This window comes from Channa argus, chromosome 1 (genome assembly GCF_033026475.1).
Source record: "Channa argus isolate prfri chromosome 1, Channa argus male v1.0, whole genome shotgun sequence".
NCBI classification, from domain to species: domain Eukaryota; kingdom Metazoa; phylum Chordata; class Actinopteri; order Anabantiformes; family Channidae; genus Channa; species Channa argus.
The window spans coordinates 36581726-36802388 of record NC_090197.1 but is presented as its reverse complement, the minus strand read 5'-3'; the positions used below and the strand labels follow the sequence as shown (position 1 = coordinate 36802388).

The 220663-nt window shown below is 39.4% G+C and overlaps 6 protein-coding genes across 60 annotated transcripts in view; all 6 read left to right on the top strand.

Moving 5' to 3' along the window:
- Window positions 1–5481: 5481 nt before the first annotated feature.
- dachc (dachshund c) lies at window positions 5482–32088 on the top strand. 2 transcript variants are annotated; one of them, XM_067517457.1, is made up of 11 exons: window positions 5482–6292; window positions 13390–13499; window positions 16569–16679; window positions 19813–19991; window positions 21135–21255; window positions 21365–21499; window positions 24974–25170; window positions 26105–26252; window positions 26954–27082; window positions 27284–27388; window positions 28636–32088. In XM_067517457.1, exons 1-11 carry the CDS (start codon window positions 5709–5711, stop codon window positions 28671–28673), a joined length of 1857 nt encoding a protein of 618 aa, XP_067373558.1. In that variant the 5' UTR covers window positions 5482–5708; the 3' UTR covers window positions 28674–32088. The 2 variants fall into 2 exon arrangements, with proteins under 2 accessions (XP_067373558.1, XP_067373550.1); XM_067517449.1 differs by having other exon boundaries at window positions 26102–26252.
- Window positions 32089–33010: 922 nt separating this feature from the next.
- Window positions 33011–40529, top strand: ubac2 (UBA domain containing 2). 2 transcript variants are annotated; one of them, XM_067517428.1, is made up of 11 exons: window positions 33011–33250; window positions 34516–34640; window positions 35261–35380; window positions 35699–35805; window positions 36613–36657; window positions 36738–36861; window positions 36962–37009; window positions 37389–37497; window positions 38129–38271; window positions 38397–38543; window positions 38831–40529. In XM_067517428.1, the coding sequence occupies exons 1-11, from the start codon at window positions 33220–33222 to the stop codon at window positions 38936–38938; spliced, it is 1107 nt and encodes a 368-aa protein (XP_067373529.1). In that variant the 5' UTR covers window positions 33011–33219; the 3' UTR covers window positions 38939–40529. The 2 variants fall into 2 exon arrangements, with proteins under 2 accessions (XP_067373529.1, XP_067373537.1); XM_067517436.1 differs by lacking the exon at window positions 36613–36657 and having other exon boundaries at window positions 33014–33250.
- An 18475-nt stretch (window positions 40530–59004) lies between these two features.
- Window positions 59005–173081, top strand: LOC137133411 (ankyrin-3-like). Of its 49 annotated transcripts, none has more exons than XM_067517317.1 (51): window positions 86429–86858; window positions 112355–112456; window positions 112570–112668; window positions 114569–114667; window positions 115147–115245; window positions 116318–116503; window positions 117010–117033; window positions 118528–118626; window positions 119785–119883; window positions 120373–120471; window positions 121017–121214; window positions 122135–122233; window positions 122494–122592; window positions 122732–122830; window positions 122933–123130; window positions 125183–125281; window positions 127730–127828; window positions 129216–129413; window positions 129642–129740; window positions 130531–130629; window positions 130755–130853; window positions 130977–131072; window positions 132524–132596; window positions 132800–132856; window positions 137167–137290; window positions 139168–139179; window positions 142959–143061; window positions 144382–144432; window positions 145323–145432; window positions 146315–146347; window positions 147222–147446; window positions 147711–147865; window positions 148172–148383; window positions 148637–148844; window positions 149156–149252; window positions 150353–150581; window positions 150745–150870; window positions 151265–151387; window positions 151911–151937; window positions 153187–153268; window positions 154607–160408; window positions 162703–162777; window positions 163088–163219; window positions 163646–163738; window positions 167423–167510; window positions 167694–167856; window positions 168180–168257; window positions 168564–168647; window positions 168770–168874; window positions 169822–169909; window positions 171042–173081. In XM_067517317.1, exons 1-50 carry the CDS (start codon window positions 86733–86735, stop codon window positions 169891–169893), a joined length of 11253 nt encoding a protein of 3750 aa, XP_067373418.1. In that variant the 5' UTR covers window positions 86429–86732; the 3' UTR covers window positions 169894–169909; window positions 171042–173081. The 49 variants fall into 49 exon arrangements, with proteins under 49 accessions (XP_067373146.1, XP_067373418.1, XP_067373428.1 ...); XM_067517327.1 differs by having other exon boundaries at window positions 86430–86858; window positions 163646–163726; XM_067517202.1 differs by having other exon boundaries at window positions 86438–86858; window positions 166049–167510.
- An 888-nt stretch (window positions 173082–173969) lies between these two features.
- On the top strand, window positions 173970–185484 carry LOC137133619 (coiled-coil domain-containing protein 6-like). Its single transcript, XM_067517416.1, has 9 exons — window positions 173970–174317; window positions 175409–175558; window positions 177261–177389; window positions 177910–178013; window positions 178549–178709; window positions 179839–179995; window positions 180841–180941; window positions 181741–181862; window positions 184286–185484. Exons 1-9 carry the CDS (start codon window positions 174063–174065, stop codon window positions 184487–184489), a joined length of 1383 nt encoding a protein of 460 aa, XP_067373517.1. The 5' UTR covers window positions 173970–174062; the 3' UTR covers window positions 184490–185484.
- A 13640-nt stretch (window positions 185485–199124) lies between these two features.
- On the top strand, window positions 199125–205252 carry LOC137133402 (monocarboxylate transporter 9-like). 3 transcript variants are annotated; one of them, XM_067516996.1, is made up of 6 exons: window positions 199125–199440; window positions 200181–200420; window positions 201976–202119; window positions 203043–203138; window positions 203684–204562; window positions 204848–205252. In XM_067516996.1, exons 2-6 carry the CDS (start codon window positions 200222–200224, stop codon window positions 205030–205032), a joined length of 1503 nt encoding a protein of 500 aa, XP_067373097.1. In that variant the 5' UTR covers window positions 199125–199440; window positions 200181–200221; the 3' UTR covers window positions 205033–205252. The 3 variants fall into 3 exon arrangements, with proteins under 3 accessions (XP_067373097.1, XP_067373087.1, XP_067373108.1); XM_067516986.1 differs by lacking the exon at window positions 199125–199440 and adding an exon at window positions 199882–200039; XM_067517007.1 differs by lacking the exon at window positions 199125–199440 and adding an exon at window positions 199889–200039 and having other exon boundaries at window positions 200185–200420.
- Window positions 205253–208291: 3039 nt separating this feature from the next.
- The window catches only part of LOC137133353 (protein FAM13C-like), an 18197-nt gene continuing 5825 nt past the window's right edge, over window positions 208292–220663 (top strand). Inside the window, exons 1-12 of one of the 3 annotated variants that reach the window (XM_067516884.1) lie at window positions 208292–208571; window positions 208786–208987; window positions 209151–209360; window positions 211070–211250; window positions 212589–212763; window positions 213228–213322; window positions 216822–216860; window positions 218094–218318; window positions 218459–218573; window positions 218715–218809; window positions 219560–219617; window positions 220108–220182. In XM_067516884.1, coding sequence (XP_067372985.1) covers window positions 208542–208571; window positions 208786–208987; window positions 209151–209360; window positions 211070–211250; window positions 212589–212763; window positions 213228–213322; window positions 216822–216860; window positions 218094–218318; window positions 218459–218573; window positions 218715–218809; window positions 219560–219617; window positions 220108–220182 — 1500 coding nt within the window. In that variant the 5' untranslated portion in view covers window positions 208292–208541. Of the gene's footprint in view, window positions 208572–208785; window positions 208988–209150; window positions 209361–211069; window positions 211251–212423; window positions 212500–212588; window positions 212764–213227; window positions 213323–216821; window positions 216861–218093; window positions 218319–218458; window positions 218574–218714; window positions 218810–219559; window positions 219618–220107; window positions 220183–220663 lie in introns of those variants that run through there. The other 2 variants (XM_067516892.1, XM_067516900.1) reach the window with 2 other exon arrangements.

The following is a 220663-nucleotide window of genomic DNA, read 5'->3' as shown; positions in this document are numbered from 1 at the left end:
AAACATAATGTCTCCTGACAACAACTACAGCGTAGAGTTTTGCAGAGTTTACCAAAAATGATCATTATGTGCACAAATGTTTGAGTCTATAATTATTAGGCGAAATATGAATTAATTAATGAAACATATTCTTTGTTCGCAATGCAGTAATATATCTAAGAAGTTATAATCCTGTATGATAAATGTTTTATCGCATCAGTAGTACTTTTTGTGTCTTACCAATCTACCTTATGTGGGTCATGATAAACAGTGGTGGAATGTAATATTAACTAATAACAACAAAACTTCATTGTCTTCTTTATACTACATCCAATTTTAGTGAAAAACAGTGTACATTTTACAAATGTGCATATAAATAGAATATTATACAGTAAATTTAACCAATCAACACTAAATCAACATAAAATAGGCAGAATTAGCTTTGCGACAGAGGTCTTTGACATGACTGCATTAACAAAATCAGTTTTATTTTATTTATTTAAATTGTATAAAGATTTTTTTTTTAAGTTCTACTGACATCCTTTAAATTGAGCTGAGACTTTTTCAAACATGGAATTAAGTAGTGTTACATTGTGGCATTAGTAGTTTTTCTTAAAACAAATTTGCCCTGAGAGACACTACTGTGTGTGCATGAGAATGTGTGTGTGTTCACAGTGTAAGTTCTGAAGAGTTCATATTTGTAGGTCTGTACACTGGCACTGAAGCGATGAATTTATTAATATTTCTGTAACTGATTGAGCCTTCCTGGCCCTCATCCTCCAGCGACGTGAAGCTTCACTGACTGTCTTTGCCCTAAGACAAGTTCTGTGACCTTGTTAGCGCTCACTCCAATACACCACCCTTGATTAAATACAGGCCACACTTTTACACCGTAAGATTATACTATTTAGGTCCCAATTAAATTCATAGCAAGGAAATTGGATCATAAACTCTTTAAAGGATCATTAACAATCATTAGACAGGATAATGGCGTGGCAATCAAAATATGTAAGAAAAAAACTTCCAAAGTCTTTTAGTGACTTTGTTGTTTTTGGACATTTTCCAAGCTGATTAATGTAGAATTGATTGATTTACAGTTGTAATTAGCTGTCTTCTGCATAGATGCATAATAATCGTATATCTCTGCGTGTTTTAAAGTAGTAATTGGTTTCATTAACAAAAGCAGTTAATTGAATAACAATTAACAAAGTTGGTGATGGCATCTACGCAGTGTGTACAACTCCCCTGTGTTTTCCTTACAATGATAATGAAACCACCTTTTTATCAGATCGAAATTCTGCGTGTTGGACTATGTAATGACTAATATGATATTGGGCTTATTAGTTTATGTGAGTGGCTCGGTGAGGCGTTAAGCTGGTATTAAACATGTTGTGTTTAACAGGTATGCACCATATGCTGCCTTAATCAGACTGGAATCACATTTGGTTGTTCAATTGTCTTCTTATAAAAGCAGGTAGTAAAACAACTTTAGCTATTTCAATTTCAGGCGAGTTTGGATGAAGTGAACAGCTGTTCATGTTTGTTGAATTGTTTTAACATTCCCCCTCTTATTTGTTTGTCTTTTTTTTAAGCTTAACTCTAAAAGCCTCAACTTTTCTGGTAGAAAATAGAGATGGAGGGTGGACTAGCTGTCCACTCTCCTTAAAAGAAGACAATACTAGGCATATTGTAGTGACAGCTTGCATTGTGTGTGTGCGTAAGAGAAAGAGAGGGAAAGAAAAGAGAAGGAGAGAGCATGTGCGTGTCTATGTTAGAAAACAGAAAATATAGAGAATGTGCGTGTGCGAGCATGTGTGCTACAGTGACAGCTTGTATTCTCCGTGATTAATGATGTGCTGTGTGACTTGATAAGTGCTTCGGAGGACCAACGCTTGTTTCAATTAGACCTTGTGAAGGTCGCGACGCCGCGCCGGCCTCTCATTATCATATCCATAATCAATCCACATTATCATAAGGGAATATGGAATGGATGTGTGATATCTTGGTCTTACACACAGACATGGGTGCACACACACAGACACCTAATCACATACCAAAACACAATGACATACTCTCTCACTCACAAAAGCACGCAAACACACACACACACACACACACACACACACACACGCACCCTTCACTCCAAGTTGATTTGAATCATAACAGTGGCTGTCGGAACGGATTGTCTGTTCAGATTAAGAGTGTGTTTCTGAGAATTAAGCAGCGTTGATGGTGGTGGCATTTCAGATGCCCTCTGCAGACACAAATGCCAAAACATCATTCTGTCACCCCTCCTTCCCTCTCTCACAACCACACGTACGAGCACGTACGCACACAGACACACACTTAACCAGGACCCTGGGGCATTTTTAATAGAGGCGAAGTGATTCGTATGTTTTTACTCCTCTAATGAGAACAGATTGAGTGGTATTTACACTTCATCGGCTGATCTAACCACCTACACATTTCCCTCATGCTTCTGCTGCTCACTGGCCAAAACAGACATGTGGAAAGGACCAGAGCTTGGCTTTCAAACAGCAACACAACATGAACATTATCTTTGCCTCCTTGTTGACACTATGGCAAGATAAATACACATAAAACTGTTCAAATAAGAAAACTGCAGGCAGACTTAGTTTCTTTAACAAAGTTGTTTATATTTGTCTCATAAAGTAAAATGGGTGTAAAACTAGATTCACATTTAAAGGGGCATTACTCACTCGAACTCTGACTGTTGTTTCACAGTGAATATTACATTTGGCCCGCTTTTATCTAAAATGACTTAGGGGTGAGGGGGAAGCACACACGGGAGCATCTTTGGGTTCAGACACCTGAGACCTTCTTTCATAATTTACCTGAGACAAAAAATTGCCACCGATTTACTCCATAAACACACAAGACAGGCTACAGCATATGGTGTCGATAACATTTATTGAGGTATTGCTGGGTATTAAAGGACACCTTTGTTCACATAATTAATTGTATTTTCAAAAAACCTGCAGCCTGGATAAGCACGTTCATGTGTGCTGTAGACCTCCATTGTTGCCAAAAACTATTAAAGGGACATCAGCCCGACACACCGCTCCGCTTCATTCTAAAAACATGTAATTGTCATATTTTTAACAAATGTTGTGCCACAGAATACTAATAGTTCTTGTTCTGTAGCCAGTCAGCGGCACATGAACAAAATCTCTGGTGAAGTTATGGCAATTCGATTTCGACAATATTTATGTCGACCACTCATTTTTAGAATAGGGAAATATGTCACCCAGTGGGCAGTGTGTCTGACTCATGTGTTTTTAATAGTTTTCAGACAACAGTGGAAGGCTGTGACACAGATGAACAAGCTAATCAGGCTGCAGACTGAGAAGCGACTGAACATAAACAGAAGATTATGTGTTGGTTTTAGTGTCTGTATAGTGATTGTGGAAAATAGAATTAATTTAGAAAATGGCTGAAGTTGTCCTCTAAGAATTACACTTTATTTAAGCAACAAGAGGAATTAAAGACAATATTAAAACATGAATTAACTATTATGTGGGACTTTAAAGAACACTCCACTGATGTACTATTGCAGTCCAGTGACACTGTCAGATTCAAAATGGACAGTTGGAAAGAACTATGTGGTTATCAAGAACTGACATCCACAGTAGAACTACTGTCATTTTGGCTGGAGAGCTTCTCAACTCGAGGAGAGATGAGGGGCGAGACCAGTCTGGAACTTCACTTGCTGAGTTTTTTTTTTATCGCTACACCCTCAAGTAACATCACTCAGTGTAATTTATTAAACTTGAAGCAGCCTGATACCTGTAAACAGACTTAGACTGAGACACAGCTCAAGGGTTTTAGTTTCACCTCTGTATCATACACTGCATTTCTACACTTCAGTAACTAGGGAGATTTTTCATAAAGTATCAACTCGTTTCATTTCAGGGGAGTTTAAGCGCAATAGCTGCTGTATGAATTAAACCTATGACCTTCCTGCTGCAAGACAAAGTCATTTCCCACCAGGGCATCCAACCTACATTAATAGCATTCTCTAAAGCACTGTGGTTGCCTAGATGCATGGATGAACTAAAATGAAAAATGAAACAAAAACTAGCATCTAAGGTTATAATCACAACTCATTTCTTTAGGCTGGGATATTACTCACCAGGCCCTTGTTTATGCCAGCTATTATAGATTAGCTGGGTTATCAGCTAATCTATTATCAGATGCCACAAGCCTAAAAAAGTTGCAAAGCACTGACCTGGGTGGTTAAACCACAAATTTCGCTCCTTGTTAAACTCTTAAAAGGTGGGAATTTACAACATGAATCAGCTCTGCTTAACAGCAATGGCTTTATCTGTGTGTTTTCTACAGATGGAGAAAAAGAGTCGTGACATTTCTTTTTGGCAAGGAAAAGGCCATACTCAGCAGGAGTTATCAAAGGCGAAAAGTAAAAAGTTCGAGTTAGCTATCTCTCTCTCTCTCTCTCTCTCTCTCTCTCTCTTCCCCTGGAGATACTCATGTTAAGCATAATTAAGCAGATTTGATTAGCATCAAGCCTGGCTTCCTCTCTTGACTTTTAATGAATGTAAATCTACCATCTACATCCTAAAGATTAATTTCTGCCAATTAAAAAACACAAGAGGGCTTATTGGGGAGAGGGGGGTTGTGAGGAAAAGAGTGTTAAAGTCCTTTGAGTTGGAGTACAGTCAGAGTTTTATCCTCTTCCTCCTTGTCTTATGGTGAGATGGTCTCTGGAGATCTGTGTCTCTCTCTCTCCCTCACGACCGAGATCATTATCAGCACAATGTTCCGTGAAAGCCACTTTGAAAAGACTGCGAGCTCCATATGTAAATGATGGGAGCGAGTGTGTGAGTGAGTGAGTGTGAGTAAGTCAGTGTGGAGTGGACGAGGAAACGGTGCAGGGAACAGGTAAAGGGGTCAATTTGTCAAGTGAAGGTTGTTTGCCCAGTTATGAGCTTTTATACAGTCTCTCATCTCAAATTGAGGTTTTAGCTGATTGTTTAATTATTATTTTATGGTTTATCTGTTTTCTTGGCTAAATGTAGGTAAACTGTAGAAAGTGCACTGACATTTATTTGAGTTTGATACATACGCATATTTCTGAGCGTGGAAAAAGAAACATTTGGACTTTCCAGCATCCATTTTGGGTTTTCCTCTCTTTTCTACCACGTTCAAGTCTCGTTGGTGGCATCTATGTATGTTGAACTGAACATGCGCTCATCTACTTGTTCAAAATTAACACAACTATTACTCCCAAATAATGTTATGGGAACATGTTAAGCCTGCACGTAGGTTTAAAGATTGTCGTGAAGAAGACAAATTAAGTGTCATCAGAAACATTAAAGTGCGCTTAGGCGTTCACAAATAGGCTTATCAAAAGTTTGTGTGGGCTAGGCTAATCTTTGCTCTCTCTCCCCCTCCGTGAATGAGTCTCTCCCTCTCTAAGAATATGCCCAGGCTCCTCCTCTGTATGATAATGTGACAGTATAGCATCTCCAGCTCAGAGACAAACCTCCCCTCATTCTGATTCAACTATGTGATCTGTTTTTCCACACACGGACCCCGTCTCCTCTCCTCTCTTCTTCTTTTATCCCCCTCTCCTCCTCGGCACGCTCCATGCGCACTTCCCTCTTTCTAAGCTGCTGCATTTGTTCGGTGAAGTTACTTTTTTACACACTTGACTTTTGAGTTCACTTTTTGTTGAATCGTTCTTGGACATGAGCACCATGGCAACTCCGGCCGCTCCGACTCTGCTCCCCGCGGCTCCACTCGGGCACCACCCGGCGCCGAGTTCCGTCTCTCCGGCCACCAACTCGCCGCCACCTGCGGCCACCTCCGCCGCTTCCTCCCCAGCTCCTCCGGTGGCGCACCCGGCGCTGCTCCACCAGTTCAGGGCGGACCACTTACTACCGAACGGGACCCCGTTAAAGACCGGTGGAGCTCCGGTGACCGGCAGCGCTAAGCCCGTGTACGCCACCCCGTCGCCCGTGGAGAGCACGCCGCAGAACAACGAGTGCAAACTGGTGGAGGTGAAAGGTGCCAAACTGGCCTCGTTCACAGTGAAAGACACGGAGCTCATTTGCCTGCCCCAGGCTTTCGACGTGTTCCTTAAGCACCTGGTCGGCGGGCTCCACACCGTCTACACCAAGCTGAAACGGCTGGACATTACCCCGGTGGTGTGCAACGTGGAGCAGGTCCGGGTGCTGCGGGGACTCGGAGCCATCCAGCCCGGGGTGAACAGGTGCAAACTCATATCCAGGCAGGACTTCGAGACGCTGTATAATGACTGTACCAACGCAAGGTGAGCCCGGGTGTGCGGGATAGCAAAGGGGAGGCGGGGGTGACTATGTGACCCGGACTTGATGCTGATGCAGGGTTAGTCAGTTTGGGGGGGAGGCGTGCAGCAGGTGGGGTTATAAACCAGGGATGCAGAGCCAAACACAGTGGATATACACAGTACCTCAGGGACTTACTGTATACTCACCTACCCTTTTTACTTTATCTGAAATTAGTCTGATGCATCACAAAAAATCCCAGGATGCATCACAGAAAGACACATAGTTAGTAAAGACCTTATTATGTTAGGATAGTGTGTCATAATTTTTGTGTAATACTTTAGGACTTGACTTGATGCCTTTATATGTTGCTGAATTATATCTATCTAAATAAAAGAGTCCTTTAGAAACCACTGTTAACAACATGTACACTTTATTAACAACATGTTAACTATAAGGGATATTCCATAGATTAATTTCCCATAAAAATAAGGTTTCCTTTTTGTTTGTGTTGGACTGCAGCTTCAGCCAACCCATTTTTATTTGTCACATTACTGCCGCTATTACTAATTACCATTTTAATTGACGATAAACGCTGTGTTGGTGATGATGGTGATGGTGTTGACGATAATGACTTTTAGTAATCCTAACTCTTAAAACTTTGTCATGTTATCATAGGCTGCAATCTCTCTCGCTCTCTTTGACACGCACACACACTCCCTCCCTGTCTCACAGAGGCACACACACATGCACACATTGAATCTGACACTGTCATTCTGAGAAATTGATTCTTCACAGAAATTAATTAATTTTCATTTGGCCCCAAGCGGCAGCTTAAATCAGGACAAGCTCACTCACTCACTCACTGATCCCTTTGCTCTCTCTCCTTGTCTCTGCCTCCCTCTCTCCTTCTCGCTCTCCTTCTTAATAACTCGCTGTCTTATCATATCAACACTCTTTAGCCCTGAGCATCAGAACAGAGGAGATGATTAAATGAATTCTCGGTATTTATGATGCGATTATGTAAATTGGCTGTTTTGCAGAACTTCGTTGCTGACCAACTACATGGGTCATCAATCCAATGCGCCACAGAGATGTTGGGATAAACGGGCTAAATTGGCTGGGATTTGTGGTTTCCTGGTGCCTCAGTCTGCTGTTTTGCAGACCACATGTTCATAACAGCATGGGTTTGAATCCAGAGGAGTGTGGATTAGCCTTAGTTTGGGGAATTTGTATTGTCTGATAGTTAATCTGTGCTCCTTGGAGCATGAATGATCCAATTTAGAGCAGCCATTAAATGCAGATTGGGGTTGCATCAAGATGTGTAGAGATATACACCACAAAACTGATTTTGAGATGTAGCATAAACTATTTTTGTTCCAGTTTTTTATTACATTTTTGGCACTAAAATATAGTTCTGTTTTTATCTTTGAGCTGCATTTTGATTCTAATACCAGGTGTTAACTTTTTAGACGAGCTTTGACTTGTTGAGCAAAACCAGAAATGCTCTAGAAGGAAACAAACTATTGTGAGAATCTGCTTCCAGCTCAGTTTAACACCTGCACTTAAGCATTTGAGGCCCTCCAACTGAGACAAAATCCAGATGCATCATCTGGCTGCTATGGGATTTCTTCTATGTCAGGTGTTAATGGGAACGCTGTTATACAAGCCCTGAAAATACACAGCCTCCAACGACTCTAATTATCCACACAACACTCAAACAGCCTTTAGTTAATGAGATCTGAAAACATCACTCGTCTCGAAATCTTCAAAAGACTTCAGTGATTCTTTGTGTAAAGGCTTCAAACGGGTTGTGGTAGCCATTAGAATCAGCCCTTGCATTAGACATTTTTAAGTAATCCCTTGTGTGGTTGGACTAACATACAGTAGCAGGTAAGGAGTGGGACTCGAGACCGTTATCAGTAAAACAGAGAGACCGGCTGCCCAAACCTAAAAGTTCCAAGAACATCCCCAAGAAAGAAGTTATTGCTCTCTGGCAGTGTGAGGGCTCAGTGAGGTTTTGGTTACTGATTAAGATGGCCATCACTTATTATTTTCCAGTCCAGTACAGTCAGCCAGGTTGGAGGAGGAATAACAGGCTTGTCTGAAAGTTTATAATACAGTACACAGTTTCCTGCTGTTCATTCTTTTAGCTGTTTGTTTATTTTTTATTGGTTCTTTTTAAGATTAAAATTAAATGTTTTGAAGCAGAGGTTAAGGAAACGTCCTCTGTTTATCATCGCCTTTCCTTCTCCTCTTTGTCTCCTTCTTTTACTCCTGCTGTGCACACACACAGACACACACACACACACTGGCCACACTGACTTAAACCACAGTCAAAACCTAGGTCTAATTCATTCATAGGTGGCACACAAACACACACACACATGCTACTTTTCAAATTTTAACACATACACACAAACTCACACAGTCACGCCTGTGTGTTTGCTGGCTTTGCTGCTAAATGACATTAGTTCCACAGAGAGAACATGGCATGTAGGAGGCAACCTGATCCTCCGTCCTTTTCTTTCTCCCACACAAAGAAACAGTTTCATTCTCTGTTAGGAACACACATCAAACGGCTCACTCAGGTCAGACAGTGAGTGTGTGTGTATATATATATATATATATATATATTCCCCTACATGTTAAATAAAGGAAGTGTAATGTGGCGACATAAAAGATCTTGTGTTACTTTCTAACAAAGCATGTGCTAATAACAACACAGGCTTTCTTCATTTCCTTTACACAAAAAGACCTGAAATGTTGCAGAAAATATATGTTTAAGCAATACAGCTTTATAGGATTACTTAACCTAAACTGCAAAAAAAGTATCTATGTTCTTATTTGCCACTTGATTTGCTAAGCAGAGTTTTTGTGTTTATTGTGTTCATTTTGAGGTGTGCATGTATACGATTTCTACCTCCAGCACAATAAAGTGGAAGTAAGTGTAGTGTTGTTTGTGGCGCATTGAAAATCACAGAAAAATGTAACAACATGCATTTCTGGAAACCGTGTCTGTATTGTTCTGAAAAGCAGATAACAGGCAGATAACATTTTTAGTGAACCTATTTGACTTTAGCCCTACTTCTGAAGAAACGGTCTCTAAGAAAACTGTTGACGTAGTTTCATGCTGAGTAGCCAGTGTTACAAGGACACTGTTTTTGTTAATACAACAATAGCATGAGCATTAAAAAATCACATTTCATGTACTGAAGTCAAAACATGTGAACCCCAAACTGGCACGGTTAGGGTAAATGGTGAAATTAGTTAAACTGGACCCTTAAAGGATACGTTGGAAAATATGTAATAAAAAACATGTTTTTTGCATCTTTTACAACCAGGCACCTCGTATTAAGCAGGTGTAGAATAAACATTTTCACTTTAAAAAAAGTTAGAGAAATGAAATGGTGAATGATAAATGAGACGAAGCGGCCTGCGGTGTGCAACAAAAGCCCACTCTTTGTGTTTCTCAGTGGCATGTTTCAGCCGTGCAAGTTGGCAGGGGAGAGCTGACGTTGTGTGTATGTGCATGGGAAGGTGGACTCCAAAAAGCCGAGCCCCACTGCCATGCCATAACTCACTGTCAAAGTCAGTAGCATTAGGATGGAGGGGAGGAGGGCTGCATGTGTGTGTTCATGTATCTGTGTCTCAATGTTAGAATGGAGTGGTTAGTCAACTTTAACCTCCTCGCTCTTTTGATGTTTTATAGAGAGGAGCTCGATGAGATAGAGAGGGCCTCCATGTCTTCCACTAATACAGGTCTTAATGGAGTGTATACACACACACACACACACACACAAACAACACACAGTCTTGACATCGTCTTGACCCTGGAATGTGGGAGAGGAATGCAAGACGGTATCAGTTTGGGAGATCAGATTTTTGCCATGATCAAACGTCCTGTGTGTGTGTGTGTGTGTGTGTGTGTGTGTGTATGTGTATTTGTGTGTCTGTGTGTGTGTGTGTGTGTGTGTGTGTGTGTGTGTGTGTGTGTGTGTTGTCCTGGCTGCTTCTTTCATGACATCATCACACAGGCTCTCCTAATAACAATGGTGCATAAAGCTTTTTCAGCCCTCGATTCCAGAGGAAGATCACAACATCAATCTTTTGCCTGCTTTCTCTAACCAGTGGCATAACTCTTCCTGCGCACAACGACAATGATATGATTTATGAAACCGGACCGTGACGGGGAATACAAACCTGTGTGATAAACACAGATTGAATGGATGAGAACATGGGAGCTGTAAACCGCTGCTAATATATTCTAAACAAAATCTTGTTTGAGCTAGTTTGAGCTCTTATTTTCTTCACTCCCTCTCCTACACACACTCTCACATAAACACACGCATACACACAGCTGCTACCTATCAGCACCTCAGTCCTTCCAACCCAGTAGCTGTTCCACTGTTTTGACTGTAACACTTCCTCCTCTTTCATTACTTTTCTGTGTGTGTGTGTGTGTGTGTGTTAATGTGAGTAAGTGAGTGAGAGAGTATGTATGTATGTGTGTGTGTACATGCGTTTGAGAGAAAGAGAGAGATCTGTCATCTATGTTATGTTTTGTTTCTGTTCCACCTGTGCTAAGCTCCAGCTGCCATGTTTGGCGTTTCATGTTTCAGGTAACACACACACACACACACACACACATTAAGCTTGGAGCGCTGAACCCACTGTACAGTACTTTTAAAAAAATAAATGTGTGTGCTTGTGTGTGTGGCCTGAGTGTTGGCATGAGGGAGGACGTCTGGGTGAGATTTTAATTAAAGTTTGAGACAAAGAGGTCATATGCCATACACCCCCTCCTCTACACACACACACCTTCCACACACACACACTCACGCATACACATGATGCACTGTTTTCTCTCTTCCCCCTCCTCTCTCTCATTCCATCCCCTCAGCTTGATGACTTTTCCATGAAAGGCTTTTTCATTAATCCTACCTCAGGGAACCGGTGCTCTCCAACCTCACACACAGACACACAAAACACACTTGCAGGCACAACACACTGCATGCACAACACGCACATAGACCTCCCTCTACGGGTCACTTTGATGTATCAACGTTCTTGCAGACTAAACACAAAATTAGGTTCCAGTTCTTTATGCCATCTAAAATGCAACATATACAAAGAAGCACACAACACAAACACACACACCAGTGCACACACAGGCCATTAATTAGCGTGTGCAAATAAACAGTAGTAAGGGAAAGGGAAGCGGCAGCAGTAAAACCCAACCACAGCCTTTGGTCTCTGTGTATTTTATTTTCCTCAGAAAAAAAAACTGTTTTTTTTTTCGGAATTTGTGTGTGTGTTTGTGTGTGTGTGTTTGTGTGTGTGTGTGTGTGTGTGTGTGATCGTGCATGTTCATTTGAGGTGGTCCAACATCAGTTGCAATGGAACTGTGTCGCTGTACCTTGGATCTTGAGACCTAAAAACACATTTCCTGCTTTTGTTAAACACAGTATGCTGCTGAGCTGTAAATGCACTTGCAATGTGTCTGATGTGAATGCACTCCCAGCTCCAAAAGGACAAGAAACACACACACACAATCCCACACAATCAAACCTTCCCAACCCTCTTGGACATTCCTACTCTCTGTCTGTCATGTTGTAACGGTGTGAGTGTATGTGTGAGAGAGAGTATGTGAAGTATGCATACTGTATGTATTATGTGTGAATAGGTGTGCACACCTGAGTGATTCTTTCTCTCACTCACTCTGTGTGTGTGTGTGTGTGTGTGTGTGTGTGTGTGTGGTTGTGATATCTGATGTCAGCTGTCACATCCCAGTCGGTCTGGGCCCATAATAAGAGACAATAATAACAACTCATTAAAACCGAGGGCAGGAACTGTGGAGCTCATCGGCTCATCAAATTAACCTTTGAACACTTTATACACACACACACACACACACACACACACACACACACACACACACAACGATATGCACTCACACACACACACACACACACGAAAGCTCACAAGCTACCTGTTTTTCTCCAACAGTTAGTGACTACACAATCTTTCTCTCTGTCTTTTTGTGTCTCTCCATCTTCCCCACTCTCAGCTAGTGGGTGTGTCAACAGGGGATTGGTCCTTTCTGCTGGGTAATTGATGAATTATATGCAATATGCAAATGAGGCGCCATTAATCTCCTGACTGACAGCTTCGTTTATGGGGCCTTAATGACGGCTGGATTAGATTCTAATTAAAATCTGCTCAAAGACACCCCATGCTAGGAAGCTGCTGCTGCTGCTTTTTTTCACTTTCCCATCTTTTCTCACTATCGGACTTCCTATATATGTTCCGTCTCATGTTTTGCTCTCAGGTTACACTTTCCTATCTTTCCCTCCATCGCTCTGTTCATCTTTATTGTTCTTTGTGTTTCTTTTGCTCTCTCTTGCACTTTATTTGTCTCCTCTTCCCTTTCTCCTTGTCCCTCTGTCGCTCACTCTGTCTTTAACATCACACACACACATGTACACACACACACTTGCGCAGATTCATGTTATCCAATGTCAGCCTGATATAAAAGGAGAAGAGCTGAGCTGGTTGTCATTAAGCCTGATGTGGCCCGTGTCATCTACCCTGTCAGGACATTCACACCGTTTAGTCAGAGCCAAAGTGATGCCTGACAGCTTATCACATACTTCCTCCAGGATTGATTGAGCATGCCTGGCTCAATCAAACCATGTGAATCTGCTTGTAGTCACAGCCTGTATTGAGAAAATTTGTGAGATGGTGGGAATAAGGGGAATGGATGACCAAATGAGGACAGGATGGAGAGGGAAGAAGGCGAGAAAACAAAATTTATAAGCAAAACAATGAATGAGTAAGCGGAGCAGTAATGAGGTGCTTTATTGATGCCATAGGGAAACCTCTTTTTTGCTTGCTCGTATCCAAAGGGAGGTCAGATTTGCTGTACAGCAGCCTTCCTGGAACCGGTCAGGTTTCACTGTTTTGCTTGTTGACACTTCAGCAGGATCAGAGCTTTACAGACTGAAGGACAGTTTCTCTAACTAGGCCACCCATCTTAGTCCCAGCATGAAAAACTGACTGAGGGAGTAAAGTATTAAACTGCCTAATGACTAATGTTAGCCTGTCTGTTTTTTGCCTGCAGTTCGAGGCCTGGACGACCGCCCAAGAGGCTGCAGAGTGTGACAGAGGGCGGGACTCACCACATGCTGTCCCACAGTGGGTTAATACATGCTGGGATAATGCCTCCTGCAGGTGACCACCCAGAGTTCACCATGCACACACAATACCCAAGTGCACACATGGACTGTAGAAACAGAAACACTAATCTCACACAGGCATATAGAAATACTAAACAAGCTTTTTAAAGAAGCACATTATTTGAATATATAAATGTGTCAAACTTGTATCTTGAATTGACTTTATATTTTTATATTGGTTTTAAATTGCCATAATATTAAAATTCCAAAATAAAATTTATTTCATGCCAGTCACATTGTAATTTTTTTCATAGTGTCTAATATCACTATTTCTTACAGTTTTTGTTAGATTTTCTCATTTGCCTTCATTTATGGGCTTTAGTTTTATCAGATTTGGTTCCCAAATTCTGTATTAACTTTAGATTTTATTATCTCTTAGATTTTAGATTTTCTCCAAGATTTTCTGTTCCACGGTAAACATACAGCAACAAAAGTGTACTGTTTATCACTCTCTGACTACCCTCTAACACCAGTAATATAGATGTCAGTAATCTGTATTCAGTATATTCTCATCACACAGAAATGTATTAGCTGATGCTAAAGTACCAATGCAAAACATCTAATTAATGAATAAAAGTACAAGGTAAAGGTACAAGGTAAATACTAAAATAAGACAAATAGCAAGGCCAACAAAAATGTATTTATACAACTTTTAATACATTTTCTTACTTGAATATAATTTTTTTTTTATTATTATTTGTAGCATTTATGTTGGTGTTATTAAGGCTATATAACAGTAAATAAAGTGACTTTTCTTACTTTAATAAAGTAATTAAACATTTATCGTATCAATGCAGCTGCACTCAAACTAAAAGCACCACGATACTTTTGTAATGCTACAATTGCTTTCATATATGAGGCAGCCCAATAAATACATAATATATTTTCAGTCCTATAAATATATTTGTTAAAGGGTGGAGGCCCCACTGATTCTCTATATCGCCATTGCTCACAAGTGTTTATAGTAACGTCTTCATAACTAGAAATCTGTCTTCTGGCTCCGTCAGCTGTTTTTAATAGTAAATTAGTGACACATTGTCGCTTCAGCCCTCGGAGTATCTGCTAGCAGATTTTGTTCTCTTTTCAGCCGTTGGGCAGTGAAAGAAATAACTCAACACACTGACAAACAGCTGAGCTGTCCCATCAGTTTAAGGAAAGAACAGGTTGCTTATGCAGAATAGATACACAACGTTGGGATTTCTTCTTTAGTTTTGCTGAAGACCCACACAATGACACATTTCACCCATCTTCGAAAGTATGAGGAGGAGGTGGGTTCTGGGAGGCGATCTGTGTGTTGATTAATAAAATTAGCATACACAGTGCTGACACATGAGAAACAACTCATATCTCGTAAGCCCAATCTCTTTTTTCTTGATTTATTAAGTTCAAAAGTCCTCTGTCCTCTTGAGTAAGACCTGCAAAAACACCGATTTTATCCTCCTTATGTAAAACACACACACACACACACACACACACACACACACACACACACACACACACACACACACACACACACGCGCACACACACACGCATGCACGCACACACACTCATTAGCTTAAATAAAGTTTTCAGATTATTACTAATGAGCGAAAATGTTCACCTGTTTGAAGCTAAATCTGTTGTTTGCAATGTCAGAATGTGTGGATTGATGTGTTTTATACTTAAGACTTTGTCAGAAGTGACTTTATCAGCTGCCTGCTAAAGGCCATAGTTGTGCTTGTTCTTGTCACAAACACTTGTGTCTTTGAGTCCCTATTGTGGTGTGTTTGTGCTTATGTGCTTGTGTAGCCGAGAGAAAGAGAGAAAAGTCATTGCTGGCACCTCACCGCTCTCAAAGTTGCCCTTGGCTTTGTGCTCTTCACTGCAACCTGATCTTTTCATTCCCCGCCTCAAAAGAAGCCATTTTCTATTAGCCTCCGCTTCCTCTCACTGTTCAAAGGTGCTTAAGAGAGTGTGTGCATTTGTGTCTGCTTGTTGTGTATGTCTGAGCGTTCAAGAGCATCTTTCACAGTGGGAAAAGAGTCTTTTTCCACCAAAGGAGAGGGCACGGCGGCAATGTCAGCGCTACTGATTAGAACTGGCCACATGAGAGGGGAGAAAGAGACAGAGAGAGGGAGGACATTTGAGCGTAAAAGGCAGGGAAAATCTTTGATGTGATCCTCCTTAGTCTCTTTTTCTCGCCCTCGTGCACTCACACATACACACACACAACACGGTGGCTTATGTCCCGCTGTGATGCTGACATTTGAAAAGGTAAAGTAAGGAGAGAGCCGGGGGGTGGGGAGCAGGAAGAGGGCAGGAAAGAGAAGGAGAGAAGATGAGGGAAAAAGGAACAATTTGTTGTGGTTGTCTTGGACAGACAGACCTCAGACACCCATTGTGTAAGGAAAAAAACACTCAGCTAGTGTCTGTTTGTTACAAACTTTTAGATGTATCCAAGTTCAGGAAATGAGGACTTATGGTTTGTTTGCATTTACTCACTGGTGTTTGCACAGTAGCATGGTTTGTCCAACTTTAATAATTCACAGTGTTTGTCTGTATTAGTGCAAGAGATATTTAATTTTAAAGGTTGCTCTGTGGGTCAGACTACCTTCTGAGGATCAAGATACAAATTTAAATGTTGTTCAGCCCTCCTGACACATTTTGTCACTCTCCATTACATATTATCCAAAAGTTCACAACCCCTATTAACCAGTATCTTCTTTTTTTTTTCTTACTCATGCTTCTAATTTATACTGATAAAGAAGTAGATTCTGGCTTAAAGGTGGAGCTGCTGCCGCCTTCGAGTGTCGCCCTGTGTGTTGGGCTGTGGGATGTGATGTCCCTGTGTGGGAGAGATGAATGTCTAGGCTTGTTCCTATCACTGCTGATTCCCTGGCAGACTAAATGGCCAGTGCAGCAGTGCAGTAAGAATGAATGGCTGGCCTCTGTCTTCCCATGACAACTTCCTGCCTACCCGCTGCTCTAATCCTCCACCGGGGCCATTGATCTGGCTCTTATTGATTCTTTCTGTCTTTTCTTTCTTTTTCTTTTTCTTTCTCTCGATACCTGTCTCTCTCACAGATCTGTCCACCCTGGCCAAGAAGATCAAGCTGGAGGCAATGGCTGGTTACCACGGCAACCAACAACATGGCAGGCCAAATGGAGAGAATGGTGACCACAACCCTGGCCTAGGTAAGTCTCATCCGTTTGTCCATACACACACGCATGCCTGTGAAATGTGTGACAAGTGTGCATGGTTGTTGTCTGTGATGCCAAGTCAATACGACTTGAGCTGCTGTGTTTGTGTGGGGCTACTGAACAACGCTGATTAAAAGCTGGATGTGACATCACCTTTCATTTACTATGAAAGACGGTGAATGAAAAACAAAGTACAGCAGCCTTGAATTTCATGAAATTAATAATAGACACTGGGTGGAGTTATCCAAACCAGATGTATGTTGTATATAATTTTATCAACAGTTTTGCAGTTTTTTAAATTTGTTCCAGATTGATTCCTGTAAGGGTGAATATTTCCTTCAGTTTTGATTTGTTTGCATATTTGTGGTGTTTACTGGGAATTCAGGAAACACATTCTGAAAAAAATCTGTTTTGTGGCCTTAAAATGTGGCCAGCAAATCATTAGTACATATTAGTCATCACATAAAGAGAGTGTAAACCCAAACCAGCTCCCTTACTCATGCTCATGACATTGTTCGGTCATATTGAACAACATTAGATCAGAATTTACAGGGAAAAAAGGAGTTGACTAAGCAGTGTGCACTCATTTACTGTCAACTGTTGACTTTGTCCCTGGAAAATACACAGTCACTTCATTCTGGAGTTTAATCTTTTTGTCTCCTCATTACATGTGCACGTATTATTTGTAGTTTTCTGTTATTTAAAACAGTTCCCTTTACTCCACCAGTGCCTGGCTTTGCAGGGAAAGAGAGCAGCCTGCAAAAGTGGAGTATTGGTGGACGAGCGCAAGTGCACCAGGATGATAGAAAGATGAATAAGATGAGAGGCTGAAGCCAAATCAATAGTCTTCTCTCTAATTCACTATCCTGAATGCAAACGACAAGCGCTTGGACAATCGATGGCAGAACGGACACACGCACGCTTACACGTGTGCACGCACAAACAAACACACACACACACAAACAAATTACATACACCGCCCCCACTGTTATCGACAGGTTAAAGCGACATCAGTGTGTTTAGACAGATGACAGGGCTTATGGAGCTCTGTGCGGAATACACTATCAACCTGGGACACATACACTTAACATGTGGAGGATACTGTGAGGCTGCAGCACAGAAATATAAGACAAGAAATTGTCCTTGTGAATGTTAGAAATTACGAGGAGCCACATAAGTCTACATCATAGCTGTTTCGAGCTCGCTTTGGGCCTTTTTTTTTTTTTAAGTGTGTTTAGAGTACATATTTTTCTGTGTACATATGTCTGTAAACACTCCCAGTCTTAAACTGTGTTTACCATTGTATACACTCAGTTACCACTGCCATCATCTGTGCGCATTTAGGTGGCATGGTTACCACCAGCCATTATAAACCTGTAAAGCTTAATCACTGTTAATGATAGAGTCAAGTGGAAACACACACACACACACACACACACACACACACACACACACACACACACATTGCAGGCATACATACACACATAAGCACAATGTGTTTTTTCCATACTGCCACCCACGGCCTTATGGGAAGGATAGGCCCCTACCGGAGCTTTAACCACTACAAAGGCAATCTCAGATTACACACATGCACACACTCACAAATGCTGAGTGTGACACCTTATGGGCTGGAGAAGAGCGGGGAGCGGCCATTTCTGCATTTAACAAGATCTTCTGGGAAATTTACAGTAACTGTTTGTTTACAGTAATGGTTTGTTTGGATAAACATAAGAGAGGCACTTTGATTTTTGATGTTTTTTAATAAAACATAAGAGAGAGAGTGATGGGAGGGCAGAGTAAGTGAAGAGAGGGGAGAAACTGAGTTAAAGAGAAACAGAGAATGAGAGTGAAAATGAAATTATAGAGGCAAGTGGGGTTGAAAGGGGGTGGTGGTGGGGGAGTTAAAAAAAGTTGAGCGCCAGTTCCTAACCGAGGCTTAATATTTGGAGTTGGCTGCTAGTTGATTGTCGGAGCATCTGGTTATTTAGCTCCATTCAGACAGATCTTTTGTTTGGATTGGTTTCTGCTCTGGGTGAAGTGAGAGACTAATCTGCCAAATGCACAAAGCACTGCACATATGTCCAGCGAGCCTGGCTCATAAAGTCAACGCCTCATTCTTTATTTCTTAGTTTGCCTTTTCTTTTCCTTTCTTTCTTTCTCTTTTTCATCGTCCGTTCCCTTCCCTACTTTATTTGTTCTATTTCATCTCTCCTCTTTGGATAGTCTTTTTTTTGTTTCCATGCACTCGTTCTATTATTTGTGACAATTCTGTGGAATAGAGTCCAAGATTTTTTCCTTTGTGTTTATAATTACCCAGCGTGCATTGCTGGCCAAGCACCAGGACTGCCATCAGCTTCTTTTGTTCCACTTCCTCCCTGTGTTTCTTTTGTTTTTGTTTTTCCTTTTATTAAATGATAAATATTTATGTCATTTTCTCCCCCCCTCCCCAACAGGATTGTTTGTTTTGTGAATAGAGGGACTGCAACAACCCACTAGGGTGCTGTTGGGAGGAAGGATTTTCTTTAGAGATAGTGGATGCTTGTCTTAAAGAGAGGAGTGTGAACAACAGATTGTCCATGATAATAAGATATTGGTTTGAACCAAACCTGAAAATGTGTTGGATTATTGTCAAGAATGCTTGGGGATTGAAAGCAAACTTAGCCAGATTCGCTGAGTTTGTGCTTTTTGCAGGTGACACTCGTAAAAAAGCATTTAAAAGCGTCTTCAGATTGTCACTTTACGTCTTTGTGTTATGCAAAGAAGGAGAAGTGTTTTTTTCTCCAATCTCCTTTTCTCTCTCTTTCTTCTCTCTTTCTCTCACTCTCACACTAGTTTTGGTTCAGAAGGAGAGCAGCAAGTTTCAGCTTTGTTCGATGTCCAGTTTAAATCTTGTCATAAGTAATACGGAGATTCTGCAGGATTTTCAGTTCACTACACACCACAGGACTGAGTTGTGATAAATACAACTGAAGCAGACTGATGGCTGATGATGATGGCTGCATGTATAGTGCAGCTTTGACAACAAGGTTGCTGGTTTGACCTTTGCTATATGTTAAACAACACACACCCTACTGTGTTTTCTCACCTTCAATACGTCTCTAATTCATTCTCCTTTATTCTCCAATAGTTCTGGATCAATTGCCCTTCATGATGATGTCACATCCTTTGATACCTGCTACCCTGGCTCCGGCCTCCGTTTCCATGGCAATGGGCCAGATGAACCGACTGAGCACGCTGGCCAGCATTGCCAACGTGGCGCAGCTTCACGCCAATCCCCCTGCCAGGGCTCCCACCTCTGTCATAAAGGTGAACTCACAAGCCTGTGGGCCGGGTGAACCTGACCTCCAGCCACATTTTCTGAGTCTGACTAAAATCTGAGTTTTACCTACACAGGAATGCTGTTTCAAAGTGAGAAACATTAGAAACATAAATTACTGATATAACAACCTGCTTTTAATGTCCAAAAACACATATTTAACCATGGTTATGACTAAAAAAGGGTAATCGGCTACTGGTGAGTATCCAAGTTCTGGATCACTACCAGAATGTAATCAGTTGTTCGTTGGCTTAAGGCCAATCCCGTTTCTATTTATAAATTTTGAAGATATCTGACAAACAGACAGAAGCTATGGCCTTCTTAGACAAGTTGGTCACTTTGCTTGAAAACTGTTTCAGTGCTTTTACTCCTAGGACTAATTAAAGGAGGACTGGAAGGATTTTGTATCGCCAAAATTTTCATATTGTAGGCGTCAGTCCTCACAGAGTATTATATCACATCATGTCCTCATCAGTAGCAGGAAGTAATGTGTCCGGCCATGATTTTAACGATGCACACCATTGTTTTTCAAAAATTGGGCTGGTTCCAAACATGGTTAACAAGGATTAATGTTGTGAGTTTAACACCAAACGCCAAAGAAAAACATTTTGTTTCCAAGCCTTTCCATGTCCATAACAAAATCACTTTGTTTTGACAGTGTGGGATTTGTAGATAGCTCCATTCTACACTACAAAGCCAAAAGGCAACAACTAAATGTTTGGTCAAAATTAAGTACAGAAACCTTTTTGCCATTTGTGTTACCCTAAAAATAAAAATTACTGTCATATAGATTTTTAATAAGAAGAGTTGAACAACGAGGCAGGTGACATTGTGGCCTGCATCATTATTCCTGGTGGCATCAGTATCCACAAAACTCGTTAATGTCGTCAGTGAAAGTTATTTTGTTAACTTAGTCTAGGTCTAGGTCACTAAAAACACAAACATGACATAAGAATGTTATTTTTCAAACACATATAATCCTTTTTTCGAGACGCACACTATGATGTAGGCATGTAACGAGGCCTGGAAATTGGTTATTAGTGGGGATATGCAAATGTCAGTGTGGGAGTTATTTTTTACTTTTGGAAGTTCTGTTTTCACTTCCACTCTTAACAATTTAATTTTATTTGTAGGAACGAGTGCGGGGCAGCCCCTCACCTTCTCCGTCACTGGAGGAAGCTCAGATGTCATCCAACCATAGCAGCAGTGTGTCGAGTTCACCGTCTCATATAGAACGCACTGCAGAAACCACACGTAAGTACTTCACGTACTCTCACAAATTTTGAGGATGCTTTAACTACAGTAGTACCTTTGAGGAATTGATCTTGTTTTTTTATTATTCAATTCTGTATTTTCTGTTCAGAATCTCTCCATGACAGCTTGCCATCAAGTCACAGTGTCCTGGGTCATTCCCCTGGTGTGGGGCAGGGGGCTAGAGAAACAGATGTGACTTCAGTGGAATTCAGCAAGGAGAACAAGAGGAGCCACAGTGAAAGAAGTAAGATACAGTAATATAATTGCATAGCTTAAGTCAGCATTGATTTTGCACAAGTCAGGTGTCGCAAGTATCACACATATGAATTAAACACTGATTTTGTATTTAGTTGTCTTCAAGTTTGTTTTAAAAGAAGTGTGAATTGTGTTGCTTTACATAAATCTTTTTAAACCAATTTGAACTTGACACCAAAGGTCAGGTCATTGTTGTGTTGTGAGTCATTAATCATTTAATGATTTAATGATTATCGATGAGTAATTTTTTGTCAGACAAATCAATGGCCTTTGAACAAAGCATGTCAATACAGAACCTCATACTATTCGGTTTCCATCCGGTTCTTCCACCTGCGCTATCATTTCTGAATTTAAATACGTGTCAACTGTGCGATAGCCTATTTAGCACTATTTATTTACAAGATCAAGGATTTCAGTTTTACAAGTGGGAAATATCTTAGTAACAGGTCGATAAGGATTCACTGTCTCTCCTCCTTTTCTCCTCCTTCTCTCCTCCTCACTGTCGGTGGCCCTCCTGGCTTCCCATGGAGAGCAAAGACAAATAATTCAGCAAAACAGGGCTCCATTAGACCAGGAAGCGGTGTTACATTAGCGAGCCATTTGCCGGGCCGCGGCCTAACGAGCCAGGCGGCCTCCCGCGCTCTCAGCTGGACCTCATCTGCATAACGACCACCTCCCTGTCGTTAGGGGCTGCGTTGCCACGGCACTGCAACGTCAGTTGTTTGGTTCTCTCTGTCAGAGAGCTTTGCATTAGCTTAATGAGGACTGCTCAAGGACAAACAGTCAGCAGAAATCTACAGCGAGATAGAGAGAGAGCAGGAGAGAAACGGAGAGTTTGTATGTGTGTGCACGCGCCTGTGTAAATGTATTCTAATACTGAATCACATTATTTAGTAATCAAATCTAAAAATCACAAAGGCGTCCCAGGTAAGGTTTTAGATGCTGTCAGGTATCTGTGAACATATTGACAAAGCAGTGATGGCACCAGCAACGTGAATGCCATGCATCACACATCACATTTGTGCAATTGATTTTCAATTGATTTTCCTGCATGCAAATGAAACACATGTACATTTGCTGGATTGCAGGCTTTTGTATTTGACCTAGAACATCACAGGACAGGTTTATTATGGATTGAACAGAGTTTCAAAGAGCACTTCAGTGCTGTCATTCTGTCAATCTATTGTACTATAATCTCTGAGTGTGTGTGTATGTGAGTCAGTTTTGGCTGTGTGTGCTGTTTCAGTGGTCTTTGAACAACGTATCCATGCAGCAAAGATCAGAGGCCATCCCTGACACCTCACTCCCATTAACCAAACATCAGCAGAATTTTATTCTCTCTCTGTCTCTCTCGTTCTCTCCCTCCCTCTCTCCCGCTCTCTTCCGCTGACTGGCAGTCTTCACGTGGTGAAGTTCATTAGCCCTGGGGACGGGTGGGAGAGGAATAAGAGAGGGGAAAAAGAGAGACGAAGTTGGGAGAAAAGAGAAAAACAGACAGTGACCTTGGTTAGGGAGATGGGTAAATGATCAAACGAGCTGGCAGCCATGTGTATGGGTGTGTGTGTGTGTGTATTTATGCCAAACTTGTGCGTGTGTGAGTGTGAGGTAAAGTAGGCGTAAAACAGTAACTCAATAAAGGATCAGTCACATCCAAGGAGCCTGGGGAGCCCACGCTGCTGACTGCGCACTTCAGCGGCTACGAATGTGTGTGTGTGTGTGTGTCTGTATGTGAGCCACGGGAGTGTAGTTGGATGCCCTCCGCTGAGCTCGCCAGCACCTGCTAATTACCTTTCTCTACAGAGCAATGCTTTTAGCAAGAAAGAGGGAGAAAGAGGAGGAGGGGAAGGGGGTATTGCTTCTCATCTGTGAAACACCTTGAATGTGACAGTTGCCAAGACGTGAGGCCGAGGCAAAGTAGGGGAGGTGGGTGGATTTGGAGCAGAAGATGCTGTGGTCAGCTAAGTGGAGAAAACACTGTCATTTGTCACAGACAGAGAAAATTGCCAGATATCACATCGCACGTTCACACTCGTCTCTGCTCCAATAACCGCCTGACTCCCAGGACGTTTTCGTCCTCAGTGGCTCGAATGACAGTAAAAGCATAAAGTGAGCAACCTCCTGATGTAGAAAAAAAAAATGCAGAAAATGGCTAATCTTCATTTCCCTGATTGTCACGAATCAGGAACACCGAGTTCTCAGGTTTACAAACAGATGGTCATCCATAATGCAGCTTCTTAGTTGTTTTATGGGAGATGTCAAGCTGTGATGCATTATCAATAGGCAGAGTGCCATCTAATAAAGGGTAACCACATTTTCAAAAGCCCAAACAAGGACTTATGTGTATACGAACACACACTTGCACACACAATAATTAGTGTAAACACCTATTTGCTGTTGGGATTGATATGTTTACAAGAAATTAATGTAATGTAATACTAAGCAATAAATTATATATTATTATAATAAATTAATACAAATTTGCGTTCAACCTTGAATATGTGGTGTTGCTGAAGAGACTGTCCAATTTTAAACAAACACAAAACCTAAATCAGCGTATTTTAATATTCAGGAAAACATGTGCTGTTCATTTAGAGCAGAGCTTTACACAGGAGAACCCAGAAAGCTGGGGACCTCGCTCACCTTAAATGGCACTTTTCAAAAATGTCTCTTACCGAGGGGACATCACAAATGAAGTACAAGAAAGGTGTAAGATCCAGAACCACAACAAAGAAAACAGATAGGATGATCTATACGTGTACTAATTGTATGCAGGAAACTGAGACTGGGATAACCGTTGGTCTTCATCAGGACATGAAGAATGAATATAAATAATCACCTAATGCTATGTGATGGTCATTCTTGCCCTTAGGCTTGTTTGAAAGCACTGGATAAAGCTGTAAAATGTTTGGAATATTGTTAAACAATTGCACCCAAGGCTAAGAAGGAACTTTAATGCTCAATCCATCCCTTATTTGTAACTGTAATTATTTGAACCTGCAAACTCCCCACAGAAGGGCCTGTAACTGGGGACCTTCTAGTTGTGAGGCAGCAGCACTAACCACTCCACCACCGTGCTGCCCTTGTGCTAAATTCTACTTAGTCAAATAAAGAAATTATATGGATGTGTAAATAGGTGTATGCAAATCTGACATCTCAACTTTATTAACTGAGCCTGAGCCTGAAATAAAAACATACACCAGTCTTATTGTCACATAATGCCATTAGGTAAAAATAATCCAAATAAAATTGTCACAGAAAGCCAATAAATGTATTTCCAAGGCAGAAAATGAAGCTCCATGCTTTTGCAATTTAAAAAAATTTGATTCTGAAAATGTAGTTGATGTTTTGCAGTCTGATTTAATATGTTAGACAGGTAAAACTTAATCTCTTTGTATTAAACGGATTTAGTGAGGAGTGTTTTGGTCTTGCTGACTTGACATCAAAATATCTCTTTGCCCTCCAGATAACAGCTCCTTGGCCTCTCAGACAACCAGGGAGAGCTGTGATAGACAAGTCTACCAGAAACCCCCATCAGGCAGGGAGGGCTGTGAAAGAGTATCTTACCCTGCGGGACAGAAGCTCCCAGCAGGTCTCCACCACACTCCCTTCATCTTTCCGGAAGGCTTGTCCTCCATAGAGACCCTGCTCACGAACATCCAGGTGAGGCTCTGGCAGGGCTTTATTATTATTATCCTCTGAGATGAATAGGAAGGGAGATGAGCCACTCTTTGGGATTTCCTGAAATGGTATATAGCAGACAAGGCAGACATTTAGGATATGCAATAATTGGGATGGGCTTGTGCTGACCTGCTTCTCAGATTTTACACGTCTTTCTTTTGGCAGAGTCACAGTAAAAACGCTCACTGGTTAGGTTTTCAAAGGAAAAATAAACAGGTTATTAACCTGATCTGCCCCCGGGGGCGGCTGTGGCTCAGTTGGTAAGGCAGTCGTCCACGGACCACAGGGTCAGTGGTGTGATCCCCGGTCCCGGCTATGTCTCAAAGTGTCTCTGGGCAAGACACTGAACCCCCAACAGTCCATTCCCATCCCCAGCTGTGCAATGCCGGTCCAAGCCCGGTAGAAATTGGGGATGGTTACATCAGGAAGGGCATCCGGTGTAAAAACTGTGCCAAATCAACATGTGGACAATAATCCGCTGTGGCGACCCTGAACTCACGGGAAAAATCGAAAGGACAAAAAAACAAAACAAAAAATTAACCTGATCTGCCCCCAGTGTGATGGCAGGTCTACTTTTGTCATATACCTATGTAAAAGATCAATAAAAGATCATTGATCTAAAAATCTTTTTTTTTGTTTGTTTTCTTTTCTCGCACGAGAAAATCATTGCCACACAGTCAAATTGTTTGTGATCTTTTTAGTTTATGATAAGACATTGTTTGTGAACTTTTATAAATTAAATTAGGCTCTTGTTTTTAAATCATTAAAGATTTGATGTAAACTGCCTCTGTCAAAGTGTCATAATAAGAGGGTTACGTGTGTAAGGGTTCTCTCTGGTGCATTTTTAAATGCTTATGGAAGACTCTTTTTTTCAGTGTGTAACCTGTTGATTGTGTGGCTGTGTGTCTCCAAGCAGGGTCTGCTGAGGGTTGCCATAGAGAACACCCGGGCCCAGGAGAAGCAGGACCAGCTAGAGAGGACGGAGCTGAAGATGGAGCTTGTCCGAGAGAGGGAGCTCCGGGAGACCTTGGAGAGGCAGCTTAGCATGGAACAGAAAAACAGAGGTAGATGCTGTCACACACAGATTTTTCCACTGAAAATTATTCTAGCTGTCAATTCTTGTTTTACTTTCTTTGCTCCTTTATTGAGTAGAGTGCTAAATCTCTGCTGTATGAACTGCAAGGTGTTGTTTTTTTCTTTTAAACACTGCAAGATCTGCTGTGCATCTTATCAAGTTAGTCTCATCAAGCTTACAGGATATGTAGTAACTTGAAAATCTGATAAGGAAGTGAGGACTGTAATTTATCCCTTAAAGAAGTCACAAAAGGGTGAACTACACTGAGATTGTCACTGAACTACAAACTTAATCAAGTTTGGCATAAGACACTTTCCTTAGTAAGGTCACACAAGATGTAGAAGTTGTGGTGAAGGTGACATTTAGGATCAATGGGCAGTCTGATTTTACTGAACTCACTTACTGACTCTGAAATTAATATCTTATTCAAACTACAATACAACAAACACTCAAAGCTCACAATACCTTCAAAGCCCCTCAAATCTCTTGATGTAATGATCCAAGGGAGTCAGGAAGCAGCGAGACCATACAGAAATACAATAAACAAACATTCCTAAAACAATAGAAACCAATAGAGTCAAGTGTTAAATCTGAATCTAAAAGAAATGATTGCAAGGCAAAATTACCAGTGTACTAAATGTGAATGTGTACTTTTCTGACAGCCATCTGTCCTTCCTCTTCTCAACTCAGTTCTGATTCAGAAGCGCCTGAAAAAGGAAAAGAGGAGTAAGAGAAGATTACAGGAAGCCTTGGAGGAGGAGGTCAAACTTCGTGATCAGGCAGAGCACAGCCTGCTACACACTGCCAACACACACACAGGTACACCAGCAACAAATGAATAATCTTACATTCAAAGAAGCTGTTTTAAAATGATCTGTTTTGACTCACCGAAGTTTTTGTACCGTAGCTGGTATAATTCTCATTTTCATATTAAATGTCACTAGCCTTTGGTGCAACGTAGCCTTAACTGTTCATTAGCCTCTAATTAAGTGTCTTTATTAATTAATGACCAAACTACAGGCCATCAATCATCAGCAGCCCCTCTGCACGCAGAATCTGTGACCCAGGACGTGGATGGGAGCAACCATGACGACAGCAGGCTGGACACCAAGGCAACAGTACAAGGTACAAATTTCCAGATAACAAACAGTAGCTTCCTCAGTATGTAGCAGTAAAATCAGCTTCATATTCTGACTGATAAAAAATGTTGTAGTCTTGCATTTATTAGAGGAAAACTGCTGTCAGTGCTAAAGCACTCTGTCACCTAATGGCAACTTAAAAGAAATGAAGACAAACAACCCTATTATAGGGTTTTGAAATTTGATACTGTGTTTAATAGCTCTGTTACCTACAAACTGAACATGCAAAAGTTCACATTAAGTAAAAATGATAACTTAAAGTTTTTTTTAAGCTATGATGAGCCTTAGATCAGGTACCGACCTGTAAAAAAGTATAAATTTACTTGTTTAAAAGCAAAGCTATGTAAATATTGTTTGTACAGGCACAAACTCTGTAGGAATAAGTGGTAATTTGAATGTTTAATAAAAAAAATGCCACTTCAGTGTCAGAATTGTGAAATACACAGTGGCATACCTGCTGCTCATGTCAACTGAGCTATAGAACAACAGATTTCATTATTTCACCTACTTGCTGCTGGTGATGCTTAACTGACCAGTCTGCTGGAAGGGTTTTCAAAGATTTCACAGGGAGACTGCTCCTGAGAAATTGAACAAAATTAAATGAAGCATGAGGCAGTTCACTTGGGCTACCGTTTTAATGGAGACAGGCACTTTATATATTTATTTTGCCAACATTATTGTCTTCACATGGATAGATTAATAAAACAAAAGTCCCACATGCAACATCTTTAAAAGACAAAAAAAGAAATGGCCGTGATCTCTAGCCCACCTCCATCAAAAGGGTCCAAGGTTCCAGCCCACCTTTGCTCCTTGCCGTGCCAGGACCACCGTACCAGACAGCGTGCTTGTTCAAAGGCAATTTTTAATTGAATGTCAGTGAAGCAAGAAGAGAACTGGCCACTAATTAACGGCTGTCTTAATTGTCCTCATGACGAGTTTGTTTGGACATCATTTGCATAATTAACACCCAGTAATAAATCATTTAAAGGGAAATTGTCTGTCAGACAGCAGGGAAGGATGTGGTTCCTTTGTGCCAGGAAGTTTTATCGCCAAAAACAGGGATCAGGGGCCAAAAAACACTGAGCCTTACTTAATAATGATCCTTTATTAATGATCTTTAGTCGAGGCTGTGCAAGACTTTATTCAGTATTTTGTACATGAATATAAGTGCGTACAGGGTTTTTCCTCCTGTTATCACTGTCAACTTTAATCTCCTTTTTTTTTGGGTTTCAGAGGGAAGAGTATTCCTGCAGACCGCAGGGATGTACTGAAGACAAGGTGGACAGAATGGATGAATGAACGGATGGATGAATGAATGGTGGAAGAATAGTGATAAACGCTCCTCATTTTTGAGATATACAATCAACAGGCATGCTATGTCGCACATGTGGTATCTGAGATACACACCTCCACCTCCTCAAAAGGACCCCACCAACTTTCAAGAATGACATTTGAACTTTTCCATTATTCTCTTCTTTTAATTTATTGCATTTATCATCAAATCTCAGCCCTAGTGGGAGCAGTACTTTATTCTGATGATGTGTTTGACTGTGTTTCTTTAAATCATGGTTTTAGATCCTAGATGATGATGTTTTTTGTCAGTGCTTTTTATCTGGACACAAGTGATGAATATGACTTGTAACAGAGTTGTGTATAAATACAGTATATACAGTCATCATTTTGTTATTATTATTATTATAAAAACACATAAAGGCATGTTGTACAGTCAGTAAATGACTTGTATTGTGTTATGCAGTAGTGCAGTTTGACAATACAAACAATACAAACACTTTTTATAAAAACCTGTTATTGCTTTGTTCTCTATGTCTCTGAATGCATCATTCATTTTATTGTTATGTAAATAGATGGTTTTATTAATTTCACTTAAATATATTGCACCTATTAGAAATGTGGATATATATTGTAGTTTATTTGCTTTTAGTGTGATTGTGGTTTGTGTTTGTTTTGTGTGTGTGTGTGTGTTTGTGTGTGTGTGTGTGTGCGTGCGTGCGTGCATGGAGGAGGAGAAGGCCCATTTTTCCTATTGTTGTTTGTCCATACATACAGTATGTGAGGGTGTGGAAAGTAATGTGACATTGATTCATGCACCATCTCCAAAAACACACATTTGTTTAAGTGTTGACAGATACACAGGAAGGTGGTGAGCAGGGTCACAAGTGAGCTGTCATTTAATGAAACGTGTTGGTGATGCTGATGTCTCTTTGTGGCTGCTCTCATTTTTATCTTGTTTCCCACTCGCGACAGAAGACTGACAGACTTTTAAAGCTACATTTTTGTCAATAAGTAGCTGAGAGCATAATTTGGGTTACTCAGTACAAAGATAAGACAAAAAACAGAGAAAGAGTTGTGTGAAGAAAGCCAACACATGCTCAGAATTAACGATGTGACTGCATATATACTGTAAAGAAACAGTATTTGAAAGGTTCATAAAGTGAAGTCAGGATTGTTCTAGGCCAGTGAAAGCAAATAGTAAATGCAAGACTGTCTGCAGGAGTTCTTCAACTAGTGCAGAGGGTCAAAGGGGGGATATTTAATAAACTGTATGAGGGGCCAGTGATCACTGAAATGTTTTTGAACATATTTGAAGCAGATAATTCCCTCTACTAGAGACAGGAGATGCTCAGGGTGCTCAAAGACAAACAATATTAAGTCACAGAAAGTCCTAAATAACATTTCATATTGTTCGGAACTTGACTGTGCCAAAACAATCTTCGGCCTGATTTTGCTCACACAGCCTTGTTTTAAATGTGCAGTGTGCCATTTCCTGGACACGGGAAGATAAGCTGTGATGCAGGACTAAAACAATACCTCTGTTACAAGCAATTCTTCCTGAATACAGAGTGGCTGACAAGTGAATAGCAATGACTCACATAAATTAATGCGTGAATGAGTCATCAGCTTTTCAGATGACCACCTCAGAGACTGCTTTGACTGAAAAGGTTTGTGACTTCATTCAGCACCACTCTACTCTTTCACACTTCCCTGTATCCCTGTATCGCTCTCTCTCTCTCTCTCTCTCTCTCTCTCTCTCACTCACACACACACACATCACAGAGTAGCATTGTCCTGCCGAGAGATGTGTAATGGAAAAGATAAATGGAGGATAAAGCTAAGGTGACAGAAGCGAGCATGTGTGTATGTGTATTTGCATGTGTGTGTGTGTGTGTGTTTCTATGTGTATGTGTGCCTGCATGCATGTGTGTACTGCACAACAGACCAGCAAACCATCTGCTCATCTCCTCTTAATGAACAAAGCAAACAGCAGGAGTCAAGGCTGTCTCCAAACCTGCAGTCTTTTTATTGGTAAGCACACACATACACACACACATATACACACAACTCTGCGCTGTTTAATCTGATTATCTTTGATTGAGAACAGGGGCAAAGCAACCTTTTTAGACCTCACTCCTACATCAGTGACAGAGAAGGACTGAAACACAATTAGCAAGCTGTTCTCGAGCTCTGTTTTGCAGTCACATCTGACCACAGGCAGCCAAATAAACCTAATGGGCGGGAACTAACCAATGGGAACTAACACGTTACTGCATCTGTGGATGATGGGAAAATGCAACACTATTAGACAGCTGTTCGCCATATCTTTTCAAATGTACTTGGACGTAACATAACCATTGGATCAATTGGCTCTGAAACAATCACAGTCAGGCATGAAGGTATACACCCTGTTTGATGTGAATAAAACTGGCAGCCTGTAGTGTAAGTCAAAGCAGGGCTTCTGCGAAGGAAGCCTGGTCCTTGACAAGATATGACACTGTGTGCATGAGGCCAGAGGACCATCAGAAAAAGTCATTAATCTGTACTATGCGCAGCCACATCCTGCTCAAGTCTCTTAGGATAATTAACATTGTCACCACTCTGTCAGAGAGCTGACCACACAGTTTCAAGACATGAAACACTACATAAATGAAAAAACATGCACTTATCCAACTCATAAACACATATTACATACTAAGCAAATGGTTAAATAAAGATTGTAAGAATAGTTCTTCAGTCCCTGGAAAAGCTATATCTAATGGGAAAGATGACAGCTGAGTGTCACCATGGACCAGAAGACCTTCCTCTGTCCAGTGGATCATCCCGGTATCTCCCCTGCTGAAACGCCTGCAAACACAACGCTAAAATCCAGCAGCAGAAGTGCTGCTGTCGTTACATAAGTGGCAAAACATTTTCACAGGTGTGCTTAAAATAGCTTGCTCAATTCAGCTTCCTTGTTTTTATTTGTTATTTTCACTGTAAAATGTTTTTCTCAAGAGCTTATTTTAATTTATTTCTCTGGTGTATGCATTATTAGAGCAGCGTTGAAAAGTAGCATAAAAAGTACTCCTACTTAACTAGAGTTGTTTGTATATTACATGAGTATGTTCATTGTTTCTACTTTTTATTAAACTCCACTGTAATTAAGTAAATTGTAGTGTTGTAGTTGATAATTACTGGTTAGTGTCCAGGTTCAGATTATTAATAAAAATCACATTAAACTAATAAGTTGTGATATTATTATTCCAATAAGGCTTTATCAACCTGCTCACAATCTATTCAGTATATACACAGTAAATAAAACCACCTTAAGCAGCTGCAGCCTTTAAGTCATGCATACATGCAAACATACATACATACATACATAATGTATCATCTAACAATATAAAATACACTTTGATAATAGAAGTTCTGCAAAATGGATGCTTTGACTTTTGATATATGAATACAGTATGTGTATCAGTATACGTTGAGTAAGCCTTAAAATTGTAATTATCTTTTTTAATAATAAAGTGTCTTTAAAGCATGTAAGTACTTTTATTTGTGAAAATATGTATCAGTAAAATCAAACTCTTTAAAAATAAAAAATTTTCAACGGAAAAAGAACAGAATTTTATTGTTTAGATGCATGTTTTAAGCAACCTATTGCTGAATCTGAACACTAATTAGTAATTATTAAATCAAAGCCAGAGTCTGCATCTCGCCCTTAACATAGAGCAACGCCGCCCTCAAGCGGTCAGTGGTTTTCTACAGTGGTGAACGTACATTTGGTGCCCGTAATAATAGGGACACTGGGGGCTGTGTGGGAGAGTGGCTCCAGCAGATTCCAGGAAAAACATCTGAGATCTGTGTTCAGAAATGTGCAGTCATAGGAACAGCTAAGATACTGCGCGGGACCATCAAGCTCGCAGGAGGAGGACCGGAGCTTGAACGAAGGAATAAGAATATAAATAAATTATTATTATTATTTGTAATTTATTTTTTTATAGTATCAACGACCACACATCAACAAATAATTTTAAATAAATGCAAGAGATAAACAGAAAATGTAATGTAAAAGTAGTATTTCCAAATTTTACCTTACTTAATTAGACCTACAGGCCGGTAGCGTAAATATGACTACCACTGTTACTACTATTACATATATACTGTACATAAATGACAACAACCCTCCCCCTCACACACACACAAATTTTCAGTTTCACACTCCAATCCAGGGGCTGGCGATAATAAACGTTTAAGTTGGGTTGTAAACCGCCAATAACTTAGAGGAAGAAGAAGAAGAAGAAGAAGAAGAAGAAGAAGAAGAAGAAGAAGAAGAAGAAGAAGACTTTCAATTTCCCATATTGCAAACAAACACCTTATGGACTTGTCGAGCTTCCGTAGGAGATCCCGTTTGTTCTCGTCTTTTTAGGCTCCCAGTATGGATCCTCAATCCAACTTTGTTTCGTTTTTTTAGTTTTAGTTTTGTGGTTCCCTGACTCTAAAGAACTTCTGACAAATCCCTTAACGCATTTGGACATCATGTTTACCACCACCGGCTCCCGGGGCCTATGTGAGTCTACTTAACCACTGCCGGGGTATCGCAGTCCCCTCTCTACTATGGTTTTACAGTAGCAGCTAATTAGCTTAGCTGCCTAGTGTTAGCATCGGACTGTCATTCATTTACTCTTGGCTGTGTCTGTCAACAACAGCTGGGTTTAGTTAATTAATAACCACAATTTTGCGTTTTCGTTTAGTCGGTTGACCCTTATGTGTAATAGCCATCTTCTGAATCAAGCTAAATCCGTGTTGTTTATGTGTTCTTTGGTGGTGGAAGGCGTACTTTGATTCTATAACGTTACTCAAGTAACGCTAGGTGTAACGTTACTGTACACTTATCACTCTGTCAAAGACGTCATTACATGAAAAATGATGTTTAACTGCTAGTTAAGTAAAAATGTGTAAGTGTAACCAGACAAATTGGTTTAAAAGTTGTACTGAAAGCAGACATTCTGTGTATTTTATTTTATGGTCCTTGTGTCATTAAATTGTTATTATTGATTCGTGCTCGCCAAAGTATTTCACGCTTTTGTTGGTGTTGGTGGTGGTAGAGCTGAAGCCATTTCTCATATGTGATCATTTGATACTTCTTGTCATTACAATAGTGAACTTAATATCCTATGTCAGATGAAAGAAGTCATCTGAAAACATCACTCTAAAAAAGATGGCAAAAAGCATTTTAAACTAATTTCAGACACAAATTATTAATTAGTGCAGAAGTAATTATTATATTATTATTATAATTAGAAGTAATTATTTAATAGTTTTTTATAGTCCTAGTATATTCAAAAAATAGTGAGGAAAAAAGTGAGAAATTGACTCTTCAATATATCTTATTGTAGGACTTCCAAATATAAATATTTCTAAGAATTAAAAGTAAAGCAGAAATCCTTATAGTAGAGAAGGTCTGGTCATGAAAGATTATCAGACAATTATCAGACAAATTTCTTAAATAATTTCTGCGAGGTAGCTGTTTGAGCATTTACATCTCTGTATTTTATTTGTATTGTATATTTCGTTCAGGCATTCAGGTTGTAAGTGTCATATTTTTCTAATACCTTCATATAGTCTGTAGATACTGTTTTAATTTAACAATCACTATTAACTAAAGCTGTCAGATAAGTACTCTGGAGTAAAATGTACAGTATTTCCCTCTGAAATATAATAGAACAGAAGAAAAAACTCAAATAAAGCTTCAAATACCTCAACTTTGTTGTACAACTAAAGTACAACTAATCACTAAATGTACTTACTTTCCACCACTGTTGTTCTGCACAGACAAGGCTCCTCTGTGTAAAGGCCTTCTGTTGGTTCTCAATGGGCTGACATTAATGCTTACCCTGCTGCCACAGTACCAAGAACTGTTTGCATATAACCTTCAGGCCATCACACAGCAGCACCAGGTATGTCTCCACCGCTTGTCTCCCTAATTGTAAGCTTGTGTCTAATATCCGCAGATTTAGATGTGCACGTGCCCTTGGGTGTCCTAATTCAGGATTAGGGTTTGCTTAAAATCACACAATTTACTTTGACTTAGACTAAGTACATCAAGACACACTTATTTCAGAAAAATGTGAAAGGTCATTCTAGACCAGGGGCATGATAGCTTGACCATAGGATTTTAACACAATATCTTTAGACTAGCTTTAAGATGCATCTCATACTGCATCTAATTTGCAAATTAATTTTGGATTCCAAAGACCTTCTTTGACCAGAGACAAACTCCACTACCACTCTCTATACCTCTAATCACATGCTTATGCTGGTGCATGATGCATGGCTGCTGAAAACCATGAGATGCAGTTGAAAGCTCTGAAAAGCTACAAATTGGTCCTGTTTCATAGATGTATGAAGATGCTTTTGTTTTGAAATTAAGTGGTTCTTGGTGGGCCTGGCATGAGATTGGATATTGCATTTGGGTTACGTCCACTGTGTTATCCAGGCAACGGGTGATTACGCAAAGTCATAAAGATGTGTAGCTACAACTTGTTTATATTATTTTGTTTTTTTCTTTGCGCTGTAGCTGTGGAGGTTGTTGTGTGGCAGACTGGTCTGCCTCGATGTGAAGGACTCCTTCTGTAGCAGTCTACTCATTTACAACTTCCGAATTTTTGAAAGGAGGTTTGGCACCAGGAAGTTTTCTGTAAGTACCACAGCTGTTGATAAATGTGTACATGCAGAGTACAAATATAATAAATTTGCTAATATACTTAGCTGACCTACATTACATCAGAATCTGAAATGAGTACATTTATTGTGTAGAGCTTTTCTAATCAAGATGTTGCAACTTCATCTTTAAGGGAACAGGATGCACTACTTCAACCGACAACATGTTTGACCCACTCATTTGGCAGACAATATTTGGCACTAAATTTGTGTTTGTAAAAATAAAGTAAAAATATTTTAGGACATAGACAGGACTTGTACTAACCATCACATATGGTGCTCTTCTTAATTTCAGTCCTTCTTGTTGGGCACTTGGTGTGTCTCTGCACTGATAGACTTCCTGCTAGCCCAGGCTTTCCAGTTTCTTTTTGATAATGAGGTGGAGGAACTGCCTGCAGGACTGTGAGTAGCCACAGTACCTGCTTTGCATCACTGATACAATTATTGCATGTCTGAAAAGGGAAACTTCTTTTGTTTTGTTTTATTTTTTCAATCTTCTCGCCATGTGGGATCCTGCATTTAAAACATCCACAGCCTGGAATTTGGTTATGTTATCTTGATTTTATTTGGGTAGGCAGTATTTAGGTGATGAGGGATTGAAAACGCATTACACAATCTACCTCCATACAAGGAGAGGATGTAAAATTTCTTTGTGAAATTTAGAAATAAAATATGGAAATGAAATGAAATCCATTAATATTAAAAATATATATCATTTAGAAGATGTAAGATTGTAAATAAGCTATTTGTAAAAGCCTTATAACGTGAAGCCAAACATTGTCTTTTCAAGCCTGTAATATTACTTAACAGTAAATGTTAGTTTCAAAATCATGTTAAAGGGCAACTTTGCCATTTTTTAACTTGCTTGCTTTGGCTTTAGGTTATGTTATTAATGTACATTAGTACTTTTAAACCGCCCATCTGACTTCCCTATATTAAAATATTTCTCTGCATCTTGCTTAAAAACTACAGATGGCATCACCCGGAAGAGTTTATTGTTAGTAGGAGTTCATATAATATCATCTGGGGGGAGCTCTGGAAAAGCAGGTTGATCATGATGACAAACTCCATAGTGTGAGCAACGAGATATCATAATCTGAACTAAAGATTCCTCCAAGTGATGTCATCTGGAGGCAACCTAAGGAAGTCAGAGAGAACTTTAATGGGATTCATTTACATGAATACTACTTTTGATTCTACTCGAACTAGAACCAAAAGAAGCAAGTTCATTATCGGTGCAGGCCTCCTTTATAGGTTTGTATTTTTTCTTCCTGTTAACGTCTTTTTTCATCTCATGCCCATTCTTATTTCTTTTTTTTTTCCTTCTCTCGTAGGCTTGCTCCAGTCTTCTCTCTGTTTGTGCCTTTCTACTTGTCAATTCCCAGGATGCCTGTCACCCAGGTCCTAGGCCACATACACATAACCAACAAGTCTCTGGTCTACATAGTAGGCTTGCAGGTAAGCCCATGTTCTGATTGTGTGAATGTGGATGTAGTTTTGCATTGTCTCCTGCTGCTCTTCCATCTGATATTTACTGTTTCTCTTTAACTTTCCCCAGCTGTTGACTTCTAGCCCCTTCATGTGGCTCCTTGCACTCAGTGGACTGGTGAGAACATAAAATCTTCTTTTAACTTCTGAACACTGAATCAGTGTTAATTGGAACTAATTGTCACCAGTAGTAGTTATATTAGATGCTTGTTGAAGGTCGTCCCATTTAGCGCACAGCTCATGTATTGTTCCAGAGAATCAAAAAATGTGCTGTAATGGATCATGTCTGTGCAGTGGCTCTAGGAACTGACATTTCTCATTTGTAATAGTGTTAACATAAAAAAAAGTTACATCCCTTCGTAACATAGCTGGGTACATCAGGATGCTGTGGCTTTGCTCCCAGCAGAAAAGTGGTTAACGTGGTAAAATGTGATCTTAATAAAGTAAAGCCTGTGATTTCCACACTGTCTACACGTTTTTGTGAATGTTCCTTTCAGATCTCGGGCGAACTGTACCAGTCCAATGCTCTCCGGTTACAGAAGCTCCTCTTTGTACCTGCCTGGGTTTCTTGTGTTGGACAGTATATTCTGGAGCCACTCTTCTCAAGTGAGTCCAGTTTGTAATCACAGACATAACATGAAGTCGTTGTCTCTCATTGCCTAACTGTGGAATAATAACCTGTATATGTTTAACAGTGCAGTGATGCAGAATTTTGTAACATAAGTTCTCTTGATTTATTTTTTTTATCTTCATTTGAAAAGTATAACATCGGAAAAAAAAAAGAGTCCCCATGCTGGTAAAAGTTTTTAGGTAAAAGGCTAATTTTCCAGATGCCCTTTATAGATCCACGTCCCCTCCGGGGTCGCCACAGCAGAACATGTTCTGCTCATTGATTTGGCAGGGGATTTTACGCAGGATGCCCTTCCTGCCACAGCCCTCCCTTTTTTTCATCCGGCTCTAGACTAGCATCAAAGTTGCCCTTGGTGGCTGGGTGGGGCCACACCTGGTAGGGTGGAATTTGAACCCACGGCCTTTCAAATGAATGCACACATAACTCGAAGTGAAATGTAACAGAAATCTAGCTTGGTTGCTGCTTTGGATCTAAAATGTTTAAATCACTATATGTTACACATTGACTATTGCTCTATAGATCTTTTTGTGCGGTATCACCTGTTATTTGGGGTTATTTGTTTTTTGTTGTTCTGTTAATTTCTTCTTTTAATCTGTGCACCACAAGGCTCCCAACCAGCCAGTGAGACGCTCCTGGGGATGGGTGCCACCCTTGACATCCAGAGGCAGCAGAGGATGGATCTGCTCGACCAACAGCTGCTGCTGGCCCAGTATAATGAGGCCAGAAGAAACACAAGACAACAGCCGCAGGTGGATGGATACACACAGAGACTCACTGACCCCCCCAACCCCACCAACTGCAGTTATACAAGAAATCCCTAGAAGTATTAGAGTATGTACTAACTTCTTGATTCTGTTACAATGTCTGTGTGCAGGCTTGGTTTTCACAGTGGACGAGGTTATTCCCCTCTCTCAGACACAGAGGACAAAACCGCCCACAAATGCAGCCTCGCCCTCAGGCCCAGACACACCCACCCACACAACCACCACTATTGGATAACTCTCCTGTCGCAGAAGAACAGGTGAGTGTATCCCTGTGTGTGTCTGTGTATGTTTACACGTGTACCTTGATCCGCGTAGGTAGTTTTAGTTGGCTTTCTGTAATTTCTAGATATTCTTTGACATATTTTATGACCTGGATGACTCAGAATCCTCATGTTCAGACAGACTTCTAGCTCTCTTTTTCTGTAACTTGTTTTTATGTTACCCCAGTGCCACATTTTGCCCAGGGCACCCTTGTAAAATATTCCCAGGTGAAGATTTCTCTGGTGCTGATGTCTCTTCACTGATGTTTGTTTTTGTCCCCCAGGTTGCACGGCTGGTAGAAATGGGCTTTTCTAGGATTGATGCCCTTGAGGCCCTCAGAGCTTCAAACAACGACATCAACATGGCAACTAACTTCCTCTTGCAACACTGAAAGGGAGAGAGCTCAGTGAGAAAAACAGAGGTGAATGAGGACAGGATGAAAGCAGGAAGAGTAGCAACCAAAGCAGATGATACTAAAAAAGCAAAGCTGACAGAAAAAGTGGAAGAGAATAAATGACAGGGAATGATGAAGTACAGGAGAGAAGACAGCAAATTTGTACAGACAATCTGAAGGCTGTCACTGCTTCCTAAAACTGCGTTAGGCTGACTTGAACTGAACTGAGGGCAATAGCAGTCTAATGAAGATGTGTGAATCACAAAGTGAGAGACATTTGCGTCAGAGCTTTCTGACGGTCGGAATAGTGTGAAACAGGCGTCATTGCTCAAGGCAGATGAGTTAGATCTCTAACTCCAAGGGAATCCCTATGAAAGTATCCAGAAAAAAAACTGGTCAGAGCTTTCTTCACAGTACATTTTAAAAGCACTTGTCTTTTGTACAGTGAGGAAGTATAAAGTTGGAAGTATTTAAAACAGGCCTGATGGTGAAGCACATGGATTCCAACTTATAGCTGTGTCAAATAGTTCTTCATAACCCTCTGTACTGCCATTCTCCTCCAAAAATGGCTGTTGTGTAACCAGCACTGTAGATATTGATAGAGTAAGGATACACACAGCTTGAAATAAACGAAGTGTTTTTTACACAATCCAGAGTTTTTTCTTTTAGATAAAAAAAAATACTTTTTGTGTCACATTTCAGGCTTTTCACCTCGGACAGTTGCAGTTGTTCCATTGAAACAATAGCAGAGATGCAGGGATTGCTGCATAGGTTATATTTTACTCAAAAAAAAGGTGCAGAGGTCATAATTACAACTTCAGAAAATATAATCAAAGCATACTCAAACATCATAACTTACTTTAACATTATTTTGTTACACTTTTGTTTCTCTTGGAAATGTTATGGAACAAATAGGACTCCACCCATTCCTCTGACGAACAACTACTCTAGAAGCCTCAACTTTTAAGAGCTTATTGGTTTGACTGTAACTCTACATGCAGCTCTACGTGTACTTTGTTGATGAAAAGTCTCTTTGGCAGGTTGCATGTTAGGTGGGCTATCTTAGGGTGTGTGAGGCACACACAAATAGATGCACAGTAGCCCTTTACAGAGCCTATGTTTCATTTGAAACAGTTTCATTCGTTTCATAGTCTCACATGCAAAGATCTTAAGGTTTAAATTATTCTATTCTGTCTTAGCTGAGTTTGAGTATTTTTTTTCTCCTCCAGCACATGTGTCTACATCATAACAACTTTTAAAAGTCTTATGATATTTATTATGCAATATCATGACAAGAGAAATTTATGGAGACTATGCACTGCATAGTAATTACTTAGTGTATATAAAAGAGAAGTAATATTGCAGCCACTATGTATTGATGTCAAAGACAGATGCTAGTTTTATATTTTGTCCATAATAATAATATTAATATATGACCACTAAGGTGAGTCTGTCATTTGTGTGTATGTATTTTTAAGAATGATGTAATAGTATGTAGGTGTGATGGGGAGTTGTTGCATGAACAACTTAATGATGAAGTGTAATGAATCATATTTGAGCTGTGGAATAAATCAAAGTATTGACTAATTATTTGCATCCAATGGGAGGTATTCATTACAACAAGCATGCACTTAAATGATAATCCAAATCTTCTGCCATACTAGTCCTTAGTTTGAGAACATCTTAAAATTGTGAAACTTTTAATTTGACATGCTGTATCTGGCTAAATAGGGTCCTAAACAGGAAAGTTGAAATAATAATAATAATAATAATAAAAATATGTTGTGGCCCTAACCCTGGGGGTTCATGGGTGGTTGCTCTACTAACCAGGGTAGTACATTATCACTAAAATCAATGTCAGAAGTGGGATTTAAACCCATCCCTCCAGGAGAGATGTCAACCTGAAGGCAACACCTTAGTCCACTCATCTATCCTAATAAGATGCTATTGTTCACATTACTACTGCATTCTGTCCCTATACATGCAAATATTGAGTCCTTTGTATTTCTTTAATCTGCCAAAATTTCAAGGCTCATAAAAGTGCCACCGCTTTCCTGGAAATTTAGTCTACGAGGGTTTATAGGTTTTATTTGCTATACAAAAAATACCAATCTGAAATTTTATCAACACAAGTTCTGTGGTATGCAATCTGAAGCATGTTTTCTAATTTTATTACAAGTTTATTACTAGTAATTGGTGCTTTGCTCTAAGATTAACCTTGCTGTTATTGGGAAAAATGGCAGTTTATAACCAATTTCCTTTTTTTTCCACTAGATGGAGACATTGAGTCAGAAAATGTGTCTTTGTTGTTGCCATTCAGCCCTCTGCCACACCCACCCTGTTCAGATTATTCAGGGAAAGACAGCTCCAGAAGACAATTTCGCTTCAGGGTGGCTGAATATCAATGTAGAGAAATTATTCACATCTTCAAGTCAAAGAATTTCAGAAGCTAACCAATGACATTTTGAGCAGGATTTATATCTCACTTCACACTTAACACTTCACATCTCATCTGAACTCATACATACTCTCAAAAACATGTTTTTAAAAAAATGTTATTATTAAAAGGTCTCCTGAGTTCACGGTGACACAGTTCCATCCTCTCTCAGCTAATGTCAGACCCAGTCAAGCAGTGCAACTTTAATGGCTGCTGAATTGAAAAGCAGCTTAAATCAAAGGGATTAATATCAGTGTCTTTTTGTTTCAGTGTTTAATTAAAGACAATGATTAAAGAATAATGTTTCATTAAATAAAAGCTTCAAGGAGACATGGTTTTGAAAAGCCTAAATGTGCAACATAATTTGCCCATCATTTAGGTCAATAATGCATTTTGAAGACTGTGTTTATAGCTGGCAATTTCACAGGAGAGTAAACATGTCTAAGATTTGGATGCATATCTCTTGGTTGAATCAGCAGTGCTGAGTGTAGGAAACAGAACAATTATGTATTTTCTGATGTTTTCACCATCTCTGGGAGGGAAACCAGTATCTTTATCCTTAATGCATCAGCAGTTGTCTCAGGCCATTTGTGATAGCAAACAGCATTTGTCACCATGTAGGGGCAGACTGGCGATTGTATGTCAGACTGGCTCAACCCTGTATCCAAAATGGCTGCCCTCGTGTAGTGACTCGCAACCATTAAGATACATCCATACTCGCATGTATATGGAAGGTAAATCTTTTTATTTAAATAAAAGTTACAATAAGAATAATATTTAAATAATATTTCAAATATGATATAGCAAGTAAATCCCTCAGAGGCCATTGGTTTGGAGTACATGATGCTGTCTGATAATAATAATAATAATAATAATAATAATAATAATAATAATAATAATAATAATAATAATTATTATTATTATTATTATTATTATTATTATTATCATTATTATTATTATTATTATTATTATTATTATTATTATTATTATTTAATTAAACACATTTTGTATATGTGCTTGTGAAACTTCACTTTCATCAAAAAACTGCCCTTTGTAGCAATAACTGCATGACAAATCAGTTTTTTTTTTTTCAGATATTCTGGTGTGATTTCCACTACCTTCTGTAGAACTTTCCAAAGGTCTACTGTGCTAGTTGGGCAGTGCTCCTGAACTGTTCGGTCCAGCTTCTCCCAAACCAGCTTGATGGGGTTCACAGTGACACAATCCGGAGGAATGCTTGGGGTCAAGTTATCCCTAATCAGTCATTTCTAAAGCATCCCCAGATCTTTGACTTAACAGTCCATAAGACATTGTTCCAGTCATGTAAAGTCTTGGCCCACAGCCACATTTGCTTCCAATTTTCCATCCTTAGTAGGGTTTTTTTTATTGGCAGCTGACCTACTGATCTTCTTTTACACAGTGTCTGTCACTCTCGTTTTATTTAACAATGCAGCCAATTCAGGAGCACAGAGACATCTGTTTTTAAAGAAGGACACTTGAAAGTACTTGTCTTTTTGGACAGATGTACACTTGGGCCTTTCACTTCTACTTCTATTCTAATTGGTTCCAGTTGCAGCATGTCTCTGACTAGGGTACACCTTTTAATTAAAGATTTAATTTTTTGTCTGTATCACCTGTCTGAAGACAATTATACACATCTGAGTTTCTAAGAAAAGCTGTTTTTGTTTGGCCCATTTTTGTTCTAATTTACACTGAAAATCTCTCTGCTGTAAATGTAACAAGATGCATTTACCAACACTTCTAAATTCATAAAAATGTCTTTTGTCTCAAACCAACATTTAAAATAAACAAATTGCCATAGAATCTCTTGGCTGGCAGCAGAATGCTTGAAGTTGCCATTGTTCCTTGTCCCAGCCAAGAAGTTATATGGCAACACTTGTGATATGACAAACTGATGTTTTATCACTGCACATTGTAGACATTGAACACAATTTGAGCTTTAGATTAGCACATATGTTCAGATCATTTAAGGAAATGTTTTCCTTACAATGTAGCTTCATATGTAACATACATCTTATCATCTCTCTCTGCCAGAAACCAATTAAATCTGTTTAAAAATATGACAAACTGTTCCTGTAAAGCAGCAATAATTAACTATGGGCAGTCCAATATTCAGTGTCTCGTTAGTACTGTTACAGCAGCTCCTGAGAAAAAATATCTGTTTGTATAACAATAATAATAATAATATGCTAAAGGCTCCACTATGTTCAACAGGAAGCCACCATCTAACATTTGGTGATGGGCAGCTAAAGTGCTGAAAACAGAATGGATTGAATATAAGGTTGATGAGAGCTTTAAGAAAAAGTACAAAAACATTTTTAAAAAAAGAGCTGAAAGATGATAAATTGCTAAGTAGAGCTAGACATGCAGTCTAGCTAGACTAGTAGAGCTAGACATGCAGTAGAGCAATTGATTTCATTTACATTACTAAAATCTATATTACAATATAAAATACTGGAAAACAAAGGATTAAATGTAGGGTCCTGTGTACATTCATTTTCCATTTGTTTTTTAAATGCACACCTTTCATATCATTGACAGTATTTATGGGAACATGTAACATGCTTCTGTTTCTGTTTGACCAAATTATTTGCTGATGCTATGCTAACATGCATGTATCACTTGCAGACACTCAGAAGCAGCTCCAGCTCCAACACCATCTCTTCTATATTCCCTCACTAGCACTGTTGCCATGGTGAGTGCATCCCGTTTTGTGTGGTTGCCATGGGAACCCAGTATTACAGCCTTCCTCCTGCTCTCATCATGTTTCAGCATGTTCATTTGTATGCCGGTTGTATGCTAAACATTGGCATCACACAGGGGAGTGCCTTGAGGGATTACCTTCTGTAGAAACACATCCAGGTATTCCTGATGCTGTTTCAGTGGATAGCAAAAATACCAAAGTCGCTGCATGACTTTCCCACTGTGACTTTGCATGTTTGACCGTGAAAATGTCAGATATATGAGGATAATTCAGAACAATGAGCTCTTTTTCTTTTCACACTAGTGAGTCCTTAGCCAGAATGCCAAATGCCTCCCACTGATATTGGAATAATATTCATATTCAAGTTAGCATGCTTTAAGATAATGACATAATTTGTTTGCTTTTTTTTGTCTATACATGTTTTTCACACTCACAAAATGTTGTAATTTTGAATGTGAACTGCATGCACATGCTCGTATTTGTGCATGCCTGTCTACTGTGGACCACATGTGGAAACGGTTGTCTGCTTCTCAGGGCAGAGAGCAAGCAGAAAATGCCACTGATGTTTTCCCCAAGTCATTTTCAGAGTAACTTCATAGTTAATGGGGCATAACAATGTACCTGCCTTCGGGCCATTCAGGGGTCTGGCATTTCACTTTGTGTGCTGGCTCCTGTATGCAACTTGTGGTCTGTTTAGTCTGTGCTTGCTTCTGTTAAGACAAAAGGAACGCAATCTTCTTTAATCATTAGGGCTTGGCTTGGTTCACTTCAGAGTTTGTGGGTTTGTTCAACCTGTTTTTCATCTTTCAGCAATTATAACAGCTTGTGGAAGGCCAACTTACTTTTCCTTTTTTTTTCTTTCCTTTTTTTGTTTTACTGTATTTGCATCTGGACCTGCCTGGGCCCAAGTATAAGAAATTATGTAAGAAGCTCATCAGCCATTTAAAACACATCTCCAAAATAGTCCTCTCTTATCAGTGTTACTGTAAGGTAAGCAACCATCATTCTTGCATAGCGGTCCTGTCCATCTGGATCACATAAACAGCATTTAGTTGTTATGACCTCAACATGGTAACCACCTTTGTTTGTGCTGAAGTGACTAAGAGGAACTTTATTTGAGGCCATTTTAGGTCATTTGAGGTAACTCTAGATATAAACAATTCAACAGACAGATAAAACTCACATTAAAGTCTTTTGTGTCACTATTATGTGAGATTTAGAGACTCTATTAAAACAAACTCATATTGGTTTTAGAGGGAAAAATCTGAAAAACAGTCCAACATTGTAGTCTGAGAAATTATGAGGTGGGTTCTCATTGTCCCTGTTTCCTGCTCTCTCTCAAACACACAGACAAATGAAAATGACACATTACACACACAGAAAAATGTGCAGGATGCCAAGAGTAGTGCTAACAACCTTCTTTGGTTTTTCCTTCATTTATAAACTATATCTTGTTCTTTTCTTGCACCTTCTACTCTGCCAGGAATATTTCTGTGTCCTCTGACCTTTAATAAGATTCACTTCCTCTGTAATTGTACACACACACTCACGGTATGGCATGAACGCATACTTTGTGTGAGGGTGGGTTTATTTTTACGCTTCATGAGTGAATGAAGTGACCCCTAGTTAAGGTGAAGGTGCTAAGCTGATGAAAGCCTTCTCTTCCGTTGCTCCTCTAAGTGAATTTTACACGCATACATAGACCTTCCAACTGATCCATTATATCCTGTCTAAAACCAACTTCACCAAACGCTTCCGACATTGTCCTAACTGAGGAAGTGTGCAGCTGTTAGTACATTTATCATGGAGGCTTAGAGCTGATTCTGGTTGTCTTTCTGCACCACTGACATGTAGCAGGAAGACTCAACAGCTGAGAGCGAAGCCTTTTTAGCAGACCTGAGTTCTTTCTACATTGTCTGATTTGTTGTCTGCATGCTCAGGGTCTTACCCTACCTGTTTTGTGCTCTATCAGTCTTTCTAAACAGTAGTAATTGGACATCCTGTTTCTAAAATTCATGGACTCATCATCCTGTTCTAATCATTGCAGCCTGTAAACACATCAGCTGCTTCAGCATTCCCCATGTCGACATGTTTGTTTAAAAATTCTTTTGTTTAGAAATTCTTAATGGTTTTTTATTTATTTATTGTATTATTTTTTATTTATTGCTATGGAGCATACAGATGTATTGATGATGTAGCTAAATTCTACAGGTATAAGACAGGCATGTGGGCTCTGATTTTGTTCTATACGATCATGTACGGATTATATACTGTAGATTCTGTTGAGCTGACCAAACTAATAGGAGAAATAAGTGTTTTATGCATTATAAGAATAATTACAGATATCATCTTAATTGGGGCATGCAGAAGGCCGCTGGCTCGAATCATACCCCACCCAACCAAGGACCATCTTGGTACCGGTCCTGAGCCCAGATAAAAAATGGGGGGTGGTGGCAGGAAGGGCATCTGGCGTAAAAACTCGTGCCAAATCACTTTCTGCTGTGGGGACCCCAGAAGGGACAAACCGATTCGATCTGTGGATCTACAGAGATCCTCTTAATAAAGCTTTGCAATATGCAGTATATCAAAAGAAAATTGTACCAATAAAAGCAGAAAAGCAATGCACCATGTGACTACTCTTGGCTCCAGTGATGACAACAGAAATCTCAGATATAGAGTTATTCATCAGACTATTTTTAGTTCCTTTTCACATTTGCATGCATGAATGGGCTGGCACTTTGATCACCTCACTGTTGGTACCATGATACCTCAGAGCTCACAGTGTTCCTTTAGTCATGTTTAAACACAAAGAGATCCCCCCCTCCCCCTCCCATTATCGTCTGTGCTGATTCACAACGGTCTGCAACCAGCCAGCTCTGGAAGGCTGTCTCCATGGAGACAAGGGTGGGAAGGAGAGTGATGATGTTGCTGGCAGAACAGCAGTCTCGAATCAACCATGTGTTTCACTGTGTGTTTGTGTGGATGTTTGGGTTTACAGGAAACAACAGAGAAGGCGAGAGATTTTATTTTGCAAAAGAAAGATTATTTAGTTGTCTAGCTCTGTTCACAAGGTAGTTTGTGCAGGTATGACCTGTCAAATCTTAGGAGGAAAAGCAAACAGCTTGCACTGATAAGTAACACCATGATCTCCACTGATTGATGTTACAAGTCGTGACTAGCAGAGTGTGCAGCCAATATTTTTGTGATGTGCATATTCTCACTTATTCAGATTGTAGTTGGTGGCACAGAATAACAAAGATGAAATGCCAATATGAAGGTCTGACTTTTCTTTGAATGTTCAGCCTGAAGTGGATGTTGGTAGAGGTGATGATTGCGAGGAGTATCACAGGACCTGATTTCAGAGAAACAAGACAATTTACCTACACTGAAACTGGGGAAAATGTGACAGTTTGACAGGTTTTCAGATGTGTAAATACTGTATCAAATTATATGCCTACACAACTAGAATGTCTGGAGGCATTTACTAAGTAGAAATTAAATTCAGAGTTTAATATTTTTGTCAGAGAAAGAAAGGCTTATTGTGACAGTAATTTTTCAACTGAATGCCAAACCATTAATTATAAATTTCGAAATGCCAAAGTTCACAACTGCACAGTGATGATGATGCAGTGGATACAACGCAGGTGTTGAGTCAACATTAAAAGAGGGACAGGCTGCCACTGAAAGGATCATGTTTTGTTGACTTGCTGTGACCTTACTACTTTTATATTAAGCTCAGAGCTTTGAATGCCATAGTGATGGGGCTATTAATAGCAAGTTTGGATGGCTCTGGGGGTAAGTGTGTGTGTGTGGGGGGGTATAATGTGCCTGTATATGACACATTATTAAATGACACAAATTTAGACATAAATATATGAGTGATTGTTATGTGTAAAATGTTGGAGTAAGCAGAGATTAAATTTTCCACAAGGTATAAAGAAATCTTCAATCTACAGAGCCCATTGTTTTTCTGCAAATTGTAGAGTCTGATTTGCAGTTTCCACTTAAGAAGAAACATAAATTTTATGATGGGGTATGTAAAGGCTTATTTCTGTTTTAACACGGCTTTGAGAATAAGAACTATTTCTTTGGGCCTTAAGACCATGCATGCTGCCCTTTCAAAGTTTAGATTCCTTTTTTTTATTCTATTCCTAAAAACTGAAAATGGTTACGTTTATGTAATATTAATGGTTACGTTGCTATTAATTTCTTCAGATTAACTAGTGGTAGTTACAAAAACATGTATAGTTCATGATTGTAATTCTTTAAACATTTTGTCATATTCAGCAACATTTCCCTTCATGTTCCTATAGTTATGTGGGTAGTGGGCTAAGTATTTTAAGTCCACAGATAATGCATGATACCAGCACAGTGTCCCACACCTAAGTTGTTTTCAGTTCAAAAATTGAGAAAAGTGCTCCACGTTTTCTGAACAGGTTGGTAGTAGTTAATTTGCTCTCCACCTATATTCAACTAACTTGCTACCTTGCAAATGTATGTTGTTGTGACTTTTCATTACAGCTACAGATTTTACTATGTGAGCAAAGCTAAAGTTAGATTGTTGGTTAGTTAATGAGATTTCATTCTGATTTGATCACAGCTTACTTTATTTAGTTCATATTCTGTTTGTGTATTAATTGTATGTTTATGTTCACTTTGATAATGTGTTTTATATAACTGTGTAGCTAGCTAATTGGATCGGCCATGACCGCATGGCAATGGCAATGCTCTGTTCATGGCACTGGTGGTGGTTGTGTTTGCTAAAACACATGTAAACACATTTACAACAAGACCAGATATACCAAAACTGAGACTTGACTTAGAAACAATTTCTAACATGGTCAAGGTCAAAGTCAAAACGTAACAAAGACATTCACAGCCAAACTATTTTCACACTGCAAAGGTAATCACATTTTGAAAAAGTTAATATCTAATGCATTTTGTGTGCAGCTAACTGTTTCATGCCAACATAGACAATTAATGGATTTGTTTAACTTGCCAAGGAATGAATACCCAAGGTGTAATTAATTGTTACTGCAGTTATTTACACCTGTGTTTTTCATGCTTTAACGTTAAAATGAAATGGTTTAGTATCTAAAATTGTGATCAATGATCAATAAGCAAAAGGTGCTACTGAGGGCTGTAGTACATTCAAACAATTTAGTGGTGGTGAGACTGCTCTAGGATTGAATGAAAAAAAAAGGGTTACAGTGCTGGGGAAACCCTTTTTTTTTCGGTGGAATTGCCAATAGCTTTCCAAAGTCAATTGTAGTTTGAGTCATGTCCTTTTAGTAAAAATGTGCATAATCTTAAATCTTTTCTATACCAACTGCAGAATCAGTATCTTATGACGTTTGGTATTTGGTACAGAGAATGGGACATAGCACTGTGCAATAGATAATTTGTATTACATATTTGTTAGTATTACATTTTGTGCAGATTTCAAACATAAAGTACCCACAAATCCATTGTTCACTGCCACAGATGATCTCACTTTTTTTACCCAAGTAAACATCCTCTCAGGTCTGAGTTTGTTCATGCAGTGCTTGATTGACATATCTTATTATTTGTCTCAAGGTGGACCAACATTACCTTTATCACTCCTACTGGTACATTCTGTTTTTTTGACCTTGATATACTCCCAGCATAGCCCTGCCCAGTTTCTACCTGAGCAGAGGACTAATGAACCAGAAAACCCCTGTTATGGTCCACAGGGCCATCAATAGCAGAATAGTTAGTATCTCTTTTATAGTCTATTGTTTGATCTTGTCGTTGGTCTTTGGAAAGTCAGAAGGGACAAAAAATGTCCCCCATAGAGAGCAATATATTTTGAGCACCAATAGATTTTGCATCATGCATTGTTTAAAACATCTTATTCTAAAAGCAACATCTTTGATACCATTGTGCCTTTATCTCTCTGTTTGCTAGAGTGAGCACATGTAGAGGGCTTAGCACAGCCAAAGCGACGATTTGCCAAATAGTTGCTAGAAGAAATAACATAGCAGAATACATTAGGATGATGACACTAGGGCTGGAAGGGTAACAGACTTCTAACATAAGATTTCTCAACACATCACTTCAACGTGGTACCATTGTGATGTAGTAGCAGGGCCTCAAGGGAAAAATAATGACATATCAAGTACTGTAATAAGGAACACATTTTATATTTACTGAGCAGATCTCGAAAGTGAACAAATGTTCAAACTGGAGGCATTTTAAATGATATGGGTTAAAACATGCATTTCAATTAAAACAATAGTGTTTTGGACTCAGAAATGATACGTACATGTTCATCAGTTATATAAATGACTTAGTACTGTGCCAAATTTGAGTTCTGCATTTGTTTTCACTCTCTCTGCCCTGTTTAGAAAAAGAAGCTCCCACCTGCCAGGCCTTCATCTTCTGGGAATGTCAGCTTGACATTAATGGCCCATTTAAGTAGGTGAATTACATTTCATGCATTTTCAAACAAAGTTACGTCAAGCTGTAATGGTAGGTAATGGTGGTATGTGCTGAATAACAGGAATAGGTTATTGTCTATTCTCAGGACAGAATAGTATCCATATAGTGTTTCATTCAATCAATCCATGACTCAACAATAATAATTGTGAAGAACAAACAAACCACAAAATGACATTGATTGTCAATATAGTTGAACAATTACATTAGGGCTGTAATATACCAGACCATAGATATCTACTAAATCAAGTAAATAACTATTATTAATAATAACAATAACTATTTTAAACTAAAATTTAGATTAGTTTGTTGGCTTTCAGTCCCAAAAACTCAGTTGTAGTAATCCATATGCCTTCTCTTTTTAAACTGTAGGGTTTCATAGCACAGAAATGTGGGAAATGGTATATGAATTATATATATGATTTATAATTTCAAAAGCTCATATTTTCATTAGACATACCTCTGGGCTAAAGGATCGCACATATCATTCTAAGGAGACTGGGGAAGAGTGAGGACAAATAACCAAATTCAGGTCGCAACCATCATGTCGTTGCCATGGCACCTTAACCCGCAAGTTTTTTTGCTGCCCATATAATTTTTATTTTTATTTTTTATGTATTTTGGCTACCCAGCTGGAGATGCAAACCAATGCAAAAGCACTGGAGAGAGATACATTCTTTTTAAATCTTTTGCCAAGACAACCTTGTAAATTACCTAAAGTGAACATTAACATTTACAAAGGAACACTCAAGTAGACACTTTAGGTCTGAAGTGAACCTGCTCTCCATTGTTGTCCTTATCTGAAACAGTTGACTGAGCTGGATAATCAATCATATGGGAGCACTGGCTGATCACAAGGCACTTGTTTCTTGTCAAAGCCCACCTGCCTTTTTTACCATTTCAGTTATTTTTATTTTATCACATTTTGTCAGCCATCTGAAGACGCTGAAATTAAAGACATTTTTCTAAAAGCACTAAAGAACAAAGCTTTATACCATCTCAAAAATATTCCAGTATTCATTTTTTCAAACAGCTCTCATCTTCTTTTGCTTATACTTCTGTTTACTGCAAATGTCTGGATGAATGTGGGTTTCTATGTTCAATATCACCATCTTTGTGCTGTTATTTCTTAGCATTAGGAGTCGATATTATATAGGCAGTTATTTCATGAAATTAGAGTAATTAAAGAGGCAGTTTTTGATGCACCCTCGTGTCGGCTTGTTCTTCCTTCCTCTGCATTCCCCAGCAGCTGCAACCTAGTGAGACTGATTGACTGGAGAGATCAGGCGGCCTTCGGACAGTGCAGTGTCAGCAGCAGTGAGGCAAGTGCAAGACTCTACAGGACTAGTGCCATTTACACTGTACTCACCAGATACATGCAAAATATCAAGATTACAAATGAAGTACATGTTGATCTCATTCCCTCTTTCACACAAAGAGAAAGATGAATATAGATATTTCTAGGTGCATGCACTACATTTATGCACCTTTACAATTATACTGCAATACCTCTGAAGAGGACAAATGCAAAAATCAATAGCCAGTTCATCGTCAGGTTTGCATTGTATGCTGCATTACATTTTACAATAAGAATCTACACTAAATATAATGAAGGTGCTTGGTTCCAGGAACATTACACTGAATAATACAGTGGTATTGATTTTTAAGAGTAGTGCTTGCTTCAGATTGTGCCTTTGCCAATTTAAAGACACAATATTTATTTGCTTTTGGTTGATGTGTTTTACAGTATTTACAAAGTGTCTTAACTTACTATGAAGTGAGCTATCCTGTCATAGTTCTACAAATGGAGAAAAGTTAAGATTGTAGTGGTAAAGTAAAAAAAAAGAGTACATTTATGATTATTTTTGTTGAGAATTGAGATGCTTTTTACTGCTTCTCAGTCTGTTTCTGCAAATTAAACTTTATGACTGTCTTTTTAAGAAAATTACAGTTGTCGAAAAAAACGTTGTTTGCAAAAAAGCTCTCAAAAAACATTTGTTTATGTTCAGGTGACAAATATCTTAGGAATTCTTATTCTTGTCTGGGGATGGGGGATGGTTATAATGCTACACTATTCACCTTGGAGTTGTGTTGGGGAATATTGATGGGCCAAAGACATATGGGTCTTTAACTCAGGACGTCAGTATATTCCAATGTTGGTTTTATTTTAACCTAGACCACTAATAATCCCTGAGATTATTAATTTGTTATGGCTCTAACCATGACACCAAAGGTCTGCTAACTTTAAAGCTAAAATATGGAACATGTTTTAAATATTTATTTAGTAGAATTATAATCAACAGCTTATCTTATTGAGATGCGTCAGGAAGGGCATCCGGCGTGAAAACTGTGCCAAATCTGCATGCGGACAATGATCCGCTTTGGTGACCCTGAACTCACGGGATAAGCCGAAAGGCCAAAAAATTAAAAATAAAAAAATAAACAAAAACTCCACAGCTTATCTTACTGTGGACAGGATGGTTTTAACTGAATAAATTAATTATATTTATACACTTGTACATCTTGGTTTTTACTTTATATATATATTTTATTTTATTTTAAACTTTTAAAATACTAAGAATAAATTAATGTTAAATACATTTTATTTATAGATTGTCAAGATATAGATAGAAACTGGTGTTTGACTTTGGAAAAACTGACTAAATTACCTTCTCATCAAGTCTAAATAAAATAAACAATATTATATCCAATGTTTTGCAGCCCTTCTGAAGATAATCAAATTAGTTGCAATGCTCATTTGTGTTTTAACATTAGTAACATAAATTACTCCCTAAGTCATCAGTAATCAGCCTTCCATTGTTAGCCCTCCATCACCACAGCTCTTTTTCAGTCAGAGAACACCTGTCTGGACCTGACCTGATGACTGAGGAAAGCAGGTCTGAATTAACCCTCATTGTTTTTAGGATCTGTGATAGGACACAACTGAAACTGAGCCTCTCTCCCTTCTCTGAACAGGCTGGGTGCAGCAAAAAAGGGGAGTTTGTGGGGTGCTATGTTGTCTTTTATATTTTCCAGCCAATCACTGTTAAATCACCTATCCATCCAATAACGTAGGTAGGCTTTTCATTTTTGGCTTTTTGATATGGGACATGCTCACATGGTCAAAACACACATTGTTCTTCGTGTGTGGTTTGCCAAGGTAGTAGGATAATATTGATGACACACATGCAATACTGGATCTGTTGGTTCTTCCAAAGTCATGTTGAGTCTTGTTGTTTCTGCAACACGTTTACAATTTCAAACATACCTGGGAGTAGGTATATTATTCAGTTCAGTCAGTGTAAACAACAAATTGGATTTAGGAAATACATCCAACTATGGACGCCCTGTTCTTCAAGTGATTTATGGAACTGAGGCAATAATAACAATAACACCTGTAGGCATAAATAACTTTGCTACATTCCTTTGCTAGCTGCAGTAGTCCAAATACTTTCGCAGCTGTTCACCACAAAAAGCTATAAATATCAATCCATTATCAATTTATTATCAATTATATTAATCACATATCATCATTAAAAACAACAACACTGGCTTGGATGTTGCCTGGCTCAACATGGTCTGTGTCAGGTGTTGGAGAACCACGACATCATGAGAAGTAGGTGACTAGAACAATAACAAGACATTCATGGAGAAGAGCTAAGAATGGTGAAGTATTGGAATGCTACTATACAAGTAAGCCCAGTCATAGGGGTAACACGCAGAGGACTATGGATACTTTGAAACCCAAAATCTAGACTAACATCAAAACAACTAGTAGCTCAGTGCTCTAATGTCAGCAAGAAACACCTGCCATCACAGCTAGAGACTGACGAGGTACAACACAAATACTACGACAAGGAGGAGCCAAGACCACAGGTTGGGGGAGATATCATCATCAAACCCCAATATTAGAGATTGGATTCCAAGACCCATAACAACCCCAAACAAGCTTAATGCAAAAGCAGCTGACCTGAGATTGGTGTCTTGACAACTATTGAATAGATTGAACACACCCTGGGGCACCCTTGATTGTGTTATGTACCGTTAATGGAAAGAGAAAGAGAAAATTATTCAGCTTGGCAAATAATTTTCCTTCCTGAATAAATATCTGTTAAACCAGTGGCACTCCCAGTTGCCTCAGGTGCATCGTGTTTAGCGAACATGGCAGACATTTTATTGCAATTGTAAATATGCTACCATGCCAATTCTTACTGTAGCATTTAGCTCAAAGTACTGCTGTATACACAGAGCAGCTAATGTAGCATAACAATCTTTCCCTTCGGTTTTTCGTTAACTGTGCTTGACTGTCTTCTGACAATCAAAGTCAAACCAATGGCAAATGTAACTGCAGTCAATAGATTGAAGATTATACCATTGTCTGGCACTTCTTGAAAGACAGAACTTAATTACTGAGCATCTCCTTAATTTTTCTCTGTGTAATTTTATCAGTAGTTTTTCACTAATGTTAAAGCCATCTTGTACATCATATATACATTTTTTCAAATGCCTCTAAGGGCAGTTTGGGCAATGCAAAACAGGATCATTGTATTCATATTATTCAATTATTACTATGTTCCACATACACACATCCTGTAACAAAAAATAGGGCAAACCAAAGATATCCAACCATAGATTAATGTGTGAAAGCAGTGTGTAATCCGTCTCTTCTCTCTCTAAGGACTGGCTGAAGGAGATAGTGGGAAGGTGGAGTAAGGACAAGGTGACAGAGAGTAGGCTGATGATCTTGACTGAAGGACATCATATGTTGGTGATGCTAAAACTGGTAATCTGTCGTAAGATTTAAATGAATTAGAGGATAGTGTTATGGTTAGGAATCCTTACTTAAGGTAAGTTGTGGTTCCACATTCTCTTGTTAAAAATAGTGAAGTAATTTTATAGCTGTATTGATATAAACATATCATTTGTACGTGCATATTGTGATTTACATTTAGTCATTAACTACACTGAATACATTTTATGTACAGATTATTAAACAAGGAGTCTATTAGTTCCTATTTGTAGCGCACACATTTAGTTCACTTCTGTATAGTCACGCCTAATTATTTTTGCTTGAGTCAATTATAATTAAGTCACCAGTTCAGGTGGAGTTGCTGTGGGCTTCGGCTGCTGGAGGGACTTGTTGTTCAGCTGAGCAAAAGGATGCACCCCAGAAAGCAGAACATCTAAACCGAGGAAGTTGTCAATTGGACCATAAGAAGAGGATGGTAATTTTGGTTTTAGTATTTTGGGTTATTTATTGTTAGTTATTTAATATAGCTGATTTGAATAATGACTAATTATTTGCATTCAGTAGATTTATTGTTATGTATTTTGAATTCTATCATGAATTATATCATGAATGGTCTGATCAGCTATTATATATGTTCCCCTGTGTGTTGCCCCTGTGGCTTAGTTATATTTTGGTTGGTCTTTGTCAGATTATTTTGTGTCTGTTAGTAAGTTTTTTAGACATAATTTGTTATATTTACACTGATATCCAGTTTGGTTTTGTTGACCCCTTTTGTGGGCCCAATATTTTGTGATTGTTGTTGTTGTTTTCATATTTTTGAAGTAAAGAAAAACCCATTTGTTAAAAATCACCTGTTTCCTTTTGCCTGCTTGCTCGGTCCTGCACACATATATTAAACAAAAAGGAGTAACACACACACACGTCTTTTTTTGGCAACAGGTAAATATTTCAACTTCTCTTTTCTATATGTTGACCTGTAATTAATTAATTCATTAATTAAATAAGCACTTATAATTCGATTATAATTGCAATTATCATCTAATTGTGCAGTCTTATTTGATTCAGTGTTTTGAACTAATGCAAGTTCCAGAAAGACAGAGTAACAGAAGAACCGTGATTCATTACACAGTGGTGATGGGAAACTAAATGGAATTAAATTGATCAACACTGCCTGCATTTTCCTTCTCTAATGAGATTTCCTGTTTGCTACCGAACCAGCCCAGAATCATTGTCACGGATACCACATGGAAAGAGGGACATTATCAAAATTGTTTCTTCTTTTTGTGTCTCTTGGCCAGCATCTGTTGAAGAAGAAATTAATATCACAGTGGATCTCATCTATTTAAATTGTGGAGAGGTTTTGCAACAAGCAAATCATTTTTCATTCGCATTACAAAAGATGCTGGGTTAGAGGGTGTCTCTTGTTAGATTTAATTTTTAAACTGACCTGCAAGCAAAACTAATGGACTTTTTGCTTCTGTCACTAAAACATTTAGTTAATCTAATTTGATGTAAAAATGTATTCAGATTAGCATCACTATTGATAAAAAGTGCATTCTGTGTTTAGCAAACTATTCTTAACTTTTTCTACTGCATTAATGATATCTGCCAAACACTTCAGAGGGCCGTAGTCTCAGATGAACAATCTGAGTTTGTTTTATTTATTATGCTTTCAGTAATCAGTCAGGACAGTTTTAAAAATCTCAAAGCAATATACCAGCTGCTCTCTGCATAAACACATATTTTTTGTAAGAATCACTTAAATGGGTTACTAAAGGCTCAAGGACTTCAGATGACAATGAGACAACTCTGGCATAATTTCAGAAATCTATAAATGTTTTTATGCATTGTTTTTGTCAAATAAAGGAATAAACAAGCAACCAAAGGGACATTTTGCAATTGGAAAATAAACTCATCAGTGCTCTCTGCTTCTAACTTCTCTCAAATATAATTCAAGCTTTTCATTATTGCTATTTATCAGCTGTCATATACACATACCAGCACCATATCTGCGGCAAACTAATATCAGCCAATACATTGTTTTACTAAATGAGGCTGACATTTATTAGTTTAGCTATAACTGTGTGAATGTGTGTGATTTTTAGCATTATGTTTGGACTCATGTCCCACCACTCTTCAGATGTGTACACTGGCTTCCGGTAGCTAGCCGCATCACGTTCAGAGCTCTGTCTCTTGCCTACAGGGTGGTCAACTCAACAGTTCCTGATGCCAATGCGCGACATCTGGTGGTCCCAGCAACGCACAGAAGACACCAAGCAAAACTCTTCAGCTCAGTGAACCCACGATGGTGGAACAAGCTACTAAACTCTGCATGCTCAGCAGACTCACTCCCAAAATTCAATAAACTGCTGAAAAGTCTGAAGCTCTGTGAAAGCAGGCTGACCATGACCACAACCTCCATAGTGTGAGCATTGAGACATAATGTGAACTGAAATTTCTGGAGCGATTCTTTAGCCAGATATTTTAATATAGGGAAGTCAGAGAAAAGTTTAAAAGCATTTTTGTATATTTACACCATAAGCCATGGAAAGCAAGTTGAAAATTGTTGATGTTGACCTTTAAAGCAAACGTTTAGGCTTTTTAGTTTTTTGCAGTCAGCTTTTATAGGCATTTAAACTGTACCTTACTTTTTATTAGCCAAACAACCTTTCAAATGTGTCTTTGCATCTTCTTGTCTCTTTTTTATGGCTTTCATTAAAAACATAAGAAAAATCAAGAAAAGTCTGCAGGTACTAAGGCTTTTTAGACCCTTATTTGTTCCATACTGCTTTTTACTTGTCCCAACATGAGACGGCACCTTAAAATAAGTGGCCTTCTGGTCACAATCTCATTTTCTTTAACCTTTAGGCTACCACTGCTTCCTAATGCCTTGGGAGACTAAAGCCTGACTGACATGAGGCAGCATAGTGGTGATGGCACACAGCTTGTCAGGAGTAGGAAAAAGGGGGGTGGCTAAGAAATATACCCACCCCGAATAAAGAACCTGTTGTATAGAGGCCAATCACAACAGACCCTGCTTGTCTGTGCCTCTGTCTGCTCCTCTCTTTTTCACTTGTTCTTTCATTCCCTCCATGCTGTTCTGTTTCAATGATATCACATTGTTGTCTTACGCTTTCACAGCTCCTACTGTCATTTTTTCACTCCTCTCACTTTCCCCACCCCTCCCTCTAATCGCTCCCTCTGTGTCACCTAGGGCTTTTTGTTCGCAATTTCTCTCCTTCTCCCTGAATCAGTTGCACTCCCCCTGTCTCATTAGCTTGATGTCTGGTTGGTGGAGAGCTGTAGCTTGTTGAGGCTGGGAAGGTGTGGTCCTTCTGTCTTTTCAAAATCGCTCATTGCCTGTTGTTGAGATGTCACTGTCATTTTAATGATTATTGGTTGGACATGATCAATCTTGGTCTGGATCCTTTTTCACCTTATACCCGTCTGTCTCTCTGTCACAAACACTTTCGCACACAAACCTTAGTCAACCCAGTCAGGCATTGGTGGGTGCAATTCTGTTCTCTTCCACTTTCCAGTAAGCTGATCCTACTGGCAGAGACTAGTCGGGAGACTTCCTTTTCTGGAAGGACCTGATGCATCACGCTAATTATTCTCTCTCTCTCTCTCTCTCTCTCTCTCACTCGCTCTGTCTTTTTTCTTCACTGTCTCTACAAGCCTGTGAGAGGAGTAGAGAGTCTCATTTCATATTACAACGTCTGTGGAGGGAGCAACAGCAGAAATCATCCAGCCGGCGGAGTGAAGAGACTGTGTGGATCACGCCCCCCCTCTTCTGTGTCTCAGCCTCATGCTTTCTCTGTCAGGAACATCAGTAATACCATTTCACACTTTGTTCTCTCTCTCTGTTTAATTCTGTTTGTCTCTTTTTGGTAAAGTATCTCCAGTCTCAGGTAGGCAGCACTGTATCCAACCAGGGATACATGTCTTCAGTCTATCTCTGTCTTTCTTTTTTCTTTTACTTTATCATCCTCCTCCTCCACCTACCACATCTTCATCTTCTGCCTCTGTCTCTCTACTCTCCTCCTGCCTCCACACCCTGCTTTTGATTGCATTGGAGAGAGTCACCAATTGCACACGGCAAAGGCAGCAAGTGGGAGTGGACCTCTGTGAGCGTGCTTGCAAGTGGGTGTGAGTGTGTGTGTGTTTGTGAACGTGAAGAGGAGAGGAGGAGGAGGAGGAGGAGAAAGGAGAGAGCATCAGCACCGTCCTCCCAGTCTCTACTCTTTCCACACACAAACACCCACTCTGCATGGAACAGTCCTTCCTTCATTGCTTCTAAATGGACATTTCTGTGGCAACGTTTCACCAGTGAAGACAGCAGCTGCTGCCGCTCCACTCCACAAGCGCCTATATGCTGGATTTAAAAAAAAGTGAGGACAGGAGAGGAACAGGGGGAGATCTTTAAACATGAGTGAGGAGGCTAAGGAGAAAGCAGGCAGTGGGAAAACAGCCCATCGCAAGAAGAAAGGCAAAAAGGTATGAGAGACAAAGGAAGCGCTTCCTTTGTCTTTGTGTGTTAAAGAGATGTTTGTATGGAGAGTGAGTGGTCATTCGATGAGGTGAGGTTAAAAGCCTGGGTTGATTAAACCCACTATCCAACATGACTGAACAAGTGTTTGAAGACATCTGTGGTTTGATCATCTGGGCTGATCACATTTGATTTTTATCAACTTGTTTCAGAGCTTTAACAGTGGCTTGGTTTGTATTACGTAAGAACCAGTTTATTTTTAAGTACAGCCAGTGCTTGGGTTGTTATTTGTCTTATGTTTTTTGCTTTTAGTGTCACGTGTTTCTAAATATTTACTGCTTCTCTTAGATAACAATGTTGCTTGTTGTTCTGACATGAAAACTATTTGGTTAGCCTCACCTGGAATGCTTCTAAAGCCCACTGAAAAACTGTCAGTCAGTCATCAGTTATTAAAGTTCTGACATTGTGACTTGTCTTTCGGGTTGTTTTGCTTTGGGTGATGGTATGTAAAGATGAAAGGAGTATGTAAAAGTGGAGGCAAAGGGGTTGCCTCAGGGTTAAGGGTGGAAGCACCAGAATGCGCCCAATGCACAGGGATTTGTTGTACTCTCAAACTCTTTCACAGCTCTGTGTGTGTGTGTCTGTGTGTGTGTGTGTGTGTGTGTGTGTGTGTGTGTGTGTGTGCGTGTGCGTGTGTTTGTATCTGAGAAACATAGACTATATTTATTGTTTTCCTCGGGAGCTGTTATTATGGCTTTTAATTTGGAGTCTTTGGAGCCAAATCATTTTTTCAGTTTAAAAGTGGAATGTTGGTTTATGTGTTTCAACTTGTACAAATATGTATATACTTATACCGAGATGGTAAGTAACCGAGTACATTTACTAAAGTACACTACATACTACAAAACTACACTTGAGGTACTGAGGATTCATGTTACTTTTAATAGTTACTATCTACTTTTCTTATGCAAATTGCTATATGATCAACTAATACATTATCATTATTATTATTTTTATTTATTAGATTAATTTAAAAAACACTTTGACAGATTTTAATTATTAATTAAACTCAATGAGAGTAATACATTTTTGCCATGTTGTCTTTTCTTTAACTAAGAGTCCTTTTGGCTTACCCGTGAGTTCAGGGTCACCACAGCGGATCATTGTCCGCATGTTGATTTGGCACAGTTTTTACACCGGATGCCCTTCCTGACGCAACTCTCCCCAATTTCTAGCGGGCTTCGACCAGCAATGCACAGCTGGGGATGGGAATGGACGTTTAGGGGTTCAGTGCCTTGAGATACTTCGACATAGAACCGGGAGTGGGGATCGAACCACTGACCCTGTGGTCCGTGGACGACTGACTACGTGCACTTTTATATGAATATTGAGTTTGTATTCCTCTGCCCCCTTTGCTTTGTTGAAGTTTTATCTTTGGTGTACACATAAACATGTTGAGCATATCAGTTTGTGACAAGTATTACTGAAGTGTATTTCTGACCTGCACCAGCTTTGTTGTGTCAGTTTAGCTACCCTATGAAAGATGTGTTTTCGTAATAAAAAACTACTAATCATAGTATCACAAAATATACACATTCACACACACGTACAAAAAATTATTTTCTAGACCTTTTGAGTTGGTTTGGGGCTAAAAATAAATTTGGTGAGGCCCTCGAGATCAGGCATTTTAGGACAAGAAATATCAAAGCAGACTACGTACAGTAGACAGTCACTATGCATTTTACAAGGCTAAATTGGTCTGTTATTGAGAAGGAAATGTATTCTGTGTTTTACATTAAATAATTTATAGCTGCTGTGACACGGGCCACCCTCAGTGGTAAAGCTGTAAATCTTATTCCTCAATTGCAGTGAGAAAAGATGTGGAAACTCCTTACTCCAGCAATGATATATTGACACAGTGGGATGTGACAAGTTTAGTAGTGAAGGAGCTGTTCAGAATGAATGAATATAGGCAATATAGGGATTTCTTTGATAGAAAAGTATATGTAGTTTAAGCATTAATAAAATGTTGGTGAAGATTCTCAGTCATCCAGGTTTGGTTATCCAAAGATTGAATTATGTCAACTGGACTTCTCACTTCTTGGTTAGAAAAATTTTACTACTGATCCAAGCAGCTTCTTCAGCAGAGTGACATTAATGAAATGGTTTTTCAATCGGAATCGAATAGGCCTGATTTTTAAAATCTTTGGAATTGAAATAGATATTCAGTTTAGATAAACAGCATGGTTCAGGCTCTTTATTATACATGACGTTTGCTATATTTTATATATCAGCTTGGAACTTCACAGTGTTAAAAAGCTTAAATTCTCCATGCCAAAATAAAATACCCAGGGGATTAGGATGAAGGACAATGGGTTAAATTCACTAGTAGGATTATCAATGGTTCTCTGTCGATGTATTACCAAACAAGCCTCAGCCTGTTGTCTCACACAAAGTCCAGACTGCAGCCATAGAACTTAAAACAACAGAGCAAAATAATATTAATGCTTTTTACTTATGTATGTTGTCAGTTAGGTATGTTCATGTGCAAATATGTGTCCATATGTGTCTTTATTTCACTGTGCGCACATGTGTGTGCCAGATAACCATGGCAGATGTGTTAATGATTGTAGCCATGGCAACTGGTTTTTGTTCCGAGCGAAAGATGTCGAGGATGAGAGAACGCAGGAGAGACAGAATGAAGAGGGGGGGGGGTTGGACTGGTGAACTTGGTGGCCAGAACAGAAATATATTTTTCATGAGGCAGCTGCAGGGGGAAGCTCAAGGATACAATCAAACTTCTTTTGACTCAAGGTCCCAGACTTATCGAAATTATGATGGGGGTCATAAATCAACACCAAACCCAATGTTATGTTTGCTTTTATATCTGTGTGTACTGTGTGTTTGTGTATGTGCATGTTTGTGTGTATTGAAATCTAGTATGCTCGCTATGACAGTGAGTTGGTGGAGCACTTTGATGTTTCTCCAAATCTCTGAGAGGCTTAATGATAAGAATTTGATGTAGTGATTGAGATAATGAGGTTTACATAACACACAGACTCACAAACACAGTTTTAGCAGGAATTAAGTTGCATATGTTCCCACCACATAGAAGCTGCTGGTGGTTCAACTGTAACCCTTTTACTGAACATTTTCATATATGTGTGGGTTTGTGCATGAAGTACACACTTGTGACTGGGCATCTGCTGCGCTCTGTCAGGTTTCAGTAGTTAGTTTAGCTGCTTAGAATGCAGCTTGCTTGCACAAAAGAAGACAAAAATAAAGGGAAAAATGTGCCTGCTAGATAAAAAGACCCCGGGAGGGTTATACAAAGTGTCTCACTTAGAGAATTCTAATAGTTATAATTAAGCTTAACAAAATTTAAGTACTTAATTTATGAGAGAAAGAAGATGCTTATATTCTGAAGGTAGTAAAATTACATTTTTATTTACATTTGCATAAGACTACCATGGACTTGAATTTTATTTTTATACAGTAAGCAATATAAACTACATGTAAATGAAAAGAAAGAGGTTGTAGATTAATGTAGTGTAAAGTTCAGGCTTGTGAATTAACAAAAAATGTCCACTTATTTGACAGCCAGGTTATGAAATGAACGAATAATGATACTATAGTTTTGTCATGTTTATAATCTGCCCTTAAAAATACAGACTATATGATTACACTTGGCGCTGAGATAGACTGGTGACCTGTCCAGGATGTACCCCGTCTCTTGCCCTATGAGTGCTGGAATAGGCTCCAGCCCCCAGCGACCCTAGACAAGATAAGTACCTACAGATAATAAATAGATGGATAGGTAATTAAAGATTATTAATAAATGTTACTTTCAGAAAACATGTTGATTAATGACATCTGCTGAGAAAGGTGATATCACTGAGACACTGAAGTTCTGTAGATCAGGCTTCTCCACATTATGCTGCCACAGTTTATTGTGTATTGCACACTCACAACGCTTCTTCAAGTCACACAATTCATGTACTTGTTGCTATATTTTTTGCTGTAAGTGACATGCAAGTTTTTACAGGAATGCAAAAAACAGCTGCTCACCAACTGAACTTATACTGTAAAAATGTGTATTTTACTATTTGATAAATCAGCAGCAAAAATAAAAAGGACAGATGACTATACACTGTAGCTTATTTTGCCTATCCTTCCACTCATTACTGGGCTGTATACATCTCTCTTTTGTGTTCCCTCTGTTTTATTGCTAATGAGACAGCCAGGCAGTCAGGCAGCAAGGCTTGGGCAGCTCTGTTCTTTGTCTATGATGGAAAAACCCTGCCAGAGACACAGAGCCCAGCGTCTGGAGGACTGGTGAAATAAGTGACAGTGTCTTCAAAGAGAAATGGCACATCACATCCCCCAGATATCAGCAGGGCACTGGTGGTCATGGAAGATGTGAAGTGCGTGTGTCTATGGAGAGACACACATTAAGAGGCAGGAAATGAAGTGCTGTTTTTGTTTTTCAGATTAAGCTAATGGATTTGGATCAAATTCTTAAGAGGGATACATTTTGCTTTTTGCTTTATGGGCTGTTTGAGAGATAGAGTAATATGTAAATATGGTGTACTGCTAAAAGGAGCTGAAACAGTTAATTGACTTTTTGATCAACAAAAAACAATCCTCAAATATTTTGATTTGTCACTCACTTTCTTTACTATAAGTCAACTTCGTGTATAAATTCATAGATTACCTAGTGTAGTTCCAACTTCACCACATTAAGTATTGCCTGCTTATCTTTGTTTTATATTATGATATGTAGACCTTGGAGTTGGACCAAACAGTATGCTGAAAATAGCAGCTTGGAATGGACATTTAGTTACTATTTAATCCATTCATAGACTAACTTATCAGGAAAATAAGCAGATTAGTGAGTGGTTTGTGAGGGTATATAGCAAGACTAAAACATGTTGATTTATGTTTCAAAGGATTGTAAATGACTTTCAAATCTCAAGACAGATTCATTTCAGATGTAGAATGTTTAATGCTAAATATTTAACTCATATTTAACTTTCTATAATGTGTTTCAGGTATGAGATTAAACTTCTTTTTCAGCCTTCTGCAATAGCACACACACATAAAAATACAGAAAAATCAATTGGCCTTGATTATTGATTTTTATATGAGGCCAAACAAAATTCTGTAACTTATCCTTATTCTCCATCACATCACCTCATTGACATTTGATTTTTTTTCCTGCAGCACATCTTAGGTGCAGCATAAATATGTGATGACTTATATAAAGCTGTTCACACACACACACACACATACACAGACACACACACACACAAGCTCTGTCAGTTGGAGTGTGGAGGTGTGAGTTAGTGCACAGTTGTGCTCCCTCAGTAGCTCTATAAATGTATGCATGCATGCATGTGTGTAGGTGGGCGTATTCCTACAGTTTCTGCGTGGATGTGATCTTGGGGAGGTACTGTAGGCATCAGAGAGCCCAGGCACAGCTGCATGCCCTCAGGAGAGGGCAGAGGGATCAGCCTGTCAGAGCTCCATCACTCTCAGATGACCTGTCTCTGTTCTTCTCCTTCCATTGAGATAGGGAAGGAAGAAAGGATGAGGTGCAAAAAGAGTAGAGGAGCCAGGGCAGAGAGGGAAATGGAAAGAAGCAAAGGAGGTGAAATGAAGAGGAGTTGAGACACAGAGTAAAGACCAAAGTGTGAGCTGGTGAGTGACAAATAAGTAGATGGAAAGGAAGTGGAGAAGAAAGTGTGACTACGGTGTGTCTGACACTTTGTAGCTCGGGAGCACTCTCTTGATCTCCAACCAGCTGTAGGGAAGGTTTAAGGGGCCAGCATGCTTCATCATCGCTTGTTGGATTGTCAAAAAACTCTAGACCTCCACATACACCCAATCTACCCCCCTATCCCCCCACACATATTCGCTGTCAGACTCTTAAAACTGGCAAACACTTTATGCAGCAGTTGTTCCAGTGTGTGGTACCACACCGAGAAAACCACACCCACACTTTGGTGACATGGGGAGACCAGGGAGAACAATTTAGACCTACTCGAGAAAAAAAGTTATATATAAATTCTGATGGTCTCACCGTACATTATGGCTTATTTGTGCAAGTTTGAGTTTATGGCTTATACAGGTTTGTGGCTTATGTCAAGAGTATGTTCAATTTGTAAGTATGAAAATATTTAGAGTTATAAGTCTGTTGCACAGGTAAGAAACCAACTACAGTAGTAATCGACAACATGTTATCCTAAGGTACTGAAATATTTTCTTCCCAGTAAAACATAGTTTACCTCCATTCCAGTGTTGTAATTTTTTTCAACCTGTAGTTCTCAACTGTCTGTAACAGGACATAAGGTGGAACATTGCTTTACCTGTCATATCCAGTTTCTACAATACAATGCAGTGATATCTGAAGCAATGTTTGAACACAGTTTTTGCTGAGCTGATGGAGAAGCTTAAGTTGTTAGTGTAAGCATCAGCAGTTAGTTGAGTCTCTTGATCTGCTGTAAGTTTACAGTTATTAGTGTTACAAATTCTGTTGCAAAGTTTTGTGCTATAGCATTTTGCTCTTTGCTCAAAGTGTGTGAGTTGTCAGTAAGTCATTTTGTTAAAATGAATAACCATGAGTGAGAAGCTTAGGCAGAGTGAATAAGAGTTCCTATGACCAACACTCTGCATTGCTTTTTAGTGAACAACTGTGATTAGCAACTGAATTATTACAGCTGTTGATGAAGTTATGTGACAGTATGGTGGTACTGTATGCGGTGTTCTTTCAAAGCCAGTATAGTTGTTTGGAAAAGTGTTTCTTGACTGATGACTGGTTCTGTTTGAAAGGCTGACACGTTATTTGACTGGTTTGCTGATCACTTGCTGGTTTAATGACAAATCCGCTTTCCCGATCAAACCTGAGGCAACTGTTGTCGGATCAAAAACACATTCATACACTCAAGTGGGCTTTGGTCTGAATGCAACTTTACAGAACACACTATTAGAAATACACACACTCACACTGTAGGGCAGAGTGTGTCCTTGGCCAACTAACAAGGCTGTTGAACCAGATCTAATTAACAAAAAGGCCTAACAAGGCCACTCTTTGCAATTCATCCATCCCCCAAAAAGCTCTCTCCTTAATTCCTCCTTCATCAACCTTCATCAACAGAATCAAACAATTTTAAGAAATGCGAGAACGAATTGACACCATAGAGAGCTCAGTGCAATTTCAAATGAGTTTCTATGCGTGTGTTGGGAATAAAAGTTCACAGTTGAATATCTATATATCTATATGGACATCTTTTCAAATCACTTAGGTCGAAGTGTAAATATTAATTTGATTAGTGATTTGAATCAAATCAGTCAAAAGTAGCCAATTTATTAGAATAAAATGGATCACCACCAAATGTGAATGCAAAAAGCCCAACATTCTGGTCTGATAAGTGACCTGGACTGGAGTTACTCTGAGGCATCTACTATACAATGCAATAATGTCTGCCTTCATTTCCACTCTACTGGCATTTTCCTCTGTTGGCAGTCTCTGCTGCTTGACCCGCAGCCTCTTCCGTTTCCCACAGCTCAGTCCGGAAGGCTCGTTAAATCTCGCTCTGTTGTGCTATTTCCATTCCTCTTCTCCTCTTCCCCCCATTTTGTCCAAACATACCACAGTACAAGTCAGTATTGGAAAGAAACTGAGTCAAATAGAGAGTACCACTGTCAGATTTAGAAACCCCTTTTATCAAGTTTGGGATCCTCCTTTAGGCTCTCCCGGCTCTGTGTCACCATGGCAACTGTTAAATGCAACAGAACGGTACTGTGTAACAAAAGCTTTTGTACCTTGACCACAGCATTGTTTCACATATTTCTCCATTATTTACCATCAGTGGATTTACTGCAGCCTATGTAAATATATGAAAACCGACAAAAACACCATATGCAAACAGATTAATATCACTTGTTTATTTATAGTCCACCTTTAAATGAACCGAGTCACAGATGCACTGGCTGTTAATTGCTTGTCACAAGCAATTAGCACCACAGAAATGAATGTATGAGTTGTTGAGGCTTGTGTCGTGATGAAAGGATTATAACATCCAAACTATTTTGCGAGATTTCACAAAGATGACACTATTCCCACTCTAATTCCCACAGTAAAGCAGCAGGGAAAGATGTTGTCACGTGACTTAAATTCCTGTTTTATCATATTTGGTGTGTGGGCCAATTGTGTTTATTCAGAATAAATGCATACAGAAAGCTGTGGTGGGTGAAAACAGTCTAGATTTCAGTTTCAGATTTCAGAACAGTGGGCCTAACAGGATCTCAGTGGTGGCAGTTGCAGAAAAAATATTTCTGTAGCCTAATTAAAGTCACTTGTTATACTTTAATGAGCTGGTGTTTGGGAAACGGGGTCTGATTTCCTCACTATTTCATTGGTTATCAGGTGTTGTTTATTTGAAGTGATGTATATTCAGATCAGGAATCCACAGTGGAGCCAAGCCAGATTTTTCACCCCTGCTTCATCAATGGGATGAAGAATGAAAGTTTGACTAGTGAATAAAATAGGTAAATAAAAGGTGAACTATGTAATCCCAGGCACAGGAGATTGCTGCAGTCTCTCTCTGAAGAAACATTAAGATGCTTTTGCTGGATCTCAGCTTAAAGGTGCACTTAACAGGAGGAACTGGCTTCCTCTGAAATTCAAGCTTACTGACTGATAGCTGTAAACCTGGGGCTATGTTTTGAAATGTGGAAGAGTGTTTTGATAATGCAGAACAGACTGCCACTTTAGCACTAGCATTATTGGAGATTTTCATGTTGCCGGAAAACCAGGTGAGGGAGACATCCTGGAGCAATCAATTTTCAGTGTCATTCATTTATGGTTTTTATGGTCTAGTGTTAGTTTTGAGATTTTGGTCATGTTGGATCTTAAAAAAAAAATCTTTATAAGCTTGATCTTTCCCATTTAAATTTTGACTGTATGAAAGTGCACCGGCTTTACTGTATGCAAATGGAGGTTGTATGGACCATCGGATGGTACAGTAGGTATAGAAAGTGCAGTGCTTTCTCTTGGGACACTGTGTTTCACTTCATGAGTCAAAAGCAGTTTAATTAAGCAAAGTTTGTGGTTTTAGTTGCCTTTCATGTTTGTAAAATAAATGCTTCCTGTCTCTGAGCACACTATTTGACTTTTTCTGATATCAGACCAAGATTATGTTCTTTCCTAACCCAAACAAAAGCCATATTGTAGAAGACATGTTTGTTTAAACATGATCAGATATTTAAAATTAATATTGAGATCCCAGTCAGGTAAAAGTAGTCACTTGAAAGCATCTGATGTCCCAGATATGGGCCTTTGTTCTGGACCTCTTTTTTAAATACCTGTGCTGCTGCTGTGACAAGTTATCCATTTTGGGTATCAGTCAAATATTGGGTAACAAATGCTACTAGCACTGTTGTGTGCATATCATTTAGTACAGACAATTGGATTTCCATCCAGCCATAAGCATGTTTTTTTTACAAACAGCACTAAGAAGAGTTGCAAGGATGTAGTGAGGTTAAAGGGTTTTTAGATATCAGTTTAGCTCTAAAGCAACATGACCTGTGTCAAATTGTACAGTAACATTTGGGAAGAGGATTTGAATAATTGTATAAGTACACGGAGGCATGATTATGGATGATACATTTGAGAAGACTGGGAAAATCAAATCTTCAATAGAATCATGACAGGTGGAACCACAGGATGTCAAATAAAGGAAAATGTGGGAGGAGAGCAGCTGATGGAGAAGTGGATGAGAATGCACGCAACCGATTGCTCACATGTGCATTTAAAATAAACCCCAACAGGCATAAATGAGATCCATATCCCAAGGGTCCCTCAGTGATGATACAGTTTTCTCCATAACAGCGTAATGTACCTAAAGACATCATCTCCTTGCTACAGTGCAGTAAAGCTGTCAGAGTTCAGTGTAGGAAAATAACATTCATCTCATCTCTTGTGTTACGCTTTTTGTTTTCTCACTCCTTTCCTCTTAAGGCCATAGAGCGAAGGAGCCAGATAAATAGAATTGGCTTGATATTGATATTGATATTGATATCTCAATTTCTGTTGCAGACAGGCCAGTGTGGTTTTGATTTGATAATATCTTATGCTCCATGTAGATGGACCTAAAGGTGCCTGTCTGCTTGCTTTTTATATGGCCCTTGTTTTGCTCAAGGAATTTGTATGTGCTACTTTTTCTAATGCTGATTATAAATTTGATTATTAATAGTCAGATAGTTTGTCTTTTTACATGTTAATATAACTTCTTGTGTACATCATTCCCCAGCCACTCCTCCCTTCAAACCACCATCCATACCCCACATCACTGACTTTAACGAGGAGTCCGCAGTGGTGTTATGTGCTCTGTCATTTTTCCAAAACACTTGCTTCGCTCAGGAACATATCCCATGATGTTATTGCTGTACAGCTACGGACCTCCTTCTACAATGTCCATTGTACAAAGAAAACTGATGCAAAGTCCCATAAAATGAAAATGCTGTGTAACTTTGTGTCACTGTCAAGGATAGTTTGATATGAAGCTTATTTTCAGCTGTTTTTGGAAGTGCTCAAATATGTCTTTGAAGAATGACAATCATGTCAGCATTTTTGAAAACCTCTGTTTTCTATGTCTGCACTACAATGTCTGACACAGGCATTCTCGGATCTAACTCTGAAGAATTATGTTTTTTAAAAGCGCCGTATCTGTGTTAAAATATAGACTGTTGTCTGAAGCAGCCATCCATTTAAAAGTCTTTTAATCTGATCGTTTTGCTCTTTGCCTTCTAACCACAGTTGCTATTGTACACTGTGCCTTAGATGTGTTTACTGGACTTGCTTTAAGCTGGTGTATGAAAGTAGCATTGCCTTCAATGAGGCATGTGGGAACTGTTCAGGGAAAGCATGGTGATTTTCACAGTATATACAGTATATTTTGTGTGGCTTTAGTTTTGCATGCACATTGTGCATGGAATATTCTGCGGAAGGCTGGTGTGTGGGTTGGTTTCTTTTAACAGTCACAGGGTTTTTCCTGCCCTGTGGTCAGTGACAGTAGACACACAATGTGACAACCTACAGCTGTGAGGGTGTGAGTCTGCTAATGAGATACCCCCTGGGCCTGTGTGTATGTATGTGTGTCATACCAAATATTATGCAGCAGGTTTATTATAGAATTAATTTGAAAGTAGTATTGAGGGAATTTAAAGCTACACTGTGCATCAGTTTTTCTATTATTTCTAATAAAAATATTCTCCATGGGTTATTTACCTAACTTGGAGCTGTTCACATCACTGGTTCATTAGAAGAAGGTAAAGCTGCACAATTAGTTTTTTTTAATTCTTAGTCAAGAAAGTAAATTAACTTCCAAAAATGTTGAAGTTTTCCTTAAAATATTTGCAATAAATGTAATACTGTCACTTCAAAATACTTTTTGAATAAGTTGATTTAAATATTCCAAGATTTCTTGTGATTGTGCGGGTAATAGTAAAATAATATTGACTCCCACCAGTGTCTCTGCATAAACATTCTGTATATGGAAAGGGTGTGAAACTCTTTTTTATTAATGTAATTAATATGAGTAGTTAGGAGATCTGGGTAGATAAGGGAACATGTGGGCAGTATAAGATACAGCAGAACAGAAGATGTGAGGATGATGGTACGCAGCTGGGCAGCTGGGGAAACAAGGAGCTGAGGATGCAGGGATGCCAGATGAAGGCAGAGTCTTCACCCACTTGTGTTATGAATAAATCACTGCTGAGATTTCCTTGCTGTCTAGTCCAGCATGGACTAGCATGCTTTCACAGGGGTAGCTCATCCTAAATGGCCTACTTTCCCCATTATAAGCCCACTTGTAATTTACCAGCTGAGGGGTCTTTATGATTGCTTCATCCATCATCAATTACACAGCACAACTGAAGTCAAACTAAAGTGTGCTGGGGAAAATAGTTTACATTGCCCAATAGTTCCCTGCGTGAACAACAGAACTAACAAATATAATATATCTTTCAAATATCAACAAATAACAATGAAATAGAGTTGGGTTAGGGTTAGAGCTGGGTAATAATCAATGTGTAAATACAGAGCTTTTGGTGACTATATTACAGCACATGTACCTGAACATCAAACATAAAACGCCAATCTAAAAATCACTGCTCTCCTAAATAGTCACAGAGGAGAGTGTTATGTAAAAGCGAGTGGGAAGGCAAGATCAGCACAAAAAAAGGGAAATTTACTGAGTGATGTAGTCGTGTCAGCACAGTACATTTTTGTACATCTCTACAGACAGAAATGGAGTTGTATAGGAACAAAGAGAAGCCATTTTCTTCCTCACTGTCATTAAACAATGGTGACATCTTCATCCCTGACCAAGACAGGGAAAGATTGATTGCTCCTGAAAAAGCCTATGTCTCGTGTGGCTGTGACTGGAAATTTTGTCAGGGTTTCTGTAACTTTGTTTTTATGTTTTTGTCAAACCGACATGTAAAAAGGCACATAGATGAAGACGGAGAAAGGAATTCCAATATTCTAAGGGGCAATCCAGAGTAAGATAGTAAAAGATAATAAATCTGCTTTCACTGCAGACAATAGTGTCAAAATGCAATTGTAACATGTAATCCAGAATTGTGCACTTAAGCCGCAGACCTCTTGAGCTGTGGCTTAAGTGCACACACGTAAGTGCTTCACAAGATTGCTTTTTAAATTATACAGCAAAACCAACACAGTTTGTCTCTGTTTGTCAAAAAAGCTTCATCAATAAAGATATTAATCTCTCTATCACTAATATTCATTCTGTTCTAGTGACTATTTACAAGTAGAGTACACACAAAGTGGTGAAAGTTAATCATGATGTCAAGCACTGCTTCCTTCAAGCACACACGATGACATAATTTGTTTTGAACAAGTTATAGTAGAACAAAGAACAAAAGTGAATCAGTTAACATAAGTAACCATGATTTATTGTTATTACATTTGAAACAAATGTTTCTTGATTTAATTAAATGCAGAATGGATGCACCTGCATATTTTGATGAATATATTCTTCTTCTGATATATATTCTTCTTACAACTTTAATTTTAATATTATAATATTATATATAATTTTCACAAATAAATACAATAAAATTTTAGTTCAATTTGGTCTTGCAATACTTTAATACTTTAATCGGGAGGAGAAATAAGTGGATGATGTAGGTTGAAATTGCATGCAGTTTTGTGCACACAGTAACTAAAGATATTATTTAAGCAGAAAAATTTGGTGTGATTTAGTTGAATTCCTTGTGGTGTTGCCAGCCAGATAGTAGCAACTTGCAATAAAACAATATTTGGTGGCCATAGATTGTACTTCAGCACTTCAGTGACAAAAGACAGTCTGTGTCACAAATTGTAAACCAAAGTCCTATAATCTGTCCCACTTTTACAGACCACTCTGTCAGAATATGACATGACGTGATGTAATATTCACTAGTGTAATTCTGCTGCTAAAACATTCAACATTCTACAACATGTTGCCCTCTTTTCCCTGGCCACGTTCGGCTGCACACTGCTCTTTCTTCTTGGGTTTGTAGAACGTAATACGTAAATAGAATAAGCACTGCAGCTAAAGAATTCACCAAATGAAGAGCCTACAGATTTTCCCCTGCTCAGCTCTGTTTATCCAGATGGCAAAAAATGTATTAGATACTGTACCAAAAGACGCATGGTCAGAAAGGTGCAGAAAGATGCTTCAAACTACTACTGTATCTGCCGCAAAGCGGCATTGCTGGAGGTTTCTGCTTAATCAAACATGAAAAATACACATATAGTTTTCTAATTAGCATCATTGTAATATTAGCTCTGCACAAAGCTTCATGTGCTCTAAAGTTTGCGATAGATTTCAGAGGATTTTTTTTTTTCTAACAGAAACTGGAAGATAATTGTCTGCTTTCCTAGCAGAGTCACACCCAGAATAAGATAAAGAAAGCATTAGTATTGACCCTACATAAGACTGTGACTGGGTAATGTGCCGAAGAGATGTGGCTGAAGAGATGTGTGGGAGAGAGGGGCAAATAAAGTTAACGTGACCTCTGCTACATTTTTGCAATCAGTGACTAACTTGGTTTTACTCAGTGTAACTGATTGGATCTGATAAGTCAAAAGGATAAGGCAAACAAGGAAAACAAAAACTGCCAGGGGCATTTAAGGCCAAGACAAAGAGTCGCTTATTTTGTTGGCTCTCTTAGTAGAAATTTGCATATAATTTTTTACTTAGATTATTTTTCTGAACTTTCATGTGAAACTCTGAAGGGATTTTCTCCAGTGTTGTGGGGGAAGAGATTGTAGGGGAGGCATGATCCACATTCCACAGTGGGGCTTTACCTTATTATTCCTTCTACAATACGTGCTAATTGGAGCTGTCAAGATGCTGATAATCTGTATTACAGTGTACCATTCAAAAAGGCACTAAAGAACTTTCACATTTCTAAGAGAAATGATTAGTGTGTGTGTGTGTGTGTGTGTGTGTGTGTGTGTTTGTGTGTGTGTGTCTGTGTGTCTGTGTGTCTGTGTGTGCGTGTGTGAAATGCAGAAAGAAGAATCATACAGCTGGTAAGTGAAGAAGCCAAACCCAACAGCAGTTTGACAGGAAATGTAATGCAATAGATTGGCAAAGAATGCTTGCCTCCTTTTTCTACTTGTCATTTGAACCACTGTGTAGGCTTTAATTAATCTGCACGAGAAAAAAACAAGAATTACAATGACTGGATGTGGCTCCAAGGCCCAAACAACGGGATGTTCTTGCAATGTTTATTTGATTAAGTATAGTAGAAGTTCATGCTATTTTCTTTGAAGAGCAAAACATTCTTTCATGACACCGCACTATCCATCTATGTTCATCTACCTCTCAAAGCAAAACAGAACCTTACACTTTAGGGCGTTAACACTCTCTGGTTCAGCACAATAAAACATTATCCACTGTCTGACCCTCTTTTCTTCTTACACTCACTGCCTCCCTCTGGACCCCTCTCTCTTTTTCTCTCACTATTTTATCTTCACTCTTCAGTTTCTTGCCTCACTGTCAGCCTGCTTGTTTTCTCCCTGCTGCCTCAGAGTGATGAGAAGGAACTGCAAAAACCTGAAGGAGGGTAGAATTTTTCACTAAGAAGCCTAGAAGCTCACACACAGACACATTGTCTCAACATCAAAGCTCCATCATTCCCTGCCAGATCCCTGGGCTGCCAGGGACAGAGAGGTAAAACATGAGGTGAGAGTAAGAGGTTGCAGACAGAATGAGAAACAGATCACTGTTGAAATGTTCTTGTCTCTGTGTCTGGGCATCACTACTCTACATTATGTGCATACTGTATGTGCCTGTTTGTGCCTGACAAAGCTGCAGTGGGAATGTGTATTGTGTCAAGTGCTATCCCTACTTCCTCCTTTTGGAACAGCCAGCAGCCACTTAGCTCAGCTTGTGGCATCTGGAACCTGCCTGCAACCACACTTTAACAAGGCCCCCAGAGTGTGTGTATGTATGTGTTTGTTGCTTTAGATTTAAGATGCAGAAAATGTCTGTCCAGTTGTGCAATTTTGCAGTTTGACTGTTGCATTGGTGCAGCCCATAACATTAGCAGAGATACCGGTTAGATGGAGAAGATGGTGCTCTCTCTCTCTCTCATTTCCTCACCTCCTCTGTCTGGGTCTGCCCCTGATATTTTATCATCTGTTCCCTTACAAATCATTCATGAGTGCTCATCTCTGCAACCAAAACCGCATATGGCCACGTGAAACAATAATTGAAATGGAATAATTAGAATTATTCTTTACACATTATTCTTTAATTATGTTAGAATTAAAGTAATATGTGGCATAAAAATAAATTATCCAAATGTCCAGTTCTTTGTTCTTAAAAGCTGCAGTTTAATTTAATGTTGTAAACCATGGGCAGGTACTGTTCCTGTGCTTGTTGCATTTATGTCACTGCTTGCATTTTCTTTACAGCAAAAGCCATTTTCTTCAACAACTAGTTTGCTTCCAACAGTGTTTAGATCAGTGGAAGCTTGACATTTCATGTATGGCTCCACAGTGTAAACATTACTGTATAAGGACAGAGTCATCACCGCACTGTGTCCTGTTTCAGAACTGAAGAAATGTGTTTTATTTTCTCAGCTAAAATGTACCTAGACTAGCAATAATACAAACCATTCTTGTAAAATGAATTTCGGCTGCCTAAAACATTTAAATGGGAACACAGTGCTACACTAGTTAAGTATGCTAGGTGCTGTTTTGTCTGGAATAATTTATTGTCTAACTGTAGGCTTGTTCTTTTTCATTTTTTAAAGCACAAGCACAAACAATAACCAAGACAGACAGGAGGCATCAGGTGTTCATTGAGATGACCTACTTTGAATTTGTAGAATGTAAACAACACTTGGATACCAGCAGGCGGGAAAATGTCTGGACTGGATTCTGTGAATTGCCAGTAGCAGGATGCATGTTTCTCTCTTCCCTCACGGTCGTGTGTTCGTGGCTCGCGAGTGCTTGAACATTCCCATCCTTGTTTCCATGGAGACCACACGAGGTGTGGAGAATCCTGAAGCCATTCACGAGTTGTCATGTGTGCTGCCAGCCAATGCCACTTACCTTTATTAGTCCTTCACAGCCGGACACTTTGCAATGGCACACTTTTGTGACACAAATGAAAAAGAACAGGTGGTTATACCAGCTGTAGACCACATCCAGTTCTCTGATCTTTTTAAAACATAAAATCTCTGATATTACACTTTAGGTTAATTATGACATCAATATTCCTCATCTAACCTTCCCATTGTATTCTTACACAAAGGCATTGACCTGGTCTATTATCTATGGGTTATGTCCTCCTTTTCAGGACTGAGAGGCTCATTTGTTGATCTCTTAACTAGATTAGCACTGTGTCTGATTAACTGCCTGTAACCCCTGCTGCTACTGGTAAGTCAAGTGGGTTGGGCAGAGCTTTATGCACTTGCTCGCTGTAGCGTCTTCAGTCAGTGCATGCCCTTCCGATATGCTTTCGCTTTTTGCATCTGGTGCACTTGTGGCCAGTGTCAGACACGGTCAGGATTAACTGAAGATGCGAAGAGCTGAAAGGGTGAGTTCAAAAGCCCAGTCACGTGAACTTGAACATTTTTTTTCTATAGGAAAACCTGCTTACATTGCAGGCATTCTTATTCTTAGTGATTAATGCTAGGCTGGGGCTGTAGGTTTGCCAATTACAATACTCTGTTAACCTCTTTAACTGCTGGTTAGATGAGTCACTGTGGATCTAAGTAAGGGTGAGTTCAACTACAAATTTTTTTAGGTTATCAACTTGACACTAATGAGATTAAATGCTATTGCGATACCTGATTTACTTTGCCACGAATAAAACTGTATTGCCACAGCCATTCTCAATGAATGGATTACCATCAAATCTAGTTTTCATTTACGTTCCCTAGAGAATGATTCCCAATAATTCTGATCATCACCGACTTTTCATCTAGTGCTATTGTGAGATTGACTTTGTGGTTTTAGTGAAATATCTCACCAGTTGAAATTTGGTACAAAAATTCATGCCCCCTTCAGGATGAATTGTCCCGTGCCAATAGTCAAGTGCTTTAATAATAAAGACCCAACAGCCTTAGCTATACTTTTTGTGTTAACCAGATAAATCTCAATGAGGGCTGCAACCTCTTCCTCGAGGGGTGGCCTGACTAAGGCATCAGCAATATATGTTCACTCAATACAACACAATACAATTTGATACCTATTTACATAATACATTACTATACAGCACAATACCATGCAATACATTTTGCTGTGTTTAGTACTAAGCATCAAATGTTTGAACGCTAACACTAAAGACCATACAGTACATACAAACAGTATAGCAAGTAAACGTACCCTATAGCAGTACCATTACTTGCTAAACACCAGCATGGTAGTATTGCTATTAGCAGAGACTGCTTTTGTGAATCAAAAACACAAAGCAAATGTAGGTAAATAAAGCTTGACAGATATAATTCACCATCTTTCCTTAGAGGTGATTAGAATATAAAGTGGTTAGTCTGATTTTATTCCCAGTGTAATTTTATATTAACCAATACAGCATAGATTAATAAAGTACCCTGGCCTGGTGGGATTTCTGTTTTCACTTTAACCCTTCCCCTTTTTATTTTTGCCCCTGGCTGAGCTACCATGACAGGTTAAACTCTGAGGATGAGAAGGTGAGGTCACAATGTGAAGCCGTTGAGAAGTAAGTCGTAGTGGGGTTTTGATACAAAAACCTACATGGATGAACGGACAGGTTTTGTGCTGAAGTTGGGATGACAGCCATCTTCTGGGGACTAGTGACAATAGGCTGAGAGAATTGTGTGTATTTCTGTGTATGCCCTTTGCGACACTACTCCCCACAATATCTAGTCACTCACACAGTCTACTGGAGTGACATTCCGGAAAATTTCCACTGATGTGGGACTGGAGCCCCAGCTGTCAAGACAGAGCAGCACAGAAGGGTGGGGTGGGGTGAGTAACTGAGAAAGAAGCGTTGGATGTTGCTTATCAGACTTGGCACGATCTCCCAGCTTTGTGGCTTATGGGGGAGCGTATTGATAAGTTCTCTCGCCTTTTTCTTCCTCTGTCTCTGTACATTATTGCTTTCAGAGATCAGACTAATGATACCCGCTGTGTGATGTTGACAGTATAAGTCTTATCTCACAGAATGACATTGGTTTTGTTTTCTAAGCCACCTTGAGATAAATGATCCTTTTAAGCTCCACATTAAAAAAACTGCATTAGTGCATTTAAAACAGATTGGATTCTGGTATTGATGAACTGTAATTGGTAGTACCTGAATTTCAGAAAATATTCTTTGCTTGACCCTTCCAGAAAGTTTTTATTTATGTATTTAGGTTGTTTTTAAGTTTTTGTAACCTGTTACTCTCTTGTAACATTTTGATGACTTTTGACTTTTAAACATTTATTTATACTTATATAATTATACACGTATACATTTCACATCAGACGTTGTACTATATACTACAGTATGCCGTTTACTACGGTATATAGGATGCAAGTCTGGGGTAGTAGTTTTCAACTTTGTAATATCAATAATGGCAGGACTTGACATTTGCACCACCTCTATCTTGCCCTACCCTGTGCCACAGATTCAAACCATCCAGTGAGTATGCTTGCAAGGTGATCATTGCTAAGGAGTAAGGAAGATGAGGTGATCAGATGCTGGTGTTTGTATGTACAGTATGCTTGGTTAGCTGCTCTGCCCTCACTGTGCAAATACAATTAGCTGACTTGCATCCAATTTAAACTTTAGTATAGTCTACTCGTAATTTCCATGTACTCTTAGTTTCAGATGCCATATCAGACGGCATTTGACCTTTTGGCAACACCAATACGAGAAATGGAATGAGCTACGCGTAGTTTATCACAAACACAGGCTGTCTGGATGGCAAACACACACCCTTTTCTTTCCAGTGGCTGAAAATGAACCCTGCATGTGATCGAACATCTGATCTGTTACTGTTTCTAGGCCAGAGTTAACTACTGGAAAATTTGGACTTAATTACAGTTGGTGGACTTTATTAATCTCTGCATCCTATATGTAAATATCCTATCATAATATGAAATGTGTCCAAGAAACACAGCCCCTGGTGACACATCGCAGTGGGAAATAAAACATCCAATTCTGTCAGTGGGACTACTCCCAAAGTGTGTACTTTACCGGTTTTGCATCATTAGTAGAGCCATGTAATTATAAAAGTGACAGTTGTGTTCAATAGCTTATACAGCAGCAGGGCAATAAGCCTTTGGTACTCTGACACAATCTTTTGACGCACAGACGTTCTTGTATCTATAATAATTTTAATAGGTGTACAAATGATTACTGGGTACACTCTGTCGTCAGAAACGTATAAGTGTTGTATGAATCTGAATGCTCGGGTTGCAAATTAATCTCCCCTCTGTGGAGAAAAGTGTACAGTACATTATATAAATGTATTTATATGTTGTAATTTTGCGTGTACTCATAATAACACAGGCAGATCTTTACAGGTGGTTGCTTTGTGTGTATATGTATATATACATGTATATATGTGTATGTATATGTGTGTGTGATGACACATTGATATGGGGAGGTTGGACCGTGTAGAGTGAGCAAGGCTCCCCAGACACTGTGCTCCTTGGCACATCTCCATGATCCCATCATGACAGGGAAACTTGACACTGGGGAGGATATTTCACTGCCCAGCAGCTTAGGGAGAGTAACGCGGCTGAACAAACATACAGCTCCTGCAATTCCAGGAACAGAGTCTGCCGAAGTTACGTCTGCACAAACCCATAGGTTTTCATCCACTCCTTCGCGTCTTCTTGTTGAAGTATGCAAAACTACATATATGCACAGTATATATCCACTAATGCATTCACCCTCACCCCAGGACTGCACTAATAAAAACCCCCATTGCTGAGCAGACATTGAGATGATTGGCACAGAGAAAGCATTACACCAGCACATTCAGGCATATGGCATGTGGACCCACTGATGGGCACTCACATATGGTGCTGGTGGCTTCTGTTGCTTTGCATGGGAGGAAGGCATAGTACTTGTCTTTGATCAGACTCCAAATGCAAAAAACACAAAGAACAGTCTAAAAATTTGTTTGGCTTGCGTTATTTTGTCTCATTATTAAAAGAAAAACTTTTACAATACTTCTTGTGGTGTTGTTCAGTTTGTGTGGATCGTTAAATCATTGGATTTATAAAGAAGACAACATACTAGAGGTTTTAACAAAAAGTATTTGCAATGTTATTACATTATTGGACATTGTGCAAGTGCACACAACTTTTTGGTGGATTTTGGCTTTCAGTGTTTTTTTTTTTAATAGATTTATTCAAGTATGAAGGGAAAAGTGGATCATTAATAATTTTTCATTAGCTACTGTAGCAACAACAATAGAATTCATATTTTTTTTAACCATAGTAACTTTTGTCTTCTTGACGCTTTCTTGTGTGTAAATTTCCTTAAATGTCACCAGATACTCATTGGTGACTGCAGTATTGTGAGAAAACAGTCGCTATGCTGAGAAGTCACATCCTAGAGGTTTATATGCTACATTTACATGTAGGTATCAGTGATTGGCTGGAATGACAGGGTCAGGGACAGGGTCATCCATATTCAGCCATCAACAGGTTGTCTACTCACCTAACTTTTTCCCCCTTTATTGTTTCCCATCTTCGCCTCCTTATAGCCATTGACCATTAATTACATTCAGTATATTGTGCTAAAAGCACCACAGTTTTCCATTAAACCCACTCAGGCTGACTTGTAATGGTTTCCATCCGGAACTGGTGTTTTATTAATGCCCACATTGAACTTTGCATATTTGGACTGTAAATCAGGCACGATGTTGACTATGAAGAGATGTGTTTTATACAGTAGTACAGTACAGAGAGACTATTGGTCTACCAGAAATACACCAATAGGACTTTTTTCTTATACATATAATGGAATCATTTTTAAATTATTGCCCTGCAGAGTTTAGAAGCTGCCAGCACCAAGATGACAAGTTCTGCTTCTTGCTTTTTTTCCACAGCATTTTACCTGCTATTTAGCTTTATTTTGCTTTGGTGACATTACTTATTGCTATGCAATATATGCTGATATAAAGTCAACTGTGAATAGGAAGACACTTGGTGTGATTGTGCAAGGCCAGGCATTAATGTTGCCAGCAGACCGTGAAATAGTTTATTCTTCCGCTGCCATTTCTGTCATGCACAGAAAAAAGTTCACCTCCCCTGCTGCACAGCCGTCACAGTCAGACCACCACTTGTTTCAGCCAAAAAAATTAACTCCCCGTGGATTTCAGGAAATTCTTAATCAACAGGCAACTGTGTTTATTCTTGTTATTGGGATATTGCACTAAAGTCAATTCAATAGACTCAACATACTGTCAGAACAATTTGTCAGAAAAACCTATTTGATTATTCATTATGTTTTCTTGCTTCTCTTCATATTGACTTTGGTTTGTTCTACAGCAGATGATGCAACAGAAGGGTGAGCCGTTCTGTTTTTTTTTTTTCAGATTGTTTTCAGGTTCCTCAACCCCTTTTTGGGTTTTTCAAAATGAAATACATTTTAGGAAAACCTGATCTCCAGTCATCTTAAAATGCTTGAAAATCTGGTTAATGTTTGATAACTGTTGCTCTATAGAGTCATGTGAAACCTGAAGACCTTGCTCATGGGCTTTGAATGCACACTGCTTCCCGTGATTTAAAAAAAAACAACAGAAAGCTAGCAATTTTTTGCTTTTTTTCTATGTGTGAATTCCATTTCCCTCGATGAGGACGTGGAGAGAAGGTGGAGGTGAATTGCATGGAACATACAGCAGTGGACAGCAGAAATGCTCTACAGTTAACCGAGCATGAATCCTAATCATTTTAAAACTATGATGGAGAGTGAAATTAGGACTTGTTTCTTCAATCATTTGCATTGTAACCACATTCATTCATTTACTGGCTTCTACATGACCCACATAATTATTTGATAAGTGTAAAATTCCCGGTTATCCTTATGTTTGCATGTGGACAAATCTTCTGTAAATTCTACCCAATTTCCTCACCAAATCATAAAGAATACCCTCCTATAGATAGCCAACCCTTAAAGACCCCACTAAAGCCAAACACTCTGTCTGGCTTTGTGTGTATTTGTGTGTTGGTCTCTATCCCCTCCACTATAAATGTCTGTCTGCCCCACAGTGGGGAAACCTTGGAAGGACATTTTGGTCTGATTTGAAGGGACTGCTTGGTCGTGACACACATTTAGGTAGGTTATGGAAGCTAAATGGGTTAAAGCACACATCAGGGTACAGTTTGCTTATCCGGAGGGGAGAAATTAGAATAATTTAGGTGATGGAGTAGACGGAGAAAGGGGATACAAAAAATAGAGGGTGCAAGGGATGGTGTGGTTGTGTGGTCTATGTGTCAATAAGACTCACTTTGTGTGTTTAGTCGAGCAAGAGTGGGAAATAATAAAGTGGGTAAAAAAAAACACTCACTGTAAAAACCTATAATATTCTGCCTTCAGCTGTAAATATAATGTCTAAGCTGCAAACACCCTCGGACAGTTCACACGCTGCCTGATTCTGCAAGTTTGGCAGAGCTACAGGGAAAACAAGTATAATTTGACACTTAATGATTAATTTGTTCTGATTTATGTTTTCTTTCTTAAATGTCCTGAATGGTATTGCAATGCTTCTTTCTTGTACGCTCTTCAGACACATTTTTCTGTTTGTATCCTGTTATTTATTTCATACGTAGTTTCCTACATTTACACCGAACAACCTACTTTACTCATACAGTGATTCCTTGTGTGGCTGGATCTACTATTTCCTGTCAGTTTAACCCCATTGTCATTTCACCTTGCGTCTTTCGTTTCTTCATCATTAAGGTGTTTCCAGTTCATTCAAAATAGACAAAAATGTCTCCACATCTCCCATCTGCAGAAAGAGAAAACAAGTCATTTAGATTGTGTAGTGGCTGTATCACACAGACGCATCTTGCCCTGCTGTAGCATATTTCAAGAGTTCCAGGGAAACATATTCTCATTGTTGACATTTGCAGTTAAAAAAAGTTTTTAGATCAAATTGTCAAATTACAGCTGTTATTGTTTCTGAAGACAATGTCAATGATTTTACTTTAATGTAACTTAGTGTTCATGTGTTGTACTAAGCTTTCATTTTGGACTGTTAATGTTGTTGAACACTAGAGGGCAGCAGAGTACAAAGAATGAACAGAGCTTGGCCAGACCATTGCACATCCATTGTTTATCTGCTTTTTCCTTTTCCATTTTTTCACCACCTCGAAACTGATTTTAAACATGATAGGTCATGTACTGCAGTTTGTTACTGTCACAGAAACTTGTACAAAACATATTCAGAACAATAAAGGGACAGCTATACTTAGATGAAACCTTGTCACAATTCTCAGTACCATTCAGAAACCGTTTCTGCCAAACTACTGTTTCTGTCAAACTACTTGATTATTGATATCCCTGAAATTCCCTAACAGATGATCAGACATAGCTGTCACACTCTTACTCTGTAACCTCCTAGTGAACCTCCAAATGCTGTATTTGCACACACTGTTGTAGCTGCAGAGTTCAGAAAGGCCAGTGAGATTGATGCTGTGATTGATCATGTTTCACCCTGGGAGTTGCAGCAGTGATATATACAGACTCCGGCAACTCAAAACAGAGAAAAGACTGACCAAAACAACAGGTTCTCAGGGGGATTTTAGCACATGTGAGCATTTAGATTGACTTATGAACTTTATTCTTGCATGGTATTTTACTTTAGGTGTCTCATGTCATTGTCTCAACTTCCAAACTTTAAAGCAGTGTTCATAACATTAAGAGTGCTTTCACTTCTATGTATTTCTGTTACTTTCAATATTGTGGTGATTAATGTCACATTTCTGGGATAGTAGATGCAATCATCTAATAATTAAAAATATGTTACCAATTAATCCATCACAATCATTCTACCATAGGTTGTTTTTTGCATAGGGCCAGAACAAAGTTGGAAAACATCCAATAATTTTCCACTTCTAGAGTTCACCGGCCACCAGCCAACTCTTTCCCTGCAAGAATGCTGGTGTTTGAAATATAGGACAGCTTGGCAGTGTCTTCTACTACGAGTGTAGACTACAGTCTTCGCTTGGCTGTAAAGGGAGTTTAATCAATGGAAGTTTTAAAAGGCATTTGCAATGGCGGCTACTAAATTTAAATATTTGCAAATATTTTACTGCTTCTTCTCAACATTTATGACCAGATGACAAAAAATGTTTCTAGATTAAAAATTTCTACTTGTTCGATCATGGTTCCCTTTTGCAAATTGGTTTTTCGTTCCTTTTTTAGATAGGAGTTTGTTAAGCATATGCACACATGCCCCCTCTTCTGTGTGCATCCATATTTGCTCCCATATACCAACCCCCCTGCTCCCTGCCTTCCCAATCCCTCTTCGTACCTCTCCACACTCTCTATCCATCCATCCTGTCCTTCTCAAAGCCACTCTATTGGCCCTCGCCTAGCAACCGCATGATAATTTGGCATAATTTGACACCCCTGATGCATGATGGGGGCCGTAAATCAGCTTCATCCCCCCTTATGCTGGTGGCTTGTGTTTGGGGTTCAAAAGAAAGAAAAATAAAACACAGAGCATGAATAGATTTAAAGGACAGAAAAGGGAATTTCACACTCATATCATTACAGTGCTGGTGTCCACCAACTAAACCTGTCGTCTGTCCCTTGGGGGTGGGGGGGTTCATCTTTCTTTAACAGCAGTACCCTATTATCTGCTTTTTCGAGATCATCTTTTCTCCATATGGCTGCCATTTACTCCATGTGTACAGTTAGAGCCATGAACAAATAAAGTAGATTTGTCAAAGGCAGACGGGCAATGAGGCAGCCTCTTGCTATCGACAGGATTCACAAACGTTATTGCTATAGGCGAGAAACACAAAGATGGCTACTGCATGCTCCGTCTGTCTTCACGCTGCCATGCCTGATGTGGGCACGACCGATCTTAAAGGACGTCCTAAATAAGACGTCTGGTTCTTTTTTCCACCTGTCGGCTGTATTTCTTTATTCTCTTACTCAGTCACAGGAAATCCAATGGGATCTTTTGTTGTCTCCCTGACTCTGTATGTGTGTATATCTTTTTATCCTGTCTCTCCCTCCTCCTTCTCCTCCTCCTCCTCCTCTGTCTCTCTATTTTTAACAAAGACCCAAGTGATTAGATGAAACAATAGCTCCCCTGGTCCTGTTTGACCTCTTCATGCTGATGTCAATGAACCCATATGGCGGGATGACCACACAGAGTTTAGAGAAACACAGGACTGGTAATTCAGAAAATCAGGAAACAGACAGTCATATTGGTCAACAATGGATTCCTTATATAATTTCTTCCTCGTTCATTTATATTTCTGTGATTGGGTTTTAGCTTAGTCTGCTATTTATTGAGGTATTGATTTATTCATATTCAAGTATGAGCATGTGAATATGTTAAGCACATTGTCAAAGTTGATACAAATAAATTGAGAATACTGAATCGTTATGGCTATAGTTCCTCTTCTCTGTGTGTGTGATATGTGTGTCTTTACCTGAGTCCTTTCAAATACTTGCTATCGCTGTTGTTGCTCCCTGCCACCATTTCCTTTTAACACACATTTTTTCTTTACACACAAACATATGCACACACATAGACACACACACAATCCGTATGCATCTGCATTGTGGAGCACCAGGTGAGGTGCAGATCTAGGTGCAAGACATGAGAGAAAAAGTAAGAGAGGACGAGAAGCGTATAAGAGACTAAAACAGAGCGTGGTTGCCAGGGTAACGATTCCCCTTGCACCCTCCCTCCACCTCCATTCTCTTTTTTGCTCTCTCTCTCCTGCTCTGTCCCTCTCTCTTTCTCTCTCCCCCCCTCCACTTCTGTGCTGGTGGTGCTAGTGTCTCTTTTCTCTCCATCCGGTTTGTCCTCACCTTTCCTGGATGCCCTCCTCTTACACTGCCAGCGAATGACACGTGAGGAGGAAGAGGAGATGAGGAGAACCTGCTGCCTCTTCTCTCCCATCACTTAAAAAAAAGAGAAAGAGAGCAGACCAGACAAGAGCAACAACCAAAAGAAAGGACACACAGGATATACATACATACATAAAAGAAATCCTACTCTTCTCCATTCTCCTTTTCAAGGAGGGCATTTTTCTTCCCTTTCCCCCCCTTTCCTTTTCTACCCCGATTTTTCCTTCTGAGATCCTCATCTTGTCAGTTACAGCCCTTGAACTTCTCTGGGATTTCAGGTGAGGCATGCGTGTGTAGTGTGTGGTGCTTCATTTTTTTATTACCTATCATGGCTCACGCGGCCTCTCAATTGAAGAAGAATCGGGGGGAAGTGGATGTGAATGCAATAATAGAGGACGAGAAGGAGAAGCGGAGGAAGAGCAGGAGAACAACATCCCGGGAACAAAAGAGAAAGGTAACAGACACGGGCTGGCTGGTGGCTTCATCTTCTCTGCTAGCATCGTGGACCCGGACTCTTTTTATGCATGCATCTCTACAGCTGAGTTTGACTACCCAGCTCAGCTGCACTTGGAGGTTGCTTTGATCCATGTTCACACATATACATATTTGAATTTGACCATAAATCAAGACACACGGAGCGACTTTGACAAGATGATCTCTAACCTGGTGTGTGTGTGTGTTTGTGTGCGATGATCATTTTTCTCTACATGGTTGTTGTTATTGTTTCTAAGTATAGACAAGTATAGCTTGTATACTTGTGTGCCTTTATTCACATGAAAGTTCAAAGAAAAAATACCTTCACCTTTTTGTTTGTGACGCCTGTCTCTAAATTAGGTAGACACACTATTAAAATGGCAACGCATCTTTTAAATGGAACAAAGCGGCAATAGGGCAAGAAAAAAAAGTACTTTTCACTGGAATGTGGTTTTAGAAATGTGTGTGAGTGCTTTTAAGTGGGTTCCTGCTTGTGTGTGTCTGTTTGTGTGTGCTTGGATACACAGACAGCCATATATAATGCATACACAACTGATTTATTGATGACAAAGCTTTTCAAATGATGGACGAGGACCTAAAACGCACGTGGGTCTTTTCTTTTGACATGCCAGTGGGAAGAACTCATCCATAAAAAGGAACAAGAATAAGATTATGCTCAGCTACTGCTGATAGAGTTTCCATTTAACAGCAGACCTTCCTTACAGTCCGGTATATTCAATTTTTTACAGAGAGCATTCAGTGCATTCTGTATATTGAGTGTGGTAAGATTTGACCATGAGAGATCTATCAATAATGCTGTCATTTACTGTACTTTGTGCCCATGGGCGCCTGGTTTAGAATTATGCTGTTGGCAATGTTATTTGACCTTAGCATAAACAAGAGAGCAAGATAGGGTGGTTTAATATTAGCTACACCAAACAAAATCCTCTAGTGTCTGCTGTGTTATTTATCTTAAAACATACCCTTTTCCTGTGTTTGTATGTGTGAAACGTGTCTGAGATGTATGGGAGGTTCTATAGTCTTTAGGAAGCTTCATGGTTCATAGAAACAAACAGGAGACAGAGATGGTGTGGATAGGAGAGACGAGGGTTGTATTGATCAGATTGTGCACGTTAATAATAAGCTTTCTCCTTCCATCTTAGCCTGTCCTGCATCCTTTTCTCTCTCCTCACAACTACAGTATCTACAGTGTTCTTCTGTCCCTCATTCTTGACTCTCTCTTTCTGTCTTTTTCTGCGTTTTATTTATTTATTTATTTATTTTTTGTGTGTGTGTCTTTTGTCCGCTCACTTTTGTCCGGATTTCTTTAAGCTGCTGTCTGGCTCATGCTGCTACCTTTGAAAGATATGCCGTAACACAAAAGTGAAACAATAAAATTAATTTATAGGCTGTTGTTTATTTGAGGAAGTCTGAGCTTTAGACTGTTGCTGTCACTCTCCCCCTATACAAGTGCACAGTAGTTGTATCTCTCAGCACACTCTCTTGTCTTCGCTCCTGTGGTTTGTTTCTTGGCTACCCTTGCTTGCTTGCTGTTTACTCCTGTTGGTGGCCTTCCAACTCTCACTGTGCCTTTACAATATATGGGAGGACTGACTGAGAAGTGTCAGAGCCATAGACACATAAAAATGATAAAAGGAGGTTCCGGTCACAGGCTAAGAGTAGGAAAGACAAGGACAAATACTACAGTGAGAATGGGAATAATTGTGCCAGCTTGCACATGCAGAAATGTGCTTGCTCTTAATAAGACATTTTTCTCCATACATTTCTGTTTGGACTATAGCCCACACCCAAAATTATAACAAAAAAGTCTCAGTTGCATTGTCATTTTTCCTCTAATTCTCTTGTTACTACTGTAGTAAACATATTGTCATGGTACAAATTGTGTAACAAACTGTTTTGAGCTGCACCTTTCACAGCTCTATGGACACTATATTCACATGGTAGCCGCACTTGTAAGTGCCGAGTAGCCTGTGTAACTTGTGCATTAGTTACCAGGCAGCTGGAGTATATGTCTGAGAGAGATACATAATATAATGTATGATTATTGATCAACTTCCAACTACAGGTCTTGACGAAATAATAACCGCTAACATACAGGATATAGTTCCTGACTTACTCTGCATACTGTACTATGCAGTTTTAAATGAATGGAACTGAAAATATAATGTTTGAATGTTGTTTATTTGTAGTTAATTTATTAAAAGAAATTGTGAAGTTGAAATTGCGAAGTTGTTTTTTGTAAGTCTCAGCAGAGTGAAGATTTTGTATAAGGTCACTATGACATACAGTAGTGTTAATCTTGTGGTTGTTTTAAATGCGTGATATTACAATTTATCATGGTATGCAGTACAATGAGCAGGTTGTCCACAATAGCTACAACTACTCTTAGTTGTAAGTAAATAAAGTAATAAACCTGGTGATTAGTTTCGCTCTTCACTGTCAGCTGTTGAGTGGCACAACTGAAAGTAGTATACATGTCATGGACATCGGTTAGTTTTATAGTGTGACTTTTTGCTGGATGGCACCATACGGAAAATACATTTATATAAAATAAATAAACTTAATATACAACCATTAAGTGCAGTGATGTAGTATGACTACAGTGCATTATATAGTAAACAGGCAGAGATCTGGGATGCTTGTGAGGGATGCCAGTTAAGTATTCGCCTAATGGAGCCTATGCTGCCAGGGGAGGGATTCCTGCTATAGATGCCTGACAACTGAGTGTGTGTCTCTGTGTGTGTTTGTGTATAGTAAGTATCTTCAGTAAAGCAGCAGAGGGACATGAAGTTCTTTCCTTTAACATCCTGGCTATAAAGAGGTGTTAACCTCATCTACAGTATCTGGATTTTGCTTTAATGTATTTGTCAGAATTAATGTTACTGTGTCATGTCATATGTGTCAGTGTGTGTGTTTGTGTGTATGTGTGTGTGTGTGTGTGTGTGTGTGCGTGCGTGTGTGTGTTTGTGTGTGTCTGTGTGTATGTGAAAAGAAAACACTCAGTGGCCTAAGTATAAATCTGAATGGGAAACCCCTCTTACACTGTAAATTCTTAGAGCTGCTTTACTTCTTATGACATTATAGAGCCAAATGGATTCCCATAGACAGAGAGAGAGAGAGAGAAAGCATATCGTAGGTTTACTACTGCTGTGTCCCAGTTTTGCACACACTTTGTGCTGGTACAGTACCTATTGTTTCTTTAATAGGGCTTATATGGGACATGTGGTAACTTATTTCCACAGGGTTCTTTTACAATATAATTTCTGTAAATTTCATTCTCAGAGAAACCCTGTTTCGAGTTTGACAGTTATGTACACTCCATGTTGGGAAAGTCTGACATTTTGCCATCTTACTAACTGAAACCTTTAAATTAACGTTTGTAAGATCTGATCCACTTAATTAAAAATTCCAAAGATCACTGGCACGTCCTGCTCACTGGCAGGTAATGTCATCATCATTCGTCACCATCATGGCTGTTCATTAGGAATATCTGAATCCAGATCACGGTGGCAAATCTACAGCAAGACCTTGGAATGACTGCTGGAAGGCGAATAGCAGTGTTGAAATTGGATTTCAGCCCTGCGCTGCCTTCACAGCAAGCCTGTGGCAATAGTAGCAAGGCACAAGCTTGCATGGACCTAAGAGGAAAAACAAACTGTGGGGAAAGGTGTCATCAGGCTTTAGGCAGGGATAACGGCAAGAGATTCCTTCGACTTTTCTTTATTTCTTTTCCTTCAGTCGGATTTCATTTTCTCATTTTTCTCCACAAAGCTGGCATGTGTATTGCATCCCGACTCCTTTGTCCACGTACTCCTTCACCTACTCCCCTCCCCACCAGCCAATAAAAAATTGAGGTTAATGAATTCGGTGCTCATGCATGCCTCAGCTAATTGCATTGGCAGTTGGAGCCCCTCCCACTATTACAAAATGTTTCCACCAACAAGACGGCCAGTGAACAGCTTGCCAAGCTTCTGTTCGCAGAAATAATGACAATCGACGTAGCACTTTTATGTTCCATTTACATTCATTCAGGGTGAATAGAGTGAATCTGATTTAGTCCACTAGATAAATCAACTGCTTTTGTCAAGTTTGTCCAGTAACACCTTTTGGGTTTGGGTGTATTAGTCTTAAAGGGGCTGTACTGACCCTCATCAGTCAGAATAGTTTTATCAGTTACTGACCACTCATCAAAGTATACTGAAAGCCAAACTGCACAAATCATCTTGTTAGTACACACACACACAGTGAGAGGGACAGACAGAGACCCAAACTGACAGTGCCCAACTCCTCAAGACATTAGGACATTATGTAAACAAAGTTTGGGAACAGGGCAGCATGAGAAAGATCAGAAAATAAAATTTGAAATGAAGGAACGATGATAGATAAGGGGAGATAGAGCTTGGAAACAAAAGCCAAACAGTAATTACAATAATGAGAAACAACATAAATAGATAAACATTTTGGAAGTAGTTCCACAGCTGGCAAGACTAGGGTGGCTGGCAAGGTCCAGAAGGTCCTCTCAAATCTTCCTGTCACTTGTGTATCATGAAGGTGCTATATAAATAAACTGCTTACTTGTTCACAGTTAATGTAACTACCTGGACATTATTTCCTTCCGCTGCTGCTTCGCTTTAAACTAATAATATTTTGCAAATGTTTTAAATAAATAAATACACCAAGCAAAGTCATTTTGTTTTTTCAAACAACCCATAATCCAAAAAATGTGTTTTGTTCATTTAAAAAAGATCATTTTCTTTTGCAAATAATAATTTTTACTCTTCAAACATAATATAGATGATTAGATATTTTAAAATGTAATCCACTAAAAATAATTAGACCAAAACCATAATGCACATTATGCGGCTGGATTCCATTCATAAACATTGTAATAACTTATTCAGATCATTTTAATCCTCATTCTTGTTTCACGTGGCCAGAAAATGTGCAGAGTCCTCACTCTAGTGTATGCTGATATTGTTCTACATTTGCTTCAATCTCTAAGGGGAAATGAGAACATGTAACAAGGATTGTTCTAATTATTGATCCACCACTTCAAGGGTCCTCACTGAGAGCTACTAGGAAATGGTGTGTGTTTGTGTTGGTGAGGTGATGGAATTCTTAGAGACCCTTTGTAACTGGAAAGCAGTGCTTGTGGGGTCTAGTTTATCCCACTGTAGAAAAAAAAACATGATGTCTATTGCTCGTGGTTCCTAAAATGGAACATTATTTTTTGCTTTTTTGTACATCAGGTGATTTGGCTTGTATTTAACACAAGTCACATGGGCGCAGAAAAAAAGTGTTTCCGTGCGTGCACTTTGAAGTAACAGCGAAAGAACAGTGGTGAGAAAGAGGCACAGAGGTTTCACGAGAGTAAGATAGATCGAGAGAGATTGAGATATGTTGTAGAAATTGAGAAAATAAGAGCGGCAGCGAGCGACAGAGACGAGTGAGTATGGTTGTCTCCCTAAAAGGTCATTTGAAGGTGACATGCGTCTTTCTTGCCACCCTTTAAATCAATGTGCACCCTCCCTCCTCTTTATCTTACCGATATGGTGCTTTAGGCAGAATGATTTGATATTTGTTTCGGATTTCACATTATAACATGCAAGGAATTCTGATTTCATGTATTTTCAAAAATTCTTGCCATTCTTTTGAGAAGTAAGAATGGTTGTAGTACATCTTAGCCACTTGTATGTATGTTAGTGAGGCATTTCTTTTGTTTTATTTACATTATTTATTTACTAGTATCTAAAATTCAGAAAAAAAAGCAGATGTTGGAAAGAATTGATTCAGTACCAAGAGTTTAAACACAGTAAGTGCAGGTCACCATGAGATTATTCACAGATACTCTAATGCTGCTTAATGACATGATTGCAGTGCTACATTGAATATACAGTATGGGCATCAGGAAGAGAGAGAAAAGAGACACAAATCTCATTCCATGTAAAAAAAATGTAATAAGATAAAAAGACAGACAATATAGATATACATACACAGTTTTAAACAATGATTAGCTCTGCACTGCTACTACAATTGTGCTTTAAAAGCAAAATGCAACGTACAGTTTATTATTTTTTCTTTCCGTGTGTGTGTCTGTCTGTGTGTGTGTGAGTGATGCCCCCTGTACTCTTTCAACATCACACTCATTAATCCCTTATGTGCATCAATGCCAGACCTCTTCCATCAGGCTCTTAAACGTGCCAAATGGAGTGTCATGTGTGCATGTGTGTGTGTGCACATTTATGCATATGGCAGGTGCTCTGCCTATAATCACACACAAAGCTGATCCTATTGAAACTGTGCTGTCTGGCTTTCTCTCTTTTTCTCTCTCTCTCTCTCTCTCTCTTACACACACACATAATACATACACACATTACTCTGTTCACCATTGGGACTCACGTCTGCATGGCTTGATAATGACTTTCCTTTGCTCACCACCACCACCACCACACAGTCTTTCAGTTCTCCACTTAACCACCTGCCACTCCACCATCACATGCAGCGATAACCAGATTCATGCAGTCATCAATTTTGTCGACAGGCTTGATTTAGAGACTTCACCATCACTGCACAGCTCCAAAACCAAAAGAGACTACAGTGAAAGTGCCCAAATTTGTTCAACAGTCCCATTAATAATTGCTTAATATCGTGTCTTAGATTATACATTTATGATTTATGTGAATAGCCATTCTACCACTCACTATTCTCACAATTCCCCACCCAGCAGAGCCCCTGTCCCTGGGCAATGACAGAATTGTGTGGTCCTGGTCATGCAGGTTGGAGCTTGGAGCTGAGGAAATGGGCTGTGTTAGGACAGATCGATGGTAATCACACCTCTTCCGTTCACTTTCCTGCATGGGGGAGGGAGAGGAAAAGGTGGAGAAAAGGAGAGTGAAAAGGGGGGTGTAGAGGGAGGAGGAGTTGGCAGCAGGGGGTGTGTTTATGCAGGGCTCCCTTGGGAACCGAAAAAAACGGCCAGATTCATGGTTAGAAAAATAATATTCACCCAACCCCCGTTTCATTTATCTCATGTACCTATTCCAGCTCCCATGAATGCACCCCAACGTACTGCGGTAGGAGATTGTTTTAGTGTTTGCATTTCCAGAATTCATCCATCCTTCCACCCCAAACCTCAATTCCTAAAAGATTAAGCTGTTATGGTTCCTGTGTGCTGCAGTTGTTGTTTTCTGAAATGTGTACTATTACCCTCTGAAACACAATAAAGCTCTTGCAATGTCCAGTTAATAGACCCAGCTACAACGCATTCTCTTAGTAACACTTTGTCACCATGTGTACTGTAGTGTAGAGGGTACTTTTGCTTTTGGCCCTGAGGGAGCAGCTCCATTGCACCTTAAAGGAGGTAATTTACTGTGAAAAGGTTGCAGTCTTTATTGCAAAGTAAGCTTAGCATGAAAAGTCTGTGTTTTGTGTGTGTGTGTGTGTGTGTGTGTGTGTGTGTGTGTGCCCTTGGGTGTACTGTGCAGTATAGTGGAAGATAAAATGAAGTGAAATTATCCCTTTTGTCATCTGCTGGCTAGTAGTAAACATTTTATAGCAAGCCTGAGCAGAACGTAGCACAATGCCAACTGATGGAGAAAGGCTGATTGTAGCTTCAAGGTGGGCTTGATATTCTTTTACTCTGGTGTCAGATCACTGGAAAAAACCCTTGAACATGAAAGTATATCAGACACACACACACAAAGACAGCAGACAATTCTTTGCCTGCATTTCTTCTGTTTTTATTGTTGTGTGGATGGGCAGAATAGAAGCAAAGCATTCTGTTTCTGTAACATTTACTACTCAATTATTCACAAGCAGCTTGCCAAACATGTTTGCATTCTGTTGTCAGGGAACACTTACAGCATATTGTGCGATGAAAGGGTGTTTTATCATCCCATGAAGACACTTCATACTAAAAAATGAAACAGCGTGTTTCTGAGGTACTAAATGGTACTATTTCTAACATTCAAGTATGAGACAATGAAGAAAACAGAGTGAAGATTCAGAGCAAGATTATTTTTTCCTATTTTAGGTTTTTTCCTGTACCCTCCCCCACTTGTCCTCTTCCTGGTCCTTCTTTAGAGTAACCAAAGAAGGTAAATCAATGCCTGCCCGGGAGCTGCTAGAAAAGAAGTTTGACCCTTTTCTGGCCTGTGATCCAAGACATCGTGATATTGTCATCTGTCATCACATAAAAATAGTTTATTCAAGTAAAGGACTGATACTGTGTATGGTATCATCTCTACATCTTGTGTAGTGACATTACCCCCAGAGAAGGATGGCTTTCCAGGATTGATGCTCACACTCTGTAGCTGCCCTCTAAGCTCACTGCTTTGGCCAGAAACTCATCATTGGCACTGTACAAAATTGCAAAAAAGTCACTGTAGGACAGGAGAGAAGTTGGTTACATTTATTAAATGAAATGTAAAACATGATATTCAACTATAAAAATAGAGTAATGTGTAGTTATTTGTCAATTTGTCAAGTCCTAGATTAGTTTATTAGCAGATAATTAACTGGGAATTTGATAATAGATTGGTTTAAGTAAAATTTTTATTAAAATGCCAGCCATTACCTACAGTATTTACCAGGAATATTTTCCACTATTTTGTTCATAGAATATAAGTTGGACTTTCAGTGTAACAAAAGACTGTGATACTCAATAAGTAGCCATTAAAATAATGTGTTAAGTAATTGATTAATTGTCATCACCACAAAATTAATTTTGATATTTTAACAGTGTATTCTTTTTTGGAGCTTTGCAATGTAAACACTTAATGGTTTGCTTTTCCCTCTAGGAAAATAGTTAATCAGACATTTTTCACTATTTTCTGATATATATTTAATGACCAAATGATTGACTGTTTGAGTGGTGAAAATAAACACTAAACATACTGATAATGAAGGTAAATTGTAAGTTAACTACTGAAAGCGTGTGAAATTTGTACAAATACAATGTTAAAGAAAAGACTTATCTGTCACCACTAAAACATTGCTAACGTTAAATGAAAAGGTTGAAAACTATTTATTTTACTGATAGAGAAGCTTAATCTTCACTGTATCTGTACATTTCATTACGAGCACATGAGCTTATTTTCCCAGACATACAGTATCTGAGCCATAACAATTGCTCCCGTTCCACATGTGTTATGTTTATATTTTCTCCACAGTCATGGAAGGGCTAGCTAGCATATTATCTCATTCTTTTCTTCTTTCTCTTTTGGTGTATCTTTCCTTTATGTGACTAATATACTTGATAATTGATAATAAACATTATTATTAGTACTAACACTATATGTGGATTGAGTCCCACAGGTGAGTGTGAAAAAGTACTGTTACGATGATATTAAAATATATACACTGGAAAGTTTTCTCAAAGATCTGTCTAATTGCAAACTTTGCTATCTGTCAGCATCAGGTTTGATCTAATGAAGCAAGACACAGCAATGTGAGTCAGGTTGTTGTTAGTGTTGCTGCTGACTAGCTTGCTGTCACCGTGTATGTGTGTGTGTTGCTGACTGGGATGCTGTCAGCTGTGTGTCAGCCTACTTGACACCCACAGTGCACTTTTTAACTTTACCAAGACCTTCCCTTCCCTGACAGCCAAATGGCTGCACCAGCAAAGTTCCTGAAGTGACCAATTAGAGGAAGTGTTTGAACTAAGCAGAAATGACTGAAAGTAGACGGAAACAGAATAACTCTGCTAATGTGTCTTCATCTCACAAGGTCAGGAAGACTGTGGTATGATTTAAGGCTTAACCATCGCAATTGGTCATAATCTATGACAATAAATTTTAGTGGAAAATTGATTCAAAGGCCTTTTACATCTTGTGGATTAGTATGTTTGGTGAAATTTAACTTAAATGTGTGGCCACAAACAGTTTCTCATATCAAATTATGATGTGTTGGCAAAACTTACATCAGCAGTTAAATTCAATCTCACCGTAATGATAGTAATGTTGTGAGTCAGATCTAGTAAGTGTCTATAGCACAAATAGTTGATTTTGAGTGGTGTAGATTTGTGTGTGTGTGTGTGTAGTCAAAGTGAGCTGAGTGAGTGGACAAAGGCCACATGAGTTGATCATTTGAGTTGTTGCTAATGTCTAATAGAGTAGAAAGCGACATGTGCAATAAGAAATGTGGCACACACCACCTACGAAATCTTTTCAATAACTGCGATAAACAGATAATCAAATATAAGGGTGCCAAAAAAGATTTGTATATATGTTGCAGACCACAATGTGTGTGTGTGTGTGTGTGCGTGTGCGTGTGTGTGTGTGTGTGTGTGTGTGTGTGTGTGTGTGTGTGTGTGTGTGTGTGTGTGTGTGTGTGTGTGTGTGTGTGTGTTTGTGTGTGTGTGTGTGTGTACATGTACGTGCCAGTCTGTGTGGGTGAGATAGTGTGAGTGCTGCTCTGTTGTTGGCCAAGCCAGCTGACTGTACCCATCAGTCAAGGTTGTGTCTTATTATAGGCCATTTGTCTCTCTGCTCAGCTGCGACCTTGACATTACCTGCTCGAGCATGTACGGTATATGTATCAGAGTAGGCAAAATTAGTGTTTGTGTCCTTGTGTGTGCATGTAGGTCATATTTCACACTACCTGTATTGCACTACACAAAATATGTGTTTAGGGCTGCTAGCAGTAAGCATAAAGTATGTACCTGTTGTTTTTAAGTGTGTGTGTATGAGAGCACGTGTTGGAGCCTTGATTCGTGGTGAGGACCTGCTGTGTGTGATGGATGGGTGGATACGTGGGGTCATAGAGGGTCAACAATCTAATACAGTGGGGGTTGGGCTCTCAAGGATGTCACTCACAGATTTTAGTGCTACAAAACTGGTCTAAAGTAAAAGTGCTGTCACCCACAATAAAAAACTGTCTGCCATGCAGGACAATAGCCTGACTCCCAACTGCCAGCAGTCATTTACTGTCTTTTGTTTTTTAACTAACATGGCAGCTACACAGGGGTATGCAAACCACAGTATATTTCCAACTAGTTGGGGCGACTGTGGCGCAGGAGGTAGAGCGGCCATCCATCAATCCCCCAAAGTGTTTGGGAGATTTTCCTATCTTTAGACATGGCAAAGCTAGTTGTTTTCCCCCACTTCCAGTCTTAGTAAAGTAGTAGTAGTAGTAAAAAAAAGTTAACCAGTTGCCTGGGGTAGCCTTAGATTTACAGTATATAAAGACATGATACTGATATTATCTTTTTTATTTAAATCTCAGCAAGAGAACCCAGGCACATATTTACAAAAAGTTGGTACCTTGTACAACCTTTTAGTCATTCTAACCACTTACAGCACTACCTGCTGTACAACAGAATCGTGTTCTGTGTCATAATTACAACTTTGAGACACATTTGGTGCACTGAGAGACCAAAGCTAGACTGCTGTAGTAGGCACTCATCACGCTGAACTTGTTTTTGGTATAATTGACCACTAATATACTTTTAGCTGTTAACCTACCTCGATTTGTAATGCTGAGTCACAAAAACCACTCTTTCTAGCTTTTTGATTCTTTGTAAATTCTATTTTTAGTCAAATGTTTGTACTTCGCCTTGTAAACACTACGTCATTAGACTGGACAAAAAGATTAAAAACCTGCAAAAACTGCTTTATTTACTGTACGCATACATACACTCCCTGTGCAGTTTAAGGTGTAGTAACCACCGCATGTTGCCAAATACCCCTCCTTGTGTCATCTGCATGAGCTGGCATTTATTTTGAACCCAGCAGTGTAAAGCAATGTCTAGGTTGCTGTATCACTCTGTTTCAGCAGATAAAGTTATATTGCAGTGCCCAAGAGAGAAAATAACCAACAAAAACCAACCCAGACAGAAGAAGGAGAGAAACAATCTGGATCATCCTGAACCTCTCCCTCTGTCAATTTCTGTCTCATGTTCTGTGCTAAACACAGAGCAGCTGGTGGAGACACACTGCTCGCAAACATAGTCTGCTTCAGAACAACACGTAGTAATAGAGGAAGCTTTGTTTATTTTATTTTTTTCCTATTTTCCTTTCAGATAGTCAAATGATTTTTAGTGACAAGTAGTAGTTTTACTGGCATCTGCTGGTGCCATTAATCTAAATCATTTGCTCTAAACAGACAGACTGAATGGCCATTCCCCTTCTTTGTCACTTTAAATTTATTGAGATCCTTCCTCAGGCCATGCTTGACCCAGCTGACCTCGTAAACTCTCATGACCTCAGGGACTGATGTCAAGTCTCAGTCATTGCATCATTAGTGCTGATATTGTATAATTTTTGCTGCCCCGTCCTAAATAAAACAAGATATTGTGAGTGGAACAGTGGGAGGCAGGCTTTGAAATCTGAAATGTTGAGAATTATTATTATTATATAGTCATTTCTCTTTAGGGACACGTTCAGTATTTCATGGCAACAAAAGGCAGGTGAATTTCCTTAGTGTCAACACTTTAATTGCCTGTCTTGTTGTGGTGTTTGGGCAGTGCTACTATTATAGATTTGGGCCTCTCCATTCAACAACCCATTACTTTTGGATGCCTGAGGGGCAGCTGGCAGTTTCAGCATCCAATAGCCTTCTGTTTGCCAAACTATAATTTCTCCATTTTCTCCAGTACACGAGGCATTAACGTGTAGTAACCTCAGTGTTTGTGGGGGCATATACACTGATACACTTAAGCAGTGTGAATGAAAGATCATGGGTGAGCATGTTGCCCATAAGATAGATAAACTGTAAATCCTCTTTCACTCTGCATTTTTTAAATCTTCCTCCATCTTCTCCTTGTGCCTCAGACATCCTCCATGTCTGAATGGAGCATTTGGCCTTCTTGGCCTTATGTCAAAGGATGATCATAGATGATTAGAATACTGTCTCCTAATTTTGAAATGTTTACTGAGCCATCCATGTGCGTGTGTATGTTTAATTTAGGTTCTTGCTTGCGCATTCGTGACTGTGTCTGCCTGCATGTATATGTGTATGTGTGTGTGTGTGTGTGTGTGTGTGTGCGTGTGCGTGCTGTGTGGAGACTGAGGGGGTTTCGGTGGGGACAGATGGCTTGTGGTCTGCAGTCGTCTGGTGCTCTCTGCCTGCCAAAGATCAGTAGCAAGCAGTTACAGCACTCTGCACTTCATTCAGCCGTGCACGACAGGCCCAAATAACAGAACTCTATCTGTTTCATAGAAAGCTTTATTGGCTATCAAAATATTATGGCAGAAATGACATTTACAGCAGATTTTGTTTAGTTTCACTGACAGACTATATTTGACAATGAATGTCTGGTTTGTTCTTTGGGTTGGGTTTTTTTTTTTTCTTTCTTTCTTTCCTTCTTTGTTTGCTGTGGAGAATTTGTAAGACAGCATAGTTTTGACTGGCACAGGGGACAGTCAAATTCCAGATCCAGATGGACATTTACTCTCTCACTCTGTCCAATGTAAAGTCCCCTCGTAATCAGTGGAACGGTGGAGTGTTGCAAGCTACTAAAAGCTGATGTTGGTTGCTTACATTGATATTACAAAACATAGAAATTAACATGGCACAATCCAGACCATGTCTGTTAATAACACTCGTGGAAAACAAAGTCTGCCATGCAGGCACAGAAAATGATGGGATGGCTGAAAAAATATAAATTGGAGATATTGAATGCTGATGACTGTATTGACAACACAGAGGGGAGGCAAATGAAGAAATACAAAATATACAAATAGACCGATAACAAAGGCATGTGCCATAAATCAATAGAGGTAGTGGAATGATGAATGAGAGGAAGAGATGACAGGGGAAATTATTAAAGATTTTATGCAAAAGAGAGTGGTGGATAAAGATTGGAGAAACGTTTTCATCAGAAATGAATCGGAATGAGTTGCGGGGAGGAATTGAGTGACAATCATCAGGAGTTGATGTCAGCAATTGATGAAATGGTTTTAGCTTTCACCTTTGCATAATGATTTGAAAAAAGACTTGGACTGCTAAAAGAGCACAAAGGACAAAAATGAGGAAGGGAAGAGCATGCTCCCAGCCTCTTTCCTTCCCTGGATCAGTAACAGTCAGCTCCAACCCCCTGCTAATAGATACCCTGCAGTCTGAACTTCCACTTGCATCTTATGAACTGATGCACAGGACAAAGGGACTTTTTTGATTAAAATAATTGTGTTGTGTCAATTCAGGCTGCTCTGTTTCATACGATGCTGTGAGATGCAGAAAATAGAAACAACTATCAGGAGAAAAGTGATCATATTAATTTTGATTCTGATATTGGTACTGATTCCTCTGGATGTACCCTGTCTGTGTCCATATTTGCTATTTTATCTACATCACACCAAGACTCCTACAGTATGTGGTTACACTGTTGAGTCTATTAAGTAATCTCTTTCCTGAGTGAAGAATTCTTTGACTTGATGATGAACACAAAGTGTCATTGTTGCAGACACATTTTTTCGTTTTTTTTTTTTTGTTTTTTTTGTACAGAACTTATTTCGTTTAGGTTGACAGACGTGTTTCTTCATCATCAGGTCAGTTATTCAAAAAATCCATCTGCTGAATCACACATACCTCTCTCTCCATATAGCCACACACACTTTACTACCCAGATTTTTTTCAAGTTCAGCTTCCACCACTCGTGCTACCTGCTGTTTGCCCAATACTGGCATTAGGAATAGCCATTTTAGTCCATCATTAGGTAAGTCATTTGCTAAAAAGGTGGTTGTCCCATTTAAACTACACATATGTGTTTTGTACGATTACATTTTGCAGTTTTCCTCATTAGTTTGTTAGATTCCAGCAGCATTAATACAGTACCTGTTTTTATTCTAGCTAATTGCTGCGTGTTATTTGAAAGGGTTGTTTGTACTAAGAATTGCAAAGAGAGTTATCCCTGGACTTTATATCGACTTTCCTTGTTCATTGTTTTGCCTTTCATGGTTTGCTTTATGATATGAGAATTCCCACTGTAGCAGGCATCTTTAATTTAAAGGAAAAGCTTCAAAAACCTTAAAAAGCTACTGTATATGTGCCCAGGACCAAACAGCATGCCGGCAACTAGCTCCTGAACATTGACGATGGAGACCAACAAAGATTTAAAAGCAGAGTGAGTCTTGAACATACAGTATATTTGTCACATGCCATGTCAGGGATGTATTCGGTGCCCCCAGGTGGACAAAAACAAATGCTTTTCATGAACATATTTATCCATTCCTGTATTTTAATGCAAGGACTTTTAATGAGCGCAATTCTCTCTCTTCTAACTAAATGGTTAAAATGGACAAATGGTACTGTTTAATTTCAATTATTATTTTTATTTCTTTTATATTTACTCTTCGCTGGGTTTTTCTTCATTATTTTATCAGTAGTTTGTACTTGTTTATCGTCTTTGTTTTGGTAGATGTTTCTTCGTTTCTCTTCTACAAGGCAACACAATTTCCCTATGGGATCAATAAAGTCGTTTAAATCTTGAATTTTGAATCTGAACCTTGAATCTTTTTTTCAAAGATTCAAGGTTAAAGCAAAGGTACAAACAATTAGACAAACTGTAACTGCAGATAAAAGATAAGGATAAAAGAAACAAAATAAGAAGGGTACTGAACCAGAGGTCACATTTTTTAAAAAATATGCAATAAAAGCCAAGTTACCCTTTTAATATTTTATGCTTCATTTGGATCTAGTCATTGCATCTACAGGCTCTTAATTTTATGATCAGGCAAAGAATCAAAAGTAATGTAACTAACTGTTGTTGTTTATTCTACTTGAGTGAAGCAAAGGATTTACAGTAAGAGCAGTTCTAACAAGATGTGTTTTTATTGTCTTATAGTCTTATTGTATACGACCTAAGAGCAGGTTTTCTCTGACTGTTGGAAAGAAACACATTTGTATATAATAATTATTTGTAATATTAGAACATTTAGGCAGAAGCAAGGTGCAGCTTTGTGGAGTTTGCATGTTAACTGATCCTTCTGGGAGTGAGTGGAAATGATTGTCTAAATTATACACTTTTTGGCTATGCCTGAAAACACTCTAGATGTTGACACAGTGAAACTTACACAGTGAGGCCTGTGATGTTTACTACAGTTGTTATGAGGAAGACTGTCCACAAGGGCCCAGTGTTTGACTGTTGAACAGAGTCTGCTGCAGGTCAGACTGAGGCTAGAGGGGAGAGGAGCGGTTTACTGACTCTGACTTTGTGTCAGATTTAATTAGACTCTTTTTCTGTTTCTGTCGGATTTCTGTCATATGTACAGTATAGCTTTCATATTGCTTTACTTTCAACTATTTATTTAAGTTACTGAATAATTTGCAGATTTAAAACAAATCCGTTGATTGTCCTATAAAATGTCATAAAATACCCAACATAACCAAGGTGAAATTGTCATGTCTTTTTTTTGGTCAAAAACTAAAGATGTTTAGTTTACAGTTTATATCATTATATACAGTTTTATACCATTATATATATGGAATTTAACTTGAAAAATTATTGAAACAAGTTAATGATCACCAATAACAACAATTGCAGATCGGCTCCACTCTCACTCCTTTCTTCTGACTTTCCGTCATCTCAACCCCAACACCTCCTCCTTCTGCTTCCCTCTCTCCTCTGCACTTATTTCCGTGTCCCCTCCTTTCTGGAGCCTGTTTTAGGGTGACATTTTGGAGGGAAGTCTATTGATTTGGCATGATGCACTAGTGTGTAGATTTCACCTGTACAGCTGATGAGTCAGTTAGATGAAACCCAATGCAACATTCAAGTTCCCCTTACATCAACCTCAGCATTTTTGCCGATAGTCCTAGACAGTGGAAAAGGTGGAAGCCTTCATGTGTGCAGCAGTAGTAGAAGTGCATTACTGCATGATAAATAAGATGGTGGATTTAAAATGTCAAATAATTAACGAATTTGTTCACAAGAACAAAAAAAAGGTTTTGCAAGATGTATTTTTTCAGCAGTATGTCCCCTCAGCATGCCTCAAAAAAACACAAAATGGGATACTATGATAAAATGTACTAATTAGATATAAGATCTATAATTTCTTAGCTTTTCCAATAAAGCAATGACTTGATATAGAATCTGATGAGCATACAATAGACAGTATACTGATGGTGCCCAGGACCTCTTGAGGTTTGCTTATTCGCTCTCTACTCAAGTTAAACGGTTCGTTTCTTTTTTTCTCTTCCCCTCCTCCTCCCCTCTTTTTGTCCTCTCTCACTTTTGTGTCTTTTTGTCGCCCTCCTTGGTGGTTTGTGTCTCAGGTGACAGAGGGAAGCTGTGTCCTTGAGCAAGCTACTGTATGTGCAGCAAGTATTCATCTGCTATGTGTGTATATGTGTGTGTGTGTGCACGCACATGGGTTTGTTCTTCACCAATTTTACCCAGAATGAGGATGCTTGGGATGTTTTCTTGAAGGAGGCTGGGAGTGGCTTTTTTGTTTCTGAAACGAGGAAAAAGACAGCCAGCGGGGAGATTAGCCCTTGGCTATTTCTCTTTCTTTTAAATATATAAAAATATCTGCTTTTTGGGGTTAAATGTCACAAGCAAAATACACTTCTTGAGGAAAGCTCCACAAAGGATTTTTCAGTTGGCAGTGTGCCATAAAATATTGCACACTGCTACTTTAGCAGTCAACTACATAAGAAATAATAAGGACTGAACAGCTCGACTTGAGAGCTTCACAAATGGATAGCAAGTTCACCTCTTTTTTTTACATATTTATCTATATGTGTATATGACATGACCACATTGGCTACCTCCTGTCTTGAAAACAATAGTTTCAACAAATAAATATATAAATACCAGGTAAAATTAAACAAATTCCATCGGGAAGTTAATATTCGTTTAGCGTCAAACTGGGAGGTTACTTTTATTGGTAATGTATGAAGCCTTACTGTGTGTGTGTGTGTGTGTGTGTGTGTGTGTATGTTTGTGTGTGTGTGTGTGTCTGTGTGTGAGTGAGATTGTTGACAAGCCATGAGACATGTCAAAAGAGATAATTTCCTATGAGCAGACTTGACCCCCTCCATTTTCTGTTGTATCCTCCCTCGTAGTCATGGTAACCCTGCTGTTTCCAAGGAGGGCCCCTCGTAGTGGTATTAGCATAAACAGGCCTGTGATTCACTAATCACGTCTTCAGCTCTTCTGGTCCGTGGCATCTGTCAATCCGTCTCTCAGCTTTCACATACACTGCTCTCTGTATCACTCCCCCTTTGAATTTCGGACTCTTGGTGACTATCTCTCCATGTATCTCAGCTGAAAGGTAATAGCACGGGAAAATCTCCATGATGCACGTGGTGCCATTGCACTGGAATTGAGAGCAGTGGCAGCCAAAAGCAGTGGCTGAGGGAAGGATGTCTGCATGTGACTCTGTGAATGTGGACATTAGTGTGAGTTATAGCTCACTGCCAGAACAGCACCAGTCCCTCTAAAAATAACATGTACGGGTGTGATGCTGACTAACTGTGCTTGTTGTTTATTATCACAATACCACAGGCAGAAGGAGAGAGTGACTACCAGTGTGCTCCAAAAGGTTTCCATGTGCTGGAAATTAAAGGCCACAGCATTTGTTTGTTCATCTGTGGCAAACTTAATATTGAATGATTCTTCAAAAGAGTGAAATTATAAAGGTCAGAGGTGGGTGTGTATTTTAATATTTTCATTTCCTATTAGATTTGATAAAATTAAACCCCTATACTCAATACTAGAGTAAGTGTGGTGATGCTCTATTTTTCAGCAAATCCTAGACTAGTACTAACAATAAATAATTATACTTAGAACTATGTCCTTTATAGTCATAACCGGATGTATCATAAACCACAATTGTTAAAAATGAAAAAAATAATAATAATTCAGTGCTTAAAATTGGCCCCAGAGGTTTTGTATCTTCCTGAGCAATGGAGAAATTCTTAACATGAAAATGAAAGCATCACGGTTGTTGGTGGTCCTCCAAGATCAGATTATCAGATCCCACTCCCCCCACAGGTCTAATAGCTCAAGATAAAGCATATAACATGGATACAGTAGTTATGCTGCATACTAACCTCGCCGGAATTTATTTGGCTGCCATCATCTTGTAATGGGGCTCAACTATGAGCGGGATTTGAAAGGACAAATCAGTGGGGGTGAGCTTCTCATCCCCAGCTAGCATGTCAGCTGATTGTAGTGGGGCTTGTCTTCTAACGGGTGAGAGTTGGGGCAACAGAGGGTGTCCCTAATACGACAGGAAACCCCCTAATCCCCTGTCAATGTGACCCCATTGGTTGTTGGGGAGGCCCCCATTTGCCCAAACTCCCCAAAATAGCGTCTGGTGTTATTGTCGTTGTTCCCTGCTGTTAGTAGCCATGTAAAAAAAAACCTTTAGACAAACACAGAATTACTAGCGCCCATGCATTGACATCCCCCTGGTCAATTCCATGCAACCAGGTCACTGTCATAGCAAACGCACTCACACTGTCTTTGTTAGGGCAAAAAAAAAAAGAAAAGGCTGATAAGCAGGTTGACAATAAAAATCCGCGTGCTGGCAGAGACTGAGGGAGGCAGGCTGAGTGAACCACAGAGAATGAGTGGGAGGGAATAAGGGAGAGTGGGTGGGATAACAAGAGATGTGAGGGTGGGGGTGTTGACATATCCCACTCGCTTCATTTTAGCAAAAGTATTTATTTCAGCTGCTATTTTCAGTTTGGCCCCCTGTCCCTGCTTGCTACCTCGACCTTGGTCATCAAGATCACAGTGACACCTGCCCCACCCCTAAGAGTAAATGAAGGTGAGGAAGAAAAGGAAGGAGGCAGAAATGGAGGGAGACGTTTCAGCTGTTATGGTAAGTCCCTCTTCCTGAGCCCACCTTGTTCAAAAGTGCTTTCTAGGGCAGGGACCAGCTTCTGCGAGGCAACAGGGATTTACCCTTCTTGAAACATTTAAAAAAAAGAAAAGAAAGAGAGACAGAGGGGAAAGGGAGGGATTTGGCGTGTGTCCTTTCTGCAGCGTGAAAGACTGCCAGACGCTCCGCGCTTTGTTTACTCACAACTGGAGAGTTAGATAGATCCCCTCTCATATCCTCTTCACCAAGCATCCTTTTCTTTTGTCCCCCCCATACTCACTACTTATCCTCCCAATATCCCTCTATCTGATATGCAGGGCATCCACCAGACAGTGGAAGGAGCTGTTGTAGCCACCACCTGCAGTATTAGCTGGTGTGCTTTTTAACTCTGATATCTGAGCCAATGGCAACTTGTTCTTTCCTCTTATTGGGATGGATGCCCATGAGGTTAAGATAAGGACAGAGCTAAATGACCGACTGACTGAATAGATAACTGCTTGGCTGTTTAACTGCTTGGCTGGCTTGCTACCCTAAGCTCAGGTTTCAGTCCTCTTGCAGAGGAGAGAAAGGGAGAGGAAAAGAAAGTGAGCATGGCTGTGGAAGAGGGTGCTGTCTTTCTAACACAAGTGAGTAGTCATTTTGATTTATTCTTTGGATTTATTCTGAAAACTTGGATTTGTTATATAATTTGGTGTTGAGGTTAATCAAAAAAAAATGCTGTTTTGAATTGAATGGTGCATCAGACCACTAGAAGGACCTAGTGCTGTATCATACAATATAACTTAAAAGGTGTTAAATGAGAAGAGCTTGGGAAGTTAGCGCATCTGCTGCAGTCAAATGAACAATGCTTTAAGCATGTGTGTGTGCATCAGTGAGTTTGATACTGCGCTTTACAATGTTTCTTCTCATTCTCATTCTTCCATTCATACACACACACTCACACACATCTTGCATGGCGGGAGCCACTTGGGATTCAGTGGTTTGCCCAAGGACACTTCGACACGTAGCCGGGACTAGGGATTGAACCACTGACCCTTTGGCTGACTGCCTTACCAACTGAGCTACAGCCGCCCCAGTTTTTAGTAGGTATTAGGGAATTTGGTGCTTAGAATGCACATCCATTTACTTTTTTGAACACAAACATAACAAGATACAAGATGTATATTTTTAAGTATTAAGCTGCTTCTAGGAGGTATTTTAGGTAAACATTTGGTCAGAGCCAGACTACTGAAGCTCATTCCACATGCCTATGCTAAGCTAACTACCACCTGGTGTTAGTTTTATTATACAGATACAGTATAAGTTGTATTGCTCAAAATGCAAATTAGCAAAAAAAACAAAAATCTCAAACTATTCCTTTAAGATGGAAGCAGCGGTGGTTTCTAGTACTTCAGGAATTCATCACCAGTAGATTAGACTTATCAGTCGATAAAGTATGTACACTATACGTCTAACATTTCTGCTTGTTGTGTTAAATATGAAAAGAAAATAATCTCTGAAAATAAAAAGCTTTTGGTTGTGTAACATTGGTACACACTGAGAATTTTTCTCATTTCAGTCACTGTGAGACCCGAGATGGATCCAGAATTTAACATCTTCTCACGTCAACTTATCCATTCATCTATTCCTTTACTTCCTCACTCACACTGCCATTCCACCTAGTGGCCGTTAGGAGGCAGAACATACATGACACATTAAACCCCTCGTTTCCTCTTTGTAGTGCTTCTGGAATGTAGCAACACTACTACAGTAGAGGAAATGTTGGAGAGTGATGATGCTCATAAATATAGCTTATAATATTTACCATCATGAGCTGGAATGCAAACATAGGACATTTGCACATTTTAAATCAGAATTAAAATGACAAATCAAGATATTACAGGGGACTAAGCGAGATTTGTTATATTTTAGATTCAGATGTGGCTGATAGCTGGATGAGGTTCTTTGGCTCTTCTGGGTATTTTTATCTGCCACTGGATGCCAGGCTTTGTGCTCATAGAGCTGTGGAGCTGTGAGTGTTTTGTGCTGTCAGGAGAACGGGGATCAAGTGAAACAATACAGACGCTGCTGGTCTGGATCTCCTCTTCTAAGCTCTTTAAGTTTGCCCAGAGCCTAGAGCAATGACATCAACAAGCCCTGGGTGTCTGTGTTTACATACAACCATGCTGCATGTCTTTTAGGCAAAATTACAGAAAAGTGTATTCACTCATTTTTGTTTTTATATAACAGTTCGACTAAACATGGCTGCAGTGCAAAAAAGGTATGTGGGTTCCTGTTTTGTTACATGCTCGGAGCAGAGAGGCAAACTGATATCAGCATCTGGGGGCCTGTGGATATCTGTCTTTATCCAAGTTAATATCCTCTTTCCATGTAGACTGTCATTGTGTTGAGAAGTGCCAAAGAGGGGGTGGGGGGCTGAGTGTCTCAGCTCAAGGACACCTACACACCTCGTGCACAGGCTGATCCTAAAGACTTCTGCTTCCTTTACTTTATAAGACTGTAAATAGGAATGATGTATAATTTACTGCTTTTATTGTAGTTATCACTAATATGTCCGATTTCTGTCTTCTTCCCATCCTCTTTCTTCTGCCCAACATGAAATTAATGCCTTCCTTTAAACTTAACCTAGTCTTTCATGACCCAATTTTCTTTGAACATCTGATTTGTTCAATGTAGATGGGATGAGAATGGTATGTTGGACACTGGTTTACTCAGCAGGCATTAAGGGATAAGATAGCAATAAACAGCAACTTATGGATGAAGACTACTTAATCTGTTGACACATAAGCTTGGGCAGATACACAAAAAAAAGCAAAGAGGCTGCGTTTATAAGATTAATGTAGAATAGTAAAAATGTAAATGCTTCCTGACATGCTCATTACTATTTTATCCATGTGTTATATGCTCCCCACATGCTCTCTTGTTTGACTTACATAATATTTGAAGTTGTCAAACATTTATTAGTAGTCATGCATGCTCTCTGTCCACAGCATTGTTTTCTGAACTATTAAGCGTTTGGTGACAAGCAACAGAGCGTGACAGTCATAGTTCACACAGACACATATAAACAGTAACACACCTTAAGAACACATCGTTGTGTAAGGTACAGGAAAACCGGTGGGATGTGTACCAGCATGCAGATGTCCACACAGACACACATATGCTGCACATATATTCTATTGTTGAGACACCTCAAAAACTGATGATGATGCTGGGGCTGGTTTTGATTTTCTATATTAAGATCATGTTAACCTTGGAGGTGGTTCTGCTGGTTGCAGAAGGGCTGCACAAATATAAGTACATTTACTTGTATATTGTTGCTCCAGAGAAGTTAAAATACGAAAGAAAGAAATAATGATGTGTACATATAAAACATAAAAGGGACATAAATGAGTTAGATCTATGCCTGTGTGTATGTGTGTGAATTCACACAAAAAATACATTGTTTTCATTCTTGGAAGGCACTTTGTAAATGGTAGCCACTATGAAAAATGTTGATACGATTTGATACATAATCACAATGTAGCAAACAGAGAAAATATCATAGAAAAAGTACAAAGTTTACTCAAGTGACAGTGCTAAAGAGTACAGTACCTGCTGATTAGGTTTAGCTTAAATAGGAGCAAGAGGGTTTCTTTGAGAAAACTGAATTTGTGGGTTATACTGTACCAGCTATTGAGATGTAATGGTGTGTTTTTAAATTCCAACATCTCTCACTGTATCATATTATTTTCTTTTTCATCGCTGTTACAATTAGTTGACATCCAGAAAGATAGAGATATAAACACATTCCAGTGCAGTAACAAAGGAGTTCAGCAGCAGAGGATGTTAATCTGTTCACACAGTGTTTGCCAAAATTCTAGTTGCCTATCTGTTTAAACTTTTTGTAGTCAGCCACTGCATCAGATGTTTTAGTTTTCACTGTCTATGGCCTAAATGCACACTCTGCAGCAGTGCGTTTTTTACAGCTGCTAGCAGAGACTCTTTTTTAGTTGTTGAAAGCAGCTCCAGTCGGATGAAATGTTCTTAAATTATGAACCCACACTATACATATTAGAAACTACAGTTTGATAACACTACTTCTCAACATGCGTACAGTATATTAACAGTAAGCTATACAGCTTTAGTAATTTAGTAATTTAACCAATGCTTAATCTTGGTTGTCACGCTGTCTGACAGTGTGTTGTATTATGACTTTTCTCAAATCCACAAAAACAGAAATATCATTAGTAGTTCAGTGCCAACTGTCCTCTGGAGGCTGTGGAAAAAGGAAAAAACATTTATAGATATGGGGTGATTGGCTGCAGAGATAAGAGTTTCAGCTTTATGGCCTCTTGTAATCAGGAAATGGCTCCATTTCTATTTAACACCACTTCATCTGCCACTGTTTTGTTTGTCTGTGCATACATGGGCACACAGACAAATATTTTGTTCTCGTAGTTTTATTTAGTATATCAGTGGAACAATCTGAAGCTGGATGTCTTGTTCACTCACATTTTAACTTCAGGTCAAATCCCTTTATGTTTGTCAGAGTTATTTCTGGGAAAGCATGGTGGATGGAGGGGGGAGCAGAGAGTACAATGTTGGATAACTGCTCGTACCGTGTGGCCCTGCTGAGTTTATCCTGAGTGTCTCTGGATGCAAGGCTAAATTTAGCAGGTCTGGGCATTTGATAATTTAAGGGAATTTGTTTTTGAGCCTCTATTATGGTCCAGCATTTAACAGCTTCTATGCTTCCTGCTCTCAGCGGCGGCAGTGCTGAGTGCTACAAAATCCTCTGCATGACTGCTGCAAAGAAAGGAGACAAATGTGCAGAGTTTGCTGCGTGTCATTTTATGTCAAACCCAATGTCTCACGAGCTAACATAAATACAGAAAAGAAACAGAATCTCCCACTCTTGTCCCTTTGGCTTTCTCTTTCGCTTCTTCTTTGTCTATTCTCATCCTTCTCTCAATTTCTCCCCCTCCCTTTGTCTTAGTCATACACACACGCCCATACACATGGACACCACATTTGTTATAGGGGCAAAAACATGCTTGCCTCATCATTTTATTTTGGTGTGCAAAGCCTATTTCTGTAGGGAAATAAAGGACAGCCAAGCAGAATAGAAGGTGTTCTGCTTCTCATAATACAGAGAGTTAGACTCACAGCTGCTTAACTGCTGGATTTGGAAGATATTTCTCTGGAAGAGAGGAGGTCTCCGTGGCAGCTGTAGGGACCACCCGGTTAATGAACTTCCTACCTTTGGGAATAGGAGACTTTTGGATTTAACAAAGCTGAAACAACAGTCTGCTGGGATTCAGTAGCTGAGGGAGGATGACGTGAATTGTTGGGGCAATATGCTGAGGCTCTGTTGGCTTTGTCGTGGATTTACTGTTTGAGATGTTTGCAACTTCACGTTGTCTTGATTTAAATCAATAATGGACTTACCGACTGATTTTATTGTGAATATGGACCTAATGTATTCATGGATACTGGCTTTGTTTTTTCCTGCTTAAAATGTTTTTTGGATATCTGAGGAAATATGACCGATTTCTACCTGGTAGAGTAACTTTTTGACATTTGTATGTGCTTTAGTAGTCCTGTGTGCCTAATTGTATGTCTGACTTGACATAATCACCTCTTCTCTTGTTCCCTCTCTCTCTCATCTCCCATTCTTTCTCTCTCTTCATGTTCTTCTCTCCAGTCTGACAGTAATGCCAGTTACTTGCGAGCTGCCCGAGCAGGGAACCTTGAAAAAGTCCTTGACTACCTCAAGTCTGGGGTTGAGATTAATATTTGCAATCAGGTAAGTTTTATGAGTAGCTGTTTGTGTTATTAACTTATTCTTTCTACACACATTAATGTAAACACACCAAACTGCTATGACATGCACTATGTATATGTATATTTCTTTTTTAGAATGGTCTGAATGCTCTTCATTTAGCCTCAAAGGAGGGGCATGTAGAGGTTGTTGCTGAGCTGCTGAAGCTCGGAGCCACTGTGGATGCAGCCACCAAGGTAAGGCCGTCACTTATGCAAGTCAGCTGATGTTGAGGAGAACCATATTTGGACCATCCCAAGATATTTCTGCACTATAGAATGCAGTTATTGAAGGCATTTATTATACTAGGGCTGCCAGTGTGCAGACTTCCTTAGGGTTTAGTATTGGATCAATATTTAATGATCCCTGTGGGTATGCTGTAAGAGAAATGAGCAAGAATGTATAAATATATATTTGCCAGAATGAAAAGAAGAGCTTCAGGAAAATGTTGATAGTGTGGCAACGTGTGTAATAAGCAACAAAGTGGACAGATGCAGCAGCTACAGTAGTAGTGTTATATTTTTATCTGTATATTGTGGTGCATCAAGTGAGAGGCGCTTTCAGCTGAAGCATCTTTAATCTGAAATTAAAAGAGTTGAGAAGGAGAGTCTTCGTACACGTTATTCAGATCTTCACCCAGAAGGCTTTCACCTCCCTTTAGTCGTCTCATGCAGCCTTTCTGCCACAGGCCACACGCCTAGTGCTGACATAAACACAGGACACAATGAAATATTCAAGATCAGGGAGAAAATCTTCCCAATTAAAGCCTCTTTATGTTGTGACCCTGAGGATGCTAAGGGATTAATTTGGGATCTTGGAAATCCACTGCCTTCACCCTGGTTTCAATTTATGGTTTATGGATAGGGAAACAAAAAGGAGGCAGTGCTATCTAGTAATGCGAGATTAGGTAGCACAGAGTGTTTCATTTAGGTTGTGTGTGTTTAATGCTGAAGCTAATTGTGTACACACCCCTTTAATGTTGGGCTGCCCTTGTTGTGGGAGAATTAAACAAGGGGTCTTGTTCAGGGTTCATTAGCCCCTTAGTAGCTTAATAATTAATGCTGCCCTTTTGAAGATTATAGTGTTGTCAGAGAAATGATGACTTAGCTGTAATTTCTGGGTAACTAGTTAAAGGGAGCATATGTGACAACATTTGTCACATATATTTAAAGGAAATGTCATTTGTTTTTGTTTTTGGTGGTGAAGTTACTACAGTTGTGGTGCAAAAAATAATTATTATACTTTTATAAATATTATAATTTTATAGAATCAGCAATGCTCTTAACAAAATCTGTAGCTGTTAAGTTTCACAAACCTAGTATATATTTCAGAACTAATGCATTTGGATGTGTGTGTGTTATTGCTTTGGATAAAAGCAATCTACTAAAATGTCTTAAAATGAAAAGATATTACAAAATATTGGTTTTGAGTACCAACTTAAATTTCCCTAGGAATCAAGTATCTATCCATTTATCCATGTTTGCAAACAAATATACAGCGATCTACCATAAAGCATATCTTGTAACTACAAATAGACACACAGTTTTGTCTTTATCAAAAGCCTTTAGCTCAGTAAAACACTCAAACTTGTTTCTGTAGCTTGTTATATACCATCATCTTATTGTTAACCCTTCTTGTGCTTCAGCAGATGCAGATATATTTGATTTTCCTGCAACAGAATACAGCACATGTGACAGATTATAATTTATTGTGTAAAAGCACAGGCCAAAAATAACCCGGAACCCAGTATCACGTGGCTGAGAGACAGACTAGGGGTCGACTCTGCCTTCACAAAGACTTGCACAGGTTCCTATAAGGCCTCACGTAGCTTTATTTATGGCCAAAGCACCGGGAGAGATCATATATGTGTGTGCGTCGTTGGGCATCGGAAGTGACACATTGCTGGGAGTGCAAGCATGGCCAGAGCTGAAACAGCCGCGGCACAAAAGTGTGGTTGGTGTGACGGGGATTTACTGGGGAACATGGATACAGATATATACAGACTGTAGGAACTAACATTCACATGCACAAGCAGTACATTTGCACAGGTGGTCGGGAGCTTAACACACATTTCTGTGGTTGTTCCCTGTAATGTAGAAAGGAAACACTGCTCTCCACATAGCCTCGCTGGCTGGTCAAACGGAAGTCGTCAAAGAGCTGGTCACAAATGGAGCCAATGTCAACGCACAATCTCAGGTGTGGTATACTCACCATGGACGCTATCACTCAAAGCACATGTGCACAACGTCAAAATGATAGGACGGTCCTATTGTTAATGACCTGAAACATCTTGAAAGTAATTACACATTGCTGTGACATTTTGTTGGCATATTTATTTGGATGATACTGTATCATGATGTCTATGACATTGAGAGAATCACTCAGTGTAACAATCTCAGCTGGCATCACTCCAACTAGGCCTCTGTCTCTCAAGGAAACTGCTGTCCTTGCACTTTCCATGTAACTCAAACAGATCAAGGTGAGAGGAAAGGGCTGCGCAGTCTTTGGTCTTGTCAAACAACAGCAAAACGTCTTGTTTTGACTGCATATCTATGCCACTCGCAGTTCTCCATTACACTGGTATGATTTGATAAATGTAGAAATGTAATCATGTAAAGTTTAAATGCAACCACTCGTAGCCTATTTTAACATGTTTTGGACCAATCTATTGGCAGAATGGCTTCACTCCTCTGTACATGGCAGCCCAGGAGAATCACCTGGAGGTGGTGCGGTTCCTTCTGGAGAACAATGCCAGCCAGAGTATGGCAACAGAGGTACTATACCTGTGTCAGCCTTTGGTGTTTAGTGTGTGTGCTTACGTACATAGGTATGATTAGTGGCCTATGGCATCATCTCTAAAGATGTACCTTGCATTTTCTCTGTCTCAGTCATGTTTTGTCTTTACATATGTTATACTAACCACCTGCATCTCCTCTCCTCCTCTGTTCCCTTCCTCCTTTTATCATCCCCACTCATGCTGCATCCCCCTGTATCTGTTTCTTAACCTCTCTGTCCTTTGCCTCTCTTTCTCATCCTTTCTGACTCACATAATCACTCTGTCCACCTCACTGTTTTTCCTCCATCCTCCTCAACCTGCACCTCCTCCACCCCTTGTCCTCCTCCTCCTTCCTCCTCTCTTCCCATCTCTTTGTGAGGGACTATGACGAGCTTCATTGATTGGTATTGTGGTGGTGGAGGCAGAGCGACCTTGAGTGGGTCACAGATGAGATTCGCTCCGCTCGCTGCCTCTCCTCACCAGCTACTGTTGCCATTACTGCTCGGATTTACATTGCTCCGCCTATGGAATTCACACACGCAAACATGATTTCCATTCACCACATGTATATATAAACGAGCAAAAGCATGCGCACATGAGATAAATAGGTGATCTGAATTTGACTGATTTACATCAATAGGCTACATAGTAGAGGGAATGCCCTTTGGGACACGCCAACATCTGCACTTGCAATATCAAATAGAATATGTTTGCATTTACACCTGAGTAAACACACATGTACACAGGGTGTTTTCAGCTTGATAAAGCATAGTAAGGGTAATGCAGGTTGGAAAAAAAAGGAACTTTTTCCACCATATCCTGTTATCATTATTTAACTTGCTGTATGTTGTTGTCCCGCATAGAGATGGTGATGGATATCTAAAACAAGGGTTTAAACAACTAAAATCCAAAAATAATAATTTAGCCAAACGTATTTTTTAAGGAACAGTGTCTCCATAACCTACTCTTAACCTACTCATATAATACGTCAGTTCACACCTACCATCAATCACCAGTTATGAACTTCAGTTCCTATCCAGCGTTGGTAACTCCTGTGTCTCCTCATGCAGGATGGCTTCACCCCTCTGGCAGTGGCCCTTCAGCAGGGCCATGACCAGGTGGTCTCCTTGCTTTTGGAAAACGATACAAAGGGAAAGGTACGCCTGCCTGCCCTGCACATCGCCGCTCGCAAGGATGACACCAAGGCCGCGGCCCTGCTCCTGCAGAACGACCACAACGCGGATGTCGAGTCCAAGGTGAGTGAAAGCGAAGTTGAAGCCTGTCTATGGTAGGTCTTCAGTTGGTTGCTTTATCTGTTTGATTCTTTCACTGTTTAAACATTTCTTTGATTATTGATGCCTTTGGTTTTCTTAGAGTTTTATTGTTTCTTGCTGCGTTTTACTCACTTGTCTTGGTAAAATTTATTTTAAATGGTCTTTTCGGCAGAAAGTGGAAAGGAACTGAAATACTTTTTTTTGTTTTTAGCCAGGTTTGTATATATTTAATAGCATTATTGAACAGGACAATAACTACTTAGTACCAAACTTTTGGTATTGTATATGAAAATGCATAGATTTTCAAAATTAATCTTCCTAAATCTTAAGTAGTGACAGTAATTTTATTTCCAGAACTTTTTAAACTAAGTGAATGTGTACTGAGCTCCTTCCCCCTCTCTCTGCTGCTCCACTACTTGACAGTGGGGCCCCGTTCTGTTTTTTGCTCACTAACTGCTCATTCTCTCCTCTCTTGGCTGACTCTGTAGATGATGGTGAATAGAACAACAGAGGTACACCTCTACTCTGTACATTACTTAGTCCCTCCATCGCAGCTCATTTAAAAAACAATCTTTAGTGGCCCTGACTTGATACAGTAGTGTTTCTGCAGCCCTTGTCACTTTTTCCATTTTAAGCCAATCTCATCTGCCTCTTCATTGCTTCACTCATGCAGTGGATATCTCTAGCCACAGAGAAAGTCAGAGTAGCGCATGTTCCCCAAATACTGATCAAACAAATTCTGAGGCTGGAGGCTTTGGGTATCAAGGTTTTCCTTGATTCTAATGGTTTCATGGTGTCCAAAGTTGAAGCTGTGGCTCTTATTTTTGGCAAATTCTTCGTGTTTGTTGACAAAATGTTGTCCTGATGTGACCTGACACAGTTCTTCCATGAAACTGCTCAACATGATAACCAGTGTTAGCATGAAAAGTGGTTATCATTCATTGAAAGCAGGGGTTTGTCAATAACCTGCATGGCAAACACTTGCCCCTTAACCTGTAAAGGAACCCAGCCTTCATAACATACAGTTTGTATAATTTGTTTACTAGTTTACCCTGTATGGATTTTTAGTCTTTCTAATCCTCATACCTTGCCCCTAAAGCATTTTGCATGGGACCAAAGCAAGAAGCTATGTCGACACTGCATCTATGGTAACAAGGTGCCCTTCGTGACACCAATGTCAGGTGGCCAACTTCTGTGTGTGCCTGTTTTGGTTAGCATTGTTTCTGGCCTGTTATCTAGGATGATTCATCCAAAATGGCTGTCTTGATCTGAGGCCTGTGTATTGTGGTTAAGAAATTACAATAATCTGATGGACATAAAAAAACGCAGATTTTTTTGTGTTTCCCTTGTATTTCTATTTATTGTAAAGTTACAAAATATCTGTTAAACTAGTTTTCAGTTATAGTATAGTTTTGGTTTGGGACAACAGATAATAGCAGAGTGGATACAGTTCTCGGAGACAGCTGCTTCCCACTCGTTAATGCTTGGGATTCCATGGATTAGATAGCTTAATATCAGATTCAGTCATTGGATAAATTGTTTCCAGTGTACTTTTGTTGTTTTGACAACTGGTTCTTCCTAAGCCAGGTTGTTTTGACAGGAAATGACTAATTTCCAATCTTACTAAATGGACATTAGGTTTATTTTAAATGCAATTTTGCACATAGATTAGCAGTAGTTACCTATAAATAATATAGACTTAGATAATGTAAGTGTACTTTGTTATTGTAATAATGAGTCATAATAATGAGCCTCTATGCTTCTTTACTGCATCTGACCCCTTGTTTGATGCCTGTTCAAAAGGGGCAGTCAGATGTCAGGTGTAACAGTGCATAGCTGTCTATGTCTACTGGACTGTGTTATTGTAAATGACACGTAGGCTGTGTAGACACATTTAAAGCTTGAGGTCTCTACTCAATTGTAATGTATGTGCTTTTTTTGTTTCAATGTTAATAAGATGATGTATGTACTTGTCTCTCTTGTGCATGTGTGTCTTCAATCTTCAGAGTGGTTTCACCCCTCTCCACATCGCAGCTCACTATGGCAACATTAATGTGGCCACGCTTTTGCTGAATCGAGGGGCTGCTGTCGACTTCATGGCTCGGGTGAGTGTATTCTGCCCTCTGCTGTTTGTGAGGAGATATTAGCAACATTCAAAGAAAACAGGTTAAGGTGTTTACAGTACAATGTTGCATATGCCGAGAGAGTTGTCCAACACAGCTGTGAAACAGTCATTTCTTTGTCCTATTATAAAGCATTCTTTCAACTCCTAGTGGTCTAACCTGTTTCGCATCAGACACTTTCCTTAGTACTGATCTTACTTACACAAAACAATGTCTCCAGTTAATTCAAGTACCACAGTAAGTCACAACAAGGACTTGATAGGTTGACAGAATGAGCCAATGTGTGTAGTACCAGGACCCTGAAATGGAAGCACCTAAATGGAATTAAGCCAATAGTAATTGTATTTTTTTACATGGGTTTCTTTGCTTTACTGATATGCCAAAATATCTTTCATTAAACAAGATGAAAATTCACTGTGCTCTTTCATTTTTAGGCTAATTGCAAACAGAATACATCTAATTGCTAACTCATCCTACAGTTTGCATTTACTATGAACCCTTGATTAGTGGATAAGTTGAAGAGGCAAACACAAAATGTAAGATGTGGGCAGGACTATCATTATTGGTAGACGTGGATTTGAAAGGTGTAGGCACATGCAGCTGCAGCTACTACAAGAGAAAAACATTATAGCCAAAAACACCCACACAAACTGTAATGAGTTATTTACAGCTTCCCCACTGTATTATTGGAGATGCTAAAAGATAAATGTGTTCACGTTTTGTTGTTAAAGATATTCAGCAATATGAAAAACTGGAAGTAATTTAAGTATAGTGGGTTTTTTGAAAATGAGCTTGGAAACAGGGGGATTTAAAGAGTACAGAACTTGTTGCTTTGTATTTAAAAAATGATAAACTGTTAGCAGCTAATACAGATTGTATACATAATAAATGTCTTTTAATTTTAAAGTACTTGCATCTAATTGTGTGTGCACATTAATAGATGCTCAATGTTCTTAACCCAGTAGCAGTCATTTAATAAAAAAGTATTTTTATATAATGACACATAAGTAGTAAATTAAATTATAGATGTTTAAATGTTGCATGTTGTATGAACATGCATCATGTTCAGTTTTGTGTAAAAAGTAAACAATTACATAAAATTTGACTCTGATTCATAACAATTATTTTGTCTTTGTCCAGAATGACATTACACCGCTTCATGTGGCTGGAAAAAGGGGCAACAGCACCATGGTCAAGCTGCTGCTGGACAGAGGGGCTAAAATCGATGCAAAGACCAAGGTAAGACTGTGACCTTGAAACACAAATTCAGCATATGAATAAAAATATATTTTGGAGGCTGACAGACCTTTTTTTGTTGTTTGTTTATTTGAATTGAGCCATGAACAAAATTGAGGCAGACCCTTCTGTTTTCTCACACATGTGAAAATGGAAGCTTTTTATATACAGTATATACAGTATATGGCAGGTGTCCTGTTCAAAATATTCATATTTTGCAGTGTGAAACCCAAGTATTTAGTATGTGCAGCTGTGTCTGTGTTTGACTGTTTTGATGTGGTTTGTTTTGATAGAGTTGGAATTACAGTATTTCATTCCATGCTTGTACTAACTGTGGAACCAAATGCTTCATTTCCATTATGGAACAAGTCATTAAATAAAACATTTCACAAACCGTGTCTGTTTATTTTTGAACTGCCTGACCATGTGCAGCAATAATGTAAACCACATTATTTGTACTTATTGACATCTTCACTGTCTGTTCTTTCTTAGGATGGTCTGACACCTCTTCACTGTGGAGCGAGAAGTGGACACGAGAAGGTGGTAGAAATCCTACTCGACCGAGGTGCTCCAATCCTGTCTAAGACCAAGGTAGCTACTGGGATGATCAAGTCAGGAGACACTGCTTTATTAAAAATAACTGAGGAAATGTCACAAACATTGTCACCTTTTTTTTCATCATGATCACTTTTAATTTGAAACTACTTAACAGCAGTATAATACAGTTGGTTATATAAACCAGGTTTTCTAACCACACAGAACCATTTGAAATCTTTTATCCAATCACATAGCAGGTCTGTTGTTGCTGTAGTGTTGTCGCATTGTCTCCATAACATCTGTGCGACCTCTCCAGAACAGCCTGTCTCCGCTGCATAACCCTACAGTTTGACCGCGCAGGACGACCACTGTAACAAAATAGACATTGTTGTAATGACCTCGTTATAACAATGCTTCCGTAACCTTTTCAGCAACTTCCTTTACAGTCTTTCTGTGCAGCACATGGCCACACCCTAACTTACTGTGTCTGTTTGTCCACCTGTCTATGTCTCCGTCTGCGTATGTGTCTTTCTCTGTCCCCCTCTCTCTCTCTCTGCTCCTCTCTCTCTCTTTCTATCCCACTCCTCTGCCCACTGTAGAATGGCCTATCACCACTGCACATGGCCACTCAGGGGGACCACCTGAACTGTGTCCAGCTCCTGCTCCAGCATGACGTGCCGGTAGATGACGTCACCAACGACTACCTGACGGCATTGCATGTTGCTGCCCACTGCGGACACTACAAGGTGGCAAAGCTCATCGTGGACAAGAAAGCCAACCCAAATGCCAAGGCCCTGGTAATTTTAAAGGGGTGGATGGGGTAGAGAAAAATGGAGGGTGACAAAGGCATATTGGACAAAAGCCTTCAACAAACATTGATTTAAAGCCAGATACTAAACTGGTCACAATATGTTCATATTGTTCTCCAAAAGATACTACTGTTGTTTTGTCTAGTTCATGTCTTATCTATTCATTTGTGTCCCACACCCAGACTAATGATGTATTGAAGTAATAGATGTGTGGAATGACTCATACTATTTTACTATGATTTTGTGTAGCTTTGATTATGGACGAACTTGTATCAGGTACACAGATGGTACTGAAGGACCAAGTTGATACTCTAGGCTGTAGTTTGAGAATTTGTAGTTACTGTATAAAAAAAAAAAACTCACTGATGACTCTAGAGGAAAGGGAGCATTGTGGAAAAAGAACAGCGAAGCAAAAAGGTACATTTGACTGAATCAGTGTTGTAGTTTCAACTATTTTATTTACTTTTTTCTTTTCACTTTTTTCACTTTTTTATTTTAGTTTCAGTTTTTTTAATCTAGGTTTGTTAGTTTTAGTTAAGGTCTCTGTCTTCACTCAACAAATGCTTAGAAAGCCCTCACCAGCGTAAGTGCTTTAATGGGAAAAACTACTGTTAAAATGACTTCTGACTGTACTTCAACTCCAATTTTAATCTATCAGGTCTTTCTATCTTTCTATTAGGTGTTTTATTCTATAGTCTAAAGCTTTTTTTATTGGTCATTTATATTTAGTTTTGGTCAGTTTTTAGTTACTTTCATTTCTTTATACAGGTTGAATGTCAGTTAACTATAAAAACGTGGACTTAAGATGGAGCAACCAATAAAACCAACAGAGCATTGTAGCATTCATTTCTTATTGTATTTCAGTAAAGATTTTTTTTCTTTGTTTCATCTTTTCTGTCTGTGTGCAGAATGGTTTCACTCCGCTTCACATTGCCTGCAAGAAGAACAGAGTAAAAGTGATGGAGCTGTTGCTTAAACATGGAGCATCTATTCAGGCTGCCACTGAGGTACAACACAGGCTGAACAAAATTTTCTGTTCTACTCTATTACGTGTTTTTGGCACTTGGAGCCAGAAGTGTGTTATTAAAGTTGTATTGACTTGTAATTATTTTGAGCTATTGCAAATATTACGTTGTATTACACTGTGAACTTTCTTAATTTGTATTTGATGCCAGAGGGTTCAGATTCAATAAGTGAATTCACAGCTTTGCAAAGGTTTGAAATTTATTCTAATGTATATGGTGGTGATCATAACTGTATTCTGCAGTCTGGTTTGACGCCCATTCATGTGGCAGCTTTCATGGGCCATGAGAACATTGTCCATGCCCTTACACACCATGGAGCATCACCCAACACCACCAACATAGTGAGTGGTTCATTTATAATGGCATGTTAAGGTATATGTTAGAAGTAGACATTTTGTCAAGTATATGTTTCTTTCCACATTCAATTAATTTCCTCATTTTTGAAAATGTCCCACTGATAGCTGTTTATGTGTCTTCCAGCGAGGTGAGACAGCTCTCCACATGGCAGCCAGAGCAGGCCAGGCAGACGTAGTCCGATACCTACTCAAGAATGGAGCCAGTGTAGACACCAAGTCCAAGGTTATAACACAGAGTCACATTATCAATCACTGTATCGGGGAGAAAAGCAATGAGGAAAAACAATGAAGCAAAAGATAAAAGTAATTCTGCCTCTTTCTGCAGGACGACCAGACAGCGCTGCACATCTCCAGTCGATTGGGTAAAGTCGACATTGTCAAACAGCTGTTGCACTGTGGTGCCTCTGCCAATGCTGCCACCACCTCAGGCTACACCCCTCTTCACCTGGCAGCTCGTGAAGGACACCAAGATGTTGCTGCTATGCTCCTGGAGAACAAAGCCTCCCTTGAATCCTCAACTAAGGTCGGTCTGATGGAGCATATTTCTCTTTTTTCACATGACATCACTTACACAAAGACACAAGCAAACAGATCTGGAGAAAAAAAGCACCACAGTACTGACTATGTCGAATTGGTTTAGCACCACGTATCACCACTAGTGGGCACCAGCCTCTCTTTCCAGTATCCTATTGCTCAATTTATTTCGCAAAGTTTATTTGTCAAATGTTGTTTGCTTATGAAATATTCAATCCTCACCGCTTTAATGGTCATAGTCTCCTGTAGTGTAGTCAGATCTGTCTTACAGTACAGTGTTTACATTCAGCCTCATTTCCATCCATACAGTGCACCATGGATAATCAGTGTTATTCTTTGGTAGTTTTATATCTTACTAAATGCAAAGATGAAGGTCAAAAAATTTTGTTAATTAGGATTTATGGAATTGGGGGCTGTCTTTGGAGGAAGGAGGAAACTGATTAATGAAAGGCTATCCCCCTGATGCCTCTCTGTCTTCAATTCTCTATATCTTTCTCAAACATACACACATGCAGTTTAGCATCTTCTGGGACATCAGCTGAGTCGGCCGTTCAAAGAAATGATGTAAGACCTGCAAGCAGAAAAATATGAGTTTAGCATCATGCATTGATGCATCTGTGGTGTTTATTTAATTAATACAGTATATCAGTATATCTCAGAACAATCTCCTTGATGTCAACTAGTCTGGTTTCAAGAGTGGTCACTCCACAGAAACAGCACTCCTGACAGTCGTGAAATCGCTGCAGGCTGCAAAAGCTGCGGGTCAGTCTTCTTTCTTAATCCTACCTGATCTATCAAGAGCCTTTGACACCTTGAACCACCAGATCCTCCTGGTTTCGGTCATATTTATCAGGACAAACCTTCAAAGTATCCTGGCAGGGGCATGTCTCTAAATCTCACAGCCTCTCTACCAGCATCCCTAAGGGCTCAGTTCTTGGTCCTCTTCTTTTTTCTATCTGTACGGCATTCCTGGGTTCTATCATCCACTCGCATGGCTTTTCCTTTCATTGCTGTGCTGATGACACACAGCTCCTCCTATCCTATCCATCGGATGACTCCACCATCTCATCATATGTTTCTGCCTGTCTGTCTGTCATCTCTGCTTGGATGAGAAAAAGACATCTTCAAAAAAACTGCAGAAAACATAACTCTTCTGCAACTTGGTATTTAGTTAAATCTATTTTTAGCTAAACTAAGTCTGTTTTTTCTTGCATTTGCATCCCATGAATCGGAAACACTTCTTCTCATAGCACTTTACTATAATGTTTTTTTCATTTTAAAACCCTTAAAACAAACCTTTCTATCAAGCAGCTTCATGCTTTACAATAACCATTTGCTGTATGAACTGGAGGACTTATTGGGTGGTAACCAGTCACACAAATGAGGTCATGTGTTTCAGAGCTTGGAATGGGAATTGGTGGGAGTCCCACATTCCTCTGGAAAATGTGATTCAATGTCTTTAAATATCTTCACATACACACAGGAAGGAAGTCTAAATCAACATGATCACAACACACAACAGTCATGCATGTGGGATAGAAGAGAAATAAGGGGCTGCAGTTTAGTCTCTCAGGGTATCACATAGTTTAATATAATCTGATGTTCATGTGGTGATATAAGTAATTGAGTTATGCACTGAGTCAACACTCATTTTGGGGGGAAACGTTTTAATGTAAATGTCTAATAGATTAAAGTAAAAGCTTATTTCATATACTGTAAATGTCAAATGTCTTTCAAACATAGTAGATGCTTGAAATGTAGATTTTGGGATGAAACAGCTATTTACAATTATTTAAATGAGCTCTGAAAGGGCTGAAACATCTACAAATGTTTAGCTTTTGTAAGTTACTGAGTCGTTGCATGGACAGATGTGTTCTTTACAATTGTCTGAGAAACTGTTATGAAGGAAAGCTTGACTTCAGAAAACAACACAAATATTTATTTCCTGTTTGATTACCCCACTCTTCTCCGCTTTTTTCAACGTTATCCTTCTTTCCACTGCCTTGCATTTTAAATTATGGTCTTATTTTGTGTTCAACAGAAAGGGTTCACTCCTCTACATGTTGCAGCAAAGTATGGCAAGATAGAGGTGGCCAGTCTTCTCCTACAGAAGAGAGCTGCACCTGATGCTGCTGGAAAGGTGAGATATCTTTAAAAAATAAAGGGGAGGCCTGATGCACAACACACGTCAGGGATTGAATCTTAATCTTAAGCAACATTTCAAAGGGGTTTCAGGTGCTGCTGGAAAACGAGCTGTCTGAAGTGGGTGGAGCCTGGCACAGAAATTACTGCATATTAGGTATGAGATGACATCCCTACACAGAGCAGAGAACAATTAAGGCTACTACAGTATAAACCTAATTTTCTACATCAGCAGAAAGCCTCAGGCTCATGTGGTTGTGAAGGAGAAGCACTAGGAAGGATAATAGGCAACAACAGAAAAAGGATAACACGATTATTATAATAGGCAATTGTGAGTGGATAACGACTTTTTATTTATTTATTAATTTATTTTGGTTGAGCTGTTGAGTTGAGATATCCTGAAAGATTGTAAATATGTTTAATTGTGAATTAGACAGCTGTGGTGTCATCTGGCCAACAAATGGTCAAATCATTCTATCATGATCAGGAAATCAGATACGGTAACAATTTTATCATTCTGCAAGTTTTTCTGTTGCCTGCCCTAATCCAACCTGTCTCTAAGAAAGTAAACAGAACCCCTTTGGAGTTATACTTTCCAAGCTGCAGCTGGACACAGTAGTGGTGGGGGTGGTGTAGTAGAGGAGTAGCAGGTTTAAGACTGATCCCAGGACAAAACAACGAACAGATGCCTGTCTTGTTGCAAACACCTTCTGTGCAGATTTGCTTTTATTCCCCTGATGGCATGCGCACATTCCATCTCCACATGAACCCTCAACTAATTGCATTTGTATACATGTTCATGCAAATGTTTTGGCCCACTTAGTTAGCACAGGCCTACTGACACTGATTATTGTGAGCGTTAGTGGTGTTTGTGCGTTTCTTCCACCATCTGAAAGCATTTAACATAATGGCAGTCAGGTATGATAATGAAGCTTCCACACTGCTTAATGGTGTCATCTTAAAATCAGTACCACCTTAATACTGAGACCAAACACAATGCAGTATTGGATCTTTATGGCTTGTTTATTGCACACATTTTCTTTTGAGATTATCATTTGATTTCCTTCCTTTTTGTCAAACGATTTTAACCCAGCACGTTAAAACACACTGCAACAGCTGTGACATTTTAAAGTACACTTTTCCTGACAAATTTTAAGTGCCTGGTTAACATGTGGGACATTCCAGTGGCTCAGTAAGGATCCTGGTGACTCAGTCCTGTTGCTGAGTGGGATACAAGTTGTGTATTGTGTGCATGGAAGAAAGTAGGTTTAGTTCAACAGCACAAAGCACCACCATCTAACTCCTAGACCTTTGTTTAGACTCTATACCAACACTGGGGAAAAAGAAGGTTAAACTGTGCTGCAAGTTGTTTGCAGATATTCTATCCCTGTTTTCACTTTATTTGCTACAGAGGGAGAAATTCTATGTGCGTCCCTTAAATCTGGGTGTAAGACATGCTATTGGCACAGTGAATATGTAGATGTATTAAAGTTCTGAAATACAGCATAATTGCAAATTTGTAGATTCTATTTCAAAGACGGTAAAGGAGATAATGCTTTAAAACATTTTAGCAGCGTACTTTATCAATTTACTTTTAGTATTTTACGTGTGTGTGTTAAAGCTAAACCATATTTCAGTGAATCTTTAAAACAATCACAATGACACATCGCAGCAACTTCTGGTGATAGAACTCTCTCGCTACTGTTAAAAAGTTCAATAAATCATCACATCTGATGAAAGTCATGTCCAATTTTGGTGCTTTTGATTTGTTTTAATAGAAAGAAGGATTTAGGGGTTGTCCATTGATATTGTAATTAATATTATATGTTATAACAGTTGTTAGGGAGTGCTACTGTGGAAAAATAAAAGTCATATAGAGGCCCTTGTTTCTACAAGGCGAGCTATGAGAAATCTAAAACCACCTCAAGAGCCAGATCCAGAACAATAAACTACCCGAATCTGTGGCCAAAGTGTCAGAAGTCAAGTTACAATGTTGATAATATAGGTATCAACTTTTGACAGTAGGAAGAAAATTCCCTTGCTTGTTCAGCTTTTCATTAAATAAAACCAGTCGGTAAAATAATTAGGGGCCATTTTGAAGAGACATTTTGTAGGACTGCAAGGACTTTCTCATCTGATTCTTTTAGAATTGTCACCCTCCTAGCTATTTCTTTTAGGTTCCAGCATGACGTTGTTACTCTGTACTATTTTTCATTAGTTTGATATCCATCTTACCTTCATATTTTTACATTCCGTTTTTGATTATTTCATTTCACTCACCAGTGTGTTTGTGCTTGTGTGTGTTCAGCGATCTTCTAACTTAGTGTATTGCTGCATGACTGTGCGTGGGTTTCTGGGTGTGCGTGCATGCGTGGATGTACCTTTGCATTTGTGTGTGTGTTTGTGTGTGTGTGTGTGTGTGTGTGTGTGTGTGTTGATGTTTTAGAGTGGGCTAACTCCACTGCATGTAGCTGCTCACTACGATAATCAAAGAGTGGCACTGCTGTTGCTGGATCAGGGAGCTTCCCCACATGCTGCTGCCAAGGTATCTGCACAAACTCACATGAACAAGTCCTAAAATAAGTTCACCTGGCTTATGCTCTCTGTGCCATCTCAGACCATTAACAGTGTTTTGTATGTAGTGTTTTTAAACTTCACCCATTTTATCCTATTTCCTCTTGTCTATGCTGTGAATAGAATGTGTAGCTGGTTTTTTAACCTGGAAAAAAAAGCCTTCAAATTCACTGGACTAGACAAAATGTAGGTCGTACTGTCACCATATTAGGATTATTGGTTTATATTTCATTATCCTCCTAAAAGAACAATAGAACAAGCACATGTGAATGGTTATACATGTTAGAAACTACTCCAGAGCCTGTCACTGCTTTAAACCATCCACTTTTGTGAAGTCTGTTCCAGAGCTGTATATTTTGTTCGTTCCTAATAAAAAAGGAAAAACAAAGAACACTTTGCTCTTGTTGAAATGTCTGACACGCAAACACATAGTCAGTGAAATATGTTCAATTTATGGTTGGTCTTCTTACTTTTGGTAGTCTGTCAAAACAGCAAAACAAGCATTAGAATGGCCTTATAAAAATATGGCAGGAAATGCCTGTTTTTGGCTGTCGAATGACATTAAAGACAGACGAAAAAAGATCAAAGCTTATAAAGCAAATTTATCTTTTTTGCAGTCTTCCCTTTAAGTCCTTCCATTATGTGCATTTCTAAAGTTGGTTGGTTTGCTCTAATTTAAGCACATTTGGAAAGAAATCAATGTGTGTGCACTACAACAGTTGTCTGAGCAGTGCATGATCACAGAGTTGTGGTATAAAATATGTGTCACATCCCTGAACTCAGACAGGAAGATTTACAATTTAGATTTTTGTCTCATGAAATAAGTCTCACTATGAACAATCCAATTTCATTCAAAGGAAGACAAAATATTGGAAATGTGACTTCAGTTAAGCACCTTTTAGACTCAGTTTCATCAAACACAATTAAATTGTTTACAGTTTATTTGTCTGAGTTGAAGTAATTAAGTGCATCTCCTCAGTTATTGTATAGACTTTTGTGGCTCTGATAATTTTTGCTTAATGCCATGGTTTGATTCAAGTTTGTGTCATTCAAATGCACAGCTTTCAATGCAAAAAAGTTCTGCTTTTTTCTTTCTGTTTATTAGAATATAAGCAACATCCGAGTCTAACCATAATGTCCATTGTACAGCTCTGTCTACAAATTGGTCTATAATGTATAATGTGAATATCATTTTGACTCACGATGGAATAAAATGCATTATAGAGCCAAACACCAAACAAATCATGCCTCGCAACACTGATTATACTGTAACCAGCAATTCTTTGTACAATAACTAGTCTCTCTAATAGAGAACTAAATGCAACTTTCTAACCTTTGCATCTTTTTGCCTGCCTCAGAATGGCTACACTCCACTCCACATTGCTGCCAAAAAGAACCAAATGGAAATTGGGACCACACTTCTGGAGTATGGTGCGGACATCAACGCAGTGACACGGCAAGGCATCAGCCCCATTCACCTGGCAGCACAGGAGGGCAGTGTAGACTTGGTGTCACTGCTGCTGGCTAAGAACGCTAATGTCAACGTGTGCAATAAGGTACAATCAGTCACTTAGCTGCAGTGTTTTTAGAGGTAGAAACTGTACAGTATGTACAGTTACCAAGCAAGTTTACGCAAATTAAAACTCACATGCTCATGGCCAATCAGAAAAAGAGATGGTTCCTAAGGCTTTTCAAAAAGTTTCTAGCATCCTGTGTCTGAAAAGCAGTAACATGCATTTGTCCTGAAAAGTGTGCCCACGTGTGTGTTATTTCCACATCTGCAGAGTGGATTGACACCACTGCACTTAGCAGCTCAGGAAGACAAGGTCAATGTTGCAGAAGTCCTTCTCAACCATGGAGCTGATGTCAACTCACAAACAAGGGTAAAGCTTTCTCAGATATTATCTAAACACAAAAGAGTCTTTAAATTATGTATATTTGACATATATTTTATTTCCATACCTTCATTACCTTTCAGAGGCAAATAAATGGTCTATTATTGATTTACTCTATACTTGTCTTTATCCTGAAAAATGTTTGCTAACTAAATACAGTAATATACTCTATTGCAAAAACAGAGTTACCTCAGGTGCTGCATGCATAAAAAATTGATACCTAAGTCGAAGGTGTTCATGTGTATTGTGAACACCCACAGCAGCAAGCAGCAAAACACTTACAGATGCACACGTTCATGAACTTATTCACAATCTGTCAGGTACATTCACTTAAAAACAAAAAACACAGAGATACTGCAGTATAGACAACTTACATTCACTGAGGAAAACCTGCAATACCAGAAGGTTGTACTAACACAAGCTTATATGTGTGCGTGTGTGTGTGAAAGAGTTTGTGCTGACAGGACAGTTGTTTACAGTGAATAGGATATTTATTCACTGATCTCCTCCATTGCCATTATGCAACGTACACATAAATCAGCGGGGAAATTTAATGTGATGCAATTTTGAAGTCAAAGCAAATGAATTTCTCCCATATAAACCTTATATTTTTCTTTTGAACATTGATCTCAGAATTTTTTAAAATAACAAAAAAAAAAATTCTTCCAGGAACTAAAGTAGCAAGGTTAGGCCTCCAGTCATGAAATATACCTTTATTGTATATCATGTTGCTCTTTCATGTCTGTGTCTGTTCTTCCATTTACTTTCTTTCATGCAGATGGGTTATACTCCTCTGCACGTGGCTTGTCATTATGGCAATGCAAAAATTGCAAACTTCCTGCTGCAGAACCATGCCAGAATCAATGGCAAGACCAAGGTAGACAAATACAACATATGTTCACTCCCTTGACTACATCCACACTGTTTGTGTAGCTCTTTTTTTACAACAAATTTACATTACCTCTATTGCCTGTGATTCATTTGTCTTTGGTCTCTATCTAGAACGGATACACACCTCTACACCAAGCAGCTCAGCAGGGCCACACCCACATTGTCAACCTGCTGCTTCAGCACGGGGCCTCTGCCAACGAGCTCACTGTGGTCAGTGTACAGACACACTAGCACAAACACACAGAAACAGGCTCCAACAGGGCTAAAGCTCCGAATGCTGGGTATTTACACTGTGTCCTATGAATAAATTCCTGTTGGTCTGTCACTTGTCAGAATGGGAACACTGCCTTATCCATTGCCCATCGCCTTGGGTACATCTCTGTGGTGGACACTCTAAGGCCCATGACTGATGAAAACCTGACCACCATGGTGAGACACTCTTCTCTTTAACAGCGTCTCATATGGTCGTGTACATCTCCAATAACTTTTAGACAATTTTTATATACTCTGAAATAAATTAAACCCTAGAGCAAGTATTTATTACCTAGAAAATATGAGACCAAATAAAAAGATTTAGGAAGTGACCAACTCACAATTAAAACTTGGCCCGTCAGCCAGCAGTATAATCTGGAGTCAGTGTGTAAATCCTGCAAATCAGCCTGCAAGTCAGTCAGTCATGCTATGTCCCATGTGTGTGTGTCAGAGACACAGGGCTTAGATTGGAGCTTAAGGTTACTCCTGAAATAGCTCAGGTCACTAATGGTGATCTGATATACACATGTGTCTGGGAAAAGGAACGGGAGGGAGAAGGGTGAGGAAGTGGAAAAGAAAGAAAGGTAGTAGGATAGTGAAGATGTGACAGGCATATGTGAAGAAATAGATAGAGGGGATCCTGCACACTCAGCAGAGTAGTGTATAGTAGTGTATATTCAAAGATCAAGGTCATTCACCTATGTTGTGTCATTATTCCAGTACTTACTGGCCAGAGGCTGTCGTATTATGTTGCTATTGCACCTGCAGTCAGTTATATATGTACAATGGCCTTCATACATACCTTGTGACTGTGACAAGAGACCACAGATGAGTTCCATGTCCATATGTGAGGGTCACAATTCAGGTAGAATGTAAATACTGAACTTAATATTTTTGGCAGTAGTTTTTTTCTGTAGAATATTTGAGTTCCAGGAAATTTAATGCATTAAAATACAAAATTATTAAATTATTCTTCGATACAAAGTCTAGCTGTAGCTCAGCTGAGGTAGAGCTAATATTCCAATAATCGCAGTGTCGGCAGTTTGATCTGCAGCTCATCCTGCTAATGTCTAAGTGGCCTTGCTCAAGACACTGAACCCAACGTTTCCCCAGTGTCTTGTATTATAGCTACACTGCCATTAGTGTGTCCTGAATTTCTTGGGAATCGATAAAGTAGTTTATTTCTTTTTTAACCAAGATACACTGTTGAGTTTGTGATGAACACATTATATAAGTAGACCATCTACCATTAACGCCTTCAGCCCTGTATGTTTTTTAAGCGTGGTGCTGGTGTTTTTGAGTACTGCTTGTAACATGTGGTGAGTTTTTAAAAAACTGCATAAATTGTGTACTTTAACAATAAAGATAACAGACTTTTAAGGTTCAGATTCAGGGTGTCAGTGTGCTTAAATATATGGTGAAAAGGCAAAATACTTTATGTCAAGTTATAGTTGTTTATCAGCAGTAAATTCAAATAAAAATGTTATGTTATAATAATATTGTTTTTATTAACCTTTTACAGTGCACACAGTGTAACTAAATTGTTTCTATTTGGAACAGTTTTTAATGTTCAGAGATTTGTCCAGAATCTAAATTTATTTTTCTGTTGTTGCTTCTCATATTCACAGAGTGCATCAGAAAAACACAAAATAAATGTTCCAGAGACCATGAATGAGTTCCTTGACATGTCAGATGATGAAGGTATGTAAAGAAAAGTTAAAGCTTGTCTCTATCCTGTCTATTTTCAACCACTGAGTACTGAAATTTAATTAATCGATACTCATTTGCCATGTTTTTATAATCACTTTATTGCATCATTTCCATACACTCGTAATCCTTTGCTTTGTGATTTTATTTTAAGTAACATGTGCATGTTTCACTGTATGTGTATCTAAATCACACAGTCCAGGCCAATGTACCAGAAATTCTCCATGAGGAGTCTTTTTCAGATGTTGAAGAAGGTATTCGTTACCAGTTTGCCTTCACTGTTCTGTTGGTTGTTTGTTTTCCTTTATTAACATAACACACTTCTGCGGAACTCACTTGTCTGTATAACTGTCAAGCTTTTGCCATCCTGCTATTCAGCTTTGCTACTTTTTTCCACTACAAATCTGACACACTCCCTACTTATTCAGAAAGTTGTAGGACTTTAGTTACCTAGTTATCTGCCTACATAAAGGAAAATAAAGTCTCCAAAGATTTTCATTTTGTAAAAAAAAGTAAAAGTAAAATAAAAAACCAAGAGCAGACTTATGTGGCCAAATAGTTTTGCACTTTGTAAACCTACCAAGCCAACCACCTCCTTGCAACTTGCTTTCAGTAAAGAAGGGCTATGTTCATTTAACATATTTTGCATCGGAACATATTCATCCACTGATAATGCTCCTTACAAAAGATGTAATCACGTCACTGCAACTTAAAAATTTTACAACTTGCACATCAAAAGTCCGGCACTGCTCACCATCAAATAAGATTTATGAATCATCATCATTCCAACTGCACAAAATTTTTGAAGGTGTTGCTATGGGAAATGAAAACAAGGTCATTGTCAGTCATTTTATAATTCAGATGATGGACTGTGTAAAGACCTACATACAGTCAATGAAATCACCTTGTTTTACTATATTTAAACCTTCAGGAAATTACACAACATGAATAATATTACTGTGTAGATAGCAGCTGAGTAGCTGCTGTATTCCTGAAGAGCCAAATAGGACCAAAGTTCATGGCACAAGTCACATTGTTTTCAAGCTCCCCATTTTAGTTCTCTGTTCTTTGTTGTGGAACCACAGAGCCAACCAGCCTGTAAAATTGATGAGCTTGTTCGTGGGCTGTTGCTTAGGGGACAGTCAGGCGGGGGGTGTGGAGTTTCTACGTCAGGTGATACAGCTAGACTCAACAAGTTACGTATGCACACATATCAGGTAATACAGGATGTGTATTCAGTGTAGCTATATGATGAAGATCACATTTGTTTACGCTTCAGTGTGTTATCACTACCATGCACATATTATAAATAAAAGCCTAACGAGCAGTGAACACACTCACGACTACTCAACTAATTGTAGCCAGCAGTAAGAGTATCCATGGTTCTTGTGCAGTCAACATAAACTGTTTATATTCTGTGTATAATTTATCTACATTGTACTTGAGCTGAGCAGCCACTTTGCCCACTAAGAGCAGCGCCACAGTTAGGGGTTGCGTTCAGGCCCACATTCCTTCGATTTTGATGTGTCTGTGTGAAGGAAGGAGTAAAGAGTTTCCACCATTTCCTTTAATCCTGTATGAGGGAAGCCAATCCTATTAAGCTTCAGGTTTCAGTGAGTGTGACAGGCCACTCCTGGTGTCTAGTATGTGTGCGTGTGTGCATTGCTTTCCATTGACCACTATAACTGTAGTAACTGTACAGTCTCTACAGATCAGTATTTGAAGATGAACTCCCCCCTTAGCTTATCATTCTGCTCTGCTGTCATCACAGTGTAGAGTATCTCCATAATCCCTACACCCGAGCCTTCAGAAGATATGATTACCTCAGTTGGTGTTATGTATACCCTATGGAAGGTACCTGTCACCTCTTATGTAAATGTGCTAAATTGACTTATTCTTGTCTTTTTTGGAGGTTTTTGGAGGAAGAACTAAAACTGAAGAAAGAGAAAGAAACAGACACGCTGCTCAAGAAATAAAAACAATGGCGAAGTATTGCATGATGTGGTTAGTTCACCATTACTTTAGCCCCACTCCCAGTTTGACATGCAGCCAGACTCCCTTCGTTGCACCACCGAGGAATAAAAGAGGAGCTGTGAGGGAGAGCGTTCTTCTTCTCTCCGTCACCGTCTCCTCTACCGAGTTTCCCAGGCATTTGCTGAAACGACCCGTCAGCTGACTGCTCTCCACAGAGCGGGCAACAACTCCAGCTCGGCCCCTGTTGACCCTCTTCTGTTTGTTTTATTTGTTTGTTTGTTTGTTTGTTTTTCAGTGTACGGCGTCCATCCTGGGAACTTTCTCTCTTTAAATCCAATGAGATCAGCTTTTCTGAGCAGGAGAATTAACCTCCGTGGGGCCGCTGCCTTCTACTTCTGCTGTTTCGTGTTCTGTTTTGTAGCAAGGAGGCGTAAAAATAGTTGTTTGTTTTTTGTTTGTTTGTTTTTTCCTTTTTGCGACAAAGAGATTGCGACAAAAATGCGCGCACCAGCAGCGTTAAGTGCATGTTAAAGAGTAACATTTTCCATGAATGGACTACCCCATAGTCTTAACCTCTCTTCTCTGGATCATCTTTTCTTCCTGGGAAAAAAGAATTCAAGAAATATAAGAACTGTGAATATGGCCGCGTTAGACAACTGTAAGTCGCTTAAGCTTTAATTTAAGTTATTAATGGTGTTTTTGAAACTACAGTGAAAAAAAGGAGATTTCACGATGTCGGAGAAATTTAAAGTGTTGTCTCTGGCTTTTTTTGGTTGGTTGTTTGTTTCATTTATTAATTTGAGTCAAACTAATGCAACTGAGCGTTACTAGTCTGTGTGTGTGTGTGTGTGTGTGTGTGTGTGTGTGTGTGTGTGTGTGTGTGTGTTGGGGGGGGGCGGTGTGGCGGTTATGTTGTTACTTTATTGTTCCAAAAGATGCCTCATGTTCAGAATATAGGCTACAGGTGTGTGACGTTCAGGCTGGCAGATGTGTAGTTGGTTTCCTGCGCTTGAATAGGACGGTGATGCATTATTACAGCAGCGAGGAAGCTGTTTCTGTTTTTGACTTGTGTCAAGTCATAAAGAAGCAGGTAGAGAAATAAAAAAACAGGAAGCCCGGCGGTCAATTGTACCACCAGAATAAGCAAAATGTGCAAGCTTTTAGATGTGCAGCCTATTCTTTAACTCTAAATACATAATATTAGATATGTACATTTAATCTTAAATGGCACATGTGTTAACATAGAGCTTGTGTGTTTTCTGCATCAGTATAATGAAATAAAGGTGCATAGAAGACACCAGCCACAGCCATAAAAAGTACAAAAATTGTCCAGACTTTCTTTAGCAACTATGTCAAAATGTTTTGTCAGAACTGAAAGAACGTTTCACATTGCACTTGTTTTCTGAAGTTACAATAGGCCCAGCATTTTCTTAATATTAGAAATATTAATTAAAAATAAAGATTGAACAAAACAAAACATGCCTAAGAATTAACTGCATTTTTTTAGCTAAATAAAACATTTTAAGAAAGGCTCTGAAACCCTTCAATGTCAAAATGTTTAATGTTTACTATACATTCATGTGTAGGTATTTAGTAGTTGGCAGTGCATTTTTATATAGGTATAAATTCCTGTTGTTGAAAGTAAAAACTGCAGAAAAAGTTGTATGTTTAAATGTATGCAGATGGAAATTATGCCAAATGTGCTGTTGTCTGAATACCAGGGAAAGTTGATGAAATAGAAACATTTTCCTGACTTAGTTTTTAAACTGGATCTGAAATGATGGACACAATCCTTTCGAGAAAGGAATTTGATCACATGAACGTTGCTTGTCTAATTATTGAGAGACTAACATGACCGCTTTTATTTTGAATGTGACACCGGAAACGCATGCCTTTTAATGCCAATGTAGTTGACAGTAGCGCTGGTGTGCGATCGGAGTGCGGCAGTATTGAAGGTAGGAGGAGGGGCTGCGGTGAAGGAGCAGAGTGTTGCAGGCAGGACAGAGCCGGACATGAGGGAAAAGGAGAAACACTGTAGCCGCTCCGCCGGCTTCATTGACCGGCGTGTCATCGTCCACCGGTCCGCTGATCGAGGTGCGGGGCTGCGGTTCGCTCTCTGCTTATTCTCTGCATATTGTGCTCAGGCTTTGGTGGCTGTTTGGTAGCTGCTCTGCTTCGCTATGTCTTTGGCTGTTTGAAAGGAGCTGCGTTTGGTTTTACTGGAGAGCTCCAGATATACCGTAAAGTGGCTTTACTGCTGCCTCTGATGCATTTTCTTTAAATTGATCACTAACAGTTGGGCATCGGCCTCTGCTCGGTATCCAGCTTCAGCTGTGCCACAGTCAAATCAGTAGACAAAAAGAAAAGTTGCAATGGGCTATGCAGTTGCAGCGAGAAATGCTGGGTTAACACGACACAGGGGTGCTGATGAATTATCCCAGGCCCCCTCTAAGTACGATAATCACAACAGTGACACTTGATTATTATTTGGGTTTTATTTCCTGGACTGCCGCATCGCTTCTCTTGCTCTGATTGCAGTTATAGGATTTAAAGTTAACAGAAGGATTTTATGATTTCACCCCCCTATCAGGTGAGGATGCTATGACCGGGGACACTGACAAATACCTGCGGCCTCAGGACCTCAAAGAGCTAGGGGATGACTCTCTCCCTCAGGAGGGGTATATGGGCTTCAGCATAGGAGCCCGCTCGGCCAGGTAAGCATGTCATTTTTATAGATGTATTAAACACGTTATTTGCGTAATCTAATGCTGTGCTGTCAACTCTTTGTTCAATGACCAGATATTTTCCTCAAGATAAAGTATGTGCCATCATGTTTGCCATTGATGCAGTGGTTGTTCACCCTAGTCCACCCAGTTTATATAAACTGTAGTACTGTTGAACGGACCTATACAATCCACTGTAAAGTCCTTATAACAGAAAAAAACCCTCAGATTAAACACACAAACACATTGCCACAGAAAGCAACTGAAAAGCTGCCATCTACTGATTCAACCTCATAAAATGATGCAGCATTTTTTAAGACCTCTTTCAAAATCTAGTAGTGTAACAAAATATATAAACTGCACATTTGAACTTTGTTACTCTTAGTGAACAGCTGCATGCAAGCCTATCCACACTTTCAAATAGTGGACAAAGTATACAGTGGAAAACTGGCAGGCTCCAGTGAAAACACATCAGCAGCACACAGGACAAGTGCTGTGGAACCACAGAATGTATTGTAGCCTCACTGACAGATGGCAGATGCACTGTGATGTTTGGACTGATAAAAACAACTACACTGACTGTGACAGGAAGCTGCTCGCACCAGCAGGACACAGCAAACAAGGGGAAAGGCTGAAATAAATAGGGAGATTCCATGTAAACAACTTTGATAGTGCAAAGTTTGTACAGCATTCACAAATGTAATTGATGTGATGTGGTTATTGGTTTAAAATATTCAAATCCTAAGAACACACAGAATGTTCATAACCGCAGTTTAAAGATTTAAAGATTAAATCCAATTTTCACCAAATGTATAATAACGTCAAATAAATCATATATAATATATAAATCAAATTATATTTTGAAATTTCCATTTGTGATTAGTGTTTCTATTTCTAATTAACCTTTAAGCGTAACATCTAAAAAAATTGTCATTCATCGGCAGCAAGTATTCACAAAGTGCAAATACAGCAACAAGTTGTTAAAAGACGCTTTCACTGATTTTGAACTTGCTTCTGTTTGATGTAGTTTAGGTAGTGCATGTATGAATGTCATTAAACTTCCCTCCGACTTCCCTACATTAAAATATCTCTCTATTTCTAGCGGAAAAAAGCTTCCAGATGACATCACTTGGAGGACTCTTTAGTTCAGATTATGTTATATTGTTACTCACACTATCAAGTTTGTTATCAGGATCAACCTGGCTTTTCCAGGGCTCCCCCAGATGACGTCATTCGAACTCCTAATGATAAAAACTCCTCCAGTGATTTCATCTGGAGGACTTTTTCAGCTAGAAGCAGAGAAATATTTTAATAAAATGAAGTCAGGGGGAAGTTTAAGCATTAATGTACATTTTCACCCTACCCAAAATCATAGAAAGCAAGTTCACAATCGGTAAAGTTGTCTTTTAAATCGCTTCTGTTTGAGAGCCATGTCTCTGTAATTGCCTAAATTCAGTAATAGAACAGTATGTAAGCTGAAAAAGATTTTTTAAATTTTGATGTCTCTTTGCAGGAATGTGAATATAGAGTAATGCCGTGAATTATGTATTGATCATGGAATGTATGATGCTGAGCAAGTTCTTTTCTTTGCCTTACTTTTCTGTTTATGACATCGACATTGCATGATTTGATTTTTGACTGGGCTGCACACACACACACACACACACACACACACACACACAAACACACACTCATGTGAACCTAGAAAGACTTGTGCCTAGTCATAGCGTGTAACCATGCAAAAGCACACCATCAATGTCATATGAAAAAAGGAAGCCACATCATGCCTGAATGTGTTCAGTGCTTTGCTTATCACTCTTCTGTTTTGTTCTTTTTCTTGTTTTCCTGCGCACTCTCCCTCATTCTAGCCCTAGAATCAGGTAAGAAAAGAGTAGTAGCTGTAGTAGTAGAAGTAGGCAACATTAGATGTGATTTGTTTCCCTCCTCCATAATCCCTGAATCACCATTCAACACCAACCCTGCACCCATAAAACCTCTAACCCAACTACAATTCATCCATTGTACAATAGCGTCTAGTGTTGCTGTTGCTGTTTTTCTATCCGTGGTAGCACATTTGTCACGTTGTTGCTGTTATGTGTTGTACTTTAAGATCGCAACTTCATTGTAGCTGGTCACCATGCAGCTTATTTTAGCGAAAATCATCATATCTTCAAAATAAAGTGTATTTGTTTTTTGCAGCAGGTGTGAAAAAGAGGCAGTCATGCTGGAAATGAGAAAATTAAAGCAACACTTGATTAAGTTGTGCAGACTAATCCCCTAACTTTTTGATGTGGCTTGTTCTTAAGTGGCACTTTATCTATATTTTTGTTATGTCCTAATTGTAACTTCCAGGGATCAAACGCATCAGTTTATTCATAAACCATTACTTCTGTCTCCACTATTTACATGATATTAATTGAAAATATCTCTGTATTACCTGAAATTATTGTGGTTGTTAAATCATGGTTTGCAGAGATGGAAATTTTGTGACCTAAGATTGCTCAGGAATTTTGGACTTTAAAAGTCCACGACCTATATTAAGAATTGACAGTCACACATATGCAGATATATTCACTCACACATGACGGCACAGTGACACAAACAATTCTCTCTTCGTGACCACACAGATTCCACAGATGCCCGTTGGTATATACAACCCCAATTCCCAAAAAGTTGGGAGGATGTGTAGAACTATATTAAAAGAGAATGCAATGATTTGCAAATCTCATAAACCCATATTTTATTCACAATAGAACATAAACAACATATCATATGTTGGAACTGAGACATTTTGTCATTTAATAAAAAATATCAGCTCATTTTGAATTTAATGGCAGCAACTCATCTCAAAAGTGTTGGCAAAAAAAGCCTGAAAAAGTATTTGCCGCAAATCAAAAACAAACGGAGGGGCATATGACAACTAATTAGGTCAGGTCAGTAACATGACTGGGTATAAAAGGAGCATTTCAGAGAGGCAGAGCCTGGAATGTAGAGATGGACAGAGGTTCACCAATCTGTGACAACCTGCATCTGAGAATTTTTTCCAAAAAATGTTCCTCAACATAAAATTGTGAAGACTTTGAAGATCCCACCATCTACATTATATAATATCATCAAAAGATTCAGAGAATCAGGAGAAATCTCTGTGTTCAAGGGACAAGGCCAAATGTCACAACTGGATGCTTGCAGTCTTCGGGCTCTCAGGCCGCACTGCATTAACAACAGGCCTGTTGCTCTACTGGACATCACTGCATGGGGTCAGGAACACTTCCTGAAATCACTGTCTGTGAACACGGGTCACTGTGCTAACCACAAATGTATGTTAACGATGTATCACGCAAAGAAGAAGCCATATGTGAACACGATCCAGAAACGGCGCCGTGTTCTCAGGACCAAAGCTGTGGTCAGATGAATCAAAATCTGAAATTGTATTTGGAAACCATGGATGCTGTGTCCTGTGGACTAAAGAGAAGAGGGACCATCCAGCTTGTTATCAGCAGACAGTTCAAAAGCCTGCATCATTGATGGTATGGGGGGAGGGGCATTAGTTCCTATGGCGTGGGCACCTTACACATCTGGAAAGGCACCATCAATGCTGAAAAGTACTTAGACGTTTTAGAGCAACATATGGTCCCATCCAGACTAAAGTCTCTTTCAGGGAAGGCCTTGCATAGACCAGCAAGATGATGCTAAACCACAAACCACAAACATTACAACAGCATGGCTTTGCATGAGAAGCGTCTGGGTGCTGAACTGTCCGGCCTGCAGTCCAGACCTCTCACCAATAGACAACATTTGGTGCATCATAAAATGAAAAAAATTGGTAACAAAGGCCCAGAACTGTTGAGCAGCTAGAATCCTGCATCAGACAAGAATGGGACAACATTCCTCTCTCAGATGCCAGCAAATGGTCTCCTCACTTTCCAGACATTTACAGAAAGTTGGTAAAAGAAGAGGGGATGCTACACAATAGTACATCACCCTCTTCCAACTTTTTTGAGATGTGTTGCTGCCATTAAATTCAAAATATTTTCTATGAAATATTAAAATGTCTTAGTTTCAACAACTGATATGTTGTTTATGTTCTAATGTTAATCTAATATGGGTTAATGAGGTTGGCAAATCATTGCATTATGTTTTTAATTTAGTTTTACACTTCCTCACAACTTTTTTGGAATTGGGGTAGTACTTGGAAAAGTCATTTGGAAACTGGGGAGTGTATGTTATAACAAGGCTCTGTTGACTGAACTTTGAAATGAATGGAGTGGTGTAATAAAAGGGTGGTGTAAGAGGAAATCAGCAAGCCAGAGAAAAAACGAATAGAAGAATAAACTGTCAACATGACTCTGAAATGGACATTGAGAGAGAAAGAAATGATGGAAGAGCTTTATAAAAAAATGAGTGCTGATGGGTGACATGATGCCAAAAATAGATGAGAGACAAAGACAGCAAACAAACTGAAAAGCATGTGCGGGAAATGGGAAAACATACATTTTGAGGAGCTAAGAGGAGGATGGATAGTATGAGAAAGGAGGAAGCTGTGAAAAAACAAACGGTTCAGAGTGGGGGGGTGGGGGGGTAGTTGTGTGAGGCTGCCATGCCAGCGAGTTAATTCAGGCCATACAGAGTTGCTTGGTAACTTCAATGGTGGGGAGGGCAGGCTGTGCTGAATAAAGGGCTTCTCTCTGTGTTGAATAGTATGCCCACTCAAACACGCTGAGCTCTGCAATTTCTCACCCTCACTCACCCGTTCTCACATTCACACTCAACACATCAATGCACATTTATAGTCTACACTCTGAGATTCTTTGGCTTTTTGCTGGAATTGTGCAAGCCAGCTATGGTGTACAAATGTATACATCCAGTATGTACATATATACAAAATATATAGCAGATACATATTAAGTCATGGTAGTGATTTGATTTTGTGCAGAACTGCTGTGACAAAAACAGCACCAGAAAGAAAAAGCCTGAAATTAATCTACAGCAGCACACTGAGCCCAAGAGGCTGCAAAAATAGACACACATCATCACACACGCAGCCATAAAGCAGACTGCAGTAGGACAGACAGAGAAGACCAGCTTGCTTTTGTGCTTATCTGCTCTGAAACAGGTCTAGGTCAGCTTCTAATCTTAGAATAAAGCAATGTTGGTCAGTTTCAAACACTTTTGTGTAAATTTCATTTCTTTTGCCGACAATATTACAAGATCTGCACATAGACCTCCTGTCATTCAACCTGCAGCCAGGGGTATACACACAAGGTACACTAAACTCCCCTACTTCATCATTTAGTTACATCCACACGTAACTACATCTGTGTCCATGAAGTACTCTAACCACATCTAAATGATGAAAAGAGCCACCTGTCTTGTTTCAGTTTGTCTACATCTTTTCCTCTTCTATCTCTTAATGCAAACAAAACTGACCTCACTCTCATTTCCATCTCTGAATAACCTGCTGCAGTATCATATCCTTATTCAAGTGCAGGCTCCTCCACCTCTCTCTCTCTATTTTCCACTGGACTCCTTGGTCCAGCAAGTAAAACCTTGGTTCCCTGGAGGTTGCATGTAGTAATGGATTGCTTTATTGCTTTATGTTGTGTTTCCCTGCTCGTCACTTGTTGTTGCCCGCGGCACTGGGTTGCGTGGTAACATGTAGCCTTCGCTCCTTCAGTTCGGATAGGTCCAACACACTCAACCGGAGCTCGTTTGCACGAGACAGTATGATGATTGAAGAGATTCTGGCCCCCACAAAGGACACGGTAAGATCTATTTCATGGCAGTCTCATTACCTTTTGTTTCTTTTGTCCACATTCTCACCCCTTTTTACCCTCTTTACCCAACTATCTATTAACTGTCTGTTTTTCAAGCTTGCATGTCTCTTTTAGACCAATTTCTCTGGTGCATCTCTTATTGTCTGTTATGCTTTTAGTCTGTGCTCTTTCAGTAGCCTGGTGAAAACACAGGCTGGGTAGAACTGGGAGCAGGGTTGCTTAACTTGTCCTGTGCAAAGGTCATAACATAATCAGTGATGATTCCAACATTGCTTTTGTGCTGAGGGTGAACATATAGCTCCTTGACGAAGAGTTTATTAATACCCAAGGGCTTCGGGAAGCCTCCCTTTGCTTTCTCATGGAAAACGACAGTGTTCCGCAGAGCTCATCCCGCCTGTCCAAACAGAAACATCTTGCATTCAATTTCAATCTTCCTAATCATCCAAGATCGTAAACTGTATACAGTTAAAACAGACACTTTGTGTCAGAATCTGTGAAAAGTTGAAACAAATTGAATTTAATCTACCAACAATATGAGGTGGAGCTCGTGGCAGTAATAAACTCCTAAAGTTTATAAAGGGTTTGTCAGCTTCTTTAAGTAAATGACTAATAATGATAATGAATCTCTATCAACTGATAAGAAAACACATTCCAGTCATATACTGGTCTTCTAAATGGCTGTATTAAACAAACCAAACAGATTTCTTTCTTACACCAATGATATTTCCATTAAAGGGAGGCTTCACCAATTTTCAACTTGCTCCCCGTGACTTTAGTTTAGTGTGTAAATATACAATCATGCTTTTAAATGTCTCTCTGACTTCCCAATATTAAATTGCCTCCAGATTATGTTATATTGTTGCTCACACCATGGAGGTTGTGATCATATTATCTAAACTCCTAAAGATGCAAAACTCCTCCGGGTGATGTCGTCTGCAGGCATTTTTCAGACAGAAGAAGAGAAATATTTTAAAATAGGGAAGTCAGAGGGAAGTTTAAAACCATTACTATATATTTACACTCTAAAAAACTAAAGTCATAGCGAGCAAGTTGAAAATTGGTGAAGTTGCCCTTTAAATAGCTGTAATATTTACCTGAAAATATACACAAAGTTTTTCTTGGAAAACCTTTAAAGTGCAACTGTACTGTAATGTGAAGTACTGGTGAAGTTTTAGTCATAATGACATAGTGGCATTGTCTCAATTCTCTTAGGATCATGTTTTGTTTGGTTGAAATTGAAATGTTTAGTGAAACACAAACCATAAATTCATTTGTCTGACTTCTGGACTGTCACTTCTCTGCCCAAAGCTTCAGAGTGTCTGCAAAGACATTTCCTACTTGGTAGACCCACTTAATAAGGTATAAATGGTTGATGGATATAGATTATTTTTTGTTTTGGGACTAAGTCATTCTCATCACATTCCCTTGTTTGTGTTTAGTAAATGGACATTCCCATGCTATTCCCATGCAGCCAACATGAGTCTCTGTGATTTGGTGTTTACATAAATATTGTCACAATTTATTAAAGCAGATTTCCAGTTTTTCGTTTTTAGCTCAGCATAATTGTTTCACATGTTTGCATGTTTGAGTTATTTATTTTGTCATGGCTGTCGTGAGACTGTGGATAACTATAACAGATTTTCTTGGAATAAGGGAATACGAGAAAGCTGTTGTTGTTATCAGCTAATTGGTCCATTTTAACAATGTTTCAATTCAATTCAATTCAACTTTATTTATATAGCACCAATTCACAACAAAGTCATCTTAATGCACTTTACAGAATAAAGTCAAGACTATAAAGATTTATAGGGAGGACCCAACAAATCCCCCTTAAGCAAGCCCTAGGCAACAGTGGGGAGGAAACACTTCCTTTTAACGGAAGAACCCTTCAGCAAAACCAGGCTCAGGGTGGGCGGCCATCTGCCTTGACCAGTTGGGGTCTAAAACAAGGGAGGATCATTTGTGACTGTTACAGTAGTGCGGTGATTAATTATTGGGTCTCTACATATTTTCCGCCCATTCACTGTTTTTTTTAAGTCCTTTATTCAGTTTTTCTCAATGATTTATACGCTACCAATCTTTCCTATCGTCTCCATCCAGACCCCTGTCCTCTTCATCATACTTGTTCTTCTCTCGTCTTGTTCATGTTTCTCTTTCTTTTCACCACAATGTATGTCTGCCTTTCTCCTGTGCTTAAATGTTTCTTTGTATAATCTCCTCCTCTTCTCATTCGGATACTCTTTTTCCAGCACCTGGCTGTGACCAGAGACTACAGCTCTGAGTGTATGCGGCGATACAGCTGGACTCCAGATACCATGGACCACAGCCACAACACTGTGTCCAGCCCCATTCACTCTGGGTAAGAACAGCTGTACTGTCTCATCTAATTTGTACTCAAATGCACATATACATGTACACAAGCCCATTGTGTAAATACAGGCACATAAACTATGTGTACACCAATAAAACTATTGCAAAATTCGCACATTTATAGTGTATGCCTACTGCAGAACATTTTTGTATTGGCTTCATCCCCGTAAGAGTCAATATTCAGCAAACCATGCAGCACTGATGTGGACAAGGTGCAGAGCTGTGGGATTTCTGCAGTGCAACTCCTGTACATATTACATTACAGCAACAAAAAAAAAAAAGTTCATCTTCTACGCCTTCATGCCATACAGTAAATCTAGAGACATGGTCCACAAGTCACCCCCATATTCACTGACATGCTCTGTTTCTGTCATTGCAGAAACAAAGTACAGGCTCTGTGTGAGCTCATGGTACCCAGCCTATGTCTTTCATTTGGATAAACTGATAAGAACTGGCCTTTGTGTCATTTACATACTTTGAATATATGACATTTAAAAATGTTAGGTCTGCTACATAAACAGTGCTGCCTTAGCACAGAATTTAAGGCCTAATTTTTTTAGTGTATGGTTTAGAAATGAAATACCGGGATCTGTCATGTCTAATTTTGGTCTTTATTTCAATGTTTGAGTCATTATTACATGTTTTTTGTTTGTCTTTGTATTTATATACTGTTTCATTGTCATCTTGTTTTGTTCTCTCTATGGTATATGCTTTTTTTTGTTTTCCCTTATTTGTTAATCATGTAGTTTTTTTATTGTTCATCATCTTCAGTAGTCACTACAGATCCCATAAGTGGTTGTGAAACTTATGATACTAAAACTTGGTTCTGGGGGTTTGCCTCCTGCATTGTCTCCATGTGTTTATTTTGCAGCTTCTCCTCCCCGCTCCCTCAGTATGACTCCAGGTGATATCTGAGTTCACTGCTTTCATTCATGATGCCGCAGTGATGCCACTCACTCCTCCATCTGTGTCCCCCTGTCATCTCGTCACTCTCTCTTTTTTGCCTCTTCTTCTCCTCCAGTCTGTGCTTGTCTCATGTGTGTGGTCTGGTGTTTCATTTGCACTTACTAGACATTAGAACTGTGTTATCAACATTTTTGGGAGCCTTTCATTGATGTGTCATCTCTCACATTCTCACAGTGCATAATAAAATAAAACAAACAACAACAGGAACAGTTTGACAGTACATACAATATATAAGAAATGTAGAGATATAAAGATACACAAATGGCTTTATACATAAGGACTGATCATAAAAAGTGCAAAAACATTTTTATTACAATATTACATCAAGGATTATGGTAAAACCAAAACATAGTTTTATGTTGGAGAATGGGGAAACATTACATATTAATTATATTAACCCTATCCTGGTGAAGCATCTGTGGAGGTGTTTAATATTTGATCACTGAATGCTGCTTTAGAAGAACTGAATCTTTGGCAACAATCTCACCTTCAGCCTCAGAACTTAAAACTAAACTTTCTGTAAATTCATTAGCACGCTGTTTAGTTTCAGTCAGTGTTTGATGTTCTAAATTGAGGTAGGTGAAGGTGAAAACTGCCAACTTTCAGAACTCAAAGCATCTTTTTCCTCTCTCTACTGTTCTGTCTCTTGCTCTTCCTATTTTTGTTTTTTCTCTTTTTCTCGTACTTTGTTTGGGCGTACGGTGATCACAGCATGGGAATCGTCGTCTTTACTTGTGTACATGGTATAGCTTCTGTATACCTTGCTCTGAGTTTTCTTACTACCTCTAACTTTGTTTTCTTACATCCTGCAGGTTCTTGGTCAGCTTCATGGTGGATGCCCGGGGTGGCTCCATGAGAGGCAGCCGCCACAATGGCATGCGCATCATCATTCCTCCCAGAAAGTGCACAGCGCCCACACGCATCACCTGTCGCCTGGCAAAAAGGCACAAATTGGCCTATCCCCCACCCATGGTGGAGGGAGAGGGCCTTGTCAGCCGACTGGTTGAAGTCGGACCAGCTGGTGCTCAGTTCCTTGGGTAGGATGCCAGGGCTTTCTTCATTCTTATTAGATACAATTTTCTATTCAGTAACAAATCAAGATTTTCTAATATTTACTTAAAATATCAAGACTTAGAGAATGTGTCATGTATATCCATTCCTAGTTCAAACTCCTTAACTATAGAGGGGATTGGGGCCAATCCCACCTGACATTAGGAGGTGTTGCACACCGTGGAAAGATCTCCAGTCTTCTCTCCATCAAACATCTTTTCTGCTCTGACTTATTTATTGTGCATTTTCAGCCCTGTGATTGTGGAGATCCCTCACTTTGGTTCCATGCGGGGTAAAGAGAGGGAGCTAATTGTTTTAAGGAGTGACAACGGTGACACATGGAAGGAGCACCAGTCTGATACCAGAGCGGACGACCTTGCTGACCTCCTTGCTGGGATGGATGAAGGTAAAGTGCAGGTTATCTTTTACAGCAACAAGACTGCAATGATCCACAGTGGCATGACTGAATGGGTGAAGGTGAACTTCAGCACTGTGCAACATTACCCAGGACTATATCTCAGCTGCTGACCTAGAAAATCTAATTTTCATTCCACAGGCATATTTATTTTTTATTCAAGGTGTTTAGCCTATGTAGTGTCCTTTTTGTTGGTGATAATATATTAGTACCTAACATTTAAATGCATATTCAAATCCTTTCTCAGGAAAAAGAGACCATTATTAAATGTTATCAAGTAATATCTTTTTTTTACAGAGCTGGACAGCCCTGCCGAGTTGGAGAAAAAGCGTATCTGCCGCATAGTCACCAGAGATTTCCCTCAGTATTTTGCTGTGGTGTCACGGATCAAGCAGGAGTCTAACCACATGGGTCCTGATGGAGGTGTGCTCTCCAGCAGCACTGTGCCCATGGTCCAGGCCTCTTTTCCACAGGGGGCACTCACTAAGAGAATCCGAGTTGGCCTGCAGGTATAGCAGGAATCCTTGGATCAGCTCAAAATTAATTTGTTTCCCGACTCTGCTTTTTATAGCAATTACGGTCCACTGACTTGTTTATTTATTTGTAACTGACCTATTTTTGTTGGATATATGATTTTCCTTGATATTCCTTGCAAAGTTATTAAAACCAAGAGTTTAAATAAGATATAACTGAACAGATCCCAGTTTAATCAACAAGGCAACATTGAGCTGCTCTTTTTTATCATCCACTGTTTTTGTTTAGGCCCAGCCTGTGCCAGATGAAATGGTGAGGGCAGTCCTTGGCAACAGAGCTACCTTTAGTCCCATCGTTACTGTAGAGCCCAGGAGGAGGAAGTTCCACAAGCCCATCACTATGACGATTCCTGTTCCACCTAGATCAGCAGAAGGCCATCCCAGTGGCCACCGTGGTGACTCTGCACCTTGCCTGCGTCTCCTTTGCAGCATTACAGGCATGTAGGCCACAAGACCTCAATCCTGTCTTTGAAAGGCTTACTTTGAATTAATTCATTGTCATTGTATTCTTAGATTGGACATAGTTGTACTTCTAAGTATTTTAACATTACAGGGCTGCAAAGTCATAGTCACATTGAATTGAATAGCTGTGGACATGTGAGGCCTACTTTGATGGCAAAAGTCACTGGTAAAAAGAGAAAGGATGAAGACCTGAGAAGATAAAAGGATAGGAATTATGAAAAAACAAAAAAAATTACTCATCTGTTTGTAAAGGAAGTGAGCTCATCTTTTGGCCTGTTTCATACAGGAGGGACATCCCCTGCCCAGTGGGAGGACATCACAGGGACCACACCATTGTCCTTTGTAACTGATTGCGTCTCCTTCACCACAAATGTGTCGGCCAGGTAAGAAACACACACAGACAGACACACACACACACGTATCCGTGTCCCATTGTGCACAAACACAGTACATACACAGCAGACCACAGTTGAAAAAATTATACAGATATTATGAAAGTATTTTGAATACCATAGTTAATTAATAAATCAAAACACTTATTTTATACTCATGTCTAATTACACTAATATTTTAATGGACCACCTCTAGTTTTGATTACAGCACGCATTCCCCAGGCCATTCTTTCGATGAGCTTGTGCAACATTTCTATCCAGAGTAACACTAATTTTGGATGATGATGTGAGAGACAGACCACCACATAAAGTCCTCTCCAGCACATCTTAAATATTCTCAGTGAGGTTTAGGTCTGGACTCTATGGTGGCCAATCCATGTATGGACATGATGTAAATGGTTTGCACTTATATAGCGCTTTTGTACCAATTGGTACTCAAAGCGCTTTATACTTCTTCTCATTTACCCATTCGTACTCACAGTCACACACCGATGGGGGAGCTGCTAAGCAGCTGACCTATACTCCCCGGGAGAAACTACATTGAGGTTCAGTGTCTTGCTCATAGACACTTTGACATTTGACAGGAGGAGCCAACAACCCTGGGATTGGTGGACGACTGCTCTAAATCCTACGCCACAGTCACCCTGCATGTTTTGTTGCCACCTGAGAGATATTAATATCTGCAGTACTTCTGTTAGGCTAGTTAAATCCAGTTAGTGACTTTTTTTGGGCCGTGTGGTGTATATGGACAGTAATTTTCTTTCTTGAATTCATGTATATTAATCTTTTTCCTTTTATTACATCCACGAAAAGAGTTATTGGCTGACTTAAATTTCTCAGTTTAGTGAAGTCAATAATAGTGTATTTTTTTCAACTCCTGACACTCTTTATAATTAAAGTAGGCGTTTTATTTCATTTGCATGTGCATTTTCTCAAAGGTACAATGTCACATTGTTGCAGCTCATTGAAATGTATACTTTTCGAACATTCAAGCTTGTTGTAAATAATCCTCCTATTTGGTAAATTGTTTACTTGGTAAACTTCTACATCTGTAATTCCCTCTCCTCTGCCTTTTGATCTCTCATCCACAGGTTCTGGCTCGCAGACTGTCACCAGATTCCTGAGACGGTGAGTCTGGCGTCTCAGTTATACCGGGAGCTGATCTGCGTGCCGTACCTGGCCAAGTTTGTGGTGTTTGCCAAGATGAACGATGTTGTTGAGGCTCGGTTGCGCTGCTTCTGCATGACAGATGACAAGGTGGACAAAACCCTTGAGCAGCAGGAGAACTTTGAGGAAGTGGCTCGGAGCAAAGATATTGAGGTGAGTTGTATACCCATGTGAACTTGCAAATACTCTTGAATAGTAAGAAAATGTATTAAAGAACATATTGTGTTCTTTGTTCTGAGAAGGTTATAAACTGCAATACCATTAGGTTTAACTGCATAATGTGTTCAAGCTGTAATACTAAACATTTGGTCTGCAGGTTCTTGAGGGCAAGCCTATCCATGTGGATTGCTATGGCAACTTGTCCCCTCTCACCAAGAGTGGCCAGCAGTTGGTCTTTAACTTCTACTCTTTCAAGGAAAACAGACTTCCTTTCAATGTGAAGGTATAACATTTATCACTCCTATCTCACTCTCTTACATTTAGTATCTACTGTATATGATGTTCAATTAGTTTCCTCTGTAAATGTGATTTGGTCATTATAACATGTCAGATATTATCATCCTATCCTAATTAACCAGCATTTAATAGCACTGATTATTTGCTTTTGCAGTGTCAGGTGCATTACATTTAAACAGAAAATTTTAATAAAGTGTTCAAAATCAAGTGACACAGATCAAACTTGCACAATAACTCAAAATTTGTTTGAGTTTTCTGACATGCATGTCACCTGACAAATGAAATAAATTTGACCTGTACTATCTGCATTATATTTACACCTTGTGTTTTAGGTTTATGTGAAACTCAACGTGATGTACTCTTTGTGCTGTTTTCTACAGATTAGAGATATGGGCCAGGAGCCATGTGGCCGCCTGTCTTTCCTGAGAGAGCCCAAAACCACTAAAGGCCTTCCACAAACTGCCATATGCAATTTGAATATCACACTGCCAACCCACAAGAAGGTAGGACCCACAATGTTTAAACACTACATCCTTTTAGGCCATATCATATCATCTACATGTAAATTAAATTAGAAAACATGAAGCAATGTTGTCCTGGGATCAAGAGGAGCCATTGACATACATTTGGTTCAGGAATGACTGCCTGCTACTTGTGTCTTTTATTAGTGTTAAACCATGTGCCAGTCATAGGACCCCACAACGTACACATGCAGCCTCACATGCACATTGTTGTTTGTTCTTCTTGCTGGCTCCCTGTGGGTACAAACAAATTATGCAAAAAATGATTTCTCATTTGTTTGTTGTGGTGTTGAATGATCACAAGGAACTTGCTTCGCTTTTGCTTTTCTTATTTTGCTGTTTATTTCTTATTAATGCCATAGACTTTTTCTGATGCCTTTTGTTGTTTTTGCTGCTCCATTTCCATCCCCTGAATATTATTTCCACCTCTCCGCTCACTATAACGTCCCTGCTCTCCATTGTGTCATCTCTCTCCTCTCCTGCAATGCATCTTGGAATACCACAGGATATGGAGTCTGATCCTGATGATGAGGTAAAAAGATTCTTCATCATCACATGAAACTGCTTCTTCTTTGTCGTCCCTTCTGTTTGCTTGTGATGTGTGTCGCAAAACTCTTCTCTGCACAGTACCTGTGTGTGACAGAAGCTTCTAGTTGCACATTTATTTTACACAGCTATGCCATTGTTGAAGTTTAGTCCATGTGTAGTGCATGAGTGAAAGTGGCAGTTTTTTTATTCAGCAAAGATTTATTGTTGTCCTCATCCCAAATCCAGCAGTGGAAATTGCTGTGCCACGCCTCGGCTTGTTTTTCATCTCTATCTTCTTTTTCATACACGTTCAACAGGAAATCACCATTTCTCCATCCTTACTCTTAACTCATAGGAAGTTTGACACAGGCCAATGGTATCTATTGCCAGCTAAAGATGAACACTCAACTCCTATGATTTCTCCACCTTATTGCTGTTGTATTCAGGGTTTCGCTTTTCCTCTCTTGTTCTTGGCCTGTGTGTAACAGAAAATACTAACACTTTCAGCTGCATGCAAAACATTCAGAGTGTAGTAGTAAAAACAATGAAAACTTATTTTTGAGTATTTCCATCATAAGTAATGATAGTATATTTCTTCTACAACACATAAAAATATCAGCCCACTTAGCAGACAGAACTTAAATAGTGGACAATTCAGCAGGCATATTATTGAACCCAGATTATGTTTTCAAATTCAAGTATTCAAATCATAACCACACATTGCATTTAAAGTATGATTACCAAAGCATAGTATGTTTACAGTTTGCAAAAGATTGTTGTCATGGATTCAAAACCTTCTATTGACATAAACTCTAGTCACTGGCATGATGTACAGACACCATGTCAGCCCACTTTCTGCTTACTATTAACGGTATTAGCACCAGATGTTGACATTAGTACATGAAATGCTGAACTCTCCAATATGAACATACTTATTTTAGACTGGGCTGAATATGTTTCACTATAACTGATACAGTGACATCAAAAAATCCAGTGAGTGAAGAGGTGCAGAGAAAGAACATTACTTTCTAATTAAGACTGAAACTACATCTGCAGTGCCTCCTTGTGCCAGTATTAATAGCATGAACTGATTCACTAAAACGGGACAGTGTCCATGCACTGCATAATCCTACACATTAACATTTAACAGTTAACACTGTTATTTAGTGTAGATCAAACTCTGATAGATTAAAACCACATTTACCCATATTCTTTATGTTACAGCATCTTCTGTTCTTTTTTGTTTGTTTCAGAATGAAAAACCAGAGCGACGTCATACCTTTGCCTCCTTAGCTTTGCGTAAGCGCTACAGCTATTTGACCGACCCAGCAGCGAGTGAGTTTTCTGTTTTTTCTTTACATGGAATTTATCTAATTTTAATTAGTTTTAGTGCTTAAAGGTCCCTATAGATCCACTGTACATTTTTTCATATAAGTTTCATATTGAAAGGGATTTACCTGACACACCTTGTTCATCAATCATTTATTCTCTTCATGGGACACATACTTTACGTGGCTGTCATTCACTAAAACATTTGCATGTTTACTGTGTGTTACGCTTTGCTTCCCATCTCTTGTTGAAAAAAGTCTCCCTGATTCAACAGTTACATTATTTTGCATTTGTGGAAACACTGGGAATCTATGTCTGTCTGGTCATTTATCATTTCAACAAAAAATGTTTCAATTCATGTTGAATAAAAATATTATTTTGAATTGTTCTCATTCTTTTAGTGGCCATTTCACATATATTGGCTTTATGATAGGATGCGGCTGTGTATTTTAATGTTGTAACAGGTTGCACTTTACATTAAGTGAATTTTCTACATGTTTAAATTATGTTAGAGCAAGCATTTTATTTTTGACAAAAATGACAAAATACTGACATACTGTACATTTACATGCATCTATTATATATATTAGGTACAGTTTTCATACTGAGGTACTGTTGTACTTTGTTTTATCACCGTAGGCTTGTCTTTTCAAGAATTTTATGGAAAAAAACATTGTTAACAAAGATCTGAAATATATTCATACATATTACATTAGAAATTATGATAACATTGAAAGCAGCTTAGCTGCAGGGTAGACTGGCATAAATGGCTGATGTAGTTTTAGTTTTTTGTAAAGTGCAACCTCATATTTTAAGTCACAACCAAACAAGTAAAGTGATTTTGTTTTTTAAATTAATGGTATACACTTGTGGGGTCATCTCTGGCATTGAAAATATAGCAAATGAAGGAATAAGCACACTATATAATTATGTACAATAAAAGGCACTATTGCACGGAGGCAAAAACAAGCACATCAAAAGTCAATGGAATTGTATATATGTGGGGGTTTTTTTGTTAGTTTTTGTTTTTTTTTATATCATTTTTTGTCACCTCTACCATATGTTAAGCATTTATTGTCTTTATACATGCTCCCTTTTTAGCAAATGTACTGTATTTTGTTTTTATTCACAGATTTTAGGCCATCTCATGACATTCCATCCTGGTTTCTGTTTAAGGACTTTTGTTACATTTTATAAATATAAAATTTTGTCTTCCTGTTGTTAATAATGAGGTTTCTGACTGACTCGAATTTCTCTTTCTGGTTTCTTTGTTTTATTTTAAATTATTTTGTGTTACATTTTGTGTTGATTTACTTATTGTTTTGGTTTAATTTATTGCTGAAGAAACAACTGATCGAAGCCCGCCGAGAACACAGCCTTCTAGCTACACTCACAAACCTGTCTTTTCAACGAGATCTTATCAGGCGTGGTCGCCTGTTCCTGTCGCCGTCCCTGGCCAAGCCAAGTCTGGGTTTGGCTCCCTCTCCAGTTCGTCATCCAACACGCCCTCTGCCTCTCCATTAAAGTCTGCTTGGTCCATCAACTCTGCCTCCCCTATCAAATCCATCAACCCTGGATCACCCGCCTCTTCTGTTAAGTCAGTTAGTGACATGGCCTCTCCCATCCGGTCTTACAGATCCATCTCCTCTCCTATAAAAACTGTAGTCCAGCAAATCCAATACCCAGTCCAGGTAAACCCCAGTCCACTGGTCTCACCAGGGAAAAGTGCCCCAGACCCTGTATCTATGAAAGGACTGGCACCAATGCCTGTTAGAACCTCCCCTGTAACTGTCTCTGGAGGAGGAAGTGCTCTTCTTGAGAGAACATCTATTGGCATGACACCACCAACCTCTCCAAAATCTTCTTTGACGATGTTCAGTTCCCCGCTGCCATATAAGACCGTTATGGGGGGTGCAGCATCTTCATCCTCACCCATAAAAACAGTACCAGGTCTCTCCTCTGTGCGTTCCTTTGCTTCGGATGTCACTGGCCCTGCAAGAAACCTGTTTTCTTCTCTTTCGTCACCACTTAAATCCAACACCTCTCCAAGTGCTGCAGCTCTAATCAATGGCACTGTGTCACCTACACAGTATCGCTCTTCCTCTCCAACCTCTCTTCTTACCAGTAGTCTGCAAGAGAGAATACAAGCAACCACCAATGCTGCAACTACAAGTGTCAATGCAGCCTTTGATGAGGTCGAAAAAACATTAAATTCCTGTTCTGCAGGTTATGGCACCTTGAAATCCTTGTCCTCCTCTGCCTCCTCCTCATATCAGTCCATTAGGTCGTCAGCTTCTAGTTCCCTCTATGCCTCTCTAAGAACTCCTACAAATGCCACCACTGCTGTGACGTCCACTACAATGACTGTTCCAGTGTACTCTGTTATTAATGTGCTACCTGAGCCCCAGTTTAAAAAGTTGCCTGAGGTGTCCAAGTCAGCTGCTGCACTTCTGTCACCACGGAAGACGGTGTCTATGGAGGTGAATGCTCAGTTGCAATCTTCTTTTGCCAGAACTCTTTCCCCTGTCAAAACCCCTCTTTTTTCTGCTGGCCTAAAATCAAACACTACGTCACCATTGTCATCAAGCCAAGAGATTTTGAAAGATGTTGCTGAAATGAAAGAGGACTTGATACGAATGTCAGCCATTTTGCAGACAGACCCAAATTCCTCAACCAATAAGGGATTTCACTCCAATTCTCCCAAAGAAGCTAAGATAGAGGATGAGGAGCCATACAGAATTGTGGAGAAAGTGAAGCAAGATTTGGTAAAAGTGAGTGAAATCCTTACTAAAGATGCTGTGAAAGATGGTAGGGTTTCTCTGACAAGAGATTCTTTGGATGATATACACTTCTCAAAAGTCCAAGTTGAACAACCACCAAGCAACTGGAGCTATCCACCAAGATATGAGACTGTGGTTACTCAAGCCAAATCTAATACAATACCAGATAGAGATTTCAATCTCTCCAAAGTGGTTGACTACCTGGCCAATGATGTTGGAAGTAGCTCTTTCTCCAAACTGCATGACACAAAGCCTAAAGCAGATGAGGGCAAAAGAGAAGGAGAGGGCAAGGAGAAGCAGAAACGTGTCCTAAAGCCCACCATAGCAGTTCAGGAGCATAAACTTAAAATGCCTCCAACAAACATGCGCTCCTCACCTTCAGACAAAGAAAACAGTAAAGTAGCAGATGCCCTTTTTGGAGCAGACGCTATGCTAGAATCCCCAGACGATATTTCACATGAACAAGACAAAAGTCCACTGTCAGATAGTGGCTTTGAGACCAGGAGTGAACGGACACCCTCTGCCCCTCAGAGTGCAGAAGGCATGGGCCCCAAGGCCCTTTTTCAGGATATCCCTGTTCCCCCAGTGATCACGGAGACTAGGACTGAGGTTGTCCATGTCATCAGGAGCTATGAGCCATCAGAGGATAGCAAACACCCTGCAATGGAGGATGCACATCCTGTCAGATATATTGATTCAGATTCTAAGGGGCATCTGAATCAAGCTACATCGACTCCAGAACAGAATAAAAGCTATTCAATAAAAGTCAGCCCTGATGAGGATCCAATGGGAAAAGGGATGAGGGTGAAGGAGGAGACACACATCACTACTACCACTAGGATGGTGTACCACAAACCACCTGGCAAAGAAACACCTACAGAGAGGTGTGAGGAAACCATGTCTGTGCATGACATAATGAAGGCTTTTCAGTCAGGCAAGGATCCTTCTAGAGAGCTGGCAGGATTGTTTGAACACAAGTCTGGTAATGACGAAACCTCACAAAGAATCCTAGAGGACATTACCTCCAAACCTAAGATTGAAAGAATAATTGAGGTTCACATTGAAAAGGGCAATAAAACAGAACCAACAGAGGTCATCATCAGAGAGACAAAAAATCATGCAGATAAGGAAATGTATTACTACCCAGGAAATAGACAGGAAGAGGAGGATGCTGAGGAATCACTGCCAGTATACCTTGACTCCCCTCGAGTGAACACACCCATGTCACAGGAGGAAGATAGTCGCCCCAGTTCAGCCCAGCTAATGGCAGATGACTCTTACAAAACACTAAAGCTCCTTAGCCAGCAATCTGTAGAGTACAATGAGGATGAATCATCAGACCTGAGGGGAGAATCTTATAATTTTGCAGAGAAGATGCTACTCTCTGAGAAACTTGACCAGTCTCATTCTGACACAGAGGAATATCTAAGAGATAGATCTCACTTCCACTCACCAGACAGAAGCAGTCACAGTGAGGGTAGATCAGTAGGACCAAGGACAGAGTATGTCTTTAGATCGTCGCGAAATGTGTTTGACAAATCTGGAAGAATGGTCAATGTTGATGATAATTTTGACAAACTGACACTTTTACAGTATTCATCTGAGCCTGGTAGCCCAAAGCAGTCTGTTTGGATGCGCATGCCAGATGACACACAGAGCAAAGACAGTGGACAACCTATGTATGAGGACAGAGTTGACAGAACTGTAAAGGAGGCAGAGGAAAAACTCAGTGAGGTATCTCAATTCTTTCGTGATAAAACAGAACAGCTAAACGACGAACTATCTTCTCCAGAGAAGAAATCTCGCAGACCAGACTTCAGAGAATCACGTTCAGGGCCAAGTTCTACACATAGTAGTCCAGAGAGGTCAGCTTACAGAAATGGGGGTAGTGGGGAAGAGTGGAACAGAGAGAGGCTTAGAGATAGGTTCAGCTCCAGTGAGAGGAAATGTGCCAGCTTGCCTAGCAGCCCAGAGAGGAGAGTGTTGCTACAGTTCAGTGATACAGATCTAAGAAAACAAGAGGACTCTAAAGGTGAAAGTCCTAAACCTTTTCAAATATCCTCCTCCAAAGTCAGTGCAGTAAGACTAAAGTTTGAGCAAGAGGCACAAAGACAAGATAGGAGTGCTCATGCTGGCCAAAATTCAAATCCTCCTATCAGGAAACTCCAAGAAAGTAAACTACCTGTATATCAGATGTTTGGTGGTTCAAATATTCCAAAAACACCTGACAGTCCTGGAAACCAGAGAAGATGTCAGGATAGTGAATCAAATAAATTCTCACCCAAGCATGAAACCAGTGGAAAAGACCAGGAGGAGAAAAGGTTATTCAAGAATTGGGACAGCCAAGGATATGGAAGTTATAAACCCCAATCTCCCAAACTATCTCATTCTTTAATTCATGACTCTATAAAAGAAGGCAATACTAGCGATTCCCAAAGACAAGAGACAACCAAGAAAATTATCTACACAGAATTTGTTGTTCGAGAAAGTCCAAGTGGCAATGATGGTCTAAAAAAAAACTCGGAATCACAAATTCCTGTAAGAAAGCCATCTAATTTTTCAGAAAATTCCAAATCCACCTCTTTAAAATTAGATGCCTCTGTTGAACCATATGAAAGGACAGGGACTCATATACCTACCTTAGCTAGGAGTCGGTTACACAGTAGCTCTGAATCTAACAAGTCTACTCGTGGATCATCAGTAGGCAAATCCACAGATTCATCAGACAGTAGCCAGTCGAATGTAGTGTGTAATGGTGTTGATAGTGACCAAGTAGAGTATTTGGATCAGGTAACTCCTGTAGTTGTCACAGAGGGTTTTAAAGACATTAAACCCTTACCTGTGTATGTTAGCATCCAAGTAGGTAAGCAGTATGAGAAAGAAACAGCCTCAGGACAGCTAGGAACATACAAAAAAATTGTAAGCCATGAGAGTAGGACAGTGCATGAGACTAGGGGTGCATTTTACACTGTCAAACAAAAGCAGTCTCCATCTCCTCAAGGAAGTCCAGAAGATGATACTCTAGAACAAGTGACTTTCATGGACAGCTCTGGAAAAAGTCCTGTTACTCCTGAAACCCCTACCTCAGAGGAAGTGAGTCTGACCTCAAGAACACCAGACTCTGTGATAGGCTTCATGACTAGCATGCCCAGCCCTATCCCGGAAGAGTCTGAAGAGGAAGAAGGAAAGACAATCATCCATAAGGAGCCCCCAAAGGAAAAATCTAAGCAAGCTTCTTATGAAAATTACAGTAAGAAATTGGATCCAGAGAGACAGAAGTCCAAAGAGAAAAGAGTGGCCTATATAGAGTTTCCACCTCCTCCTCCTTTAGAAGCAGAGCACTCTGACCCTGCGAAAACGGGATCATGTGTTTCTTCTGGGGCAGAGACGGAGATGATAGAGGTGAACCTTCAGGAGGAGCATGATAGGCATCTCTTGGCTGAGCCAATCATCCGGGTCCAGCCCCCATCCCCTATTCTCCCTGGAGCCGATGACAGCGACTCTAGTGATGATGAGTCTGTCTTCCATCCGATCCCTGTCAAAAAGTACACATTTAAAATGAAAGAGGAGGGTGACAAACGTCCTAAACAGAAAAGAGAGAAAAATGGAAATAATATAGAGTCTGGGATTAATGGTGTAGTAAAGGGGGAGGACGCTGACTTTGAACAAAATGGCAATGACCAGTCAATCACTGACTGCTCAATAGCAACCACTGCTGAATTCTCTCATGACACAGATGCAACTGAAATAGACTCTTTAGATGGGTATGATCTTCAGGATGAGGATGATGGTTTGAGCGAAGACCCTAAAACGTCAAGTCTGTCTAATGATGGAAAAACAACTGACCGCTCATTTAATCAGTCTAAGCTTGAAGTTATTGAGGAAGAGAAATGTGAGGATGGAGGGGATAATGCAAATAATAAAATCAGCACATCTTCAATGAAAAATAGTGGAGATGAAAAAGATTATACTCTTGAAGGAAGACATCCAGATAGACAGGGCTTTGGAGAAAACTATTTTGGCTACCAACTTGAAGAAGAACTGAACTCAACCTTTAAAACTGTTGCTACCAAAGGCCTGGACTTTGATCCCTGGTCCACTAAAGCGGGTGATAATGAGGGGGTTTTTGAGTCCAGAACAAAAGAGGATGACCCCAAGCCCTTTGGTTTATCTGTGGAGGACAAATCACAGGCTACAACACCTGACACAACCCCTGCTCGAACACCAACTGATGAGAGCACGCCGACTAGTGAGCCTAACCCCTTCCCTTTCCACGAAGGAAAGATGTTTGAGATGACCCGCAGTGGTGCTATTGACATGAGCAAGCGGGACTTTGTTGAAGAGAGGCTTCAGTTTTTCCAGATTGGTGAGCATTCCTCTGACCCTAAAACAGGGGAAAAGGGGAGAGGGGGCAAGGTCCTGGGGGTAATTTCCCCAGGGGAGAGGGCCACGGTAGATGGGAAGGTGAAGGTTATAGATACAACCACAGACAGCAGCACTACACCAACACCAGCAGCATCGGCCGCAAAATGCAGCCCTGCACTGTCTGGCAGTGACACTGGCTATGTCAGTACTGATGTCCCCACCTGTGAAGCCATAGCCGAGACTGCTTCCTCATGCACAATCACAGCCTCTAAGGTTGATCCCAAATTACGCACTCCTATTAAAATGGGCATAGCTGCCTCCATAACTGTAAAAAAAGACTCAGCTGATCTCAGTGATTGTAAAGCTGAGATTTCAGAGGGTCAAATGGTGCCAGAATATATAAGCATAGAGGGTCAATGTACAGAGAGTCAGTCTACCAAGCACGTTGAGCTTAAGTTAGAGAGAAGAGATTACCCGTTGGAAAACTGCAACAACAATAATAACCTGGAGTCCTCCAGTGTCCAGGCCAACTACATTCAGTGTGGTAGTGTGGTGTTTAATTTGCAGTCCTCCTCTGAACCCACTCTTCAAAAAGCTAGCAGGATAGAAACACTGAGCTGTAGGGATATAGAAGAGGGAGTGGATGTACACAGCAATATTAAAGTAGAGGAGCAGAAAATTGAAACAGTTAAAGAAAGTGAAATTAAGCAACCCAAGTCGAGGCTTCCGGTCAAAGCATCAGGATGGTCATTTCACACGCAGGGAACAGCCATAGGCAAACAGAAACCCAAACAAGCAGTGAAAGTTGAGGTCAGGAAAAGAGGAGAGCCAGCCATAGCCAAAGTAGAGCCCAGGTCTAGAATACCAATCAAGGATGTTAAAAAGAGTGGCCCTGTTGCCACAGCTAGCTCAGTTGTTTCAGCTCGGGTTACCTCACAACAAACAAGGGCCTTGGAAACAGAGAGAGCAGCCATTCAGTTGCCCTCAAGACTACCACTGAAGGACAGGCATCAGGTCAGCCATGTCCCAAACGAGGGAGTATTTAGACAGGAAAACCCAAGTGAAGTTTGTAAGCGCACCATTGAATACTTTAAAGGCATTAGTGGGGAGACGCAAAAGTTGGTGGACCGCCTGTCAGACGAGGAGAAAAAGACGCAGACAGAGCAGTCGGAGGAAGACAGCACCTCCCGGAGCACCTCTCTGTCGGACGCCTCCCAGCCTTCCCAGCCCTCCCAGCCCTCCCGCTCATCCAGGTCTGGTAGAGGTTCGAGGGCTGAGGCCGGGGCAGCGTCCGTAAGGGCAAAGGTGGCGACGACGGACAGGGCCTCCGGCAGTGAGAGGAGCAGGAGGAGTAGGCGGACTGGTGGGAAGGAGGGCAGTCAGGGACTCACAGGGTCTCGAACGCCTCCCATCGCGGAGATCAAGCCTAGTTTGTAAAACTTTCACACTATGTTTAAATTACATCTATATATTTATATATTTCACTTTTAGTTGCATGACATCGTTGTGATCGTTTAATGGATTGACCGGAATGCCTGTGGCGTGTTTACATATTCTCTTCAGAACAGTAGCTGTCATTTAATTTTTGTTTTTTGTCATTGATGTACTGTGTACTGTATTGTTCTTGTTGCAAGATTATCTTTCCTCTCTTCCCCTCTTTCAATCCTTTTTAGCCCTTGTATGGTAGCGTGAGCATGCCAGTAGTAGTGACTGCTCCACTGGCACAACCATCCCTTGTTTGGCAACCCCTTGAGTTTTCTGTCTGTCTGTGCAGTGTGGCTACTGAATTCTTGTAGTAGTTTCTTCTTACTGAATTTTACATGCAGTTGTCATTTAAACTAACTAGTGTTGGTAAAGAACACACAAAACGCATGTGGACATTTTAGATTCTAACATACTTTTCCACACTAGATTTGTAGAACTGAGTCTGTTGAGAGTCATAGTGTGCTTTGTTTTGTGTGGTTCTCATGAAAGTTACTGCCTGCCTAGAGGATACATGCCACAAACAGTCACAGACCACCACTTACTCTACGAACATATTTCAGTTGCCCATAATGTCTCCAGTGTAAAGTATCCTTTTCTTGCCATCCTCCGGAAATAATCACAGTTATATTAGCATAATATATTAACCAGTGTAATGAAAATATATTTAACACACTTTAATTAATATTGTTAATCCTAATGTAAAAATGGCCAGAAAAGGAAAATTATGTACATTTAATTTCTCTTACATTGATGGATAGGGGAAAAAGAACATGAGTTGCATTAATTAGTCATTGTCTTTGAACTTACCAGGTCCCCAAAGTCCCTGTGAGCGAACAGACTTGCGGATGGCGATCGTTGCAGATCACCTGGGACTCAGTTGGACAGGTGAGATGTATTCTGCATTGCTCTTTCTCACAGTCACTCTCCACATTCCTTTAATTCTTTAGCCCTCTCAGCTTTAAACCCTGTTATTTACTGCCATCTTCAGGCTAACTCAAAATCTTACAAAGGATCTGGGGCATGTTGTTACAATAACAGCCCCGAATGGGAATGGGACTAGCTAAAGATATTTAAAGCACAATCAAGTAGTAATTCTTTCTATAGATTGATACCATTTTAAATGCATATATTTACTAGGCTATATTTAAGCTTGGCAATTATCTATGTCTAAATTGCTGTTTCCGTCACATAACAGAGTTGGCACGGGAGATGAACTTCACAGTAGATGAGATCAACCACATCAGACTAGAGAACCCAAACTCTCTGACAGCACAGAGTTTCATGCTGCTCAAGAAATGGGTCAGTCGGGAAGGGAAAAATGCCACAAGTAAGATTGATTTTATATACTGAAAAATGTGTGTTGTTTCTGTTTCTCCTCCATATAACTTTATTTGTCCTTGTGTTTCAGTTTTTCTGCATTTAATTTAAACAAAAAAAAAACTATTAATGACTATCAAATTACCTTTTTTTTTCCTAAGCATCTGCGTCATCCATTGTAGTTACATTCTTTGTCACTCCTTCTGTCTAACCTCCTCAGTTGCTCTCTCACCTCTTCTGAAATCTCCATGCACCTGTCTAGACAAGATGCTTATGTGAATTTATTTTTTCTAGTGTTAATAATCATATGTGTTTTTATTTGTGTTGTTTCCATTAGTAAAACATTGGTATAAGTAGTTTTGTTCATTGACAGACATTGATTCTTCATTAGTCAGGTGATTTCATAAAAACTTTGTCATCTGATATTATTCCACAGCGGATGCCTTAACTGCAGTGCTGACCAAAGTCAATCGGATGGATATTGTGACTTTACTGGAAGGCCCAATATTTGACTATGGTAACATTTCAGGCACGAGATGTTTTGCCGATGATAACGCTGTTTTCCGGGATCAGGCTGATGGTAAAGTTTAGCTCTGTCTAGCTGACCTCTTACCTCTCCCTGCTACCTTTTTTGTTGCCAGTGCATGGATCATGTATGTACTGTCTTACCGCAAATCTCTTGAGAAATCAGATTTGGATTTTGTTTGGACAACTGGTTTCTACAATTGCCCACATGCAATTTTCAGATAATGTCTGCTGAGTTCCATCTCTTACATTACATTGTTGCCATTATCATTAAACAGTGGTGGTGTTATACAATAAATTTCACTCTTAAACATGTTTTTAATTGTTGAATTAACCACCAATTTAACAAAATCCGATTATTGTCTGCTTGAACTCTCTTCTACAATACAATACAAGTACAATAGTATATCCAGTTGTCACAAATATGCAGTATATACTGTTAAAATCCCATTTTAAATGCATGTTGCAGACTACATACTGCTTTAAATGTTTTTCAATTGTCTCTTCATTAGAAATAATATTACCTTTTAGAGTCTGCTTTTTCCTATTAATTTAGTTGAGTTCTCCTAGTTCTCCTCCAGTTTCTCTGAGCCTTCCTTGGATAGATGAGAGAATCTCGTCCTCTGTGAAACCAGACTGCCTCCTCCTTCTCCTGTTTTTCATGCCTGCCATTACCTCCCACTGCTGTATTAGTTGCGTATAACAGCACATAACAACTCTTAACAAGTTAATAGTCATTTGTTGCTGATGTCCACTTGTCCTCTCATCCATACCCTGACATGCCTTCCTCTCATATCCCTTGCATACCCATTAGTCCTATTATTCATTTATTGTTGTTTAAGCATTTTTAACATTTATAGCATTTTAATATGTTTTTGTCCTTTTTCCTATTTTCTTTTTGCTCATTTTATCTCTACTGTATGTATCTTGCCTTATTCATTTCCCATAGTTTGCATAATTATCCCCTTAACTCCTAAAAGCAATGTGTCTGCTTTCATCCTGCAAACCCCCTGCCCGTTCTTTCCAACGCCAACACCAACACCCCCACCAACTCCCCTCATTCCTGCCACAGTGGCTCACTGTCATCCCTTTTCTCTACGTCGTTCTCCAAGTTATGAGTCCTCCATCTCACTCAATGATTTAGCACCTCCAGTGCCATTTGAACCACCATCGCTGAAGTTTCTATTTTCTCCTCCCCCATGTCTCCTTTCTCTGTACCCCCCAGCTGACCCTTGTCAATCTCTTACCTTACCTTTCTCACCCCACCCATCATCACCCATCCCCCTCATCACCTCACCTATACCTTCTTCACCGGCTGCTAACTCTGTGTCCTCACCCACCTCTGTCCCATCCTCTCCCACATTTACCATGCCATCTCCAAATGCTCCACAACCTTCAGATCCATCAACCTCTTCTCTCACTCTGTCCCAATATACCCCTGAGCTGCCCTGTCATACTACTGCCCCTTCTGAACACACAATAACACCTACCTGCATTACTCTGTTACCTTCATCTGAAGATATTACCTTACCAGTTTTACCCATGTCTTCATCGCCCTCAGGCAGGGCCTTGTCTTCTGTCACGACCTCTCCCAGCAAAGATTCTTTGGTGAAAGAGCTCACCTCTTATTGCCGCCCTGTCTCTCCCCTCTCCTTGTCTACTTTCCCTCCCATCTCTCCATCAGGGTCACATTGTCCTAGTCCCAGTGCTTCATCCCCTCCTCTACGCTCTCTGTCTCCCTGTCCTGCTTGTCAGTGTACTTGTGCTCCCTCCATCTCTCCATCTTCTACTCAAACCTGCATTGATCCTTCGACAATGGAAATATTAATTTAACATGCTCTTTCCTTTTTTATTCTTCTTGCCCACCCTTGTCCCATCTCTCATCTGTCAGCAGTCTTATGTAAGCATGTAACAGAATACCCTGGCAAATATGAAAGTCTTACAGTCGTCAAATCACACACTACATTATTAATCTGGCCTGATACTAATGTGTTCCACTTTCACTGTCTTACTTGACAACTGATAAACAAGAAATTGCTTTTATAATCAACAAAAAATGTACTGAATGTATTTATTACATTCTACTGCATATTTATAAAGATGCAATATATTACTGTCAATATATAGGACCTGCTAACATATCACAATCTCAGCTAGAGGTTGACAGGATACATGCTTTGCATCTGAACCTCTTTGCCACTCTCCATGTCATGCTATGTATTTGTTAGAGTGTGTGTTGTTTTCGTGTGTGATTTATTCTTTTGTGGCTTGCTTCAGTGTATGTCCTCTACATCTGTCATCCTGTCACCTACAGATTGTCAGAGCATTCTAGCGGAGCTGCAGTCCCCTGCCACACTGCATTCTCCTCACTTTCTGGAGCCCGAACTTCCCATCACCCCTAATCCTTCCCTTGCCCACCAGCAACACCACCATTATGCACAACCAGACACCCCTTTGATGGCTGAATCCCAGCCTCAGCCCCTGCCCTGGAGCCCAGAGATAGATCCTGGTAGCAGAGAGCTAGGCAGCCCACCCAGGAGCCCCCCCAGACCCTGTGAGCTCACCCTGTGCGACCCAGCCTTTGAACTCCCTGATCCTGGTCATTTCAAAGTCAGAAAGCCCCACATTGCACTGAACGATCAGCTGCTTTTGAGCGAGGAGGAGGACAGGTCCTGTCATGATATGGAGCAGAGCCACAAGCCAAAGTCGCACTCCTGTCCTCCAATGTGCGAGTTAGACATTGACTTCGCTTACTCCCCATCTTCCCCTTCACTGTCATCAGTATCATCAATAACCCCTTCATCGCCTGACAGAGCACACATGGGAAATGAAGGAGCACAGATGGGTGCCTCCCATGGCGTACAGCAGGATGTATGTTTAAAAGGAGGTGAAAAGGAAGTGGTGGAAGAAATAGAGAAGGTTGCTGAGATGGTTGAAGCAGAGGTAGTAGATGGAAATGGATTAGTAGAAAAGTGGATAGAGCAGGACTTGATTAAAAATGTGGAAAGAAAATGTGAAATGATAACAAAATATAACTCTACGTTGACAGAGGAAACTAACATTTTGCTGGAACAAAAGCAGGGGTCTGGAGAGAAAGATAATGATGCAATAAATAAGCAGCATATCCTTATTCATGATAGGAATAAGGGGACAGCTTGTGAGGTGATTGAGGCAGAAGATATGCCAAATGTGTCAGATAAACAATATCATCTGATAGAAATTGGGCATGAAGTGGTAAAAGGTTGTACCACCATAGCAGCAGAGGGTTTAAAAGAGGCTGTTGTGGAAACCCTAGAAGTACAAAATGTTTATGTGGATGGTAAGGAAATTCACAATGATAGTGACAGAATAGATGACAAAGGGTTATGTGGAAATGAAAAAGATATTTGCGCGACATCAGAAGCAGACCAGATGGCCGAGAACCAGGCTTTAGCTCGTCTCTCCCCTCAGGCCTGGGATGAAGCACTTAAAGAACTTCAGCCAAGTGAGTCTGGATCCAACGAGGAAGAGGAGGAGGAAGTCAAGGATGAAGAAATCACAGAAAAGGCATTAGGAACTATGTTAGAGGAGGTGAAGAAAGAAGAAGGCTCAGAGGAGAAGGAGGAGAATGAAGAGACGACTAAGGCCAGGGTTCAGGAGATTATTGATCAAGTGGAACAGGCAGAAAAAGATGTGTGTTCACTTGCAGGTTGGCACAGTGACTCATCCAGCGTCAATGTGGAACCACCAACACCAGGCCGCAGTGTCAGCTCTGACCTGCTTGACAGACGGGAAAGGTAAAAATATTATACATCTATAGCATTCAAATTGAATGCCTTGAAAACATTAAGTCTGACTGTTTCATTTTGAACTGCTTCTCCTTGTTTATCTTTTTTAGAAATATTATTAGATTATCACTTTTTATCTCTTTAAGTTATCCTGCAACTACAGTACTAGTGCCTTGTCTTTTACCCAAACAGCCAAGAGAACTCTAGTGAATCCATCACTTCCTCATCTAGAGGCGAATCAGGGAGGTCCCGAAATAACGGCGACAACTCAAAACACTCACCTCAGGACGGCTCATCTGAGTCATCAAATGGCAGAAAGGAAGAGGGAATACTGATGTCAGAGAAAAAAGTCCAGGTAAGGTTACAAGTACTAATAGCAGTCGGTAGAATTTAATTTAAAAAGTTTTAAGCAGTTGTTATACCAGTGGATAATTTCATACAATTTATTTTCTGGAGATACCTAAAGAACCACATTTAACTGATATTTTTTATTTCAGTGGGGATATATCTGTTGTATAAGTTGTGCTGAAGAAACATAAACTACAGCAATTTTTTTCAGGCTTCTGGTTTTTGCATTTTGATCCAGCTCACCATGGAGTTGAAGTACATTAAAGACACAACAATGTCTCAACTAACCAACTAACTAATGTAATGATCTTTTAATACCCTCCTTGGCAGCGGGTTAGTGTTGATTCCGGTTCAGATGAAGAACAGACTGTAACCACCAAAATCTTCAGACGGCGTCTCATTTTAAAGGTACCCTAAAAGCCTGGAGCAGAAGCTGGGCTTGGGCCTTTGTGTGGTTTGGGTTCAGTGTGCCTTGTAGTACTTTCTTGCTGTATTAGTATCTTTGTTCTCTTTCTGAATGTGTGTGTACATGTTAATGTATATGCACTACTGAGCCAGTTCCTGCTGAAGACTAACATAGTTTTTTGCCTCTTTCTGACATGTTCTTCTCTCTTGAGGTGTTGTTTTGGTGTGGTTATGGTGGAGAATTGCTTTATTATGTCAGAATCTGTCATTGCGAGCCATTATTCATGTACTAACCACAAACGCTTGCAGGGAGAAGAAGCGAAGAATATCCCAGGGGAGTCTATGACAGAGGAACACTATATGGACCGAGATGGTAACCTCATCAGTAGAAAAGTAATGTATAATTTTATTTGCTGACAAAAAATAAATAAATAAAAGGAGAGTATCTTAATGCTTTTATAGAAGCAGACACCAGATCATTTCTTTCTTTGTTGCCATCCTTCTGCCTTGGGCAGGTAATTAGGAAGGTTATTCGAAGGGTTTCTACTCCCACACCAGAAAACCAAAGAAGTGACAGGTGGCACCAAGACCTTCACCACAGTCCCATTCTGCAGGAAGAGGTTGGCGTAAAGACATGATTTAACTGTGTTCCTGGGTGGAATGCCTAATCCTTAAGGGGCAATGTTATCCTTTTGGAAGCAAACATTAGGTGTAAGAACATAATTGGTGGAAGGTTAATCCTGAAGTTGGACTTAAAGCTGCCCTCAACATGATGTTTTGTTAAAATGTCTATTTTATACGCCTGCAGAAAAAAGTAAATTGAGAGTATAGCTTAACTGAAATGTTGGGACAAGCAGAAAAATATATATATACTCAACATTTTGTATGTGAATAAAATCCTAACATTGAAGTTTTGTTTTTGTTTTTTCCAGGTAATGTTATGAGAGTGTTGTTTTTTGAGATGTTGTACTGCACTGATCTTTGAGTGCAACTATAAGTCAAACAATTCAATCAAAGAGTACAGTAGGAGGACAAGGCTAGATTTGATCATGTTTTCCTACTGTGGGGCAGGTGACCTTCTTCTTAACCCTGTAAAATTGGTTCAGGATAACTCTCCTCACAATCTCTTTTTTTGGCCAAAAATACAAAAACGATTTAAATGCTGTCAAATGAAGTGCAACCTTGCATGTTGTCTTTTGTTTCTATTGTGTGGGATAACAAAAACGATGATGAGTATGATTTTAATGGTCTTAGTCTACACTATTACTAATGAGTGATTTGACTTTGCTGTGAAAATGTAGTGTTCATATCCTTCATATCCTACTCTTACCATGATAATTAAATTTTTCGTCTTCCAGGTGTCCAGTTTGTGTGTCGCTTGGTTGCTAATGACATTCCTAATAACAAGCTTGCTACTAACATTTCCTGGTTTCAGATTGGAGTTCCTATAGTGTGTTTTTCTATTTTGTCTCCCCTCTTTGTTTAAGGTTTGTGTGTAGGGTTGCAGCTTATTGAAGAAAAAAAATAAATACAATGAATTAACAAGATTTCTGTTTCTGATTTGTAGCAAGGAGAAGGGTCAAGGAGTAGCAGGAGAAAGGATGATAGAAGGTCAGGGGATAAAAAGCTCCACTCATAGGGATGGTTGTGCTCAGGTACAGTGCTTACTGTCTTTCATTCTATTACAACCTTGTCTTTGCTGCCCCTGTGTAAGTGTTAATAGCATTGTATGTATCGCTACATAGTTTTTCTCTTCATCGCTAAGCTGCATTTTCTTCTACATGTATAGTTACTTTCATGTCACAAATGACTGCCGCATCACAATTTCAATTTTCCAATAACACAAATAAACATTTGTTTAACCTCCCACAGGTACAGTAGTTGTTCTGTCACAAAGTGTGCAGTTGAAAATGCCATCTAATGTCTAAACCTGGCAACATTTCTGCACTTCTGTGTTCACCGAGTGTGTTTCTGAATAGGGGACCATTACAAAGGAAACAGGGCTGATGGGCACTACAGACCTCAGCATTAGATTGCCCCGCTGATATCCTCTCTGTCTGTTTTTGTCCACTAAATCCCCAACTCACAACAGAAATGTAGCACCCAAAAAGAGTTGGTTATCCCACTGCCCAGACTGCTAATCCCTGCTGCTGTTCACCCTTATGTTATGTGTGGAGTGAATCATTCCATCTGTACAAAACAGACTTAGAAATAAAGCACTGCTGTCAAGTCTAGCAAAGAGTTTCTATGGTAACAAAGGTCACCATAACAACCCACAGACCATCAGGTCTTGGTAAAATGTTGGCTTTTTGACATACAAAGCGATGAAAGATTATGACAGTTTATTCATTTAAAGAGAACATTTGTATAAGAGAAAGGCTGAACTGTTTTAATTAAAATTAGGATAATTATCTAAAAAAAAAACCCACAAAGATCTGGTCAAAACTTGGTACCTTTTAACAAAAAAAGAACCTGTTCTCTGAAATAACTTGAAACTTCAAATAACACAACAAAGGCCAAACTAAAACAGCAGAGTGACTACTTTTTTCCATTAAATAGGTTAAATAACTGAATATAGAATTGAAACAGTTTGAAATAACATCGTAATCCACACCATAATCTTGTTTTCTGAAGTTTTTTTACCTATTTTTTAAATTGTATAATTTTTGTTTCTTTTTATTTTAGTTGTGGAAGCGTACCAACAATTTCGTCCACATTTGTGTAGTTGCACGTTGTTCCTCTCAAAAAAAAAAAGTTACATTGCTATTACTATTTTCTGTCCTACAGAACCATGATAGATGTTTCCTGGAAATATGTGGTCAGAGGCTAGTACGCTCTTGTCAGAGAACTTCAGAAAAGACTCGAGTCTGCAACTATCTGCTTCAAACAAATGGTTTTCACGTGGGAGGAGTCCACCCCTCTGACTGACACATGAGCATGAAAAACTCACTCCCTGCCAATCAAAAGGCCCAGGAGGTTCTCACTTTCTGACCGTGGTGGACCTGTGAACAATGATTCTGTTTCCTGTTTTGTGTGAGACGATACTTGCCATCGAACCACTGGTGTACTGAGAGCTTTTTTCGGAGCGTAATTTGTTGTGAAAACAAACAAACAGTAAAAAAAATAAATAAAAGACTCAAAGGTGCAACTGTGACCAAAGGTGGCACAAGAGCTCGATCCACATAAGTAAGGGGAAAGAATGAACTAGACACAATAACACAAACAACTCTAATGGAACTTCTGATCCAACTTCAACACTCGCCTTATAGTTTTTTCTTGAACCCATTGTTGTCAGGATGTAAATTTTTTGGGGATTATTTTCTTCCTTTTTAAAACTTAAACTAACACATTTTCTTCTGTATATAAAATTACAATGTGAAAATTCTTATAAAAGGGTAAGCTACTGGTTGAGAATGCACTGAGGAGATTAACCTTTTCAAGTGCTTTCAGAATTTATTGAAATAGTTCAACTTTTAATGATTTGAGTGTAACTTCACAGGTTCTTGTATAATTAATTATTAGAGCAGGTATAATGTTTGTACATGAAAAAAATGCTGGTTTGATTTTAACAGAGGAAGTTTCCAGAAAATCAAATTTCAGTAATTCCCAAAGTGGGGATTGGATCTTATCCTGCAAAAGCAGACTTTCAGAGTACTCATATTTTCATGCATGCTGTTCACATTATTTTAAGTACAATTTTTACAAGTTTGAAATCACTGTATTCAAATAAGAAATAAACCCTTTATCTGTGTGCACACATAGCCCAAACATTTGTCATCAATTTTATATTTTAAATCAAAAAGGGATGCCATTAAAGCATTGATCTTGTTGGGGTGTGGACATTCACACAAACATTCTTTAACTTCTTGAGGGTTTGACGTCTTATCTGTCTATCTAAAACTGGGGAGCAGCTTCTGCTACAAGAACGAAATAATCTGAATGTAAATGCTAGTAGGCTGGCTCGCTGTAAAATCCTAACTGTATTGTGTGTATTGGCTATAAGGTGTAGGAGTCCCTGTACACTGTTAGACTGTTTGTAATCATTTTAGCAGTGTGTTAGTTTGGTTTTCTAACGGCTGCTGTGGTATTAAAGGAAAACTGGGGCATTTTATTTTGGATATTTTTTTTCGGGGGGTGAATATATTTCTTTAATTTAAAAACCACTCACATTAAGGACACATAAAGACATTATTTGATTGTAGCTCTAAATAGCATATTGTATGGCAACAACACTGGATGGTCGAAAACAATTATTTAAGCATTAAATAAATTGTGTTTAACTCTGAAACTGTGTGATCATTTTTAGGCTTGAGAGTCTGTATATGCAGTGTTGAATAGAATTGTTTTCAGCCTATTGGCAAAATTTTACATCACATTAGGAATTGTTTCTCATTAGATGCCCATTTAGTTCAAGTGTGGTGTTCTACTGGTGCAATGGCGCAGTATGTTGATGTCTATGCTGTGGACATGAAAACTATGTAACTTTTCTGGGAGGAAGGGGGTTTGAATGAAATTAGGTAGGGTGCTGTACCATATTCCCTTATACTACTATGTCACTCAAAGGGTTGAAGACCCTTGATATGGTTGAACTATCAATTTTGTCAATTTTGTTTGATATGTGTTTTCACCTGAGCAGATTTTTTGATGTACAATTCTTACTAACAGAGTGAAGCCATTGAAATGTAACTATTCTAGCACTTTGATTATTCAAGGTCTTTTAGACACTAAAGCAAAAATGATGACACCACAAATGTTTCAGACGTCTTTAAAAAAAATCTAAGTAAAATTTTAAAAAATAAATAAAACGCTTTGATTTCGCAGTACAAATGCTTCTGTTCTTTGTGTCCTTCAACGGGTTTTATTATGAAAGTAATGTTATGGCAGCAAGGTTCTGATACCATCACAGATGCTGCCCTCCATCTAACACTGAGCCAAAATGTCTCCTTTGGAAGAATTCTCCGGAGCTGCTGCTTATTACACTATATAATCCAATTCAAATGGATATTGTATGATAACATTACTTAGTTATTTCAGGCCATGGTACATATAAAACTAGTTGACAAACACTGAACATGTAATGAGCTCCACGTTCCACAAATGAAATCGTGTACCTCCACAGCTACACACTCAGCCTTCTACTTCTATGTCCGTCCCTTAGCCCCAACAACTGTAAACAAACATGGTTTCACTGAAATCCGGTTCGACAAATATCAAAGGCAAAACTTCAAAGGCAGTTATATGATGTAATTAATGATGTCATCGATCACAGAAAAAACTAAATAGAACAAACACAGAGAAACACCCCGTTGGCTCATTTGTAAGTGTTTCTGTCCATTTGTTCATAGCTGCAACACATTAGAGACTTTCATACAGACACAACATCGTTGTTGCTCGTCCGACACATAATTTATAGTTGGCCACTGTCTTCATTCTTGGTACTTTGGATTCTATAGCATGTAAATTGTGACACAGGGCTGCTCTGAAGCACAGGTGGACAATACAAGCAATGATGCAGGACAGGTATGTTCAGGGATATTCAGCTCAAACTGTGCTCTAGGCTTTGGGGTTCCAGACCATTTAGCCCCATTGCTGTGTTGGCAATCCAGTCTTTGGGTGGAGTTGACAAAGATGTAATGTAGGCTTCAGTTTCACTTGTCGAGTACAACGTGTGTGGTACTGGAGACATCCTGATGGTGGCGCTGTGCCGACACGCGTGAGCAAGGTCAGACTGTTGTACCATTCTGCTCCCTGCTCTCAAACGCTGCGGCTGCCGTTGTCTTCCCTAGTACTCCACACTGTCGCACAGCCATGGCGGACAGCGCGAGCGAGAGCGACACCGACGGAGCGGGCAGCAGCTCGGCAACCCCCATGTCGTCCTCCGCTTCAAATTCGGGAAAACCGAGCATAGTCATTTCACAGTTTCGTTTGGAGGAATTGACGAATCGCCTGGCCTCCCTGCAGCAGGAGAATAAAGTTCTTAAAATTGAGCTGGAGACGTTCAAACTCAAGTGCAAAGCCCTGCAGGAGGAGAATCGGGACCTCCGCAAAGCTAGCGTCACCATTGTGAGTAACGTTAGCTAGCTAACATTAACTAGCTTGATGGCAACCCCACGCCACTTATTGTAATGCATTTGTCAGCAAGTTAGCTCTGTCTGGAGCGTTTTGTTTCGTTTTAACACACTGGATATATCACACCGAAACGTTATCTGTATTTGAACACAGCCCTCTAGCGTTTTACTAGCTCTATTAACATTAGCTATGTGGGTATGTTGCTAAATTAGCCAACGGGCTAACGTTAGGTGCTTGTGCAGCGATAGCCAGCGAACGTTAATTTGTTTTGCTTTGCTAATCTTAGCTAAAATTAGCTCAACGGCCAATGCCATGTTAAAAAGGCGTTGAAAAATAGGTGGGCACCCCATGATGCAAGTCACCTACTGATGTCAGCTATTTGGTCAGCTGATTGCTGCCTGCGAGACATTGTTACCACGTTATGTCCAACATGGATACGGTAGTCAAGTAATAACGAGTAGCCCAGCAGTAGCATTGGCAAGGGCCGATGCGTCATATGTCTTCATGTTCGGTTAATCACCCTCACAAAAATGTGTAACCGATCTGTTTAATAAATGGGAAGTATGTAGGCCAAACATAGCAAGCTAGCTAAATGCCAGACTCGCATGTTGGCAGGTCAGGCACACTGCGCCCTGTCCACTCTTTGAGGCTCAAGCAGCAATTTGCTTTGCATTGTCTGTCTGACAATTTCTCCCAGCTTTACAAAACACAGTCTAGCTTTAGGGTCCACGTATATTGAGAATGAAGTATTGATAACAAATACTGTAATGTCAAATACTGTAATGTTAGCTTTTGAGCTGGCCCAACAAATTATTTAGTGCCCCCGTGTTTCTCACTGTAAGTCACCTATTACTGCAATATCTCTTGAGTCATTAGGGAAAAATCAGCTTCCTCTTTGGCTGCCAGACTTCACTGCGACAGATTTCATCCTTGAGACCGTGGAACGCCTCTGTGCATGTTGGCTGTTGCAAATTTAATCAGGGCGACTGGGCAAATCCAACTGTTTGATGTTCCAGACAGCCAACATCTGTATCCCTGATGTTTACCTCTGCCACTGTCTCCCATTTTTTTTCTCTGTTCCACAGCAAGCAAGAGCAGAGCAAGAGGAGGAATTTATCAGTAACACCTTGTTCAAGAAGATCCAGGCCCTTCAAAAGGAGAAGGAGACCTTGGCAGTCAACTATGAAAAGGAGGAGGAATTTCTCACCAATGAACTGTCGAGGAAGCTAATGCAAGTGAGTGATGGGTTAACAATAGCAAGTTCATTTCTAACTCCCTGTAGTGGTTTATACTAGATGCAATGAAGAAAAACTTAACATGAGCTTGACCTTCTACAGTGTTTGAGGACTTAATGATAAATATCATTGTGGTGCGAAGATGTTTTCTCAACGCTGAGCTATTTAACTACATCTTCAGCTCTTGTATTATGAAGTGTGTTCAACAAGAGCTCACTGGGTGTGTGTCTGTGAGCAGAGGTCCATTTATGAATTTGCAGCAGCGAGTGCATTATCATCAGCTGTATTGGTACTTGCCTGAAGCTTAGAAATGCTCAAGATGATTTACTGTGGCTGCTAGCTAATTTAAATGACTCAAATTACTCCCCTCTTGTCTGATGGTTAGTTGGCCTGTCTGTTTTCCACATCTTATTTTTCCAACTGCAGAGCACACAGCACATACACACATGTTCCACCCTCCGAATGACTAGGTACATGCTCACTAATCTGGTGATGTGTTAAAAGTGGAAATCTGGAGGGGATACATGTAAATGCCAGTTGTGGTCATTTATTTTACTTGGTGTGTAAGTGGTTCTCTGCAGAAACGCGTATAAACAGTTTGGTCTGACCTGCACTTTCCTCACTTTTGAGGTTGGACTTTTTTACTGAATTTGTCTAAATTAGCTTAAATGATGATGCTTTGGGTGGAGTTTGAATCAGTGGCCCACCTTTGAGCACACTCTCTGACTTATAGACCGCAAGTGTTATGTTCCAAGAAATGTTACAAGCAATTTTGGCTTAATTATAATAATATCTTTGCTTTTGAAATATAAAAACTGTCAAAGTTACTATTATGTACAAAATGTACACTTATGTGCACATTGCCAATGTTTTGATGTTGGCTACAAATGGCTTGAAGGACACGAGAAGCTAAGTGGAATAAAATTTCTCTGAAAGGTATCCATCGGCTGAAAATGCACAGATATTATTTCCCACTGGTTCAGGGATAGTTGCCATATACCACAGTCTAGTGGCATAGAGGCTTGATATTGAGTAGCTGATTTCAATATTTTTGTCAGCTAAAGGGAGGCACAATATCAACACAATTCCTAAATGTGTTAGTGTGGTAATTGGAAGAAAAATCACTGCAGAAAAACTCCATGGCCCGTTCTTTCGGCCATGACACCACAGAGCTCTCAACTCTGTATAAATGCACTCTTTGTAAGTTCATATAAACTGCATTGCTTTGAGGTGTTCTCGTTGTTTCTGTTAGCAGCATAATGGAAATTGTTATTTTCCCTATCCAGACTTTTTTCATAAATGATTTTGCATCCCTTTTCCCGTAATGAGTAATCACTTATATAATCCATCGCACAGCCTTCCGTTTTGAATCAGTGCTGAGCCGCACCCTTTCTTTGTATTGGTGGGTTGCCAGAGCTGGTTACTTTGGTTGCCAAATCACTTTTTTACAGTGTTCATTCTTTCGGGAACTTTAACCATTAATCTGGTAGAATTCATGGTTTCCTGTTTTGCTAAACTCTGTCTGTAAGCTAAATCTGATTATCTGACACTAGCATGTTTGTTCACTGTGGCCATAAAATAGTTTTTCTGTGAGTCACCATGAATCTCTTCTTGTGATGCAGCTCCTCTCCCTCCTTTTTCATTTGTCTCATTTCAATGACCTCCTCTTCTTTTTCTCTGTCCCCCCATCTTCAATTCTTAGCTCCAGCATGAAAAAGCGGAGTTGGAGCAGCACTTGGAACAAGAGCAAGAGTTCCAGGTTAACAAGCTCATGAAAAAGATCAAGAAGATGGAGAATGAAACCATCTCAAAGCAGCTAACCCTGGAACAGGTATGCTTAACATGGTAGAGCAAAACCATTTTAGCATCCCGTGTTGAACAACATATCACTAAATCCATGGGTAAATATTATAGATGTTAGTTATTCACCACGCTCAGTTATCCCACTACATATTAGCTGTAAAGCGCTACATTTAATATGTCTGACTTTGTCAAATCTATGTGTGTGGAAGCCACTGCATAATGCTTTATTATATGACAGAACTGTTATATATATTAACATGCTTTGTTGCTTCTCATTCATAAATGTATGTTCCTAATTTTACCACAAATCCGCTTAGCTTTATTATATACTGGCAATAAAGAAACCTGCATTATCTCCCTTACATTGTTTTCCCATCATGTTTGGTTTCTCACAAGCAAGACAAAAGCTGTATTAAAAGGAGACTTATCTAGACAGAGTCCTTGACTTTGTTGTACAGTGTTTTTGAATGCAGTCCTGAAAATGCTTTTTACCATCAAGATTTTTCAATCTTTGAAAGTCACTTTCTGCTCTTCTTTTTATTCTCCAGTTGAGGCGGGAGAAGATCGACCTTGAGAACACATTAGAGCAGGAACAAGAAGCCCTGGTCAACAGACTATGGAAACGGATGGACAAACTGGAGGCTGAAAAAAGGTGTGGAAATAATCAGATTATGTTAACCATTTCAGTATGCACACACAATGGCTTTTCTCAAATCTGCTTTTTATGAGTTTAAATGCAAACCTTGTTTTTAGATCTGTACTTGAACTCATTAAAAAGCCAAAATCTCTTCAAGAGTATTAACTAACGACAATAAGATATTTATACTGACACTCCAACTAATTATTATCATTATTGATTTACTTGTTAAATTAAATTAATAATTTCCTTTCTTCTATAAAAAAGTAAGATTCCCGTAGCAAAACTTGCTAATATCAGAATGAATGTAAAAATGCTAAGCTAATTAATGCATTAGCTTGGTATTAATATTTCTGCTCTTCTTGTTTTAAGTAGACCTATCATTTACCTTTATGCACAGGTTTTGCATTTGAAGTAAACCTGCGTAGCATCTCCATCAGGGATGGTGCACCCTACATGAGCGCCTTACAGGGAGTGTAGAAAGTCAGTCATACCTTTTTTATCTTATGATGAATTGTATCAATGCTGTGTTGTTTGTTTTGCAACCTAGAATCCTTCAAGAGAAGTTGGACCAGCCTGTTTCAGCTCCACCCTCCCCAAGAGACGTTTCCATGGAGATTGACTCACCAGAGAACATGATGCGACATATTCGCTTCCTGAAGAATGAGGTGGAAAGGCTTAAGAAAAGCTTACGCACCACTGAACTGCAGCGTAAGTGTTTTTTCAACAGGTCACATAGTTTAGTGGAAAGTGGGCTCTGAAGGGACATATGTAATCAAATGTTGATTAAGGATGTGATTGAAACGCATATCCTCAGATAAGCAGTAAGGGACAGATTCATCCTAGACTCTGGCACAGCTTGTATTACATAGACCATACTAAAGAACAGGATACTGCCTGTCCTGCTGACACAGTTTAGATCCATTGGTCATATTACAGTTGAAGGTTCTTAAAGTTTTATAATCAAGTGGAACTGCACAGTGGTCAACAACAAGCAGGTACCTCAAGTGTGCAACAAGAATAGAGACTGTTGTTATATATTATCAAGATGGTGCATTTAAGACTTTTCCACCAACTGAGACTTTTAAATAATGACTTTTTAAAAACATTTAAATACAAAACAATATTTATATATTTTCCTTTTTTTTCCCTATGAATTATCTTGCTAACTTGTACAAAATGTAGTCGCTAAAAGCCTTTAAACAATGTACTTGATATATACACACACACCCACCCTGTACATGAACATTGCCACTCCCACTCACTTTAATAGCGTTTGTCTCCCCTAAATATTTGGCACTCAGGAAGGAGTGGTGCTGGGAGATGGAATCCATAGCTGCCCACTACTTTAAACACTGTATTGTTCACAGTAATAGCAGAGCGGTTCATATTTAATGGGTTCAATTAAAACACATGGAGTTGTAACAGTAACATAAGCCTCCCACAGTGCAACAGAAAAAAATGTTGTTGAATCTAATAATACTATTAGTCTGTCAGAAGTGTTAATTCAGCTAAATCAATGGAGATTAGTCCAAACACATCCCTGGGAGTGTCTCTCAACATCATCCTTCTATGCTTAGTTTTTGCCACTAGAGGGAGTTCTCACTCCAATCTTTTGCATATTTGAGAAGACAACATTGCTATTGAAAAATTACATCACAACATTGCTTGCTCTATAATCCATTGTGTTCTAGATAAGTATACCCACTTTCATTTCTGACAATAAAATCTTGTACTGTACTAACTGGGTTCATGTTGTTTAGCCTCACAGTTGTAATCCACACTGATCTATAAAGGTTGACAATATCTCAGCAGAATTCTTCTGTCTGTTTCCATTCAGACACAGAGAAACGTGCCCAGTACATAGAGGAGGAGCGACACATGAGGGAGGAGAACATCCGGCTGCAGAGGAAACTTCAAAGAGAAATGGAACGCAGGGAGGCTCTGTGCAGGCAACTGTCAGAAAGTGAATCCAGTCTGGAGATGGATGATGAGAGGTAGATGATGGGACATGTGATGAGACAGATGACACAGTTAACACTACAATGCAAAGCCACATCAGTAAATCAAGGCAAATGGATTACAGAGACTTTGGTAAATGGCTTGTCCTGTGTAATTGAGTCTGATGTTGCAGAGTAGGTGAACAAGCATTTTGCTTAATTTACTGTTTATGCTGGGGCTTGAACCTGTGAGAATAATAAGACAGAGAAGCAGGCAGCAAAAAAGGGAGAGGTGTAAAAGACATGTCTGCCATTTCAGCACACAACAGTTGCTCTCCTAAATGTCAGTCTTTGTTAATGCTACACTGTTTTTCTTTCAGCGAGGTGTCAACATGATGCCCGTGAGGTATAGCTGTTGGCTGTGTGTCTGATACACAATCCATCCAACTTCAAAGTGCACTACACCTCTTCAATGTTTTTTTTTCCCTTTATAAAATAATAAAACCCAGGCAAATATAACAAATAAAGTAATTACCAAATATGTTTAATTTTGTTAAATTGTGTTATGTCAGTGTAACTTAAAAGAATCCCAAAAAGCAGGACCCTTTAAGTTGAAGACAGCGTTTTTTATTTATGCAAGCAACATATTTGAACCCTTTGCTTTTGGCAGCCATTGCCCTGAAAGCAAAGCCACCGACAGGGTAACCAGACGGGCACACAGTCACTTCCGAACTCAACAAAGGACTGCATTTATTGTGATGGTTCTAAGGCTCTTTGTCTTCCTTCGCATGAGATCATTTAGCAGTGTTCAGTACTTTAATAAAATTTTATCATTTTATTTTTTTTATCTGCAGTGCAGTGTCATTTTTAAAAATTAGCTTATTGCTTTTACATTGTTTCAGGTACTTTAACGAGATGTCTGCACAGGGCTTGCGAGCAAGAACCGTGTCCAGCCCCATTCCTTACACCCCCTCCCCCAGCTCCAGCCGACCCATATCACCTGGTAGGTACATTTAAAATGGCTGCTTTCCAGGTCATACAGCAGTAAACAAGGTGACGTCAATGAGTGGGCACCACAACAATAAAAAGCACCTGTGATATCAGTGAATGTGAAAGACTTTGAATAACTTAGGTCATTTTTTTTAAATCAGTCATTTATTGACCTCAAATTGCGAAATCAAACTGCATATCGACAACCAACAAAACGTGAATTGAAGAGATTTAGTGCTAGCTTAAGCCACTGTATTATGATTGTGAACAATTCATTGATTTAGAATTTGACTGACATTATTCTTTAGGTAAGATATCAATCCAATTAATTTCAAGTCTTGAACATTCACTGACAAATTTAAATCTTGGAAAGGTCAGCTACAACATAAATGAACCCCATCTAATGATGGCAGTGAAGTCAATGTACATAAAAAAATTTACATTTGAACTATTAATAATGAACCAAGACATTCCGTGCTGTATCAGCATCTAGACTGATGCTTGGAAGACTATCGTATTGTAGAACCACTGCCTAACAGCATTGCAGAGAAAATCAAGCCATTTTATTTTCATTCACCGATGTTTATTGCGAGTCAGCAAGATATCAGGTTACAGCCTAAATGTTTGCATAATGTTAACAAACCTGAGGTGCCATAGCACTGCAGTTTTTCTGTTCTGTCAGCCATGTATAAATGACACAATATAGTATGGCTACATAGTACTGAGTCAAGAAATACCAGTTTCATTTGTGGTAAAATGTATTAATTTTATAAAAAAACAAACAAACAAGTCTGGCTTCTGCTTTCTCACAGGTCTCTCGTATGGCAGCCACACAGTTGGCTTCACCCCTCCAGCTACACTGTCCAGAGCAGCCATCTCCCACTATAACACCCCTGCCCTGCACGTCCACGGAAGCTCCTCTCATGCTGTAGCGGTAAGAAGGATCCTACAAACTAAATCTGTTCAAAATGCATTTAATGATAAAATTCAAATTTAATTGTGAGGCAAGTCTTAGAAGGGACATTAATTTTCTTTGCTTGCATAACTATGTTTTGGTAATACAGTTTTACAGACACCCGCTTACAGAGGAAGTGAGTGAAAGTGGTTGAAGTTTAAGACAAATATGTTTACCTGCGGTGCTGTTAAAAATGGCCTTGTCAGAAGCAAAACCCAATGTAGAACAGCAAAACAACTTACTATTGTCAAAGTGAAACAGTAAAGTCACATTGGTCAAGTGAACAAGTGTTGTGCTAAAGCAACCAAGCAAGCTAATACCGCAAATGTCTTCTAGCAATTAAAAAAGGCCCCACTGGGCAGTGTGATGCAAATTAATGATCAAAACAATGCAACCTCCAAACGCTATCAGTATCAGGTATCAACTGACAGGCATCTATGGCTAGGGAGAAGGGGACAATTAAATGGTGGGTTTAAGGACAACAATGGACAAATTATACAGCCTTTAATAAGTCAACGAAGTCTGTCTCTTCATAACGGCTGATTCTCATTCTTTAAGTAAAAAAAGGAGTGGAGTGGATGTGGGCCAGGCAGTGAAATTGGGGAACAACATTAACAAGAACAGTTCATGGAGCCCTCCAGATGCAGATTGGTCTTGTGAGCGTGGCGGGCTGTCATGCTTGTACCAATGGAGGGGAAACGCTGACATGTATGTGCGGTCAACATGAAAGCGTATGATATTCAGAGCAATGTTGGGTACTCTTGTCAGTCACTTGTTTTTACTGAATAATACAGAATAATAATAAAGACTTATTTAGAGAATAAAGATAATAAATATTTTTTAATTATATAATAAAGAATGATTTACCTTTCATTTTCATAAAATAACAACAGTAAATGAGAACATTCTATCACTGTAGTCTTTTAATTTTTATTTAAAAGTATTGATACTTACCATTTTGTATATGGTCTGCACTTGTATAGCGCTTTTCTACATATTGGCACTCAAAGCGTTTTACACTGCTTCTCATTCACGCATTTAAACTCACACCGATGGGGGAGCTGCTATGCAGCTGGCCAACATTCACCGGGACTGACTAAGTTGGGTGTCTTGCTCAAGGCTCACTTCGACATGTGACCAGAGGAGCCGGTGATCGAACCAACAACTGCGGGACTGGTGGACGATCATTCTACCTCCTGTGGCACAGTCGCCCCAAATAAACAGCCATAAAGTTGAGGTTGTTCACTCAATATGAATGTGAACATTATTAAACTTTAAATTTGCAAGAGAAACATTCTTGATCTTTGCACAGATTTTGTTGTTACGTGACACAAACTTTAATGTTCTGATAACGAAAGTCAGCACGTGTCTCTAAATAATCTTTTGTATTTTTTTAACATATACCCAAGTCATATTCCAAGTGAAGTTAGTTTTCATTTTATAGGCCTTTTCACAGTGGCGGTTTAAGGTGCTTCGTGTCAGCATAAAAACAAATAAAACCTTACTCCTTAACAACTAATGTGTTTGTATTTTCAGGTTTGACAGTTAGAAAAATATCAACTGGTAGATGACTTAATGAAAGAATATCATATATGAATGTTGTGAAGATGAGGTTTCAAGGTAATTTTTAAACCAATGAGCCATTCTGGCCTCAAAGGTAGTCCTGCTTTTAAATAATTTGAGTATCAATATAGAAAAGAGTAATATAATTAGTACTGTAGTACTGTACTGTGTTCAAAATACACTACATGGCTATTTGCAGGATTGAAGACTTGAAGACCTAATGTTAATTTCAGCAAACTAAATAATTGTACTATAGTTATACAATGTAATATTAAATGAAAAATTAGAAGCAAAATGGGATTTTTATTTGATTCTTTTTTGTTTATTTGATCTTTTTTTAATAATTAGTTTTTATATCTTTTGTAAGTTTCAAGTTATTTACAAGAAAACCGTCTTTCTTTAAATTTTGTGGAAGGATACAAACAACCTCATAAAACTGGAAACTTCTGTATAAAACTATTGTGCTGATTTTCCATTTGTATGTGTTTTTATATTCGTACCATTTACACAGTACAGAAAAATAACATTTCAGCAAACATTTATTCTTACTGTTCGCTTCTTTTCTTTCTTCTTCCCCCAAACCCGTTTGACAGTGCAAATAAAAATAACAGCTTAACTGAGCTCAGTCAAGGAGGATTTAGTTGATTAGACAAATCTTGGCACTTGCAGCCTTGAGAAAGGTAAATTTACAGTAAGCATACATTAAGCAATGTCAGACACAGCTTGTCGCTACAGTTACTTCTCTGTTCTTTTTTTTAATTCACTGTTTTTGAATTGTATCTTTTTGAATTACTTTATACAGATGATGTTTATTAATGTTTCTCTTTCTCTCTCACCAGAGGCCCTCTCCAAGAAGAAGCACCAGTCCTGACAAATTCAAACGTCCAACGCCCCCACCCTCCCCCAACACGCACTCAGGGGCCCAGCAGGCTCAGCCTCCACTACCCCCACCAGCTCAACCAATGGTCCAGTCCATGTCCTCCCCGGCAGCTATGTCGCAGCACGCAGCAGCAGCACAGCAGCAGCCTCCCTCCCAGCCTTAACACCACACGCGATCTGTCTTTGCACGTGAGTGCTCCCACTGAATGCCACGATGCTACCGCAACAGCAGCTTCCATCATTACAAGCTTTGGAAGTCAAGTTTCTTACTCTCTACCAACTCCACAAAGAAGCAGCTTCAAAAGTTTTAGAGGAAAGAAACAAGAGGGCGGCTCAGTGAAGCTGGCCACCTGCCAAAATGTATATGTGGCGTTACTTAACTATTCTTAAAAGGAATGGATGAACCTAAAAATAATCGCTTTTGGGATTTCTAGGCCGATTATCTGTTCCATCTTCTGTCTTGTACATGTATGTTTTTGTTTTCTTTGCTTGGAACTTTAGCTGGTTGGAGTTTCATGGTGGTATTTTCCAATAGGTTGGATGTTTGAAATAAAGGATGGATGTATGGCTAGAGTTGGATGGATTAATAGATGGATGTCGTCACGTTTATTTTTATTTTTGTCCCCAAGCCTATAATATGACACTCACATGCAGTAATGTCCTCCACTTTAGCTCACCCCACCCCTATGTCTCTGAAGCAGTGTAAGCAGTTCACCCCTGCCCCAAGTTTAAATGGCTTTGATTAGCTCAACAAGACGTGTAATAGAAGACTGCTAGGGGTTTATTCATTATAGGGCTTTGATCAAGCGGTTTGTGCCACAGTTACTGCTCTTCAGTAAAACCGAAAAGGAAAAAAAAAAAGCACCATGGAGGATGGACACTGGTACATAAACCACAGATAAATGTCGCCTTTTGAGGTGTTTAAAATATAGTCTGAGGTGTTACAACTTTAATCATGTACTCAGTCTCTTCTCTGCTCTTCTTTCTCTCTCTGGTGTATTTCTGAAAGCTTCTATCATCCATATGGATATTCCTCGTCAGAAAAAAGGAAAAAAAAATACATTGCTCTTTACACTAATTATACATACTGCTAAACATTCTAAATGAATGGTACTGTTGAACTTAATTTCTATGTATGATTAAAGCTCTTGAGATGACATTTTGTTTTTAATTGTCAATTTTATCATTTGCTACTCTTGTAATGTAAGAAATAGAATTTTAACACTGATGAACAACGTTTGTAGGATTCACAGCTGTTAAAAATACCAAGTCACTTCTATGTGAACATTTGAAGCTGCTATGATTTGATGCAAACTGAATTTACAGATCCTTCCAGGTACCTAGGTTTTAAATTGGATTGACCTTTGTGTATTTGGGTTCACTGCTATGTTTTCTTGTGGAAATAATGATGCCCAGCCAACTACTTCAGCAGTTCATGGAAATTGTTTGTGCCTTAAATAAACCCGCACCATCAAACTGAAACCCTGTCTGGAAAGGCAGAGAATGTTTCTTACAAGTGAGGAATTCTCTTTTCATCCTGCAGTACTTTTAGCGCTGGTTTGCATGCCGAGGCAACTGAAGACTTTAACCTCTCGCATAAAGGTAATCTATGTGTTATATTTAGCTGATGTCCCAGGCTTCTCTACACTTCAACACTGGTAAGACCTGTATTATGTTCACTGGTTTTTAACTTTGTAATGTCAGACTGAAAAAGCTCAGTACTTCAGGACAAACTGACAGGAAATGTTGATCAGTTTTGTTATCCCTTGAGCTTTAATTACTTAGCTTACCCCTCACCTTCTATTGTCATCAATAGAGTGTCGAGGCTTTTATATATTTGATGTATTTACTTTACAGATAGACATGACTTTCTGGCTGATGTAGTGACTTTGGTGATCTTATTACTCAATATTTCATATCATTCTATTTTATATTTTTTAGTTCCTGCTAGCATGCTTCTTTTATACAAACACACCTGCTAGAGGAGGTTTTTTTTCACGGATGAATAATCCTAGACTCATTCAACACTAAATCTTTGTAATGCAGGTGCAGTCAGCTCTGGTGGGAGGAGACATGGGCAGTGATTATCTTCACAACACCTTAATCTTTCGTTAAGTATAGGAAAGTGTCACTCATTCACACACGTCAATACAAACGCAAAAGTTCTAATACAATGGATCTAGTGTTTTTGTTCTATTTAGAAGTGTTTTCTCTTGTTGCTGAAATAAGCAACCTGAGCTAGTCCAAGCAGGAATCTGGACTGTACTGTAAACTCAGAGTTGAGTGACTCCTTTCTCAAATTGACCCCTTAGTTAGAAGAAATAAAACAAATGTGGGCTGTGCTTACTTTTTAAAGGACGAAAATATGTGAACTAATTTAAGTATATATCATGTAGAATAGCACTTCAGTGTAATTATAGAAACATTTGTGTGTAATTAGTATTGTATCAGCAGGTTAACGTGGACCTGAATGTAAGAAATGTATGTACTGACAACTGCTTCATCCATTTAAACACTTGTGTACAAAACAGGTATCTCAAAATTGTACTTATGCAGTGCTGGAATAAAAGTACTTATTAACTTTTCACTACTGATAATGTACACCAATCAGCTACAACAGGGTCAGCATGGGATCAGTGTTATGTACAGTTTTGACATGTACTTATGTATTTAGTTACTCACACTATTCACTCATTGGTTTATTCCTTTAATCTCCACAATGGCACAAGTGCCTTGTGAAACATACACAGTGGATCTGCTGCCTAATTGCTCACCTCCACCACTGATGAAGATGGAATGAAGATGAACAGTACTAGGCAGAGTCTAAACAAAATATTAAAAGACCAAATGATACACCTAGATCAAGTTTTCACAAACACATTATTCTCGATTTTCATTTAAAAGACATCAAATAAAATCGGATAATGACCATTTTTCATCTTTATCATAGTAAAAAATTATGCCTCTTTTTCTGTTTTTGTTTTTTCCTATTTGTAAATGAAAAAGGGGAAACAAACCCAAATGGTTGACTCATTGTTCCATTTGCTGTCCTCTTTAAATGTCTCATCTGGTTTTTTATGTTCAAAAGTTCCTGTTTTATTGAGACCTTTATGCAGCATCCCATTTCCTTAATTTGATGAGTTTGTTCAGTGAGGACTAGAAATGAATCTTCATTTTTAGTGATGTCTGTCATTGGGGTTGAACTGTAGGTGATTACAGAGCTACAACTAATTCTTTACACTCAGTATAATCTATTGATTTTTTTTTCTACGAGATTTTTTTTAGTCCATAAAATGCCATGAAATAGTGAAAATCTTTTTGTGAACAAAAAGTGATGTTTTGACATAGCTTTCAAAGTTGTATTTTCATGTATGTGAAGGACACTCTGCGACTTTAAACATTTGCGAATGTGAAACATACACATAGGATGAATTATCAATTCATGCAATATTCAATTGCTGATTAAATTTTGATTAATTAACATATGACTGCTGCTGGAAGGAAGTCTCTGGGTAATTTTAGTTGAAGGGAAGACCATTTGATTTAGTAACAGACAGAAGCATGTAGATATAACAACATACAGTATTTTATTGGCCAGTAAAGTGTGATTGTGGCAGCAGACACGCGTATTTCTACAGCATGTGTTTTTAGCTTTTAATTACATTTAGAACAACATTATGACAAGAGTAGTAGACGTCTATGTATCCTAAATCTGATGTACATCAATTTACCTCCTCTCACTGCTGAATTTTCACATTATTTGTCTTTGTCTAACAGTGTTCCTGCCATTTTAGAGCCTTCTCTGAGGGGACTTTAATGTTGTTTCAATCAGTTGAAGGAAACTAGACAGGAAGAAGTGATGGGACTTCACTGAAGAAAATGGAAGTCCTATATTTTATGTTTTGGGAATCAAATAGCTGGAACATTAAAATTTAGATAAAATATTTGAACTTGTTTGAGAATTCAAACAAGTTCAAATATTTTATAATTATAATTGTGCATTATAATTGTGCAGCTGTAGCTCAGATGGAAAATCCTTTGTCTATAAAACAAAGACTCAGTGGTTTAACTAGGTTTACACTCATTAAGTTAAATAATTAAGTTAATTAAGCTTTAATGTTAATTTTTTAAACATTTTTCTCAGAGGTAAAGGCCCACTGTCGTCACGTCCGTCCCATTCTCATCGTTAGATCTCAGAAACATCTGGATGGACTTTTATTACATCTGGCACAAATGTGCACTTGGACACTTGCTAAAATTAAGACACAATCTTTGTATTTTTGTATCTTTGACTTATAACTGTGTTTTTGTGTGTCTGACGTCACTTTAATGTGCCTGCTTTAGTAGACGATTTCACTAAGGAGAAGCCTTTTCTGCCTGGCTGCTGCAGCCGTGTTCGTGTTTTGATAAAGGTTAAACACTCACTTCATATCAGACAGACAAATTACGTTTGTTGAATGGGCACACAAATTTCTTCTAAAGAGCTTTGCTGACATGCCAGTGCAGTACTGTATCTGTACTTTTTAACTAAACTCAATTGGTTGATAAATAGTGGAACATTTTCTTTTGTTGTAAAACATTAAATGCAGGAATGTCTAAATCTTCCAGTGGGGCAGTTTTAACGAAGTGACCATTTTCCATATTTTAAATTAGTTTATCTTTAGGAGTCGTTCTGTGGAACTTGCATTGCAGTAGCGCTTATCCATGTGTTCTGGGCCAGTCTGGAATGGTAACACAGGTCTCTTCCACAAGTCCACTAACTCCTCTCCATCTCACTTTGTAATCCAAAAATAAATTTAGGAGGAAATGACATCACCTGCATTTCTTCTTTTGTAGTGTGTTTCTTTTGTCACATTTTTCTCACAGGCATATTATTAACGTCCTGCAGCACTGACTCTGTTTTTCTTTCAGTTGAAGCTGTCAGTGAAGTAGTTAATTTCTAAAATGGTGTTGCCTTTTTTGACCTCCTATGACAACAGCCATATTAGGATGCTAGCGTCAACTACTCTCAGTCAAAGCCTTGTATGGTCCAGCTGTCCTCTGCAGTGACGCCATCTTAGTTTTAGTTTTAGTGTCACCTAGTGGTCAGGGGGGAAAATATGTAGGTGGTGGAGCTGCTCACTTGGAAGACTGACTGAAGTTGCTTTGGCAAATGTTGAAAAGAACTTCCGAGTTCACACTTAATTTCTTTTTCCTTCATTTCATTCAGTGAAATCAGTTTCCTGTCATTTGATGCAGACATGATGATTTTCACATCTTTCGTGCTCACTGTTCATTCTGTGTTCTCATTGTACTAGATTCCGTTAAATTGCAAAGGTGGTCATAATGTTATGCCTGATAGGTGTATTTGATAACCATTTGAGTATGTAGATACAATGGATTTTCTCAAATATGCTTTTTGTAAGCCTTTATGAATGAATCTTTTACACTTTTTACCTAGATTCCTTGAGGTGAACTCCGACCAGGCTCTTGTTTGACACACCAGAGAACATGATGTAGTATTTTTCATCATTAGGAGTTCAGTTTATGTCACCTGGGGGAGCTCTCGAAAAGCAGGTTGACTATGATCAACTTCATAGTGTGACAAACAAGATGACATAATCTGAACTGAAGGTTCCTCCAAGTGATGTCACCAGGAGGTGTTTTTCAGCTTAAAAGTAGAGAGATAATGTAGGCTATTCTAAGAGAAGTTTAATGGCAATTATGTACATGTACTACTCAAACTAGAACCAAAAATCAGTTCAAAATCAGTGAAGGCCTACTTTAAGAAAAGCTTACACACCACTGAACTGCAGTGTAAGTGGTTTTTCAACTTGTCACATGGTCTAATGGAAAGTGGGCTCTGAAAGGACATATGTAATCAAATGTTGATTAAAGATGGAAAAAAAGATCCTCAGATGAGTAGTAAAGGACAGGTTCACCAGTCCAACAGGATCAGTCCTTCTGCTGACACTATTAAGAGCCTTGTTACCCCTTGGGATTCACTGGTCATATTACATTTAAAGATGGTTAAAGTTTTATAAACGAAGTGAAGCTGCACAGTGGTCAACGTCATCTTTAAGCAAGTACATGTTGGTCTTAAACTAGTATTTTCTCATTTCTTGTTGTTAGTAAGGCATTCCCATTAAATCTGAAAGGGCTATCTTTTTTGTTATCTAAAAGATTTTTACAGATGTATTCTGTCCCACTATTCTGAATCCTATTATGACCTACTTTCTGCCAGTCTTGCAAATAACTTTTTTATATGGATCTAAATTGTGGTATGCAATATTTTAATAACATGACCACTTACTCCTTCAGCCCGGCAACAAGGCAAACAGATGTATAATGTGCCAGAATTATGCCACCAAATACTATTCGGTACTATAGTAAAACATTAAACACAGGACCACATTTGTAATTTATTACATTTGCCAAAGTGTTCTTTTTACATGAACTGTTATTTTCCTAACTCTTAAAAAGTAAAAATCAAGGCCCGGTTATGTTAACAGTATACTTGATATACACACACACCCTGTATGTGAACATCGCCATTCCCACCCACTTCAATAAAATCATAGCAATCATGGTTCATGTTTAATGGGTTCAATTAAAACACATGGAGTTGTAACAGTAACATAAGCCTCCCACAGTGCAACAGAAAAAATGTTGTTGAATCTAATAATACTGTTAGTCTGTCAGAAGTGTTAATTCAGCTAAATCAATGGAAATTAGTCCAAACACATCCCTGGGAGTGTCTCTCAACATCATCCTTCTATGCTTAGTTTTTGCCACTAGAGGGAGTTCTCACTCCAATCTTTTGCATATTTGAGAAGACAACATTGCTATTGAACAATTACATCACAGCATTGCTTGCTCTATAATCCATTGTGTTCTAGATAAGCAGACCCACTATCATTTCTGACAATAAAATCTTGTACTGTACTAACTGGGTTAATGTTGTTTAGCCTCACAGTTGTAATCCACACTGATCTATAAAGGTAGACAATATCTCAGAGGTAGATGATGGGACGTGAAAAGACAGAAGATACACTTAACACTTCAATGCAAAGTCACATACATCAGTAAATCAAGGCAAATGGATTACAGAGACTTCACTTTGGTAAATGGCTTGTCCTGTGTACTTGAGTCTGATGTCGCAGAGTATGTGGACAAGCATTTGGCTTCATATACTGTTTACACTGCTGATTGGATCGAGGGGGCTTTAACCTGTGAGAATGAAAGATGAAGGAACAAAACAAAGAGAGATGCAAAAGACAAAAAGGAATGTGTGCCACTCAACGCTTTGTTCCCCAGGCTTTGTTAGGGTTGCATTGGCTTTCTTTGTCATCAGCAACGTAACAACATGATGCTCATTAAGCAAAGCTGTTGGCTGTGTGTCCGATTCACAATCCTTCCAACTAGGGCTGCCAAGATTACTTCAGACTCCCGGGTTGAAACAGGCAAGTAGAAACAGGTAAGTAGTAAAGTAATTACCAAATATGTTTAAAATTGTGTTATCTCAGTGTGACTGAAAAGAATGCCAAACAGCAGGACCCTTTAAGCTAAAGTCAGCCTTCTTTATTTATGCGAAGAGCGTATTTGAACCCTTTGCTTCTGGCAGCCATTGCCCTGAAAGCCAAGCAACCGACAGGGTACCCAGACAGAGCCACAGTCAGTCCACAAGTCAAGACAGGACTGTGCATTTATTGTGATGGTTATAAGGGTCAGTTTCATCTCCCTTGGCATAAAACCATTTAGCAGGGTTCAATATTTTATGAAATTTGATTATTAACTTTTTATATTGGATATTGCCCTTTGAATCGTTGGCTGCAGTGTCAGTGTCATTCTTTTTATTCGGTTATTGCTTTTACATTGTTTCAGGTACTTAAACAAGATGTCTGCACAGGGTTGCATGCAAGAACCGTGTCCAGCCCCATTCCTTACAACCCCTCCCCCAGCTGCAGCCGAACCATATCACCTGTTAGGTACATTTAAAATGGCTGCTTTCCAGGTTATACAGCAGTTAACAAGGTGACGTCAATGAGTGGGCACCACAACAATAAAAAGCACCTTTGATATCAGTGAAGGTGATTTGTTGCCAACAGACAGCCTTTATCTTCATTGCACAAATCATACCAATAATATGAATTTAAATGTATCTGGGTTCAAGTCTGGAACATTCAAACAAGTTTAAGTTTCAGAAAGGTCAGCAATACCATAAATAAATCCAGATTGAAGATGGCAGTAAAGTAAAAAAAAAGTGTTTACCCTCACTCTGTTGAATCAAATTTACTTTTGCTGTCCTTGTTCCTGCAACTCTTGTCTTATAAACTCATAAATCATTGCCATGCTTGTTATTTTCTGATTTAAATTTATGTTGATTCTGTATAACAATTCAGTATTTAATTAAAATCACCAACAGAATCATTGAACACAAAAACAAGTAGAAACACAGTCTTTTCATATATTTTTAGGTTTATCAGAAATTCTAAATGTTTCCTTAAAAATAATTCATAAGGATGTTCATATCACTACAGTTAATGAGTTGCTTGGTGTAGGTAACAAAAGCAATTCCAAGCAGGGTAATAAGTAGATAGAGCACTTGTAGAAGAAAATTAGCATAGGATTTACATGAAAATGTTAACATTTGAACAACTAATCATGAACCAAAACCTTCTGAGCTGTACCAGCAACTAGACTGAGGCCTGGAAGACTATGAATCCTAGACCCGCTGCCTAAACAGCAGTGCAGAGGAAATCAAGCCATTTCATCTGCACTGAGTGATGTTTAGTGTGTATCGGGTTACAGCCTAAATGTTTGCATAATGGTAACAGACCTGAGGTGGCACAGCACTGCTGTTTTTCTGTTCTTTCAGCAATGTACAAATGATATTCACATATTATACAAGGGCTAAATAGCCCTGGAAAGGTGTCAAGTATAGAAATACCAGTTCATTTTGTGCTTAAATTTATTTACTTGGTACAAAAATGCATTTGGTATGTAAAAAAAACAAAAAAAAACAAAACCCAGGCTCCTGCTTTCTCACAGGTCTCTTGTATGGAATTCACACCTCCAACTATGCTGTCCAGAGCGGCCATCTCCCACTATTTCACCCCTGCTCCTCTCATGGTGTAGTAGTAAGTAGCATCCAACAAACTACAATGTATGTAATGATAAGAGTCCTTTTCAAATGTGCCCTCAGTTACATGCTCACGTGTAGCATTACATTTATTGCTCCAAGTGTTCCACTTTAGGTCATATAATGTCAGACTTTGCACACAGTAACACAACAATGAATGAGAACTTGTCACCACAGCACATTCTCTGCCTGTTATTTTGTCGCATTTGCAGAACTGCCCATATGAATATCAAGGCCAGTTTTGTTGCCACTGCACAATATGTCCATTTTGAAACAATTTCTGTGTTTGAAGTGTCCTTGGGCAAGACACTGAATGTCAAGTTGGTCCTGGTGGGTCGAGCACTTTGCATGGCAGCCACCAGCAACAATGCGTGAGTGCACGTGAATGCAGTCTAAAATGTCTATAGGTGTGAATGTGAGCGTGAATGGTTGTCCTTCTTTGTATGTCTCTCTGTGTTGGCCCTGAGATAGACTGGAGACCTGTCCAGGGTGGACCCTGTCTCTTGCCCACTGATAGCTGGGATAGGCTGCACCCCCCCTGCGCAGGATAAGCGGTTACAGAAAACGAATGGATGAATGGTATTGATATACTTCATTTTGCATATGAGCTACAAGTAACAGTAGTAAAGGTGAGGTTGTTTACTCAGCAGGAGTTTCCACATTATCAAACTTTGCAAACAACACTTTCTTGATCTTTACACAGATTTTGTCCTTACATGACAAAGTTATTCAGCCTTACATTTATACTAGATGAATTTACCATAGGTCCATCAGTTTCCAAAAGTCCAGGTGGTTTACACTGTGCTAACTGAGTCAGCACATCTTATTTAAATTCTTTTAACTTTATATAATTATATATATAATATGTAATTATATATAATATTTATACATAATGATATAATTATTTATATAATATTTATACCAGCACCATTTTCCATAGTTGAGTCAGTTTTATTTGTATAGGACTTTCCATAAACAATGGCAGTTCAAGGTGCAAGGTTCAAGAGCAAATAAAACCTTTCTCCTGAACAACCATTTTGTGTTTAGTTTCACTTTTTAGTTTTAGTTTCCATCAACTGGTAGAGGACTGAATATTGTGAAGATGTGGTTTCAAAGTAAATTCTAAACAAATGAGCCTATATGCTCTCGCAGTTTTAATTAAGCACAGTAATGCCCTCAAATCATTTCAATATCCAGAGAAGAAAGGGGCTTGATGGCTGAATGTAATACTCTTCCCACAATAAATGCTGAACAGACATGGATCAAGTTGGTTCCCCTTTACGAAAGAAGAGCAACTTGCATTCTTGTCTAAAATACCTCGAAACAGACATAAAGGCAAACAATGCAAAAAAAATTAATTTGAATGTGATTTTTATACTTAACAGAATATTTAAAATAATGCAACAAAGACCAAACCAAACAACAGGGTCACTACTTTACTGCAATTAAAATAGGGTACATGACTTATACTCACAGGCTAGAAAACATGATGCAAATTACAGGAAAAAGTTTGAAATACCACTATAACACAATGATTTACAAATCTGCATGGGCCCTTTTTATCTATTAGATATTACTTTTGTCAGTTTTAAATTATTTCCAAGAAAATCGTTACTTTTTTGTGAGTTTCTGTAGAAGGATGCAAACAACTTTGTAAAGTTTTGGCATCAACTTTGTATACAGCTGGAACAACAGCTATGCTGCCAGTTGAATGTGTTTTATATTTGTACTGTGTACACAGTGCTGGAAAAATAACATTTCAGTGAACAGTTGTTTCTTTTTTTCCAAGCCAGTTTCACAGTGAGACTGGGTATAAGAATGTGGGGGAAAAGTCCTTTTTGACCGAGCCCAGTTATGAAATACCTCTTCACACTCTCATGGGACCACTGCCAGTTTGATAATTGGGTCACTGTAACCAGAATCGCGACTGAAACTAAGACACTCTTGTCAAATTCCTTACAAATTCCTTACTTTATTCCTTACTACTTAAATTTTTACTGTATTTCACATTGAAAAATTTAGGGTAAAACGTTAGATAAAAGGTTTCATCTTGCCCCGCAGCATGATCCTTGTTATTGCTTTACCTAAAGTATACATAAAGTTTAAGCAGAGGTCCACCATCAAATTGAAACCCTGTTTGGGAAGGCATATTTTTTTGACGAGGGAGGAGTTCTCTTTTCATCTCGCAGTACATTTTCTGGTGGTTTAATGGTTTAAGCAATGGAAGAGTTTCACCTCCAGCATAAAGGGAATCTATGCCTTTTATAAAGCTGATGCTAAATTTATTCAATCTTATCATAGTATAATATCATATAGAATTATAATATGACTAGCATAACCCTGTGTGACCCCATGGATTGTAAAATCATGAAAAAAAGATCAAGTGACCAAGTGTTATGGTATATGATTCTATTAGCAAAACAAATGCCACTGTTATTATCCTCCACTTTAATTTGTGTTTAATTCCTGCTAGCATGCTTGTTTTCTAATATAAAATGAGCATAAACACACCTGCTACCAGTATGTGTCGTGCTTTTGGTGGTTTAATTCTTCAGCCTGGTTCACATTTCCAATAACTCTTCCCTAATATGACCCATGCTTATGTGCCTGTGTGTCCTGAGTGAGTACATTTGTTCAGTGTGGTGTCAATGTGAGATTACCGTGCTGCCAGCATGGCTAAAATTGGAAATGCTGAAATGGTTATCTTCTGATTATAATGCATGTGGTATTGCAACACAACTACACTGTGCCATAAAACCTTTACACACAGCAGCTCCAGTGACTCTTGATTTTGTGCCTGTGCCAGTAGCTTTAATTTCTGGTCGACATGGTTTTAACCTGTTCTAACTGGACACCAGAGGAGTGTTTTTCACAGATCAGTCATTCTAGGATCATTTAACACAGTAAACCTTTGTAATGCAGTTGCAGCCACCTGTGGTGGGAGGAGAACAGGGCAGTGACGACTGTCTACACAACACCTAATCTTCCATTAGGTACAGGTAACTGTAGCTCATTCACACGTATGTCAGTACAAACTCAAAATGTTCGTGCCATCATTTCAATGACATGAGTATACCGTATCTTTGTCCAAAGACTTGCTGAAAATTGTAATACAGAATATGCTGTGTTTTTGTTCTATTTAGCAACCAGTAACCTGAACTAATCCAAGCAGGAATCTGGACTGGAGGCTGAAGCTGGCCACGCTGGGTGTTAATGTGGCCTTTTACCTCTGCAGCTTTGCGGAGCTAGTTGGCCGATCAGAGAGCTTTATCCAGACTGCGGGGTGCCTCCGTATGTTAACACCTCACAAGCCTCTTACGGAAAAGAGCAGCAGGTTCCCACTTCTCAAGTGTCGCCAATGTGCAAGAAAAACGGGAAACCATGATAAAAACGTCAGAATATCAGGCCAGCTAATATAAAACTGGGAACATGTGTTTACTAATGGGCAGTGGATAGGTAACGTGAACTGTGCAGCTAGGGTGGAATTAAGCAAGATAAATGCGTGTCTTGATCAAAACATCTGTATTTAAAATATGTTTTGTTTTTGCCCATTAATTATTTCTATTGGCAATATTCTGAGATGGCACATTTCATGCAGAGAAATACCAAAACCTTGTTCTAGGTCAGGTAGTCTTAGATTTAGAAGCTATTCTTCAATAATTAAGATTTAATTTTGTCAACTCAACTATCAAAGCCATAAATACAGTCAAAGGATACATTATACACATGTTGTATTTGGAATGTCTTGATTTGGGGCAGCTTCCATTTTAAAAACAATTGTGAAAAATATTGCATATTTACGTTGTTTAATTTTAGTAACATGGCAGACGATTTTATCCAGGGACACTTTAATATGTGGGCCTGAGGAGACAGGGATCAAACTGATCAACAAGATGGTGCAGATGGTCAATAACCTGCTCTCCCGTCTGAGCCACAGCCCCTGATATGTACTAAATGCATGTAATACGATACATATGCTAAACATTACATATTATAGAGAGTAAATAGTATTGGTCCCAAATTTGATTATGTGGGGCTGCAATAACATTTTAGCTGTTTTTATTTAAAAACATCTGTGAAAACAAAGTTCAGTTAGTTTACTAGAGTTAGGGCGGTGCCACATCATATTATCCACAAAATGTCATAATAATTTCTCCCTGTCATAAGAATTTGGGCATATTGAACATACAACTGTTTAAGGCCATGCTTTCATAATTAATTCCTGTACAAAAGTCTTAAACATAAAACCTAAGAATCTCTGTTTCTTTTGCTGTTGAGGTACTGGATAAGAATGCACAGAAATTAAGAAATATGTCAACAGATGCAAGAAAATAACTTACGCAAGCAGAAATTCAGCACTGGTACAATGATTCTACTATTAGTCAATAAAGTGTATCATAGATGTTTTGTAATCGCCACCCTGTGATTCCAACACACTGTCCTCTACATGCAGCATGTCTGGTTGAAACTGGTCTGGAGCAATGTGTCAGTGTAATGCCACTGTAGAGTACCATTGATTGTGGCAGGCTTATTCTTTTGTCACTTATTATTATTATTATTATTTTAGCCAGAAGGGGATTATTGGGCCTAAATCTTTCTGTGAAGCCCTTTTCTGGCACCAGACGTCAGATCTGAGAAAAGACCTCAAAGGAATTAGGTGCATTAAGTGTAATAATCAGATTGTTTTTGGACTGCTCTCAGAGGCTTCTCGACTTTGTGTCACTTCTCCCTACTCTGTCTGTGATCTTTGAGTTCTTCTTTCACATCACTTTTCTCTCTTCTGCATGTTACTGCTGACCTAACAGTATGAGAATGTGTGCAGCCACACATGGGGATATAATTTTATCATACGCAGAGTGTGATTAACAGCAACTCCTCTCTGTTCATGAAATTGCCAAAAACAATTCTGGTGATATTTGTAAAGTAACTGAGTGGGTTACCACTGTATGAGCCAGTAATACAACATATTAATTCTGCAAGGTTTTGGGGATCTCGTTAACCTCTTTATAGGCCTGTGAAACATTTTACGTTTATTGTAACTTGTCATATAAGTAATAATAGATAAACTATGTGTTGAACACTACACATCATCCTTCTCAGTCTATTTTTAACTGTTGTAGCTGCATGATGGCAATATGTTGCGGTTGATTTGTGCATTAAGCTTATATTCATGAAGGTTTAATCAATCCCCTGTTAGCTGTTAGTGATGGGAAGCCTGATTAAGAGTATTACTTTAATCAGTGCTCAGCAGGGAGAGGACTTCAGACCGCGTGGCCTGCAGGTGCCCTGTTTATTGTTATTACCATCCATCAACCGGTTCAGACTAGACTGACACGGTTTCCTGCAAGGAACCATGGACCTCTCCAGGATTGTTACCACACAACCCCCCAAGTTAAACCAAGATATTTACGTGATTAATATAATACAGTTAGTTCATTTTTACATGTATATATATTCTCATCTACATTCCATTTCTATTTGAACTATGTTTAAAATCTTCGCCAAGCGCCTTGTTAAAACAATATGGATTTGTCCTAACTTTTCAGTGTTTGTGTGTGATCCTCGTCGACTGTTTATTTATTGAAAATATCATACAAAGCCCTGAGAGCCTGAAAAGTATAAACTGGGACTCATAAATCTCCTCTCTAAGCAGAGACTCTGTCTGCAGTGCGCTCCCAGGCGCGCAAGCGGCAGCAGCGCTTTTCCTCCCGCAGCTGCGGCTTTTTCGCTGGACCAGCAAGAACAGCTTTGAACCGGTTTTGTTGCCGGCTACAAAGAGGTATGATACGGATGCACAATGCGCATTGTTGAGGTACAGTGCTTTCTAAATACACGGCCATCGTAGATCCCGGCTCGGACAGAACAGGGTCCGCGTACGACGGCGTTTTTGTTATTTGTAAAGATGGATTTAAATGGGGAAACCACCCTGCATGGAAAGTTCCCATAGAGCGCGCAGCTCTGCAGGCGCCTGCTGCTGGTTTTGTTGATGCTGAGGTGAGTGCCGCATTTTCTGAAGCAGAATAACAAACACAATGTGCCCGCGTTTGTATGAAAGTGGAGGAGGATAAAAAGACAGTAGACAATATACAGAGTATGTTTATGGACCAGTCATTAACCCATAGACGTGTATTAAATTCAATAGATTATAATAGGTATTAATGAAATTGCAAAGAGTCCTAAAATGGGAGGAGAATTGTACCAACTTTCCCCCACTACGACGCCTCACTGTAAACAAAGTTATGCTGTTGAAGTCATGTATAACGTTGCTCTGGGCTACACGTTTTTCATAAAGGAGGTTTGGGGGGTGTGGTGGGGGTTGGGGTGAGATACGGGCTCTACTCATGTGTCTTAACAACACAACAACAAGGGTCAGAGCTGAATCGTGGAAGTATCAGGTTAAGGTGTGAGGGGGAGGGAGCACCATACAGTGCGATACTTTCTCCTCCTCCAAGGTGTGGTTATAGAGAGAGGAACAAAAGGGGAGCAGTTCATGGGTTAGTTGCAGTCAGTGTGTTTTAAGGACCTCAGATGGGTGATCTGCCTGCTTGGACAGGCCAAGGGCTGCTGTAGCCTTCACTACATCAAGGCTTTGTGTAAGTGTTGAAATCTCTTGTAGAATTGATTTGTATGTTCAAACCAGGAACAATATTTTTCATGTCCTCCACTGATCATCTTGTGAGTTGTTTGGTGTTCACTTTAGTCACTTTAGGTAATGTTTCTTGTTTTCTTCCCAGGAAGCTGACCTCTGTACTAGATCCCAGAGGGCAACAGCACCATGGTTCCATCTCCCAAAGTGCAGGATGGAGGCTGGGGGTGGGCAATTGTTTTGGCCTCCTTCATGGCCCAGCTCCTGGCCTATGGATCACCCCAGTCGGTGGGTGTCCTCTACCCTGAGTGGCTGCATGCCTTCCAGGAGGGCAAGGGCATGACGGCCTGGGTGGGCTCTCTTGTGGCTGGTGTGGGACTAATAGCAAGTGAGTAACACACTGCAATAATCCTTGTCATGGGTACACACTAAAGAGCCAAAATGTCAAAGTTTAGGAATGCTACTAGAAGCATAACAACTTTTATTGTCATTGAGCACATACATGTTACAATGAAAATTTTTCTCTGCATTTAACCCATCCCCCTGGGGGGAGCAGTGGCCAGCGACAGAGTGGCGCCCAGGGATCTAGTACACAGTGTCTCGCTCAGGGAAACACCTGGTGGGTGGGCTGGTATTTGATACCACCACTTCTGCATCCCATCCTGCTGCTCTACCCATTGAGCTACCATGTTATCTTTCTGGATCTCGGTTTTTGTCATCGGCTAATTCTGTGCTGAGCATTACATATTATTGTGGAAAAATATCTACTGACGTGTGTCATGTGAGAGATGCTACATGAGCACGTTGCTAAAGGGCATCAAACCCAACGTATGTTTACTATAGCAACAGGTTTTTAAAAAGTTCTCTTCACTGTAATGTTTCTGCATGATGGATGGAAAACAAACAATTCTGTCACAAAATGGGCACTTTGTCACTTCCTGAGCAGAACTGCTGTTATCGATTTTCTAGGAAAGCAAGTCATCCATGCTATGAATATAGGAGCATCAGTTAACCCTTAACTTAACCACAGATAAAAGAAAAGACAGATAAAAAAAACAGTAAGGCTTTAAAAGATACTATCTTTGTTGTGGACAGTTAAAAAAAAGAAGGATTTGAAATAGTTTGACAGCATGGTAAAATCTGGAGTGTAAATGTAAGAATTACTTATTAAGAGAAAGAAACTAAATATTCAAACTCAGTAACCTCCAAAGCTAATTATGAAGACATGCACCATGACTGTGTTGAGCAAACCGTTTCAGTGGTAGATAGCGGTCTTGTTTGACATTTCCGTCTAAGGCAAAGCTGCCAGCCTGGCACCTTTCTCAAAGGGGTGAGGTGAAAAATCACACCTGGACAAATCAAGCCTCTGGCCTAGCTGATTCCCGGGCGTGTGTCCCAGCTGTCAGATAGCTGCAGCCCTGCAGTTCCTGTTGCACAACACCAGGATCCTTCAGCTGGTTAGAGGGGAAGGAAATGGTAAATGTCCCACAACATACAAGTCAAGCTGGCTAAGAATATGAGAATACTCAGGAAGCAATGAGAAAATTGTCTTGCATTAGATAAATATTAATGCGATACTGCCACACAGTGAAATAAATGTATCCAAATTTAAGACTATTCATCCATCCCTTTGTCCGTTATTTTTACCGCAATGCTGTTCAGGGTCATTGGGAGGCTAAAGCCCACCATAGCCATCATTGGGTAAGAGGCAGGGTGCAGCCTGGACAGGTTGCCAGTCTATCTCAGTGCCAACATTGAGATATATACACAGACAGGCGTTCACACACACATTAACACCTACAGACCTACATCATCTATAATAATCTAAATTATTATAATTATATTTTTGGTGTTCTATCACTCACTTTTCCCTATCTCATATTTCTTTTATATCTCTTTCTCTCTTGTTTTCATTTATTGTATTTTTTACTTTTTTCAATCAGGTCCTGTCTGCAGTGCCTGCGTGGACAACTTTGGAGCTCGTCCTGTGACCATCTTTAGTGGCGTAATGGTGGCGGGTGGCCTGATGCTCAGTGCCTTTGCTCCAAATGTCCAGTTCCTCATCTTTTCATATGGGATTGTGGTTGGTGAGGAAAAACACTTATTGATAACTTTAGGAAAACCTTCCTGTGTGTCTGCAGATTCAACGCTAAAAGCAGCTCACAGACCTCATTCGTCTGTTAGTTTGAGGGAAGAAAAACAGATTCATGTTGGCCATATGCCTTTGCATTGTATAATCACTTCAAATAAGCAGGGGCATATGTCAGGTCCGGCTATTATGCAACTCTTACAAGTTAATGAATACCTTTGCTACTAAAAGGAAGTAGAATCACACTGGGACAAGATACATGTTTGAGTAGTGCACCATTTGTTTGACATCGCTGTTTCGGATGTTGACAGAAGAATAACATTAGGTCACCACGTGACCCTTTATTGCTTCTTTACTCGCGCCAGTCCTCCTGTGTGTGCCTAACACCACCTGTTATCGCACATTAAGTGACAAGCCAGCTGTGCTTAATCCTGGTAAACTCCTCACAGTTAGCACTACCGTTCCCACAGACAGTGCTGGACAGGGGAGGCCATGCATATTTCAAGACATTTATTTATTTTTATAAATGTTCTTAGATGATGGCCGGACATGCAACATGCACATGAAATTGCTGATGCTATGATTCTTTTATTGCTCAAGAAATGTTAAACACAGTACCCTCTAAAGTTACTCATTTGTCTACAATGAGAATAATTTTTGTAACAATTTCCTCATCTCATACAATGAAATACATGCACCATAAGATTATTCTGCACTATTGTATGACCAAATATATGTTAATATATTTTTATACAATTTGCAAGAAATTAAGTTCCCTTTTCATTCAGCTTACAGTAAAAACATTTCCAGATATTCTCTGTGCATTTGAATTCCCATTTTTGTGGATTTTTAAAGTAAAAACATTTTTCTATATACACTCTGACCTTTTTCTGTTTGCCCTTGTCCTCTCTCCTGTCATAGGACTTGGTTGTGGTCTGGTCTACGCAGCTACGTTGACAATCACTTGTCAGTATTTTGACAAGAGACGTGGACTTGCCCTTGGCATTGTCACCACAGGTACTGCTGCTCCTCCCCTGCTCTGAGCTCTCTGGGTGCACACCAGTTCTTCATTCTAACTCCTTTCATGTATGAGCTGCTGGAAACCTTGGGAAGCTGAGGTAAACATGTGTAGTGTAGCAAAGGTAGAGTGGTCTATTAGATTAGGGATGTGGACTGGTGGTCACTGACCACCTCTGGTTTGGCTGAGAAGAGAACTTCTATGGTAATGATATAGAAATTTGACTACACATGAAGTATTGTCATTTACATATATAAACAAAATTGCCATTAAAAAGGAGTGAGGAGTTATAAGTAAAGTTAATTTCTCAATCTAATAGTCTACATATCACAGTGTTTCTGATGGTCCCCAGTGGTTTACTTCTTATCTAGCTGCAGCGACCCAGAAGTGTAGTTGAGACTGAGGCACTCGACCACTCCAACAGTGATACTAGGTTTAGTTAGATTTCTGACATACCACCAGTGGCAGTGTCAAAGGGCATACAACTCCACACAGTGGCCTAGCTGTCAAGTAACTGATCTATCACTTTTCTATGCTCACCCAGGCACAAGTGTTGGAGCATTCATCTATGCCACTGCTCAGAACGAGCTGATTGACTTGTACGGCTTGGACGGCTGCCTGTTAATCATCAGTGCTGCAGCACTAAACCTCATGGCATGCGCTGGCTTCATGAGGCCTCTTAATATGCCAAGGTACTACCTCAAACAGAAGGCTGCACTTGAACGCAACACTGAGGAGCAGCTTTTCGAGAAGCCCCCACTTGATGACTTGAAGATTAATACAGATTCTGCCACCACCACTCCAGAAAAATCTCTCACAGTGAAGGACTTACTTATTACCATTGATGCCAAGGACTTGGCCAGGCAGACAGACAAGAAGAAAAACGGCTTTGTGGCTGGGTTGGCCATCAAGAAAGTCATCAAGAAGAAGCATCAGTCTTATATCAAGTATGTGCACTCCATGTATGAGATCCTGCAGGACCAGGCCATGGTGGCCTTCTGTATTGCTGTCTTCCTGTTCAGTCTGGGGACTTTCCCTCCTGTGCTCTTCATAGAGGATGTGGCACAGAGTGAAGGACTCATTGAAGAAGTTAGTGTTATCCCTCTAGTATCAATTGGAGCTATCGCCACATGTGTGGGTAAACTAGTGCTGGGAATCCTGGTGGACATCAGATGGATCAACAGCATCTATCTATATGCCTTTACCATGTTTGCAGGAGGTGTAGCATTGCTCCTTATTCCTATCACTGAGAGTTATTTGGGACTGCAGATCCTGTCTGCCATCTTAGGTTTCTTCTCTGGAAACTGGTCTCTCACCTCCTACATAACCACTAAGATTGTTGGCCTCGACAGATTGACACAAGCTCACGGCATCCTCATGTTCTTTGGAGGATTTGGGATCATGCTTGGACCCCCAGTTGTAGGTAGGAGGCTGTGTCTTTTTTTATATTTGTGAGAGTTACTAAATTGTTACGTTACTAAAATACAGTACTAGTTAAATACAGTAGAAAATGTACACATCATTTTATTATTTGCAGAGATAAACACCCTTGTCGTGTCAGGTTTTCAGAGACATTTCAATACATCAGGCATGCAGACTAATTCACAGGACATGTCGGCTTCAAGAGCCATCTTGTCATTGTTTAGTTGACAGCAGTGTGTGCCAGGAATCCCTGCTGACAATGTCTGTTTTTCTCATCACTTTCCAGGGTGGTTCTTTGACTGGACACAGTCCTATGACTTGGCGTTCTACTTTAGTGGGAGCTGTGTGGTGGTTGGAGCTTTCATTCTCTTTCTGCTCACCCTGCCCTGCTGGAACAGGAAGCACTCTGACAATGACAGACCAGATGTCCATTACATCAGCAACTGTGATAAAGTTGCCTCTGTAGCCTGAACCTCTAGTGCACCTTTCATAAAGACTAAAATCTCACCCCTACTGCCCAGCAACTGTCCACTGAAGGACCTCTAGCAAGAGCATTCTTACTTTGATTCAGGGGTTTCCCCTCATTTCTGCTCCAGGTTTTAATATACCAAAACACTTGCCAGAGGTTTTGAAATACAGGTCTTTCCTCTGTACTTTGCCTGTATTTCTTAGGATTAAACCGTACACAGCACAGTTGGCTGATATCTTTGTTGATTTCTATTACTGCCTCATTTTACGAGGTCACCTGAACAATATTGTTCAAGTCCCAAATTCTACATTGTGTTTTTTCCAAACACTGGTTTTGACTTCACTGTAGTTCTAAATAAAAGATGGTGCTCTTAATAACACTGGGGAGATGAATATCTGTTCAACTGTTGGGTGTTAATTTAACACAGTAACAACATTAAAACCCCTTTGCAAATGCACAATAACATTTGCAGAAATATTGAGAACAGAAGGGTTGGAATGAAGGAGGGAGCTTTTTTTGATAATTGTAACTTTAGCAACACAGTTCTATTTTGTATTTTGGTTTCAGTGTATATTAATTCCAACACTATGTATCTTACCAAAGTAACAGTGATGTAGTCAGTCTCTGTCAACATAATGACTGTCAGAACAATACAAAAGCCTTGCTTCATAGATTACATTTGTTTTCAAGTGCATTGACTCAAATTAACCTTTTTTTAATGCTTTAGTTGCACATACAGTACTTCCTCTTTATCAGACAGAGACTCAGACAGAGACTCTGTGAAATAGGTTCTGCTGTAAAAACACGGACAAGTTCCTACTGTATTTCCAACTTTAGCAGCATGTTGAATGTCTTTGTGGCATGATTATCATGAACTCTGCTAGCATTTACTCCGACCAGGCTGGTCCTTTTCCATCGTGTGTGTGTGTGTGTGTGTGTACGTTTATGGACACATTGGGTGTATGTTTGTATGTGTCTGCACACTCATGTCCACATACCCTGCACAGGTTTATGTATGTGCATTGTTTGATAAACTTTTGTATTAGCACTAGTTTATAAAGTTATATGTTCTTCTGACTTTTATATGCCCAATACTGCTCATAGAGCTCTAATAAGTTGGAAGGTGATTGTGGTGATCATAATTGTAATGAATAGCTACAATGCGGTAGGCTTTTAGAACCACTTGAATCTGAAATCAACCAGTACAAATCACTTTTTGATATTTCAGTCATAAGGATATATTGCAGTACATTAGTGTTTGTTTGTTTTTTTTGTTGGAAAGTTTAAAGAACGTCTTTACAGGGTACGGATGAGGTACAATCAGTACTATGTGATATTAGGCTGTCACATTTTAGCCACTGTCAGTTTTTATTTCAGTATTAGCATATTTATGTTTGTATTTCTGTTATGTGATTTTATTTAAAAAGTGCCAATAAATGATATTTGCATTAATGATAGTCAGTAGCAAAGTTTGTAACACATTTATCTGGGCCTGGTCTATATTGTGAATACTATGTACCCCAATTCTAAAATTTAATTCCGGTGGAAGTCCATTACCAGTCTCTTCACTTTCATGATGTGGGAGGTTAGAGCCACAGGTGGGTAGTCAATGGGGACACTGGGGTGGGCCACTTTCAATACTGGCACCAGGCATGAGGTTTTTCATCCCACAGGCACCACTCTCTCCAGCTGCAGGCTCAGGTTGATGATGTGCTGAATGATGCCACATAGCTGTGGGGCACAGGCTTTCAGTACCCTGGGCTGACTCCATCAGGACCTGCAGCCTTTGTGGGGTGAGGCCTGCACAGCTCTTTCCTCACCGGCTCTGCTGAGATGGTCATGGCTGCAGAGACAGGGGAGGTGTTCGAGTCATGCAGGGGTGAGACATGGGCACCTGTGGTGAAGCTCCTTGGGGGTGGATATGAGGCACATCAAACCTATTGAAAAAGGTGTTAAGATCATTAGCTCTATACACACTCCCCTCTGTCCTCTGGCTGCTGGTCTTATATACATTGATGCTTTTCATGCTACTCCAGACTGCTCTGTATCCTTCTGTTGGAGCCTCTGTTCAACCTTCCTCCTATAAGCCTCCTTCCCCTCTTTGATCTTTACTGACAGCTGTCTCTGGAGCTCCCTCACTGCTTCCCTGTAACCTGACCTGAACGCTGCTTTATTCTCATTCAGGATTATTTTAATGTCTAGTGACAAATGGCTTGTTGTTTGAGAAGCAGCGGACAGTTAGAGTACATCAGGTCCAGTGTCTTCTTCCTCTTGGTGTGACAATCCACATACTTTGTGAAGGTGGGGAGGGTTTTGGAGATGGTTGCCTGATTAAAGTCACCTGATATCATAAAGAGGGCGTCGGGAAGTCGAGTATGGACTCTGGCTGCGACCGAGTGTATGACGTCACACGCGCCGTCTGCGCAACCGAAGGAAGGAATATAGATAGCGATCAATATACCGCGTGAGAACTATCTGGGCATATAGTATGGTCCCACTGCCAACAGTTCGATGTCAGGGCAACAGACTTTCTTTCACAGTAACATGAGTAACCCGTATGACAAGCCCCCTCCTTATCTCTTTCCTCTCTCCTCCGACCACCCGCACTGTACTGAAGCCGTCAGTGTTGATACATGTGTCGGGCATAATGTCCTGCAGCCATGTTTCCATGACACAGTGTACTACAATTAGACTAGCCTGCATCTCTGATCGTATAGGGGTGCATTAGTGCCCTTATCACATCTGGAAAGGTCCGGTCAATGTTGAAAAGTACATAGAAGACAACGTCTCTTTCGGGGATGCTAAACAATGCCCTAAACATCGCACTCTTCCAAATTTTTTGAGATGTGGTACTGCCATCAAATTCAAAATGAGCTGATATTTTACATGAAATGCTAAAATTTCTCAGTCTCAACATCTGATATGTTGTTTATGTTCTATTGTGAATAAAATATGGGTTGATGAGATTTGCAAATCATTGCATTCTGTTTTTGTTTACACATCTTCCAAACTTTTTTGGAATTGGTTTCAACAGAAAAATACTAAATTCAGCCATATTTGTCGGCAGCCAAGTCTGACAATTACGCTTAAGACTTTTTAGCAAGGAAATTGCTGCTAAAAGTGATCCCTGAGGGATGGAGATACGACGTTTTCCTGTCGTACACATCAAATAAACTCAGTCGACCTTGTATTTAGCAGCCTGAGCTGCTTTGCTTCTCCTTCTCCTGGCAACCCTATCACTGGTCGCCATGGCTACAAATATGTCACGTGACTAGCAACTACCGAAACAGTTTCCAGTGAGCTAACGTTGCTGGAAAAGGAATGCTAACACAACCCAGCCGTCTTTTTCCTTTTTGTAAACCTAAAGTTGATATGTTACGGCGATGGCAGCGGTTATTTCTCGTACGTCGGACACAGTGATAGGTTTACAGAGGAAAGCGTCATGTCAAGGAGGGAAAAGTACGTCTGCGAGTCAACAATGGAGAGTTGTCCCGGTCCGCTGAGCTAAAATATGGGAGCAAGCGCTTCAGTATCACTCTGTGTAAGTTCGACTGCCGTCATTTCCCTGGCTGTTCTTTATATACTTACAAATACATACCTACATACCACACGCATACGACTTTTATTCGGCAGCCCTTATTTCTTTCAAACACATTTGACATTCGAACATTTGACATTCGGAATTGCAACAGCAACGGGGTAACATTAAGATTTGTATATTGGAGTCAGCTACTGCATGTCCTCTGTCCACGCAGGGCCACGTGTCGTCTGTGAGAGTCGTGGGGTCCAGGGCTAAGGTCAGTCCAGAGCCCATATCTCCCACCCAGGTTTCTGAGCCTAAGCTGGGCGCCAGGCGTGTGTTTGGTGTTGCTCTGGAAACACTGAGGGAGGATGGACAGACGGTGTGTGGCATACCCATTGTGTTAAGAGACATGGTGGAGTTCCTAAATAATAAAGGTAATTTAGGTAACTCCCTTGTTATTCTTTTAACATCTGTTATTGAATACATTTCTCCTTGCTTCTCCCATCCTTTCATTTTTCTTTTGCCTGTGCTTCCAATGCAGAACAATACTTTACCATCATATGTAACAAATGTAAAGACCTTGTTTCCTTATCACAGGAATGGACTACAGAGGTCTGTTTCGTCTCTGTAGCTCAGTGGTACGCACCAGGCAGCTTAGGCAGCGGTGGGACTGTGGAGACAGGGTGAATCTGGAGCATGAGGCAGATGTCCCCACAGTGGCCTCACTTTTCAAACTCTTTCTTCGGGAGCTACCTACCCCCATTGTTCCTGAACCCCAGTGCAAGCAGCTCATTCTTAGCTTCACAGGTACAAGGAAAAGTTTTAGGATACCTTGCTGGACTCGCATTGTTTGGATGAAATTTCCATACATTTTCAGAGTAAATGTAGGTATACTTAAAATAATACTGTTACTGGTGCTCTTGAGTACTAGTACTGTACTCCTGGTACTGCTAAGGTCACTTAATACAACCCCGATTCCAAAAAAAGGTTAGGAAGATGTGAAAATGTAAATAAAAACAGAATGCAATGATTTGCAAATCTCATCAATCACTATTTTATTCACAATAGAACATAAACAACATTAAATATGTTGCAACTGCAACATTTTAACATTTTGTGGAAAATATTAGCTCATTTTAAATTTTTGATGGCAGCAAAACATATCAAAAAGGCTGCAAGTAAGGGTACACAAATAAAGGAGCATTTGACATTCCACCATCTACAGTATAACATATCATCAGATATCAAACATAGAGAGAATCAGGAGGAATCTCTGTGCACAAGGGACAAGGGTGAAGGTCAAAACTGGATGCGCATGGTCTTCGGGCCCTCAGGCGGCACTGCATTAAAAACAGGCATGATTCTCTACTGGACATCACCGCATGGTCTCAGGAACACTTCCAGAAATCACTGTCTGTGAACACAGTGCACTGTGTAATCCACAAATGTTAGTTAAAGCTGTGTCAGGCTAAAAGAAGCCATATGTGAAAACAGTCCAGAAATGTTGCCAGGTTCTCTGGCCAAAACTCAATCAAAATAGTCTGAGGCAAAATGAAAAACTGTTCTGTGGTCAGATAAATCAAAATCTGAAAATAGTTTTGGAAACCATGGACGGATGGAGAGGGACCATCCAGCTTGTTATCAGTGGACAGTTCAAAAGCCTGCATCTCAGATGGTATGGGGCTGCATTAGTACCTATGGTGTGGGCAGTTTGCACCTCTGGAAAGACACAATCAATGCTGAAAAGTACATACTGTATCCATCACAACAGCATGGCTTTGCAGGAGAAGAGTCCGGTTGCTGAAGTGGCCTGCCTTCAGTCCAGACCTTTCACCAATAGAAAGCATTTGGTGCATCATAAAATGAAAAATATGGCAACAAAGTCCCACGACTGTTGAGCAGCTAGAATCCATCAGACAAAAACGGGACAACATTCCTCTCCCGGAAATCCAGAAAATGGTCTCCTCACTTCCCACACATTTAGACATAACAGCTGTTAAAGAAGAGGGGATGCTACACAATGGTACATCACCCTATCTCAACTTTTTTGAGATGTGCTGCTGCCATCAAATTCAAAATTAGCTGATATTTCCATGGAATGGTAACATGTCTCAGTTTCAACATCTGATATGTTGTTTATGTTTTATTGTGAATAAAATATGGGTTAATGAGTTTTGCAAATTGTGTTTTTATAATTACACAATTATAATGTATACATTTTATATTAATTTACAAGTCTTCCCAACTTTTTGGAATTGAGGTTGTATATCACTTTACCCTTGGACCCCACTTGTCAAGTACAGTACAGTGCTGATGGTGAATGTCTTATTTGGGCAGCAGGGATGTTGTCTAGCAAATCATGCTGTATAAAAATGTTGAGGTAGACATGGGATGTGTGCATGTCCTTAAGAATATGACAGTGCATCCCTAAATTACTATTTAGTATATATAATTATCTGGAAATATTCATTAAAGTGCTTGTTGAAAACTGGTTTAATGGTTTTGTATATTTTTAGGATGTACAGATGAAGCAGAGATGAACCACTGTTTGAGAGGAATTCTTGGCCACCTCCCATATGACAACCTCATTCTTTTGTCTTACCTCATCCACTTTCTGTCCAGAGTGGCTGCTCACAGCCAATCAAATCACATGCCTGTGGAAAATTTGGCAACCATCTTTGGACCTTGTATATTCCAGTAAGTTGCTTCTGTTATTTTTAAAAACAAATCCTGTCCAGTCAAGGACTGGGACACAAGCTTGCTCCAATCAAATCAAATCCGTGTATGATGCTTCATTTTTCCATGGTTGCACCACTAAGTTGGGGTGGAGTTGGGTTTGTTCCTCTTCGAGGAAATGGGTGTGGGTTGGGGTTGATAACACATGACACATAAAAGACAGATATAACAGAGATTATCAGGATTTTGTTAGGTGCTTTCCCCCTCTTGTTTACAGTACTTTTCTGTCACTGTAAACTAACACAGTCCCAAGGGAGACACGTTTAAGTTTGTGTTGTTTGAGTTTCTGCACCATAGAGGATTTTTGTGTATTTAGTCAACATCCTTTCAAGTATTTCGTCTCTTGATTTCCCAGTCTCATCGGTCATATTACCCCTGTGTTTTCCTCCAAAGATTAACAGCATATAATGTATACTTTACATGCTGTACACTTCTGCTTGTGAAGTGAAAATGTCAGAAGATCTTAGCCAGAGTTAGAGGGTGTGGAGTTGGCAGTAGAGGCTTGGAAAAAGTAGTGGGTGGGTTTGGGTTGTGGTAGTTGTAGAGTATTAGAGAATGTCCTGTGCTTTATTTCCATAGGCATTAGAAGGAACAAGAGAGCAAAAGAGGAATGAAGTAAGCATTGAAAGCAAAGTATTAGTGAGTAAATTAACAAATCAGTCTCAGAAAAGTTGAACAAACCTATCATTGTTATCATTATTCTTCAATTATAGCATTCTTGCAAGATTTTAATATGATTGAAATTTAAGGTTAAATAACTTGACAGATGTAGCACATGTCCGTACACTACATCATGGGTAAAAAGTTATTTGCTCATGTACCCCGTGACATAAACGTTTTTGTCATTCAAGCCTCCATCTAAACAGCCCCATTGCCTTTGTCTGTGTCTGTTATATAGTCCATGTGACAGGCTGTACTGTTATTTTAACCTTTACCTTTTGTTTATATAAACAAATCAAAACAAATTAATATTTTCAAATAAACACATGAAGCTCTTCTAATTTGGTCTGAGTTGGATTGTGAATGTAATAACCAGGGCCTGGAGATACTGTATCTCAGAAATTTGGAAGTTTGCAGTGCCTGGTTGATTATTTTCGATAGTAAAAAAAAAAAAAAAATGTTGTTGGTTTTCAGTCACCTCGCGCAGTCAGATGTACTTCAGTTCAGTGCTGTACGTGCATCCTTCCACTGGATGGAGCCCTTTTTCTGTGTATGTTTCATCCAACACTTAATAGATGTCATTTGTAATTCACAGTACATTGAGCATGTGTGATGTTCTTTTATTTCTCCTTTTTTAAGTGTTATAGCAGGACCCGGGATGCTAGAAGAACAGAGGATGTGTAATTCCCTGTTGCTCCATCTTCTTCGCCATCAGAGGGTTCTCCTTCAACTCTCAGCAGAGGGCACAGTGGCCTCCTCATTCACTTCCTCCTCACCCCCTCCTCCTACTCTCTCTGTGCTCTCACACTGTGAGGTACAGTAAATGATGTTTTGTGGTATAATCACAATGTAATCATAATGGTTAACAACACAACAATTTTATGATTAGGGCCACAGTTATGCAGTAGGAGTTCAAAGGTTGGTCCTTTGAACTCCTATTGCATAACAGGTACTGTAGCGCATGATAACTTGTTCAATTCCCTCAAAAAGTATTCAAAAAGGGCTTGAGTGAATCCAATGTCTTTGAGATTGTCATTGATTGATATTACTAAGACCTATTGTATAGCTGAGACCTATTGACAGAATTTTTTTAAATATTAAATATAAGTAATTAGTGGCCATAGTGTAAGTACTAGTATTTCATCATTCCTTGATTGGGCAATGATAGGTCTTTTAAAAGGTCTTTTTTTGGTGATTTGGTAATTTGGTGATCCATGCAGAAATCATTTATATCTTAAATGCAGGTGTGTGTGTATTCATTCCTGTTGTCCTTGGTAGGTTCAACCCAGCAGCTGCCACTCAGACCTGACTAATGTAAAGAGATCGGAGGGAGAGACTACACAAGCTATATGCAATATATCTAAACTCAACAGGTACTATTATCAGCTCAGCACTGGTAACTTTGTTACTTTACAAAGTTAAGCCTATTAAATGGTAAATGGTGTGCACTTATATGGCACTTTTTTTCACCTATTGGTACTCAAAGCGCTTTACACTGCTTGTTATTCACCCATTTGCACTCACAATGACACACACTCACACACCGATGGGGAAGCTGCTATGCAGCTGGCCTACACTCACCGGGAGTGACTAAGTTGGTGTTCAGTGTCTTGCTCAAGGACACTTTGACATGTGACTGGAGGAGCCGGGGATCGAACCAACGGCTACAGGATTGATGGATGACTGCTCTACCTCCTGCTCTACAGTCGCCCAAATTAGTAACTTGTGTTCATGCGGTTTGAGTCTACACAAGCATCTTTGTTTACACAGTGTATCTTGACCTGTGGGAGTAATTAGGACCTGGCCTTTTTCCCTGCAGTATTTGCCACTATATTCAGCATTGTTTAGTCTGTTGTCAGGTTGATTGTTGATAAGACTGAGACATCATTCACAGGGAAAAAAGCCCACTCCTGAATTTCTTTTTACCCAATTCATGGAAGTCACAAACTGTGTCGCATTGTTTTCCCGTTTTCAGATTTCGCCACGTCTCCTGTGGAAAAACAAAGCTTTCCATTATGCTTTCACATCAAATGACAATCGGACATTTGGTCGAAGTGTACCTGAGGAAGACACTGAATCCCCAACAGCCCCTCCTCTTTCCCCAGCCGCCCAGCGCCAGTCCCAAGCCCGGTAGAACATTGGGAGGGTTGAGTCAGGAAGGGCATGTGGTGTAAAAACTGTGCCAAATCAACGTGCGGACAAATAAGCCAGTGTGTCGACCCTAAACTCGCAGGATAAGCCGAAAGGAAAAAAAAAAAAAAATCTAATGAAATATGCTGGAATGTAAAAATCTAATTAAAGGACATTACAGTTGTTAATATCACGAGGTGATAATTTCTCAGTTTTTAGGTTGAAACTATTAGAAACCTGATAATTCTACTATTTGTTTATTGTTGATATTTAAGTGGGTAGTGGAGTAGTACTGGAGGGCATTCTAACAATAGGTGGTTCTAATGTTTTGACCAGCCTATTTAAAATGCCAGTCTTTAAATTTGACTTGATTTAACTTGTACAAGGTTACAATTTCTCAGTTTTGGCCACCCTATTTAACTGAGAAAACATGAATAGGAGAAGTTGACAAACATTACAATAAAATGATATTTAAGATTATTAGATAAACAGTACAGTAGATTTTAACCCGAAGATCAACTATTCATTCATTTATTAGACTAAGCTCGTTTGAAATGTATTCACTAATAACCTTGGTCCTTAGGGCAGAGTTGCAAGCAGCCAAAAGATGTTAACGTGTATATGTCCATCTATATGTTTACTTACGTAGTCAACAGATAGAAAACAGTGCTGTTGCTCGTGCAGTTCACTTCAGTCTAATGACAAATTAAAAATAGCAACACTTTTGCTGCTGGAAGCAGAGAAGAACGATGGCAGAGCAGCTCAGACAAAATCTATATACTGATTGCCATCTGCTTATGGGGAACTTTCCCCACTCAGAACTTCGAGCTTACTGTGCAGCTATAAAATAGATGTGAGCAGCCGCAAGGCTGAAATAGCGACATTACATTACATTTATTCCTTTTTTTTTTTGACTGCCCCTGGTCAGCATGTGACATCGCAGTCACATTTAATCGCTGGTTATTTTTTTGGCTGTCAGCCGTATATGTCAGCATAGTTGTGTATCGGGTATCTTAATTTGTTTTTGTGTGTGGACGGGATTTCTACTTTCTTATTATTTTGCCATGACATGCCAGATGATTCTGTTTACTCTGTGACAAAAAACATCAGTGGACTTCACTGTGGACTTGTGGTAAATGAGATATATAGGTTATAGGCTTTAAGTGTAGGAGCACCAAATCCAGATGTCATACAGGCCACACTGGAATTAAACTACCCAGATGTGAAGCCATCAGTATGTGTATTTATCTAGTTCCAACAATTGGCATGGTATGTGCTGGGTGTGCGTGTTTTACTCAACTGACATAGATAAAAGTGGGTCCTAGTCTAAGCCTTTGCATTGCAGCAGACACAGCCCTCTATTTATTTCCAGAGCTCACATTGATGCAAAAAAAAAACTTGATGACATTTTTATCAATCTGTTGTCCTTCATCCTGTTTAGTACAACTACTACAGAGGCCAAAACATAAAATGGATTAATCTGTATAAAATATTCAGACATTGAGGATCATCTCAGCACATAGTATACAACTTGCACCCGTGTGGACACACTACCTACAGCAATTAGATTCTAAGCCATCTGTTACTTACTGTCTGTCTGTGTTTTAAAATGTACTATATTGTCTATAGATTCAGTTTTTCATCCCTTCTTATTAGTTTAAACCCAGTTTCCTCTACTACATAGTAGTGATCAAGTTAAATCACCACATTAAGTGTTTCTTTATTTTTTTATTTTTTTAGTAAGAAGAGCAGCAACAGAGATTCCAGAACAAGTAAACCCATTTCTCATGGGCCCTTTTAATAAAAATGCTTGAACAAGGTTTCTTTCGCATTAACAAATAATGAGGTCTTTTTTTTAATTTTTGTGCTCCTACACTTCAGTCTGCAATGCGTCACTGTGATGTTGTTTTTGTTTCTCCAAACATGTCTGGTATTTGTATGCTGTCCCATCTGGCTGTATCTAGACCTCTGTGTTCACTATCGTCACAGTCCATATTGATTCTAGTCTAATTATATCTACAAAGGATCTTATTTCAAACAAATGTCTGTTTTCTGTCCTTTACCAGTTTACAAGGCAGTATTTTAAAAAGTTGATTTAACAAAAAAGGCAGAAGGTTTTTAAGTCAACTACTTACTTGAGTTACATCTTACAGTGAATGCTAATTTTATATTACTCATTCCTAAAATCAAGTCTAGACACAGTATGTAGGTCAAGAAGTAAACTTTTTTCCATGTAACAGGTTTTGTTTATTGATACATGTGAATCTGCTTTCCTACTTGGTCACATTTGTTTTAATCAGTGAAGATTTTAGCGAACATGTTTGAATAGATTGGAGCATTTGTGTGCATTCCTGTATTTACAGTATTTGTGTCTGCCTTCTTGGCTCTGCCTTTTGGGATTAAGTCCACCTATAGTATAGTGCTGGAGCTATAATTCGTGAGCCCAAATATGAGTAAGTGCCTGCATATGTGACTCTTCTGCGTCTTTGCGTACTGTATGCGTACTTGTGTGCCTGTGTGTGGGCATGGGTAATTGAATGGGGTGGGTCAGTTCTCTGCCTCTGGTTGTCACTTGTGTTTGTGGCCATCAAGTACTCATCATCTGTGCTCTCTTTTCTTGATGTCTTTAGCTTTGTCTCTGGAAAGCATTAAGCTGTTCGCTGTCAGATGTAGCCTGTGTACTAGACTGCAATACGTTTAGTCGTTCCGGTAAAGGATGTTTTCTTGTCTTATCTGCTTCAGCTTCAGTGACAACAGCCATGGTTCTACAGTCCTCCCTAAGTGAGTAAGCTTATGCAAGTTTATGTGTTCTTAGACCAAGTAAAGATATAAACATTTACTTTTCTTGGCATTGCTTTGTGCAGTGTTTGTCTGTTTCCTAGCCGTTCGTGCAAATTTAGCTTTTGTCACTTTTGACCAGCATCTCTTAAGATGGCAGTCTGAGGGAGGGAAACTTGAGGCAGAAAAGTAATAAATATTCGTAATGCATGCTCCTGTCTGCTTGGCTTATTATTTGGCAAATAGCCTAAGCAGCTATCATTAGCCCCTTACTGCTGCAATACTGACCCATCTGCTGTGGGTTACAGCTCTATAGTCATAAATAGCCTTAAGCAAGTAAGTGACCGATGAGCTGTTTTTTGTTCATGTCATGGCAAGTCAGTTGTGCTTGTTCTTGTTAGGAGCAGCTCTTTAAAGTTTCATGTGTAGCATTAAATTAAGCATGATTGAATTCTGATCTGGATGTTTGTTTTCCATGCTACCTGGTCCTGGTTGATATTAGACTTGACCTATTTTACCATTGCAAAATGCTTGTTTTAGATCTTTACATAATTAATATTCTGTTAATAACACACATCTGTCACTGTCTACTTGTCTATTTATCAGGATTTTTGTATTATAATACAATAAATAATACAATACATAAACTTTGTTTTCCATGATGATTACTCCTCTCTAAATGATTTCATTTTCATTGTTGTCTCTTTTTCATAAAGCAAAGGGTACATTTTGCAATGCAACATACTACATCATTTGTAGCATGCTACATTGTATCTAAGGTTATTAAATATTCTACTAATGCGATATACTATAGGTCATAAACACAAACAGGAAATAAATAAATGCATTTAAGTTGCCAGTTTGTGAAAAGGAGGAGGTATTTATCCTTGTCTTTAATCCTTGTTTATTTTTATTTTTTTTTACCATTGTAGGCACCTACAATGAACCATTAAACCAGTGATTTATTGATTAAAAAGCCCACAGAACATAAGCAGAATATCAGTGTTTTCAAAATAGAGGAATCACTAAAAACATCTATTAATGACTTCAACACTTGTACACACACAATATTAGTTATTTTTATGCCTTTGCTATAAAGCTGTATCAAGTGATTTATCCACCACTAAAACGTCCGTTAGTAATATCATTGAAAGGGACGCCTGATTGGAGGTGCTACTTCCTTTTCTCCTCATTTTTTCCACCCCTAACTTACTCTTTCTCTGCGTCTCTCTATAGTCCTGACACACTGGTGCAAGGCTGCGAAAGCAACTCTGACGTCAGCGCTGGCATTCAGAAGCTGACTGCAGACCAGGAGGCTTTGGAGGAGAGCAGTAAAAGTATGGAGGCAGGCTGTGTGTTCTCCTGCCCCACTGACCTAGGGCCGGAGCAACATCTGCACCAGAGTGGACCATTTCAAAACATCCAGGGGGAGCCACTGAAATTGGAGGGTGCCACACAAGGGTGAGTGTCCTTCCTGTTTGTCTTCCCTTTTTTATGGCTTTGTTCTTGCCCGTGTTGTTCCCCGCATCTGCCCTTGGCAGTGAAACATTTCAAAACTGTGCAAATCCTTTGCGGTTTATTGCATTTTGGTTTTTCAACAGAACCATTTCACAGATGCCACTGTTGGCCTCCATTAAACAAGAGAAAGACAAGGAAGATGTTGACAAGGTTGAGGATAGGGCACCTTCCTCACCCATCAGAGACTGCTGTTCAATGGTGTGCATATAACCTCTAATTTTCAGTGGTTTGTTCTCCTTCATTTTCTTCACATCTTCTTGCTTATCTTTCTCTCTCTGTTTTTTGTAAAACTATTTCTCGCTGTACTTTAATAGTTAAAGTGGAATGTTATTTTTCCAGGGTTCTACAGATGCAAGGCAGACATCATCTTTTTTAAACTGCTGCATAGAGAATGAATCACAGAGCAAAATTCGGCAGATTCAGCACTCAAAAAGGTAAGAGGAAAGCTTCTGCACTAGATAACATTTTGTGGTAGTTATGCTTTTCTTGTGTCTTTTCTGCTTTGTACTGTTTTTATTTAGCAGCAAACCCCTCGTGTTGGATAACATTCAAATAACAAAACATCCACGTGAAACAGATGTGCCAAACTCAAAACCTAAATCATCAATTTGAAATTTTACACATAATCAAATACAACCACATATAAAATATACGTTCTATTATAAAGAATGATGTGATTGCTTTATATGCTATATATTTTATTGCACATTGTAACTCCTTTCTCAGCCCTGCAGTTCATTGAGAAGTAGGTTATCAGAGCAGTGTGCTGCTCACACTCACGGTTTGGATAGAATTCCAGGCCAAATAACAGCTGCCACAGGGGCTCACATGGAAGAGAGCAACTAGCGAGATTAGGTCAGCCTAGCATAGTGGTGAGCTGACTTTTTGTCTGCGCTATTTCTAGAGAGCCACAGGACAGGTCATTTCAGTTGTGCCTCATAACTGTCAAACATGAGTAAGCCATAACCTTAATGGCAGAGCCAGCTGACTGCTGTGCTCCAAAGCTACAGAGCTGGCAAAGCCTGCATTTGAGCAGAGTTAATGTATTGATTATCAATGTAGACAGAGAGTCACACAGACTGTAATGTTAACAGATGGAGAAACAGCTTTGTTCTAAATATTGTGAGTATTTTATGTGATTTTTCTTGTATTTGCCTATTTGATGACAGGATTTTCTTTTTCAGCCTGCTGTGTTGCTTAGAGCACAAGGCAGATGACAAATCCGAAGCATCTAAATGGAAGGTAAATAGACCTTTTGTGAAGTAATTTTAACAGGCTAGTGCTTAAAATCAGGTCAGTGAGGTTCATTCTGTGATAGTCAGGTTTAAAGCTTTTAGCTTTGGGTGGCACAATGTAACCTATGAATGCACCTAAAACCCTTTGAGTTGAATCAGTCCCTTAAATTTCAAAGTTATATATCCATAGTAATAGATGATTTTATTTAGCAGCAGCTAATTAAAAACACTCAGGATGCCTTTATTAGTTTAGTGAAGCATGCAACTGTGTAATGATGTGACAGTGACTGTAATTACTTTCCAATCTGGGTCATTGAGTTCAGTTTAAAATGTATTGGTGTTGGCATTTGCTAAAGAAATTAAAAACATACATCTCAGTAGGAAATAACTACTGTGTGTTTGTTTCTGTGTGATTGTAACCTACATTTCTGTGTTCCTATGTGCTTGCCCATGTCGGTGTGAGACTTCATTAGTGCGTGTGACGTCTGTTTCTTTAGGGGAGAGAAGGAGGAAGAAATCGTGGTTCTCCTAACAGACGCAATGATTGCAGAGGCAGGAACAACAACTGTGACGTAAGTTCTCTTTCCCCACAGGCTTTTTAGAACATTAACACTTTTTTTTAGAGTGAGGGACAACAGCCCTGCTGACACCTAGAGTAAGTGTGTTAATGTGCACACCTGTATGTGTATTGCTAGGTGATAGTTTGCTTGTCTTATCTGTTGTGCTTCAAATAAAGACAGCCGTGCTGTTTCTAGTCCCTTCTATGTCCTCTGTGTGACGCACAGAGCAGTTTTCCTTTTTTCTTTTCTTAGTGAATGAAAAGTCAAAGCGGGTGAAAAGCCAAGTTCTAATCTGGTTCTGCTGTAGGTAATAATCCTGAGAATGATGTCAGAATACCAAAATAGACTGCTTTATATTCGCTGTTGTGGTGTTGCTGAATTTAAAACCATTGTCACTTCCCATAGCACCATAAGAATTTATTACAAATATACCCACTTACACACACCCACACCAACAGCCCCCCCATTCACACACACACACACACACACACAC

Excerpts from the sequence above, each read along its gene's own strand:
- LOC137133411 (XM_067517020.1), top strand. The coding sequence starts at position 86,733 with ATGGCTCACGCGGCCTCTCAATTGAAGAAGAATCGGGGGGAAGTGGAT. Across the intron at positions 150,871-151,264 it reads GACTTCCTTTCAATGTGAAG|ATTAGAGATATGGGCCAGGA; the intron begins GTATAACATTTA and ends TGTTTTCTACAG. Across the intron at positions 167,511-167,693 it reads CTGCTTGACAGACGGGAAAG|CCAAGAGAACTCTAGTGAAT; the intron begins GTAAAAATATTA and ends TTACCCAAACAG.
- LOC137133619 (XM_067517416.1), top strand. The coding sequence starts at position 174,063 with ATGGCGGACAGCGCGAGCGAGAGCGACACCGACGGAGCGGGCAGCAGC. Across the intron at positions 177,390-177,909 it reads AGCAGCTAACCCTGGAACAG|TTGAGGCGGGAGAAGATCGA; the intron begins GTATGCTTAACA and ends TTTATTCTCCAG. Across the intron at positions 178,710-179,838 it reads ACGCACCACTGAACTGCAGC|ACACAGAGAAACGTGCCCAG; the intron begins GTAAGTGTTTTT and ends GTTTCCATTCAG.
- ubac2 (XM_067517428.1), top strand. The coding sequence starts at position 33,220 with ATGTTTACCACCACCGGCTCCCGGGGCCTAT. Across the intron at positions 37,498-38,128 it reads TCTGGAGCCACTCTTCTCAA|GCTCCCAACCAGCCAGTGAG; the intron begins GTGAGTCCAGTT and ends GTGCACCACAAG. Across the intron at positions 38,544-38,830 it reads CTCCTGTCGCAGAAGAACAG|GTTGCACGGCTGGTAGAAAT; the intron begins GTGAGTGTATCC and ends TTTGTCCCCCAG.
- dachc (XM_067517449.1), top strand. The coding sequence starts at position 5,709 with ATGAGCACCATGGCAACTCCGGCCGCTCCGACTCTGCTCCCCGCGGCT. Across the intron at positions 21,256-21,364 it reads ACGCACTGCAGAAACCACAC|AATCTCTCCATGACAGCTTG; the intron begins GTAAGTACTTCA and ends TTTTCTGTTCAG. Across the intron at positions 27,083-27,283 it reads CACTGCCAACACACACACAG|GCCATCAATCATCAGCAGCC; the intron begins GTACACCAGCAA and ends ACCAAACTACAG.
- LOC137133402 (XM_067516996.1), top strand. The coding sequence starts at position 200,222 with ATGGTTCCATCTCCCAAAGTGCAGGATGGAGGCTGGGGGTGGGCAATT. Across the intron at positions 200,421-201,975 it reads TGGTGTGGGACTAATAGCAA|GTCCTGTCTGCAGTGCCTGC; the intron begins GTGAGTAACACA and ends TTTTTCAATCAG. Across the intron at positions 202,120-203,042 it reads TTCATATGGGATTGTGGTTG|GACTTGGTTGTGGTCTGGTC; the intron begins GTGAGGAAAAAC and ends CTCCTGTCATAG.